Genomic DNA, 241,942 nt, shown 5'->3' with positions numbered 1-241,942 from the left:
GGACTGCCAACCTCCAGGTGGCACCTGCAGATCTCTTGCTATTACAATTGATCTGCAGAAGATTAAGATCTGGAGAAAATGGCTGCTTTGGAGGGTAGATTCTATGGCACTATTCTAGGGTTGCCAGATCCCGACGGGGAATTCCCCAGTTTGGGCCTCTTTCCCTAGTGCCATCCACTTGACTGGAGGGTGTCTTACTGGGATTCAAATGAGGCTTAGACCTCGACAGTGCCAGTGCAATGACATCGCTTCTGGAAGTGATATTATCACATGTGACAATAAGGGAGACCCTCTGGTATCTGGGCAAAACTCCATGTTAAAAACAGCTTCTACTATAGAATATTTGCCCAAATACCAGAATGGCTCCCCTGATGTTGCTGATGTGATCATGTCACATCTGGAAGTGACATTGCTGCTTTGGTGTTAGTGTCAGTGACATTGCTGACATTGCTGCACTGGTGCTAGCTTCCCTCCACCTCCATCCCTTGCTGGTTTCTGGGGGACTTGACAGCCCTACATTATATCCTGCTGAGATACATCCTTTCCCCAAACCCCACTTTCCCCAGGCTTCACCCTCAAAATTTCCAGATATGTCCCAACACAAAGCTGCAGCCCCATTAATGTGGTCCATGAAACAACCTCCTGTCCAGAAGTCACCATCTCAGCCATCCTCAGTCAGTGTGGCTTGCTCAGGATGAGACAGCACAGTGGCGTCCTAAGCAAGCAACCTGTAAGGCACTGGCAGCTGACTGGCAAGAGGATGGGTAAGGTGCTTGCTGCTCATACTAACAGAGCCAGGAAGAAGCACAGCACCACAGGGAAGCAACTCCCATATGGCACAATGCATATGTATGTGTACTTCTCACATATTCTCAAACACTGAGACTTCTGCTCACTTCACATCCAGCAGGGAAGCTTACCAGAAGCACTCTTCCTTCCCTGGGGACTCATTCTGACATCCTGTGGGACAGGCACATGAGTGACTGCTACAGCATAACAGTATTTGGATATAGCCTTTATTGAAATTATACATTATTTTTGGGCTTCATTCTTTACGCTTGATGGTTATTTTTTAAAAATATTGCAACAATTATAAAATTGATGCATCATGCTTCCTCACTTTTATTAAAATGAGTTAATATTATAGCCTATCATGTTTCTGCCCATACTGGCATAATGGTAGTTACTGCTTTGTAACTCCAGTTTATACTCATCCACTTATTTGATTGAAAAATAGTTACAAATGATAGCATATTTTCCTTTCTGAATAGCCCATGTGACTAACAGTAAAAATCATCTTCTATTTACAGGATATATGCTTCCAATATATTTATGAATGCTGTTATATTATTATATTGAACTGTATTATATTGAAGTACCCATCTTGCATCTGAACTTGCTTTGTAATACAAATTCAATTAATTTAACATCTAGTTTGTGCTGGTGACAGCTTCCAATCTGAAGCTGGGAAGAGAACACCATCCCCATTTTTAGGTGGTGGGTGGTTTTTTTTAGTCTTGTGGCCTGTTTTCTACCAGCATGACAGGTTTTAATCCTTTCTGGTAATATGCCAGTTGGTCTTATTCAAATAGTGAAAAGGATAAGGCAATTTTAAACCATTTAGTGTCATTTCAGTCCCTTAGGACCAACCCAGGCAATGCTGCAGAAACACTGTGTGTACTGAAGCCTTCAGTATGCCGAGGAAGTACATTATCACCACTTGCCTAATACACCTGAAGCCAGTGAGGGAACATAACATGATAATGCCTTATGCTGATTCAGACCATTGTCAAGGTCAGTATAGTCTACTGACTGGCAGCAGTTGTCTAGGATCCCAGATCAAGGTTTTTCACATCACCTGCTATTTGATCCTTTTAACTGGAGGCGCAAGTGATTGAATCTGGGACCTTCTCCATGCACAGCAAATGCTCTGTCACTGCATGAAGGCCACTCCCACGCAGGATGCCTTCAGTGAGTTCACTAGATGCCTGTGAGGTGGCTAGAATCCATTCTGGGTGCTGCAGCCCACTCCAGGTTTTTGGTGGAACACAATGAATCCATTCCATTCCCTGCAAAATCTGATCTTCCCACTGTTTCTACAGTAATTTTTCAGTGAGCTCTGTGTGATTAGAATATCTGTCTTAAATCCCCTAATTCAACTTTATCTGCACTCTGTTTAATTTCTGTTCCCAGGAATATTATTTAAAGGCTATTCCACAAATCAGCTGAAGTTCTTGGATTTTAGGTGGAGTTTTGAAACTCAATTGTAAAATTTATTTATTTAATTAAAGCGTTCACATCCTGCTTTCCTCATGGCTCAAAAGAATACTTTACATGTGCCTCCTTAAAAATGCCTGAAGTCTATGTCTACACCCCATTAGAAGCCCTGGCAATCAGGGGAACCTTGCAGCATCTCCTAAGTACATCTAGAGGCAACAGTGCTCTCAACACCTCAGGGAGCCAATTCCATAAGGCAGGAGCTATGATGGAAAAGTATGGGTTGTAGTTGGAGCGAGGGGTGCTACCCTGAAAACCACAGCTGGAGCCCATAGGAAAAGATGCTGCTTTAGTTTTAAGGATCACAGGCTTCCAAGTGTTTCCAAAGTAATAGCCAGCACCTTCAACTGGACTCCGAAACAAACTAGAAGCCAATGTAGCTGTTTTCAAATTTACTATACCAGCAAGCTAACACTTAGGAAGGGTTATATAAAGCTCTGTCTCTATAACTTCATCATGCAATGTCAAAACACTTGTTGAATTATCTACAAGAATGGTTATGAAGAAACTACATTACAATCTGTTCTTTGGTTGCTATTTCTAGAATTTAAAAAAATTAACCACATTTCATGACAGATTTAATAAGAAACTCTTGTTCCTTGTTCTGCCTACAATTTGGACATTATTCTGTGCAATACAACTGAAGGATTGTTTGATGTTATAAATGCTGTCATTTGGCTCGCATACTTACAAAAATAAAAAATTAACAAAAAAGGTACTGACATGCTGGAACATCAGTTTAAGTAGGCATGTTAATAAAATTTATTTTCAAGCATATATTCTTCGGCCTTGATGGGGAAGGACCAGGCTCACCTGATCTCATCAGAACTTGGGACCTAAGCAGTATTGGTCCTGGTAGTACTTGGATGGGAAACCACCAAGGAAGTCCAGGGTTGCTAGGCAGAGGCAGGCCACCACTACATATTCTTAGGCTTATTAAATCCAGGCAGCCTAATTTGATAGACTTAGACTTAGGTCCTCCCATGCTAAGTAGCATATCGGGCAACAAGTGCTCTCCAGCAGTTCCAGTCTTGAGCGAGTGTTTCAGCCTCTTCCCATGCAGTGCTCAGTGCCTTCAGGTCTTGAATGTTCTCCTCCAGGTGTTTCAGGGGCATCCTTGTTGTCATTTGATATCAGGAGGTATCCACCTCATTTCCATCTCTGGGATCCAACCATTCTCCATATGAAAGACATGGCTGGCCAATCGAAGTTGTCTATGTGCAACAAGGTACAGCTCTTTGTTGGTGATGTGGCCATAATATCAGATCTTCAGGATTTGGCGTAGGCACTTCTGTTGGAAGATGTCAAGCCTGTTGTTGATACTTGTTGATTCCTTCCAGGTCTCATTAGCATAAATGGCTGTTGGGATCACAATGGAGGTGAATAGATGGAGCTTGGCAATAATTGGTGAGCACCAGATCTTGTTCATTCTCCGAAATGCTGCTGCATCCTTCCCAATGTGGCACGTGACATTTGCCTCTGCATCTCCATTCTGAGAGATCACATTGCCCAGGATACAGGAGAGATATCTGCATTCTTGTTTTGTTGCAGATATTTTTACTAAATTGAAGATTTCTAACATATTTGGTCATTGACTGTAAATAAAGTCTACTCTACTCATTGCCCAGGTAGATGAACCTTTCCACTTTTACTAGCTGCTGAGATCCAATGATGATTCCCTGTGTTTGGGCTGTTGAGCTAACATACATGATCTTTGATTTATCAGTACTTATTCTGAGGTCAATTTTTCCTGCTTCTCCATCCAGGTCAGTCATTGTGCACTTTAGCTCATTTTCCTCAAGCGAGGCAATGTCATCAGCAAAATTCAAGTCGCCAAGGTGGTCTTGGTCAAGCCAATACATGCCACAGTGTGATCCAGTTCCCTGGAAGATGTAATCAAGGGCAACAAGAAAGAGAAGTGGGGACAGAAGGGGCCTTGTCCAACCCCCGTGGTGATCTCAAAGAAGTCCATGCTATCAGTCAGCATGGGCAGTACTAGGTGTCACAATGGATGGCAGGATGACTGTAGTGGTTTAAACAAGTTTATTTACAGCTAGTGAAAGGAACTATAGAACAGTTAACAGCAACTCTCAGTCTTAACTCTCTCAGGTCTCAGTTCCAACTGCTTTCCCCAGTTCTCTTATCTTCGCTCATCAATGCAAGCCCTTAAAGGCATATCATTACATCTTCCCCCCTCCTGAATATATAATAGAGCACAAAGTTATTTAAATAATAAGATAAAAAATATTATAGATACACTGATTACTTTCCTAACTTGAGGTGATGAGTAGACTATCATAAACTCCAATAGCACCTGGAGATTATTCTGCCTTGTAAGATGTTGCTATTACTATCAGTTTATATTTCAATATAATTCTCTATAGCGTTCATGTTTGGCCCTCTGTTGGACACATACTTCATGTCTGCAACTCTGCATCAGAAGAAGTGAGGTTTTGTAGCTGATGAAGGCTGTGAAATTGGCTTTAGGTCTCGCAAAATGGCTTCATAGTATTCAACTTCTTCAATAAGTGTGATAGAGCCAGCATCAACAGTCTTCAAGGGATGTCATGACAGTGTATTAGCAATGGCTAGAGTTTTACCTGGATGGTACTTTGCGTGAGGATTATATTTCATCAAATGTAGAAGGAGTCTTTGAAATTTCATTGAAACTTTAATTTTGCCTGCTATTCTCAGTCTCCTCATGAAGGATCTCCTGACAGCTTCCATGGCAGTCCAGCTTCTCCAGAAACTGTTTGAAAAACTGCATTTTAAGGGTTCATTATAAAGCCAAGCTATTCAGGCAGCTTATGCGATGATCATTTTAACGCTTTTGTGTGAAGATGTGGCTGCAAATTGTGTGTGTGTATATCTATTAAAACACAATTTGTAAAAAGCTTCCCTTTCTAGTAGAAGTTAAGAGATCCTACTCCCTTTTTCACTGTAGAGTCAAGAACATATTGGTTTAATTCAACAATCCTCTAAAGTTGTATCATTCTATTGCACTTGAACTTTCACTACCAGTGCTAGAGGCTAATAATAAAAAGGCATTTGATTTCAAGTAGCAAGATATATGTGGGAAAGACGGTACATTCAATTTGCCTGCTCTGTTAAACTTCCACTGGAGAGTGTTTGCTTGTGTGTGTGTGCACATAACATCTTTCAGAGTTTTCCACACAATCCCTGCAGAATTTCAGGAACAAAAACTGCTTCCTATAATAGAATGTCAAAAGGCCAGCTCTCCCTGGAACACTCTGGGCTGCTATAGGTTACCATACAAAATGACATGTCAACTTGTCAGTCGATCCGTTACCGCATTAAGAGGCAAGATGAATGAACTCCCATCTGTTAAAAACAACATTGAGTTGACCATAAACATGAGCAATGCTTCTAGTCTGAGTGACAACTTTTGTTTTTAGAACTACCCACATTGATTGCTCATCTAGGGTGAAAAAAGTGAGCATTATCAGACATTTGCCTGGAAGGCAACACTTGTTTACAGTGTCTTGATCCACATTTTCTTCCTTTTCACAGAGAAAGATGGAAAAACTGTGCCATGCTCCATTGATCAGACTGAAGGAGCTCAATTCATTAAGGTATATTGCTCCTTCTGCTCAGAAGCAGCAGACTTGCTGTGCAATCCAATGTAGAGTTGCTCCAGCCTAAGTCCATTTAAACCAGTCGGGTTCATGTTCAAGTAACTTGGGATAGGAATGTACTGCTTGTGTGTCAAATGAGATTCTCTTCAGGGAAAGAGTAGTTTTTAAATTGGTTCTGAGTGGTCAATAGAAAATCTACATGGGGATAATACACAACCCTTCTAAATCCCCACCCCTCAGCTTCTGATACCTACTGGAGAGACCATGCACCAAGTAAAATCTATTATTCAGGTGAAATTGGTGAGAATAAGGAGCAGGGCTTTCTCCCCTTGTTATAGCTCTTATCTCTGAGGAGATCTGCCCAATTTCCTCCTTACCCAGTGTTGACTTGCAAGTGAAGACTTTTTTTTGAAAGAGATATACTTTTTACTGATAAATGAAGGACTTTGGGGGTGTATGATTTGGGGGATTACCTTTGTTGGTATGTAGGTATTATGTTGGGAACTGATAAATAATCCAGAAAAATTGAAATTGAGGGAAGGGAACTTCCCCAGTGCTCTTAGGTCTCAGCAGCTGACTTCTCCCCATGTTCTCCCTTTCACTGACGCTCAAATATTGTCAATATTTCATGCTCATGGGAAATTAGCAAGCTGATTTGGCAGTTGGGAAAGATTCCTTTTTCATTAGTTTATGAAGTCAAAATATTCCACACTGTTAGGAAGTCCTCTGAATATATTGATACTGTCTGTATTATCTGCAATTGGTCAGATTTTGATGCATTCATCAATGGGGGCCAGCCACTTTATTGTTAGATAGTAGTAGGGTTGGGATGGGATTAAATAATAATACTTACATAGTAATATGCATAGAATGGGATTTCAAAATTATCTTGGTGGCAAGATGAGGAATTCTTTTTTGGCAAATCACATCCCACTTCTGAAAATCTCCCCCTTTTAAATTCTTAGTGGTTATAGCAGACAAACTAACAATCCCTAATGTGTTGTCCGTGTGTACTGCAGTTCACACCAATATTTCCTATTTTCCACTTGTCCTCCTAAACAAACAGCCTTTCCTGATTTTTCCTGGACTAGGAGCTAAACCGAAGACCCAGGAGGCGCTGTGTTCAGGGAGCACGCATTTGAAAACAGTTGCCTTAATTATAAGAAGTAGCTTGGCTTGGATCCACTTAATATTTTGTTGAACTTTTCAGTAACTTATGATTGGATCTAGCTCTGCTGGGAGTCATTTTGTTGTGGTGCACACTGCCTGTTCTCAAAATTCCCAAAACTCTCACAAGTTCCAACAAGGTAAGCGAGTCTGCTTATAGGGTCTCTCCTTCTCTAACATTAAGTTTTGCTCCTTTAACAAGGCAGTCTTGTGTTTTGTCATCAGCACTCTGCATCTTCTACCTCTGTTTCTTCTAATGGAACATAACAGACTCCTTTTTGAGGACAAAGCTATATTTGCAATATACATACAAAAGCACTGAAAAATGGGAAGTTAGGGTTGCCATCTGTGGGTTGGGAAATATTTGGAGATTTGGGGCGTCAAGCCTGGGGAAAGACCCAGTGTGGTTTAGTGGTTAAGATTAGGTGGATTCTAATCTGAATTCTAACCAGGTTTGATTCCCCACTCCTACACAGGAAGCCTGCTGGGTGACCTTGGGCTAGTCACAATTCTTCGAAACTTTCTCAACCCCACCTAATTCACAAGGTGTCTGAGGGAGAGGAAGGGGTCCGTAAGCCACTTTGAGACTCCTTACAGGAGAGAAAGGTGGGGTATAAATCTAAACTCTTCTTCATCATGGTACAATGCCATAGAGTACACCCTTCAAAACAGCCATTTTGTTGTCTGGAGTTCAATTCTGACAGCAGGAGTTCTCCAGGTTGGAAGTACACAATGGTGGATTCCTCCCAGCATAAACATAACATCTTTAGGACATTGCAAAAAGATCCATTTGGGCATTTTGTGTTCCCTCAGCATGGGAGAACACAAGTATTGGCTGCCAGAACTGATCTTTTTTTTCCACCCGCTCCATGGAGGTTCTGTCAGTTTCACAGTTGTGTCTGCCATTTTATGTGCTGCTGCAGAGATTCTTTGTGGATCTGCCATTTGGTGAAGGTTTTCCATGGAAGTCTCTTCGACTTGCAGCTCATCTGTGAGTGATTTCACTGTAAAAGGTACATGAATAAAATTTGTTTTGCCTAGTGATCCTGCACATGTGTCGTTTTTTCTTTTTTGTTTTGAGGGGGATATCTGCAAAGCTACGGTGACATGAATTTGTACATATTGCAGCTTCTCTAATTGTGTTGCTGCAGCTTTGCAGACATCCCCCTGAAAATGAAAAAGGAGGAAAAACAACACATGCATGGGATTGCTAGGCAAAACAAACTTTATTCATCTACTTTTTACAGCAAAATCATGCACAGATGACCTGTGAGCAGAGGAAACCGTGGGGAATCTTCATAGAGAATCTGCTGCAGAACACAAAATGGTGGGTGCGAGCAATGGAAACCAAAAGAAGAGGTTTGGGTTGGGGAATTAAAGCATTTCTTGCCTGCTTTGTCTTTGCTCAGCAGGCAGGACATGTCTTCAACCCAGGTTGCGGGGAAAGGATTTCTAGTTTAGCGATTTTTGAAAAACTCGGGTTGAGATAAATAAAATGGGCTGAAATCGCTTTGGGGAAGAGAACTGTGTGAAGTTCTTCCTCAAAATGCTTTTTATAACTTCTTAAAGATGTTATATTTATGCTGTGTGGAATCTACCAATGAATTGGTGGTCAGTAGGAAAAATAGAACCTAAGACAAATCTTAGGTACATGTGCCCTAGAGCAATGGGGTCTTCTCTGTGTGTGCAGGATTGAACAAACATAGAGCTTTTGGGAAGCAGGAGAAAAGAGTCTGGGACTCCACAGAAGTGGGCTGCAGCTGAAAGGGGGTACATTTCACATATTCGGAATTTAATATTCAGATCTTTGACTACTCGTAATTACTTTCTGGGGGGACAAGATGATTTCTAAAAATTTCATTTTTAATTTAAAAAGAAAAAAAAGTAGCCCAAGGAAATATAAGTCTTCAGTCATCTCAGAAAAATTTAGACTGAATGACACAAGGGAAAACTCTGAAATATATCCTTTTGTAGAGAGAGAAGAGGTCCCCCCTCGTTAGCTACATGCCTGCTAATCATTCCTAAGACATTATCTTGTGCAAAATGTAGTCTGCCATGACCCATGAGCACAGCAATTGATTTGGAGGATCCAGATGGCAGAAGTGTCATTTATTAAAATGGTAATTTCAATAAATAAATACTGCACTAGCCACCAAGGCCAGCATTTACATGTCTCGATACTGGGAATAAAGTGACAGTCACCCTGCATAGATGATTCTGCAAATCAAAGCACACTGTATTTTATTAAACTAGAATGCTGAATGAATATTTCATGTATTCTTTTTTAACTGTCACTGTGTATTGTCAGGTTTTTGAGAAGAGTGACACCTCTGGATTTAATTTCATGTTATCCACTTAAGACTTCGTAATGATTTGTTCATGACCTTGTCACTCATGCCCAGTTAGGTTCTTCATTCAGTTATTGGAGGTAGTTAATATTTAATTAAACCTCTTGTCCAACCTTGGCAATTCTGTTAATATTATAGGTCAGGAAACATTATGATGAGCCAGAACAATAACTGAATATTCTTAAATCTGAATTTGAACTTAAATCTGAGCACGGTGAAAGTCAAATTAATTCCTTCATGTTCCAGACTCTATCTGAATATAGTGGTATCTTCCCAAGAAGATTTTCCAAATAAAATTTAGTCAAGTATATGCTATAAACATACTCATATGAGTTTCTGTTGTATGATGAACATATTTTATCTCATGATTCTAATTTACCATGTACTGACATAAACATCATGTGGAGTTGTTTGGACAAAATAAAAATGAGATAGATAGACGGATAGAAAGCAATGTTAGATAGACAAGCAGAGAAAATACGTGTGTGTCTGATAAGTGGAATCAAGTTGCTTCTGACTCACAGTGATTCTAATAATCTGTGTCCTTCAAAAAAGCCTTACTCAGGTGTTGTAAATCGAGGCTTCTTTTAAACAGTCAATCTCTCTTATGCTGGATGCTACCTTTACCCTTTCTTAGCATTATTTTCTTTTCCAGTGGCACTTGTCTTCTCATGATGTGATCAAATACAATAGCCTCAGTTTAGTCATTTTAGCTTTTTGGGACAGTTCCGGTTTAATTTGATCTAAAGCCCGCTTATTTGTCTTTTTGGTGGTCTATGGTACCCATAAAACTTTCCTCCACACTTCAAAGGAATCTGCTTTCTGTCAGCTTTCTTCATTGTCCAGTTTTTACACCTATACATAGTAACATGGCAAATTATGGCATGAATTAACTTAATCTTAGTTGTCAGTGACATATTCATATGCTTAAGAATTGTTTGTAGCTCCTTCACAACTGCCCTTCCTATTCTTCATTTCCTTCTTAGTTCTTGGTTGAAGTTTCCCTTTTGGTTGCTAATGAAGCCAAGGAATAGAATGTCTTTAACAATTTCAATTTCCTCATTGTCTACCCTAAGGCTCAGCAATTCTCCAGTTTAGCTGTAGTCCTGCTTTGGCACTTTCTCCTCTAAATTTCAACAGTAGTCATTTCAAATCCTTGCTATTTTCTGCCAGTAATGCAGTATCATTGACATATCTCAAATTGTTAATGTTCCTTCCATCAATTTTCACTCTACCTTCATCTAAATGTAATCCTGGTTTCCTTCTGCATACAGATTGAAGAGATAGGGAGATAAAATACATTCTTGTCTAACACTTTTGTCAATTGGAAACCATTTTTTCTTCATATTTGTCCGAACAGTAGCCTCTAGTTCACAGTACAGGTTGTGCATCAAAACAATAAGATGCTGTGGCACACCCCTTTCCTTTAAAACCAGCCACAGCTTTTTATGATCCACACAGTCAAAAGCTTTGCTGCAATCTATGAAATACAAGCTGATTTTCTAAAACATTTTTGATGGACTCTTTTATGTGGCTTGGAATAGTTCTATGGATATCCCATCTACTCCTGGTGATTTCTTTCTTCTGGTTGTTCTCAGTGCAGCGTACATTTCATTTTCTAAAACTGTATGTTTCTTCTTCAAAAGATTTTTCTTGAAAAGAAGCTGTCAACCTTTTGTCTCTTCTGTATAGTTCTTTAGTGTATTCTTCCTACCTTTTTAATTATGTCCTGTTCAGTCAATGTATTTCTATGCCTAACTGTACTTTAAATTTCCCTTTGTTTTCTTAGATCTTATGGACAGATCTCTTGTTCTTCTTTTTTCGTTGTTCTATTTATTTACACTGGTTATTATGTACAGGCAAACAGAATGGGTAGACATGCAGATAAACAGTATACTTTCTAGACTGATCTTTATAGTAGTTCTAAAAATAGTGGTCACATTCCATCTTCTTCATCCATTCTCTCTGGAAAGGCTTTCCATGAACTGTGTTAAAAGGGTGTTTGGGAAAGAAACAGGGTATTTTGGGAAAGAAACAGGCGTATACCAGCACCTCAAAAACTAAGGCCGTTTCCGCATGAAGGCGGAAACGGCCGGGTCGGCGTTTCCGACGCCGACCCGACGACGCTTGGCAGGACCGATCCCCACGTGGACGGGTTCCACAAGAGACAGCCGGGCAGCCCGGCACCATTGGTGAGCGCCGGTTGCCTGGTCGACTTAACATGTCCCCGGGCCTCCGGCGCGTCGCCGAGGCCTGGGGACATGCCCCCCTGGCCTTGCGTGCCTGCTCCAGCGGCGCAGGGCAGGAGGGCGTGTCCCCAGGCCTCAGTGACGGGCCGGAGGCCCAGGGACAAGGGAAGTGCCGGGTGGGGGAGGCATCGTGAAGCCGCTGTCGTTCGCTCGGCAGCAGCTTCACGGCAGCGTTTCCCCAAAAAGAGCGCTTCCCAGCGCTCTGGGGAAACGCCGACTTCAGGCCGGGTGGGCTGTGCGAGGGCGGCGGGGCTGCGTTGCAGCTGCCCCCCCCCCGTGCGAATGGCAGCCTGGAGACGGTGTTTTTGCCGTCTCCAGGCCGCCATTTAATGCCTGTGCGGAAACGGCCTAACAGTATTGTGTTCCAGAGTAAACTTGCTTGAACTAAAGCTCACTTGGTCTGCTCTAACCTAGATATCAGAGGGTTTGAGGAATAAAATCCAGCAAAGTAAAAGGGGCATGGAACGCAGACTGAATGTTAGGGTCTAGTACTCCAGTCAGCAAGCAAAGACTCAGGAATGTTTCAAGAGCTTTATCCCTCTTATCTAGCTGAGGATGCCTTTAGGTCTATAAGACATGCTCTATCTCCATGGTTCTCAAGCTGGGGGTCGGGACCCCTTTGGGGGTCAAACGAAACTTTCACAAGGGTCACCTCTCTGCATCAGTGTTCTCCATCTGTAAAATGGATAAATGTTAGGGTTGGGGGTCACCACAACATGAGGAACTGTATTAAAGGGTCGCGGCATTAGGAAGGTTGAGAACCAATTTCATGTCTTTTTAGTCCTGTACTGGGATGTTATAAATTCAAATAAATACAAATACAAAAACCTTTAATGGCATAAAAGAGGTGGTAATATACAAAATATGTTAAAGCCAAATAACTAAAGCTTACAAAAAGGTTTCTCTCTAGATTCAAGTGCCTTAATTAAAAACCTGGCAACTGACTCAGTAGTGTGGGGATGATGGTCACTGAGCCAGTATGAAACTATTTCCCTGTCTGATCTCACCGAGTTTTTCTTCAGGGTGGCCTCTAGAAAAAGTAACCGATAGTCTGCTAAATCTTTGCAATGAAGGAGCACATGTTCTGTTGTTTCAGGTAGGCCCAATGCTCTGTAAAAGACATTAGTTTAGTTGCACTTTGGAGACTAACAAGATTTTATTCCAGCAGTTTTCCCAATCTTAGTCAGATGCAAAGTTGTGGGTCCTCCCAGGCAAACTTTGTATGTAGGAAATATGACAAAAACAATCTGAATAAATGGTCTCTAGTTTATGTAGTTAATTCTTTAAAGTTATTCCACTTGTCCACGGCAGTTGGGCTATATGTGTATCTTTAACACTTTGGGTCAGAATACCAAATATGCTCACAGGCTGGAAAAGGTTGGGGACCTCTATTTTGGAATATTCTCTTTGCTTTTGTTGCCAACGTCTGACTGTGTGATCCTGCAGAAAACCTTCTAGAGTAATAATTCTCGAAGGATACACTACTGCAGTGCTATCCTATGCATACAAATGCTACTCAGATATGAGACATACTATGTTTAACGACCTTACTCCCAGGTAAATGTGAGATTGCAGCTCAGTACACTAAAACTTCAAGGGGGCAATTGTATTAGTCTGATACCAAAATAAACAGTTTAGTGGCGTCAGAAATACTTCCCACCTTAGTAGCAGCTTCCCTGGAGTACTTTTTTTAGATATAATGTAGTGGAGACTCATAGGCAGTCCTTGTAAGAAGTGTGTGTGTGTGCGTGTGGGGGAAATCAAGTATCCACCCGATTGCATTTGAAGAAGTGGGCTAGACCCCAAAAGGTTATATTGGGTAAGAATTCCTTTAGTCTCTTGTGCCACTAGATTTCTGTCTTGTGTTGCTGCTTTAGAATAACACAGCTGGGCTAATTAATTCTACGAGACGGATCACATGGCTAGAAGAATGAGAAACGTGACTCAAAAACACAAAATCAAGCTTCCTTAGCGCCACGTTTGAAGGATCCCTCTTTTTCACGTCCAGCAGCCTGAGTCGACCGGCTCCGTAGGAGCCAATCAGAGACCTGGGGAGAACGAAGCATGCCCTGTCCCGCACGGAGGTGGAACGTTGTCTTCACATTTTCCATTGGCTACCCTTCAAACTATACTTCAATAGGATTCGTGGATATTGATTGGGCGATTTCGCCTCAGCTGCCAGGAAGTTAGCTCGCCTGTGATTCGGCGACAGCAGTCGTGGAACCCCAGTAACCAATGGGGATGGCCCTTGTTCCAGGGTGCCAAGATGGCCGCGCTCAGCTTTTGACTACAGGGAAGAAGGACCGGGGTAAACTGAGGCCTGAGAAGCTGGGTTTTGCCGAACTGAAGAGCGGTAGCTGACTGTCTCGAAGGGAAGACCACCCGATGCCGTCTCTATTTGGCTGCCGAAGCTTTCGGTTTTAGGAAGAAGGGCGATGAGGTGACGGGAAGATGGCGAGTGACGCGGGCAGGAAGCAATTCTGGAAACGGAATGTTTCCCGGGTGCCGGGCAGGTGAGCGGGCGGCAACAGGAGTAAAGGGTCTACGAGGGTGCTCAACGATAGCTTGTGTGGAGGCTGCAGGCCTCCTTGGTAACAACGGGACTGGCTTCTGGATAAAAACGTATATATTTAAGTGTGGAACTCACTGCCACTTGACAGCTGCTGGTCCAGATGACTTTAAGAACGTAGATGGGAGGCCTACCTGACGCTGCTGTTGTGGTGATCGATGGTCACATGAGTATAGGAGGGTACCTTATTCTGAATCACAGCATTGGTCTGTTAAGGCCAAAGTGGTCTACTCTGGCAGGTAGAAACTCTCTAGAACCATAAGTTACGGTGTTTTATATCACCCACGGCCATAGGACTTTGCATGCAAAGTGAATATTTTGCTGCTGAGCCTCTAAAGTACGTTTGAACATATAAGTTGCCTTATAGTGAGTTAAGTCATTGGTCTGTCGAGATGGCCAGTCAGACTAAGCAGTGGTCTTCCAGAGATTTGGATAGTCTTTCACATCACTGGTTATCCTCTTTTACTTGGAGTTTTAGGATTGTGGCTGGCATCATCTGTGTAGGCGGCAGATGCTTTCCCACTGAATCACAGCACCACCCCGTAGTACTTTGTTCAAAGTTGTTGAGTTTCCAAGCACTTTGTTTACATTTTTGGTTCTGTGAAATAAGATTATTGCCCTCATTTTGCAGGATGCGGAGATTTATTTTATTATTATTTATTAAATTTTATAAACCGCCCACCCCCAAAGGGGGTTGTAGCCTCTGTACATGATTGAAGCCTTTGTAGGCTCTGTACATGATTGTACCATCTGTACATGATGAGATGGAATTTTAATTAGGACAGACGGTGCATTTTGCATCTGTGATGCAGTTTTTAAATCATTTGGCTAGATTATCTAAATAGAAATGGTGTATTGTGATGCAGTGTGCATGTCTGAGAAATAACTAATGCTATGGATAAATTATTGGGGGGTAAGGATAGTTGCCTTTCTGCCTGTTTGTGATTTTCTGGGAAGTATTTGGTTAATTGTTCAAGAGGGTACTAAATTAGATGGTCCTATTTAGACTTTGTTGTTTGGGAATCTTTTTGCATGAAGAAGAATAGGAACAACTTTTAGAAAACATATTCTTTTGATAGATGTTTTGACTTTTTGGCTGTTATGCCTGCTGTTAAAGAAAGGTTACACTTCTGCTTTGTTTATGCTTGGAAAGTTAGCGGCTGGTTGTGTTTTCCTTGTTGAGGAGAATCTAATTAAAGGAAAATAAAACTAAAGTTGAAGAATGACCCAGCTAAAGCAAATATAAAATAAACATGTCAAGTGAATGAAAAATAACTAATTGCTGTATAAGCTTTATAGCCCTCATAAACCTTCTTAGTTTATGGTAGCAGAAGACGCTGGGGAATGCCTGAGAGGAAATAGTTGGGTTGGCTGACAATTGAGTATGTATGTGCAGAATTGGGTTTGGTGACAGTGTGATGTTTGTTTCATAAGTGGAGGATCTCATGAGGGTAGGAAAAGGTATAGACATATATCTGCATTTTTCAGCAAACAAGGAACAAGTCGCTTGCAAATTCCAACAGTCTATAGTTGTACTGTTGCTTCTAATAAATCTGGTAAAATTTTACCCATTGATACTTGCAAATCACCTCAGATGTGGTACTTGCTTTCCTTTTTGGGTGGGTTTATGGTGGGTAATATTAGTCCACCACTGTTGGACAACATGACTAAATTCCATATGATAAATGACTCTCTGAGTCATATTGTTATCTATTCAATGCTAAAAAAGTCATGTTAACAATTTATCTGATTTCATAATCAGGTTAAACTGCTGAAAGGGAAGTTTCATTTTTTTAACCAGCAGTACTGTCAAGATTTCATCTCATTTCAGCAATTAAATCTGTCTTTTGAGGTGTTATTTGGAAATTCCAGTCGGTGCAGAATTCTGCAGCTTGGCTGTTATCAGGAACTACGTGGAGCATGTGTATTAATCCCATCCTCTGGCCGCTCAATTTAAAATATTGGCTACTAGCTACAGAGCCCTTCATGACCTTGATAACTGGGAAGCACTCTCCCCCTGTGTTCTTCCTCAACAGTTTCACTCAGATCAAGTGCTGGCCTGGCTTTCTGCAAACTATGGAAAACTGCCAAACCCCTCCCCCCCCCCTCAAAGAGGGGTTTTCTATGCAGGCAATGGAATACCATTGTACGAAAGGCCTCCCAAATAGTTTTTTTTCTGCCCCCTGGCAGGTATCTACTGATATGGGTTGTTCTCTGCTAACACCCAGGTCTGCTTATGAGGGAAACTACAGTTACTGCACAACAAATTCATACCTTCCAGAACAGTAGCATTGTTTCTGTAGCAAGTGCGCTAAATTGGGGTAGTCCTGGGGAAAAATGTCTGCCCCTTGTAGACTAGCCTAATGAGATGTTAGTTACTGGTAGTGGTGGAAAGTGCCATTAAGTTGCAGCTGCCTTAATGGGGACCTTGTCCAGTTTTCAAGGCAAAAGACATTCTGAAATGTGATATGAGACTGACGCCAGCCTGTGCCATCCAGAACAGGGCTATTATTTACTGTGTAATGTTATTTCTCCCCATGTGTTGCAAAACATCACCTGCCCATTCCATATATTCTGGTCAAAAGACAGGCTAGTTGGCTACCCTGGTCGGGATCCATGAGGACTAGTAAGCTGGGAATGGCCAAAATATGTGGATAAATAGTGCTAACTTACCTTACAGCATGAGTAAATGGACAGTGAAAAAACTAATATGAAGCTCTTTTAATAGCAAAGTGCTGTAGTAATGTGTATTATTACTGTTAAGTAACAGTGCTTGCAGGCTCAACTGAGTGTCCTCCGTGTACTTTTCAGTTCTACTACTATTCCCTGAAACAAATGGTAATAATCTGTAAAAATGTTTTAAATGAGAGAGCAGTATGGCAGTGATCAGTCATGTACATGACTGCTGATGCATTCTTTCTTTTAACTTGGTACTTTCCTAAAATTCTTTTTTGTCCCCTTTTTAGCATTCAGCACGTGTATGGCGCTCAACATCCTCCTTTTGATCCGTTGTTGCATGGAACGTAAGTTTTCAACAAAAGGAAAAGGGGCCAAATCTGCAAAATCTCTTTGTTGTCTGTTTTTCTGTTGAAATAATGTGCTGTTAGACATTTCCCCTTTTTGCTTCTGACCACTTTCCTCTCTTCCTTCCTCTCACACTGGCTTTCTGAACCATGGTAATAAATGTATCAAAGTGTTTTGTCTCTTAGAGAATCCTTTGTTACACTGGAATTAATTTGAAATTCTGCACTTCCTTAAATGTGTGTGTGCAAGTGCTGTCAAGTTATAGCTGATTTATAGCAACCCCTTGTGGGGCTTTAAAGGCAACTGATTAAGCAGAGGTGATTTGCCATTTTCTTCCTCTGCAGAATCTTCCTGGGAGGTCTCGCTTCCAAGATCTGATGAGATGGGGCTTTACCATACCATACCAATCCACATTCACGGTTCTTAAGTACATCCCCACAAATCATGTTTGGGAAATTTGAATAAGCTAGTTTCCTTTTTCAGTGCACAATCTGCTAATCAGTTTGGTTCTGTTCAGCTGACCTATAATTATAAGTTCTGGTAGCACAGATTTTTTTAACAGTACACTAATTTTATTCAGTTGTGTTTATGTCATTTTGAAAGTAGAAGCTCAAATAACTGTTATCTGAACAATAAATAATATTTTAATCTTCATGACTTTTGAAGCCTTGTCAAGAATTGCTTACTCCTAGATCAAGAGCTGAACCTTTTATTTACTTTAGATATCTCTACAAATATGTTGTTGAATTCATTTGTTTAATTATGTTGTTTCTGTTTTGTTGATGCTCTATGTCATCTTTTAAGGGGAAGGGGTTGGATATGGACGAATTTTCAATAATGAACAGAAACTTCCTGTCTTCCCTTTCCCACCTGCAGCCCTCTGATCTCCACAACATACTGTTGCTGGTGAACAGGAGCTCTCCAGTGATGTTGTACATATTTGTTTGGATCCAACCCATTCTTTTTTCTTTAACAGTTGGTTTATTACAGTTGTATCCCCTAATTCTTTCAAGGAATACAGAACTCTGACCGTAGGGTTATCCCATAACCCTCCATTTTGACCACAACTCTGTGAAGTAGTTTAGACTGAGAGACTTGCTGTACGATTAGAAGCAACTTTGCGGGTTGGGTCCAGCCAGGGTTTCCACTGGTGCTGAAAGGAAAAGGGAGTCTCCTTTGGCTATCAAAACTGCTGTGGTGGGGATTATGGGACTTGCATGAAGAAAATCATGTGATTCATAAAGTTGGGCATTGGACATTATTTCAGCAAAAAAACGTAGGGTGGATCCATCCTCATGATTGTGAATTTTGAGTCCGTCCAGCACGAGTCTTCTGTTGACTAGAACCCTGTTATTCATTGTTGTCCTCTAATATGCGGTGGTCAGTTGTTTGCTTCTAAATATGCACATTTCCTTTTGATCCTTTTCTGTATGAGTGTGAGTATAGTGGTAGCTATGATATTGCTAACCTTTTCTTGCTGAGTTTGCAAGTTAATGAAGAAGTCAAGCACTTTTCAGCTGTCAGTAAATTTTGCTTAATTACTTGACAATTAATTGAAACAATTAAAAGTTAGATTGTTTTTTTAACAGAGGTGAAGAGTTGAAATTGACTTTAGCTATATCAGATGTAACTCATATGCACATGCTGATTAGCTTATTTGTACTTATGTTGTTATCTCATGTTTTGTTATGAATTAATTACTTACCTAGATAATCACATAATTGTGATAGAACAGATTTAGAGAATGATAAAATTGATATTTGTCTATAATTATACACTCCTGTGACAAGCAAATCAGATTTTTTTGGATTGATGTCTCAGAAGTAGGCTAGGTGAGATTTCTTAATAGGTAAGTTGAGCTTCTGATAATCCCTAACAGCAGTGAGACAAAAACTGAAACCTGATTTGCTTTTAAAAATATTATTTGCTATAATATGATTAAGCAGTGTTAGGAATTTGGTAATTTTAGCATTTATCTTCCCAGTAATTGTAAGCTTAACCTTTTCATGCCTGTATTTTTTTCTGTCTTGCTTAATAAAAACATTTTCTTGCTCAATAAAAGGATTTTTAAAATCAGTAAAATATAAAAGTTTCTACAGATGTTCTGTCCGGTTTGATAGTTAATAGTTAAAAAAACTCATCCCTTTTTTCTTGTGTACTATCAGAATTGAAGGTTGTTAATAACCCTTTTATAGATAAATCCTGGAGAACTCTGCTACTTAACAGTTTTGCACGGGCAAAGCTTTTAAAAGCATTCAGTTCAGGTCATCTAATTGACTGCAGGAGGGAATCTCTTGTTACAAGAGTCTGTTCACTTTTGATCATTCACCGCTTTAAACATATGGAGGCATGAAGAAGACAATAGAATGTAATGAGGAAGCCTAGGAAGCAGGAAGTCTAGTTTTCTTATTTTTATCAAATAAAATCTGTTTAGTATTGGTTGAAAAAGGCCAGTGTTAACCTGCCATCCAGACACCTTAAACAGTTGCTCGTGTTAGGAAATGGTCCTTTCTGTATTGCAGGAAAACTGTATGTGGCTTGAACAACGGAAAGTGATGCAGTTGGAAACATTTTTCTTTGCTGCAATTTTAAGATCTCATTGTGGGTTAGCACAAGGACTTTTGGATAATTGTGGGTTAGCAAAAGGACTTTTGTGGGTTAGCAAAAGGACTTTTGGATAATAATGTTTGTATTCTAGAAGTTAATTGCCTGTCTGATAGTTTCAGAGGGCAACCACATTGTTCTGCTGTAAAATAGCTAGATTTGAGTCTAGTAGCACCTCAGAGACCATTGAGACCAACATCTGATGAAGAGAGCTTTGCCTCTTGAAAGCTTATACCCTGAACATCTTGTTACTTTCTAAGGTGCTCCTGGACTTGAATCTAGCTGTTGCCTGCCTGAGTTTCAAATTAGATCTCTTTTCTCTTCTGGTCTCCCTGGTGATACCAGATATTGCCACAGCTATCCTGCATGGGCGGGGGGGGGGGGGGGCTTGATCAGGTGCAGTCTGAGAGGCAGTAGGAAATGAATTATTTGATAAGCTGTCACCTGCAGAAGAGATCATATTTCTGAACCATAAGAAAATATACAGTCCTTACATTTTAAAGTTGCAAGGAGCAGGGCTGGCAGGTGTTTTTTAAGTACTCGCTGTTCAGTAGAACATTGATTTCATAAATGTTTTTGGAATTGAAAGATTTTGTTGGTTCGGATGTAACGTGCAGTGGCTGGAGGCAGCATGGCGAAAGTGGTGCCTGGCTGCCTTCCACAAGCTTTCTGGAGGTGCTGGGAAGGAGAAAAAAAGAAAAACCCCTTCACACCACTGGGAAGCCCTCCATGGGCTGGGGACAGGGCCACAGTTGCCCAAACCTGGGGTGTAAACTGACTAACATTCCAGATGCCAGCACAGCTCCACGGTGATCTGGACTTCTGGGTTTGCCTGCTGTGGAGCTGAGAGGTCATGGCTACCGGCGCACTTGCTCCCTGTACCAGTGGGAATGCCCTTCATGCGGAGGGGGATGTGTTTGTGTCCCCCAGCTGGATTGGGCTGCCTGTTATTGCTTATATGAGTATTAGGCACAGAAAAGAGGAAATTGCTAATTTTAATTCCTTGCAGTAGAAGGAAAGTTTCTTCACTGAAAGATATTGTAGTTTGTGGAGAGTCTTCTGCTGCAGCAGAAGACTATGTGAGAGTGTATGCTGTTTCCCATTCTGTTCCCTGAGATGCTGATTGACAGTTACCTGTTGTCTTATATATATTGTTATCTGCAACCCAAACAATGACATATATAAATGAAATAACATGCCTGTAGCTGAAGCGTTGCCTTTCTAGCGTTGCCTTTCTACTCTAGGTGTAGAGTAGTTTTTTCTTTTTCATTATAGCTCTGCAAAGTTCATTGCTCATTCTACTATAGGTATGTCTTTTGGAATATTTAGAAAGTATTCGGGGTTTTGCTGGTGTAGGTTTTTGGTCCGCCATAGAGTTCTTAAAGAGTTAGGTGTGCTATTGATATCTCTGCATGTAAGGCACAAAATAAATCTCCTGTGTAGAGTAATGGTAAAGTTCTTGTGTTGGATGTTTAGTTTTCAGAGCTTGATGGAGTCAAGAGGTGCTTGTTTTTATTATGTTTGTTTGCAGGGTTATATAATTGATTAAGGTAATCTGGATGCTTTTAGATGTTTAAGATGCAGTGTTTTTCTTAAAATTGTGATTGGACTGAACCTGGGGCTTTTTGGTTATATTGATGTGATTGTGAGGACAGGATTTCTGAAGAAATGGATTGTAGGTGAAAGTGAATGCAGACAAATGTAGTGGACATTTTAAATCTCTCTGGGAATGGAAGAGTCTCATTCTGTCTGGAAATATAATTGGCTGTCCATGTCCAGGTTTTGTACATTATGAATTGTGCAGTGGGGTTTCAAACTTGTCTGAAGTGTTTGGCTTGTAGTTCTACTGTCTCTCTCCTCCTGCATGGATACCACCATTATTAAAGTCTCAGATTCTTGCTGAGCTGAATGAATGTGCAAATTGCATGTAAATCTTATACCAATATTTAATTATCTTCTGTTTTCTTTTGGCCAGATCTTTACTTGAACATCAGTTTTAACGAACAACCTGTCTAGTCTCTGCTTTTCTACCGTACAAAGATAACCTTTTACTAGGTGTAAAAAAGATTTTTTGCAATATCATTTTTTTCCCTTTAAAGTACCTTATGCTTATCAGAACTGTGGTTACAGTGTATTTGAGAGATGTGGAATAAAGGGAACAAACTTCTTTTCTGCTGCCTCAGACTAGGACATGGGGTATTGGATTCCACCTAAACATTAGGGATTCCACCTAAACATTAGGAAGAACTTTCTGACTGTCAGGGCTGTTTGACAGTGGAATTCACTACCTTGGAGAGGGGTGGAGTCTCCTTCTTTGGAGGTTTTTAAACAGAGACTGGATTAACATATATCATGAGTGCTTTGATTGTGTGTTCCTTTGCATGGCAGGGGGTTGGACTTGATGGTCCTTGTGATCTCTTCCAACTGTATGATTCTATGAAAGGATCACTTGCAGCTTTTGGAAGTGGATTCCCTCAGTGGTCGTTCATTGGGGAAAGGCCTGGCTAGTGTTGCTAGCTCCAGATGGGGAAGTTCAAGGAGATTTTGGGGTCATGTTTGGGGAGGGGCCCCAGCAGGATATAATGCCATAAAGTCCACCTCCAAAGGAGCCAATTTCTCCATGAGGAGAGATCTCTGTTGTCTGGAGATCAGTTGTAATTCTGTGAGCTTCTGAAATCCCACCTGGAGGTTGACAATCCTAGGCTAGGCAACAACCATCGGGTGACTTGATAGCACCCCACTACTAGTCCTGACTGCCTCCTGCTGTTCAAGCACTGCCACCCTATGAAGGCCACTGAGGTATAGTGCTTAGAGCTTCAAAGTAGGACCCCCAGGACCCAGGTTCAAACCCCCATCTTACTGTAGAAGCTCACTAGATAATTTTGGGCAACTTGCATTCTTTTGGTTTAACCTACCACACGGTTGTTTTCAAATGAAAAGGAGTAGAGAAGAATAATATTAGCTACTTTGGTCCACACTGTGGAAAAAAGTGGAATATAAATGAAGTAAATAAATAATACATATTGTAGAAAATGGGAGGCAGATAAAAGGCAGGTGGGAGAATGAAACCAGCAAAATGGAGAGGATATGAAGTTTGCCAGGAAGATGAAAAGAGGAACTAGAGTGGGGAGAGGGATATAGGAGAAAGTGAGGTGCTTACCTACAAATCCTGGCAGATTTCCTACTATGCAAGTGTGCCTGACTCAGCCCACAAATGGGACGTAGTTTTTCTAGGTAGAGGCTAAGGGTGGGGGGAGGGGTAGCTGAAGACAGGGGGCAGATAAATGTAGACTGGCCGTTGGGTGGGAAGGGAGCAGGAAAAAGGGAGAGGATATGGGGGTTTTAAGGAAAGGGAAGAAGGAAATAGTGGGAGTGTCAGACCTGATCCAAACTCAGCCTGGCATCTTGCATGGCCGCATCAAGGCCCATTATCATTACCGTGTTTCCCCAAATATAAGGCATACCCATGAAATAAGACATAGTAGAGGTTTTGCTGAAGTGATCAATATAAGGCACCCCCCGAAAATAAGGCGAAGCAAAGTTTTTGTTTGCCCGCCACGGAACAGAACACCAGAGCAGGAAGCTGTGGAGCGGCCCCTGGAGGAAGTGCACCAGCAACAGCAACGTTTGGCTTTTTACCCCGCCTTTCTTTCCCATAGAAAGAAACCTCGGGCCACCGAGGAAAGAGCAGCTTCTTTGTGCACGTTGGGAAAGGTCGTCGTGCCTCTTTTCTCCCTCTCGCCTTCTACTTGAAAGCCACCTTGAGTCTCCTTACAGGAGAGAAAGGTGGTTTATTAATCCAAACTCCTCCTCTTCTTCTAGTAAGTTAAAAAAAACCCTTCTAATATTTTGAGACGTTGCTGCCCGCCCCCAGAGCTAGCTGGCCGAGCAGCAAGTGGGCATTTAAACCTGCGCCCGAGGGCCAGTCCAGCCTCTGTTTCTGGCTGGTGGGGCTCGCCGGCGGCAGCGATGGCAGCGCCCAGGCACAGGAGCAAGTGGGCTGCTGCTGCCTTCCTCTCCCCCTCCCCACGCCTGCAAGGCTCGGGCTCACCTTGGGGCCTCGGCCGCTGCCCCTCCGCCACCCTTGCTGCCTCTCCTGCCGCTGCTCCTGCCCCTATCTCCCCAGGAGGGATGATGACAGGGACGCCTGTTGTGCTGAGGGAGGTCGTCGAGGCGGTGGTCAGGAGCTTCACCAAGCACACGCAGGGCTCCTTCTTCCTCCTCTTGTTTACCAGCCCGCTTCTCCACCACCTCCTCCTCCTTCCCCCACACCCTGCAAGTTTGCAAGCTTCAGCTTGCAAAAAGACCCCAAAGTTGCAGCCTTTCCCTGCACCCCCCACAACGGCCCGGGGGTTGCAACACAAGCATCGCCCTGCGGTTTGCAAGCAGCGCTGGAAGCATCTTGGGTATTGCTCCCTCCCATTTTTTTTTTGCAAGGGATGCCTGGAGATGCAAAACTGCGAACTTGCCCCCGGGCCTGGGCACATTTGGGTTGGTTGGAAAGACTGGCCCAGGCCGGGGTTTGTTTTGGCAATGGGTCCCTCCCCACTTTCGGTCGGGCGCGCGGCTTGCAAAGGCGCACCGGGTCGGTTTCTGCATGCACGGCTGAAGTGGGGAAGGGGAGACCAAACAGCTCCCTAGCGGTGCTGGATTCTGCAGCGCTTGCACCGCTGCTTAGGCCAGTAGGGAGAATTAAGCGTACTTTTAGGCCCCGTTGGAAGAAGCAAGAAGAGTGACTTTTGAGGTTTAGGGTGTGGTTGTTCAGGCAGGAGATGGAGAGTGGGGGACTGGAGTCCCCTCGCAGAACTTAGCAGCCCTAACCTGCAGCTCACTTCAAGGCCAGCAACAGCTCAGCCCAAGCCCCTCGAGGCTTCCAAGAGGGGAGGAAGGGTCACTGGGCTGTCAAGAAAGCGGCGGGGATGAGACGAGGAGGCTGGCTGCGTGCAGCCAGTCCGGCCGGAGGGGACAGCTTGGGGGCAAGCAGGAGGCGCTGGGGTGGAGGAAGGAGAGTGAACGGAGCAGGGAGAAAGTCAGAAGGAAAGAGAAAGAGAACGGAGCAGAGAGGGAGCCAAAACAGAAGAGAGAGAAATGCAAGGGGGAGAGAGAGAAGACGAAGCAAGACAGGGAGAGAACAGAGAGAAACTGCAAGAAAGGGCTACCAGGAAGGGAAGGGGGAATTGGAACCCCTGAGAGTCAGAAGGAGGGGAAAAGAGGAGGGTATCTAGGGAAGAGGCAAACCCTGGGTGGTGCCTCTTCAACAACTCCCGGGACATCCTGCAGTCTGGAAGACGGGTGGGACAGCAATCACTCTGTGGCTAACAGCCTTATTGAATGACAGACTCCCTAAAACCTGGGTCTCAGACAGGGACAAGACCACCCCAGATAGGGAAGGAGGGAAGGCACAAATTCTTGATAGGATTCACATTTTGTCTAGTTATGCTGGTTTGTGATGACAACTACTGTACAGTATATAATAAATGTTCATTTTTTTGTTCAACAATAAATGTGAATTCTTCTTCATGGAAAAATAAGACATCCCCTGAAAATAAGACATAGCGCATCTTTGTGAGCAAAAATTAATATAAGACACTGTCTTATATTCGGGGAAACAGGGTACTAGAGGCTGGGAAGGTTTTCTATTGCTAGCTTGTAACTAGTGAATCAGGCATACCGCTTTCCTTATCTTCAACTTCCTGGAGGAGGGAAGTGTCTGTTGCTACCATAACAATACTTCTTTCTCACCGTCTTTCTTATGCTGATGTTTTGGGAATGCGAGGGAGGGAGGAATAAGGGATGAGCCATGTGGCAATGTTCAGGTGTATACTGGGGTTCAGGGGACAAAGTGCCAGCTTTGGCTTCCTGATCCTTGAGCTGACACAGTTCCAATAAAGCACTTGAAACTTTCCTGAGTCTTGTTTGCTGACTGGAGTAACAGACCCTTACAGGGGGAAATTAGATGCTTCCTGCAAGCCCTTGCAGGTTCCCACTTGTGACTTTATGACTTTGTACAATGTTTCCCTGTTGTTCCAAAATGGAAGGTTTAAATTTCCGAAGCAAAGTTGCACTTGCAGAGGAAATGTTATTGTTGTTACCATGGCATTGCCATGCTACAGAAGTATGCAAAAATTACAACAACAAGCAGCTTATCAGTTGGTTTCTCCGCCCCACCCTTTTTTTGCTTTGGCTGAAAGGAACATTACATGTGCAGGTGTCAATACCAAATATTTGTGTATTTAAAAACAGCTTAAAACCAGGATCCAAGCCACCGACTACTCCGGTGAAACATAAGAAAGTTAGCACCTTCCAGGAGTTTGAGAGCAACACCAGCGATGCTTGGGATGTTGGAGATGACGATGATGAACTCTTGGCTATGGCTGCAGAAAGCCTCAACACTGATGTGGTCATGGAAACGGCTCACCGTGTGATACGGAATCACAGCAAGTTACAGGAGCAGCACAGGCTGCAGGAGGGGCAGGTGGTGGAGAAGGAGCAGCCACCTCAGCTCCCGGACCTGCCTCCAGCTCTTTGTGGCGACAGCAGGCTGGTCAAGTCTGTCAGTGACAGCAATGCATCGAGTTTTGCAGGTAAATAAGGTTTCAGAAACTCCAATACCTCTTATAGTCTTTCTCGTTGTTCCAATGCAGCGGTGTATGTGTGTGCTTTTGTTCTGTTTCAAGGGCCCTTAAGTGCTTGGAGACCTTCATTTAAAATAAATTAAATTGATCACTTTGCATATCTAAAACGTTTTATAGAAAAGTTGAAAAACAGGTGAACCATATTTTTCTCACTAATTTCTATGAGAGTAAACTAGTAATGGAAAATGACTGGCTTTTGACTGTTAGTCTTCATGATGGAGCTTCTCAAAGTATTCAACCAAAGCAGCTGGCAAACACCAGGTCAATGTCTTAGGCTGCTGAATGGTAACAAGCTTCTCAGGTGGCCTGTTCTCCATCTGAGTTCTTGTGTTCCTGAGATTCCACTTGCAGCTATGGGTGTAGCTTCCTGTACAGACTAAGGGGCTTACTTTTAAAAGAAATATACTCAAGATGAATCTCAACTACATGCAGGCATGCTCAAGAGGTTGGGCTTCTTCACATTATTGAGTAATACTGATAGGATTTTTCTGCACTTTTTGTAAGTAGCTTTTGAAAATGAGTGAGTCACAGTTTAAATGTGCTCCTTCTTACTTCATGAAAGCAAAATGGGGAGATTCTTGTAGATTGACCAACTATTCTATCTATAAAGACTTTTGCAATGACAAGGAGCGTAAATCTCAGAATTGTTTAAGACATTGCTGCATTGCATTGAATTCATCATTATGCTTTCTAAGGGCCCTATAACTAAGCCCTCTCTGAGTCTCAGCATTGAGCTTTCATAAGAACATAAGAACAAGCCAGCTGGATCAGACCAGAGTCCATCTAGTCCAGCTCTCTGCTACTCGCAGCGGCCCACCAGGTGCCTTTGGGAGCTCACATGCAGGATGTGAAAGCAATGGCCTTCTGCGGTTGTTGCTCCCGAGCACCTGGACTGTTAAGGCATTTGCAATCTCAGATCAAAGAGGATCAAGATTGGTAGCCATAAATCGACTTCTCCTCCATAAATCTGTCCAAGCCCCTTTTAAAGAAACATTTTCATCCAGTGTTAGGGTGGCCATCACCACCACCTCCTGTGGCAGCTTATATTCCAAACACCAATCACCACATTTGTGTGAAGAAGTGTTTTCCTTTTATTAGTCCTAATTCTTCCCCCCAGCATTTTCAATGAATGCCCCCCTGGTTCTAGTATTGTGAGAAAGAGAGAAAAATTTCTCTATGTCAACATTTTCTACCCCATGCATAGATTTTATAGACCTTCAATCATATCCCCCCTCAGACGTCTCCTCTCCAAACTAAAGAGTCCCAAACGCTGCAGCCTCTCCTCATAAGGAAGGTGCTCCAGTCCCTCAATCATCCTTGTTGCCTTTCTCTGCACTTTTTCTATCTCTTCAATATCCTTTTTGAGATGTGGCGACCAGAACTGAACACAGGTAATCTTAAGCGGTAATTAGCACCTACAGCTTTATATAAAGAGCATGACAATCTTTGTAGTTTTATTCTCAATTCCCTTTCCCTAATTATCCCTAGCATAGAGTTCTGCCTTTTCACAGCTGCCATGCATTGAGTTGACATTCCCATGGAACCATCAACTAAGATGCCCAAATCCCTTTCCTGGTTTGTGACTGATAGCACTGACCCCTGTAGCGTGTACGTGAAGTTTGGATTTTTTGCCCCTATGTGCATCACTTTACATTTTGCTACATTGAACTGCATTTGCCATTTCTTAGCCCACTCACCTAATTTATCAAGGTCCGCTTGGAGCTCTTTGCAGTTCTTTGCGGTTTCACTGTGGCCCCTTATTGTCATAACTGGAGGTTATAGGTCTTCAGGTACATGTTGATCAGGAAAGTTATGTTTGCCTTATTGAAAAACATAAAAGTAATTACAAGTCATAAGATTGGAGCCTCTGGGTTTTTTTGCCTGCTTTTTTCAGAGTGTTGGGGGTAATGGTGGTTGGGATTTTTGATTCCCTCTTCTACTGCAGATCTTCACACACAATGCAATTCCTATACGTCTCTTGAACTCTGGAGCCAGCGTGTATGTAGTTGGTAGGGAGTAGGGCAGAAAAGTTTCATTTCATTGGACCTAACCTAAAATAACTGCTTCATTTACATGTGTGCTATGAAATATTACAGTTCTCACAATATTTGGCATAAAATTCCCACTTAGCCTTGACATTTACTGCATGATAGCAGATTATTTGGAAAGAAGCATCCAATTCAGTGTTTTGAAAATGTAATATGAAAGAATATACCCCAAGACTTAGAGATATGAGAAAAGAATTAGAAGTAACCCATTAGTATTTACCACTCAATTATTGACAAATATGATTTTCTTTTTATCAATATGACAAGATAGGTATCTTTTGTAGTCAATTTCTGAACAAAAATGATATAATTTAGTACTTTATGACAACTATATGTATTTAATGTTTCCCTGTGCCTTTTAATATGCAAATAATTCTTTGTATTGTCGGCTTTCATCGTCGGAATATTAGTGTTGGAAGCCAGTTAGAGACAGATTCTAGCATTTTTTCGATTTTGTGACAGGCTGGCATCTTCTGTGATGATCCTCTGAAGATGCCAGCCACAGATGCAGGCGAAACGTCAGGAGAGAATGCTGCTAGAACACGGCCATACAGCCCGGAAACCACACAGCACCCAAATAATTCTTTCTTTATATCCTCCTCCTTTAGAAAACCTGGCTGATAATGGCATCCCTAGTGATCTCGCATCCAGGCCACATCTTTCTAGTTTCCCTAGTGTTCATAGAATTAGTTGCCCTCTAACTATTCATTGGGCTACTATGCTGTATGGTCTTTGCTCTAGGTTGCCTTGCTTTTCGGTAAAACTGAAATAGGTGAGGCTAATTTTCACTACTTTCTTCTACTCCAGATAGTTCTAGTGAAAATGTTTCCATGCCAAGATCTCAGTCACTTCCACAGTCCTCAACAGTCACTCTGGCGGGGAGAGCTGTGGACCATAATACCTCAGGTGGTCTTGTACTGTCTGAAAGAGAGGCGTCACGATTGGATAAATTCAGGCAACTCCTGGCTGGCCCAAACACCAACCTTGGTAAGCACTTATTATAAAAAATTAAACTTTTTGAAAGGTATTGGTATGCGCTATTGCCATGATGGAGCAGAACTTTCTCCATGGTAATGCTGATGCTATAGAATTTGCTGCCTAGTGAAATGTGTAGTTGTACATGTGAAGCTCCTCTGTTTCCAACACAGCTTTAAATTGTGATTCTGTTGCTGAAGATTTGTGATCTATCTTATTGAAGCTATTCAGAACTAAGCCCTCTTTCTGAGTCTCTGGCATTTAATATTCTGGGACATGTACCTTGCTTGTAGTGTTCATGCATGTACATGCATGTGTATGTACTCTAAGGTAATGGAGAGTCTAAAGCATGTATTAAACTGTTCAAACATGCTGTCAAACACACATTCTCCCTGGTGGTAGCAGGCCATCTGGTTGGGTTGTTCACTGCCCTGCGGCGAGTAGGCAGGAAAAGGCTCTTTGGTGACTTCCTGTCAGGTGTCCGTGGTGGTGCCGCCCCAGTATCTTCCTGCTTCGTTCAGAGTAGGCAGCACTATCCACAGGCTCCTAGGCTGGATTTCACAAAGCTATCTTTTCTTCCTTGTGTTGTTGTTTTTTGTGATTCCCTTGTGTGCAGTGTACGTTTGATCGTTTTTCCACTCCTTCTGTATGCGTGCTGACTGAGCTCTCTCCTTCCCTTGTGTTCCCGCCTTTTTTTCTTGGCTTGAGGAAGGAAGAGCTATGGCGTCGGCGCCATTTTCTCCACCAAGGGAGTCCTTCTACTGATCGCGAAACCGCTTAGGTCCAGGGTCATCTTGATCTGCCAGTCTCCTACACACACAGCCAGCTGGGCTGATAGTGAGAGACTCTTCTTCGGGACTTAACAGTCTCCCACACACAGCCGCTGGGCTGATAGTGAGGAGACTCTTCAGGAGCTCTTAACAGGCATTGCGGGGCTGGGCGGGCTGGCTCGCTGGCGCTTCCTGTGTCTGCTGGCACAAGGCCCAGGAAGACGGCGTGCACTCCGGGGCCTCTTCACAAGGACGGGAAGCTGGCCGGGATCGACCGCCATGACCAGCTGACCAGTGGGAGACAAATCGTCAGCTGGCGACCGCTTCAGGCGGCTCTGCAGGGCATCGCTTCTGCCCTCACGCCCGCTTTGATGTCTGCTGCTTCACGAGCCTTTTCTCACCCCGGCCTCGCTAGAGCCGCCTGAGGGAACTTCGCTGCAGGTCAGTCATGCAGGTGCCATGACCAGGGGAGGCGGCCTTTGGGAGTATCTCTGCCTTTCAGACTGGAGCTTTCTCCCCTCGCAGCAACTGGTCTCCCCTTACTACTACAGGGCTCCATAGACCAGTCGGCTAGTAGACATTTAAATGCTTTCGTACCTCCCCTCAGACAAGCAGAGCGCCAGATCCCCTTCCAGGTCCCCAAGAGGAGAATCAGATTGCTTGGATTATGATGCAAATACTTGAATGAAGGGGGAGGTAGACCTGACTCAGACGTAGCTTTTCTGAGGGAGAGAGTTCTTCACCACCAGTTCAGAGCAGACCAGAGCCACAGATTAATTAAGGTGGAACAATATCCACTCTTTTAGCCAAAACAATGTTGGCTTTGGAACTGTGGGTCTTCAGGAGGCGGGCGCATCCCCAATGCTCCTGCCATGTCCAAGCCTCCACTAAGGGCTGCCCTCCTAAAAGGGATCTCCTCACACTTTTCCTTAAGAGGATCAGGCTGCTCACTGCTTTTTTTCCTCTCCCAGAGTCTTTTGCCCACAGTTCAGAAAAGAATGGGTCACCCCGGCTTCAAACCAGAGGGTTTCCTCCAGTCTACAAGAAACTTTTACCTAGCTCCAGACTAATTTTTTGAGAATGATTAGAACCCCTCTAGTTGATTTGCCAGTCCCATCTTCTCACTGCATTCAGGGGGGTCTGGTTTCGGTTTCCGGACCGGGAGAGGATGATGTTAAAGACCCCGATTGGATCGGTGGAAGCATGGAACATGGTCTCCTCGCGAGAGTTCATGATGGTCTAGCTAATTTCATGGCAGCAAAAAATCCTGGTTCCGCAGCCACCGCCCCCACAGCTTCCCATTCTTTGGCTCCAACGTTTTCTGAGCATCATTCCACCCGAAAAGTGCCAAGGCATTAGAGAGAGGGTGGAGAGGGTAGATCATGGCCACCTCCCTTCCCAGCTGATGCCACCCTAGATGCACTCCTAGTCTCCCTCTAGACCCATGTCTTCGCATCAGTCTCACGTGAGATTGCTCTGGCTTCTAAGCTCCCTGGCAGATGACTGACACCCTATCTAAGACAGCTGTGGCTAGTTTTGATTTGCGGGGAGGGACCCCTATTTGGAGTCAGAGTTAAATAAGACCCTGTAGGTGGCAAGGAGACCAAGGACCATAAATAAGCTATGGCGCCACTGTCCATCAGAGACAGACCCAGGTTTTTTCTGCAAAACCACTGCTCCTCCAAATCATTTCTGCGGCCCCTTCCCACCAATCACGGAAAATATAAGCAGACTAGCTAGCAGCCTCAGTAGTCCTTCTGTAAGACACGCGATTTTCGCAGCTCCAACTAGAGCGTAACTCCATTTCCGGACCGACGCCTCTGACAATAACATGGATGACGTAACTCGCCAGGGTTCAGTCAGTCTCGCGCTGCTCTTTTCCTTCAGCCCTTCGATTAAGCAAGGAAGACGAAGCCAAATAGACTGCAAAGCTGGCTGTCGTAAACATCCTACTTACCATCAGAGCCATAGAACTGCAATTACCAAAATATCAACAAGGGATGGATGAGTGTGCTCCCACTTTTCTTTCACTGTCCCCAAAAAGAATGTGGGACGCCAGAGGCTTATCCTCAGCTAAGACATGCGTCAATGCGCCATCTCGCGCCAGAATTCAGGTTTCGTGATGGAAACCATCAGATCCACGGTTATGCGCTATCAGGAGAGGGGACATGATCACCTCCTTGGTTCCAACGTGAGGCATACCTCCCGGCATGTACCCATACACCTGGCTCATCATACCGGCTTCCTCGGTCCACTTATGGCAGACCTTCCATTTTCAGTACATAGCTCTGCTGGTCGACATGGCGACATACATCTCCTGAAGAGTTTTCACGAAAGTCTTGATTGCACCCATTTCCTGCTCCGCAGTCAAGGGATGCATAGTCTATTCTGCGATCTCTCATCGACCTTCTCATCAGATCTTGATCGAAATACAGGCTGTCAGGAGACGTGGAAAGGGTCCAACTAGTCTTATCAGATTTGTCATCACGCGTGAGCAAGAGTTCCTTTGGCCCCTTCCCAACAAGATGGAACACTTAGGGGCATTGATAAACACGGCCCATTTGTACTCCCTTTGTACCTCTGATCCAAAGTCCAGAAAATCTAAGAGACCAGTCTTACGCATTAATTGCGAACTGCAAAATCTTCCAACTTACTACAACTTCTGCCAGCTTGCTGGGCCCTTTGCTTTCGTCCTACAATGGACTGCCTCATACAGTGGGGTCGAGCCCACGCCAGGCCTCTACAAGCCCTTCTCTGTACGGCCTTTATGCAAAGCAAATCATTCTGAAGACAGATCGATCATTGAGCCTCCCCAGCAGTCCGTCTCCTAGTCTAAAATGGTGGACCATCCACCACAACCTCCTACCAAGGTAAGTTTTTCGCCCCTTTCTCAAGTAAGTCCATATCGTGGGATGCCAGTCTGTCCGGCTGGGGTGCCAAACCTGAGCCACCACTCTGGCTCAGGGCTCCTGATCCGAAGCGCCGCAGGCGCAGCTTCCGATCAACATTCTAGTAGGTCGGAGACAATATGATGGGCCCTGTAATCATTCAAGCTAACTTATTCTGCAGAAAGCGCGTGAGTGCTTCACGCTGACAACATCTCGCTGAGAAGTGCCATGTCAATCATCAGGGGGGAGGCTCCAGGGGTCGCCCTTCGCCCTACACAGAGGAAGCGGCCACTGCGTGTGATCTCATGAAGGCGGAACAGAATCTTCACCATCCCTCAAGGCGAGCCGCTAACACGACATCTCGAGGCTCACTAAACACGGAAGCCGACTGGCTCCAGCCAGACCCACAGCTCTCCAGCTCCAAGTGGAAGCTGAACCTACAGCAGTTTTCCAGACCATCCAGGAACGACCCTCTCGGATGGCGACGATCGAAACCTCTTTGCATCACTCCTCAATGCTCAGATCAGCGTATTCTTTTTTCACTCAGATACCGCCTATTCACAGGCGACAGCGACCGACAACGCGCTTCTATCAGCTCCTGGCTAGGGGTCTCCTCTATGTTTTTCCCCCGATCCAAGTTTTTTCACAGACTACTTCTTGCACCGCCGTGGCGAGTCGGAACGGAGGGAAATCATACTGGGGAGCTCTGAACTGGGCTCCAGGAGGTCCTGGGTACTTTCAAGTACTAAAACAGCTATCTGTCACACCACCCGTTGGTTCTACACACAACTGCCAGATTCCTCCAAGCTCTCCCAGGGCCCCCCTACTACATCCCTTGCCCAGAGCTGGCTTCATGACTAGCCAGCCTGGCGCTTGAGCAGAGACTGTTAAGAAGAAGCGGGGTTATCCTAAAAGGGTCATAAAGGCTATTTTAGCCAAGCTAGAAGAAAGTCCAATCAGAATTTATGCACTCCTCCTGGAAGGCTTATGTGCGGTGGTGCCGTTAGAAAAGAGGGAGTCCCTGAGTTAGCTTTCCTGGGCCGTACATATTGGAATTCCTGCAGGATCCGGGCTTCTGAGTCAGGGGTTGAGAAGTTCCACCCTAAGGCATCAGGTAGCTGCCATTGCAACGGTTCCCTTTACCACCTGGGACCGCGCGGGGATGCCTATATCACCAGGCACCTCAGACACCTTAAAATTCCCCTCAAAGGGGTTTCTCAGTCCCAACCGGGCCAGTACAGCATCGGCTTCCCTACCTGAAGGATGCGTCTCCATGGGTGGTGCTAGGGACGACTCTAGCCAAACCCTCCTTTGAAACTATGTTCGACACATACATTTAAAATGGCTTAGGATGAAGCTTTTGTTCCTGGTAGCTCCTATAACCTCCGGCTAGAAGGGTATTCAGGAGAATAGAGCCATGTCAACTAATCCTAATTTATGCTTTTTTTCCCAGACAAAACTAGTGTTAAAGCTTGATCCCTGCTTTAGACCTAAAGTGGAGCATCTAAATTCCATTTGCAGCAGGAGGTGGTTCTTGACAAAAAAATTTTTTTTTGGTCCGAATCCCACACACCCCAGAGAGCGCCCGTTGGCATCACTCTACGGATGTGTATGCGTTCTTCTCAAGAACCTTTCTGATAATGCATTCAAACAAACTCCGCAGAAATCGGGAGGCTCTTGCTTGCTGGAACATCAGCCTCGCCCAGATTGGAAGTAGGAATCCTATGGTGGCTGCTGCCTACTCAGCCTCTACTATTAAGGCCTGCATCCTTGGAGTGCCCATAAGGCCAGGGATTCCCCAGTATGCCGACCGGGAGGTTACTGTAGCTCACTCCACCAGGAGCACGGCCGCCAATGCGGCTCTCCTTAAACGACATTCCCCTTGAACAGATTTGTAGGGCAGCCACTTGGGCTCCACCTCTTCATTCGGCTTAAACATTATATAGACTGGCATCCATTGATGCCGTGCAGGCTTCCTTTGGGAGGCCCATTCTGGAACACATTATCGGGAGAGTAACCAAAACTCCTCCCTTTTTTTTTTTCTCAGGGCACTGCTTCGGGAAGTTCCCAACCAGGATGGCTCTGCTACTTCACCTCAGAATTAGGAGAAGCGCACTCCATTGGATACTCACCGTGAAGGGGTCTTCTCCTTGGTGGTGCGCAGGCCACTCCTGGGGCCCACCTGGCTTTTTTTTTTTGCTGACCGATAATGTGTTCTCTAAATATCCAGCTTTACAGTTTTTATCAAGTTTACAGTTCAGGGCCTCTGTTCTTTGTTGGGCTCTTTGGTCCCCTTTTAAATAGGATTATTCGTTTCCTTCATGGTATGTTGGGCCGGGTGTTGTATATTGTACTTTTGTTACGTTTGCCGTGTACTGTTACTCTCGGCTAGTCAGATACTGGGGCGGCACCACCACGGACACCTGACAGGAAGTCACCAAAGAGCCTTTTCCTGCCTACTCGCCGCAGGGCAGCGAACAACCCAACCAGATGGCTCTCTCGCGACTTCACTCAAGCGAGTAGAAGTTACACCCTTCACGGTGAGTATCCAATGGGTCGTTTTCCTGGTATATCTTTGGATTGTGTCTTTTTAAATCAGTGGAGGACAGCAATTGAACAGTTAATAAATAGATCTTGTAGCAGCATATCAGTCATCCCTAAAGCTCTGAACGGTCTCATTCAAAGTTCTTGGGTAGATAATGAAAATCAAGACTAATAGCACAGAACCCTGTGGAACTCCCAAGATGGCTAGAGACTGGGGTATCTGAAGGACCATTATCTTCCATATGATTCTGCCTAGGATTTAAGATTACAGGGAGATGCCGTTCTGATTGTCCCATCAATCAAAACTTGTCTGGTGGGCACATGAGAGAGGGCCTTTTCAGTGGCAGCCCCAAAATTATGGAGCAGCTACCCCAGGAAGGTGCACCTGGCCCCCTCACTTTTTATCTTCAAAATGCAGTTGAACAGAGTTTTATTTAGAATGCTGTTGATTAATTTAATTTTTATTTAAAGGTAGTCCTGATTGAGATTTTAAATTGTCATCTTTTAGGGTTTTTTTTGGTATAATTGTTTTATTTATTTTGTAAGCTGCTTTGAGTTTCCCCAAAGTTGAAAGGTGGCTAATACAAACATTTTAAATAAATAAAATCTTCCTCAGCAGACCACCCTGTATATAATCAACTCAAGGCATCCTTGTTAAGCTGCAGTATAACAACATGGTTTAGTCTGGTATCCCAAAATGGAGGGACCCACTAGTGATACAGTTTCCTTTGACTTAATTTTTGACACTGCCAGGAGGAATAGGGGGCTTGAACTGAAAATGGCATTTCCTGTATCTACTTGGTGTGTAATTGGCAAGTCCTAGTTGAGGGCATCTATTTTGCCACTGTATCTAGCTTCAGTAGAGGGCGAATGGAAAGATGAGTACCAAGAGGGGGCAGGGAAACAATCTAACACATCCTTTCTTAGCTTATAAGAGATGCTTCAGACACAGTTCTGACTCATGACGTCTGCCTAAAATGGGTAGATGAAGGGTTTGTATCCACAGCTTGGGATGCTTGTTATATAGAACAACTTTTCCTGTAATTGATCATTTTCTGGTTCCTGCCATGTACCTGAAAGGGGGATAGCTAGACTTGCCATATCAGATTCCAATTAGGCCCCAATATATAATAATAATTAATAGCCATCAGATCTCTGCTGGCTTAATGTGACAATGTGGTTTTTAAGGCAAGATATATGGTTTTCCTCAGTAGAGCATCCCTAGTCTTCTTAGAGTGTAAGTGTTTTTTCCTGAAACAAACATTTAATGACTTGTTGCTGTTGCCCAACTCATCCATCTATCCCCCTTTTAATGTTGGAAGTTTTGACCTCTTACAGTATATGTGACATACCACAAAATATGTGTGGGGTTTTTAAAAATTTGTTGCAGCTTAGAGCAAGAATGGCAGATCTGCACTGGATCCCACCTCTTGCATATTTGGGTGTAAAAGTTAGGTTACAACTTCTGACTGGTCACTGGATAAGAAAGTGCACAAGACAACAGAATTGAATGCTGGTATATTACTGCTGCATTACAATCTCTTTAGGTGTGCACATGCAAAGTGGTCAGCTTCACAGTATATTTTCTGGAAAAGTGTTCAGGTTTATGACTTGGTGAATTCAGACATACTGCTAGGGCATGCATGCATGCATGCATGCATGCATACATACATACATACATACATACATACATACATTTCCCTTTCCAAATTCTTGGAAAGTTTGGGTTGGATCCTGACACTCTTTTGCTATGTTGGATTCTAGGACTCAGTTCTATTAATTTTTCCTTCAAGTGAGAAAGACTTTCTCTAATGGAAAATGTCCTTTTCTGTTGGGGAAAGGCTTCTTCTAGCAGAGGACAGCCTTTCTGTGTTGGAGAAAAACTAGATGGAAGCTTCATAGAATCCAGTCCTTATGATGTGGGGTTTCCTCCTTCTATCCTCCTTTCTTATAGCAACAAAGCTTTGACTAATATATTACTTTCCTTGTTGTAACAACCTGAGGATGTGAATTTTCTGTCCCACAAGCTTCGCTTTTCCCTTATGTATTTTGTCCTCCTTTTAAAGTGCCTATTACATGTTCTGTCTGTTAGAGAAGTATTTGTCATTCCTTACTCTTCACTTTATCTTCAATCTGAGCAGTGGAAATGGTTTTCTTATTTTTAGCTCCTCTGAGTTCTCTTTTTGCACTCTGATTTTTTTAAACAGTTATTTCTTTGGCCTGCCACCTCTGATCCTTCCCAGTTTGCCTGTCGGTCACAATCTGAAATTGGTGCTACTTTTCCTGCCAGGTTAAACTCACGATATCAGAATTCCATATTAGCTCACATATATATATATATATAGCATTTCCTCACAAATTTGCCAGTTGATGCCTTTCTTACTCTCCTTTGATTTTATTTTTTTTCACTGAAATCTTTGATTTTATTTTTTTGTGCTAAAAGCTTTCTAGGACATTTGGCATTAATAAAATATAGAGCAGTGTGGGAGAAAATGTGGTGTATGGCAGGCACTAAGTCTTGGAGGAACTGGATGATGAAGCACTGATGTTAGAGACTTCAGAACAGAAGCTGCCTTGTCCAGCTATTCGGTTTTTGGAGAAAGTTTTTTAAAAGGCTGGGAGAAACTTGCTTGAATGTCAGGGGGAACTGGAAAGTTAAAATGGTCCATGAGTAAGCCAAACTGAGCCCCATCTGAAGTGCTGCAAGCCAACATTGCAGGAATAAATAGTGAGAGAGCCACTGGTGCCACTGGCCAGGTCTGATCTGATTGTCCCTTGCAGTGCTAGCAGTGTATCTGGTTCATATTTCAACCTGTTTCTAGCTTCATCCCCTCAGACAGTAGCTTTCTGTGAACTTCTCCAGTAAGTTATATGGCCAGTCTGCCCTTGCTTAGTTGCAGGATTTAGGATAGCCCTTCCACTCGCATAAATGGGATCTCTAAACAGAACTGCCCCACTGAAGTTCAAATTTGCTAGTCCATATACTTCCTCATTAATTTGCCAGTGTTCAGTGCCTCTCCTGCAAATTCTCTTTTAATTGCAAGGGATAATGGTGTTTGTCTGGTTTTGTATATTTCCTTTTGCAAGAGCTTCTCCAGAAATGAAACAAGATCCAGCTCCTAGCTTTCAGGCACATGCAGAAGATCAGGTGGAAGACATGCAGTTGTTTTTTACTCTTATGGAACTTCGGAGAAGGCCAGATGTTGTGCAAGCCCTCCTTGCAGTTTTTCTCTTCCCTGGTGGCTCATGGGCATGAGGAAACAGAGAGAAGGCAACAGCCATTTCTAGGCTGCTTTGGAAACTGCCTGGCAGGCACAAATAGTTTGGGGCTCAGGAGAGGTTGATGACAGTGTCTTATAATAATGGGTTGGTAAGCCAAGACAAGAAGTGTGTCACCCTACTGATGACTCACAGTGTGATACTAGATGTGCAATAGCATAAAAAAGTAGTAACAAGACACTCCCCCCCCCCCTTTTCCAATAGTTAAAATTGTTTCTTACAGGATATCTCTGCTGATATTTAGGTTTTGTTGCTGTTTTTCTATGTATGCCAATAAAAGCTTTGCTTTCCTTCCATATTTAGGTTACATTATTTTATATTGCTGCTGATATTTAGGTTAAATTATGTAATAGAATTTTTAAAAAGTGAGATGCTACTGATACCAAACAAAAGTCTGATGTTGCCTTTTGGGGGATGGAAATGGATGTGGGTAGACAAACAATTATATATTGGAAGCCTTCTAACTTGACATAATCTTCTCTTAGGCAACTGCCACGCCCAACAGTATCTTAAATCTGCATGTCGTTGTATTGATGTTCTTGTGCTACGTATGTATGCACATTGATTACATGTGGACATGTGATACTGACTCCTTTGCAGTCAGTGTTGTGGTTGATCAAGTACTGTGTACTCTGACATCAGTTCCCTAGTGTCTTGTCCCAACATCTCTGCTACCTGAGATCTTTTACCTGCAGCTGCTAGATGACCCTTATTTGATGCATGGAATGTACAAGCATTACAGTTATGCTTTCAGAGTATTTGTTGAAGGCAATTATAAAGCTATTGAACATCAGAAAATTAAACTGATTATTCACAAGCCTTGCTCTCCAGAATATGAAAGCTCTCTTGTTGAAAATTTCGCCTTCTCCTCTACCAAAAGGCAATGAAAAAGCTGGCAGAAATAGAAGTCATGAGTTAATGCACGCAGTGAAGGAGGACCTGCTGGCTGCCTCCTTCTGTTTATCATTATTTCTCTGGGGAAGAACTGGGAACACTTGCAATAAAAGAAGGATGACAACCAGAAGTTTCTTTTGCTCATGGCTCTTGCCAGTATAATGTGGTTAAAGTGTTGAACTAAAATTTCAGAGCTAGGTTCAGATATCCCTTCTGTGTTGAAGCTCTCTGGCTGACGTGCCTCACAAAGTTGGGGCCAGGATAAAACAAGGAAGGGGTACCTGTGTGTGCTGTGGTGTGCTTCTTAGAGGAAGGGTGGGCTACTATTTTATTTGTGTTGTCCCTCTGGTTCTTCTGAGCAGGTCAGAGTGACAATGATGGTTCTCCCTTCCTTAGTTCTCTCAGCAGTCTTCTGAAGAAGGTTAGGTGGAGAGAGAGTACAGCTGGCCCAAGTTCACCCAGCAAGTTTCGTGACAGAGGAGGGGATTTGAACCTTCATGTCCCAGATCTTAGTCTAATATTCTTTCCTCAAGATTACTGTGCACCAAATAGATTGTCTACTCTCTGTCTCTGCCTATTGCCAATTCTCAGCAGGGTGCCTTCATATGGTGTGTGTAATGTGTAACTAGGCTGTTTGGGAATGGCAGACAAATGCCATGATTCTCTCCTATATTTGTGTGGAGGGCAGCACCATTTTAACAGGCTTCGCAGGCTAAACTCTTTCCTATGATCACAAATGTGATCACAGGAATTACAGCAATGGAATTGCTTCCATGTCTATTTTTGCATCTTTCAGTTATCAGAACTTTGTTGACTGCCTTGGCCAGGTAGAGGAGAAATTCAGAGTTTGCCTGATATTTGGATGTGACTGGCTTTATTGTTGCATTATGGTCCCCGCCAATGGGAAAATGGGCTTTAGATTGTAGATTTTGCTAGCATTATATTGTCAGGGTGATATGTATTCCATTGGTTAAGATAGAAATTGTGATTTTGAAATGTTCCACAAGCAAGTACTAAAGGGACTGTCAATATTTGCAGTGAAAACTGCACAGGATATAAATTTATGAAGTACTGCTTCTATACAATGAACACTCTTCATTTATTTTGATTGCCCTTATGACCAACTGTATCTGAAATCCTTTCTTAATGATCTTCTAAACAGTCTCTGCTGTCTTTCATTTTTAATCTGGTATGTACTTATTTTCTATTTCTTTCAGATCTCCACCTCATCTATTTTACTACTTATTAATTTTTCCAACTTTCTGCCTGAGTTAGCTTCTCTCATTTTCTGAAAGGGTTAGCTCATTCAAAGACTGTTTGTATTGACATATTTTCTGTTTCTGCATGCTTTCAAATAATACTTTTGTTCTATTGAGAAGATTAAGAGCAGTATTTGCTTGGGAAAAAAATAATGAAGCACCTAACAGTGCTATTATTCATTTTTTTGAAACTGGTTGCTGTGGTTACCATAGCAATATGAAGTTTCTGCATATGCTGTGTCTGGCTTCCCAGATGCTGTTGGGGGAGCTGCAGGTCCATAGATCTATTGTCTTGGAGGAATATTCTAGCTCTTTATAGCTAAATTATGCTACAGGTTTTTTTAAGAATGCAAAGCTTATAAATCTAGTTTATCATGTCTATCATTTAATTGTTCATGCAAGCCGTTACTTCATGTAGCGATTTACAGTCATATCAATGAAATAACCACTTTGTGTCACAAGATGAATAATGCATGCACCCCAGGAATTGTGGGTCCTCTGAGTATTATGGTGCTAGAAATATGATGGTTAAAAAAAAGCGGTATAGGGATCTAAACTGTTTTTAAGAAAACACTGTGAATAGTTATTTAGATGATTTCTAAGAGGTCCTCAGTTTAAGGTGGATTTTAGGTTATGCTGGGTCCTAATTTTTGATAGAGAGAAGTTCTGCCAAACATACCACGTAGCTGAAGAAATAATGGAATCAATTTGCAAATAAGCAATTTTAGCATAAAAACCATAACAGTATAATTGAAGATAGAGTTTCAGAAAAACCAAGCATCTTGCTGAGTCTGTAATATAATCTTCTGAGTCTATAGCTGAGTCTATAGTCAAGTCCATCTGGAGGGAAGCCCAATAAATGATTAGGACTTAGTGTTCATAGGATTAGTGTTCACAGGACTTTGTGTCTCTTTCTATAAATTATTATATCATAGCAACTACTGACTTTGAATGACAGAATTTATAGCTGCCTCCCCTCTTTTGGCTGGGTGCACTCACCATACTGAGGTCCACATTTTTGGCTGGTGGAAGCAGACCCTACCCAGCAGGCAGACCAGGCAGAGGTTGATGAAATGCCACCAAAATGTATGCGCTACACTTTCTGCTTGTATGTCCACACTATGCACTCTGTCCCATCACGAAACTCCAAAGACATTTCTCAGAGGAGCTTGTGAACAAGGTACATTCTCCTGAGGGACCACGTATGTACGTATGTACATGTGTGTGTGTGTGTGTGCGCGTGCATGCATGTGTGTGTAGCCCTTTGGTTTTGAGTCATCTGGATTGAATCGACTGACTTTGACTGCTTAGAATCCTGCTGGTCTTCCGTCAGATTCAGAGACTTTGAAGTGCTAGAGCAATGCTCACTTTACCCTAATTTGTCCAGGAACGGAAGGACTCATGTTCTTCATTTGCTGCTAGTCACTTTAAAAAACAACAAAAAACCTTCTAGCCTTTTCCAGGGTGTTGGGAAATTTTCCATCTTCTCAACTCTGATTAACATCTTGATTCTTTTCTTATTGCACTAGTTTGTTATACCCTTTTCCACCAAGAGATCTATACCTTTTTCAGAATGGAGATGACACCAGACATGAGAATTCATCCATTTCCTGGATTGTCTTTCTTCTAGAATTCTCTGCTTGGATCCTAGTGCCTTAGGGACAAAACTAGGTAGGCACCAGAACCCAAACAGAGCATTCTAGAACAAAAACAATCCAGTAATTGAATTCTCAAATCTGATGCAACTTTTCCTGAAAAAGGTATAAGTGCAGTCATTCATGGTTCAGTGGAAGTGAAAGCAGTGTGTTTCCGCTATTGAAAATAGTCCTAATGTTTACAAGCATTAAAGAATCTTTTTTTAAGTGCAGCCTTCGTCAAAACCATAATTCTATGCACTATAAAACATTTCAATTTGATAAAATAGCATTTAGAGTGCATTGGATGACTATTGGCAAGATGTGCCTTTCTCTATAATTGCACCTGCCATTTTCTGCCTGGTTCAAGAGCCTCCGTACTGCCACAGCTATTTGGAGCATGTTCCCAGGAGTTTACGCTGCTTGCACCTCATCCGGTGGCCATTTGACTCTAAAAAGTCCATTAATAAAGTTTGAAGTTACTATTTTAATATAGACTCTGTGAAGCTTTGAAGACTGCTCATATAAAACAAACAAAAAAGGAAAGAGAAGAAACCACACACGTGGGTTGGCAAGGAACATAAACTTTCCTTCCTGTACTTTTTATCAGAGAGCTAATGTCGTCTTTTACTGCTCTTGTTATGTTAACATTTGGCCCAAACTTTTGGGCAAACTGACAAAGCTAGGGTAGTATTTCATCTGGCCAATCAGAAACCAATCACAGTAGAATCAGTTGCAAAGTTCTTACAGCATGCCATGAGACGTTGCCAATCTAGCCAACACAGGTTTTGATTTTTGTAGACTATTCTAAATATCTTATGCTATGTATCTTATTTAATTTTGTATATTTATTGTATGCCAGTAAAAGGCTTTTGTTGTTGTATCAGAGAACTAGCATAGTCAGCCCTTCAGTGGAATCATAATATTGTTTTATTCAATCTCTAGGCCCTTTTCATTGCAGATTATTCATTTGAGGAGATCTTTACCTGTGTAAATTCATCTTATGCTGACCTTGGCAGTGGTTAGATATCAAGAACAAATAACATTCTTCCCACCCCAGGGTGTATGATAGAATTCACTTAGAACTATCCTTTTAAAAATTAATATGATTGTAGTTATTATAATTGTTGGATTTTATATGACAGAAGCTGCCCTGAGCCTGCAAGGGGAAGACCTGCAAGGGGCATACAAACAAACAAACAAACAAACAAACAAACAAATAAATAAGAAGGAATCTCCTGTTTTCATCTACTGTGGATTTTTTTAAATCTGAATTTTGGTATTCTTTTTTACAATTTTGTATGAAACGTTCTAATAAACTGCCTTTTGTTTGGTGGGGTAGAAATATTACACTATTCAGTATTACACTATTCATTGTGTTATGATTCATCCTTGTCCTTGCTGAAAGATCGTTTCATAGGTAACCTCAACTTTAATGACAGCACAGATAAGGCTGTCTATACTTGTAAAAACATCTGTGGCATGTGTTTTAGCAGGAACACATAGCCCTGACTTGCCAATAAATAATACCTTCCAGAGGTATCTGGATCAGTGACTCTTACTTAGGGGCCTGGAAGGCATATGCTGTTCTTCTTAGCACCATTCTTAAATGTGCCCCTCACCCAATATTCCAAGAAAATGGACAAGGCCATTGCCTGGTGAGGCTTGTTGCTGGCAGATGGTTCCTGTTTTCAGTCATTCACCACCAAAAGAGTAAGCTGCAGATCCTGTGCTAGAGATAGCAGGACTTGCAAAATCATGTGGATGTAACTATGGTTATAGTTACGTACTTAATACTTTCATCTTATACTGTTGTGAATGTGTTTCTGGGTGTTGCATAGGTCATGCAGTAGCCATCTGGCTCTGTTGGTTGATAGTAATTGCAAATTTGGGTCTCAGCAAGCTGCTGATTGACTACCATTTGTCTAGATAATGCTGAGCCTCCTGGAATTGAACAAAAGCTGCTTCTGCTAAAGGTCGAACTGACTATTCTGGACACTTGCAATGCTTTTGACATATTTGAAAACCTCTTAATTTGCATTCCTTATTAATATGGAGGGGAGGGAACATGTTGTGCTGGCTGCTGTTTTAGCCCTGACTAAGCTAGATGTATCAGAGGCTTGTCCCATTTTACTGTGTACCTGCATACCAAAAGAGCTTAAGTAGGATCCTGTTCTTGCATACAGAGATTCTGGCATTCATGTAAATTTCTTGTAAGTTGTTGTGCCAAGAATGGAAACAGGGGGCTAGGTTAATATAGTGCTACCTGAATCACTTAGTTGTGTTTGTTGCAAGCCCCAGGCAGAATGTGTTTGACCTACAGAGGTCAGGTTGGCAGATGTCCATGTTTATAAGTCATGTTAAGTTACTGGTGAGAGGCATGTAAAGGAGTATAGTGCAGTGATAGAACATCTAGGCTTTAAATAATCTGTTTTCTGCCTTCAGGACAGTGTTGTTTAAGGAGCAGGTGGTTTCTATGGAAGATTTAAAAAGCGCAGAATACAAGCAAAAAATTTGCAATGGCATAGAGAGAAAAATGAGGGGAATATTAAACTATAAAAAAGCCTTGTTGTGTTACACTTGATGTAATCTGAGATCTTGGTATGAAACATTTTTTTAAGTTACTGATAGTATACTACATGTTCAAGAACCAAACCTATGATTTCTCCCTCTTCCCTCAATTTATATCAGGTTTACAGTGTTAAGTAGAGAAGTATTCTTTATGGTGTTGTGCTTTCTTATTCCTGTTACCACAGTGACTTATCTTCCCCTTCCCAATGCTGCCTGTATGCATTAAAATTGTGAAAATGGGTGTGAGTGTGTGGGGTTTGTCAAGGAACTGTGCATCTGTTTCTCTCTCTCTCTCTTTTTAAAGAGTCTAGTTACAGTTGGTTCTGGTGGGTTTTTCGGGCTGTGTGGCCGTGGTCTGGTGGATGTTGTTCCTAACGTTCCACCTGCATCTGTGGCTGGCATCTTCAGAGGTGTATCACAGAGAAAAGTCTGTCTCACACTGTGTCTAGTGAGAGGGGAAAGTTTAGTGTGGTGTATCGTCCATGTCCTAGGGTGGGGAACCAATCATTAAGTGTTTGGGTGGAATTTGCTATGCCAAGGTGTGGGTGAGTGCATTGTATTGCGGGTGGGGTTATCAGTCCATTTTTTAAGTACTGGGAGCCAAGCTTTGCTAATTTTCAGGGTCTCTTCTTTCTTATTGAAGTTGTCTTGGTGTTTGTGAATTTCAATGGCCTCCCTGTGCAGTCTGACATAGTAACCTTCTGAATTGTCCAGAATTGTCCAGTCTAGTTACAGTTCGAAATTTGGGTTAAAACAACTGAAGTGCTTCATAATGTGGGGAGTTGCTGGTATCAATCCTTACTTCTCAAGTTCTGTTAGTTTTCTGGAATATCACTTTCTGTGTTTGTTGTCTTCCTCCCCTTTTCCTTCTTGTCATTACTTTTCTATTGTTACAGGCATTCTCCCCGCCCCCACCCCCCAAACTCATGAATATTGTTGGTGAAACACACAGAGACATCTTGGCTTTGCTCTCTTTGGGATGTTAGTTATGGCATATAGCTTTCTATTCTGTATGACAGCATAGCACAGACCTAGATGCTAGAGAGCCATAGAGCAGGGACTTGGGCCTAACAGATGCAGTAGAATGAGATAGTAGAAGTCTGGAGTGAGAATGGGCTATATACCACTTCAAAATGAAGGCAGGAGAACTTGTATTCTTAACATTGCCCATGAAAAAACTTGGTGCTTATATGATAAAAATCTACCGGCGGGGTGGGGGTGGCAGGGGTGGTTAAGCCTATTCCTCTGCATGCAGTCCTCATTTTTCATTTCGTAAGGATTAACGTACCAAAAATTATTCAAAAGTGTAATATCTTGGTTGCATGTTTGAGGTGATATAGTCCTTTCTATCACCATTGCACTCTGTCATTTCTGTTCTGCTCATAAGGGCACAAGGCTTCGTTCATGCACATTCCCATAAATTGGCTGGGGAGTAACTTGCTCTGTGTGCTGCTAGTCATTTCTACTGTACATTCCTCTAAAGTTGTTTTTTTGGGGGGTGGGGTGGGGGGAAACTCATTCATAACTTTGGTACTGCATGGTACTAGGAGCTAAATGAAGAGGTGCTTGTCGCTTGAGCACCAATATTTTCTATCAGTACATTTCAGGATTGGTTACTTTTGACTTGTAAAGCCGAACAGAGCCAATATCAATCTGCTCTATTTGGCTTCTACCGAAAATATTTGGGTTAAAAAAAAGCTGAACCTGAAATTGTGTCAGTTCTCTCCTGCCCCCCCCCCCCCCCTATTAGGTCTTGGAACCTTAAGCCAATAAATGGACTCTGAAGTATCAATCAGAAGTGTTTATTGATGAGGTATATAAGCACCATACTTGTCGAAAGCCAGTTCTGGCAAAGCTGGCATTTTCCATCTACTTTATCCCCCACAGAAAGCCCCCCTCCTGATTTCCCAAAAATTCCTGAATAAGGTCTTTGGAACCGAGACGGCCCCAAGATTGGCAGCGGATAATGGAGGAGCCACCTGGCTTCCTGTCCCAATGAGATAATGGATACAATTCTTTTCTCATGGGACAAAGGTGCCAAGGGAAGCCTAGCTTACTACAAAGCATGTGAATGCCATAAAACAAAGATCAAGGAAACAATGCACAGATGAAAGTGGTTACATATAGCAGGCTGGTTACATATATCTCAAAGCAACATTGGTTTGTAATTTCAGTTGGTTACATAGGATTAGGAATGCACTTTAATCACCCAGATATCATCCCCCTGACACCAAACCCTAGGGAAAGAGGAGGGAGCCTGTCATCAAGTTGAGGAGGAGGAGGAGGAGGAGGAGGAGGAGGAGGAGGAAGGGGGTTAGGGTGAAAGAGGGGGCTAGTGGAGCAATGGAAAGGGGTTGTTACCAAGTAAAGACTTGGATGAGCTGCAAAGTTCTTCTGACCTTCCAGGGGTTTGAGCACATTCTGAGATTACTTCTGCCAGTTCTTTTAATACCCTGGGATGTAGTTCATCAGGCCTTGGAGATTTGAATTCATTTAAAGTATTCAGGTATTCCTGTACTAGCTCTTTCTTTATTCTGTGCTGAATTTCCCCTACTGTGTCTTCTGATCCATTTCCCCCCAGTTGAGCACTGTTTTTCTTTTGGGGAAAAAAAGAGACAAAGAAGGTGTTGAGTAGTTATGCTTTTTCTCTGTCCGCTGTTAGAATTTCACCATCTTCCCCACCTTATCATATCCTTTTTCCATCCTATCATATCCGTTTTATTCCTTTTGCTACAGACATAACCAAAAAAGCCTTTTAATATCGCTTGCAAGTCTGAGCTCATTGTGAGCTTTAGTTTTTCTGACTTTCTCCCTGCATGTCTTGGCTATTTGTTAGAATTCCTCTTTAGCAGTTTCCCCCCTTTTCCATTTCTTGCACATGTCCCTTTTATATATTAGCTCACTTGAGAGTTCTATAGACATCCATTCTAGTTTCGTTAGACACCTCCCATTTTTTCTGTTTGAAATTGTGCCTTCAAGATCTCACATTTAAGAAGCTCCTATCCATCTTGCACCCCTTCTTTTTTAGTATTTTTAACCATGGGATCACACCCAGTAGTTTCTTAAGTTTACTGAAATCAGCTTTCTTAAAGTCTAGAACGTGTGTTCGACTAGACTTGGCATCCTCTTTCCATTATATAATGAACTCCAGGAGAACATGGTCACTCCCACCTAAGGACCCTACCACCTCCACCCCATTAATCAGGTTTGTTTATTTATTTATTTATTAGATTTGTATCAGGAGCAGATCTAAAATAGCCAATCCCCTTGTTGCCTTGTCCACCTTCTGGACCATGACATTGTCTGCAAGGCGAGTGAGGAAATTGTTGGACCTGGTAGTCTTGGCAGAGTTTGACTCCCAGCAAATATCTGGAAAATTGAAATCTCCCATTACTCTTTCTCTTCTTTGAGAAAGTTTGGTCATCTGCTCCAGGAAGACATCATCCAACTCTTCAGTCTGGCTTGGGGGGTCTGTAATAGACCCCCACAATGAGATCATTATTGTTTTTCTCCCCCTTAATGTTTATCCAGATGCTGTCAACCTGGTTGCCAGGATTTAAGTCACAGATCTGCTCATATACCTGCTCACAGATGTAAATCATCCCTGACATATACTGCTACTCTACCGCCTTTCTTAGTTGATCTATTTCTCTGGAATAGGTTGTACCCCTCAATTGTTATGTTCAAGCCTTGAGATTCATCCTGCAGAGACAGCAAGAGATATGCTTAGGGTAAGGAGTTTCATGTAAAGATCTGCTGATAAATGGCTTGAGATAATTTCGTTTTTTTCAATGTACCATAAACCACCTCTCTGGTGAAACACCCAAAGTAATTTACACCTGAAAAATACATCAGTAATGTGAAACGGAATGATCTAAGATCTGTAAAAGAGAATGTGCATGTCAATGTAGCTTATTTTCTTGTCACTGTTTTTTATTTTTTTTAAATGACCACCTGTGCATATTTTTCTAGATCATACAGAATGTGTGAATGTATGAATAAACTTATGACTGAGATGATTCTCCCATCATCAGTGGCAGACCAAGGCAGAAACACCTCAGATCCCAGGAATTGGCTGTAGAGGCAAGTCCAGGATGTGGACGTCTGTCAGGCCTGCTTTTGGTGAGGGATGTTTCGCTGACAATGTCCCTCATTCATTCCTTGAAGGACATCCACATCCTGGACTTGCCTTAGCAGCCAATTACTGGGATCTGAGGTGTTTCTGCCTTGGTCCACCACTGATGGTAGGAGAATCATCAAAAGAGGGCATCTCTGGTGTTTGGTGTTTTTCATTTTAGATCAGTATCTCATATCTGACATGGATTTTTTTATTGTCACACTTTTGAAAATCAGGATTTTAAAAGTTTGTCTCAGTCTCGTCATATAAAATCTATCTTAAAATATTTTTTCCTACATTCTATCTTCTGCAACACTGTGGAAATTACCTTTGCATACCACATTGTTCTAGTTAGTGACCAGTGCTAGTAATTGTCTTTAGTAGAGTAACAGTTGTTAAAAAGAATCTCACTCTGTAGTGAAAATGTATTCCTTCTTAATGCCACAAGTTTGTTGACCAATGTTGATATTTTTTCCCCTCGAAGAAAACATCAGTATCCACCTATAGGCTCTTACTATTTCAGTCACGGGAAAGGGGCGAGGGAGCCATCCAAATGACACCACACAGTATTAACCTTTTTCTAATTAAATCCTGTAGAATATTGGCTGTGAAATCAATGATACTGAGAGAACGGTGTATGTAATTAGACCTTTTGGAAGTGTTCCTTTAACACTGACTGTGAACCAAGCACTTCATTTCAGACACAACTGTTTTTGTTTGTGTCAAGCATATGAAGTTGGGCAAATGATTTGGTCTCTGACATGGGCGGTTACACCATCTTTGCTGAGGTAGTCAGTTGTCCTGATTCTAATCTTTCAACACTTGAAAGAAAATCATGTATTATTTTGCTGTGTTTTTCATGGCCATCATTGGGACTGGAGAGCTGGTGTAGTGTCGCTAGGACAGCAGATTCCTTGAGTCCATGGCCTTTGAAGTATAAACTTCATTGTTCTAGAACAGTGGTGGCGAACCTTTGGCACTCCAGATGATATGGACTACAATTCCCATCAGCTGGCAGGGGCTGATGGGAATTGTAGTCCATAACATCTGGAGTACCAAAGGTTCGCCACCACGGTTCTAGAAGAGATGTATTATGTCATTGAGTAGAGTTGTGTGATGATGTAGTATGTGAGTGAAAACAGCAGTTGAGGAGGACTTTTTGCACTTAGATTCCTTGTAGTACTTTCTGTATACATTCATAGTCTATAATGATGCAGAGAAGTTGAAAAACGTAGCCATCATTTGTATACTTTGTTCCTCAGAAAGATGGTAGTTTGGCCAGTTGAGGTTCAGCAGTTGAGAAGTTGTACACATCTATATTAAAATATAGTCCTGAACGAGGCTATATGAGAATTATCATTTGTTTTTATTCACTGCCTTTGTCAAAACCATTATTTTGTGCATTACTGAATGTGATACTTTGATGTAAAAGCATTTATGCGAAAATGTATTTTTACTTTCAAATTTTCAAATGGATGGGGGAGCAGGGCTAGGTAGGCACTAGGACTCAGATGGAGCATTCTACAACAAAGAAGGTCCAGCATGCTTTGTTCTGTGGTGGAAGAATATACAATCTGGGGTGCTGTGTGGTTTCCAGGCTGTATGGCCATGTTCTAGCAGCATTCTCTCCTGACGTTTCGCCTGCATCTGTGGCTGGCATCTTCAGAGGATCTGAATAGCAAAAGGTTTTTGCTAGATTGTTTTTGCTCAGATCCTCCTCAGGAGAGAATTCTGCTAGAACATGGCCATACAGCCCGGAAACCACACAGCACCCCAGTGATTCTGGCCATGAAAGCCTTCGACAATACAATGTACAATCTGCTTTCATCATTATGTGGAACAAAATATAGTAGATCTTCTAGAAATGGTTGAGCAAGTATACAACTTTTAAAACCTTTTGCTATTTGAGAGCGCTGCACAGTGAGAATGCATAGTGGGCTCTGCATACTGAAAATACCCTGCAGATAGAGAGGGAGGGGAAATGGGGCTCACCTTTCTCAGTTTGAGAACCCAATGAATTGCATCTAAATACCTATTTATTTTAGTGTGACTGAAGAGTTAGTTGAGCTTTGTTCTAGTGCAGCTACAGTATCTCAGCTTCCTGCAAACCAGGAACATATACCATTTTTTCCCTTAAAGTCACTTTTCTTCTCTCCTTTGCATCCCATTGTTAAAGAGAGTTTTCATTTTGAGTATACTGAATCTGACCTTAGTTACAGCAACTTAGGTTTCCTTAAAATAGCTTCTGAACTTCAAGCTGCAGTTTTAGTCTCTGTTTTACAACTATGCCATGATAGTAATACAAAAAACACTTTTTACCAATTGGGCTTGCTCCAATAACTTACGCATCTGGCAACTTTGGAAAAATGCTATTTTTAATTATTTGTCAAAACAGAATATAGTGAAAAAGTGTGCAACATATAAACAACAATGGACAAATTACTTGTGTGTAAAACAGTGCACATCGAATACAACGTAGCATACCAATCAACATACAAATATCAAGCATGTGTCAGGACACACTCTCCAGAACAGAAAAAGATGGTATCAAGTAGATGAATATATAATTTGCAATTCCTCGACCATCAAAATGGGTAGAGTCTTCAAAAACATCAAAAATTGGGTTTCCAGTGCTGCCCCACTTCGTGGCTGGACCACTTTGTCAGCTGGTTTATTGTTGCCTGTATCAGCGGCGTAGTGTGTTTTCCCTTGACTTTTGATGCTTTTTTGCTACACATTCTTTTGTTATACTGTTTAGCCATACTCTGCCACTTATAATTTTTAAAATCTAGATCGGTGAAACACTTGGCCAGAATTCTCTCTCCCCCACACCCAAATGGGGCACATTTGGTCTGTTGACTTACACCAGCCTATTGCATATTAATGATGAAAGCAGTCTGTCTTCAGCTACTTTTTATTTTGAACATGTATGAAACACTGTTGTGACTGTGATCAGAAATTACCAGATTACACCCTAATCCTATGAATAATATTTGCACAAAATATCTGATAAATTAGCAAAGCCCATTTCTTCCATGTGCTTGAGACACACAAGATAGAATAGTTATTGTATGATGGTGGAAAGGCTGTGAAGTTAATATTTCACTTCCTGTCTCTGGCTACAAGTGGGTGGTTAAGAACATAAGAACATAAGAACAAGCCAGCTGGATCAGACCAGAGTCCATCTAGTCCAGCTCTCTGCTACTCGCAGTGGCCTACCAGGTGCCTTTGGGAGCTCACATGCAGGATGTGAAAGCAATGGCATTCTGCGGCTGTTGCTCCCAAGCTCGTATAAATACTAGTCAGTTTTGTGGCTTAGACAGCATAATATGACATACCAATTCCTTATGCCCATAGATGCGTATCCATGTTAAAGTTTACAAGCTCCCTCTTCCCCCTTTAGTAAACTACCAGTCCAAGTTTGTTTGAAAGTGGGTTGCCTGAGTCGAACAACGACAAAAATCCGATGACGTGTCACATGTCTTTGATTTTGCGTTATGATGATATGCTTTGTGAAGTCATGTGGTCAAATGGGCTGTGACTAGTCCCTGCAGGGAAGAGGGAAGTGGTTCCTGTTGTGCTAACATATGGTACTGTGACACCTCAGAAAGGTAAGCCACTGCCTAATTAAAGTACAAGATGGCCTGCTGAGGACTTGGCTTGCTGCCTTGTTATTTAAATGGGTTCTTGAGAGACATTTTAAAATTGTTTGACTTGTGCCAAAGGTGCTTCAGTGTGCTTTAACTCTTTTCATGACTACATCTCTTATCTCTTGGCCACAGTTAATGACACTCAAATATACTTTTTGGGTACTCTCAAAAGAAACAATTTGTTGAATAGGCCACTTTCTAGAATGGATTGTTGTTTATTTTAAATATTTTAATTTTCAACTTCTTTTAAAAATATATAAACAAACAACACTAGAAGGAGGGCCAATGACTGTAGGGTATTGAGGGTATGCCAGGTGAAATTTTAAAAAAAAGCCTTCGCTTGCTGGCAAAAGAGACCAATAGAGAAGACAAATGAATCTCCCTGAAGAGGGACTTCCAAAGTTTTAGAGTTCAATTTTTTTTGAGTGACCACTAACAATGAAATGCTGTTAAGGTGACTTGAACAAAATTCATAGTCAACTACATATGGAGTAGGACTGAGCAATGTGGCCCTTTTAAAAAAAGAAAGAAAATTGAAATGGTTTTAACTTGTGGAAACCAGCAGGCAACCAGTATTAGCCTTAAGGTGGATACATTCGTTAAATCAATATTCTTGTTTGGGTGATTCGAAGAGAGTAAGAATAGAGAGCTTTTCTCAGGAAGAGAAGTCCTCCCAAAGTACAGTTTTACATGAGCAAGCTAGTCATACATGCTAGTCCTTATTAATTAATGACTGGGCAGCAAAGCCTATGAACTAGTAAGATCAGACAGTGTTTTGCCCAAATTTGATTTGCGAAATTGTCCATCATAATGGGGTGGCTACTTTTATTCTTCTGTTAGCCTTGGTTGCCGGTGTTGAATCAATGCTGGTTTGCAATGTTAATTCTCCTGGAGGTGGAGGATATCTTTCTGGGTGTTTCTCGCCTTTGCTGAGGGAGACAGGAAAAAGAATTCATCAGCTGTCAATTCCCTTGGTCTCTTTGAATGTGACCCAGATATTAGTGTGACGCTGTACCTCCTCATTATCATCCCAATGTGGCACTCTGTTTTGATATCTGTGGGCTCTCTACTAGTCTTACCCCTAGTTCTGAGTTCAGAGAAGGAGATCCTACTGTGCTGCTATAGCTTTATTTTGAGATCCCAAAATTGGTCATTCATACTGTCTTGTCTGCCCGTGTCTTGTCTGCCCGTGTCTTGTCTGTCACTCTGTAATTGTACTATGCTTGATAATTTGAAGATATTTAAGCCAAAAGTGATGTCATTGTGAAGTGTAGCTAAAAGTGATGGTATCAGTGAGGGTAATTGTAGCAACAGAGGATGAACTGTTCCTATGGTATCTTGCTGCTTTGAAAGCTGAGCCATCTCACTTTTCTAGGAATGAAGACAGGGAATTTCCTCGTTTCAGAGTTTGAGAAGCTCAAACAGCTACTGCTGCCCATAATCATCTAGCTTTCAGATCTCCTCAGAGTACTAGTTGAACATATCCTGATTGGTTGCTCAGTAGCGGTACTCAGGCCTAGGAACTCTGGTTGGTTGGAACAGTCCTAATGCACCATTACAGTTCTAGTGTCAAAGTTACTTGGTTTTCAATGTTTTCAAATGCTTGTAATATCAGCATAAAGGGAGAGTCAACTCTGCATAAGTTCAGGTTTAAGTGATGCTAGTCCTCTTATCTGTGCCCTGCTCTGAAAATTTTCCCAGGCCCCTTCTTAACCCTGTACAGCTGGCCTTTATATATGGGGGTGGATCCTCAAAGTAACCTTCATTCAGCCTAAGGAGCCTTCCTCCAATTTGAGCTGAAGTAGGTCTCCCTACAACAGAACAGCCACGTAAGTTGGACGGCACTTAAAAACAATCGGCGCTGACAAAATCACCATATGTCAGCTGCAAAAGGCCACCCTACTCGGCTCTGCACGCATTATTTGTCAATACATCACACAGTCCTAGATGCTTGGGAAGTGTCCGACGTGTGATGTAATACAAAATCCAGCATATTGATCTTGTTTGCTGTGTATAACTGTTTTTGTATCAATATAATAATAATAATAATAATAATAATAATAATAATAATAATAATAATAATAATAATAATAATAATAATAATAATAAAAATTTTTTGCTCAGTGGTGTGGTAGGATCGGGATCGGATCTACCTGACTATTTATGAAGCAATGCTGTCTGAAGAGCAAAGATCCTTCCAATCTAGGAACAAAACATGTTTGAACTTCAGTCAGGGCCTCTTGAGTTGTGGCCTTGTAGAACTGACTACCATTGGAGACGTGATCTCTTAGGTCAATACAGACATTTATAACATTTTTCTTACGTTTCCTTTCTAATGCCTCCTAAATATTTTAAAGTTGTAAATAGCTTCTTTGGCAGTCATTGTATTATTTTGAGGGTAAAACTCTTGTGCCAGAAAAGTTTTTTTTAAAAAAATTGCTAAAGTTTGCTGCTTTAGATGCTTCATGTATACTACTTTCTACTTTGAATAACTTTGACCTGTTAGTGTGAAACAAAAAAATAGTGCATGACATTAACCTATAGGTGTTTGTTTCATGTACTATCTTCTAACTGAAGTTTTCTGTTTCATGGCTTTGAACCTGCATACCTGAGGGACCGCCTCTCCTCATACCACTCCGTCAGGCCCCTCCATTCTTCGGAGGAGGACCTGTTGGTGATCCCTGGCCCTAAAGCAATCAGGCTGGCCACTACAAGGGCTAGGGCTTTTATAGCCCTGGCCCCCACTTGGTGGAACAGGCTCCCAAGAAAGATCAGGGCCCTGTGGGACTTACAGAGCTTCCACAGGGCCTGTAAGACGGACCTGTTCCGCCAGGCATTTGGCCAGCCTGGATAAGACCATTGCTACGGTTCCATCTGGCCTCCTGTGGGCACGATGGGGGGAGGGGGAGGGATGACGCCATCTGACATGATGTGGTTCCTGGTTTTTAACTAAATGATATTAGTTTGTACTGTGTTAAGTTGTATTTTATATTCTGATTGTTCACCACCCTGAGCCCTCCGGGGGAGGGCGGTCTATAAGACTAATAAATAATTAAAAAAATATTTCTTTCTTTTTGTTGCTGGGCACCGGGGGAGCAGAAGAACTACGAAAATTGAGTTGGTCAGGAATTCCAAAACCAGTCCGGGCAATGACATGGAAACTCCTTTCAGTAAGTACTCCTGTGTTTTGTGATAATGGCTTTATTTCTGACCACATAACTTTGCTTGAGTCATAACTAATCAGTGGTACTTCAAAGCAGTGAGAAAAAAATACCACACTTCCATTCTCAATTTCAAGCATGGTTTGTCATAAGAGAATAGAGCAGTAAATCAAGACAGTGCTAAATTTTTCTCTTCCTCTCACCCCACCCATTATGCTGGGGAGGGGAAATACTTCAGCGTACTGCAGCAAAACTAAATATATTCAAGTCATTAGGGTGTCTTTTGTAACAAATGTTTAAACTACAGAATGTAGTGTATGTGGGTATTGGCATGTAACTGGGATTATTTGCTCACTGAAGAGATTAAAAGTTGTGAGGAAGTTTCATGGACATCCGTGATCTGTACCTAGAGAACATAGCCACTACTTCATCAGCAAGTTTTAGCATTTTAACATTGAGAGTTACATGTCACGGCACTTCAGCACTGTTGAATTTTTGAGAAATTCGGAGTTTGAAGTAGCCCTCCCCTTTTCTGAGGGGGATAAATCTGTGGGGAACATAAAGTGTTCACTTCAGAAGAGGTCTGATTTTTCAGCCTTTAAAAGGTTTTCTGTTCCTAATGAGTCTCGTGAAATTTCTAGGTTTAGTGCTTTCTAATCAAAAATTCAGATGCAGCTCTTAACGGTGAATATTTAACAAGTAGTCTCTTGCAATTAAAATTAAATTGCAGAATGTGGTAATTATTTTTTTAAGTATATTCAAAGTTCTAATGTCTGAGCCTGAAATACAAGCTGAGTTTGGCTACCCTTTTACCCACAAAGAACAATGGTAAAGCCCATATGAGGTTTGTACTTTAATTTAAAGAGGGGGTGATTTTCGAGAGACAAAGTGAAAGCAATCAATATTAGATAATCTGGTCATGTTCTTCCTTGCTTGCTGCAATTTTTGTGCCAAAATCACATTCCAAAGGTATTTGTGTCTAAACAGTACTTATTGCTATGATTTCTCACCTTTGTTCTCTGCTCATAGCCATAAATTAGTGTGCAACAGAAAAAGGTTTTTCTATAACTAGCAGTAAAAAATAAAATACATTAAGAGGAAAGGATACTAGAAGGGCAATAAATACCTTGACATAAAGGTAATCAGAACATACTTTTCCTTTTTATTCAAACTTTTTTTTTTAAATTAGCAAATGAGACTACCTGAACAACTTATTTGGCACCTAATTTCCTGCACAGACTTTCCTGTGCGTAGTTCTTTTAAATGTATAAGTGGAAATCCTTGAATATCACAGTAAGTTCTGTCACACTACATCTTTGATCACTGGGGTCCATGAAACGTCAGTTTCTACAGGTGTTTTTGCAGAAATACACCAAACACTTATCAATGGTGGCTTAATAACACCTGGTACTTTTGAGTTGCATTACAGCTTTTGAGTAGCCTTCCACTGTTTGGTGAAGGTCAGGGCTCTTATTTCCTGACATGTAGAACTTCTGGTTTTGCTTGCATCACTGAACCTTTATCAGAATACTAATGTTGTGGCTTCAGTGCTTGTTAGGGTGTTACTAGTGGGAGTGATCAAACTGTCCTCCCCCCAAATAGGCTGGAAGAGGCCTTCATACTTTCCTTGATGAAATGTTAGGACCAGGGGTAGGATCAATCTCAGTAGTTTTGGTTATTTGCTTAGGAATAAGTCTTTCCCTCCTTGATGAAAACACCCAACACCCTTCCTAAAAAGAACTTTTGTTAATCTGGAAAGGTATTATTTCTGTTTAACATGATGAAGTACTCAAGGCAACTTACAATATAAATTAAACTGTTGTAAAACACATCAATGACAGAAGCATTTAATATAGGAATGTTATCAGTAAGCAAAGTCAGACCTTTACTGTCTGGATACTAATATATCAAAAAACTGAAGTTGGCATTCAAACGGTTGATGTAAGAAACACGCTCTGCACTCTTTCTCATTCTTTTCTTTCTATAGTTCTGTTTTGTTCAAAAAACCTGTTTTTCCCCACTGCTCCAAGTAGGGGAGAGGACTTCATACCTTTACACAGGAAAGCTGGTGTTTGATTAAGGCATTGCCATACATTTTTGTGTTGCTATTCTCCCCCCCCCCCCCCCTTCCAGGCTTATCCCAAAGCACTCCCACATTAGCATAATGATATTAGGTACAACCCTATTCTAAGATTTTGGGACGTCCTTGGTAACAGCTGTACAAGTCTCTCTCTCTCTCTCCCCCCTCTCAAATTACTGGTGAACTAAACTTACAGCAGTTTGAATGTTTTCCCTTACTTTCAAGGGTTACCTCCCTGCCAATGTAGATCGGAGAGAAGGCACTTTACAAAGAAAGCGGAAAGAGTATTTTGCATTTGTTGAACAATATTACGACTCAAGAAATGAAGAAACTCATCAGGATACATATAGACAGGTGAAGTAATTAATTTGAAAATGTTTGTGCTGCAAGGGTACTTTCATATATATGTTAAACCAAGAGGGTCTGGTATGTGGCCCAGGGGCCAAATGTGGCCTTTTGAGAGGGTTTTTCAGGTCCATGAGCTAGCTGAGGCAACTGCCCCTCATTTCCAATCTGGCTTGGTGGCCCCACAACATTGGTTTCTGCTGCTTTGCATTTACCCCTTAGTGTGCAGTGAACCTTGAATATGACTAAAACCTTCATTTTTTAACATGATGCTTTTCAGACTACTTTCTTTCAGGAAATTCTCTCTTTTTTGTTTATTTAGGGACCCCTAGCTATGGGGATTCTTCTGTGGATCAGAGGGTTCAGGTACATGTTGTAGACTGCACATACTTCATGCACAAAGCTTTTGTTGAGGCTCACCATTTTCTACCTGAGTCTTAGAACATGCCTGAGATTCTCTTGCAATAATTCTGCAGTTATTTTTTCCTTTTACTGGTGAACCCCACCCCCATAAGCTTCCAAGGCACTTTGAGGTTTCTAGGAACACTGTTTGAAAACCGTTGCTGTAGACAATGAAAGGAAATAGATCATTCAAGGCTCTGGAAAGTCTTTATTGAGGAAATGCTGGTCTGTTTTGAAAGCCTGGAAAGCTGATACACCTTTTATGTACTACAAAATATATCCTCTTAGCCAGAGGTTCCTCTATAAACCTGATTTCTATTAATTCGTCTGTAAACCTGAACCTCCATTTACCTTCTGGGTATGTCTTTTATGTGTTCCTTGTGTTTTATCTTCATTTTGAAGGGATTTGTGTAGGCAGCAGATTTTATTCCTCACATTAATAGATCAAAAAGAGCAGACTAAAAGCATCCTCCTGCTTTTCAGTTGTTGGAGAGTGTGAGCAAATTGACTTTTTACGTGGTTCAGGAAATGTAAAGTGTTAACACAAGATAGATGGAACTTAGTAGCTGTTCATGCACCTGTGCACTGCTTACAAGTATAAAAAAGTAGCAACAAGTAGAGCAAAGGATCTATTAACCTATCTCATTTCCATTTGCTGAGAACCGCTGTTGAAAAATATTTCTGATTCTGATTATATCTCAGTGTACCTGATACTCAGTACTAACTATCCTGTGTGCCAAAGGACAAAACTCATAAAGACTTGTGATGAAATCTGGCATACTTATCCTTATTTTATTGAGGAAACTATGGTATCTGAATGTCTTTGTCTTTTGACGCTTTTAAAAATAAATATGTTTTCTTTCAGATTCATATAGATATTCCTCGAATGAGCCCAGAGGCTTTAATTCTTCAGCCCAAAGTAACAGAGGCAAGTATTGTTGCCAGATCGTAATTTCAAACATTGTGATTGTTAAGTTGGGATTGTTATATGTTTACCTGAGAACGTCATAAAAATGTCTTTGTGTTGACAAACAGTGCCTGCTGGGTCTGTGATGTTTCCAAGTGCTTTCCATCTGGCTTGTTTTATTACCTCCTCTCCCCAGGTTTCTATTCTGCGTTCTGGGCTTTGCATAGGCTGGACAGGAATTATTCTCCAGAGAGATTCTCTGTTGGGGCACCTCACTGATGATCCTGCTCACTTACTTGACATATTCAAAACATTTAAATCTCATTCTTCCAGAAAAAAGCTCAGAGAGGTTAGCAGCATTAATGAACCCTCAACACAAGTGCTCCAAAATATATAAATAACAAAATAAAACAAATATTTGCCAATAAAACAAATCAAAACAGTTTTACAACTCTGGAAAATAACACTTTGGGGTCTTATTTGCCATATAGTAGTTGTCACTGGAAGTTCCTCTTCCACAATATTAGAGTTCACCTTGTGAAACTGACAGATTCAGAACAGACAAAAATACCACTTCACTTAATGGGTAATTGTCTTGAAGAACCCATTGCCTTTACATGTAGTGATGACCACTAGCTTAGATCGATTTAAATGGGCGTTGGACAGTTGTATGGAAGATTGATCTATCCTTGGCTGTCAGCTATGGTAGTTGAATGGGATCTTATGGTTCAGAGGCAGAGTGCCTGTGATGGTCAGATTCTAGAGAGCAGTAAACTGATGTGGGCTGTCATGCAGTAGGCTCTGCTTTTGGTCCTACCTGTTGCAGCTGTCTTAACTGCTGATGGAAAAAAGATACTGGACTAAATAGACCATTGTTCTGGTCCAGCAGAGCTGCTCTTAAACTCTTAATGTTTGGTGGCAATGGTGTTTGGTGTATTTTTTCAGAGAGACTGTTCCATAATTGAGGCCAAATCTACTGTCTGAATAGAAGGGGTTGTTAGAGGAGATTGTGAAGTGTGAGCATGAGTCTACGAGAGGTAATTAACAACTTTAAAAGTAGTAACCAGGACTTTGTAATGAGCCCAGAAACCAGCTGGAAGCTGGTCCATTTGCTTCATATGAGGTTTTGTGTTCAAATTTACGTACTCCCAATAAGCAGTCAAGGAGCTGGTTTTTTGTGTTATATTAAATTGCTGAGTTGTCTTCAAGGATAGCTCCACATAGAGTACTTTAGTTTTTATCCAGCTTTGAAATCTCAGTGGTGTCCAGCAGTTGAATCTAGAAGGGAGGGTAGTTCCTTAACCAAAAAAGGTCCTCTCTGCTACACCTTCACCTGTTTATTTTTCAGAGAACAATTGAAGATCTAAAAGCAATTCGACATTTTGACATGTTTGGAGAAATTTAATCTGTCCAGAACAAGAAGGTTGTTTTCCCTCCCTCTAAAACAGCAGCACTGTCTCCCTCTTGACTGAATTAGCTTTCTGGTGTCCCATCCACTTGATCACTACATCCAGGCATTTGCATCCTGGCCTATTCATGAAATGCTTTGAAAAGGTCAAATTACTATTACTTAAAGTAATAGTAAAGTATCACGTATCGTGGTTCGTTCTGATTCAGCATCTTTGCTGCTAGTTGGCTGTTTTACTATATTTGTATTATAAGAAGTGCTGTGGAAGATAATGTAGTTTTATATCAGGTTGTGGACCTGCATCAGTAGTTGTCAAAATTTGGCAACTCAGAGGCCACCCCCAAACAACCTGATGATTGTTTCTATAGGCCCCAAGCCCTCTTTTCCACTTTCTGCTGCATTCTAGACAACCCCTTTCAAAGTTTGTGCAGCAATACATTCTAGCTTGTGGAGGTTCCTGCTTTCTAGCTTCCTCAAAATGATACAGTGAAAATTAGATCAGCTACATGTTAAAAGCAAGTTTAAGTAGAATGCTTACGTTGTCTGTGTATGGCCAACAAGGTAAAGTCTCAGAGGCTAGTTGATTCTATGGTGACATCATTCAGAAGGCCCTGACGGATGTTTTACTCAATCTTACTGCTGGACTGGATGGGATTTAGCTCCATAGGTGGCAAGAAACATCCTCATTGGTTGATCACTTCTAGGCAGAGGCTGGCTGAACTTGGGAAACAACCTGGGAAAACTTTCAGAGTTCCCTGTAGAATCTGAAAAAGAGTTCCATTTAAAATTGCTGTCAGTTGCTACTGTCAGTTTCTGTGGGTGCAGAATGGCATCTGTCAGTCTCCATGAATTGGGATGCCGTGCTTGTTGCATGACCAACTTCCATGACAACTGGTTCAGTTTGTTACCTGGAGTAACTATGATGGCTGCATTAGGACTATACCTCCTTGGTGCCATTCAACTAATTAGAGTTCTTAGGGCTGTGTGGTTGGATCCCTGCAACTCATTTTTTTGCAGAATCCCTGCATCTTTTTTAGCTATTGCTATAAGGTGATCTGAATCAAGCTGGGAATACTGTACACTATTGGTTCTGACTTACATTTATTTACAGTCAACCGGTAAAAAAATAATTCATAAAAAGCCAAATTCCAAATCGTCTACAAAGTAATAAGAAAATTAAAATATAAAATAAAAGTTATTTTGCCATTCCTCTATCAGAACTAAGGGTCTCTCATGCCAATAAAAGGTTGATGATGGTGATGATGATGAACTAAGGGTCTCCTATTCACCTATTATTTACTAAAACATAAAACTGGGGTACATCACTGGAAACTCTTTAGTCCTTATCCAACAGCAAATAATTCAATGTACATTTATTATCTTTTCCATTTATTATCTTTGTGAAGGGTTTAAAAGGATACTAACATCTATTGTGTAGATGGTTTGAATTAAATATGTGGTCGGAAACTGGGAATATATTTCCCCACCTGGTAACACCTTCCATTCAGATGCTGGATTTCATGTATCACAAAGACCTGCATGATCCCAGTATATGTAAATTCAAACTATGGAATCCATATAACACAGAATCAGAATATATGAACGTACAGATCTAATGTACACTTTTCCTGCTTACCTGGCTTTCCCCCCTCCCTTTTTCTTCTAAAGAAGAACTAGAAATTTTTTTGATTTACAAAGGGAGCAGTTAGGAATTGAATTTGTTGTTTAATTGAGTCTGACAAACCCCATCTGAATGCAATAGTTTTAATAATATAGTACTATTTATTGGAGGTATTGATTTTGTTTATTTGTGGAACGATTTTAATTGTTAGTTACCCTGAGCTCGGCCTTGTGCTGGGAAAGGGCAGGACATTAAATTTAATAAAATAAAATAAATAAATGTACACATTGGGCAGTGTGCAGACATGAACTCCAACATCAGGATGACTGGTTTAAAGATTGCAGCCCTGTGGAGCGGTGTTCGACTGATTTTGCATTGTGTATATATTGTGATTATTATTACAAGTCTTAAGAACAATAATTCCAGATGCTTAGATGTGTCTGATGTGGTAAAAATAAACAGGTGTTCAATTTGGAGTTTAGAGTCTTGTGAGGCTGAAAACTATGGATCGTGTAGTCCAACAATCCATCTGAGACCTAAGTCATAGTCAGGTCTTGCAGCTGAGCTCACTTCATCCAGATAGCCCAGGCTAGGCTGATATTGTCAGATCTTTGAAGCTAAGCCAAAGGTCAGCCCTCATTAGTATTTGGATGGAGCTTAAAGGCTCCAATTCATATGTAAAACCCCCACTTTGATCGTTTTCAGGAGAGGATGGATTTTTTTTAGGAATAGGGGTATGCATTCAGATTAAGTGAACTGAAAAAAGTTGAAAAAAACACTTCCAGATTTTTTCAGCTTTTTTTTGGCCCCCCCCCCCCCCCCCCCCAACTGTCCAGATATAGCTGAAAAGGCAAAACACTTTACCCATGGCCCATGTAAGGGCATAGGAAGTTTTTTTTTTTAACAAATTGAAGCCCATTTGAAAGACTGGTGCTCTGCTTAGCTTCTGAATAAGTTCTGCTGGACTCACAAAGGTTCCCCCACTCCTCTTTGCTGGATTGCCCTGGAAGGAACAATTCCCTTTTACCCTTTTCCTACCTTGTGGCTGGCTTCCAGGGCAATAGGAGGGAGGCATGTTAAAGGGGCACATAGGAGAGCTCCCTGGAGCTTTTCTATTTGGCCAATGACTGAAATGCATTTTACTAGTCTAATGCAGACTTCAACAACTTATGGGAGGTTCAACAAATTTAGGGGAGGTAGAAGTGCTTCATTTTCTTTCTTAGGTTTTGCATGTTGCCTTGCAGTTGTTCTTAACTTCTGCTGCTGCCTCTTGTGATCCTGAGATTTGGGGGAAATGCTGAAGTTTGTGTGATCTGGAAAATATGATTCCTTTAAGACAAACAACAACAAAAGTGCTTTTATTGCACATAAAAATGTGTACAGGAAATCTGGCATTTCAAGCCAAAACAGTCACTTGTTTTGGCCTGTCTTACTCTGCAGCAGTCACGAGAGTGAGAAATTTTCTTTTCCTTAAGGTTTTCAGGATATGAGACTACATTCTACAGAACCTCCTTGACCGTGCTCTTTCCTACTCCTGGGGCAATTCCTGTGTATTGTCCAAGCATATAATTGGAGTGATTTTTGAGAAATGTGCATGAAACTCCTGTGGGAAAGTTGATGTGTATGCCCTGAAAATACAAAGGAATAGAAGGTGACAGAGAGGATGGATAGTATCCATGATTGAAGGAGCCATGCTGTTAATGTCCAACGCCCAAAGCGGTACAAGCAGCAGGACCCTAGTCTTCTCAATAGCAAGCAGCTTTTGAGTTCAAGTGGAAGTTTAAGATCCGTTTGATGAGGCAGAGGACGTGTTTTCAAGGAAGAAAGGCACAAAAAGTCTCCCTTGCTGTATGAGAAGTTCCTGGTTTTGTCTTTTTTTTCAGTCAAATACCTTTAATGGCATTTAAATAAAAAGAAAAACATAGCATCACAACCTTCCAGTTAACACAGTTTAGAACGACTTAAAATTACACCATTTAAAAATTTGGCCACAGCTTCCAACTCCTCATAGCAACGACTGTTTAGAAGAAATATAACCTTCAATTTATCAGTTGTCCTTTCCCTTTCACGCAAGAGGGGGCTTATATACTTTTCCCTATCTAGAACATAGAAGGGACAGTATAACAACATGTGGGATACAGATTCCACACAGTCCAGGTCACATGGGCATTTCCTATCTTTATATGGGATCCCGAGATGGCGTCCCTGTTGGAGGGAGGAAGGTAGAACATTACACCTGGCAAATGCTGTACGCCACTGAGCCTCAGTCAGTAGATAAAGATATCTGGCAGCTGTTAATCTGTCAAAGAGGATTTCCAGAAACACAGGGGAATAGGATTTGTTGGCTGCCTCCAACATCTGTTGGAATTCTCTGTTGAAAAGTCTCTGCTGAATGACACTGAAGACCTCTTGCTCTGTTAACATTGAGAAATCATCAGTGGGAATCCCCAGGTCATTGAGCTTGGTTTTAGTTCTAGACCACCACTTGGTAGAATGGAGAGTAGAGAAAGCCTGGAATGTAAGGTCAGATTCTTCACGGTTGAAACATACTCTGGCCCAAAATTTGAGTGTACAACACCAGGCCAGTGTTTCCAACCAATGTTGGCCTGTTTCGAGGCACAAGGCTACGTAGGGGACAGAGTGCGGCAAACCGAGGATTTTACAAAGAAAATGTGACCGGACCCTTTCAACCTCTCCATTCCATGCCCCCGTCCAAATAAGAATCCCATGTTTTTTTTCTAAATTAGCTTTTTAGATTACCACCATAAAATGCTGGAAGTGAAGCAAAATTTTAGTGTATTTCAAATACACCTTCTAACAACTTCCAGCTTAATTTGTATACAAGGTAGAATTTAACACATTGCTAGTAATCCTGAAAATGTTTCCCTTCAATAACCAAGAAACTGAATAAATGCTGATAGTCATGTTTGCTGATGTTGACTATATTTGAATATACTTCGTGTGTGTTACTCTTTGTGGTTTCTGATCATGTTGCTTCATGTTTTTTTTTTTCTTTCTAGATCTTTGAAAGAATTTTGTTTATCTGGGCAATACGTCATCCTGCCAGTGGATATGTTCAGGGTATTAATGATCTGGTTACTCCTTTCTTTGTTGTCTTCACTTGTGAATACGCAGGTAAGATAAATCACATTTCATGTTACCGAACCCTGATTGAAGCGTATCTGCACCTGATGAGTGACTTAGGTTTCAGTTTTGTGATATTAACCTGATGAAGTGGAACTGATCAGGAAAAAATGTATTAAAATGGCTTCACATTTCAATAATGTATTTGTGAATTCTAAAAGTCACGGTCTGTGTGCCACTAACTCATTTTTTCCTTTGTATTGATGGTGGGCTATGTTATGCATTAACAGTGATGGGATTTTTTTTGCTTCATATCAATATAATAAAGTAGATCAATTCTGTTTAATAGAGGACAGATTACCCTTGAATGGATGAAGGACTGTTGGTTTACTGATTTGCACAGAGACTCATGCTCTGCTCTGTTCCATTTCACAGGAGGTTCCTTTTTTGACACTAAGCCACTAATGAAAATTACTAGTGCTATGCCTCTAATAATCTTTTAAGCAGGGTAGGGGGCTACTCTAGAGAGCGTTTACAGTTTTTGCCTTTTACCCCCTCATTTGACTGATAATGAAAATGTTCTTAATGAGCCTAAAACAGTAGGATCCATGTTGGTATACTTTAGAGTTGTTAATTGAAATACAAAGTCAAGATGGGATGCGATTATAGAATTGATATTCCATGTTAAATAGGCCATTTAATTAATACAGTAAATACGGTTGTTTTTAAGTACTTTACCACCAATTTACATTATAAGACCTGAGTGAGTAAAATGTGTTTTTCCTAGAATTGACCATCAAATGGCCACTTGCGGTGATTGTTGATTACCTTTGAAAGTTGGGGTTGTGCAACTCTTGTAGAGAAAAGTTGTATTACTGATCTGCTTGGCCAGTGGAAAAACACATATTAGAGGATATGGTTAGGTAACTCATATTGTTGTTCATTGCATTCTGTCCTTATGGTCACAATAAGTTGTGCAGGATGGAAGCACTTACCGTAGGCGGTCTTAGCAGCACAGAGGGGGTTAAAATAGATCAAGCACCATCAGCTTCCTATGTAAGTAGGACTAATTGCCTGAATGTTGAGCTGTAAATGGGACACTGGAAGGAAGGATGATGTTCCTTGCAAGAATTAAATATCATTTAACAGTTAATCTCCACAAAGGAAGCATGTTTAAAGCATCCTCTGACCTTTGTTTTTTAGTCAACAATATATGCCTTAACAGGAAACCCATGTTTTGTGGTGGGAAGGGTGTTTAGCTTGGATGCAGAAAGCTTACTGCTAAGGCTACAGAGCCTCTGAGATGCCGGCCGTCGTATTCAGAGCAGCCGTCATCTGGGCAAGAAAGTTATCACAACAGGTGTCTACTTGAAGGCATGAACAGCATCCTCAGAGCGTCTTCCTTTGTAGCTGATGCCACCCTGGACTCACTAATAGTGTAGTGGTTAAGAGTGGTGTACTCTAATCTGGAGAACGGTGTTTGATTCCCTGCTCCTCCACATGAACGGTGGACTCTTATCTGGTGAACTGGATTTGTCTCACTGCTCTTACATGTGAAGTCTGCTGTGTGACCTTGGGCTAGTCACAGTTCTTCAGAACTCTCAGCCGCACATATCACACAAAGTGACTGTTGTGGGGAGAGGAAGGAAAGGAGTTTGTAAGCTGCTTTGAGACTCCTCACGGTTGAAAAAAGCAGGGTATAGATTCAAACTCTTCTTCATTTTCTCCTAGAGAGCCATGGCTTGCTCAGTTGCAGCTAGGTGTAATCTCTGGCTGCAGACATGGCAGGCCATCCTGTACTGTAAGGCCTTAAGCAGTGGTGTAGTGGCTAAGAGCAGGTGCACTCTGATCTGGAGGAACTGGGTTTGATTCCCAGCTCTGCCGCTTGAGTTGTGGAGGCTTATCTGGGGAATTCAGATTAGCCTGTGCACTCCCACATACACCAGCTGGGTGACCTTGGGCTAGTCACGGCTTCTCGGAGCTCTCTCAACCCCACCTACCTCATAGGGTGTTTGTTGTGAGGTGGGAAGGGCAAGGAGATTGTAAACCCCTTTGAGTCTCCTACAAGAGAGAAAGGGGGGGATATAAATCCAAACTCCTCCTCCTCCTCCTCCTCTTCTTCCTCTTCTTCCTCTTCTTCCTCTTCTTCTTCTTCCTCTTCTTCCTCTTCTTCTTCCTCTTCTTCCTCTTCTTCCTCTTCATCATCTTCATCATCTTCATCATCATGACAGACTATCCCTCCCAGGGCGATATGCTGTTTGGAGACCACCTGGTTAAGGTCCTAGCCGAGACGTGAAATAAAAAGAATGCGATGCCAGATACTTGTATTTGGATAGGCAATCGACTGGAAGCTGCTCCCAACACAGTCTTGGAGAGTGAGCTCTAACTGCCTGGGGCCCGGTTCCTGGCTGTCCCTAAGGCTTTCAGCGCACAAAGTAAAAAAGGTGTGTGAAAAGATGGCATAAACCTAAAGAGACACAGCAACTGTTTCAAGGTCCAGACCCAACAGTGCAACTACGCATTGGCTGATAAGGATTGCCTGTCTTTCACTTTCCCCACAGGAGAGTGAACTGAGGAGGTGACATGACTCAGCTACTTCCCTTAGGCCCTCATTTCTGCTCTTAGTTCTCTTCCTCCTTCCACTTTTTTTCAACACCCCAGTTTCCATTTTTCATTCCTTCAAAAACAGTCCAGTGGACTGCAGATTACAAAGTTCAGGAGAGGAGAGGTGGTGGACACTTGAAACAGAGTTACAAGGCTGGGCTAAGCGAATTCCTGACAGTTTTATTCGTTTTTGTAAAGCCTTCAATTGCAGAGCTTGATATTTGCCCTCACACAATTGAATAGGTTTTTGCACAGACTTTCCCAGAGGTTCTAATTGAACATTACCGATAACCTTATCACGGGCTGCTAATGTGTAGTGTGCCTGACCTAGATAGCTTGGGCTAGCTCTGTCTTGTAGAACTTGGAAGCTAAGTAGGATTGGGCCTGAACAGCATTTGGAAGGAAGAAGGGAGACCACAAAAGGAATACCAAGGTTGCTGTCCAGAGGCAGGCGGTTGCAAAACACCACTGAACAAACACCACTGAACATCTCTTGTCTTGAAAACCCTATGGGGTAGCCTGGGTGGCAAAAAGAAAAAAAAATATATTTATATATCTTTTTGCCATATATAGTATATATAGTATATATATAGTATGCAGGAATTCAGGCTTTAGCTGCTTTAATGTTAGAATCAACATAAGAACAAATACTTGTTCCTCCCTCTCACCATCTCCATTATAAGTAAAGTCTTTCTGTTTAACTGGTTGTTTTTAAACAAATCCCAAGAATTACTGCAGCAATAGAAGGTCATAACATTTCCTGTAGCGGACTGATTTGCAAACATTTTTGAGTACTATCTTGATGGTACTATATCCTTTCTCAGAGAAAGAAAACTGCCACATCTTCTGGTCTCTTCCCCCTCCTGAGATTATCTTTAAAGATTAAATGTGTTGGTTTCTTCAGAAGTATTATCGTTCGCAATGTTAAACATAACATTTTGATAAAAGAGCATGTATAGTATAGCAACACTTCTGTTTTCTACAGTTCTGTCTGCCATTTTGTTTTCCGTGGCATCACAGAGCCCACAAAATGGCGGGCGCAACTGTTGAAAACAAAAGTGTTTCTATATATACATGCTCTTAAAAAGGGCGTAAGTAAGCTTCGTTAATCTTCAAAGAGAATCTGTCCTACTTTACAAAGCGGTTGTGCTTTGCTACAACTTCCACTGCATTACACACTACTGCATTATCATCTTTCCCTGAGAAACGGCATAGTGTTTGTTTGGCGTAAAAGAATAGTAGATAATCACCGCAGATTTTAAGATGAGTCAATTATGTGTAATGTCTGATCTGCCTCATTCCCATTTGTTTTATTTGATATTTTTCTCCCTTTTTCCTGATACTACTGTGCTAGAATTTTATATCTAGAGTGAGAATAGATATGTTGTATTTTAAACCAGAACTCTTTACACATTTTGAAAAGAAAATAGTCCTAAATCTAGCAAATGTATCTCTCTAACCCATTCGGTTGAATTCCATATTTCTTTTGCATTTTCTTGAACTGATATGTCTTGGAAATTGAAAACCTTTATAGAAATACCATTTACGTTCAAAGAAAAGGAATGTCATAATTGAGTTAAGTGACAGGCTTACTTTGTGTGTTTGATTTCAAGCCTGAGTTATGGTACCTGGGGCAAGTTAATACTTTTAAATAATGGAAAGCGTTTTAATAGTGTCTTAGTAGCACATGTGAGAGTCTCTCTCTCTCTCTCTGCTGGGATCTGTCCTAACTTTTGAATGACTACTGTTTGAAACTATCCATGAAGGGGATATTCAAAATAATAATGCCGATAAAAGTGGAGGGCACAATTAGGATTTGAGCAGAATCTATTGTCCCATGTTGATGATTGTAATGAATTTTCAAATTTCCTCATGTGTTAATGGAAATTCCAGACAGAGTTTCGAAATACACCCCGTGAAGGCTAACTTGTTAACAGAATAGTAATGAGAGAATTATTGTGACAAGATAAAATAAATTTAGTTGGGCCCATAGAGGCACAATAAGCACTAATGTGTAGCGTTTACTGTTAGATACATTACAGGAGATGTGGTTTCTTTTACATATTCCAACTATCAGAGTTTAAATTAAAATGGGATGACATTCACAGGATGAACAACTATGATAGTTAAGATGTTGATACATTAGATTTTTATGAGGCTGACCTTGTCGCTATTTGCATTTAATTTGAATTTGATTGCTGTCTGTTGTTTATGTGTCAAGTTGTCTGGTCTGTTAAACTCTATAAGGGTTGATAATTTTTCTTTGACTTTTTTATTTGCATCTTCCTCCTTTAGTTTTTTAAAGTAGGATAAAAGATGCACTTTGGTTTCATGGGCTCTTTCCGCACAGGCGGTAAAGAGCGCCCCAGGGACGCTAAAAACAGCGTCCCTGGGGAGGGGTTCACATGGCTGCCACCGCTGCATCGCAGCAGCGCCGGCCTTGCAACCCCCGAGCAACACGAAGACGCTGCTTCCGAACCTTGCTCCCTGAGCGAGGTTTTTTGGAAGCACGTCTTCCAACTGCTGCCGTGCAAACGGCAGGGGCTGGAAGGTGCCATTTCCCCTCTCCTTTCCTGAACACCTTACCGTCCCATCCGGCCTTCCGGCACGTAGCACAGGCCAGGGGACACTCCAGAATTGTTGCGCAGGGCAGGGGGGGGCATGTCCCCTGGCCTGTGCGACACGCCGGAGGGGACAGCGCAGCCTCTGCGCACCCCACCCCTACCGGGACTGTCCGTGCGAACAGTCCCGGGGGGGGGGTGTCGGCATCATTTATGCCGACGTACCCCCGCAGCATGGCCGATTCATCAACTTTATTAAATATAAAGTCTGGGAAGTGAGTGATTTAGACCCACACTCCTGTGTTTCTTTTCCTTCTCAACAGACTGTTCTTGCATAGCATCACCTTCCTGTGTGTGGGTTCCTCTGGATGTCCAGATCTGTGCAGAGGCATTTCAATGTGCAAGGAAGACTAGATTTTCCCATGAGCGGGATCAAAATTAATTGACCCCTGTATTTAATGTCTTTCATATATGGATAATTTGGTGTTCGGAATGACTTGTACCTAATTGTATCTCTTTACTATGTGGTTTAGATTAACTTAAGCTTTTTGCAAGATGATTTGTCTTATTTATTTAATTATTTTTGTCCTCGCCCCCCCCCTCTCTCTCTCTCTCTCCCCCCCCCTCCCCGCCCCGGGGATTCAGAGTGGCTTACAGAGTAAGGTAGATGTAAACAATACAATTGTAATCAAAATTATACAGTCATACTAGACCCGCAGACCAATTTAAGACTGCTGATGAGCCATGGGGATATCTCTGCTGGTGCTGGATCTAGTACCACTGCTTACACAGGTTAGCAAACCATGGCTAAAGAGCTCATGCCCTTGGCCAACCTAGATTCTACATTGCCTTCAAAAAAAAAAAAAAGGGAAGGGTGGTTGTTCAACCTGGGTCTTGCACAGATGTTTCCTCCCTCCTTTTGCAGTTGAAAACTTGGTATATAGGAGGGTACTAGGTGACATCTCATCATTTTTCCTTACAGGGAAAGGGTTAGTGACGTAAAACCTGCTTCCATTTATTCTCAGTTCAGGTGCAGGTCTAGGCTTGCTGTTTGTTTATTTTTTAATTCCTCATGATGGTGAATATTTTGGGGGTGTCCTGAGCAAAGGGTCTCTCAGGACTTTAATTTGTTATGGTGTATATGTATTGATATTTAGGTTCTAGCTTAAGATCTATGTCCTCCTCAATAGAACTCTGTCATTACATTGTCTAGACAATGTTTTCCTTGTACATTTGTTAAGAAATACATTCCATTGTGTGCAAGTATATAGTAAGTATATTTTATCCTGCTTTCTTCCTGATGTGTACCCAAAATGGCTTACAAAAATGCACGTTTAAAGAAAGCACAATATTAGAAAGGCAAAAAATAAAAAATAAATGAGACAGCCTGCGTTTATATCCACCAGGTTAATCTTTCTGGCCAAGAGCTGTGATTCATGGGCCAGGAGTGCTTAGGTTCTTGCCCTTTATTTCATGCGCTGAACTATGTCTAGGTTATAAATATCTGCTGCAAGAGAAAGGCAAAAAAATCATTCAGACTAGATGTTTCCAGATGGGAGCAATCTTTCCTCAAATCCCCCTTCTGCTGTGGGCATAGAACTGTTGTTCAAGCCTTTGTAGATTCAGCTGCTTGGAGAACCCCATAGAGTTATGAATGGGATATAGGTGTTTTTTGTTACAAAATGCACAGGTTGAGTTTGAGAACAGTGGCCCAAAATGTTTATATCCTTCCATGGTTTGCCATTATTGTCCACAAGAATATAATTATATCCTGTTCCTGCTCTTAATTTTTAGCACTGGATTATCTTCATATATACCTTGAAGCAGTCCGTAAGAGTCACTTGAGATAGTCTCTCTGTTCTGTGTATATGCTTATTTTCACATGGAAAGACTATTTGCCTCAATGTGTCTTGTGTGGGTGTTCAACTTCTGTTCTGTGTGTTCCTTGTGGGACTTTTTTAATGGAAAGAATGGATGAGATCTAACTGCATATTGATCTAACTGCATATCTAACTGCATATTGTCATGAAGAGTACTGTTTTCCTATCATTTTCTGTTTCTTTGCACCACATACTTTTTATAAAATGTAAACAAATGCTTGTGCATGAACAAACTGGCAATACATGAATGAAGACCATACATGTGGAAAAGAGCTAAATAATAATATCTTGCTGGACCTATCCTCTGTTTTTGCTCTGGTTGCAACTTGACAAAGTTGATGTGGCAGAGAACAGAAAAGGAGGTGGTTTAGCTGGGTAACTACTAATATTTCTGCCAATTTATTTAGCTACAGCAAACCATTTCAGAACAACTACCTCTGGGCCACTAAGATATCCCTACAGGGGCATTTTTTTACATTGCCATAATTGCATTTTTGAAAATTAACTTCTTAATTAATTTTTAACTTCATAGTTATGTATAAAATTATCACATTCACTGATAAAACAAATTGTTGCTTTAGTAAAGCTAATGCCTTCATAATGTTTATCAGTGTTTGACTCGTGTGTTGACCAAATCCATCTTTGGCTAATGGGATAGCCAGGTCTAGAAATGTCCCATCCAGTAAATGCCACATTTTGAATAGAAAATAGCTACTCTATGTCCTGAAAACTGTAGTCAGAGGTGTAGTGTCCAAATACGGTTTGTGTAGCCAGTGGGAGTAATTTCATATGTTTGTGGCAGAATGTTTTGCTCTGTAGTGAATCTAGTCTACTGTATATGTAAGGATTTCTGCAAATGTAGTTCTTCCATGGAAACTGCTTGCTTTTGTGACAATTCAGTCAGATTCACAAAAAAGTTGAAGGACATTGGTTTTGTTATCTGAAAGAGAAAACTGGATCCAGCCTGTGCAAATTTAGGGAAAGATGAGAAGGTACGATATGTGATGCAGTGAAATGAGAGCCAACTGTACCAAGATGTTCTATTTTCATGAGACCCAAGGCCTGTCAAAAGCTGTCGCTTCCAAATGCTACTCTCTTTTTAAAAAAATACACCTGCTTATGTTTGCTGTATTCATCCTATGCATTCATGGAAATGCTATTTTATAGCCCTTTTGTAAATATGACGTGTGATAGATTGTGGAAGGCAAGTTCGCCGTTTCTTTAAAAAAAATGCTGACAGAAGGGATCTTGCCTGGCTGCTGTCTTTAAAGGGTGGTTTATTGCACCAATGTCAAGATGGAGCACTAGGAATACCTCCTTTGTCATCCTTAGAATAGGTTTTCATGAGTGCGGTAGCCTTAGTAAGCATCTTCAGGGGTATTGTAGATCTGAATGGCAACAGTTCTTCAACTGTTCTTGCTTCAGTTTAGTGCCCATTTTGATTGTACTGGTGGGGTAAAGCTACAGCGGTGCCATGCAATCTATATACTTGAAGCTGGTTTATTACAACTTCTCCAGTTATAGTGGCTCTGAAAGGGAGATACAGTGGAGATTTGTACACATAATGCTATCAAAGTCTTAGGCTAATTCCTGCAGTGAGGAAATGTTTCCTTTGGGGCAGAGATTTCTGTACTGACGTGCTCAGTTTCATGGTGCTATAGATCCTGAAAGTGAGAACAGGGAAGTCCTTATGTTTTCCCTTGCTTTGGGTTTTCCATTCCTTCTGGTCTTCCCTTCCCCCATTCCTCGTGGTCATTTCCACAGGATCTACATCTGGCTTTTGCAAAAAGCACCGAAATATCAATAGTATACAGAAATGTCAATATAACATAGAAATATAGATATAAACATTTAAAGGACTTTAAAAACAAATCTGGCACTCTTGCTATGACCGAGAGTGACCCAGAAGTGGAGGCAGGTAAGCCGCTCAGCATCAGTGAGGTGCCTCCCCACAGGTAAACAGAAAAACACGAGGAGACCCCATTGTGGAGCTAATAGCCCTGAGGAAAATACTCCATGCCTAATTGGCCTTAATTTCTCTGGATGCAAATGGTGTTCTTCATGAGCTCTGACTCTATTGGAAGTATTGAAGATGGTGCTGTGGGGGTTGTAACTCTGTTCCAGATGGCTGTTGCAGTGGTTGTATGAAACCTTAAAACATATATAAATTTTAAGCATTTCTAGCGCTTTCTTTGTGGTGCTCAGCAACACTGAATAGCAGCACCTTTTGGGGGGTCTCTCAAATTGTTAGGAGTATTGAGTTGACATTGGCACCCAAATAATACTTTGATTGCCCTTATTTCTTAATATTTGTGCCATACTGTTTTCTCTACTAAGGTATGGTATCCACAATAGTATGCAGTGTTGTTAGTGTGTATGCAGTATTCTTAGGATGCAGCTTAGGGTGCTGCTTACTGTTTTGTGTTTTGGCAGTTTTCCCACTAAATTGTCACTTTGCATCATTCCCACGTAAGTTTTCAAAGCCTACTTCTGTGGCTTGGTTGGAAGCAGACAAGTATAGAGTTTTTTTCATTAATATCGAATGGCAAGGTTAAGTCAACTTAATATAGAAATGCTAATTGAATTGATCTTGAACTCTGTATTTTCCAAAATCATATAAGCAAATTGCCTGTTATGCCATGTTTGGCTTATTATACATTACAGTGCTGCTCCTAACGGAAAGCATATTCATATTGCATGTTCATAGCGTCGCATGAAAAATCCAGAGTGTCTTTATTCCAGCAGTGTCATTTTTCTCATTGTTGCAAAATCTCCTCCTTTTTAAAAGATCCAATTAAGCAAATTATGATGAATATGGTTGTTGCTGCTGCCTGTATTTTGTGAGCCTATTTACTGCCCACGCGCTTACTGCGTAAATCTGCTAATGCATAATAGACTGAGTTTGTCAATTGAAAGCTATCTCCTCCCCCCCCCCCCCATTTTTTTAAAACAATTATGCAGGCTTCTCACCTCTTTTAAAATGTACAGAAAACTTTCCTTATTTTATGTGTTCAAAGTGTTCCTTTTTGTTTAACATTCATCAGTATAAGGGCAAAAGGTGAACATTTCTGGCATTATGTAGGTTTTCACCTATATACTGAGATGACAGGCATGGGATTGCCAGTATATTTCTGTTCTGTTCTGTACTGGTTCTTTGGGTTCACTTACCTTAATTACATTGATAGTATAAGCAGAATGCTTTGTAGGTACTTTTTGTTGCAATACTCATTTGTTTTCTTGACATCTCCTCCAACTAAACAGGCACTCATGTAAATATAGGTCAGGGGGCAAGGACCTGTGTAGTCTGCTTTGTTTTTGCATTTAGTTTCTTGTTGATTTCCAAGAATTGTCATAGTCTGCATGACTCCTTGAATAGTTTGCTTTTTGGGAGAGAAAATGTGCTGAATTAGCATGCGAAATTGGAAACTGTGGGATCAAGATGATGGGAAGAGAAAAACAAATGGAATCTGGAATCTCTGGAATCTCTTCTGTGTTCTCCGGAATGTGAATCCGCTGTTATCTTCTCCTGCTAACATCAGCGCTATTAAGGGGACATAGTCCCCCCCTCCCATCTGAAGTAGCAGGGAGGGGTGTTATGGATTGTATATGTCTCATGTCAGGAAGTCCCTGCATTCTGAAAACTAAAATATTGTAGAAATGGATTGTAACATAACTGAAGTCCATTTGACAGTATAAAAGAGATCTGCTTGGATTGTTGCTCAAGATGAGATAATGAATACCAAGGGAAAATGCTTGTGGTTTTGGTGTGGATTGGCTTATCTGAGTAGAAGACAATGAAATGAGGTACAAAAAAATACTTCATAGCTAATTGGGTTCAGTGCTCAGAATAATTGGCCTATAGAAGTAAAGGATAGTCTAGTGGAATAGTCATGTTTTTAGTAGGGCAAAGTATTGATACTGGAAGATGGTATATGGCAGCAACCATTTATAATTAAAGAGTCAAACTACCTAAATGTAACATTTCTTTTTTGTTTTAAAAGAGCCATATTTGAAGTTGCTCTACATCCATAACACTCTACTATACAAGATAAGGTGAGATATATAACCAGATATTTTGACAAATTATTTTATTTTGGTAACCATGTACATTGCCACCCCATTCAAATTCCATTCTGAGGCAGGTTAACCCTGGAAGTTCTGTTTGACAACCTTCCGCATAATGTGCTCTGTATTTAATAACGGCCAAAAATAGCTATCTCCCAGTTCTTTGTTTTTTTACATTATATGACTTGTTTGAAAACGGAATGGTGAACAAATGCATTATTGAAGTAGCTTCCTCAGACAATCTTTTCCCCCTTTATGATAGCAACGTGACTATTCTAGATCCAAAGAGCATAAATTTCAGGATGTTCAATCCTGGTCTTGTATGTAGACTGGAGCAATAGCAAAGGTGGGATCCAGCAGGTTCTCACAGGTTCCCGAGAGTAGGTTACTAATTATTTGTGTGTGCCGAGAGGGGGTTACTAATTGGTGATTTTGGCGCGTGATTTTTGCCTTAGCTACGCCCCTCCTCTCATCAGTAGCGCACAGAACTTGAAGCAGGCTAGCAGGAGGTGCACCGGCGTACGTGGCAGCCTGTGCCTGCGTGCATTCGTTTCCTGCCCAAGGACTGGCGCAGCGGCTGCGTGCTTGCCACAGCCCCACCCAGGAATGCCCCATCCCGGAATGCCTGGCCACGCCCCCGTCGTGCCCCACCCAGCCCCATTGGCGCTACGCCACAGTTTGAATCCCACCACCATGGGAACCTGTTACTAAAAATTTTGGATCCCACCACTGAGCAATAGTGTATTGTGGGAACAAATAGCAATATTTGTCAATAATGTCAATAATGGTGGCAAGCACCCACATCAAATTGAGTGAGTGCCAGAGGAATTTTTCAGGTGCTAGCATCTTAAAAATTATGAAGGGATAGAAAGCTAATTGCCATTAATATAATTATGAGGAGAGATGTGTACTCCGGAGGAGCCACATGCCTCTAATTCTCTTCCTTGGTCTCTTTATAGTTATAATTATCTTTTTAATATTCTAGAATACAGAAGCAAAGAAGTGGTTTTGCTGGTGAAACTGGAATTTTCTTGCATCAGTCTTGTGTCTAAGGATAAAAGACACTTCAGTTTATTTTGGCCAATGACCTGTCTGCTCTATCAGATTTAATTTATGGAAGAATGAATAGCAAAGAATGTTTTCTATGGCCCCTTCCACACATGCAGAATAATGCACTTTCAGTGCACTTTTGCAGCTGGATTTTACTGTGCAGGATAGCAAAATCCACTTGCAAACAATTGTAAAAGTGGATTGAAAGTGCATTATTCTGCATGCACAGAAGGGGTCTAATAGCATACATACTTGTTTCCGTGGCTGTAAGTTTATTAAACACTTCTTTTTAAAAAATCACAAAATGCTTCATTTTGAAATGAAAAGTAGTTCCATGTAAACAGATGTTTGTTTTTGCAATAGCTTAGTTTTGTGGGTTGTGATGATGCTGTTACCCAGTTATATTTTTTCCTGTTAATAAACTCACTTAAACATCTGGGGAATCTGCATGATTGCCAATGTTCAATCAAGGTTCTTTTTGGAATGCTTGGTAGTAGTGAGATTAATTTAGTCCTTCCCACCCCCTCCACCCCCGGTATGGTGTTCCAGGTTTCAGTGTGAAGCAGGGGAGATTGGGTACATCACTAAGAGAGGCTGCACTTTAGCTGCCAGGAGGAAGAAGGCAATACTGGAGCCAAAGAATAGTCAGGGTCACAGTCTGCCAGTATTTGGCTTCATGGGGGTAATGACTTCTTCAGGATAGAGACCTCCTTGGCCATAAAGGATTAGTGATGGTGTAGATCAAAAGAGCTCATGGCTTGGCAGGAGGAAGGGGAATAAAAGGCTAAAATAAAAGTTGTTGGAATATAGCTGGTTTGCAAGAAAGGACCAGACTCTTGCAAGGACCAGGGAGACAATATTGCTGACCAGGAGAGCAGCCCTACCCTATCGAAAAGGTACAATGCTTAGAGGAAGTCTTTCAGAAACCCAGGGTAGGATACTATATCTGGAGACAGAATCAGCTATGTTGGAGGCACTATGATGTAGGTAGAACTCTGAGCTGTAATCTGGCACTTGAACCCAGGACTTTCTTATTGCAAGTATTCTGTGGATTAATTCAGACCCTTAGCCCATCTGTCTCTTTTTGGAGACTGATAGAATATCCTGGTGGGCAGGGAGGAAAGGGAGGAACAGGGATGACATGGACTTTATATGCCACCTCTCCAGAGACCTGCTGAAAGTGGCTTACAAGTAAAGATACCATAAACCATAAAAACAATATAAATTATCAAAACAAACCACTTATACCCCATACTCATTAGTGTCACCATTGAGGAGAATATCAGATTCTGCAAAGTCTAATCAAAATTCATTTGGAGGCATAAGAACAGCATGGAAGACTAGAAGAGAAAGTGGGGTAAGGGATGGGGAAAAATCAACTGATCAGAAGGATTTTGAGAAGTTCGAATTCTTAAGAGAACTTTTATTTTTTTAATGGCAATTTGTTTAAAAATAAATTGGGGGAATAAGACAAAAAGAAATTGACAAAATAAATCCAGCCCACAGATGAACCAAAATGTTGTTTGATGGGAAAATATTTTTTCTGCCTTAATATAGTAAAATCCCTCTTAAGAGAGAGGGGTCTTATTTGCAGAGGTCGGCATCAAATTAATTCAGATAAAGTTTCGTTATCACAATAGAAGTTTCAGCTGAATCATTGCATGTATTAATGAACACTAAATTATAGTTAATATTTCAGGGAATTATGTAAAGAATTATTTAAGGTCTATAATTGCAGCCAAATTTTGAATGTTAAGTGCAGAAAGGGCCCCCATCTTCCCCTCCATGAGTAATGTTCCTTACCACTGCTGGATAGATCTAAATATTATCATACTATTTTCCGAGGAGCTTCTGAATCACATTTGGAGAGTTATGACTATAAGGGAGAAATTAATAAGATGCCATAATTCCTTACTGTATCTACTTACAGTTGCTCTTAATAGCAATTATTTTTGGATTTTTAGATATAAAAAATTAGATAAATGTCTTAAAGTCAAAAATCTTCCTTTGATCTCAAGTATAGCAACCACCTCATAAGAATGTCAGTGTTGTGTAGAATGCAGATAAAATGTATGAATGATGTTTATTTGTGTAAGCCTTTTACATTTCCAAGCCTGTAGACCTTTTGTAGAGTCTGGTTTTAAAGGTATGAAAGGATATGAATTATTTGAAGCTACTCTGTCAGATTTGAAACAATAAGCACAGGAGCAATTTGATAGTCCTGTAATGAAATACAGTAACTGAATTGATTGTATAGGTTACAAGAGTAAATGCTTGTTTTCCATTTCCTTTTGGATAAATCTTGGAGATCAGTTCAAATCCCAATCAGATAATGGATCTGTGTAACTATGGGCCTAGTATATTGATAAAGAAGTTGAGTTGGTTTCTATACCCTGCTTTTCTCAACCTGTAAGGAGTCTAAAAGCATCTTGCAATCACCTTCCTTCTCAAAACAAATACGTTGTGAGACATGTGGGGCTGAGAGAGTTGTGAGAGAACTGTGACTATCCCAAGGTCACCCAGCAGGTTCATATGGAGAAGTGAGGAAACAAACCCAGTTCTGCAGATTAGAATCTGCCGCTCGGTCAAGAAGGTCAGATTAGGTCGGCCGATAGGTCAAGAAGCTGGTTGTAAATTCTTGTTTTGTACCATAAAGCAAGAAATAAAAATCTTAAATCTGCTCCCTAAAGAACTGACCCTTCCAGTCAAATTTAGAATCTAGGTAGCTTATAACCACAACTGAAATGCACATTAGCCAACATGTTTTGGCTGCTTCTTCCTTTGCTGCAAATGTAGATGGTTAATTCACTAACTGAGGGGGATCCCCAAAGTCTGTGGGCACCATGGCACCTGCCAGCATCTTTTCCGGTGCCTGTCAAGTATTTTTAGGAAGTTGTTAGTGGCTGGTACGGCATTTGCCCAGCAAGACATCTGACTAACTGTTAAAGGTTTTATTAATGTATTGAATTTTTAAAAAGTTTATTTTGCAGCGGCTGCCAGCACACATTCACTGTGTTACTGAAATGAAGCTGTGGCAATAATTTTGTGGCTGGCTCTGCCTCCTGCGGCAGCTATTTTATGGCAGCCATTTTATTGCTGTGCCCACTGTGCTGTGTCAGACTTCCAAATGTGTCCACAGGCTCAAACAGGTTGGGAATCCCTGCAATATTGCTTTGTGTCTTGGCAAAATTGTAGTTAGAATCATATGCAAGAATGGCACAAATCTGACATGGTGCGACCTTCTCACATAACTTCATCAAGGCTGAGGACTTCTGCACTGATGGATTCTGTGTCAGTACTTCTAGCATCATTGACTGATAATACTTAAAACAAAAAGAATGTATACCTTATGCTCTGGTTCAAACTACAGTGGATATTGGTTATATGATATGATTACAAACAGATGCATAACAACAGAATTCTTCAATGTATTTTTCCCAGATAGGATTACTTAATTATTTTGTTTGGAAAGAAGCCAGGACATTTTGAGAAACTAGTGATTGCAGCCATGAAAGGGTTAGCTTTGTAATATTCAATTGAACCTGCAGAAGGGTTGTTTGTAGCTTGTGTTCAGTAGTAATTAGCGCAGATTGATTGCAAAAGTTTAATATTGAAGAAAGTAGCAAAATGTGATCCTTGACTGGTTTCTCCCCCCACCCCCCTCCACCAGTTTTGTAAACATATTTATAATCCTAGTAACAGTATTAACAGTGACTTTTGGAATAATGAGTTTCTGTGTAATTGGGTTATGCTAATGAAAAGCCGCCTGTTGCAAGCTGTGTGTTTCCTTATGAAAAATTAAAATACAAATTATGATTCTTTGATTTCATTGTTCATTCTAAAAAAAGCTTTTCACCTATCCAGAGGTCCTTAATCAGTGAAGCATTGGCAGTGAAGTATATCTGTTTCTAGTTGAGTAGACCTGCTGTGGAAGGGTAAATGACATCTATATATAGAATTGCCCCTCTTGCTTTTGTGCTGCACAACGTTTGCATCCTCTCTCATTGTATGAATCCGTATCACAAACTCAGATGAAGGCCTTTTGCTTTTGTTTTTTTGGTTTCATTCTGCAGTCATATTGAATTTGGAAATGTTTTACAAGCTGGCTTTTTAGAATGACTTGGGGAATTTGATTCAGATCAGCATGTACATGGCTTTTGAAATGTCTTTCCTTTTGGGCTGGAACTTCATATTGGTGAAAATATGTTGCTGCTGCTGAAAGTCAGAACCTTCAGTCATTTCCTCCTTTTCCTCTCCCTTGAAAATGCCTAGTAAAACAGCAGGCGCAACATGACACATGGTGTGAGTCTGCTTGTCACCACTCAACTTCTTGACTGCTGCTAGTGAGGGTGGAGAAGCTCACAAGCACAATATCCTGTCATGTATTTCATACCACTAGGCATTCCTAGTGGGAGGGAGGGTGGGTGGAAGAGATCTGCAGTTTTCAGCAGCAGCTGCTCAAAATGTCCACATGTTTTAGCCTGAATTTGGATGGTTTGGATGGATCACATTAAAAGGGGCTTTCTACAAATCTGGTTTAAATAAAATCTTATGTGATCACAGCTACTACCAAAAGAAAGGCTACTTCATCTCATGTTCCTGTGTGCCATGAATTTCAGAAAAAGAGGCAGTCATTTTACATCGGCGTACTAATTTTCATGAATTCAGTGAGACACTTCTTGTGTATCACTTTTAAGAAATTGGTAGGTCATCTTGAACTCAGGTTCTTCATCCTTTTGGATTAAATATAGTAATCTGCTTGCTGCACATAAAACCCTTTTTCTTGTAAAGCACACCTCTATCTTGCATATGTTTCAAAGGACTTGATAACTTCTCTTTTTAAAACCCATTTTTGTAGATGTCCCTTTATATGGGACTTTTAACTTTTTTTGGGGGGGATCTTTGTGTAGATTGGGAGAATTATCTCTCAAAACGAACTGCAAAAGCGTATTCATTTCTTGTTGATGGCTTTGTGAAGCAGCTATAAGCATATGTGACTGAGCTATCACTGATTTAAACAACTGATTCAAGCAGTTATGAATTCCAGTTTCAGGCTGACTGTTGTGAAATTCTGGATACTATTGTGAAATTCTAGGGAACAGTATGGGGAAAGGCCTAAGTGAACAAAAGGGATGGAAGTGAAAATATGAGTATATTCAGAAAGGTTGACAAATAGGTTGGAGTCAGACGAATGGCTAGGAAGACAAAGATGATGGTAGAAGTGGAGCTCTTCCTGTCTAACTGTGAAAGGCATGATCATAGATTAGGCTGTCAGGCTGCTCAGCAATTTATGAATCCAGTGCTGGCTACAGCAGCTTCTACGAATCTATGGTAATATGCTGCCCGCTGGATAGTGTTATATTTCTGCAGTGGAATGTCTCAGCCTGCCTTTGAGTTCATTTAGGTGAAAGTTAGTAGCCATTAGAAAGAACAGGACTCACTGTTTCTATTTTTCCTGCTACAGAAACAGAGGGGGAGGGCACACTGTCAGTCAGACACCTGAAAATTATACTAGGTTGCTCAACACAGTTTCAGCAGCTTGTTAGGATTTGAGATAGTCAGGCTTTATTTCTCTCTTTAAAATGCTTCCTTATTTAACTGCAGTTTCAGTGGTTGTTTTCAACGCCTATGTCGGATTCCGCATGGGCCCAAAATAGCGGTGTGAAAATGGTGTGAAAATTATGTAAACCCTTTTACACTGTTTTAAACCATTTTACACCATTTTCACACCGATGTTTTGGGCCCATGCGGAATCCGCCTATGTCATTGTGCCTGTTCACCATGTTAATCTTTAATGAAAATATTGTTTGTTTAGAACCAGTAACAAGAACATTTGAAAAAGCTATGTGATACCTATTATTGTGACCAACCAAAACAACACAAAATGGTATGCAAGCTTTTGAGGTCTCTGGAACTCTTCATCAGTCAGAATATTTAAAAAAACAAACAAATGGAAGGGGGAATCCCAAAGTCTCATCTGCATCCTGTGTGGAATGCAAGGCAGATCTGAATAGGCAGAGTAGTGCTGGGTGGAGCTGGGTTATCCTTTTGGCCTTCTGAGAAGGAGGAGGTATGATAGCAGCCTCCATTTGAAAAGTAAAAATCATTCGTCGATAAATATCTCTCTAACATGAGAGGAAGTATACAGCTAGGAACAGGGGGGAAATATGATAGCCAACAATAGTAGAGATTGTGTTTTTTTTAGTTGATTGGCGGCAGCCAAATTGGGTAGTATCTATTATGGATAGATCTCTGTTGTGCTAGTTCACGTCCTTTGGGAGAAGTCTTGTTGATTCACCTTCTGTAAGTTACAGGTAAAATACACTCACAGGTAAAATCTTTTTAAAAAATATTTCAAAGTCTCTGAGTTTATTGTCTGTAGCCTTCAGTTATTCTGAGAATATGCAGGAGAGAGAAAGAGAGCTCATATATGTGATAAAGATCCATCCTCATACACCTGTGGCGTGTTGTTTTATGAAAGAGAATTAGAAACTCCTGCTGAAGCAGAGCTTTAAATTGTGCCTCATGAATTTAATCTTCAACAAAGCAAATGCTTTGCTAATGACGTAACTAAACCCCAGAGTAGCTTTCCCAAAGCAGTCTATTCCAGCAGCGAGAAATAAAATCACATCATCAGTAATTTCACATCATCAGTAATAGTGGCCATTCTAGAATATTGATGGAAAGCTTATTGTGTGAGGCCTGTGTGTTCAGTCACCGCAGTGGCAATCCCTTCCAAGCTTACCCAGGAGCAAGCCTGATTGAACTCAGTGGAACTTACCTTTGAGTAAACCTGTTTCAGGATGCATTAATAGTTCCTGAAACCAACCCAAAGTCACTCACTGGTTTTCTTCCAACCCTTTGGTGTCAGCAAACTGTATTGATGCGTTACAAACTGTAATTAATTCCCTGTTCATATTGTTGTGCTGCCTCTGGAAAATGTATCTTGTTAGAGCCTTTCTAAATGAATTACTTTTCTTTGCTCAGAAGAGACTTTCACCAGAACAGGATAATATGCTGTGAAGGAGTAAACAGCAGCTAATGGGCAGGCTTGCGGCAGCCGCAGCACTTGGATCAGCCCGTCACTTTCTTCATGTCACAGCCATTTTTCTTCAGGCAACTATTTTGCCATCTTCTACACTTACACAGACAGCACAATGAGAATAGCCACAGGAAACTGAAGAAAATGAGAGATGTTACAGTGAGACATTGTAATTGGGGATTTTTGTACAAGATATTGACAAAGATGCATATTATCCCCTTAACTTTTCCTTTTCAAAAAGCCTACACACTGTGTGGTACTTATGATGCAGCCTTTTATGGATGACAATTTTCAGTGTTGCATACAAGGACCGACTTTGCTAATAAGATTGTATCATATGCGTACTTGCTGAAATAACGCCTCAACATTATCTTTTTCAGGATTCTTTTTTTAGTCTCTGTTCTTGCCTTGCCAAATAAGAATTTCTGATTGGGTCCTCCACATCTCATCCAGGTTTTTTGGGGAGTTGCAATACTCTGTTATTGTTTGATTTATGACAGTCTATTGTTGTTTGATTTGTGGCCCCCATAAATAAATTTAATATTAGATGTAGTATGAAACAAAGTATTTTTTGAAAATCCCATTTAATTCAAGTTGGAATGGTAACATGTCTGTAATACTGTGCATGAAATACATAGGTTATTAAATTTCCATTCGCTGAATGGAACCTCTGGCTTTCCTCCCTCTTCCTACTGCAGCCTTCTATGTTCCCTGAAATTCTGCTTTTGGTAGTTGGTAACTATTTCTGTATTGGAAAAATACATCCAACACATCTACAGTTTTAAGAACTGCCTTGAACAATTTTAATTTTGCATTTTTTCCAGAATGTATGTTAAACTTGATAAATTATTAGCTCTTTTAATCTGTTTTTATGGGTCTGTTGACTGTAAATAGATGTGGTGATGATGATGAACTGCCTTGAAAAGAAGTGCTATATGACACATCTTTTTATGTTCTTTTTATTAAAGTGAATGAAACTTAGTTTTATTGTGTGATTTTTGGTGGCATTCTTTGAAATAATTGGTGGGATGCTGTAAAACCGTTGCTGGGATTTACTGTCCTCCTGTTTTCTCTTTAATGTCATATACTAGCTTCATAGCTAGGGTTGCCATTTTGTTTGTATCAAGTCAGACAAGTTGAAGCTTTTTCCTATGAGTGAATCATTTTGCCTGGAACAGAGAAGTCTGACCTTTAGATTGCTGCCTGTTATGTACCTGTTTGACACTCAGAAGCCCTGTTGTAGCAACACTTAAAATGGTTAGCAGAAGGGAACACAGAAAGTAACATGATGTTATGTTCCTGCATAAGCTTGAGTTTTGTTCCTGTTGAGATGTAAAATGTTGAGGTTTGACCAGGTTTCTCTGCCCAGAGGAGATTTGTGTACAAGTTTTAAGCATTAATCCTAACCTAATCATATGCCCAGTATAAAATGAGACAGACTCTAGTGCAGAATATCTAAAAATTAAATACAATTGGTTCCTTGGCATAATTAGAAATGATGAATGCACAATCTTTGTGTGGTTGAAATGCTGTTACTCTGGAATTAAACCAATGGTCTATCTATTTTAACATCCTGCTTCCAACAGTGGACACTATATTTGTTTCTGTCTCCATAATGTGGGTGCTTTTTGGTGTGTTTTCATTGGAATGAGTTGAACAGCTGAAGCCTGTAGCTACTAGATCAGCTTTATGCTCAATGTAGTGAGTGAAACAGTGGTTCCTGTTCATGTTCAGTGAAATTCTACTCTGGCCTTATTTGTGGAAACAACTTTGTTCAAGAACCTCAGGCAAAGACCTGAATCTCCTAATGGTATCTTATATTTCACTTTGCGTTAACATAGAAGCAGGGCCTGGCTAACTTCCTGACTCTTTCTAGGCCAAGCAAGGCTTCTGAGAGGGGAAAGCTGGACTATATGGAATTTCCTATAGCCAGATTGCTTGAGAGAGGCACAAGACACCAGGCCATCCTGTTTCATTTTTCTGTCACTGGGCTCAGCTGCTATAATCTCAGACTTCAGCAACAGCTAGAAGCCTACCTGTAATCCATAATAATTTATTTTAATCCTTTGCTTGACTTGAAACATAGTTTATAGTATGTGCCACAAGAAATTACTTGCTAGCATTTTTTGTTTAATTGTATGCAAGATGCAAGGGTCGTTACATATTGTTAGGTCCTAGGGTGTGGATTTTCTCTTGAATTGCTTTGGACCAACCTGATGGATTAGTGTCCTCCAGCAAAGGTATTAGTCCTGTTTAGCTCTAAAGTGAGTTTTTAGCCAAAACAAATTTTGCAAGTCAAGCTTTCATTTCTACAAGAGTGTATGATCACGAAAGGCAATTCCTGAAAACCTGCTTTCCAAACACACTTGACATTTCAACCCATTAGGGATCCGATCCTAACCATTTAAAAACTAACACTCCCCAGAGAGTGATGGCTTTTATGTTACCTAAGTTAAAAAAATTTCCCCTCTACTGGAAGATTCCAGCATATCTCACTTCAAGATTGATTATGCACCTGTGACGATGTACCAGACACAATAGACCATATTCTCCTGAACTATTCTCTACACAGTGAATCTCATCTTCGGCTGATTAGCCTTTTAAAAGATACCATCACATCAAGAACCAAAGGAGAACTTACCCAGTTTCTTTTAGCAGATCGGGATGTGGAAATCACTGCCTGAAGAAGAGAAGATAAGAAGAGTTTGGATTTATATCCCTCCTTTCTCTCCAGTAGGAGACTCCAAGGGGCTTACAATCTCCTTGCCCTTCCCCCCTCACAACAAACACCCTGTGAGGTAGGTGGGGCTGAGAGAGCTCCAAGAAGCTGTGACTAGCCCAAGGTCACCCAGCTGGCGTGTGTGGGAGTGTACAGGCTAATCTGAATTCCCCAGATAAGCCTCCACAGCTCAGGCGGCAGAGCGGAGAATCAAACCCGGTTCCTCCAGGTTAGATACACGAGCTCTTAACCTCCTACTTCTGCTCTGAGTCCCTACCTTTAACTTCTGCACAGAATAAGAGAATTTATAAGGAACTTGCCGACTAGGATTTATCAGTCAGCAGGAGGATATATTATAATCACTAGGCTTTTTTAGTATATTGATTTTAATCCTGATTTTTGATAGTGTTCACATTCTAATTTTCTTATAACTGTTTCATTAGTTGTGAATTTTTAATGCCATTAAAGGTCACTGAAATTGACTTGCTAGCATTTCAAGTCAAGCAGAGGTTTAATGTGAGTGGTTGTGGATTCCTAGAGAACTTTTATTTCCTCTTTTCCCATCAAGGTTGGGAAGTGTCTTTAAATGCACAGGGGTGGAGTAGAGGAAATCTTTCCTTAGGACAGAGAACTGTCCATAACTGCCAACAACCTTGATGTACTCATGTGGAACAACCAGAGAAAATGTTTCTTTCCAGTTAGAGGTTTCCTTCATCCTGTATGGATGCAGAAAACAAGAAAATGTTACAACATAATTACAACAAAAAATTAAGCTGCATGGAGCATAAGCTGCTCTCTGTTGCGGGTTTTGGTTACTGTCTCTACTGTGAGACCATCTGCCAAAAGAAGAATTAGCATGTAGGATAAACTGAGAAAATGGCTAAGCAGTAGCAATTTGCTAAAGTCTTCTAGAGACTAAAATTGCATAGTAGTGAAAAAACTTAGAATTTCACAAGCTGTAGGATTTGAACAAAAGAAAGCTGTTGCTGGTTTATTGCTTGTTGGAAACTCAGAGGGCAAAATGTTAGGATGGTGGTCCATGAAGCATCCTTTGTTAATCTGTAAATTTCTTTTTGAGTCTTTATTTTAAAATTGTAATACATTGTAGACAGCCATCTACCATGATGTGTTCTAGCATCTGCCCTTTCTCTCTTCCTCCAGCCTTCCTTATTGTTTTTTTTCTAGCATCAAGTGTGAAGACAGATTATCTGAAGGACAAATGACATTCCACCATGTTGTTATTTTTAAAAAGATGTCACAGTTCCCTGTTGTTGTCCTCTGCTTCCATGAACCAACCTAGCTGCCTGCATTTTTGCATGCATATGTATTTGTACTGGGGGGATTGGTGTCTTATGTTGGCTTTTTTGATACAGGTGCTAACTCTGTCCACTCAAAATAAATTAATAAACAAAATTGAGATTCAGTTAATGTACATATATATTTTTAAAAGACCTTTTAGTCAAGTATCTACTGCCACTGAGGAGCTGTTTTGTCCTTGATGTAACAACATAAGGACAGCTGAGGTAATTGTGTACACGGGAGCTGTGCCCTCAAGTTGTAAAGGGGAGGACATTCACAGAACAACCATTACTAGGTGTACTTCCTGGTACATGCCTACTGCATGTCTTCAGTTCATTGTAATCAGCAACCTGTAGCCTTTGGATCAAATTTGTTCCCTGTAGAATACAATTGGAAACCTGGAAGAAAGCATGGTGTGTGAAGGAAACTGCTGCTGTAATCATAAAATGACTTGAAATGTGCACTAAAGTGTGTGTACTTTTGTAAAATGCACAGAGTTCCTGACTGCCATGTTGCAGCCTCTGTTCAAAAATATTGTCCATATTATAACAACACTTGTATGTGCTTAGCTAGTAAAAATCTGTTTGTCATGTTAGTGTAAGGTGCCCTTTGAGAATGTTTCTGCTTCTCTGGATACCTTTGTAGTCCAAAGTTGGCATATAAATGCTATTCTTGAAAGGACTATGTTGATGAATTTGGAGGGTACAAGGAAGGCAAAGCCAAGGCCTCCTGACCTTTGTGAAGTCCTGTCTTTTCAGTTTCATGTGTAACTCTTCAGCAACTCTTTAAGGCCCTGCTGCCTTTCTGATATGAGGTGTGCATGAACAAAGTGAATTGCCCATTAACTGAACAGACATCATTCAACATTTTCATCATCAGAAGTGAATGTTCATTAACACTTGAAATTTTTTTTAAGTAACATGCAATTAAGTAATGTTTTCAGTACTCAATAAAGGAAATACATTCTTGACATTTGTGGAAAAGGTCGGTCTATCTTATCCTCAAGCTTTGTGGGGTTAACCTTTTGTTTTATGTTCTTCATTGACAAATCTTTTCTCCCTTTATCAAACAGAAGAAGAAGTGGAAAATTTTGATGTTTCCAGTCTGCCTGCCGAAGCACTGCAGAACATTGAAGCTGACAGTTTCTGGTGCATGAACAAACTGCTTGATGGCATTCAGGTAAATTGATTTTTCCTTTCTTGAACGTGGGGTGGGGAGCTGTCTGCTTAGTGTTCTATCCAGAAATTACATTTAGGATGTTGGGAATAAAGGATACATGTAATGGGGAATACATCCCACTGTACTGGAAAATTATTACATTTTTGTTAACACATTTTAAAAGCAAATGTATGGTACGTGGTTTTTAGATTCACTGTGCTTGTTTTGATTGTTTAAAATAATTTTTGTATCTCAAGATCTAGACATTTTGTGAACATTAACATCACAATAAAGCAAAATAGTAACCTTTAAACCACACTAGATAACCTGTATCACCCAATCTCGGAGTGAAAACCAGATTAAAGTGCATGTATTAATAAATAATCAGTTTCTTAAAACTCACCAGCCATACAGGGACCCAGTTTGGTTTGGAGTTATAGTATGGGGGAGGTTTTGTAAAACTGAACTAAAATGACCTCAAGGTACCATTATTTGCTCTGTTGGGAGCATTGTGTACTGTTGGGAACAGTATGTGTACTGATACCATACATGTACATTTTTTCTAAAGAAGCAAATGACAGGTCCCTGGGGTTGTGAAAATTATGTGATAGAAGGGAAGGATGAAGCCCTCCTGCTTCCCTCGTACCATGACTGCAGTCTGAACTGATTTTAAAAGAACATTTAGATCTCTGTACACCAAGCTCCAAGATTATAATCTGGATTGACCTGACATGCTGGGGGTTGACTACTCACAGAAGAAGCTGCATCCTCTTTACTACATGCTGCTTATACAAGCTTTCTGCTCATGTGTAAAGCTATCTACCTGGGTGGATTGATGAATATAAAACCAAGCGAGTTCCAAGACAGTTGCTGCTTGGTGGTATCTTGGTATACAAGTGTTTAAGAACTGATTGCTCTTCTGGCTTGAGATTGATAAAATATTGTATCCAAAGGTACATAGGAAGGGTATCAGATTCCCTTGTGTGGTGGGTTTGGTTCATGCACCAAGCTGTGGGGGAACGCTTTGATCTGCATACTGCATACATGTGATTGGCTTATTGTGTTGACCAGTGGCCTTTGATAGCAACCAAGATGTGTGCACTGGCCCACAGCTGTATTGAAGGCCAAGAAGGAGTAATTCTTGTGTGGGTAAAACGCAGATGAAATTCAACAGTTCCTCTGTATGTGGTAGATCTGATTTTTACCTTCAAAACAGGAGTTAGTTTGCAAATACATTTCAGGATCTTATGAAAGAAGAGAAATTGTGTTTGTATGAAGCATTGGTACCTGTATTATTAAGTTATTGACAATTGTACCTTTTCTTCATAGCTAACTTAGCTAACTGCTGTTTCTTTTCAGTTACTGTGTTAAAATATTCCCTTCTCTTTTGGTTACCATCTCTGTCAGAATTTACCTCATTGCAAAAGATGGCCAAAACAGTCTTTTTAAAAAAATGCCGTTCAGAATTTGATAAGGATTTCAGATAGGCATTAGGCTCAATTCATTGATTGTACAAAGAAAATTTAAGTGGGGCCCATATTCTTGTTTCTCTGAACACTGAAATGAGAACCTGGATCTTACTGTTTGTTTTAAGGGAGGCACAATTGGGCTCACCATTCAATACCAGAGCTATCAGTCTCTATGTAGTCTGTTTCAGAAGTGCTTCTCGTATGGAGTGAAGATGGCAAAGAATGATGGCCATTTGGATGACATGCCTTCTTTGCTTAGGTGAGGAGAACATTCCAGGCATGTATAAGACCTGTGCCCAACTCACCCCAAAGGCCCAGCAGGTTTGTGTATCAAGGCTTAAGGCCATTCTATATGAGAGGCTCCAGACCCAGTCATTCACTCAGGGGGTAGGTTTTTTAAAAAAACCCCTTGGTTTCTTCAACACTGGTGCCTCAACCTTGCCCATCTAATCAGCCAGATAGGGCCCAGTCTCTTCCTCTGCCTGCTAAGTCTAAGAAACTCTCCAAGCCAGTGGAATGGGGCCTCTCCCCTTGAGGAGGCTTGCCATTCGGGACCCCGTTCCCCTTTGAGGAAGGCTTTCCTGTTCCTCCTGTGGTTGTAGCTCGGGACTCCTCAGGGACCAACTGTCAGTCTTCCCAAGGCTTGTTCCTTGGCTTGTTCAGGTAGGTGGACTGGTAGTCGTGATCAGCTCTAGGATCTCTCCCTTAACTCAGTGTTTTGGAGGTCCTCGAAGAATCTCGGTGATGAGGTCAACACCAGTCTTCCTCCACCACCTGAGGGCAGGGCTTGGTGTCAAGATTCCAGTTTGTCTATTTGCCAGCATGGGTCTGAGTCTTACAGACAACTAGAGGTCATCACTCTTCTTCTTGAAGCTGATCCCATTTCTCCTTGTTGCTACTGCCTGAACTGTCTCAGAGCTTTCAAGTGGGACGTACCCAGAAATCTCCATTGGTAACCAGGATTGGTGAAATCCTCCCGCTGTCATCCATCCCATTGGAGCAACCTGTGGGTGACCTCCCCATTAGTCGTTCTCAAGAGTTGCACTCAGGTCTCTCCGACTTCGGGGGTTCTCGATGTCATGCCACTCAGCATCATGATGTTCAATGGCACTACGATCCACACTGTTCACCCTATCATTTGGGGAATCATGCCCTCAATTGCAGTAGGAATGCTTCTTGTCATTTGTTGTCTCCTCGACCAGCAAGCCTGCGATGTCATAGATTACCTCGAAGCTGGAGACCCTCTTGATGCCATGCTTCTCATAGCCCTCATTGATGTCAAGGAGAATGCTTGGTGAACCCTCGCTATTGAGATTCAGGGAGTCTGTCTAGTTACCTTCATCACTCCTACAGATCTCGGTGCCATCATTCTTCGTTTCGATGCTGGGATTCCTACAACAGTTGTTCTTTCCTATTTAACCACCTCCCCCCCACCCACAACACCATGATCACCCGGGCTCTCCCTTCCAAATATAAGTTTGGGTCCCACATATCACCACAGGACAAGGAGGGGAGAAAGCTGGACCTTTTAGGGAGGAAATTTTATTCACATGGGGCATTTGGCATGAGCACGGGAAGCCCTAATGGGAAGATACCAAATACAACTGTGGGATAGGGTCGTCTGTCTGACCACCTTCCCACCAAGTACAAGGCTCTGGCCAAGGTGCTAGGGTAAGGTGTCATCAAGTCATTGGTGATAGGCATGTCATAGACACTGTCTTCAAGACTGTGGAGTCAGCTGTCTGCCTCCGTAGGCATGCTTTCTTGCATTTATCTGCATTTGGAGGATTTGCCCTTCGATGGGAAGAACCTATTTGATCCAAAAACAGATGATATCCTTCATGCCCTCAAAAAGGAAGCCACTACAACTTGATCCTGAGGAATCATTTCCCAGCCTTCCTTTAAATACTGCAGGTACACCCCTTGTTACCCCCAATATAGCATATATCTCATTTGGGTTCCTCGGGGGTGGGGGGTTCTCAGCTGGACTTGAAAAGGTTCCAGAATTGCCAGAGGGGTCAGAAGGTTGAGTGCTTTCCCCTCCACTAATGTGTCTAATGCCACGGGTGGGCGCTCCACCCCTCCACCTGTGTCTAATGCCAAGAAGAAGGCATGACTAAATGGGATCTTCTTCCTAGACCAGGGGTAGGGAACCTGCGGCTCTCCAGATGTTCAGGAACTGCAATTCCCATCAGCCTCTTTCAGCATGGCCAATTGGCCATGCTGGTAGGGGCTGATGGGAATTGTAGTTCCTGAACATCTGGAGAGCCGCAGGTTCCCTACCCCTGTCCTAGACAGACTCTCCAGTTTTATGGTTCATTGTGTTCTAGGGCTCTATTTCCACTGATAAGTGTGTGTTGAAAATAATAAAGTTAGGTTATTATTTGGAATTGCTTTCTGTCCCTTCCTGGTTGGGATCACAGTTCACATCGAGGGACGCTCTACCCGAATTTATGCAAGAGGTTGAATCTCTCTGAGTGAGAAGGATGCATTTGTTGAAGTTCCCTCCAACCAAGCCAATTATGGCTTGTACTCCTGATATTTCTTGTTTAATAAGAAAACCAGAGGCAAGCACCCAATTTTGGACCTGCGCAAGTTGAATGGACTTCTCAATGTGCACAGATGTCAAATGTAGCTCTTTTGGACATCTTGCCTCTTCTGACACTAGGAGCTTGGTTTGCAGTAGTTGACTTATGAGATGCATAGTTTTACATCTCTATCCATCCTGACTGTAGGTTCCTGTTTGGGCATTAAATTAGATGAATGCATGGTGCTGTCCTTTGGCCTTATGACAACACTGAGAGTATTAACTTAGTTCATGACTATGGTTGTGGCTTACGTAGCCACTAGGGGTTGCAACATCTTTCCCTATTTAGACAATTGGCTACTGGTAGGAGATTTCCAGGAGGATGTGGTCTGACAAGTGCACACCCCTTTTACAATTCTTGGCCAGCTTTTCCTGATAATCAATGAGGATAATCAAATCTGTCATGGTTTCCTGACAACATCAAATTCATTTGGACGGTTCTTGACTCAACTAGGGGTTGGACCTTTCTGCCTACTTCCAGGACAACATCCATTGCTTCTCTGATAGACCGTTTCCAGCAGTCCAGGTACTTAACGGCTGTCATGATCCAGTGGCTTCTGGAATTAATAGCCTCCATCATGGCTGTGATCAAACACACCAGCCTTAAGATGCAAGTTTTACAAACATTGTTCCTGCACAAGTTTAATCAGTTCAGAGGCCATCAGTTTATGAAGTTGTCCATCCTAAGATGTACTTAGATCCATAGCGTTGCTGCAGAATAATTCCAGACTCCTTAAGGGGATGCCATTTGGGGTGCTCACCAGTGATCTCCAGCTTTTCACAGATGCCTCCCTGTCTCGCACAGAAGGGCAGTGTCATATCAACCTGCTTGAGCTATGGGTGATGAGACAGGCTCTTTTCTCTTTTACAGGTGTCCTTCCTGGGAAGAGTGCAGGTGGTAGCTGATAATACCATCTCCAAATACTGCATCCTTAAGCAGGGAGGGACTGGTTCAGTCCGCCTCTGCAAGGAAGCTATCTGCCTGTGGGACTAGAGCATTCTCCACAACATCTCACTTACTGCCATACAAATAGCGAACAAGGATAGACTATTAGCGGATTCCCTGAGCAGGGAGGAGCTGTAGGATCACGAATGGGCCTAAATCCATCTTATCTGAGACAGGTGTTTGACACTTGGGGCATACCAGCTATAAAGCTGTTCATTTTGCCCCAGAATTCCAGGTGTTACCACTTCTGCTCCTGGGTGGGAGTGGGCCTGGAGTCTCTGGGGAATGCATTACAGTTTCTATGGCAATGGAGTTTGCTGTATGCATTTCCTTCCTTCCCTCCTCCTCCTTCCCAAGGTGGGGGCCAAACTGCAGGTGGACCACTCTTCTTGCATAGTAATAGATCCCACGTGGGAGAGGAGGCATTGGAGCCCTGCCCTCCTTTGACTAGCACAGGGCCAAGTACACCGCATCTCCTAAGCCAGGGATTTCCTCAGCATGGGAGAAACCCCTTGAACCACTGGTGTCATGTTCACTAGCTGGCCTTTCCTACAGAGTGGCATTTCTAGTGGCCATTATCTCAGCAAGGCGAGTGGGGGACCTAAGGACATTTCTTAACTACCCTCCCTTAATAAAATTCCACTCCAAAAAGGTCTTTCACCCAAGCATGGAACACCTCCCCAAGAGGATGTCCTCCTTCCATTTAAGCCAGGATATTGTACTCCCTGTCTTTTTTTCTCACCTCTCTACTGAGGCTGAGAAAGCACTCCACTGTCTAGATGTCCGTAGGGCGCTTTTGTTTTACATAGAGAGGACAAAAGCTTTTTAAGTGGACCAGGCTTTATTTATTCGTTTTGCAGGGCCACGTAGGTAATTCGGTGTACACAGTGACCCAAGTCGACTGTCTTGCCAGTTATGTGCCTCACTCCTCCAGAGCACAATCACCTTCCATTGCATTCACTGCCCACGTGGACATTGCTGACATCTGCTGGGCAGCGACATGGCCCAGTCCAATGATATTCATCTGGTGCTACCCCATAGATATGGACTCCAGAGGTGATTCAGCAATTGGGAGAGCAGTATTACAGAGCCTGTGTAGGTGACTTGATAATAAACAAGTATAGCTTTTAAAGGCCTTCAGGTTTTTGCCTTACATTCTGCGGGGTTTTCGTGCAAATAATCTCACTATATATTTATTAATGTGGGCTCTGTGTTAGGGAGAGTGGCTTCTTTCATTATCTCACCCCACCTACAAGGTGGGGGCCAAACTGCAGGTGGACCACTCCTCTTGCATAGTAATAGATCCCACGTGGGAGAGGAGGCATTGGAGCCCTGCTTGCTACTTGCTACTTTCTCATGTGGGGCTGCACATGAGACCACAAAGATGAAAAACAGTGTTGCATTTACCTGTAACTATTGTTCATCAAGCGGTTTTCTGTGCAGGCACACACCCCTCCCTCCTTCCCCACTGTGGACTGTTCCTTCTTCACGCTCCTCTTACCTGTGAGTGTTCATTTACCTCTCAATGGAATTGGTCCACAGTGACATTTGAAGAACAGAGGAGATTACTCACTCCCTCTCTGACCTTTCAACCATTTTGGTGGGAAAACTTCCTGCCCACGGCTCCAAGGGGGAGGAAGAGGGAGCCCGCTGTTGCTACTGGAATGACTGAAGAAAAACTTGCTACTCTCTGCTGCATCAAGCATGCATATGCACAGTCCCATGTGTGCCAGCATAGAAGGCCATTCGATGAACAATAGTTAAAGGTAAGTGCAATGTTTTATTTTAATTATGTTTAAACTCGTCATCTGTAAAGTGCATGCTGTTCATATGGCATAGTTCTGCGTTACGCACCCTGAGCCACATTCAGCCGGCTCCCAGATATAAGGAACTCCTGGGGGAGTAAATGAGAGGGATGAAGAGGTCAATGAGAGGTTTCTGGGTATTGATCATTTTGTAAGTGATTCTTTCTTGGGAATTTCTGAACTTAGAATGTTATTGACTGCATTCTTCTCGCAATCAAACGTTTTTATTAGACCTCTGGCCTTAAGGACTGTTATCACAATTTAAGTGATGTCTGGTTAGCCTTCCATCTAAAATCCAGATTAGAATCCTAGCAATTAAGATGTGATTCCTTTCTTACTCATCTCCCCTTTCTCTCCTCTCCCCTTTCCCTTTTTCCTTCTCCCTTTCTTCTTCCTCTTCCACATTATCTGTCCATCAGTTTAAATGGTCATCTTTTATTAAAAATTAATTTGGCATGCCCAACCTTTTTTATTGGCTTGGTTGTTTGAGAGCTAGTTGAGCTTTATTAACTAAGCTTTTAATGTTGCTATTTGATTTTATCTATATATATAAAAAGCTAACAGTGTTTTTGTTGATGATAGTATAACTCAGTAACTGCTGGGCCAATTCCTCTGAAAATTCCCAGCCACTATAGTCAGCCAGGTGAGAGTGTTTTTAGATGTTCACGTACCTGAAATTTCACACCTGGCCCAGGTAAAACGCCTTTTTCCTGGTGCTCCATGGTGAAGGACATGCAGCTGCCTGTGTGTAACTGTCACCCTTAGAATGTTTGTGCTGCTTAGAATGTTCACTCAGATGGCCAGATATGAGCAGTGGAAACAGTACATAGGCAGTAACTCGAGTGGAAGTGAAACACATACACACAAGGGAGAGGGAAGGGAGGGAGAGGGAGGGGTGGCATGAAAGGGAAGAGAGGGAGGGAGAGGAAAGGGATGGACGGGGAGGCATGCAAGGGAAGAGAAGTGAGAGAGGGGAGAAAGTGAGGGGTGGCATGCAAGGGAGGGGAGGCAGGGGGCCCAGCATCTTGATATGACCCACCCACCCTAGTGGAGGAGAAGGGAAGGAGGAGGAGGGGTGGCATGCAAGGGAAGAGAAGTGAGGGAGGGAAGAGAGTGAGGGGCGACATGCAGAAGGGACGGGAGGGAGGGTCCAGGCACCCTAGATTCCCTGAATACTCGCGAGTTTAAGCAGTTAAAGAAAACCAGGCACACACATTGAGTCAGGAAATTAGAATGGCAAATTCGGCGGTACAGCAACCGTGACATACTTTGAATTGCTGCTTCACGCCCCTCAGAGGGTTTTCTCAGAAGCGACACCCATTGCCACCAACCAAACTTACTCCCAGGTAAAGGATCATGACCAGCCAGCCTAGATGTGTGGGAGGTGTGCCTTTCCATCCACCACCAGGAATGCGGGCACACACATCAATGACATCGCACAGTATCAGGCTGCGTGTTTGCATGAGCACGTACTGCTGGCCTCTGCAATTGATTTGCTGCTACTGTTCCTTTCCCATTTCACCACAATAAGCCACAGCAACGAGTGGCCGGGCCCTGCTAGTTGTTAATAAAGGGTGAGGTAGAAGTTTTGTAAATAAAATTCAGTACTCAATGAGATACATATTAACTCTTTTTCCTTCTGTAATGGCATTCTCAGATCACTACATATAATCTGCCTAACCTCAACATAAACGTCTGCTTAGTGAGGACCTACTACGCTTGATAAATTGGGCTCTAGTCCCCAAAAGGTAGAATTAAAATTCCCCAAGACTCTTGTTGAATTTTTCTGGGCATACAAATTTCTCTTTTATCCCTCCTGTCTGATGAAGCAAACTTTGACTCAGAAAAGCTTAGAACCTGGAACATTTTGTTTGACTTTAAGGTGCTACTTGACTCACTTTTTTTTCAGTTACTACAGACAAATTGACTGCGCACCCAGAAACTATAAACACGTTTCTCTCTTCCTACTGATACACGGATGCATTGTGCCTAAATAGATCAGTTAAAGTCCTTGCTGTAAGCAGATCCTGTCTAAACAGCATTATGGATTCATTTGCAAAAATTCGTCTGTGTTATCCTCTGCTCTTTCTGGAAGTGTGAGAGAGACTGAAGGCTGGACTTGTATTGTGAAGTATACTATTCAGCAAAGTGTTCATAAAGTGCCTCTTTTTGGTTACCTTGTCCAACCTTTTCTATTGTATCTCTTTAGGACAACTATACTTTTGCTCAGCCTGGTATTCAGAAGAAAGTGAAAATGCTGGAAGAACTCGTTAGCCGTATTGATGGTAAGTTATGTGGAACTAAATGCAGCTTGGCTGAAAATGTGTTCAGTTAAAAACTTAGTGAGTTGCCTAACTGGTACCAGTTTCTCAGGTAAAAATGTCATCCCTGATCAGCCAGTGGCACTGTGGCCTTTGTGAGTTCACTGCACCCCCCAAAAGGAAAGTCACTAGAGCATGGGGTCCTTTTGTTATATTTTATTAAGGCAAGTTAATCAAAAGTCAGTGCCAGTCTCTTTGCTGGACCATAAGGGCCACATACAAAAGGCAGTCAGCATTCATTTTGCATTAAGTCCAGTGATTGTCTTAATTTGGAAGAGGCACTGCAGTTGTTTATAGTTGTCCTTTGGCACCATAGTGTGTGCCTTGGTGCCTTGTTTTGCTATCAGGAATGTCTGAATAATTTCTCTGTGGAATTCAATTAATTACCAGTTTTGGAAATAACATCTTTAACATTAGAGATAAATTACACTGGGTGGTAGGGCAATTTTAGATTATGCTTTCATGTGTTTTAGCAGGGCCAGTCTGAAACATTTTTCAACCTTCATCCTTAAAACAATTCCTGTGAAATGCTGACTGTCATATTGCTAGAGCGGAGTTTAATTAAATGAAATTCGAAAGATAGTGCCTTCCTATTCTAAACATATTCTCTTGATAGTTCGTTAAATTAACGAACAGAGCATTAACAAAATGATGTTGAGCAGAACTGAGCGTATATTTGTGACACTGCCTGTCAGTAAAGAGGGTGCGTGTCGAAGAAATGCTGTTACTTAAATAGCTTAATACTGGATAATCTGCTTGGGAAGATGAGCACCATCTTTTCATTTTGCACAAACTTTGTTGTCCTCAGCGCTTACCACAGCAATTTTTTATATTGGGTTTCTTGTATTTAAAATGCTAAATAGTTGATTCTGATATTGTAGATTTAAAAATACTATAATAATGAGTTTGTTAGCTGTTAAGATGTCATGAGATTCCAGCATATTTTTAAAGGTTAATGTTCAGATCCAGCTGTACATAATAAAAGGGTAGTCATGTATTGGGTTGGATCCCCCTTGACCACCAAACAAAACTGTGGTGAAGGACATGGGACAAAAGGAGCTAGGTTGATGTTGTATGAGGCCTTGAGCCCATTTGGGGAAAGGTATCTCATAAATCAAATAAATAAACCAACGGGGCTTTTTCAATCCTAGTACTTACTTACTCGCTCGCTCGCTCGCTCACTCGCTTGCTCAATTAATTAATTACATTTATATCCTTCCCTCCCTGACCAAAGCCAGACTCAGGGTGGCACACAAAAAATTCCACTAATCCGTAAAATGTTAAAACTCATTAAAACTCAGGGATGGCATCAAAATTTAGGCCTATTAAAAACTCACCCAGCCTAGATTATACATAAACTCTTGCAGAGCTATTCAAGCATGGGTGACATCAAGAGAGGGCGATGCTGAAGATTTTGCATGGTGAGGAGGCCAGTAGATGGTATCGGGACACAATATTACTCTCAATCCAAGTCCTGGTGGAACATCTCTCTCTTTCAGGCCCTGTGGAACTGTTTAAGATCCTGCAGGACTCTGGTGTCTGCTGACAGAGAGTTCTGCCAGACTGGAACCAGGGTCAAAAAAGCCCTGACTCTGTTTGAGACCAATGTGACATAAAGGCTAAACGTTTAAGAGAGGGAAGTATTAACAAGATTGTAAAGTCGATTGTCTGAAAAAGATACCGCAGGGATATCTTCTAAGCTGTGACTGCCACCATCTACCTCACTAGGGTTATCAACTGTTTAGAAGAAGAATCAGTCTGGCCAGCTGTTATGTCATTATTTGCGAAAATGAGCAATTGAGGACTTTTGGAAAAATTGAGAAGTGTTTATCTGCTAATGTCTGTCTTTCAAGGCATAAGGGGCTCCTGTTGTTTTTAAAATAAGGATATTGTACTTCTACCCATTTCCAATGCTGAATTTGCCTTTCTTGTCTCCTTATATCATTTTCCCTGTCATCATTTGTCCTGTTTTGTATTTATTTAAAACATTTTTGCTCATTTCCACCCAACTTAGGGTCCCCAAAGTGGGAAACAGTAAAATCATTAAAACAAGCTTTTTAAAATATAAAAACAGTTAAAAACAACAATTTAGCAAAAGGCATACATATGTAGAAGTATTCCTTCAAACTTCATTTTGTGTGGTCTGTTCTCATATGCATTTCTGTGTTGCAAACTTGTAGTATTACTTTCTCTTCACTAAAGTTTTTCAAACAAATGCACCAATAAAAGCTTTTTCACGTGTATTCCTGTTTAATTCTCCCCATTCCTGTTTAATTCTCCAGCATTTTCTGCCTGCCCACCCTCCTTGACACATCCTCCTTAGCATTTCAGTCTGCTGAATAAGTTCCTCTCTACTAAAATTGTGAACTGGAAGGCTTTGGAAAGCTGACAAGTTGGATCTAAAAGAGTCATTTTATCAGCAAACTACTTCAGTTGGCAGAAGAGAGGGTGGATTTATGCTGATCCATTCCTTTCTCACTGCAAATACCCACTTTACCACTTCCACTATTTTGGTTGGCCCCATGGCTCTCTCCCTCATCGCCAAACAAAATGTCAAGGGGACTCAGGGGGAGGTGGCCAAGTTCTACTGTGCCAAGTTCACTCCGGAGACAACGTTAAGAATCCAACCTTTTGCTAAAGTACTGGGAGTTATTGGATCACTAATTCAAAAGTGAAGTGAATGAACACTATGCTTTTCTCATACCTTCACTACAGAAAATCCCATTTTCAGGTATTTGTTGATTTCTAGTTAGATGACGTAGGAGACCACATGTAATTTAATAAATAAAGGCTCTTCAAAATTGCCTGTTCTTCTCATTTTCTACGAGAATTGTTTTCCAACTTTGTGGATTAAGCTTTCAATTTCAAAGGATTTGTGATTTTACAATATTTATAAAAAACGTCATTGCAGTAATTCAGCTAAGCTTTTTATGTCATGTACCAAGCATACAAAAGACAATTTTAGTTACTTTTCTAAGATATGTGACAGTCAGATGATGTAGAGGCTCAGTTTTACAAGATCCAAATTCAATTTATTTTATTCCCCAAAGCTTGGTCTTTGTGATCTACATTTATTCAGTGTTTTGCAATTAAAAAAAACTTTCTATGTTCCGGGAAGATCCAGTTTAAGTAAAAATTATTTGCAGTTTGAAATTTGTACAGAAATTGTTCTCCATGTAGTATGATAAGTTATAACTAAGGATGTGCACCTGAAAAACAGTATATTTTGGATTCAGATTTCAGGAAGAGCATAAATACCAGTATTCATATTTCCCCCTGTGTCAGTTCAGGGTTTTACAGGATTCTGGAATTATTGTGATTTGATTATTCCCTATGGGGAACTTGGGATGGTGGTGGCTTTTATCCAAATGACACCAAAATTTGCCTATCTATGAGAGACCCCCCAAGTTTAAAGCAAATTGCCCCAGCCATGCTTCATATATGCTACTGAGAGGAAATAGCACTCCTGGAAAAAGGTCCCACTTCCGCAGAGGAGGGCCTGAGAAGAGCTGTCCAGACCTGCAGGGCTGACAGGTTCTGCGCCTGACTTGTGTGGCCTATGTGCCAGTTTCCCTGGGCTGCGACAGGCGCCCCCTGTGTTTCAGGAAACCTGTTTGGGGTGGAGAGGCAGTCCTGGGGTCCTTAATTCTGACCTTGAATATTCCCAAATATTTCTGGAATATATGGGACTGATGTACTGGTATTTCCAACTATCACAAATAAAGTATTTTTGGCTGTCTATTCATACAGGGTATATCCTAGCACACATCCCTGGTTATAACTTAAAATAAGACTTGGGGAAAAGTTTACTGTAAGTCAAGAAATCTCAATCTTCAGTATTAAGAATGGTGAAGATCACAGTGTTAAGTATCTTTGCTAGCTGTAGAAATGAGAAGAAAACAACCTCCACCAGTAAAAGGTATAAGTACTCCACAGCTGTTCATTATTTAGGCCAATGTTTAGCATTTTCTGGATCTGTCTTCAGCTAGCCTTCAGCTAGCCTTGGTGTTACAGTTCATGTTGCCACACATTGACACCTTTCTGCCAAATGAAAAGAGTAGGGGGTTGTGCAACAGAGTAGAAACAGTAGCCAATATTGCACAAAAGCAGCTAGCAGTCAGAACAAATGAATACTTTCAATGTTTACTAAACTGGTGATATTTACACAATGTGCAGTAAATGCTTTGAATCATGTTTAGTTCAAATTGCAACACCAAAATGTCTTACAGACTGATCTCATGCTCCTGGCATAAAGTCTGTTAGTAGACATAGACAGCTGAAGTCATTCTGCAGTATTAATACTAAAAGTCCTTAATACAATATTGGAAACCCACAAGCTGGCCATTTTTTTCTCTGAGGACATTAGAGTTCCTTTTGAAAGTTATTTCCTTTGAGGATATTACAGTCCCTTTTGAAAGTAGAACGGGAGTCCAATGCATGCATGTTGCTTGTGCTAGAAACTTGATGCTATAATGAAAGTGTATTTAATAGATACCATGAGCCTCTGAAGACACATTCAAAGCCAGTAATGTACTGGCAAATGGCCAGCTCTTGGGTTTCCAATACTGGACTAAGGACTCTCTGTATTATTACTGTAGAATGACATAGTTTAGTAAAAATTGGAAGTATTCAGTTGTTCTGACTTGCAATATTGGCTATCATGAGAATGCTATCATGATCCTATGAAGATGCCAGCCACAGATGCAGGTGAATTGTCAGGAGAAAATGCTACTAGAACACGGCCATACAGCCCGGAAACCACACGATACCCCAGTGATTCCAGCCGTAAAAGCCTTCAACAATACATTAAATAAAGATAGCCAAATTATCCTGGTGAGAGTACTATCATTCTGAAATAGCTTGATTTTATATTATACTGCCACAAAGTAAGGAGGCTTTACCACACATCAGCAAAGATATATTTTGTTCTGAAGTCTCACATGCTATCATAGATATGTGGTCATACTAACCTCCCAAATTGGCAGGCCAATTAGAGGGTTCACCTTATAGTAGATTACCCATTAGTCCGGTATTTCAGGATTAAAGGAAGCTGGGGTAATGATAGGGAGGCCTCACAAGTTTGAAAAGGGGACTTTTGGAGTGCACTGAAGATGGAAAGTTCAAAATGTAGAAAAAGGTTCTGAAGGTAGGGGCCAGGAAGTTTGAAAGAATGAGAATTCATACAGGCTTTTCTTAGCAGCTAAAGGGAGAGTATCATTTTTTACAGAATACTGTTCTGGTGTTTTACTTAAGAATGAAAAATGGACTGATTTGTTAATCATCGATGCAAGCACAAAATACATTTTGGATAAATATTTTGCTTGAATTTAAGCGCACATAAATCCATGATTAAAAGTATGTACTTAACTTCTTTGGAAGAGAAAGAAAATGGGAGGACTGGTTTCAGCAACATTTTTCAATTGGTTTCTTTAAATTTTAAGCACTGAGAAGACTGTAAAGATAAATTCACTCCTTATTTCTTTTTTTCCTTGTGATACAAGAACTATTATTTCTTGAAGGTTTAGCATAATTTTATTATCACAAACTGCTGTATAAGTACTTTATGGAAAAATATTTTAAATCTGAAAGATGGCAATAATTACATCTGCCGAGTCATTCATTACATCTGCATGCTTACTACCAGTGAAATGGAAAATTTAAATTTAGAATTACTGCCAGCTAAATTACCTTTATCAGTGAAATAACATCTGGTCACAATTACTTATGAAAAAGAAGGAATGAATCTTTTCAGTCTATGCATTTCCTTTTTGTCTCTTGCTGTGCATATATTATAAAATAAATTGCAAATAAAGCTTTGCACTTACTTGTCCATTTTTCAGCAGGTTGGGGCGGGGGGAGGCAAACCCAGAGGAAAATCAGTATGCTTAGTAAAAAATAAAAAATAAAAATGAATTTGAACCGTTCTGAGTTGTCCCAGCATGTTGCTTTTCATTACTTTCAGAGGCTTTCTATTAAACTTAGATAAATATCTGGCTGCTGTAGAAGTTACTGTTTGAAAACAGTTGCTTCATCTATCTGAGTAAATGGTTCAATTAGTTTGAAATAACTTTTAAAATCCTATTTCCTGTATGTGTGACTGTCTAGGATAATTATATATTTAATTTTAAAAACCCCATTCTTTCTCCATTTAACTTGGGCTTGAATTCAGACTAGATGTTTCCATGGGTACAAGGATTTCCCCCATACATTTCAGTTTTTCTGCCTCAGCCTTCCTTGTGGCAGCATGAAATGCCCTCTGAATTCAGACTTTTTGGGGGGACATAGGAACCCCAGGAATGGATTTTAGAAGGCAACTGGATCTGCTGCAGAAGGGAAGAGGCAGGGAAATAATTCTCTATGCCATAGGTGTCAAACTCGTGGCCCTCCAGTTGTTATGTGCTACAGTTCCCATCACCCCCTGTCAGCATGATGCTGGCAGGGGATGATGGGAACTGTAGTCCATAACATGAGTTTGACATCTGTGCTCTATGCGCATGAAGTGTTAGTCTGGACCAGCCCCATTCTCAGCAGCCCTATGAGATAAGTTGGGCTGAAAAGAAGAGAGAGATCATATATTTGTTTGGGTTAAAATTTACTAATTTGAATTTTCTAGCAAATATGCCTAGGACAGTGATGGTGAACCTATGGCACAGGTGCCAGAGGTGGCACTCGGAGCCCTCTCTGTGGGCATGCACACACAGAGTTTATCATGTGGGGGGTGGAAAATTCCCCCCACACACACATCTAGCCTGGCCTGGGCCACTGAGCACGATGTGCGCGCACCGCGGTGAGCAGGGAGGACTCGGCTGGCGGGCCTGGTGCCTGTTCTCCTAGCAGCTGCTGTCCGGGTGTGTGTGTGTGTGTGTGTGTGTGCAGAGTAGGCATAGATACTACAGAGGCACAGAGCAGTGCATGCAGGACTTGCTGGAGGCTAGAGCAGTCTGGCCCCTGCTCGAGCGGGTGGGGCGGAGGAAGAAGGAGCCAACATTTTTTTTTCTAAATTAAAACCTCAGCATTCAGGTTAAATTGCCAGATTGGCACTTTGCGATAAATAAGTGGGGTTTGGGTTGCAATTTGGGCACTTGGTCTTAAAAAGGTTCACCATCACTGGCCTAGGACAAAGTTAATGATTATTGCTTTTCTTCAGTAGCAGATAATTGCTAATTAGCAAAGAGTTCCTAATCTTCTTGACCAGGGGTCTGCAACCTGCAGCTCTCCAGATGTTCATGCTGGCAGGGGCTCATGGGAATTGTAGTCCATGAACTTCTGGAGAGCCACAGGTTGCAGTCCCCTGTTCTTGACCTTGTAGGTATGTTTGGAATTTTGCAAATGGGTCATAGATGCTGTTATAGAATGGCTACCATGGGGACTGTGGCCAGTAAGCAAGTTTTTGGAGTAAACAAGTTTTCCAAGCATACTTCTATGGAGAAGGCAACTGTTTCCAAATGAGTATCCTTGGTTTCCTGGACTTTGTTGGAGTACTGCGAGGAAAACCAGGATTGGCTCTTGGCTTTGGGGAAGAAAGATGTGGTCAGCAGAAAACAAATTGGCAGCCACAACATTCAGAATCACTGGGCTAGAAGGTGAAAGTCCAGTGGCTTGTTAAGCATAGAACTTCTCACTTATTACATTGGTTGTGGTGGCTTGTGTTTCATATAAGTATCTTAGGTTACACTGTCAGACAGTTATCCTGAGATCACTGTGCTGTGGTAGAGCTGGGATTGGAACCAAGGCCCTCTTAAGTTCAGCGCTTTATTTCCCTTAAGGGTTTTTTTTAATGCTCTGATAAACTACTTCCAGTTGGAGTATTCAGTGCTAGGCTCAACTGTAATGTGATGTGGCTAGTGAACATTGTATGTACAGCAGCCTCACATTTCAGTTAAATGTAATAAACTAGGCAAATGTAAAAAAAACCCAAAACCAAATTTAAGACATTACTGTATAACACTTAATTTCCTGATTCAACCTCTCAATTTCCTCCTGTTCATTAAACAAAGTACCTTATTGAATGAAATTTGTGAGTTTGTCTGAGCAGTCTAAAGACAGAATACAAAACCACCTCCACCTGCATAGTTTCTGAATCTTGTATTATTATTATTGGGTTGATTTCACAGCTGCCAGTTTTTTAGCTGGTTGTTGATCTTTCATTACAATTCGAGCATCACCCAGAACCCATGACCAGCGCAGAAGCCAGACTGGAAGGGATCCCACGCTGATGCGTCATCCAGGAAGGTCTGCAGCCAGGTCCATATCCTCCGCTACAAAGAAGTCTCATAGCATAGTGGTCTTATTGCTGATGGACCTGGCATTACTCAACACCAGACATGGAGCAGAGTTAGGTACCAAACAGGCTTCTACCTGCATTTCTTAGAATGGGACGGAGGCCAGAAGGTGGGTGAGCATAATTTTTTCTCCCCCACCTTCTCTCATACGGCCTCTGCCCACTGGAATAATTACCCGGCCCCAGGATCATTGATATCTCTGGCGAGAGAAGGCTTGAAAGTGGGACAAGCTTGAATTTGCATTGAGAGAGATATTAAGTGACAGAAAATTCTAAAATTCATACACGTTTGTTAAGTGCTGTAGAACACATCTAGGGCTCTGAAATCTTCACAAGGAGCATGATCAAAAGAGAATTTAGTGGAGGTTGTTTAGAGCTCAGGGGAGCAGTATAGGAGGAAGCTGGAAGGTGGTAATAGACCAAGAGAAACTGAACATGAATGAGAATTGGAGAGATGAGAGGAGATATTCGAGGATGAAACACTCTAAAATTGTTCCAAGTTCCCAAAAGAGTGATGTAGGAAAAACTGAAGGTGGAAATACCCTGTTGTGTAACCCAACACAGTGGTGTGGATCCAACAATGCTCTGGGGAACCTTCCTCCAAGTAGCTAACTTGGAAGAAGTGCTGTTAAATTGGATGAAGGCTTCAGTCTTGAGCCTCAAGGAAAGATGGTGTGTATTTCAGTAAATAAATAAATGTTTCTCAATGGAGTGATTGGGCAGAGATCAGACTCACCCCAGTGTTTTTATAAGAAATTCTCATCAGTTTTATGATACATTCTTTTACAAGTGAAAAGGAATGGAATGGCTGGATCAAGAAATAAAGATGGTTTTAAAGAAGTGTCCCAGAAAGATGAGATGTATTAGCTAAGTTATTCCTGCAGTACTGCTATGCGTTGCAGACCCAATTGCATATGTTGGTGTGTTAGTTCAAATTCTTGTTATATCCAGTAAGCATTCCATTGCAACATCTTTGCAAACCCTGGTATAATATGAATTGTCCTTTTGTTTAGATGTTTATTGTTTAAAAGAAACTTGCACGAGGAGTTTAAGGTTTTAAGTGTGCTAATTGAACGGAATTGTGTGAAGTCCACTGAAAAAAAAATTGTGTCCTCATTTCTCCCCCCCCCCCCCCCCACTGTCTTTCAGAGCCAGTACACAGACACTTGGAACAACATGAAGTAAAATACCTTCAGTTTGCTTTCCGTTGGATGAATAACTTGTTGATGAGAGAAGTTCCCTTGCAGTGCACCATACGGCTCTGGGACACGTACCAGGTGACTTGCTGCTTTTGTGCCTGTATAGTAGTGTGTAGTGTGACACTTCATTTTTCACACAAATACTTGTTTGAGAAGCAATCTGGCTTATCTCTGAGCTGGTGGTGCCAAGTATGTATTTTGGCACTTCTGTACATTAGAACTCTATATTTTGCAATGGGAGAGTATTTAAAAAAAAACCCGTAATAGTTATTTATTAGATGCTTTTCAACACCCCCCCCCCGCACTTTTTCAACTCCCATTCTTCTGCTTTCTATTGTTGCTACTCCAAGCTTTGTATGAAAAATGGTTTATTACTGGCAAAGCTGATTCAAACATGAGGTGGACCTCAGGTGGTAAATTCGAGGAGCAGATTTCTGTTAAATTACGTAGAAAGGTTGAAGAGAGACTGAGACTGTTGTTCCTCAAAGTAAGACTAGCTCAGGTTACTGTGAATATGATTTTTATTAAAACAACACCTTACCAAATGAAACATTTCTCTTGCAGTCTTTCTGTTTCCAACTGATGATTCACTAGAAAACATCAGAATTAGCAGAAGATAATGCTAAAATTTATGTTTTTGAAACTATCTAAATTGCAAACCTGGATTGTTAGAGAGCTTCAAATTCAATTATTAAACTCCCAAATGTCCTACCCAGTTAGACTAATAGTTTTGGGCATTCATTGTAAGAATGGGTGCAGGTTTGATTTCATGCAGTTTGTTAGATGCATGGTTAGGATGGCCTCATTTAATATGCGAGCACATGCAATTTCCCAGTTAAGGTTGCTGTAGATTATTTTTGGTGGTTTAAGGCTGATAAGTGGTCCAAAGCAACTTACAGGTGAGTGCTGGAATAAAAATCTAACTCTTAAACAAACAAAAACGTCCAGCAGCTAGTGATATGGAAAATGTAGAATATAAATCTGAGTGTAAACAGCAATGCATACTTGTGCACTTGAATAATTGAATCCATCAGTCCAAAGAAGAAACAAGGCTAAGAGTTGGCTGGAGCTCTGCATAAAAGGAAAACATGGGGAAGCCCGCATTATGGGAGGAAGGGATAGACAGAGAGGAAAAAGATAATAGCACTTAACCTGGACAGATTCTGTACCACTGAGTACAAAATAGAACAGAATGCTCTAAATCAGTCAATCAACTGATATTAAGACCAGCCAAACTAATGCTACACAGGGAGCTGTTCCATTTGTTTTCTTTTTGCTTTTTTATATCTAGCCTGAGGAAGACATGGCCAAGTAAGTGGTTTCTGTATGCTCCTCTGAGCAAAAAATGTGGACAGTTCTGACCACTAAGCCATGCTACCTATATATTTACGCTCGAGACTCTGTGAATAATACCAACTGCCCAACAGAAATCTGTTTTTAATTATATAGCAACATAATGTTCTCCAGATACAATATGTTAGAGTGGGAGGGTTACTGTGAAGGATGTCGTGATTATTAAGGTATTAAGTAACTTTTTTCAAGACTGTGTGAATATCTTTCTTTTTTCCTTTATTATATATCTCCTCCAACCAAGAAGAGGAGGACCTATGTTATGCTTCCTACTTAGTATATTAATCATTTTATGTATTCTTTTTAAAAATGTCAATAAAAATATATTTTTTTAAAAAAGAAACCACAGAGGAAGCAGCCTGGAATAAAGTGCTTTGAAGCTAAAGGGCTCTTACAAAGAGCTATCCACTTACATTTTGCTTGCAACCACTTATCTTAAACTCTGACGAATTCCACCCTAACTCTCCATATCCACAGCCTTGGTCTGTTGTATAGCAGCTTGCAGTGTTTCTTGATGGAGACCATTTCCCACAATAGGAAAAGAATGAAGCTGATTTATTTTCAGCTTGCATTCCATCAGCAGAATCACAGATTTGGAACTTTGTAGTATATCCTTGGGCTTCTAAGTATTCTCAACATTGGAATGTTACTCAAAACTTGTTTCTATTTTAAGTTTGAATTTTTTTCCCTTGGATGGTTTGTAATTTCTTTAATTGGAGTGAGTTAAAGTAGTCCTTTTTATCCCACACTCAGCCTCTTCATGTGACCCTCACCATCCTGTTTCTGTAATTCATAGCAGCAGAACATTCCTCTTTTTAACTGAAGTTCATAATTTAGGACTCATCTTCATAATCTGGGACATTGTAATGGCTGTTACATATAAACTGTACCTTAATGCTGCTGTTTCTCATTCTTGGTTGGCTCAGCAAAGTGATTTTTTTCCCCTCCTGTGATATAGAATAGTTGCTTACATTGGCTTGCTCTTCCAGTTAATTGGGAGAATTGAGTGTGCAGCAAAGTACTTAGCACAGGATGGGGTGACCTCATAATTAATCCTTTATGCGCAAGTTACCAGTAAAAGCTGATTCATCGTATCTGTTTTTGTCCTGTCCTTCCTCCAGAGTGGTCAGATCATCATATGTGACTCTTCTCTCCCCTCCATTTTATCACTACATGCAGGACCGACCAGTTTCAAGTTTTTGGAAGGTCTGGGCAAAGGACCTGGCTTTCTTCCCTGCTTACCACCATTTCCTCTAATGGGCATCTCTTCTCACTCACCTGTACATGTGCATCCCCTACACTGTCCACCTCTTCATTCTTCCCATTTTGCTCACTTGCTTATTAGCCCTTCTTCAACCCTGAGCTCCTAGTCACATGCACCCATACATGACCCCGTAGTGTTACACAGCATATGTGCCCAGAAGTGCAGGGGGCAAGAGGGCTGGTAAACAAACAGGTAAATGGAGAAAGTGCATGCTGTCAGGTGGCATCAATGGGAGCGTGGACCCACTGCAAGCCCTGGACTCCGGCAGAAGCCCCACTTCAGTGTATGCTGGTGCCGGCCCTGTGAGTTTGGTTAGACTGCAGTGACAACATCACTCATTGAGCTTCCATGGACCAAGCTCTCTCATGTGCTATTCTGACACTCTAACCTCTGTGCTGTTCTTTGATTGATCCCACAACAGAAATGCTGAAAAATGGAATGGACAAATGAGCTTATCTGTACAAATAGCTATGTTGCTGAGGATAGCTTCATGGCCCTGTCTACATTGAAGCATCCTATAGGACCCAAAAGTGAATGCTTAGGACTGCTTGGTCTGTCTTGCAGTAATGGGTATGAAAGTTGAACAAGGAAGAAAGCTGACAGAAAGAAAGTAAATTCCTTTGAAATGTGGTGTTGGAGGGAAAAGTTGAAGGCAGCAGGAAAATCCAACTTGAGTTGTGTTAAAGGAAGCCATGAGCCTCAGTTTGGAAGACCTGAGCCAGGTTGTTAACAATGGCACATTTTGGAGGACATCATGGGTTGCCATGAGTCAGAAGCGACTGGACTGCACAACACACAAAGAATGCAAGCAAGTCATGCTTCTTTCTGTATTTGTGTAGTGAAAAAATGAGGGTCTATGTTGTAACTGCTTCTGAGGAAACAGAAGAGCAATAGACTCTATAAACCCTGTGATGCTTGGATACAAGCCTGCCATATCTTAAGTATGTTTAATAAAATTGTGTTACAAGAGTAGACTAGAAATGATAGCATCTACATAATGGACCTTGTTGTTAGGAGAAGCAGGTTATATTATTGACGTATCCCAGAGAGAAACTGCAATTTCAAGGTCACTTAGTATTGACGCAGAAATATTCTTAACATTTTTGATACTTTGGGAGAGATTTTCCGCAAAGTACAATTTTAAAATGAAAGGAAAAAAAGCAGCAAGACTGTTTGATATATTGGGGTAGACAGAAAGAGCAAAGTTGAAATCCCTGTTCAGTCATGAAGCTCTCTGGAAAAGCTTAGTGGTGGCGAACCTTTGGCACTCCAGATGTTATTGACTACAATTCCCATCAGCCCCTGCCAGCATAGCCAATTGACCATGCTGGCAGGGGCTGATGGGAATTGTAGTCCATAACATCTGGAGTGCCAAAGGTTCGCCACCACGGGTTAGGTGATCAATGGCGTTGTTGGGGGAGGGACAGAGGGCGTATACTCCCCAGGGGCCACTTTCAGGTATCATGTGGCAGCGCAAATCATCCAGTCCCCCCTGCACCCTGTCCCAGCCACTAGCCTCCAGCTCAACCACCTGCTGTTGCCCTCCCTGGCTCGGCCTTTCCCTGCTCAGCCAAGACTTAGCTGTGGTACACTCTCCTCCTTCTCCACCAAAAGGGCTGGGACAGGAGAGGCAGAAGGAGAGTGGGCATGATCTTGCGTGCCAGGCTGATACCCCTTGCCTGTCCTGCCTAAGCCATTTCAGGGGAAAGTGGACATAATGTTGCATTCTGGGTGGTCTTCTCAGCCCAGCATTCAAGATTGCCCCCAGTTGGGACAGGAGAGGTGGGGTGAGAGTTGGTGTGAGCTTCCATGCCAGGCTTCTTAGCCCAGTACCCCCCCCCCAACCCTTTCTGTCTGAGCCCTTTTGGACTTGGCTTCAGAGACCACATGCCCCAGGAGGGGAGCTTTCTTCCTGGGTCTGTTCCTGAAACTATGTGGGGCAGGGCGGTGCCCAGGATGAGCCCCAGGCACCATTTTATCTAGATATGCCTCTGTAGATGTCTCTAACCCATGCTATCTTCCAGAGTTGCTGTAAAAACAAGAGGCTGGAGATGGGGAATTGTGCACTGCCTTAAGGTTCCTTAGAGGCATGGCTGTTTAAAAATGGAATAAGTACATCAATCGAATCAAATGCAATTCTATTGTTCAGTAATAGTCATCCAATTGTTTTTTTTACCCAACCTCAATAAATCCTCTACAAGGTGTCCTGGAATGGGAAAATTAAGTGTATATACCTAATCTCTGAAAACTGCAGCTCTGCTTTCATTTAGAAGCCTGGGAATTGTTCTTGCAGTCTTTTCACAGGGGACTGTGTTAATGTGGTCCTCAAAAAAAATGTTTGTCTGCAAATTGAACACACTGTGCCATGGCAATTCTGGCTCACGTTTCTTACAACTTTTTTTCATCTTTGTGGTCTTATGTGCAATCCCACATGGGACTGTGCATGCACAGGTCTGCAGCGGAGAAGACTGACAAACTTTTCTCGACATTCCTGCAATCTCCAGTGTGCTCCCCCTTCCTCCCCCTTGAACCATGAGCTTTTCCTGCCGAATCAGCCACTGTGGCGGAGAGGGAGGGAGCGATCCCCTTAGTTCTCTTTTTGCTACTGTGTTTAGAGGATTCCTTTCAACAGGGTCCTGTGAGTGGCTGGACTATTGTGTCCTTCTTCTTTCTAAATGGGAGAAAAGGCCCAGCTCTGTTTAAGAAATGATCCAAATGTGGGGCCAAGATGGCCAAAAACAGTGGCCATTCTGACTGTCTCTTGTGCCTCCAAAAGGGGCACTTGCCATTGACCTTTTGGTCAGTTTTCTCTCTCTCCTCCCCCACACACCACTGGTGATTTTGCTACTGTGCTATTTCTGTTTCCTGGGCCTCTTTCCTTTGCTTATTCTACATTGAAAAGGACATGTGGAGAATCTTTAAGCCAGAGACTCGGCTATCTGCTGTGCAAGAGCAGAGGTTGTTACAAACCTGTGTCTTTGCCTGATGCAGCCAGCATATTCTAGTTGACCCAAGAGCATATTTCACTTCTGTAGCAGCTGAGGGATGTGAATGGCTTTTTAAAAATTTAGTTATGGCTTAAGCAAAGAAGCGACAATCAAATTAAAATCAAATCAATGCTCATGTAACAATGCTTTCAGAGTAGTTCTGTGGGAGCACGGATCAAACAACATGCCATTTTTCAAACACGCTGGATCAATATTTCCCTTTTATGTTTAGGTTAGGAAGAGTGAGGGCAGACTGACAAACATAAAGCCAGAAAAACAGAAAGAAGTAATCACTTTAGTACCCTTGGCTGCTGTGAGCTTCCAGAACCAGTTACAGCTGTCCACTGTTGGGGCCGGAGTTGGTTGGTCAACAATGTGAAATGTATTCTGTTGAGAGTCTAAGAAAAGAGGATCCAGTTTAGTATATCTTCCTAGCTGGATTTGTTTTGTTGAGTTATCATTTGAGCAACTACTATAAGCTTAACTTAGCTAATCTAACTTGCTGTCTTTGTCGACTTTTAACAATACCTTTATATACTTAGCCAAACCTTTATGGTAACACAAGCAGCAAAACCAGGCCACCTATCAACAAGGCAGGAGTTCCTGCAGGCTTGAGGAACTCTGCAGGACTTTGTAAATTAACTGGGGGAGAGTGCCTGGTGAGATCTTAAGGTGTTCCTGGAGCACAAAGGCTTGAGAGCAGCTGAGCGTTGGGCTGTTTCCGCACAGGCAGAATACAGCGACCCAGGGATGCTAAAAACAGCGTCCCTGGGGAGGGGTTCGCACGGCGCAGCAGCAGCGGCCTCGTAACCCCGTAGTGGCACGATGCCGCTGTTTCTGAACCTCGCTTCCTGGGCGAGGTATTTCGGAAACAGCGGCTTCCAACCGCTGCCATGCGAACGGCAGCAGCTGGAAGGCGCCATCCCCCCCTTTCCCAAATGCCTTACCTTCCTTCCGACCTTCTGGCGCGTTGTCCAGGCCTGGGGACACACACCCCAGAGCTGTCGCGCAGGGCAGGGGGGCATGTCCCCTGGCCTGGGCGACGTGCCAGAAGGTCGGAGGGACAGTAAGGTGTTCGGGTGATGGCGCAGTGCTGCGCCGTCTTCCCCGCTCCTACCGGGACTGTTCGTGCGAACGGTTCCGGGGGGTGGGGTGCGTCGGCGTCGTATATGCCGACGCACCCCCCGCGTGTAGCCTTGTGGAAACGGCCTTGGTTAAAGGGGGCAAAAACAAGGAAGGAAGAATTAGCCTTCTGAAGCCTATGAGTCAAATTCTAGCGGGGGAGATGTTGGGAATGATGTGGGGGGGGAGTCTTCCAAATTGTTCTCCTTCCCTGCAATCTGTCCCATGTCAGCTTGTTTTAATACATTCCGTTGGAAAGAAGAACATGGAAAACAGGCAGAGGCAGTAGAGACTTCTGTTTTCTTCCTTAAAATTAGGAGAGGAGGGTAGGTAAACAGCAACTCAGAAACAGTACTATGAAAAAGACAGAGGTCATTCTTGATGATAGAAAATTTTTCTACATGCTCTTTTGGATTAGGATCAATGCATGAAATTTTGACCTCATTATAAATTGGTCATAAAAGTCTCTCTGATATGTCAGAATTTGACTTCTCCACCCCACCTTTGGCTAAATTTGCTGGGTATCATATATTTTATTTTAATTTCTAGACAATGGCATTTCTGGACTAGTTGCAATTTGGTTCCACACTCTTAAAAAAATCAGTCCAGACCCAGAAAACCCAAATGAGGTTATCCCTCCTGAAATTATATGCTAATATGATATTAGAGGTGTGTACCCTTTTCCTGGGCCCCACAATTAATTAGAATAGATTCTGCAAGGCACTTCCTGAACAGGGAGTAAATTTCATTTATTTTTATTTTATTATATTTATATCTCGCCCCTGCCTATGTGTACAAAGAAATAAAAACAGTTCACAACAGTTTGCAAAATTAATATAGCAGAAAAAATGCTGACATGAAGATGTAAGTCTAAGATAGCAACAGCTCCTTACAACTGGACGATAACTAAATCCAGTATTCTAAGTATGAGAAGATGAAACCACATACATAGCCTGGTTGAAGACTAAATGGGTACTCAGAAAGAGCTGATGGAAAGAGGAGCAGGAGCAGGTTCAGTATCCAAACCCACAGTTTAGATTGGTATAGGTGTAAACCTTCATGATCCTCAACCATAGACTTGGTGGAACATCTCTGTCTTATAGGCCCTTTGGAACTGAGAGAGATTCATTAGGGCCCAGGTCTTCTCAGACAGTGTTCAAGGCAGGGGCCACAGCTGAAACACCAGGGTTCTGGTGAAGGACAGCTAGAAAGACTTTGGGCCAGGGATTACCAGGAGATTATCCGAAGAAGAGTGCAAAGCTTTCAGCGGGGTGGAGGGAATAATGAAACACAGTCCCACAATTACAAGGGTTCCAGACCATTTAGAGCTTTAAAAGTAAGGACCAGTATTTTGAATCTGATTTGGAATTAGATCTGAGGCCAGTGCAGCTGGCGAGGCACAAGTCGAATGTGAGTCCACCTTTAATTTCTGGAGCAGCTACCAGTAAGTACTCTTTCTGATGAAAACAAAAGTTTTAAAGGGCTTTGAAGTCTGCTTTCACACAAAAATGCCTAATGTGTTGAAACTCCCATCATTGAGGGTGAAGCCCAGTTTTGTTACTTTCGGTTTGATGTTGACTGTGTCTGTCAGGATCTCTGTTTCAAGAAGCTGAGGTGGAAAGCCATGATGATGTCAGCATTAATTTTAATCTAGCTGCGGACCTTTTCTGTCAATCTTTCTCAGGGCAACCATTGGTGCCAAAACTGATTTGTGTTTATCTAATCTTGGTGGAGTAATACTTTCTAGAGCATTTTACCTTCTCCCCCCCCCAAAAAAAACACCCCCAACTATTAGGGATTGGAAGCTGTAAGCCTGTTAGTATGTGTGTGCACTGTTACTAATGCAAAAGGGAAGTATAGATCACTGTCACAGCGAATTGGATTTCAAAAGGGTTGCAATCAGTGATATTTAACTAGGCAATAGATGAGAAGCTTTTGGCCAAAAGCAGAGGTAAAAAAAACTCTGGCCTGATGGGGTTAATCTCTTCAGCTGCTCTATAAAAATGGTAAGGTTCTCGTAAGGCTTGTGAAAATCTACAATGCATATTATCTTTGTAGGTCAATGTTTTAAAACATGAAAACAGTTAAAAGGTACTGGGAGATTCCGCGGGCGGAGAAATTCCACCGATGAAGTACAGCCACTGAGACAAATCATGTACTTGTAAATTGGTTCACAGGCAATAGATTTGCAGGGTACTCTTAGCTGATTGCGATGAGAGATGAAAGTGGTGACTATCTGTTGGGGCCTAAACCATTTAGTGGTTTATACAGGTTATAATCAGCACTCTGAGTTGAATCCAGTGACAATATAGAGCTGGTATAGAAGCTGAAGCCTTTGGTACTATGCTCCTGGTGACCTATTTTCATAGGGAGGCAAGTTCCAGCAGCCTGCACATCAGGTGCAGAGTGCATTACATTATCTAGCACCAAAACTACAAAGGTGTAAATGAAAATCACTTATTCTATCGGTGGCTTTATTGCCAGCAAGCCACCACAAGTCCCCTGTGCTGTCCTTATTGGCATTTGTCCTTCAAGAGATGTTGGTTGCTGGTAATTAAGGGGAAATGAAACATTTCTGCTTCTGTAGGTGGATTCATATAGAGGTTCCCACACTGCATTTCACCTAACCTGGGTAGCCCAGGCTAGTCTGATCTTGTCAAAACTGACCCTGGTTAGTATGTAGTCAGAGACCACCAAGAAATACGATGATCATTACACCAAGGCAGGCAATAGCAAAACACCTCTGTTAGTGTCTTCCCTTGAAAATCCTATGGCGTCACCATCAACCAGCTATGACTTGATGGCAAAAAAATTGCATTTCAAGATGTTCATGTTTACAAATTATCTTTTTATTCCTGCAAACCAAAGATGTTGTTTGTACTCAGCTTTAAATGACAAAAGGAAATTAGGGGGCAAGGGGCAGGGCGGGGGCATGAGGGGCGTGGTGATACACAAGTGACTCATCTTATTTGTCTTCATATTAGGAACCATGAAAGTTCCTTTGTGTATCACCCCATAGCTTTAAATCTGATGAGGTATTTTAGCAACTATAGATTGGATCCTAATGCCTTTTTTTCTGATAGAAGGCACTTCTGCAAATGGAAGGGAGGGTATTTTCAGTAACTCTGTAGCCCCCATGCTGTTCCCAGAAATACACTGGCCCTTGGAAGCAGAAATGTCAGAGGTCCTGCTGCAGGAGGTGGGGGAGGGGGAGTTCTACTGCTGTCATGTAACTTAGGACCCAAAGCTATGGTGCTGGCTTAAAATTCTGAGTGTTCTATTGTTGAGTAACTAAGTAGTCAATCTGGGATTCTTCCTCTGTATCTTTTTTTCAAATGTGATAGAAGACCTGTCAATTTTATCTCTCTTATGATTCTACATCACCTATATCAATTTTGGACCCTTTTCTTTAAACTCTGTGACATGCTCCCCTTGATATATTATTTATATAGTTTTCTATCTGCCTCAATATCTGCACCTGAGCAGCATTTAGTTATTTATTTATTTGACATTTAGGCAATCATTCTGTAACAAGCAAGCAAGCACTAGCAAGATACCTTCAATCGAGCTGGCTCATTGCTATTCTGGCTGCGTGACGGTGCTTCCTTAGCAAGACTATTGAAACCTTGGCATTCATTCCCTCATGTGGATGTGATAACAGAATAAAGGAGCTTTACAGCTGGTTGCAGTCAAAGTAGCAAGGCCATTGTAAAAAGCTCACTCGAAAATTGCCGTTGAATGTCATTACGTTCGGAAGCAGGCTCAAAAACTGGGAATATCTATATTTTATCCCCTGGAGGGAAGATCATTTACAGCAGAGGTGATTTTCTAACACTTAAGAGGCTTATATAAAGCAGCCCTTAAGATGCCCTTATATAAAGCAGTGGTGCAACCGCACTTGGAGTACTGTGTCCAGTTCTGGTCGCCGCATCTCAAAAAGGATATTGAGGAGATAGAAAAAGTGCAGAGAAGGGCAACAAGGATGATTGAGGGACTGGAGCACCTTCCCTATGAGGAGAGGCTGCAGCGTTTGGGACTCTTTAGTTTGGAGAGGAGGCGGACTGAGGGGGGATATGATTGAAGTCCTACAAAATTATGCATGGGGTAGAAAATGTTGACAGAGAGAAATTTTTCTCTCTTTCTCACAATACTAGACACAGAGCAGGGGCATAAGCATTGAAAAATGCTGGGGAAGAATTTAGAACTTAATAAAAAAAGGAAACACTTCTTCTTCAAGCACATTAATGTGTGATTAGTGTTTTGGAATAATATATGCTGCCACAGGGAGGTGTTGGATGGGCCACTTAACCTGGATAGCTTTTTAAAAAAAAGGGGCTTGGACAGATTTATGGAGGAGAAGTCGATTTATGGCTACCAATCTTGATCCTCCTTGATCTGAGATTGCAAATGCCTTAACAGACCAGGTGATCGGGAGCAACAGCTGCAGAAGGCCATTGCGTTCACATCCTACATGTGAGCTCCCAAAGGCACCTGGTGGGCCACTGCGAGTAGCAGAGAGCTGGACTAGATGGACTTTGGTCTGATCCAGCTGGCTTGTTCTTATGTTCTTATGTTCTTATGTTCTTATACATTGTGTGATGCCCACTTAAACAGATGGTAAATAATCATTTAATTATTAAAGTTGAACACAAGAGGTGACCAAATACCTGTCATTTCCCCCCTTGAAAGCTTAATTTTTCGGGCAGGGGATACTTTCATCCTTAATTCATCATACACTTGATTGTTTCTCACTTGGATATCATTGTATTATTCAAAGTAAAACTTCATTTTTGACTTTCTAGGATCATTGGACCTTTTGCCAGAGTGTGTTTAAAAACCTGTCTTGGTCAACATTGTGAAAAGAACCTTCCATCAAATTATTTATCTGACTATATGTGAAAGTGTAAGGATGAGAGATTCCCGGTGGGTTTTTGATCTTTAGGTCAGTTCATGCATGGTCCCCAGTGTGTCTGCCTGTTTCATTCTGGTCATAAAACCAAGAATATCAGGGTGGATCCAACCATACTCCAAGGAGCCTTCTTCCAGTTTAAGAAGCTGTAATATAATTTCACACAGTTATCAGCATTTCTCTCTTCTAGTACATTTATGTTCTTACTGGTAATCTTCTACCGTAACATGATTATATTAAAATACGCAAGCCTCTTCAGCTTAGAGCAGAAATTCTAAGCAGAACATTTAGAAACTATGAGCTTTAAAGACCAAGCTGCTCACTTGAACCGTAAGCTAGATTCCATAGTATCATTCTTGTTATTGGCTATGGGCTGCTTGTGGAACCCTGAACACACTCTCGGGTTTTTCTAGTCTTACCTCTTCACACAAAAACCTCTTCTGACAGTCACTGGACCTGTTCGAATTAGGATTTACTATAGTGTGTATAAATGCAGCCAGAAGAGAGACCTGACATATATACGTCTCACTTTATTCACTAGAACTCTAGCACAAGCGGAAACACAAGAAAAAGACTGCAGGAACTATTGCATGAAGTATAACTTATCCCCTCTTGCACTAAGTCATACTTACTTTATCCTCTTGACTATAATCTTGTGCAACCAATTTATGAACACTGTAATATATCAACTCTAAATGCAGTATATGTTGCACAAAAACTTGCACAAGCAGAACTGTGCTTGATCCATTTTTGTTTCTACTTGGGTATCATTGGAACCAACCCAGTCACTATTAGATTCTCACACAATTAAAATATTTTACAGTTGTTAGGGGATGGCTTGCTTCTATAATATACTGTCGCATTTTTTAAAAGTTGTAACTAAAAAGTTGTAACAGGAGCAGAAGTGGCGTAGGAGGTTAAGAGCTCGTGTATCTAATGTGGAGGAACCGGGTTTGATTCCCAGCTCTGCTGCTTGAGCTGTGGAGGCTCATCTGGGGAATTCAGATTAGCCTGTACACTCCCACACACGCCAGCTGGGTGACCTTGGGCTAGTCACAGCTTCTCGGAGCTCTCAGCCCCACCTACCTCACAGGGTGTTTGTTGTGAGGGGGGAAGGGCAAGGAGATTGTAAGCCCCTTTGAGTCTCCTGCAGGAGAGAAAGGGGGGATATAAATCCAAACTCTTCTTCTTTTTCTTCTAAATTCTTTAAAAAATCTTTTGCAGATGGTCAACAACATACATAAAAGCAGCATTAGGGATGTGCATTAGGGATGAACTTGTGATGATGTCTTGTGCTCAGTAAATTTCAGGTTTGGGGTTTTTTAAGCTCTGAAATATTTGGTAAAGTCAAATAATGCAGTTACTGAAAATTTTCAGATAAAAAAACCCTAAAAAATTTTCCGCTACTCCTGCCACCCATTGTCATTTCCCAAACCCCGAATGACTTGGAAAGCATTGGTGGCGGAGGGAGCTCCATGCCACTCTGAACCTGCCAAGAACCTGCCAAGTGTGACATAGAGTTCTCTCTCCTCCTCCTCTCTGCTGGCTTCAAGTATGGCTGGCTTCAAGTATGGCTGGCTTCCAGTATGGCTTTTTAAAGGGTTTTCTGTGATCCGGGTTTCCCAGATAACCAGCCTTAGTGTACATTCAGCAAAGCTGAACCAAAATACCCTAAAAAATAACTTATCAGCATTTGGCGAGGGGTTAACCCCACTCCTCACCCCCGGCAGTGATTTCAGATAGAGGAAAAGTGATTCCCAAATAATGCCTTTATTTTTTGGTATTATTCAGCCCACTTTGGCCCTGCTCCCATTTTTTAAAATCTCGGAGGTGGCAGGCAGTGCAGTGCTGTTCGCTGGGCTCAGCCAGTCCGAGCCCAGCATTCTCCTCTGTGCTCCTGCTTCCTCCTAACTCCACGGTGTCTCAGAGGCAGCAGATGATGCAGAGCTGAACACTGGGCTCTGCCAGGCCAAACCCAGCTTTCAGCTCCATGACGCTGCTGCTTCTGAACTCCACGTGGGCTCAGCCAAGCCCAGCATTCAGCTCTGCACCCTTTGCCACCCACATGGATTTCAGAGGCAGCTAGAATTTTTCAGGTTCGGGTTTAGCAGGCCTGAAAAGTTTCCAGTTCTCAAAGAAAGCCAGTCTGGACATTCAGCTTTTTTTCAGTTTTTTCAAAGATGTTTGGAATTATTAAACCTGAACACAAAAAAAAAATCAGGAAAAAAATGTTGCCCACTCCTAGTCAGCAATCAGCAATGTAACTGTTGCTTTAGAGATGAAGACTGACCCCAACTAAACAGAACTTAATTCTTAAAAGACCAACACAATTTCCCATACTTGGTTTGCTGCTATTTAGTCGGCAACAACTTTTTTGAGGGGAAAAACATAGATGGAATCCAAGAGCCAAATGTGTTGTATTGGTGGCCGATTGCTATAGAATAAATAGGATGTAGAAACTCCTATTTTTACAGTGACAGGGTCCATGAATGAAGGGTTACAAATCCTCCCTGTTGCTTATATCTCCTGCAGATCCCCTCCACACTTGCTTTTCCAACCAGATGATGTTACTTCTGGTGTTGGAAAGAAAACAGGTGTTGACTAGGGGAAGGGCCAGGCTGTCCATGGGTATCATATGTAGAATTGTATCACCCTCACAAACTACTTCTTTGTTTGCCAAATCAGATTTTTATCCCCACCCTTCTATGTGTGAAGGTAGATCTGTGTTTAGCTGCACAGGCTTGCCACTAAGGTAACATTTTTGTTGTTTCTGTTGCAAGTATAGAATTCCCTATTCACCTGGAGGATTGTTACATAATTGCTTCCTTAGAAAATATTTTGTTTTGCTGCTCTCAGAGGGTAGTAATTTTTGATGATGAGAAATTATTCAGAGCTGGAGGTATTCTATTAAATATTTAATAAGCACAATTGTATGGTACTTTAAAAATAGTTGAAAGGATATTGTTAATATTTGATGCCTTTAGGATTCATATTGTGGACCTAAGATGTTATTACTTTAAAACCTGCTAGAAATCATCTAAAAGTGGTGATAAGTTTCTTGCCCTTCTGTGGCTGGGAATTGACCCTTTTACTAAAAGGTATGTAAACTAACCAACTTAACAGGGAAATCATCTTTGATGCAATCATAAATGGATGCAACTCTAACCATAAATAAAAGCATTTCCTCTTTATCTGGTGGGGCATGGTCTATTCAACCCCCTTCCAACTCCTCTGACTAATTCATAAGAGCATGCAAGTGAAGTCTGTAATAATAGCTTTGAGTTTGGCCACAGAAGCAATTTTTTTTGCAAGGCAATGTGATATTTGTGATTTTAACCGTCTAAATGATTTTTATTGATGGTGGCAGATGCGTATTTGATGATGCGCTCCAAGTCATGCCTAATATGTTATGAATAAGTCTTGTGGAAGGCTGTACATCTGTCTTAAGAACTTTTGCGAAAATATTGAAATCAAGGTCATTGTTTATATTTGATTTTTGGCCTGAAGTGTTATACGTTTAAAAATGAAGCTAGTATAACTTCAAGACTTGCAAATGGAAAGGTGTAATAGGTAGCAGGTGTTAGGAAAGGCAATTATGCATTAGGTGTTTTGCTCAATTTTCAAAACTGTCCAAGACTATCCATTTGAAATACTTTGTAGCATGGTTTTATCTCTGAACCATGATGAATTCTTAAATCTAAAGGGAATATACATTTTTCCTTTAATGAATTCAATACCTAAGCCTATTTGATTTAATTTAAAAGAGACTTGGAAAACAGTATTGAACAGCAGTGTGGAAGAGGAAAATATCAAGAATAAATTCAGATCTTGAGCATGCTTTGCAACTTTCAGCTTGTTTTTAAAAAACACACTGACAGATGGTTTTCCTTTGAGTTTTTATAAAAGTTACCCAGTGTTTTGTTCCAGTCCAAAATTACCAAAAGTCTATTACCATCAGATCATAAATATAAGAGATATCCATCTTAAGTGTGCCTGGTTAAAGACGATCTAGAAATGGTTTTTTTTTAATGCTTATTAAAAAAATTTTTAACGCTTATTAAATTTTTCATATAACACATTAACATAGAAACAACTTACATTGTGGGCTGAGGTGTAGACTCTTCCGCTCTGGTTACCTAATATATGGCTAGAATAATAACACATGACACTTATTTATGGATAGAAAATTGGCCATTGCCCAAGGTTTATTGACATGGAGCAGAAGAAAGCAAATGGCGCAGCATGGGAGGGGTAATCCAATCCTCTGGGCAGCCCGAGTGCTGTCCCCCAGAGTCAACCGAATTCCTCGAGCCTGCCTGCTGGAGGAATAGACCGCAGTGGCGAGATTAGAGTGGGGCATTCCAGTTGGGTGATGTGCCCCTTTCTAGTGCCCTTTTCCAACCTCTGCTAGGGGCACAAACAACCTTAGCCCCCCGTGGGGCATTCCAACTGCTGGCTTGTTCCATCCCTACCTCTTGAGGAGGTGTAATAACAGGGGAGCTGGAATCATCAAAAGGGCTGTGGTTTCTTGCCTCTCGTGCAGACTGTCTTGGCATGAGGACCAAGGCAGGACTCACAAGAGTGCACAAATTTGCCCCAAGATATATGGCATCTCCCCTAGTTAAATTCCCAGCAAACCAGGCGTGGTCCATCCCCCCTGGAAATTTGACCTCTTTCTGTATGATTGACCCTGGGGATGAGCAAAGGGCTGAACAAACATCGTCCAGGCCTGATTATTTAGCAAGTCCCATCGAATCACTGCAACAAGACGCCACCCTGCAAAACTTCTCGTCCTAGCTTATGGCAGCTAAATCTCCTCCAATAAGGCAGGCCTGAAAAACATTGCATTGATGGGCCACCAGCTGCCAGGACCTGAGCAGGTAAGCTGCGGAAATCAAGGCCATGTACTCCTCATACCCTAGTAACCAGTTGTCAAAACTTCTATCGACATGTTTTACCTTGGGTGCCAACGTGGAGGACCTGTGACCCTCGCTGAGAACCCAGTGTGAATGAATTTTAAAACGTCTACATAATAGCTGTTGAAGGCTCACTCCATCCGCTTATTGGGAAGGGGGATCTTTGGTCGGCTCACTGCCATTGAAGGGGAGAGGCGGGGGAGGATCACCTGGTGGGAAGCCCAAGCTGCGATTCCTGCATCCTCTTAAACCTGGGGGAAGGGAAGGGATGGCGGCCCTGTCCTCTCATAATGTCCCTTTCCCATGAGGACAGTTCTCATCAGAGGAGTACTCACTGGACAAAGACAATGATGGCGAATGGCGTCTCAGAGTGACGGCAAGAGCCCTGACGCCGCTTCTTGTGCCGCTAGTCATGGCTGGATCCTGAGTAATCTTCTGACGACGAAGCTACTGCAGCCAGCTCCTCTTCCACCTGTGAAAGGACCTCCACCCCTTTGTTCCCTACTGGTTCATGCACTGGCTGGGTGGGCAGTAGAAGTGGCAGAAAATGGTGCAGTCACCTCGCTAGTTGAAGAATCATGGGCAAGTTGTGCAAACGTTTTCGCTAGGCCCTTGAAAATCATAGCGCTTATCTCTGAAAGCCCTAGCTGGCTACCCCAGCCTGGGCGCGAGGCAGCTGAATTAGTGGCATAACCTCTCTTGCCACTTGTAGAACCCCACCCAGAAGCGCCCTTGGGTTGGGGAGTTGCTTTTCCTTGCCCATGGACCGAGCTCTTGAGGGAGAGGAGGGGGCTAGCTGAGCCGCTCTCGATCTGCCCCGGGCTGGAGCCCTTGGAGAGCTCACCTGGATGCGCTCCTGCCTGGCCACCACCGCCCTAGTGGTAGCTGGGTGAGCTGTGGCCATTGAGGAGGCCTTTTTTCTGGTGCTTGAGTCTGCCTGAGCAGCATGCCCTGCGCTCCTTTTAGTTCCCCTGTTACGTGGCTCCTGGCCCCCCTGGCGGTCTTTCACTTATTGCCTTTTGTAGAAGCCATGATCAAAAACAGGATATCGGGTGTGAAAAGCTAGTAACTCAAGGAAGTGCTGGCCAATGAAATTGCACCAATTACACTGAACACTTCAAATCTAACCGCGTACTAGATGCTAGCCAACAGACTCAGCCAGCAAGGGCAAAGATGCAGGCTCCAATGACGCTCTGCTCTGCTGTCCTCACTGTTTGGCTTCCCAAGGCAGAGTGGGCCTGGGTCACAAGGCAGGGCCTTATATAGGCCCTGCCTGGTCCATTCTGATGACGTGCTCTTGCCGGGCCTTGCGAGAGCATGCCTCCAATCGGCTCCCGGCACTCACGCATGCACAAGCAGGGGCTTGAAGCTATTTCCTTTCTCTAAACCAGGCAAAATGGCCCTCATTGGGGCACACCCTCCCGCAATGAGCAGGAGCGCGGCCGCACTTCATTATGTTGACGCACAATCAGCTTTTACTTCAAATAATTGAGTCTTTCTTTTGTGCTGGTTGATTTTCACCAAATTTTGAAATTCTGATTATTCTCCTAAAATGCCGCTCTGATCCACAAAAATGATGATGTATTCCTTGATCACATTTACTGCTTTGGAGAGTAACAAAGATACCAGTAAAATAGACTTGATATAGTATTTTGGATAAAGATAAATGGGAATTGATTCCTTCACACTCTTTATTTTCTTAAAAGGGAGTTTTAACAAAAGGAACATTTTTGTAATTTTGGTGGCTACAGTGTTTGTTTTTGTAAGTCTTGTGCTGTTTTCAGCTATGGTTATTTTGTATCCAAACTGATTATGATAGACTTTGTTTAGACTTTTTCAAAATTTTAAAAAATGAGAACAGGACCTTTCCTGACAGTATATATTAAGAAACATGGGGCATACATTTAAGCCAGTCATCTCTGTTCAGTTTGGCTATCTGTTTAGCCTCACTGGTGCAAACAAACTGGAAAGTTTCATTCTGTCACTGGAAAATTCAGTCTGGATCCAACACATCATCTGGAAATACACTGTCCACATTTTGCCCCTTTTTGACCTGATTCACAGTACACCTGTATGATAGCCCTTCGGGGGGAGGGCGGTCTATAAACCCAATAAATAATAATAATTAATAATAATTAATAATTAATAATAATAATAATAGCATCTTATGTTTGCTGGTAAGCTGAGCTCTTCCAGTGTAAACAAGCAAAGGCGTATTACATTTCCTGGTAGCCCAAGAAGGTTGAAAGAAGAAGTTGTGGTATTTTTGCTTCTGTCTTCAGCCGGGGAGACATGTGGGTGTGTGGGTGGGGGTGGGGGGTGGCCTTTAGATGGTTACTGCATATTTGATACTTCATGAATCAACCTATTCATATCATAGGAGATACATCCATTCTGAATAAATTTTAAAAATTGCCTCTGAAAATGATTATTTGGAAGATGGCCAAAATGATTATGGCAGAGCTTTATCTTAAACATATCAAAATATGCCTGTTAATTTCTGGTCATATAACTTAGCTGTTTCTCTCTCTTGTTTTTTACTAACAGTCTGAACCAGAGGGGTTTTCTCACTTCCATTTATATGTTTGTGCTGCCTTCCTTGTCAGATGGAAGAGGGAGATCCTGGAGGAAAAGGACTTCCAAGTAAGTAAATATTTCTTTTCTTGAAATGAAATATAATATTAATGAGAGCTGTGCCTCTGGAAACTCAAAGAATAACTTTGCTGCTGTGAGAGACAAGCTCAGAGGTGGCTGCCAGCTTATCAGCAAAAACTGTAAACTGCTGTGTGCCCCCTCAACCCAGGCCTTGTCATCATTCATGAACAAAATGTATTTTGGAAAGCATTCCAGTCCAAAAAGTTGAATCCAGCAGTGTGCAAGAGGAAAAATAAAATGTACACAGCCTAGTACCCCTTGCACAAGCAGTAACTCAGCAGCAACTCATTTGCAGCAAACATGGTGCTTTAATATATTTTTGAATGAAATAATAGTATGTATGGGGATCAATGGAATGTTTAACAGAGTCCATATGGTTTCATCTAATTTGACTATGAAATTAGATCCTCAACAACCTCTTGCATATGCTAAAAAGATAGTGGGGGTACAGCTGCTGGGAGGATTAATTTTAGCTTTTTAAAATTTTCTTCAAGGACTGATTTTCACATGGATGTTTCCTGTGGAATCCAGCCCCATGTAAAGAAGTCCTGCCACCTTGAACTTTGTCACTCAGCTGCTGAGCTGCCACTTAGCCATTCCTTAGAAACGATTGCTTTTTCTTGCAGTGGATTGTGTTGACCTGCCCTTTGGGTTCCTTCTTTTAGCAATGGAATGAATATGAGGGCACCCCACCCTATTGGATTAAGGCCATATATTTTAACATCATCCTTGGTAAGTGGAAGGAGGCTAGAACTGGCCCCAAGTTTGGGCAGCTCTGGATGCTCTCTGCCCCCCCACCCCCCACCTCCGGCCTGCATTTTCAGCAACTCTTATGTTATTTTTGAGTTTTTCCCAGTGACTTAATGACATAGACGCTGCTGCATAACGACCTCATAGGGTTTTCCAAGGCAAGAGATGAACAGAGATGATTTGCGTTGCCTGCCTCTGTGTAACCACCCTGGTTTTCCTTGTTGGTCTCCCATCCAAATACCAACCAGAACTGACCCTGCTTAGTTTCTGAGATCTGAGGAAACGAAGCTAGCTTGGTTTGTCTAGGTCAGGGCTGTCCCTTATTTAGGCACTGACAAAAGGCAGGTAGCAACAGGAGCAGTGGTGGCCTTGGGAGCAGCACTGCCTCTTCCTAGCAGAGCAATAGAGAGCAGCCCAATGTTCCAAGTTTTCATTACCATCTGCTTTCCCAGGCAACCTTGGGTGGGGAAATTGCGCTAGGGAAACCACAGCATAACAATGGCAGGTAGCCCTGTGGTGTTGAGAACATAGGAGATGCGATTGATTCAGTCCACCCACTGCTCAGGACTGTAAGGATGAACTAAGTCCTCTTTGACAGGATCTATTCAGGATTTCTTGTATCTGCCTCCATTAACAGCTGATTCTAATCCAGTAACACATCTTCAAGATGGGAAGATGGGACTGTGTAGGTAGATGAGTTCAAAACACTTTGCCTTGGACACATTCCTACTGAATGTGACTTAAAGTTATGGGACTCAGGTATGGGGAACATTTCCAAAGGTGGTCAATCCTCAAAAATTGGAAGGCTTTTGGATGCTGATATTCTAAGGCAAGGGAGTGCTATAAATCTCTGATAAGGGTGAGCTGAAGTATGCATGTGGATTCTGAAGCACTATTATTGTTATGTATTAAACATTATACTGTGTTTAATTCTATTACAATGTAGTTTGTTCTCATTGTATTGTAATGCTAAATATATAAAACTTCATGTACTATTATTTTATTTTCTGGTGCCATCAAGTAGTCACATCTATTTTTCTTCAGTTCTGTGAAAATCTCAGAATTATAGCTGGAGTTTGAGAAATGAACAGTAATTCAGTGTGAGAGTCAAGGCGATGAATGTAAAGGTAGTCATGCTTTAGCTCTGAGATCAACTAAGTACCGACAATGCAAATTAAATAAATTTTACATCTTGCACACAATCATTAAGGCAGGTTGTGATGTATTTAGTAATGCTGTTTTCTCTACCTTTTAAAATCCTAATTAGAATTGGAGCAATGGTTTGGCAAGCAAAAGAAAGGAGATCCTTATTTAGAAATGTATCTGTTGGCTTGCAATTGCTGGCAACTATTTAAAGAAGGATTGACACCTCTGGTTTGGGAAATTCCTGGAGATTTGTGGGCAAAGTCGGGGATGGTGAAGGTTAGGGGTGGGGTTCAGCATAGAATAATGCTATACAGGCCACCCTCCAAAGCAGCCTTTGATGGATTGCAGAAAAAAAGTAAATTTTAAAAGTGCAAAACATTTTTTACAGTCAGAGTAAGGTATAAAGGCCTAGGAACAGGAGAAGCCACCTGATTGGCTATCGCGTCCTGCACTCTGATTGGCCTAATGGATAGATGTTGCAGAGGGGGAGGAGGTTAACTCCCTGACAGAACAATTTGAGAGACTTTTGGATTTTAAATATATCTATAACTGTATCTGTCCTGTATGCCTGTATCTGTCTCAGCTTTGAGAAGGGTCCTACATTCAACATGCCACTCTGGAAAAGGCTCCTTCTCAGTTGTCTGCCCACCTGAAGAGAGTACAGTAATGCCTTCTTTAACACTGTGGTTAGGGTCCTGAAAACAAAATGCTAAGTGAAGCAGCTCTGTAAGAGGCATTGATAAAACAGGTTCTAATGTGGACATTCATTTCTTATGTATGAATAACATATTTGGCCATACCTCGTGGAGGTGGCAATTTTCAGCTCTGTTAGGCTGTTGTGCTGGAGTATCCTGGGAAGCCTGTCTGGGTCTCCTTCCTTGTTGATGCTTTCTCCTGGTGAGATGTGTGGTCCTGTTCTCAGCCTGTAGCACTGTTCCTGTGGAAGGCCTGATCAGCCATATCAGTGGTTTATAGTCAAGAGGTACTGTGCCACTCACAGCTGTGTTGCATCATGTCCAGCTGTTAATGTTTACTTCTGCTTGGGCTGTTGGTGTAGTGAAGCCATTGCCCAGCTCCCTCCTCCAACACCTTATTTTAAAAATTAGGATAAAAAGTGCTAAATGAAACAGCTTTATGAAACAGCAGTATAGATGTGCCTGTACTGCAGTAGTCCGGTCTAGATGTGACAAGTGCCTGGATGGCTGGGACCAGATTTGTGTCTCAAGGGAGGGATGCAGCTGGAACACCAAGTCAAATGGAGCAAAGGTGCTGCAAGCTGCAATAAAAAAGGTGAACTCTCATAAGAACATAAGAACTAGCTTGCTGGGTCAGACCAGAGTCCATCTAGTCCAGCATTCTGCTACTTGCAGTGGCCCACCAGGTGCCTTTGGGAGCTCACATGCAGGATGTGAAAGCAATGGCCTTCTGCTGCTGCTGCTCCTGAGCACCTGGTCTGCTAAGGCATTTGCAATCTGAGATCAAGGAGGATCAAGATTGGTAGCCATAGATCGACTTCTCCTCCACAAATCTGTCCAAGCCCCTTTTAAAGCTATCCAGGTTAGTGGCCATCACCACCTCCTGTGGCAGCATATTCCAAACACCAATCACACGTTGTGTGAAGAAGTGTTTCCTTTTATTAGTCCTAATTCTTCCCCCCAGCATTTTCAATGAATGCCCCCTGGTTCTAGTATTGTGAGAAAGAGAGAAAAATTTCTCTCTGTCAACATTTTCTACCCCATGCAAAATTTCATTTGTAAACACGTATAAGAGTGCTGTCTAAGCGGTGAAGCTGCTCTGTCATAGAAAGTCTGGTCCCATCCAGAGCAGATTGACTAATCCTTGATCAGCAATATTTTCCATCATGAGCACTTCGTTCTTGTTTGGATGGAGCTTCTATTTCGGTTAGACCTGAATCTGTTACTGATACTAAGACAGCAAGCTTCACAATAACTCAGCAAGATGCAGAGCACTGTACGTCTCTGGTGGTATTTCAAATAAACTTACTCTGCCGCTTGGTAGGAAATGTATAATCCTTGTTCTTACAAAGTTGTGGGACTCTCCCTCCCCTTTCGTAACTTTTGTCTGCTTCAGAAAAAGCTGCAAAATCAGCATAAATGTTTTATTATATTAACGTCTGTTTATCAACACTTTAAGAAAGTGGAATTTGACCGATTAAATGGGCGCACTTAAAAGATTGTGTTACGTGTCAGCATTTGTGGTGTCCGAGACCTCTCCAAAGCTGCTTAAGTGTATTTTGGAATGCTTATTCTTTCTGCCCATATTTATAAAGCTTGCATTAGGGCCTGCCAAGAACTGATGGGATGTATTTTATCGATTTGTTTTAAATGCTACCATTATTATTCACTGCAGGCAGGTAGCTAATTGGATAATCACTGTAACATAGGAACCTAAGCAGCATATCACCACCATATTACTTCACTTAGTCTCTAAATAGCTGCAATTAAAGCTGTTTCTGGGGCAGAGGGTGATCTGAAAGAAACCAAAAGATTGAAAAGAGCAAAACTTTTTGTAGTCTAATCTGTACCTCGGGGCTGAGGATTGGTCTGCTGGCTGTAGTTAGTGCAAGATCTCTGTTTTCAAGCTGACTTTATTTTATTAAGTCTCTGATTCTGCCATTTTAATCCAGTAAAACATAAGGTAACGCTATGCAACGCCATATTTCTACACTGTTCTGCAATCTAATAAAATGCAGATTCCAGTGGACTCTTTAAAACTTGCAGTTTTTAATATCATTAGGTCAGTGCTATTAACCTTTTTCCATCACTGGTCAGCTCTTGTTTTTTGTCCCAGGACTGCTTTCTACATTCTTGAAATGGGAAGCCCTGTAATAAAATTCTGGCTAACCAAAGCAGTCTTCGTTGCTACTAATGATTTTATTTTGATTGAGGCAACATGTTAAAAAGGGGTAATATCTCTGACATGGTTGTGTTAGGCCAAGGCTTTTCTTGCACTATTGAATGAAGTGACACAGGATTTAAGAAGAAAAGAAGATATGTCATAGGAATAAAATGAATAACAAATGGAACTCTTGGAGGAAGGTGAGAGCAGGCATTAGACACTATTTGTTTTGGTTTTATAAAATACTAGCAGTAAAGCCCATGGTTGGGTAAAATGCAGTGGGGTCTAGAAAACTGAGGGGTGCAGAGCTCCTGGGACATTGCCTCTTCTGTGCTTCTGAAGGGATGGTGAGAGAGAGGACCAGTCCTCCATGTGGGGCTCAGTGAGCAGGACTTGGGAAGCACAGAAAAGGCAACGATCCTCCATGCGGGGCTGAGGATTGGGCCCTCTACCTCCCTCCCTGCTTCCTACCAGGCCCTGCTTGTTCTTTGTGGGGGAGCTCGGGGATGCTGGGCCAGGCAGGAAGGTAGATTGCCGCTGCTGCCCTGCTGGGCCCTGCTTCTTCTCTGTTGGGGGAGGAAGGCCGGCGGGGGACTGGAACACTGTGGCAATTGGCTGGTAGTGAATCGTCACCACGTGTTCCATCCTTAGGCAATTATGTCTTAAGGATTTTGGCATGAATAGATGCAGCTGAATTATTTTTTCTGTGTCTCCCTCAATTACTTTCATCTGGCTGCGTTAACAAGCAATGGTGGTATTCGGGTCATTGGGGAATCAGCTGCTGCATTTTGGTCAAATGAACACTGTTGTTCTATTTCAAGGGGGAAAATATTCACATTTGTATTCTGAATTTGTTTCTAGAGATCACAAGCACCATTCCATAGTGATTAGTTGTTCTCTATTGTGAAATGCCACATAATTCTGTAGTAACTTTTTTTTACCAATCAGAGCATGAATACTAGCAAATGAACCTGTTGCAAAGTCAAATAATTTGACATTTCCAATTGTATTATCACTCTTGATTAGTTTTTCTGTTAAATACTGATCTGCAATTCTGACTTCACTTTCAACTACATTAGCATCTCTTTATTGAGAAATTGCTTTGCTTCTGAACAGTGGCTGCTGATGACATGTATAGGCAATTTTAAAAAATATCTCTTTTACCAACTGTATCAGGGAAAGTTTATAAATTAGCACTTTGCCATTTTGAATTTAGTCTAGTGTAAGCACATAGCAGAAAGAACCAAACTATGACATCAGCCCAGATTCTTCACTACTTAGCTTCTGGGCTGTTCCTATGGCAGCTTTGTCAGTGGTTAGATGTTGAATGCTATTGGACCACTAGTTTCATTGGTATTGTAGTGACCGGGACAAGCAACACAATTCAAGAATAAGAGACACTACCCAAAAGCCTTTGCTTCTTGACCAAAGTTTTCCTTGTTTTAAGATAGGTCAGTGAATCCTAGCATAGATTTTTAACTTATTAGGCAGCCTAGAAACCAGTGCTGGATTACACTCCCACTGTTTTCTGTCCAATAAATGATTGCTCTAAGAGTAGAGGTTCAGAATAAACAGGTGCAAGTTGTTACTTTTAATGAGGTCCTAGGTAATGAGAAAAGAGTCTTGTGAGTCAATTAGAGGGGGGCTGAAGGACTGCCCCTACAGGTTTGAAATGAAAGCTTAGGAAAGTTTAGAAGATGGTGGAATATGTATTTTATACACACATGCATGCATATATATGGATGAATAGTACAGTGAAATTGATTATGATCATGCCAAGAATCATATTATTATAAGAACACACAAGAATAATCTCACTCACACTATAGAAAATTGATAAGTTTCCTATAGCATTAGAGATTTAGTTAGTGAGGTAATTTGGGAATCTGCCCAGAAGCTTGCATGAGCTTTCAAACTTCAAGGAATTAATTGGAACCTAGCTGCACCTTTAAGGTGATATATTGTAGAAGGATGGGAGGGGGGAAGAGAGAAAGGGTTTAGCCAATTGAAAGAAATACGTTGAAGCATACGTGGTGTCACAAAATTGTAAAATTTATTGTTTTATTATGCACAGAAAACGTAAGCTGGAGTCTGCCTCCTGCTTGTCTGATAAAAAAAGCTAGTTTTCTTTGTTCACACAGTTCTTCTCCTTTATTAATTGAATCCTCTTTGGTTTGAATAAAAAAAATTATTTCAACCTCCTGTCTCCTGGTGATGTTCCTGTCCACTTTCCCCCTGAACTGGGAGCATGGTAGCTTGCTGAAGATATTCCTCGGAGGATCAGTATTAACTCTTAGTGGGGAGTATATGTGGTGAAGGCACTATTCCCACCCAGATGGCAGTGGGAAGGTATTCTGATGGGTTTCTGAAAGCTGAATGGTGTGATACAAACAAGCTTGTATCATGGTCCATCCTCAGAAATACTGGTGCAGAGGTATCTAACTCTTCACTAATATTGTGCCCCATTAAATCAGTAAGCAATAAAACTAAACTCCCTGAGGAAGAGAAAATTGATTTGAGTTTGTGACAGAGACCTATTTGGAGGAAAATAGAGGGCATCGGACTCAGTTAATGCCACCTGATTATATAGTCTTGAGCAACCCTGTTCTGGAGGTCTGGGAAGGGTGGCGGCTATCATTCTTCTTTCCTCCTTCGCACCCCATGCAAAATATGGCTGGTATTGATTGTTTGTTCTTTATGTTAGGTTCCAGGGATAGACCAGCCTACTTATATATCAGTCATCTAGTTTCTCATTGGTCACTTTTTCTGATTTTTCAGAGATGATCTCAGCATTGGCACTAGACTCTAGAGACACCCAGACTGATTGTTCAGGGTGATTTCAACATTCATGGCAATGGTTCCTTGTGTAGCCGTTGCAGGATTTCATAGCCTTTTTGGCCACTGTGAGTCTGTTTCAGGTTCTGATAGACCTTATGCATATCAAAGAGAATGCTTCAGACTTACAGCCCCAACCAAACTGCAAACACTGGACTATGGTGCCAATGAGCCATTGTTCTGCCACTCCCATAGAGACTTTTCAGCAGTGTGGGGAGGCTTGCAAAGCAAAAAGTTGCCCTTCCACCACCACAATGGCCTTTTTAACATGGACACGGACTCTGGGACCAGGGCCTGCAACAAAGCAAGATGCCAGCTCCATCCTCATATTCATTCTGATAACACAATCGTATGACCTAATAATACCAACCATATCTCAGGGTCATTCATTCGTTCATGTTTCAGCTTTATAGATGCTATCAAATGTCAGCAATGGGAGAACATTTTAATCCTCCAAGTCACTGCCAACCTAAGAGTGACAGTCCTCAACAAAGAAGAATTAAATCAGCTAGTCATTTACAAATTGGACTTCTCTGAAATGTTCACTGTCAAGCAGGCTTAAAAAAAGAAAACTGCTGTGTAAATAACAGAATGCTTTATGAGAAGAGTTAGATGTTATGGTATTATAAGGGCTCTCTTGCTTCTTGGAGCAGTACTTCTTCCTAATTGTGACCACATGGCTATTTGTCAATTTATGATGACATGGCCAAAATAAAAATGCTTTTATATTAATGCTGAATGCATCTTGACCAAAAAAATAGTTGTCTCAAATGGAAGATTATTTAATGGTGAAAGGTTTAGCTTTTCAGGCTATGGTGTCCTTTATTCCATCTGTTAAAACAAGTTTGCCTCTCCCCCAAAGTCTCTCCTTCCTTTTCCCCCAGGGCAATATTTTGCTAATCACCTTAGCAAGGCCATTTCCATTTCACAGTTTGTCCACATTGACCCCTCTGTGCTACATGTCCTTTGTTCATTCCAGCCAGATCTTTCTCAGGAGAGCCATTAATACAGATGTGATACCTCATCACCTAAGAAGATTTCTTGCATCAGTATTTTTTCTTTATGCAGCATCAGGTTTTCCCTCTTGAATAGAGAAGCCTCTTGTAGACACACTGTCACGCTGCTAGAACCTTGCGTTCCTTTCTAATATGACTAGAAAACTTGAATGCAGGGGTGATGTTATAGCTTTATGGTCCTGAACCTTTAAACAGTCAGTATACTAATCAGAGTGCTGCTTGAGGCTGCTGTTTATATGCTCAAACATCCCCATTAATTGAATTGTTCAATACTTGAACAATGAACAATAAAAGTTGCTGAGAGCCTGGTGAGAGCTTCCCTGCCCCACGGCCCGGGGAGCTTGAAAGGGGGTGGGGTGGGGGCAGCTCCCACTAGGCTCAGCGAGAGCTTCCCCACCTCCACTTATCCCAAAAGTCACTGGGCCACCAAGAGCCTGGTGAGGGTTTCCCTGCCCCGCAGCCCGTGGAGCTTCAGGGTGAGTGGAGGTGGGGAAGTTCTTGCCAAGCCTGGCAGGAGCTGCCCCCACTGGAGGCTGCACCTGCTCATCGCCTCCAATGGAGGTGGGGGGAGCCAGCCCAGCAGCAGCTGGTGTCAGGCTGGGAGCGCCCAGCAGGCTAGGAGCGCCCTCCACCTCTATTGGAGGCTGGGAGCAGGTATGGCCTCCAATAGAGGTGGGGCAGCAGCAGCCCGCACTGGGCTGGGAGCCTGCCATGAGCAAGGCCTTGTTTTTGTGCCCCCTCCTTTATCGGGGGTGGACCCCACAAAAGGCCTTGTCCTCGGGCACCATTTTATGCCAGAACGCTTCTGATTAAGGTATAATTATGAAATCTGACTTGTCTAGTTTAGTTTGTGTGTTAACATTGTTTCAGGTTGTTTCTTGAGGGACAAGGATATGAGTAAACTGTGGACACGTCTAGGGTTTATTAAATTTCCTTTCTAAACCTCTTGTATCATAAAAGCAGATATGTGTTAGAGCATCCCTGGCATTTTATGGTTAGTGAATGGGAAAGTATCAATTATATTTTATTCATATACAGATGTAATTTGGAACAGTCTTTTTTAAGTTTATACTTGGAAAACCTTTGATCACTTCATATGCTTATTTTGATTGAACATCAAAATAAATTGAACCTCATGTTAGCTATTTACTAAGACAATCATCCTCTAAAAAAAGAAATACATACATGTTCCAAAATGTCCAAGTTGGCATTAACCCCAGCCAGTAATAAAAGCAGTTTCTGAAAGTAAACTAGGTAGGCATTTACCATCCTCTACTATGGTAATGATAATTTGTACTGGCATACTGGGGGGAAATAAGAGCTACAATAAACATGGGTCTAACTTAAGAATTTCCCCCGAAGACCTGAAAATATTTAATTTGGCCTATACCATGAATTTAAAGCAGTTCATAGAATAAATTGAAAGCAGTTGCAGTGATTAAAAAGCATGAATTCACCAGGGAATTCTATATTGTAAAATAGAATACTGTGCAATAATTCAGTGTAGGCAAAAAAGGTTATTTTTCCCTGTGCAAACAGTTATTTGTGTCTATTGTCCAAGTTTCGTGCAACTGTAGATAGGCAGAAGTGAAATGCTGAATCCTATGTGCAGCTCATCAGTACATTTCTGGTGTTCAGTACATTCCTTAGTTCAGATCCTGTACAATTGCAGCAACATCTATAATTAAAAAAAACAGCCATGCTCAGCAGGTTGTGTGTAGTTTACCCCCTCCTTATGGCAGTATCTTTCCATGGATCTGTGCTAGAAATGACTACATAATGCCTGATGAGCACATTTCCCCATTCCAAACTAGGAGCGCTACGGCAAGATCTTCAAAGTATGAAGGCAGCAAAGAAATCCATTACCATATCCACAGAAGTACGTATGATAGCAAGATTTCATAGCTACCCATAGTGGCATAATTTTGAAAAATACTGATGGTCACAGAGGTTGCCTTATTTTCTCATGCTGATGTGTAAGAGTGGAGCCAGGTTTAAATAAAAGTTCAGCTGTTTCTCGTTATTTGATCATATCTAACCAGCTGTCCTTTCAAGCAGTAAAGGTCATTCTCCGTCTGTGCTCTAACTGTTCTGTAATCTATGAAGCATTTTTGTGCACACTTAGATATTATTCTGCAGCTGCACAGAACAGTAATAATGTGAGTTCCCTGTATTCCTTGGCAAATCCATGAACTGTGTGGCACTTCCAAGTCACTGTTCTAGGAGCAGACTTTCTTTATCAGTGTGTTCCCTCCCCTCCATGTTCCAGATTAATTAGGACCCACATTTTCTCTCCTGCTTTGTCTGCTTTCTCAGTGGGAATCAGCACAAGTCTGCAGTCGCTTGTGATCAGTCTCCTCAGTTGTTTTGAGAGGGATGAATGACTGAGGGAAAGCTTACTGAAGAGAAAGGTGTTTTTTTCCTCCCCTTGGAATGTTCCTGAGCTCCTGGCTATGTGGTATGGTGTGATGGGGGAATATGCCATACAGAAATGCTCTTAGAACACCTTTTTCCCAGAACATCTGATAGTACTGGCATATTCTTTCTAACTGACATTTGGAAGCACACCATTCTTACCTGTGTACTTGAAGGTAAATGTAATCCTCTATGCAAGTACCAGGTCATTACTGACCCCCTAGGGCAAAATCACATCATGTCATTTACTAGGTATAATGTATTTGTTGGGTGGATTGCCATTGCCTTCCCCAGTCATCTACACTTTACCCCCAGCAAGCTGGGTGTTCATTTAACTGACCTTAGAAGGTTGGAAGGCTGAAGTCAACCTTGAGCTGGCTACCTGAAATAGACTTCCCTCGGGATCAAACTCAGGTCATGAGCTGGGCTTTGACTGCAATAGTACTACAACTTACCACTGAGTGCCACAGGGCTCTGGCTTTTTCTTGGAAGCACATGACTCTTACCTCTGTATTTAGAGTGGTATAAGTACTGAATTATGTAGGGTGGTGAGAACCACAAAGGATTGCGAAGAGCTCCAAGCGGACCTTGATAAATTAGGTGAGTGGGCTCAGAAATGGCAAATGCAGTTCAATGTAGCAAAATGTAAAGTGATGCACATAGGGGCAAAAAATCCAAACTTCACATTGGCACATTGCTGCCACAGGGGCTTCAGTGCCATCAGTCACAGACCAGGAAATGAATTTAGTCGTCTTAGTTGATAGTCCCATGGGAATGTCAAATCAATGCATGGCAGCTGTGAAAAAGGCAAACCTCTATGCTAGGATCATTAGAAAAGGAATTGATAATAAAACTGCAAAGATTGTCATGCCCTTATATAAAGCAGTGGTGCGACCGCACTTGGAGTACTGTGTCCAGTTCTGGTCGCCGCATCTCAAAAAGGATATTGAGGAGATAGAAAAAGTGCAGAGAAGGGAAACAAGGATGATTGAGGGACTGGAGCACCTTCCCTATGAGGAGAGGCTGCAGCGTTTGGGACTCTTTAGTTTGGAGAGGAGGCGGCTGAGGGGGGATATGATTGAAGTCTACAAAATTATGCATGGGGTAGAAAATGTTGACAGAGAGAAATTTTTCTCTCTTTCTCACAATACTAGAACCAGTGGGCATTCATTGAAAATGCTGGGGGGAAGAATTAGGACTAATAAAAGGAAGCACTTCTTCACGCAACGTGTGATTGGTGTTTGGAATATGCTGCCACAGGAGGTGGTGATGGCCACTAACCTGGATAGCTTTAAAAGGGGCTTGGACAGATTTATGCAGGAGAAGTCGATTTATGGCTACCAATCTTTGATCCTCTTTGATCTGAGATTGCAATGCCTTAACAGACCAGGGTGATCGGGAGCAACAGCCGCAGAAGGCCATTGCGTTCACATCCTACATGTGAGCTCCCAAAGGCACCTGGTGGGCCACTGCGAGTAGCAGAGAGCTGGACTAGATGGACTTTGGTCTGATCCAGCTGGCTTGTTCTTATGTTCTTAACTTTTTAAGGAGCTATAAAGGTCTATTGGGAGCAGTCCTAGGCCTCTGGAAAAGATTCCAACATATACCCTGTAATTAAAGACAGGGTAGAGTGGGAGGGAACTAATCAATCTTCAATCATAGCAGAAGCTATAAATAGATATAGTAACCCATCACTTGACTGGAAAGCATACCAAGTGTTCTTTTGCTATGGGAGAGCAATTGGTACTTGCATAGTGGATTTCAAGGCAAGCAAAGGATTAAAATTGCCAGGAACTAATTCATAAAGAGATTTCTAACTATCTCTGAGACTCCCAAGCACAGAGGCATCTTGCTGGGTAAGATCAAGCAAGCAAAATGAGGCAGGTGGATTTCCTAGCTTCTTGGTCAAAGTGAACCTTAGCACCCCAGTTCTTCCCTTCTCGGGGGCCCTGGCTATCTCCTTCCTTTCTGCATGTGTCATGGAGCTGTCTCACCCTTCTTATTGGGAGGAAGTAAGTATGTGCCATGATTCACACAGAACCTTTGAAGACCACCAGTACTTCTGCTTCTCTGCAGTTGGAATAATTGAATGGCACTACCACACTCCATGTGAAAATGCAGAAGAATTACTGGCCACCAGCAAAGGTTAACTGAAAGGAGGCAAAATAAGGCCAGAGCAGTAGCTCATGCAGAGAGGTAGTGGGAAGTTTTCTTCATGGATGGATATTTGGGCTTTTAGCTAAACAGTTGCATCTCCATTTAGCTGAGGACTGTGACCGTTTCATTGGCTTTGGGGTTTGAATGTTTTCTCGAGCACTGTTGCTTGATGACCTCTTACCTAGAGGGGATAAGATCTCAAAGCCTGTTCTCAGGCACTGATTTGTATCCCCTTCCCTCTGCTATACACTGGGAAATGCTGTCTATAGCTAAACTATTAAAATGGTCAATCTTTTAGGATTCTTAGCTGTCATGTTGAAATTTTTTATTACTACATAAACATTGGTGAAGAGCCACTGCAAGAAATGCTAGAAAAATCAGATAACCCAGTGTTCCCAGTAAAGTGCAAAGTACACAGCTTTGCATCACTGGATTGGCTTCAAAAGGATAACTGTCTTTGGGAAGTCAGCTTTAACTCCAACAAGATTAATAGCTGTGGCTTTTCTCATAGTAAGATCCATGTCATTACAGGCGTCCTCCGTGAGAGAGAGATTAAACGTGCCATCCGTTGATAGAACGGCATCTTGTTGAAATCATAGATACGGATGCAGGGAAGCAAGTATCTGTTTTGTCCTGACACACGCTTTATCTTCTGTGTTTCTTTCCTTGTGTTGACGGCAATGGAAGCCCTATCATACAGCAATCTGAGAGCAGCACAGAGATAGCAGAATAGCAGCGTGAATTACCAGCATGACTCAGCAGGTGGACAGTTTTGGCTCGCCAGCTCGGTACTGCAGTCTTCCTATCTCTGTCAAATGTGCCTCATTTATTTCTGTAGTGTTATGTTTGGAGAGGTTCCAGCCATCCTAAATGCAGTGAATTCATGCTCCATTGACGATGCAGACATTGCTGCCTTATCTCCTTGCAGCCTTGTTATATATGTGCTACTGTTTCCCCTATGCTGGCATATCTCCTCACCAGTATGTAATGTATCACAAACTGCAGCACACTGTTAAAAAAAATTGACACTTCCCTTCCTTATTTTTGGAAAGGACCCACTGAGGGTTATTAAAAGACAGACACACATTGACTATTGAGCATCCAGCACTGCTTCCTTCTTAATAAAAACTGTTTTACATAGTATGAGTGCAGTATACCCAAATCTTTAAATGCATTGAAGCTTCTCTCTAGCAAAGCTCCTTTTCTTTAAGGAAAGCTATAATGTGGGCAAACTAGCAAAATCTAATTATTTAGAGAGCAATAAAATACCATGTTCCTGAAGTGGAAAACCGCCGAAGCATTTATATCCTTCAAGTAGTTTCATTCAGTCTGTGTTTAAAACAAAATGCAAGTACTCAATTCTTCTTCAGTCATACTCTGAGGTTTCCAGCAGTTGAGTACAAAAAGTGTTTACTATCCAAAGGTCAGAATATCTAAATGAGCTATTATTCTGGCTATTAGAATCAAGTATGGGACAGAATGACTACTCAATTTTTGTACGCAGCTGCTGGAAACCACAGAGTACAATAGAAGTAGCATTGGCTTCATATTTAGCAGTGTTAAACCAAATGCATTAAACAGCATTCTATGCATCATTTAGATTAGTCTGCAGCACTGGTGATTTAATGGCCCCCCTTATGGAAGGCGGGCTTGAAAGTCAGTCCATTGTTCAGGGAAAATATAAACACTGGGTGAGTGGGTGAGTTCAGGGAAGATATATACACTGGGTGAATTCAGGGAAGATATATACCAGTGATGGTGAACCTTTTCGAGACTGAGTGCCCAAACTGCAACCCAAAACCACTTATTTATCGCAAAGTGCCAACCCGGCAATTTAACTTGAATACTGAGGTTTTAGTTTAGGAAAAACAGTTGGCTCTGTGGCACGCATTACTCAGGAGTAAGCTTGGTGGTAGTCTGTGGCTTTGCTTTGAAGCAACCGTGCAATGCTTCGAACGGGTGGATCACAACCCTAGGAGGGGTTACTCAGAAGCAAGCCCCCCCCACGACAAACTCTGTATGCGCGTGCCCACAGAGAGGACTCTTAGTGCTACCTCTGGCACCCATGCCACAGGTTCGCCACCACTGATATATACACTGGGTGAAGATCCAGTGAAAATTTTCAACTAACAGGGAGGGGTGATGTTTAGTGGTTCTTTCCTCACACAGCAGACATCTGACTCTTCTCTCATGCCATTCCCAAATGTCCTCTGTCCCATAGGAATGTCATTTCTGGAGTTGTATTGTGCTGCAGCAGGTTTGGGGAAGCAGAGAAACTCTTCTTCACTGGTGGAAATTCATTTGGTTTGTAGAGATTTCATGTGGAAAGTAATCCCAGCATTTACACAATGATGTGTAAACTGATGAATTTGCCACTGTAACTAATTTCTATGCACAACGAGCTATCCTGCCTACCTGAAATATAAGCGATCTTTGTAGCAGATTTAATAAGCCCTGGTGAAGAGGGATATTGGTTTTGGAAGTATACTTTTTGTAAATCAGCAAGTCAAACTATACTTTTCTCTTATATCTGCCAATTATTCATTTTTGTAATATTTGCTTCTAAGTAAAATTTCAAAAGAAAATATCTTTTCCAAATATAAGTGTTGCTCAGTATTAATGAATTGTTATAGCAGTATGTGTCCTGTCTCTTATGAAAGTTCAGGTCAGGGGTCCCCAGCTCACTTCAGCAAGGGGTTAGTCCACACACACATTCTCCCCCTCCCCTTTTTGCAGGTAACCTTATTGAAGTGACAGGAAAAGAGCTTGTGAAGCTTTGATTCAAAATCACAGATTATTAAATAGATTATTAAAAGAGGATTTTGGATTGTGATTGACAGGAGAAGGAAAGTGAAGTGCTTTTGTCCCCTTCAAAGAAGTGCTTTTGTCCAGCTGAAATTGTCCCCTTCAAAGAATGTTGTGACAAATGCCCATATTTGGGAAGTGGTTTCCAGTGAGAGATGGCCCTGAAAGAGTTAAGTCCTGCCCAGTCCTGATTGGCTGGAGGAAATTGCCAGGGAGAAGAAAAGGAGGCAGCTGGAGTGCTGAGGGTTCTTTTTTCTTGGTTCGTGTTTGGACCAGGATCCAAAGCAGAGAGAGCAGATCAGGAAGGGAGATCTGTCGCTGCTTGTGTGTTCTGACAAGAAGTCAGATTGCTCTAGTCAGGCTGAGGAAGCTTGATAGAGTGTGAGGGAAAGCCCTGGGTTTGGTGGAAGGTGAATCCGCCACTCAGGGTGTTTGGCAGCCATGGCTGTCCAGGATTAGTGTCTGTCCAACTACAGTTCAAAGCCCAGTCAGGGAGAAGACCAGTCCATAAAGCAAGCAGTTAGGCCTTAACAGGGGACTGCAAAGGAAGGTGGCGAGTGTTGAGCCAGAGTCCTTCCAGTCTTAAGACGTGGGTGGTTGTGTGAACTAGAACGGGTGTGGATCAGAGAGAATCTAGTGTCTCTGTGTGTAACAACTAAAAGCTGAAACCTCTGTGAGAGAAAGCTGAAGTAAATTAGAACCTGTGTGTAGGAGAAAGCTTAAGAACCAGAACCTCTTTAAGAGAAGGAGTATAGTGGCCACCTGTGTGTGACCAAACGGAAAACTTTATTGTAACTGACTGAGTAACAGCTTCACAAGTAGAAGCTGTTTACTTTCTGTAATCAACAAGCGTTTAAAACCTCTCAAGTCAACTGAGAAGCCTTCAATTCTAGTAAAATAAACTTTACAAATTCTTTTTCACGTTACCTGAAGTTCCAGTCTACTTTTTCAGTGTGCCTACAAAGGGAGGTGTCTGTCAGCATTTGGGCCAACACACTCTCTTACAGAGTTTCCCCTCCATTTTTGTCAGAGGTTCCTTCTTTTATTTTACTGGGGAGAGTTGGAGTGAGGCAGACTCCAAAAAGGGAGTCTGAGCTTCCACACCCTGTTACAAATGTCATTCCCCCTCCCCCAGTATCTTTCCAAATCATGTCTCTAACCTGAAGATAAGAAACTTCTACCTTAAGATGAAATCAAGATAGATTTTAAAAAACCATTTGGTGGATGAATTTTGTATCGGGCTGAAGAGTATGCAGAATCCCTGTTTACGTAAGTCAGTGTGACGGGGACAATACAATAGAACGTGTTCTGTCATTTCCAACGTGATTGAGGAACATGGACAGGTCCTTTAAAGTGGCGTAATACAAAGGTATCTTCCACGTGTTATTGCAGTGGGGAGGATATTGAAACGGACCTGCATAAAAGCATGTCGTAAAACAGCGGACATGAGGTTAGAGAAATCATCTGGTAAGGCTCCTGAGGATGACTGGGATATCCCATAAATCTTTTTTTTTTCCACATCCAGAATTCTTTGTTTTAGTAAGGACAGTATTTGGGCCTGAGTGCAGTTCAACATGGGAGGTTTCATGAGTGTTTAATATAAAACAAGGAACTACTTCACACACTTGAATTTCTTAGGAAGAATCTTTTGGTTCCAGCCACATAGGGAAGTGATACAGGAGTATCCAGCATCTCAAGTTAAAAAGAACAGATAGTAGATTATGTGAATTATCTCTGCCTGAGGTCACAGAGTCAGATCAACATTGAACCAGATCAACCATTAACATTTTTATAGGGTAAGACAGCTTTGGTGTGATATGTTTGCCTATGACTAATGAACTAGGACTTGCTACTGAGAAAGAGGCCTGATATGATGTATGATGTATACAGAGAGTAGGAGTCCCCAATGTGTGATGCCCACAGGCACCATAGCGCCCACAAAACCTTCTCCTAGTGCCTGCCAAGTCTTTAGAAAGTGGGTGGGGCCCAATGTTCCCTGTAAGCTGCGCGGCGCACAGGTACTGTATTGGTTCCATTCAAGTTGGGTGGCCACCCAGCAGGGAGAGTTCTTGCTGGTGGCTCAGTTCTGCTCAGTGAGAATAAGCTTCCATACAGTGGTAAGGAAGCCTTAGATAGACTATTGGTGGAGCCAGATGGGGCTTTTGCCCAGAAAAGCTTCTGACGAGCCACTGGAAATTTGATTAGCTGTACAACTTATTAAAAAGATTTTTTCAGCAACAGCTTCCACTATAGCACAAGGTATTCAACAAAATCTTTTAAATATGTTAATTTTAGAGGGCATCTTATTAAACAGATCTTCTGACTAGAATGTTGAATAGTTACTATTAGAATTATGCATAATCTCACATCCTAACATTTTGTGGCTGGCTCCGCCCCCTGACGAAGTAATGTTGTTCTTGCTTCAGCCACTCTGTGTCAGAATTCCAAAGGTAGCCTCAGGTTGGGGTGTGTAAAAATTATCATATTACTAATAGAGAGGGAAATGGCATCAGTTCACTTAGCCACAAGCAAGCCAAGTCAGGAAGTCCGGGTTTGGTCACCCTTTCTTAATCATAAAAAAGCTCCTGATAAACTTCATCCTTTCCACAAAAGTGTTAACTTGATTTTTATATATTAGATATATGGTTTAAAGTAGTAACTTACAGAGACTGCAGAACAATGCACTTTCACTCCACTTTCATAATTGGTTGCAAGTGGATTTTGCTATGCCGCACAGCTACGAAGGGCATTGAAAGTGGATTGAAAGTGTATTATTCTGCATGTGCAGAAGGGGCCTGAGGGGATATTTAAGTAGAATTTCTCTTTTTCTTTACTTGTTGGGAGAATGACTGGTTTTAGCATGTGCTTTTAGACCTACTTGACTTGTACATGGATGGAATGGATAGGTGGCATTGTTATTCTTCTCTGAAAATGTTATGAAAATTTAAGACATTTCTTAAGTTGGATAGGGGTTAGATAAATCCACTGGTCCATAATTTTCTGTATGTTGAATTTCCCAGTATCATTCTGGGAAATTAAAAATATACATGCTTGGAGGGAAACATATTGTTACCAAGCCAACCCATAGTGGGTGGATGGGGACTCTACACAGTGTCTCTACACATCCTGCCAACCCTTGGGGTGTCTAGCAGTGCCTTATCAAAATGGGGAGCTCATTCTCTACACAGTCTAGTAAACCCACAAGGGCACAGAAAAACCTTGTCTGGACTTGCCTTCGCCAATATCCGCTTTGCAAATAGCCACCATAGCCTTCCTAAAAGGATTAAGAGAATACAATGCCTCTGCCTTGAAAGCTGTCCAGCACCAGACAATCCACCCCACGAAGACAAATAACTTGTATTTGGCCTAAGTGTTACTTCCAGTATTGTATTAACCCAATATTTCTTCCTCTGACTAATCTCTCTTTAACAGCCATCTCATTTACATTATGATTGTTATACAAACTATAATTTCATCTGTTTCCTCCCACCTTCAGGCATTCCGAAGCTTGGCCCATCAAGCTAATGCCTCAACCATTAGATTAACGGCCCAAACCGTTGAAGTTGATGTCTGTCTCTTGTCTTTCTCCGGAAAGGCAGGACTCCTGGGAGATTAAGGGCCACTCTGCATAACCCTGAGAGTGTCTTTTTCTCTATAAGAAGCCCCTTCTCCAAGTAGCTATTGTTCAGTATCTCTGGACTGTCTGTTGATATTGTTCCCAATGCGATGTTCTTCTGCCAGAGCTAAGTACAGGCCGTTCAGCTTTGTTCATCGGACCATTCTGCTCCAAGATCAGGTGACGATAGCACTTCCTCCCCCATTCCCTTCATTTATTCCAAACTTGTCTGCTCAACACTACTTACTTGATAGGACTGTGGAGAAATGGCTCCTTCCCCCCCCCCTTCCGTTTCCTTTTTCTTTCATCCTCTCCTTCTCCAACCAGGTACCAGAGATTTGGAGGATTTAGAAATCCCAGAGAAACATCAGGAAATGCTACCTGACCTAGGGGGAAATGATATCTTGACCCAGCCTGACCTGGTCAAAGGAGGGTGGGGTCTAGGATCTGATAAATTGAGGGGAAGAGAGGGGCGAGGGCTCTCTTGGCTCAGGTCTCTCTGGAGGGGAGCAGAGCTCTTGCCTGAACTGGGAAGGCGGCAGCCATTTCCTGGACCATGTGCTCAGCCAGGTAATGTGAGCTCTTTGCCAATGGCAACATTTTAAGCTTTAATGGGACCCAATTCCTGCTTTCTACCATCTTTAGCCAGGGTTATGTATTTTAGTGATAGGGAAAAAGAGGATTTAGTTTTTATCTCCCTTTTATTTTGTAACCCTTGCATAAGTCCTGGTGTGGTGCTAAAAACATATGAAGGTAATTCATTTCTCTTTTAATAAAATACTTTTTTAAAACCTTAGCTGTGGGAGGAAAGTTCTTCACAGTTACCACGTGATGCCCCACTTGTCTTGGACACATAGCTTATTTAAAACAGGAGGTAGAGGAAGGCTGAGCAGCTTTTCTCCTCCAGGGATCTCCAGTCTACCCTATGGAACCCAGGAGAGGGGAACCAAGGGGAAACTGAGGCAGGGGCCTCGTGCAGTTGGAAAGGAAGCTGGGAAATCCTGATCTTCCCCAGCAGGCAGTCCTCAAATGATCAGGTGTGGTGGCAGCATACCCAAAGAGAAAGTTAGCCCTCCCCAGGAAAAGTTGGTAACTCCTGGGGGTGTGCAGAGTGCGAAATAGGGCCTGCCAGCCAAAAGCAAGCCCGTTTCGCCACAGGACTATGTGTGTGTTCTGCTGCTTTGATTATTGAGTGCTTTTGCACCCTGTTATCACTAAATAAAATTGCTAAACTTTATTTGCTCCTGTGGATTGCTTGCAGAAGCCATACAAAGAGGCAACAAAGATCTCAAGCTTCCCTGACCTTTTGCTAAGCCTAGGGTCTGCTCTTGCTAATTCCTCCACTCTAAAAGGGACAGACTCCCGCATTTCTGGTAACAATATTATATAATTCTTCTGTTTACTCCAAATAAATGTGTATCACTTAAATATAAAACGCTTCCTTCACACGCAGGAAACCAGCCTCACTTGTGATGCTTAAGTCATTGAGATGACCTGCCCAACAGAATTGTCAGTAATTCATTGCTGCCACTGGAGATGCCTCCATCTGAAGAAAATTGTTTTCTTTCCATGTTTCTTTCTTCAGTAGAATCTGAATAACAAGGTCAATTATTGGCTTTATCACTGTGTAGCCTCCAGAGAAGATGAAAATCATACTTAACTACTAAATTCAATCAAAGTGGCTGATGAGAGGACAAATAGGAACCAAAAAAAAAGCTTTTGGAGTATGAAATGGATAATATGTGATGGGGTGACAGATGCCTTTCCTTTCAAACAAGCTGACAGGGAAAGAGAAGTAATTTTTGTCTTTCCTTTTTGTTTATTTCTAGTCCCCTAAGGTTCACAAATTGCTAGTGAATGTGGACTAAGTTAGCTTATGACAAAAAATTGTCACGCTGCTAAAACATGAGTGGAAAAGAAATGGAAATATAAGTGTGATTTTTTTTGTTATCAGTCTCCAAACAAATTAGATTTAAAATTCCTCCCTCATATGTCATATATTGTTGTGGGACCCTGGTTGACCCTTTTGTACATAAGACAAAAAGGATAGGTACTCTTCAGTTAGTTTATACAAACCACTCTGAAGCCTACAGATAATTTGCCCCAAATCAATTTTTGTGTAGAACATTTTTACTCCTGTTCCTGAAGTAAGTACCTTGGTGATCTTTCTCAAACAAAAGTGATTGGCACACTATCACAGCCCACACAGATATGTTGTATTTCCTAATTGCCAGTGTCCAAAATGTAATATTTACCAGTCAGTGCTGTTATGATTTAATTTCAGTCAAGGGCTTCAGCACCATTCCTGCTGTAGAACTATTTTTAAGAGTGATGTCTAAAAGAAGTTGTGAGAAGTGGCCATCTGATCATTCAGTGGTCCATTAGATATTATCCCAACCACATCCCAACCATATGGAAGTTGGCTTTCCATGATTGTCCCAGTGTGGCTGAGTAATTTCTAAAGAGACCCAATGTCTCTGTTTTGGCACAAACTGTTGTGCAGTGTCCTTGAATGCATAACAAAGGAAAAGATGTCACAGGGAAACCTGGCACAAAAAGTATATCACAGTTCAGATTGGCCCCATCTCACTATATCATATTTTTTACTTAACACCCAACCCCTTCTTTTTCACAATTTTCACCCTCTGCTATTGCAGCGGATAGTGCACGTACAGATGATGCCATGTTACCTAGTACATATGCAATCATTGCAACACAGTGTAGACAACTCAGATGAGTTGGACATTGGTACACATCCATTGCACAGTTCATTCCCAGGTTCAAGCTAATGCACATTCTACTTTGCAATTACCTTCTTGAATGCATAAGATGATGCTATTCAACTCTGAACTACTACAACAGATGTTAAAAGTCAGTGAAGCTTCCTTGTTCTCCCGTGTAACTGAAAATCTTTTTTTTTACTTGTGGCCTCCACTGTTGGCTTTTTCTCTTTTTTCATTACCCATTAATGTTGATCCTTTTTTTAGAAAGTTTCCTTTGATATGTCTGACAAAATTAAAGAAATCACAAACTCGACTCATGAACTGGTCTGTGTTGAGTGCTAGGAATGTTGATAATTCTCAAAATCTTTTCCTTCTAGTGGTTACAGACAATAGTAGAGAATATAGTGGCTGCCTATTATTTATTTTATTTATTATTAGATTTTTATACTGCCCTCCCCTGGAGGGCTCAGGGCGGTGTACAAATAAACATATACAGACAGGGGAAGGTTAAATAACCTTATGTTAAATAACCAGTATTTTTAGCTTTAAATCTTCTGCATGGAACTTAAGTAGAGATTCAGATATTCTGTAGATAGACTTCTATTAGATAAAATGGATTTCTGTTGCTTCGCTGTTCAAAATAGACTGAAGAGTCACCTACAGATTTGTTGCTTTATATGCAACATAATATTAAAAAGCTCTATTTGTTAGCTGTATTTTATGTATGTGATGGCATTCCTTTCCAATTCCCATGGATTGTTTTCATCTAAAAGAATTTTGAAATTAATTACATGGACACCATTTCCCCCTCTGTTATTGAAAGATTAATAGAAGATTGCTCTGTCAAAGTGTCATTTTCTCAGTTTCATCTTGTTGAGAACTGTCTGCTCTGCTTGACCAATCTCAGAAACTGGCAGTTGAGCCCTATGTAGCTATCACTTATTTTTTTTTCTATTATTAGAGGCTGGTTCTTATAGAACAACAAGATTTTTTTCAGACTAATAACAAAATTGTCTAAGAAATAAGCTATAAAATACTGCATTTACTGATTCACTTGGGCTGCGACTCAGAGAGCAGAGATCATTTTTCAGGAGAGAGGTAAAAAGGCACATACCTAGTCCTAGCTCAAAATTTTTTAAAATGTTTTTAAAAGTCTAAAAAGCACCACAGGTTTGCTGCATCAAAAGCAAAGCAAAACAAAACTTTTTTAAAGTAGCTGAATCAAATGAGATGGTCATAGAAAACTGGTTGTTAGGATGAATTTGATTTTCACTATAACATTATTAAACGATCACAGAATGTAAAAGAAAGGTTAAAATACGATAGCAAGGTTAAACATAAGATAACAATGTTCTTTTTATAGGCAGCTGGCTTGCAAAAAAAAAAAAAAAGGCCAGCTGCACTCAGGTGAAGGATACAACAACTAAAAAAATTAAATCCAACTCCTGAGTTTATTTAATAACAACTGACTGTTAAACCATTCAGCAGGTATGGAGAGGAACTGTTCATCTAAAATGAACAGGAGTTCATCAGCAGTACTGATTTATGGGAATTGCATTAGCATGTGTCTGGGATGCAACTGCAAATGAACTCCCCCTTGGCACATGGAAATGTGCCTCACCCACCCTTTCACATCTTACCATGTCATGACTCTGAAGATGCCAGCCATAGATGTGGGCAAAACGTTAAAAACAAAAACTACCAGATCACAGTCACACAACTCCGAAAACTCACAACAGTCAGATGCCATGTAACATTAAACAAGCTTATATTGCAGTAGCAGAGAATTAACATTTCCTAATTGCCATCACTATTGCTTCATAGATTATACAGTGAGCTCTAACATGCTCTGACAGATTCAGTGTGAGTTCTTTGCCAGCTCCATTCTAGATTTCTCTCAGCCCTTTTCAGATGACCCAGCTACAGGGTAAGCCAGGGTTCTGGGTTTTGCCCCAAGGGCAGGAGATGTCATCAAGGGGCAACCTTGTTGATAGCTTCAAATTTTACACTTCTGCTGTAACCTCAATAGAGCATGTGTTTGGACTTTTAAAATCCTCTAGGTCATTTTGGAATCTAGCAGGATTAATGAGCTTCCTTTGATGGACCATTTTAATCTGGCCTCTTCTTCTGAGGGATGTTGGAGCCACATACACAGTGGGCAGACCATGGTTCAGGGTGATTCTTCACCCCTGAAATGCGAAAGATTAGGTTCAAAGTCTTGAATGTGTTGGCCCTGTCTTGGTGTGGGAAAGACCCAAAAAAGCTATAAAATTCTATTGAGGTATCTTCTATTGAGGTATCTTCAGCATGAATGCTGGGTGTCTTCAGCACTACATCTGAGACCACCTCTCCCAATTTAGGCAAGGTGACCACTGAAAAAAATATTTGACCAGTAAACAAGTGGAATGTGTCATCTATTCGTGAGGTTCATACAATCACTGTATTGTGAGGATGGGGATGTTCATCTGACATTGGCAGTGGTGATCCTACTGTTATTCATTTACACAATTTGTATTCTGCCTTTCTAGCCTCTTCAGAGCCACATGATATTAAACTTTTCAGAAATGTCATAGTCAGATAACACATACACATTGTGAAGAACTTAGGCTGGAGTCACTCTGTAAGTAACCTGAACTTCCAATGGTTTGTCCATATCAGCGAAGCATATCTTAGTCCGTTTTTAAATTCATTGAGGCATTTGTGAATTTTTTTGTTCTGATTTCTCTCTTCTTTCTCTCCTTCAGGAACTCCTAATGTTTTTACAGAACTTGCCCACGATGCACTGGGGAAATGAAGATATCAGTGTTCTTCTTGCAGAGGCCTACAGGCTGAAGTTTGCATTTGCAGATGCCCCCAATCATTACAAAAGATGAAAGACCCGGAAACCACACACACAGATTATCTTGCTTGTTGTGGCATGGGATCCTTTTCTCATTATCTGATTGTGCTAACATGAATACGCACCTGTGTATTTAAATAAAATATTTATAGATCAATGAAAAACTAGGCAATGAGTGGATTACCAAAGAAGTGGACAAACCAAGCAATTAAGAAGCATGAGGTTGACCTCAGACTGGACGTTCTTGGTCAGTGTGGACAGGAATGATAGGTTTGCATTCAGTTTTGGTTTCGTTCAGCTCTCTGTTTCCTTTGGTAATTCTTTGAATGAAGAAAGTATTTTCTGTTCATTGGTATCTAATGATTCTTCTGTCTCAATGAGCCTTGTTTCCTTGTCCATTATATTCATTATTGTGACAGAAATATTGCTGGACTCTGATGACCTTGTCAGCTAATAAAAAGTATACAGTCTTACATAGAAAATGAGGCTGGGGCATGCCAGGCAGAAAGGCAAGGTGTGCTTTATTTTATTTTGAGAAGCAAAAATATTTAAATTCCTTTGATGTGAACTCTGTTGTGGTGAAGCCAAGTAGCACAGATTTTGTAACGCAACATGTAGAATTGGGAAAAAATGTACCTTGGTAACATTCAGAGGGGATAGCCCTGGTGTAACACAGAGTAGTGCAAATATTGTTTAATAAGTTATTTCACTTTAGAGTTGTTAAAACATACTGATTAAAATAAGAATTGATTCCTCCCTGAATTGACCTGATAATTGGAATGGGTTAAACGATTCAAATAATTTTTAGGATGTAGGCCTGTTATCTTGAGGCATAATCAGAGTCCTGGTTTACAGTTAAAAATATATTGAAATATGTTTTGCCTTATTTTGAGTGTCTGGCATGTTGGGAAAGCTTGACTGTATCTGCATCTTATTCTTAGTTTCTATCTTCAGACATAAACTGCATATGGAGGAGAAACAAAGAACCAGTTCCCAAGTGGATTGGATTTGTAGATCATTCATTTTAGTTTACAGCCAAGATGCTCTGCTCTCCCTCATAATCACTGAGCTAAAGAACACTGGTGGGAGTTAGAACATTATACTGTTAAAGTCTCTCCATTTCCCTCCACATTAGTATGGCTGGCTGATTAGTCAGCAGCCTCAGCTACTATAGATGATAGTTTATCTGGTACTTACCAGATCAACTAATCAAAACTATATATTTGATTCTTTAAAAAGTGTAATCCAGTAAGTGTGTTAGTGCACATTAATATGAGCTATATGTGAAGGTCACATGGAGAGGGGCTAATTTATCTGCTTCAACGTTTTGTGCTAATGTAAATTAAGAGGTTCAGCTGCCTTCAGAACAATGAACAAAATGTAGTGAACTGTTCCCTTCTCTCAGACTTTATTTATAAAATTTTCAGTCTATTATCTTACCGTAAGGGGGCATTTTATACAAAAGTGGAATCAAGTAGTGGAAAACTCTTCCTGAGCTGCAGGCTACAGTTGAAAGAATGTTCTTGCACATAGGTATCCAGTATTCCAGAGTGGATAAGCATTTGGTTGTGCAACTGCCCACCTTCTGCCTGATCTGAGGATAGTCCAGGACAAGTAAATTTACAATTTTTTGTTGTTCTGTTTGTGTACTCTTAACATATTTTGAGTGGTAAAACTTCTTTTCAGGAACTCCTCAAGGGTGCCTTTTTATTTTTAGGCCTCTCATCTTGGTTGTTCATGCCACCTTGCTGCCTGCCATATTTATGGATTCCAGAATGTTTGAGAACTGTAGGCGGCTTCTCTGCTTCCCACCCCTCCAAAATGAATTGGAAGGTTGACCTCAAGGACTGATGGATGCATGCAGCTAAGAATAGGCAATAAAGATTTCTCAGGTGTCTCGCTTTTTAACTCTGCTTTTAGATTGTCTTTAGATATTAACTATGAAACGTGGTCGAATCCCAAATTGGAATATTCATTTTTTTCAATACACAGTTGATAATGTAAATCGTTTAGAAACACAGAGTCTTGGCCTCCTTTGTGGGGATAATACTGTGTAGGAACTTTCAGGCAATGATAAGGTTCATCTGTTGGAACCTCACTACTTAGCTGATGTTCATACATCACTCCACCATGGAGCTGTGGAACGACATCACTGCTCCTGAGTTCCATGCGCTGATGTATTCTGCATGGCAACTTTGGCAGAGGGCAACTGTCATCAGCTCTCAACACTGTAGAGTTATTAGGCTCCAATAACATAAGAGAGATCAGATTAGCTTCATTTGGCATAGTTCAACAGTATCAATCCTGCAGTCCTCCTCTACTAATGTCAGAATGGATCCATGGTATCCAGTCCATATCTTTCTCAAATACTCGGATTTTAAGTTCAACATGTAATTTCCCTGCATCTGTGGTCTTTTAAGTTTACAGTGTCAAGTAGTGCCTAATGAAGCAACCTCCCATGACAAATGCATATATATAAAATACATACAGCTGAAACATACTATCAAATCTGTTAATGGGGTGAATTGTAATAATGTGAGAGAAACTTTAAATTGCAATTTACAGGGCATGGGGTTTCAACTTTTTTAATATGTCCTTTTTGCATAGGAATTTGAACAATGAGAAATGTAGAGCCATTTGCTTGGTTTGATGCTACTAGATGAGAAAATATGTGTGTGTTAAAAAGTATATTTAAAATTCCTCTTCAAGGTCCATTTGAATTGACTTATGTCTTCCAGGTTCCATTGGGATTTGTATTGCTTCCCTTGAAAAAATTAAGTATTGTTTATAAAATTGTACGGATGGGGTGGAAGGAGAAGATAGCGCATCAATAGATGAGGGTGCAGAGTTTCCTAAATGCATAAGTTGCATTTTTGTTTTACAAGAATAGGGTGTTTTACATACAATCCATATAATTTCATGCATACCTTTCCTACATATACATATTATGTATTCCCTAAATACTTTTTAAAAAATATATAGTTGTTACTTGATAATTTTGTATCTTGGCAAAGTGCCATCCCAACCAAATGTTACATGGAAAGAGAAACATGTCTGCCATTTTGATATCCATTTGTTATAACTAGAAACACTTTTAAAAAGGGATATCTGCTACAGATATTCTTATGAGTTGAAATATTTTTCAGCATAGAACTGTTGTAAGGACATCTAATTAATTAACCTGATTTGTAATTTCATGAGAATTCATAGGGAAGTCCTGAAGACAGTGTTATCTTACATGCAATATGAGATATTCTGTGTAACAAAAATGTACAGTGCAGATAACCAATTATATATATGGTATATGCTTAGAAATGTAAATAGCATGCAGTGTAATCAAATATGTAAATATAATATGGTGGAAAAATATCAGATTCTATACTGCAATCGTCTGTACATCTCAACTATGTTAACAAACTGGTTGCACTGCTCTTTAATTTCATATGGAGAAACCATAGAGTTATATTTTACTTGAAAACTATACAATAAAATGTAACTACTCAAGATTGTGGTTTTGTGTATGTAAATGTTGATGAGTAGAGTCTGGTTTTAAAGAAATAATCCTACATTTTGTATTTCAGTAATTAGATTTCGTAGATCATGTAAGTAGAAGGAATACTGTCTCAGTCATTAGAACAAAACAAGGATCTACATGCTGACTAATATGCAAATAGTATATGGCTAAATGGGACCTGAAGAAAGATGACCCTGTGTAAACAGCCTTTTGTGGTAATAACAGGTGATCAATAATTCAAAAGGAAGAATTTACTGAACTGTAACTCTGTTTCAATTCATGCTGTGTTATTTGATACATTAGTCATATGAATTCTTTTTTAAAGATTAAAAGGGGTGACAATTTAACATTGAATGCTCATTACAGTGGACCAGTGACTTGTCTAGCTGAGCATCAATACAAAGAAAGAGGACAAAGGTTCAGTAGAATATGGGGATCACTCCCAAAATTATTGAGCTGCAGCAGTACACAAAGTAATTCTGTCTTTTAAATTCATAGCATTCTGGAAAAAAGTTACAAAAGATATGTAAAATGGTATAGATGTTTGGCAAACATTTTTACATTACATCATTACTAGTATAGGAAGGCTTACCTACACAACTTGATGCAAACCTACAACATTTCTAAAACATGTCAATCACCTACTAAGATGTAGAGCACCTGAATCCAAAGATGTTTTCTTTTCAACTAAAAATGCTTTATATAAAAACCACAATAAGTTCATCCGCTCCTGTGTAAACCCTGCAGAGATGAATCCGTCAAGATATATGGGTTTGTCAAATTCTGGTGCGAAAATAATAGCATTAATCATTTGTTTGTGTCTCTTCCTGCATATGTTGATTTATTATTTCACTCTATAAGCCTTGTTTATTAGGAACTGGTATGTAGATAGCAAGAGTCTCTGTGTCTGAGATACTGGCAGTAGTCTTTCAATTTCAAATTATCTCATCCCCATTAACCATCAGGGTCACGTCAAGGAGATCCAAAGGAAACCAAGATTTGCTGGGGAGGCTTGTTCTCAAGAAGGCATTTTTTTCATTTTACATGGGAATCTCTGAAGAGCTTACTTTGACATATTTGTCTCATCTTAGTATTTATTTGGACTGACAATATATATGTACTAGCTGTTTAATTCTATGGTACTTGGAATGTCTTCAGAATACTGCTAGGAAACGACAAGGAGGAAGGTATCTTCAAAGACAGCTGGATGCCATATAAGTAATGAGATGTTGTAAACTGTTGATTGCCATTTCAAGGTATACATCATTTACTGATAGCAATAAGGATTTTTTGCACCATATTTGATTGGCAGATCCCTTCCCAGAAGCTCTCAGGGAACTCTGTAGCTTGCCACACTCCCTATTGACTAGTAACTCTAGTTGGACACTAAACCGGCTCTGTATTGGAAGAACTTACAATTCAAATAACTTTAACATTGTGAGGAGTTCAGCATTTCCGTTCCCTTAGAATTGGGCTATGCATTCATTTTATGTTTTTTTTAATTTATTTATTTATACCCTGACTTTCTGCCCAATGAAGACCCAAAGTGACTTACACCATTCTCCTCCATTGTATTCTCACAACAATCCTGTGAGGCAGGTTAGACCAAGAAAGTGTGACTGGCCCGGGGTCACCCAGCAAAGCTTCCACAGCAGAGTGGGGCTTCAAACGAGGGTCTTTCAGATTTGATAGTCCTACAACCGCTGAGAGGTTTAGAGCTATCACCGTGATCTCCAGTGCTTCTATGGGTTTTGCCCAGCTCTCCCTTCTCCCTGGCATTTTGATAAGTATGCTGATAAGGTGTAGGAGCATAACAAGGCGCTAAAGCAGTTTGAGACTGATGTGCTCTCTGATACTTCCCTCTTCATACTGGACAGATATATTAGCTGGAAGTGGCTTTCTTACTACTAGGTTGGTTCCTACCTGTTTTTCTACAGGTGACCTGTTTTGGTCATCAAAAAAGCTATGCAAGGAATGCGGAATCCATGCAGGAGAAGGATAGCATAAGAAAGAGGATCAGGTAATATAAAGTTGGAACACTGGTAGGAGTAATCCAAGTGTCTCCTGCTTGAAAGTTTACTAACAGCATTTGCTGACCACTCTTTACAGGTACAGTGTTAGGTTGGATATGTCTTTTGTGGCTAAGTGCAGAGTTGTTTTATACCTAAAAAAGAATTGGGGGGGGGACCTTATTTTAACAAAAGCTTGTAATAGTTCCTTCGCTAGTAGGTCTTTCTGTAACATGACGAAACATTTGGTGTTGCTTCTCAAATAATATGGGTGGAGTAATCATTCTTGTCAAAGACTTGGCCTAGCCTTTGGGGTGATAACAACACCAAGCCATGGGCTCTGAACCAGAACTCCAGACATCAAGATGTAGTTTAAAATATTTATTAAAGGAAGTAAAACATAGGTTTAAACATACAACAGTGAACACAGAATCAAAGTGTAATTCAGTTACACAATTAAAACAACAAAGGTAAAGTTTACATACCCAAAAGAAATATTTGCAGGCAAAAAGTACTGGATATCATCAGCACATGTTCAAAGTTCCAATAGAATGTTTCAGCAGAGTGAAAGGCAAAGCATAGAACAAAGAGGTAAAAGTAACTGATAACACTGATGGAACTAATGTATGGTTTATGCTGGCCACACCAAATGGCCAATCAGGATATGCCTTGATCAGAATGTTCTGGATGATAAGTGGGTCTACCCCCTCTCCTAAAATGAAACCTTTCCAATTAGTCACTAACTGGCCAGTTCCAGCTGGTTGGAATTAATGAAGATGATTCCATGCCTCTTAACAAGCACTACAACCTTGAAGGAATAGTATGCTCATTCCCAATTAAACACCACCTTCTGTATGAACCCCCTGTGCTCAACAAAAAGGCAAAGAGATTTTTATTAGGCCCTTCAAGAAACAAAATGGATTCTTTTCTTGACAATCCTGTACATAGAACAATGTGTTGTGCTTGAATACTCATTTCATTGTGCCAAATTTTGTTTCTCTTTCATATTGATGGTTTTTTGGCTCTTGCTTAAAGTTGCTTGACTCAGTAGTCTCAACTCATTTATTTGTAGAATTTTCTAGATCTGAAAAGTAGAGTTCAAGGTTGTATAACAAGTGGTTTCTCTGATGTCTGCAATAATGCCAGCTGGCATCTGTCCATTTTTCTTAAACTTTGACTGTGACTTTGTTATTTTTGTTGCCGTTGCATTAGAGCCCAACAAACACACAGTGATGTTTGCTGTGGTGTGATCAAAAGGCGAGTCTGAGATTGACAGAGCTAGGGGGCAAGCTGCCTTTCATGTCGCCATGTGGCTTGTAATAATGAACCTCACTAACAATAGATCAGGATTTGAGGCTTGGCACAGTTCAGGGCTATCATTTGTAAGGTTGCGATCCTGTTGGCAAGTTGAAGTAGAAATCTGCCCCCAATATCAGGCCTACCTGTTATGTAGCCCTACTGAGCTATTTTCATTAAGTAGATTTCACAGTAATAGGTTTTACCAGAAAGAAAAAAATATGTCATGCTGCTGTTACAGCTGAACAGCAATCCCAGATAGTTTAGCTAAATCAGTGCATACAGTTCAGCATGTTTTGTTTCCATGAGGGGGCTCCACTCAGTCATCAGTGTTTCTCTTCAGCTGTTTTTGCCTCATGACTTTTTAAAGTTGAAGAAGAAAATTCTAGATAGGGAGCTGCATTAGTGTGTTGAAGCCAAAGCAAAACAAAGATCTTAGCATTTTATTAATTTATTGTGGCACAAGCGTTCATACATCTGACACTCTGGACTCAGGCTCATGAAAGCATGCAGGACAATACATTTGTTAGTTCCTAAGGTGCTATGAGATTTTATTCAGAAAAAAAAATATCATTTGAAATCAGAGGAGGTTCTACATAAAATAAAGTGCACTGAGATTTTGGGTTACTGCAAACTTCTGTTTCTCCCCCAACCTTTTTTTACAATACATAATTGGCTAAGGGTTCAATGATGAACCCTGAGCCAATTGAAGTGCAGGATGCACAGGAACCCAAGCCCTGTGCATCCTGACCCCCATTGGCAATTCCCAATTTGGAGACTGGTCGTATACATTTGATGCCTTCGTGGATATCTTGAAACCTGCAACTGCTCCATAGTTTAAATTATTCAAAAATGATCATCTCAGAATGTCCTACTTAATCAATATTTCAAATCAAAATCTTAGAGCAGCCTTCATGTCTTTATGCTTTCAAACAATTCCAATGGCTGTATTGAGCTGGCCCCTGTTGTCAAATGGCAAAAGATCAACACTTTTGTATTTGTGGAGGACCTACCCAATTATATATTTGACTGTCCGCTGCATGTGGAACCCAGGGGTAAATTTCTTGCAGAGATGGTTTCTAGTTTAAATACACACACTAATGCTGAGAAGCTAATATTTTTGTTCTCAAATTCTGATGAGTATGTCTCCCATAGAATGTCTCTATATGCCCTGACAGCAAAGAAAATTGGGTCCAATGTGGTTGCTAAGAGAGCAGTTTTTTAAAGAACTGATTTTATTGGTTGTTAGGTTTTATTGGTATATTGTTGTATAGTTTACCTAATATTGCTGTATATTTTAGCCAATTTTATATATTTTAATTTGTTAGGTATATTCATAATGTTTGATATAACTGTTAATGTCGTAGCCTACGGCTACATTCAAATAAATTCATTTGTTCATGGTATAGTGATTAGAATGGGAGCCTGGCTTCAAATCCAAATTTGATCATGAAGTTTGATGGACTGGTCACTTTTTCTCAGCCTCACCTACCTCCAGTCAGGTGGAGCTGTGGGGGCGGGGGGGGGGGGGGGGCAGAACCAACAATATAAAGCTGGAGCTGGACAGCCTCACTGCTCTGACCCTGGGCTCAGCATGACTTGGATCAAGTTTGAAACTGCAGGCTCAAAACCTGTTGTCTAAAGCTGGACCTGGCCAAGCCAAGTCCAGCATTGAACAGGTCCGCCATGCTCTGGTGGAGTTCTGGTGGGAGTGCAGTTGGGATGGGGGTGGCAGCTCAGCAATGGGTTCCCTACATGATCTGCCCAAGTAGTCCCTGGGGCTCCAGCCCCCTCACACCCCTCTTGGTTACACGACAAAGAACAATATTTACTATTTTGGGTCTACCCTGGACAGAAAGTCAAGAAACAAATGAAGCAAATCTATAAGCATATGGACAGATAAGACAGAGCTTCCTCCACTGAATAGCAGGCCAGTTTTTCTCACAATAAATCTGTTCAGAATGCTCAGGCTAATGCAGTCTTCCATTTTGTACATCACTTTGAGAACTTTTTTTTAAAGTTGAAAAGCAACTACCAGTACTTTCATTTTTAATGTAATTTTGTGACTGTGTCATTTCCCCCTTATTTAGGCATCAGGCTGCTGGGACTGTATTGTGATTTTTTATAGTCAGTTTTGAACTCTTAGATGTGCTTAAAAAATGCACGCCATCTTGAGTTAGGCTCCAGACTTGAAACATAAACTCTTAGCCAGTCTTTCTAAACTCTGGACCTTCCACATGCCAATTATGCATAAGCACTCTGAATGTTTGACCTATTTTTCAGCCTCTTCTGATATTACTGTTTGCCCTCCTATTTAAAGATTTTACATTCACATTTAATTGCCTTTGCTGTCCAGTGAAAGATTCCTGTAGGCCAGAGTAATTTGTGTGTGTGCATACCAGTTCCAAGTGTAAAATGCATGAAAGGAAACACTGAGAAGGCTGGTTGGAGAAGCTGCTTTTCTTTTACATTTGCTAAATGTAACGGCAGTCTTTAGGTATTTGCAGAGCACGAATCATACATAATAATGGGGTGTAGGTATCCTAGGGTGCTTCTATTCTCAGATGAAACAAAAATCTGTACTTGTCAAGGAGAAATGGTATATTTATGACATGCAATTGGGCAAGCTTTTGACAAATAGTTATTATAATCTCTTTGTGAAGTGCTAGATATATATATTTCCTCCTATGTGTGACTTCTGTGTACAATAGAGTTTGCATCACTTTTCTAAACTTGAAAATTTCAGTGGCTCTTGATAGGTTACATATATAATTGACTAGATGTTTTTGAGGTGGCATTGAACTCTGGCTTATTTTCCTTAAATCAAGTTGAACATTACATTCAAATAATAGAAGGATTTTTTTAAAAAGTCATAGGGTTGTATCCTATTGTTCTGTTCTGCTGGTAGCAGCTTCTGGCAAAACAAGCCTTTTCCACTAGAATGGTCATTTTGTTGGTGGAAGACTCCACTCATAGTGAAATGGAGCCATAGGATCCAGTTCATATTGTTAAAACCACACCCTAAATATAATAATGTTCATCACACTGTGTATCTTAATACCTCACATCCTTTGACTATTATATCCCAATACCAAATGAAAATTAATTGTTAATCTTTGGTCTTCTGTGCAGTTCCACATTGGGCATCCATACACAGGCCATCTGCAGAGACAGAACTTTCTAGCTTCAATAGACTGAAAAGGCATTCCTCCCCCAAGGCATGCAAGTGAATGTTTTCCTACCAAAACTGTTGTTTATCATGAGGGAGAAGACTCCTCTGGTTTCAAGAACCTGACAGCCAAGCCATCTGCTGTGTGGGAGCTCTCATCTTCTCACAATTTGGTTCCAGCCTCATATCTACCAAAGTGTCAATCCAGGTCTCCAGATCCTTCCACTTTGCATTTAAGTGTGTGGCACCACTTCTGAAAGAAGTCAGGTCCATGTCAAAGAAGCTGGACAAGGCAATGGTTCCACCTTGGTACAAGAAATCAGATAAGGCTCTTTCAGTCCCACAACTTACAGCTGAGAAAGCCATAATTCTTGAAGAGATTCTGATACTTGCTCCTTCACAAACTCTGTCTCTCCAGTTTCAAGACTCTAATGACTCTTTATCAGAAATCCTTAGGAGGAGTTGCCTTTATGTCCTGCTCCAAAGAAATTGTGTTTGGCTTCTCCACAGTCAGTTCCTTATGGCATGACTGTTCCCTCCAGTTCCACAGCAACCTAATCCATACTTGCCTCACCTGCCTACTGTTTTGGATGGGGGGTGGGGGAGGGACGACTATTTGCAATAGCAGTCAATTCTACTAATTGAGTCAACTCTGTTACAATCTTGTCCTAATCTGGTTTTGGCCCCTTTCTTTTATGAACCTCCAACTTATCAAACTTTGGATTTTGAAGGGGATGAAGAAGATTCCGAAGTGAATCTCAGATCTCTGTTCAAATTTTTCCTCAGATCTGTTCCTAGATAAAGCTGTTGGGGCGAACCTTTGGCACTCCAGATGTTATGGACTACAATTCCCATCAGCCCCTGCCAGTATGACCAAAGGTTTGCCACCACTGCCCTACAGTATCTCCCAACAAAGTGACATCTGTACTCAGAGTAGATGCTATGTATGGCAAGAGCCTTGGAAATGAAGGTTATGTTTTCAGTGATTGGTCTCATTCGAGACAACGATGAAACCGCATACAGACGGGAGGTTGAACAACTAGCCTCGTGGTGCCACTGGAACAATCTAGAACTGAACACACTTAAAACCGTAGAAATGGTGGTAGATTTCAGGAGAAACCCTCCCATCCTACCTCCTCTCACAATACTAGACAACACAGTATCAACAGTAGAGACCTTTAAATTTCTAGGCTCCATCATATCTCATGACCTAAAATGGACACCTAATATCAAAAATGTCATCAAAAAAAGCACAACAAAGAATGTTCTTTCTGCGCCAACTCAGGAAGCTCAAACTGCCCAAGGAGCTGCTGATACAGTTCTACAGAGGAATCATTGAGTCTGTCATCTGCACCTCTATAACTGTGTGGGTTGGTTCTGCAACCCAACAAGATCGACACAGACTTCAGAGAATAATCAGAACTGCAGAAAAAAATATTGCTGCTACCCTTCCTTCCATTGCGGACCTGTATACTGCACGGGTCAAAAAAAGGGCTGTGAAAATATTTACTCACCCCCGCATCCTGGACATAAACTGTTTCAACTCTTACCCTCTAAACGTCGCTACAGAGCACTGCACACCAAGACAACTAGACATAAGAACAGTTTTTTCCCGAATGCCATCACTCTGTTAAACAAATAATTCCCTCGATAATGTCAAACTATTTATTATATATTTATTATATAATTACTGCACTACTTTTTTCATCATTCCTATTACCCATCTCCTCCCAATTATGACTGTATGACTATAGCCTGTGCTGACATTTCATTTTATTTTATGATTTTACATTTTATGTTTTTATTACTATTGATTGTTTCCTGATTGCTTACTAGACCTATATGACAATCATTAAGTGCTGTACCTTATGATTCTTGACAAATGTATTTTCTTTTATGTACACTGAGAGCATATGCACCGGAGACAAATTCCTTGTGTGTCCAATCACACTTGGCCAATAAAGATTCTATTCTATTCTATTCTATTCAAATCCATGACTGCATGACTGACCTTGTATAGAATATCTGATTTTTATACTCATTCCTGAAACAGTTGCCAAGAAAAGGCAGACATGCAAGGTACCTAGATATATCCAAGTAAACAGCCTCAACCTCAGAAATCTAAGAACAAAAGTCCTTTTACCAACTGGGGGTGGCAGAAATAGCAGACATTAGCAGGATGGGCAGCTGTAAACAAACAGTGTAATGCTAACCGACAATGGACTTCATTAAAGTATAAGTACAGAAGCAAGTAATTACTCACGAACAAGGAAAAAGTTGCTTGTGATTAGATTATATGTATTCTTTCCTATAAAAATGTAAGTAATGGGCATAAAAATGGGCATAAAAAAAGAGTATTTGTAAAGTTTAGTATTTGCTAGAGAATATTCCTTTATGCACGATTGCTTTAGGATGACTAAATCTGAGGGAACATCTTTTTCATAGCAAAACTATAAAGGGGGTTAATCATCAAGGGATTTAATCACCTAGCACTAATCTTCCTCAGGGGGCATTTTGTCTGTGGAAATTGTTCTGCTCCCCAGGTGGTTATTTAGGTGCCTGCACCCGGCCAAAGCAGAATGTAAGACTCACTGACTCAGTTAACAGTTCAATACTTAAAGCTTTAATTGTAACAACGTTGACAGACCCTGACTCCTCCCGGGTCTAACTAAATAAAGGTTACTTTGTTGCAGAAACTTTCTGGAGTCTGGAATTTATTGTAAACACTGTGAGACTATAACATCTATACTGTGAATCTATAAAATCTTTGACTGTTTAACTTAAATACTGAGAGTCTATAACATCTTGGACTGTCTAACTTGTTGCTGTCACCCAGCTTCCGTTGGCACCTAACTGCTGCTGTCACCCAGCTTCCGTTGGCCCCTAACTGTCAAAACCAGACGGGTTGCTGGGTAATAACTGCCATAGAACACCAGCCCTAGGGCTTCTTAAAGGGACAGAACTAAATTCGGTTCCCTCCCACTGAATACTGTACAAAACATAGCTAAACCCATACTAACTGTGGGGAAACTAAAGGGGAAATAAACAAAGGCTCTGTGGGGGCATGACACTCCCGCCTAAAACTTCCTCTGGAAGTTTTACCTTTATCAACTTCCATTAACTATACTTAACTATTAATACACTGCATTAATCACTATAACTATAAACTTCTATGCTAACTATAAACTAACAATCTTGATTGCAGAATTCAAACTGCTTGTGGTTCACTGAAGTTCAACGTTCAGGAACTCTGAATAAAGAAGAATCTCCATCTTCATTCTTAAAATCAGGGTTAAAGTAATTAAGTAGCAGAAAATGGACATTTTCCACAAGACATTTATCCATCGCTACAAAGAGAGGATTCTCTCCTTTCATGTTTGTCTGTTGCCACACTGTGGGGTCTGCAGCTTTCAGAGTTATTTCTAGAGTATGTTTGTTGAGTTGAGCTGCCACATCATGTAAAGGAAGGCAGCCATCTCCATCTTGCTCCTGGAAAGCTGAACTGTGGCTTATCAATTTCAGCAAAGTCTCTTCTTCACCTGTTGCTTTAGTTGTCTTTATTTTAACCTTACGCACTTTGTGGTCCTCTCCTGGGACTACTTCTACCACAATGTCCAATGGCCAGAACCTCTGTGGAGATTCTTTTTTCTTCATCAAGACCACGTCTCCTACTTGAAGATCTGGTTGGGGTTCTTCCCATTTGCTTCTTTTTTGTAACAATGGCAAATATTCTCTCCTCCATCTCTTCCAGAATGCATTAGCCAAAGACTGCACCTGTTGCGATTGTTTGTAGTGTATTCCTTTTAAATCTGAGGCTATAGTTATATCGGTCCACTCTGGAGTTTTAAAAGTTAACAAAGTTGCTAGTGTTAAAATGCTTGGATTTTCTGGGTCCGGCGAAATTGGCGCTAAAGGCTGACTATTGACTATAGAGACTACCTCTGCCATCAATGTAATCTAAGACTTCGTGTGCAAGATTGCTAACATTCAAAGGCATAGCATCCAGGAGTCTTTTTATTATCCCTATCACTCTCTCCCCTGCTCCTCCCATATGGGACACATGTGGTGGATTGAAAAGCCATTTGCAGCCTCCCTGCTTTAGAAATTCTTTTGTGTTTCTGAGAGAGGATATTTTCATTTTTACTTTCTGTTTGTGTTGACCTGTTATTTTCTCGAACTTGTCCAGAACAACTTTCGATTCTGTGACATGTCTGGAACACCTCTCAGAGTGCCAACTGTTTATTATGAGATCATCTTCTGGATCTGTGATGTTTTCTATCTCCTTTCCTGGTGCACATTTCTCCTCTTGCTGCACAGAGGATGTAACAATCAACTTAGGCATCAAATCATCTATCTCAGGTTCTGATTCAGTACCATCTCTTCTCACTTGCCTCGCATTTTACAGCTTAGCTGATTTTTTGCTTTTCTGTACATGACTTTGTTTTTCTGCCCTGCTGATGGTCACAGGAGCTTTTTCGGCATGGCCCTTCTCTATCATGGTGTTAATGAAGGCAATAACATCCTCCTTTAACTGTGGTTTCTTTTCCATGTTTCTTTGGAGTGCTTTCAAACGTTGCAGTGCCATGACACGATTATTTGGTAACTTGTCTCTGGGTTCTTTGAAGGGTAAAGGTGCGATCCAATTTCCTTTGCTCATCCTGCTGACACTCTTTCCATTATGGCTAGGAAACGCTTTGTCTTCTATGGACAAGGCTGGCTGGTCATCATGGACTGTAATTTTAAAACACTGGATGACTCCAACTCCTCTATGCTATGATGTTGTATCTGGATGTGATTTGGGTAGTCCAACATTCAAGTGCGGTCGCCCATTTGGCATAAACCCCATGCAGAAGGTGTGTGTGCATGTTCAGGTATTCTTTTGTGGTTTCAAACAAACTGGGCCTAGAATGGTCCACCCCAGCCCTAACCTCTGAGCAAATGGCATTCCTGGGGACCCTTCACTTGTTCTTGACTACTTGAACACCTCTGGACAATCTCAGCCGATAAGCAGCAGAATCTTAGCATTTGGGTCAAGCTCTGGTATCTTGTCTGCTATAGACTCCAGGTGCTTGTGCTGAGTGGCAACGCTTCTTGTTGGGTTTTGTCTGTCGCCTTCAGGCATGTGTTGACATTCATGGAGAGTATCTAGTTGAAATTGCTCTGTCCCATCAGTTGATTGCAGAACAAATCCTGGTGCTGTTCTTCCTGTCATGATTTGATTTCCACTACATGTGGTCATGACATATTCTATCTCTTCTGAGTGTATGTTAAACATCTCAAAAAACTGTGGAGTGGCTAGTGAAGTATCGCTTTGTCGCCTAATGCCACATACATACGCTAGCTTTGATGCGGTGAAGCTTTTGAGTAAACATCATGCGAGACAAATCGGATGGCAAAGTCGTATCTTTTGTTCCATCGCGACATGGTAGTGCATGTCGCTGTTGCCGCTCTGTCCTCCTTTGGTTGTGATGGTTTCTCCGGGATATTTTCTGCCTCTTTGATCTCTTTCTTTGGCAACTGAAGTGGTTTTGTGCGATGTAATGCTGAACAATGCTGTTCACTGGAGCATTCTTGGCACTTTACCTTTCTTTGCATTCGTTGGCCATATGGTTCTTGAAAGAGCAACATTTAAAACACAGTTTCTGTTGCTTTATGTAGGACAGACGCTCTTCATATGGCATTTCTCTGAACTCTTTGCAGTCATTGAGGTTGTGCAATTTTTTATGAACTGGACACATAATTTCCAATGGCTTACTTGAGAATTGTTTGACTGAGTTTGTATTTGTCTCTGTCTTCCTAACCATAACTTGAGGTTTACCTTTAAACTCTTGGGAACAACTTCTTCTCTTCTCTAACACCTTGGTACAAAGAAGGGAATCCTGTTTGAGGATCATTTCTTTCTTAGCCATTCTTGATATAAATCTTACAAGATATGAATATGGTGGATACCTTTGCTGATGGTTCTCTTTGTAATTAAAAAACTCTTTAACCCATTTCTCTTCAGGGGAAGGGCAACTTGTCGCATAACTTCTCTTTGAGTTAAATGCTGATCCAAACATGCAAGCCCTGGCAGCACGAGTTTTCATGTTGCAGCCTCGATCTCTGAAAGCAGATCTGTCAAACCCCACAGTTTCTTGCAATCTTTCATTGCAAGTTTGGGAAAGGTTTTAAGCCTTTGTAGAAGTGAAGCTTCTATTTCTGAAGATGCTCCATATCTTTCGCCTAATCTACTCCATGCTCGTTCTAAAGCCATGTGAGGGTTTCTTACATGTGCTGCATAGACTCTTCTTATTTTATGCTGATGATGTTGTTCCCAACCAAGCTATAAGCAAGGTCAGCTCTTTCCTCGCATCTAGTTTCAGGTCTTTGAGAGCTCTCTGGAAATGTAATTTTCCAAAGTAAGTAGTCCCTCTGGCTTATCAGAAAACTTCTGGAATGCCTCTGTCTGCTAAATCTCTTCTAGGATTTCTGGAAAGGGTAGCTTTCAAAACATCTGACAAATTTGGGATGTCAGGTTGCATAATGGGATTTGTTGCCTGATGATGCGGTGTAGAGTATAACTGTGAAGCTGATACTCCAGGTACAACTGTGTCTTCAGGAGACTTCTGCTCCTGTCTAAAAACTGTAGAGTCGAAATTGGGCATCCCAACTGGATTTGTAAAGGTTTTCTCCCTCATTCTGTTCATTTGCTAACTGACTTTGCTTGTTGATTACTTGGGGCAGCTCCTTTTGTGGTACTGTCTGCTGACTCACCACTACTGGTGCAACCATGCTATGCTGTGGTTGGAACTGGACCATGGATTGCTGCACTCTGGACATCTGGGACATTAGTTCTGCTGATTCTGCAGCTGCCAGATGTTCTGTCACTCTGAATTCTTCCGAATCAGCAGTCACTTCTCCAAAGTTGGATGACTGTTGGATTAAATAGGAAGATACCTTCATCATAGGGTCTTCTTCCTCTATTTCCCTCAGAGCGAAGGTAAATAAACTCTTTAAGGCCTTGCTCCAAAACTTGAGCTCGCTTATCAGCTTTTCTGCCTTTTGCTCTTTGTTTTAGTGTGTTGACAAGGCTGCTTCTACTTTGCTTGTCGGTTTCTTCCTGAGCTTTCAACTGGGCTTGATGTGCCTGATGTGCCTGATGGGCCGCTTCCTGGGCTTTTAACTGTGCCTGATGGGCCGCTTCCTGGGCTTTTAACTGTGCCTGACGGGCCGCTTCCTGGGCTCTCAAGTGAGCTTGTTCTTCAATGATTTCTTCTTTTCGTTTTAAGAGATCTACTTGTTTTGCAGCCGCCGCTGCATCAGCTTTCGCTTCCAGGATCTTCTTTTCCATAGCCACTCTTTGGGGAAACTTACAAGAGGCACTGCTATAATTTGAGCCTGACTTAGTGCTTCTTGTTCTGTGGGATGTGTGGGAAGACGAGGTTTTAGTTGCAGATTTACTGCCACACTTGCTTGGCACTTCAGGTGTAACCTTTCTTGGAATGTGAGGTGACATTCCTCTTCCTATTCCTCTCATGGGGATGCAGTGTCTACAGTTGGTTTGGTGGATTGTTCTTCTTGCGCGTGCTGGATCTCTGATTGTTGACTTGCTTGCAATCCCTGAAACTTGCTGGATAAACCACACATAATGTTGTTAAAGAAGTTTGCCTTTTCTCTCTGATCCTTCTCCATCTTTGTCTTGATATTCAAGGCTTCTGATGTATTCATACGCTCTAGGAGGAAATTGTATCTCTTAGCTGACCTTTCCATAAAAGGTACCGTTGTTGTAAGGTCTCTTTACAACTTAATATTTCTTCTTCTTGTACAAGGCATTTTCCAGATTGATAAATTGCTAGGAGGTCTTGCCATGTCTTAGAGCATTTGAGCTGCAATACATTCACCTGATCTTGCAAAGATGCTAACATTTTGGTAGTGGGCTTTTTATTTCTAGCCTTGCTTTGTGAAATAGAGCTTGTTGGCTCTGAGTGAGTTTCTTCTCTTTCTTGCATTGCCGGTGCTCCTAGCAAAGAAGACTTAAATTTTCCTGTGCCCAGCTACTTTAGGGCTTATAGGAACCAATCTCTCTCTTCTGCCGGTGCTCCTAGCAAAGAAGACTTCAATTTTCCTATGCCCAGCTACTTTAGGGCTTATAGGAACCAATCTCTCTCTTCTGCCAGCTCCTAGCGAAGAAGACTTCAACTTTCCTATGCCCAGCTTCTTTAGGGCTTGTAGGAACCAATCTCTTTCTTCTTCCAGTGCTCCTAGCAAAGAAGACTTCAATATTCCTATGCCCAGCTTCTTTAGGGCTTATAGGAACCAATCTCTTACTGTTGCTAGGCAGACTTTCTTTGTTCCTTTACTTGCTTCTCACCGACTGAAAACTTTCAATTCGGCCTTTTGGAAACTGGAAACATTCAAGTTAGACTGTTCTGCTCCCCAGGTGGTTATTTAGGTGCCTGCACCCGGCCAAAGCAGAATGTAAGACTCACTGACTCAGTTAACAGTTCAATACTTAAAGCTTTAATTGTAACAATGTTGACAGACCCTGACTCCTCCCGGGTCTAACTAAATAAAGGTTACTTTGTTGCAGAAACTTTCTGGAGTCTGGAATTTATTGTAAACACTGTGAGACTATAACATCTATACTGTGAATCTATAAAATCTTTGACTGTTTAACTTAAATACTGAGAGTCTATAACATCTTGGACTGTCTAACTTGTTGCTGTCACCCAGCTTCCGTTGGCACCTAACTGCTGCTGTCACCCAGCTTCCGTTGGCCCCTAACAGGTGAAGAAGAGACTTTGCTGAAATTGATAAGCCACAGTTCAGCTTTCCAGGAGCAAGATGGAGATGGCTGCCTTCCTTTACATGATGCGGCAGCTCAACTCAACAAACATACTCTAGAAATAACTCTGAAAGCTTCAGACCCCACAGTGTGGCAACAGACAAACATGAAAGGAGAGAATCCTCTCTTTGTAGCGGTGGATAAATGTCTTGTGGAAAATGTCCATTTTCTGCTACTTAATTACTTTAACCCTGATTTTAAGAATGAAGATGGAGATTCTTCTTTATTCAGAGTTCCTGAACGTTGAACTTCAGTGAACCACAAGCAGTTTGAATTCTGCAATCAAGATTGTTAGAAGTTTATAGTTAGCATAGAAGTTTATAGTTATAGTTAGCATAGAAGTTTACAGTTAGCATAGTTGATATTATGTATTAGGGATAGATAGTGATTAAGAGTAGTACAGTAAGAATAGTTAAGTATAGTTAATGGAAGTTGATAAAGGTAAAACTTCCAGAGGAAGTTTTAGGCGGGAGTGTCATGCCCCCACAGAGCCTTTGTTTATTTCCCCTTTAGTTTCCCCACAGTTAGTATGGGTTTAGCTATGTTTTGTACAGTATTCAGTGGGAGGGAACCCTAACAGAAATTGTAATTGTGGTAAACTAACCTGCAAAATGAAATATTTTATCAATGCTTTAATAACTATATATATATAGTTAATAACTATATATATATATATGGGACTGAAGGAGCCTTATATGCACACACAAAAAGATTTCGCAACATATAATTCTACAAAGGTTATATACAACATCCAGTGCTCTTGCAATAAACTTTATGTTGGAAAAATAACAAGGAACTCAAGAACACATATAGCAGCACATATAAGCAATATTAAATTGAAAAGAACAAGTTGTCCCCTATTAGCTAAACATTTCATTGAAAACAATCAAGATCCTTCTGATTTTGTATTTTTGGGCACTGCAGAAAATAACGTGTAAAAAAATGAAAAGTTATTGGGGAAAAAAGAAGCAGATTGGATCCCAGGCACTGACTCATAAAGTTACATTTGTCTCTGGAATTGCATCAGATTCTGTAAAATAGAGAGATATTGCGTTAGCAAGACACTGTCATATAGAAGGGTCCTTTCATTAGCAACTTGCGACTGAACTTATACTCGTCTGAAAAACAACTGCAAAACTGACATTAATTTAGGCACAAATAAGATTTCTAAAATTTGATCCAAAACCTGTCAGGTACTGAACAGTTTTATCTTATCTCTCTCAATTACAAGGTCTTTTTTCTTTCTCCTCTGTGCAAACTCAAGGGCAAATATGCTTTAGCAGTTTTGTATATGGTACAACTCATATTTTGACTTAGTATTGTTTTATTGCTTATATCAGCATTTCCCAAACTTTTTATTCCATGGCCCGGTTATTTTAATATGTCTCCTCGGTGACCCACTAAAATATCTATGGCCTATTTATTAGTAAAATAAAACACATTTCAATGTCACCCCACCACGTGTCTGCCTGTGCTGGCTCAGCAGGTGAGAGCCCAGCCCCACCTCCCTCGCGGCACCAGCATCTACTGCGAGCTGCAGCTCCATCCCTGGCCCCTTTCTGGGTGGTCGGAGCCCCAAAGCTGCTGTATTGTTCTGGCTTGTCCGGCTCCAGGTGGGTGGTGCCCTCCAAGCAAAGATGAAGGTGGGGTGGTCAACCCAGCCCCGGACATTAGGTGACCCAGCATTTTGCTTTCGTGACCTGGTGCCAGGTTACAAACCACCATTTGGAAAATGCTGGCTTATATAATTTAACTAAGTAACTATTTCTAAAAACTTAGTAATGTAATTACATATGCCAGTGCCCTTGAAGAAGCCTCTTGGCGAATCACATCGTGAATTTTATCTGAATAATAAAATATATTTTACCTATTTTGCACTATGAGCCTTGGCCTTATTTTTTAACTTCTGTGACTGGTGCAACCCTTTTATTTCTCCTCGTCACATTTTGTTCCTACAGATAAAGAAGGCCATTTATTTTTATTTATTTATTTGGTTTATATACCGCCCTCCCCCGGAGGGCTCAGGTATATAGGATGCATTCTCTTGGCCATAAGATGCATTCTCTTGGTCAAAAAGACTTCTTTTAACATTTAACTTAAAGATTGCCCACCGTTATTATTATTTCATTTTGTTTAATATCACAGCTGCCAGTTCTTTAGCTGGTTGTTGTAGGCCTTTCATTACAAGTTGAGTCTCACCCAGAGGCATAGGACATTATAACGCATTGGCATAGTATTCAAACAGATCCCAGCAGGTCTGCCTTCTGAATCCAACGGATGTTGACTTTGTTGATTTGAAGATGTTTAAGTGCTGCCATTATTATTATTATTATTATGGTTGATTTCACAGCTGCCAGTTCTTTAGCTGGTTGTCGGCCTTTCATGACAACTCGAGCCTTACCAGAAGCCTAGGAAGTTGTAATGTATCAGTGTAGTATTCATGCAGATCCCAGCAGGTCTGCCTTCTGAATCTGACAGATGTTAATTTTGTCAATTTGAAGATGTTTCAAATGCTGCCCTAGCATTTTCGGAATGGCATCCAGGGTGCCAATTACCACTGGGATGACCTCAGCTGGTTTGTGCCATAGACGCTGAAACTCAATTTTAAAATCATGATAATGAGTGACCTTCTCGTGTTCTTTTTCAATGAACTTGCTGTCACTAGTTACTGCTGATGATGGTCACTTTCTTGTCCTCTCACTGTGATGTTTGGCATATTATGTGCCAACACTTTGTTTGGATTCGAAAGTCCCACAGGATCTTGACCTTCTCATTTTCCATGACTTTCTTTGGACACTGTTTCCACCAGTTTTTAGCTGTTCTTATGTTGTAATTCTTGCATAAATTCTAGTGGATCATCTTGGCCTCTGTTTGTACTGAATCTGGGCGATCTTTTTGCAACAGCTGAGGACATGATCTACATTCTACAGTTTTGTCAGTTTCTTTGCACAATCTGCACTTTGCATCATCTGAGGATTTTTTTTTTATTCTGGCCATATTTGTTCTAATTGCCAGCTATTGAACAGCTAAAATCAGTGGTTCGGTTTCCTTTTTCAGAGTTCCAATTGCTAACTGCAGCCAGGTCTTTTCACTGTCCACCTTGTCCTTTTCTAGAAATTGGCCAGGCAATGCTTTGTTGTGCCAGCTTTCAATCCTCATTTTAATGACATGTTTTCTATATTCCTATTTGGTTCTCTGGCCTTTCAGTAAATGTCTGTTCTTCACTTCAATCAGTGCATGTTTCTCCTCTTCCACTGTTTGCTTTACTTGCAGTAACCCTCTGCCACCAGTTCTCCGGGGAAGGTATAATCTATCAGTACCATTATGTGGGTGTAAGGTATAGTGCATTGTTATGAGCTTCCAAGTTTTTCTGTTCAGTGCATCCAAATCAGCCTATGTTCAGTTGATGATTCCGGTCGTGTACCTGATGACAAGTATGGCCCAGGGGCTTATTGCCTTGACGATATTCCCGCCATTTAATCTGGATTTCAAAATTTTTCCTGACCCTCTGGGTGTATTCTCTGCTGACCACAGTCTTAATTTGCCCATGCTTGATGTTATCCATCTGTAAAATGCCCAGGTATTTATAGGTGTCCTCTTAGTTGTACTTGATTAGTTGGCCATCAGGCATTTCTATGCCGTCATTCTCAGTGATGTTGCCCCTCTTTGTTGTTGTGGTTGTTCTTGTTATTATATTTGGTTTATATCCTGCCCTTTCCCCAGTGTGTTATGCCTGCAGAAGTCTTCTTGAGCCAGAGAGAGAATATGCTGTTAGCAGCAACAGACCACAGTAAACAATGGGTGGGCTCAGAATATTTAAAAGTTTCAGAATATTTCAAAGTCTAATTCCATACCTCTCTCCCTTCCCTCTCCTAGGGTGGGTGGGCCATGTCCAGATGCCGGGGCCCCTCTTTCCCCTCCCTTGCATGCCACCCCTCATTCCCTCCCCCACTCCCCTTGCATGCCACCCCTCTCTCCCTTCCCTCTCCTAGGGTGGGTGGGCCATGTCCAGATGCCGGGGCCCCTCTTTCCCCTCCCTTGCATGCCACCCCTCCCTTTCTCCCCTCCCCCGCTCCCTTCCCTTGCATGCCATCATGCCCTTAGGGGGAGGGCGGTATGCACGGGGTGTTTTTTGTGTATGTTTTGATTTTATGATGCTGTGTGTGAGGAGATTGAGAAGGCCTCTGGCCAAGACAGTAAACTTATTACAACTACTCAAAATGGCCGGGTCTCAGAGTTGTACTCATCCAAGTAATCAGAGGAGTTTCTGTGCTTTTCATGTTTAAATATATTTGGAGCCTTTGTTTTTGATACATTGCTGCAAATATTTTATATTCCGTTGGGAAATGAATTGTTCAACATGTATTTAAATAAATAGCTCCTAAGGTGATTCTTTTCCAGAATATTAATTTTTAATCTATACCACTGTATTATCTTGCAACTGTTTGAAAGCTTTAGGTTGTTTATGGTAAACTTGTCTGGTGAGCAATCCATTTGTAAGCTGTAGGCCTTAATTTTGAAGTTTGTGGGTATTCAAATAATCTGATTGTGGACAGTGTGGGTGTGAATTATGTATTAGTTTTTTACATATCATATGTTTATTTCTGTTCTACAATAGCAGAAATGTTTAAAAAATGAACCTGACTTGGGCTTGGATTCAGTGATGCTCCAACAGAAATGTAAATAAACTTTGTGCAGTTCTACTTGTACAAGATGTTGCACAATACTTGACACTTTCTTATTTATTAAAGTGCCCACAAATTGGTTGCACAAGATCTTAAGTGTACAAAAAATGCACATGAGAATACAACAAGTTTGACTCAACATAAGCAGCTATCACTTATGCAAAAGCTCTAGTACAAAGGGGAAAAATGGTTAATCCGTATTGTATCACTGGTTCATTTAAATCAGGTGAAACTTGGCTGTGGACCTAAACGATAATTTTGAACTGAGCTCTTCCTAGAAGAGAATCTGGAAGCCATATTCTAGAGCACATAACAACCTGACAAATGCAAACTGTGTTTTTAAATATGAGAGAGAGAGGTAAGTTATGTGGTCTGTCAAATGAATCCTAGCAATCTTAGTTCATTGAAGAGACATAAGACTTTCATTATGCTGATAACAAGGAGTCCAAAGAAGGCAATCCACAACCAATATTCAATAGTGGTTAAAGAATTCTTTTGCTTGCTAAACACAGTGAATAACCCTGGTGTGGGATCTTTTATCTGGAATATTGCTTTTCCTGCTTTGTCCTATTGAATAGAAAAGCTTCCATGCTGAATTTCCCTGCAGCTTCCCACATCTAGACAATGGTGGAAATGCACAGGCCTCTTCCTCACCTTTCAGTGTCCAAATCTGACAACCCATGGTAGATCTATGTCCACAAAGGATGAAAATGTAAATTCTCCATGTTTTCATAAAAGTAATGATTCCCAGAGTAGGAAAAGACCGTTCATGTTCATCATTTCCCTAACAGTTGTACCTTATTAACCAGTTTCCACAATAACAGCAAGAGTTAAATAGCAGAGGCATTCCCAGGCTAGCTCTCTAAATGATGGCATCTAGAGACAATGTGTAAGTGTTGGCTGTTTAAGCTTAATACAGTTTTTTAAAAATAAAGCTCAAAATGATTTTGATAATTGCAGATGGAACTGTGTGCAGCTAGGACCATTTTGAATGACAGCTGTCTTATTTCCTTTAGCTTTTTTGTTTTCACATCTGTGTGGCAACAGTTTGCCAATACTCAACTGCTGCATTTCAAACAGAACAAAACAAAATTGGTCTCTTTTGCTTTCTTTTTATTTATTTTTTTCTTTGGGAGATCAGACCTGGTTAACTTTCTGGAATGGGTAAAGATTTTAAACTCCTTTGGAGGGAAGAAGCATAATCTTTAAACTATGGCCTTGATTTTTCTTTAGTCCTCTGTGTCTTCTGCTTCCTTTTCAGAGGAAATATGAAAGAAAGGACCTTTAATAAAAACATGGAGGCTTCCCAAGCAGATACCACTGAGGTAGCAGTACTGGCCTGTTGGTTTCCCTTGATTAAATCCATTCAAACTACTTAAATCCATTCAAACTACTTAAACCCCGTTATTGTGGGTTTAACCTCTGATCACCAAGGCTCAATGTGTCCCACAGGAGAAAAGAATGGGTAACGTTTCTCAATGACTAGAGACCTACATAGGGCTCATTGGATCTGCTCAAGTAATTGGATCTGCTCAAGTAATTCATGAGGGCTTGGGAAGAGGTGATTTCCCTTGTCAATTGAAGGGGCAAAGTCTCTCTCTCTCTCTCTCTCTCTCTCTCTCTCTCTCTCTCTGTGTGTGTGTGTGTGTGTGTGTGTGAGAGAGAGAGAGAGAGAGAGAGAGAGAGAGGAATTTAAATTTTGGAATAAAAAAATTGAAAGTATGCCTGTACAGAATACTGCTAAGTCGGTGACAAGATTGGTAGCTCTTGCCTTTTGCTTTGTGTCACCCTAAGAGAGACTGTACTGGTGACTACAGCTATCAAACATGGTATGTTAATCTATCAAATATATTTGCCATGATGTTCATGACATCCCTTCTTTTTTAATAGTATTTCTCCTTGGATGTCACTTTGGATTTTACAGGTAAACTTAGGGCCTTCAAAGATCGTGCTGGGAACTGAGAAGCTTACTAAATGTGATATTCCTTTTCCACTTGCCATGCTCTAAGCAATGGGTCACTGTGGTGGAGACCATTGCTTTGGCTGAGAAGGTGAAAGAGTCTAGGGTCACATCCGGGAAAAGGCAGCTGCCTTGAGTAAGCAAATAGTACCCTCTCATAGCCTGTGTTCATTCTCGGGTATCAGTTGGAGAACCTTGTGGGCCCATGCGATCGCAACCCTGCATACTATGGATGCTGTGGAGGAAGCCTGTATTGCCATGGCCAGTGGGTCTTTCTGGTAACTTGGTCCATGCACCTGTTCAGGCTGTCTTTGATTTGCCCCTCCCCATCTAGGGAGATGCATTCAGAAGACTGTAAGATGGCAATTGGGGCACCCACCAGTGGAACCTGCAAAAACTCTTCAGCATATTTGAGAGAACCATACGATTTTTTAACAGACAAGGAGAATTGTCTATTAGCTATGGATTTGCATCATTCAGACCTGAGCTAGTTTTCAAGGAAGGGGAAAAACTTTCTTTTTTGGAAGACCCATGTAGGAAAAACTCCTTGTCCCCTGTGTGAATGGATTTAATTTCAGGGTCAGGGGACTCCCCCTCCCCCGGCTTTTGTATATGGAGAGTAGAGATGCACCAAGAGAGCAGGTATTTGTGGTCCTCAGCCTTGAAGAATCTGGCTTCCTGCTCAGGAACTTCAGAATTATCCACCCCCTCTTCCCCTTCAGAAAAAACCTATCCTCCTTCCCTCTAAGGCTCTCTAATAGGGCTGGAATGAGGTATTTTAAGAGCTCCCTTGGTGAGCCTTGTTCCCCCTCCCAAGTTACCTTCCCTGGTAGGGCTGGTGATATGCCTGGAAAGGGGGTGGAAGCATGGCTCAGTGCTCCAGTTCTGGGATGTCCTGGCAAATGAGGGACTTTACCTCCTTCCTCAAAGCATCCTTTATGAATGAATAAGAGTTGGCTGAAAATGAGGGGAAACTGGTCATGGCCTCTGTACCTGTGCTATCTTTTTAGGCAGTCTGTGAGGGTTGCTTGTGTGAAATGGTCTCCTCAACTGTAGCAGCACCCTGGAAAAACATGCCAGAGTCCTCAGAGCCTTAGGAGTGGCAGCTTCAAGTGGCCATCTTGTCCATTTTCGCGCACCTTTTTGCTGACAGCACTGAAACATCCGTCCCTGCTGTTGTCTCCTGAAAAGCAGCCATAGAAGGTGTGCTTGAGGGGCCAAGTGCTCTCCCAGCTTCCAGAGTCAGGTCCATCTCGTCCTCTGAGAGACAGTCCTCTGAATCAAAGCCCTTGTGCATGTTGCATAGCTGGGAAGAGCTGGGAAAAGGCAGGAGGGGCAGGCAAAGCCTCGCCACCATGGATTCCAGCCTGCAAGCTGCTACAGGTTGTTCTTGTTGAGGTGGAAAGTGAAGAAGAACAATAAGGCAAAGCTGAAAAGCTACAGAAAAGGAAAGAGTAGAGGGATGCAGGAAGAAAATGGAGAAAAAGAGAAAAATAGGCTTAAGGTAACTTAAGTATGCTTCTTCTCCCTCTGAGGCAGGAAAAAGACTTGAAAATCCCACTCTAAACAGGAAGAGAAAAAAAGAAACATTTCCTGCCTCCCAGATTGGACCGTGGGAATCACAAGATGTCCTCCAGCTCAGGAGGAAATTGCAGGATCATGACAGTGTTCCATCCATTCTAGCATCCTGTTTGCACAGTGACCAACTATTTAACCTGAAGCACATATAGGTTGTCCGGAATCTATTGTTCATCAACTTTACTGGGTGCCTCCAAGTTCTAATATGATGGGAAAGGGAGAAAAAGCTATCCACTTTTTTCCATCCAATGTTTAATTTTATGAATTTCTACCATGCCCCATCATAGTCTTTTCTCTAAATTGAAAAGCCCCAGACTTTTTAACCTTTCTATGTATGAAAGGAGTTCCAAATCATAATTGTCTTGGTTGGGTTTTTGTCTGTATTTTCCCCACAGTTTTTTGGGGTGTGAGCTGGGGTGGGAATACTGAATCTCAAGAAGCTCTTTGAAGGCCAGGATTACTGAACATTATTAAGATCAAGCAAGTACAACACCAGCACATTTGTATATAAGCGATGAGGCCATGACATGAGATTTTCCCCGCTGTTGAACAGATTCACAAATATGAATGTAACAGGCTAGCTGTAGATTTACTGCTGTGACTGTGCAAATCTTTCCAGATATTCCCATTACATATGGCTGTCCCTTTGGATTTCAATGAACAATTGAATTTACATTGTGTCACTGAGCTACTGCTATTCAGGGTTTGTTGGATACTATCCTATTTCATACAATTCAAGATGCTTAAAACGAGACTGTAAAATCTGAGGCAGATTCCTGTTTTTCTTTAGGAAAGCCATCTCTTATTATAAAATGGGGCATTTTTGTGCTTTTTGATATTATTTTAAGTGCTTTTAGACATGGAGATGTGTAACAAAAATGGAATACAATCAAGTATTCCCCAGGCTGCAATGGCTTATGGCCTCCTGAATACACCTCAGTTTTTCAGTGTATTTTTAGATCTGAAGAGGAAGCAGGAACAGACTGGCCCTTCAACTGGGAAAGTTCCTGAAAGGTTATTGCTCTAAAGGGCTGCTGGTAGCCAGAAGTAAGCAGAGCAAAGCCCCAGCACTTCCACCAGTGTTGCTGGAGTTGCTTGACTCAGATTCTTCAACAGCAATAATGATCTGAGAAGGAGAGGCCACAGCACAGTGGTAGAGCATTTGCTCTGCATGTAGAAGATCCCAGGTTCAAGTCCTGGTATCTTCAGTGAAAAGGATCAGATAGTAGGTAATGTGAAAGCCTTCCACCCAAGACCCTAGAGAGCCACTGCCAGTCTGACTAGACAGTACTGACCTTGAAGGATCAATTGTCTGATTCAATGCAATGCAGATTCATGTGTTGATTGATAATGGATTATCTGATGCCCAGCATTGGTGCTGCTGGCCAGATCTGAGCTGAATGGCCCTACAGGGGTGACTCACAAATCACAGAGACTACTCATTTAATGTCCCAGCCTGCCCCAAGTGGAAGCAGATATGAAGTTCAAACAGCATCATAATCAGAACAAGTCTCTTGAATATTTGGTCTCGTGTTTAATGCATTGGTTTTACAACCATGTGGATGTTAGCATTTATAGTCAAAGGCTTGGCATTGATCAGTTCTCTCAATAGGTCTATGCAGAAATTACTATGTTTAAAAAAATCCACAGATAAGAAGCCTTTTGCAAACAGGTGCTAGCGGACTGTATTTACCTTGAAGGTTTTTTTTTCCAGCTGTGGAGATGGTCGGGATATGAATGAATCAAAAAAGATTATTTAGAGCTCATTTTGCAGCATCAGTTTAGAGCCTATGAAATACTGGAGTTAAGGTTGAATTGCTCAATGCTATTGGAGTCAGCTGGAACTGAGTCTTATTAGAACAGCTGTTTGGGGCAGGAAACTAAAATACTTGGCCAAAAACAGGCAATGGGGGTCATTGGCAAAGAGAAGATTACACTGGATGATCAGTCAGTAGGGTCCAAGTTTGAAGGCACAGTTGTGCACAGGCAGAAATTAGACTTCAGGAATAAGTACTGGGGTTAGTGGCAGGACAAGCAGAAGATTAAAATCCCATAAATGGGCAGCACAGAACCAAGTCTTTTCATATTGAACAAGCTGCTAGAACTAAGGAGCCAAGTCACCTACTGGCTGAGATCACAGCACCCAGGGTGCCCATTTGTAGAATGGTGCTGTAGCTGCCTTCATACCCAGGCTTGCCAATGATGTTGGTGGAACAGGGAGTAAGGCTTTGGCTTCCAGAGTCCTGGATTTGAGACCCTGGTGACTTCAACATATGCAAAGCCTCATATGGCTGAATCTTGCATCTGCAAGTTCTCTTTCTTTGTACTTTCTCAATAAATGACTTCCTATATTTGTCACAAGCATTTAATGTTGCAGCTAAATGTTCAAACTATGGGTTCCACAGCTTCATCCTGTGGTTCGCAGTCTGGTTCAGAGGGCTGATTTGGAATTAACAGCTCTATGAGGTTGACACTACACTTGAAATAAGTGACAAAACCAAAGCGGAAAAATGAGGGAGGGAAAGGAGCATGTAAGACTGAGATTTGCTCATGCAATTGTCAAATGATGAATTGGCAGTTGGTGTAAATTCAGCCACTGAGACTGTATTAACTGCGTGAAACATTGGATGACTGAAAATACTGTAACAAGCGTCTTTAAGAGGATTGTATGTTCTGCTGGATATGACAGACATTTGATCACCAACTGGTTGTTATGTTTTCAGTTGGGTGGTTTCCAATTTTTTCCTTCTTGTTGCTAGGACGGCAGCCTGAAATTAGCCACGCCCTCTGCTCACTGAAGTCAGCCAAACATTGTTGAGACCTTAAGACGTCTTTTGTATTTGGGATCTGGGAGTTGAATATATTGGCCAGTGTAATCAGAAATATAAATCATTCTTGTTTTACCATTGCATTTTGATTGTTTTTAAGGCAGTCCTTCATACTGTATTAGCACGTGTGGTTACCGTATATGATATACGCATGTGAATGGACCTCTTTCATACTGAGCTACCTTTAAATATTCTTGCATCTAAATTCTCTGATCTGGGGTGGAACTTTGATCTAAAACAAACAAAACAAGACATTCAGATGTGAAGTTCAGGGACTGCAAACTTCTTCATGTTATTTTTTGGTAAACCCCCCCCCCCCCCCCATTATCAAATGCAAAACTTCTAAGGAAGGAAACCCATTATTTTTTGAATATTTCAAAGTTAACCATTTAAATGGTTCCTTTTCCCCATCACACAAAATTGTGGTTGTCTGAAAGTCAATGTAGTTTAATTATTAGAGTGCTGTACTCGGGGAGTTCAAATCCTTGCCATGCAAGTGACCTTGTGACAGTCATTCTTTCTTGCCCTAAGCTACCTGAGCATACATGAAGTTGTCTTATACTGAGTCAGACCACTGGTGTATTAAGGTCAGCGGTGACTACTCTAACTAGCAGTGATTGTCCAGGCTCTTATTAGAGATAAATTCTAGGAATATCAGGAATCTAGGAGTATCAGGAATCAAAGGAAAGATTATAAATTAATTCATTTATTCAGTTTATTCTCTGCCCTCCTTCGTAGGGCTCAGGGCAGTGAACAACAAGCAAATAACATCAAAACACTAATCAAATATCAAAACAGCAAATACCAAACCAACAAATATCAAAACAGCAGCATCAATAAACATATCCCCAATATCAAAAAGCAAGAACATCAGTAATCATGACATAACAGCATGATACCATTTCATAACACAATAGCTGAATAACATCATAACATATCAGCACAATATCTTTGTCAGAGCACTTTTACATAGCATTTGGTTTACAAAGCACAGATAACATCTGTTTTTTTTAGTTAGGCAGGCAGGCAGACCAAGTGAGTGAGGGAACAGAACACTACCAATGGATTTTTTTAACTGTCACCTTTAGAATGTTTGTACAGTTTCCCAGAATTCCATGCTGCTTTTGCTGCTGCTGCTGCTGCATGCAAGCAAGGCTGAAGTTCCAACACATAAAGCAGATGCTGTATCACTAAGCCATGAACATAGCAGTGGTCTTTTGACAATGGAATGAACAAGGGAAGAAATCATATCCAAGCTGTTTAGAAGGAAAAGGTGGAATAAATATGCTTCAGATAAACAGTATCGTTCATTTTTCCACTGTTCTGAAATCTTATCATAAGGTAATTCTCCAGAGAATGAAATCAACAATACTATTATTAGAATAATCTCTCCCTCTCCCCCCCCTCCCGCCCACATCACCAAATTACTAAGGATAATAGCTTCCACTAGTCAGTACCTTTGGGGTTAGGTCTTGTCACTAGCAATATGAACTGAAAGACATCATCTTGCTTTGGTTGGGCAATATGATGAAGATGAAGGTATTCTGGTTCTGTATACCAGCTTAATGATTTTGTTTACTCTTTAGCAGGCTCATTTCCAAACCATGACTGATTATCCTCTGCCTTGAAATGATTCTGTAATGATTTTTGAAGCTCTGAAGAAAAAATATACCCTTCAATGGGATTCCTAATGTTCTCTCTTGGAGACCAAAGTTGTCAGTAAACAGCACTGATTTTAAAAAATGCAGAGCCTGTAACTATTATTTTAAAAGAGGGGGCAAATGAGCCCCTCAGAAAACTTGTTTACAGAAATCGAGATTCAGAGGGCAGGGTGATTGTTCAGAGAGAATGCTCCTTTGTTTACAGAAGCAAATAATTCCTGGGTATTTCAGTCTAACTCTTTCATGTAAATATATGAATGACTGTCTGAATGAGTGAACTTGATGAACCTTGGAAGGGGGCTATGCTTATAGGTTTTCACCCTAACACAAAGCAACTCTCCTCAATTTGACTTCCACTGACTTTTTACCTTGTGCACCAAATATATTTTATCTGAAGTATTGCTAAAAACCTGAAAACTCTCTTGGACTGTATTTCCCTACACCAGTTATACTTTTTATGTGGATTGTAAAGAACAATATCTTTAGAACATTTCTTCTTAGGACATTGTCACCTATACTCTAGTAAACAATTTCTCCACAGTACAGCCAGATACCCATTTTATGCCTTGGTTTTTGTTAAAAAAAGAAAAAAACAAGCCCAGAAATGTATGCTTTTTGCCATCAGGGTAATTTTTTTAACCCCAAAACCATTTACCAGATTAGGAAAACTTTGATCAAGGGAATAATTTACACAGATCCACCTCATCATGAAGGCCCTTCCTGACAACCTGGAGAATATTTACTTCACTAAACAGAGAGATATTTGTGGGATAGAAAAAATACCTCAAAGTACAAAAACCTTTGAAATTATCAATTTTATATGTTTTTAAATTTGTTCATTTAAAATTCATTAAATCTTATATTAGTTGTCTAACATGTTAAATTCAAATCATACTATTTGTTAGAATTTGGCTTGGGATAGAAATATACCCCAAATACTATATGTATAGGGTTTTTTTTCCAAGATTGCTAGACAGGTGATATAAGGATATTAAGTTTTTCCTCTATTTGCCACTTCTAAGGAATCTGTGGCGGATTCCACATGGGCCAAAAACAGCAGTGTGAAAATAGCGTAAAAGGGTGTACCATTTTCATACCGCTGTTTTTAGCCCATGCAGAATCTGCCTATGTGTTCCATTTGGTATTAGAGAGATAACTGACCTACTGCTAGTTGTTATATTTTCAGTGGGAGGACTCCGGTTTTTACCGCTTCTTCCTAGAATGCTAAGGATACAAGCTGATATCTGCACCATTTTAAATCTGCACAGAATTTTACAGAGGAAACTTAAGACAAAGCTCATGATCTGATACACTTGCTGACCATAGGCCTAAAAATTGTATTTGATATTAAAGAAAAATGGATTTATAGAATCAAAGGATTCAAAAGGGTTTGCTCTCTAGGTCAGCTTGTCAGCAGCCATGTAGTAGTAATGCAGGCAACAAAAGATTATATCCATAAGACAGGTGATTACTAAGGGCCAAGATGTGACAAAAGATATATTCAAGACTTGTTTGTCAAAACTAGCTATATGGGACAGTCTACGTCACAGGTGTCAAACTCGCAGTCCTCCAGATGTTATGGACTACAGTTCCCAACATGATGGGAACTGTAGTCCATAACATCTGGAGGGCCGCGAGTTTGACACCTGTGGTCTACGTGAAATAAACATAGCAACAAAGAAATCAAATGTTAGAATAGAAAGGAATTTGATTAGATAATTGAAAATGTGTTTTCCTATACTTTAATGAATACTGAAATGATAATGAGAGATTTATATAACTTGTATTCTATTTTAGAATCACATTATATTTGTTAAAATCATTTTTAACCTTTTAAAGTGAATAAGTGTATGTGAACTCTTTCATCCTGTGAAGGGGAACTTTATGATTCTAACCCACCCCTAGGGATGTTGGGAACTGGTGATCAGGATTGAAAACCAGAAAGACTGAATTTAGTTTATTACCCTGCCTATGGGAGGGACAAACACTCTGCCGTAGAGCAGAGGAAAATTCCAGCATTTGAGTAACAAGAAATAGACAGACAGCCAATTTGATTTTAATGCTTAGGAAGAAAGCACATATGGGAAAAATGATTATATGGGTATGTATGCTGGTATGATTATGAATTATGATGTATGGATTTTTGGAAATTATAAAAGTTGAGGTTTTCTGTATGGTGAGTGTGTCTCTCCTCGAGAGCACCCTGTCAGATATCTAATTCTGAACAGTAAAATCTTTCTTCTATTTTAAAACTTGATTCTTGGGTATTATTTCTTTGACAGTCTTTATAAAACACACCCTGCGCAGGACCATACACTAGGTGTGACCTGACAGAATTTTATAATATTTAGCTTGATAAAGAATTCTGGAGAACTCACAAGCCAGTACATATTGTTTTGTATCACTTTAGTTGGTCTTAATTTGAGGCAATAGAGTCAGTCTCTGTTGCATGCGGTAAAGGTATATTATACCCCTTGGTGCTGGATCAAGGCCATGTACTAACCTATTTCAAAAATAATAGAGTTAATTTAAGGGCCAACTCTTCTTCTGTTCAAACTTTTTTTTCTACCAGGTGATTCAATGTGCTTTTTAAACTTTAAATTCCAGACAAGAGCTTCTCTCAGCCAAGTGATGTTTTCAAATCAAAGGGGGAAAAAACCCTTCATGACATAATTGTATTAATACAAAATAATTGATGGCATACAAATGGTTTTAGGTCACCTATATATATATGCATTGTATACCAAGTAACGTTCTTGATATATACCCCATGATGCAATACACTTTATCAATTTCAATCTGGTATCTGCATTAGCAGGTGTTTTGAGGCAAAATCTTCTAATTTTTGTATCAGGGAATTGGAGTTGGAAAGGCGAAGAGGCTGTGGCATTGTTCTCATAAGGGCTTTTATTTTTTTTCCTCCCATTTTCTTATACAAGTACCCTAGATATTCATTTGCTTAAACCAAAGAGTTTGGGGATAGTCTACAGTTTCTCAACAGCAAGTAAACAGCAGTCTGCACACGCTCAGTAGCCACTAATCTAGGTAGTTCACCTATTCAGCTACAATAGGCTCTGTACCTATGCATGCCTGAATCTTCAGTATTAGAGTTGTCACATAAACTGGATTTCTCCATTCCTTTTCTTCAAGTCAGTCAGTCATATTTCAAAGCAGTCACATTTCCCTGCATAAACATAATATTCAGGCATCCCTCCCTTTCAACACTACACAATACTTGCTGCCTCCCCACCCCCTTTCTGCAACCATAATAGAATTTTTCTCCTCCTCATTCTCACTGTGAGCCTTTTTTATGCACTGATACCCTCAGGCTCTCTCAGCAATACACTAGAGAGCTACTTTTCCCTCCAATTTATTTCTATGAGTCTTGACAGCTTTCATTTACAAAAGTAGATGGTGTTTTAAACATTACCCAGGCTGCTCCTCTCCTACCATCCGTACCTCTGGAGTCAGTCTCAGTAATTCCATTCCATTGACTGGCAGAAAAGGCATTGTAAACTTCAGGCACCATATGTTGTTCTGTATCAAAAGCTTGTTTATCACAGAAACATCCAGAGAGACCAGCTGCGGACAACTAACCTTATAAGTCAAATTGGTTTATTCCAGCCAAAGCTGGGCAATTTCTTGAGGTTCCCTTTCTCTTCTTTCTCTGGTAATATTACTGATGTGTCAAACAGTACTTCTGCCAACTCCTCGTGAGGAAGAGAACTGATTTCTAAATGGGTATATGAATAATTTTGTGATGGTTTTGTGTACCATGTTTTGGAGCTAATGAAAAAAAACACCTTCTGATTTTATTTAGTCAGAAGACCTTTTCCTATGTCATTCTGCTTATTGAGAAGTAAAATGGCCTTGGTGGTTGAAAAGAGGCTTCAATAATGGTGTGCAATGTAGCAGCTCATTGTCACATGGACTAAACTTAGGGTTGTTAGACTGATGCTGACAACTTTTGGGAAATTTTCGGGGAGCAGGAGCCTATCAGTTTTAGCATTGCAATGTGGTTTCTGGTGTGATCTGGAAGTGATGTCAACATGGTGTGGTGATTCTTTAGTATTTCCCTGAAACTCTATGGTTATCCCAGAGTTTTGCAACAATGCATAAATGCATTGATGTGACTTCCAGTTTGTGCCAGAAGTGATGTCATGACACTGGGCGGTACTGATTTTCCCCACCAGAGACCTGCCTCCCCCACCTAGGTTACACATTACAAAAAGTGCTAGCATTGATGTTTACTCCATTTTCCCCACTTCCAATTATAGTTCAAAGTGCGACTTTTGACCCATGAAGGCAAGAATGGACTAAGAGAACAAGGAAGTGAAAATGGGTCTGGAACAAGATGTGCTTAGTGGTCCCAGAAGCCACAACTGTACACATTCCTCAGCTCAGTGATGCAAACAATGGATATCACTTTACTCAGGGTTTCCTCTGAAAAACTGGCAAAAGAGCAGGAAAAAGAGAGATGGTGAACTGATGACACTAATTATTGCAAATGATATGTCTGAGACACGTGGGCCTGGACCTGAGGTTCAGGCAGACTTGCTAGAACTTCATTTGCTTGTTTCTGGCCACTCATCTACCTCTAGGGTAGCAGACCTGTAAGTTAAATGGCCAGTCCTCCCTTGCTTGAGGGTTTGGTGCCTTGGGTTACCTTTGTTCCATTGTGGAAATAGAAATAGAGACTTGAACGTAATATTTGTGATCAAACAGCAAGAGCATATGGAAAAACATTTCTTGTAACTGACTCACAGATAGACAGCTCTGTCCTCTCACTGACCTACCAAGGTCTAAGCATAATATTTCTGAAAGCACTATCAGAACTCAGAGTAACGGTGGGTGGGGTTAAGGAGACATGTCATATAATTTCACTTTCTCGATAACTTTATCATGTATACATTAGAGACACTATTTTTATGGTCTGTGTTTTAAACTGCTGTTGCTGTTCTCCTGTGAGCTTTGGAGAAGGGATGTGAACTAAATGGAGACTAAAATAATTTATGATGAGAGCAGAGTGGTCTTTTGATAGTAAGCCTGAATGCTGTAGGTATAAACCAGGAGGGTGCATTCTTACTTTCTACTTTATGACCTTTTAATCACTTCCCTCCAGGAAAGTGCAACTTTAAACAGCTCCCCCCCCACCCCCCCGAATATGAGTGAGTTTTTTTCAGCTGTTTAGATGTTGCCAGTGTTGGGCTAAATTTTAGTTTTCAATTAGTTAGCATTCAGGGAGTGAATTATTGTTTTCATGTTTGTGACTTGAATAAGATCCTGGCTGAGCTTCTGCTTCCTTTTCTGCTACAGATATTTAAGCCTGGGCATGACCAGAAATGTGAGCAGGTCACATGTTGTTGTCCCTGGTTCCAGGATCAGCACAGGAGTTGTAGTTGTTGTTGTGCTTTGCTTTGTTTATTATTTTTTTGTAAACTCCTTATAGTACTTAGTGAGGAAAAAGAGGGATGGAACTAATAAACTATTGTTATTTGTTTATGTCTTTACCCACTTAAGGCCTGTAAGAACAGGCTAGTGTAAACAATATTTCACCACAGGGCTTCATATTTACTAAAGCAGTGAACTCTCTGTTGTAGATGTGGCTACTGGGGATGTGCATAACAAAATGGCTGAGCCAAAATAAAACGCAGAAATGGCCAGTTTGGGTTGATACAGTCAACCCTGATATCACTGATTTTCGGCATTGGCATTTCACCCTTCCAATCATATCATTCCCAGGGAGGAACACAGAACATTCCCAGCCAATTAACTTTGAAGATGAACAGTACAGCACTGCTGTTCTCCCTGACTCATTGTTTGGGGTCTGTATGTGTGTGTGCAGGCGGGCAGGCGGGCGGGCGGGTGGGCAGTGTGTGTGTGTGTGCTGTGAAGATAGAGAGCTGGGGACTGCAACTTGTGTGAAACTTGGGGGTTCTTTAAATTACAGATAACAATTCTGCCAAAATTTTGGTGTCACTTGGTGAAAGAACAGCCACTCTGGCCTGGCCTCCTCAAAATTCCGCCAAAGGAAATAATGATAGATTGACAGGAGGGAGTGGGGTGGGGGGACAGTTCTGTAAAGGAAGAGATTTAGAAATGACAAAAATGCCTATTAGAAAAAATGGGTAAAACCTGCTGCCTGAAAGTCAATTTGATATAGTGGTAGCCAGGAAAGCCAATTTACTTTCATGGGCTCCTCTGAAATACAGTACAGCAAACAAAGTCTTCATCAAAAATTCAAAATGGATTTAGACAGACTTGCTTTGTTCCTGAAATGTCAATCTCCAGTGCTCCTTGGCACTGGTTGTAGTCTGGAACTGGAATGCCAGTCCTCAGAACAGTGATTACTGTCCCAAGGACCATCATTCCACTATGGGAAATGTCATTCCAATCTCAGAGCATTATATCTGAGTCCAGGGACTGTCATTCTACTCTGAGGGATCATCATTCCACTCTGGAGAATGTCATTCTAGGCCCTGGGCTGGTTTCTTGTAATGAATTCCACATTTTCTTTGTAACTTCTGTGTGTTGCAATGTATTTCAATGGCACTTAAGCAAGTCAATTGCCATTTCTGGCTTCCACTATATCCAGTGGGCCTTTGGACATATCCATTTGTTAAACTATTAAACTATTAAAAGGTCAGTAATAAATTCACATTTAGTGTCAAATTACTCAATTACAAAAATTGTATAAACACTATAGTGCACGTGTATGTGTGTGTATCGCCAGTTAAAAACAAGACAAGTGGAGCCCTTAATAGCCTATATTACAAAGACATTTCCACACAAATACAATACAAATGGACATAAAAATCTTGTTTTTAACCCTGACAAATGTATTTTGGCCAAATGTATTTTGGCCAAATTCCTCACTAGCCAACAAAGTAAACAAGTTCCAGATGATAAATATTACTTTTTAAGATCTTTATGACCGTGGTGAAATACATTGCACAATTAATCACAATCCTGAGGAAGGTCATTTGGCCAAAATGTGTTTGGTCAGGATTTGAAAACAGTGGTCCTGAACTTCAAAGCCACATGGATTTGAATCCTAAAGCAGTAATATCCTACTTGGAAACAAGCAATCACAATACCCCGCCCCCTTTTTAGGCCAAATACAAAGTTCTAACAACATTTTTCATGATGCACACCTCAGTAATTATAGCAGACCATGGGACGTTTTTTAATAGAAATTATATGATGCATCCTGGTGACAATATGGCACTCACAATGAGGAAACTCTGTAGGATATATAGTTGTCTCATTCCTCATTCAGACTTCCTTCCATCAGGCCACTTGAGCACTCCTTTTAAGACCTCAACTTTGAAAAGGAGAGGAGATTCAAAGTTTAGCTCATCTTTCTTCTTTTCCTGAACTGGCTCCTCCATTGCCTGAAGCTAAAACTAGTTTGTCCTCTTTGATCTTTCCCTGACTTTTAAAGGAGTGATTGATTTGTAGGGCCAGCCTCATTGATTTGTAGGGCTAGCCTCATTTCTACTCCTTTCTTCCTTGTTTTGATCTTAAATTGCCAGGTCCAGCCTGTTGTGCCAACCAGCCTGAGACTGGGGGAGGGTGGGGAGATGGAGGTGGCAGGCAGCGATAGGGTGACGTCGTTACTGGGAAAATCCTTGACATGATATCACACCTTTGTAGGAATTTCCAGAAACTCTATGGTTTTACCATAGAGTTTTTGGTGATTCCTAGAGAGGTATGACATAACTTCTGGGTTTCCCCAGTAATGATGTCCTCGTATTTCTGACAGCCACCCCATCTTTACCATACAGATTAGGGGAAATTCCTAGAATATTCAAATGTGGAGGTTTTTCTCCTGGTCCTCTATTCCTAAGGGAAAGGCATTGGGACATGGGGATGAATAGTAGTCTGCCCGTGTCAGGTAAATGGGAGGGAAACCTACTGTTGGAGTGAGGGATGTTCCCCACAGTAACAGGACTTTGTTCTGTTCATTCTCTTTCCATGGTACTAATCTATTAATGCAGAAAGGGAAGTTTGTGCATTGCAGATCTGAGCCCTAAGAAAGTAGAAGTTAGTATTTAAATGACTTGAAAAAAATACTTTGAATATCAACCTCTGAAAAATGCATTCTTGATAATCACCACTCTTTTCTCTCTTCATCAATGCTGTGCTTACTAGGAAACATTTTGGATTAATTCTTTTTTTACTAGGAAGAAGAAGTCATCCAAAATAGAAAGTTTGCCATGAAGCCTGCTATTAAAATAATTGCACATCTTTTAATGGGTTTGAAACAAAAGTTGCTTGTGGTGAGTATTAAGATGTGCATTACATTCACTTTGTTTCCATAGCAATGAGGGGGGAAAAATCACATACACAAATAAGTTGCCAGGCAATCTTGTGGAGTATTTAATATTTCTAAGTGCTACATTTATATTCCCTCAGAATGGAGTGAGATGGCATGACTGAACAAGCGGTTTAAGTTATAATGTTAATCTGTGTCCTAGAATTACATCTCATGTCATAATCAAAGCATTATCCACCAAGAACGGTTGCCAGTATGTCAGAGCTTTTCTGCTGCTCATGCACAGAGTAATAATCAAATGGAATATCCTCTAGTCAGGAAGAAAGTTCACAGTTGCCAGATCAGTTCAGAGGTTTTATATTCTCCAACATGTTATATTTAAAGTGAGGAAATGCCAAAAGAAAGAGCCCATTCTGATAAAATCATACACTTAGAGGTACGTAGAGTATATAATGGGTGAAAGGTATATTGCAGAGATAGGGAAAAGGGAGGGAGCAGCAGGGGTGTAGCTAGGGTAAATGGAGCCCGGGGCGAAATCTGAGTTTTGTGCCCCCCCCCCCCCATATGGGCAGCTTCTCTCCCCCACCACGACCACACAACATTTTTTGGTCATCTCAAAGTCACCATCGCATTATAGAACATGCCCCAACACACAAATCTGAACAGACCCAGGGCTCCCTAGTTTAAACAACATTGAAAGTGAAACAGCATCACTTTTAATGTTGTTTAAACTACAGAGCCCAGATTCTCCTTTTAAATCCACCTTAAAGGGATACTCTGGGCTCCCTAGTTTGTGTATTAGAGGTGCTGTTTCAGGGTAGATTCCCCACCCCAAACAGCATCATTTTCAATGTTGGTTATTGTGGGTTTTCTGGGCTGAGTGGCCGTGGTTTGGTATATCTTGTTCCTAATGTTTCACCTGCATCTGTGGCTGGTATTTTCAGAGGTGTATCACATAGAGTCTATTATACACTGTGTCCAGCCTTCTCTTATAACAGACTTCTCTCTGTGATACACCTCTGAAGATGCCAGCCACAGATGCAGGCAAAACGTTAGGAACAAGATCTACCAGACCATGGCCACACAGCCTGTAAAACTCACAACTACCAGTTGAATCTGGTTTTGAAAGCCTTCAACAATACTTTTAATTTTTTTTTAATCTAGGGAGCCCAGATTCTCCCTTTAAATCCACTCCAAAGGAGGTAGATTTAAAGAGAGAACCTGGGGAAAATTTGAGGGTGCCTGTCAGGGGAGCAATGTTTAAGCTAACAGTACCAAACTTTTAGGCTATCTTCAGGAGACTCTCCTGATGAAACCATGGTTTAGTGACGTTTGGTTCAGGTGAAGTTATGGACCCTCAAAAGGGTAGCCCCATCTACCATTAGCTCCCATTGGAAACAATGGGGGATGGGGCATCCCTTTTGGGGGTCCATAACTTTGGACCCCCTGAACCAAACTTCACCAAACCTGGGTAGTATCAGCAGAAGATTATCCTTATGATACCACCCAGGTTTAGTGACGTTTGGTTCAGGAAGCCCAAAGTTATGGACCCTCAAAAGGGTAGCCCCATTTACTATTAGCTCCCATTGGAAACAATGGAGTATGGGGTCACCCATTTTGGGGGTCCATAACTTTGGACCCCCTGAACCAAACCGCACCAAACATGGCTGGTGACATCAGGCGAGTCACCTGACAATATCCTGAACTTTTGGTGCTGCTAGCCTAAAAACTGCGCCCCCTGCAGGCCAAAAATGGGAAAAAACTGAAAAATAGAGCCACAAACGAACCTGCAATTTTTGCACCCACCACAAGGGGGCGCCCGGGGCACTTGTCCCCGGATGTCCCCATGGTAGCTACGCCTGTGGGGAGCAGGGCTGGGGAGGACATCAGCCTGCCATACACAACCAACTGGGTAAAAGTAGGCCACAGCTTTAATAAACACCACCACAGGCACATTGGCACAGCATGAGGGATCCATCCTTAAGCAATCTGCCTGCTGCCTAAACTGCCATCCCAGCCTAGCTTTATAGAGAGGGGGCAGGGTGGCCTGTGTACCAAAAACAAAACATGCAAGCATGGCCAGGCTGCAAGGCAGCTGGGCTACACTCCCTCAGCTGGCCAAAGCCAGCAGGAACAGCCCTGCCCTATCCACTCCCAGCCCAGGGCCACAAATGCAGCTCCAAATGAATCCAGGACTGTGGTTTCTGTTGGAGTGAAACTGTACTGGAGAAGTGGTGGTTGAAACAAATATCTAAGGAAGATACAAGGATGCAATCAGAGCATACAGAATTAAGATTTTAAGCAGCTTTTCACTGTGGGTAAAAAAAAGCTTGCTATATGTAGTAAGGCTGTCAACCTCCAGGTCACCAAGAATTACAACTTATCTCCTGACTACACAGGTCAGTTGCTTTAAAAAAATGGCTTCTCTGGAGGGTGGACACTATGGCATTAGATTGATTGATTGATTGATTGATTGATTGATTGATTGATTGATTGATTGATTGATTGATTTCTAGGTCGCCCATTCCCGAAAAGGGCTCAGGGTGGCGTACAACAAAACCCAATTGTTACTTTAAAACATACAGTATAAATACTATTTAAAATTAGTAAACTTAAAAACCAAGATGGCAGCTACCCTATCTGGGCCCACAGGAGGCCTTAACAGAACTGATGGTTGAACCCGGCTTGAAGACAGCCTGGTACTCAATAGGCAGCCAATGCAGTTTAAAAAGGACAGGTGTAATATGGTCCCTGCTCGAAACCCCATCTAGGAGATGAGCGGCTGCATGCTGCATGAGCTTCAATTTCCAGACTGAATTCAAGGGCAGGTCCGCATAAAGCAAGTTACAATAATCCAGCCTAAAGGTGATCGTTGCATGGGTTACTGTGGCCAGGTCAGCACTGGAGAGCTATAGGGCCAACTGGCGTGCCTGCCGAAGATGGTAAAAAGTCCAGAATCATGCCCAGACTGATACCAGAGAGGATAGATGTACTGTCTCACCGGCCAAAACAGGCAAACCAAAATCAGCTGGCATCTCTCCCTGACCCACCCACAGAACCTTCGTCTTTGCTGGATTCAATTTCAACCTGCTTGCTCTCAACCAACCAGCCACAGCCTCAAAACAATTTTAAGAGAGCCTCAGGGGCCAAGTGCAGACAACCCGCCATTGTCAGAACTAGCTGGGTGTCATCCACGTACTGGTGACATTGCAGCCCCAAACTCCAAACCAGCTCAGCCCGGGGGCACAATGGCGCATATAGATATTAAAGAGCATTGGGGAAAGGATTGCCCCTTATGGCACCCCATAGTCTATGGCACCCCAGCAGTCTATATATCCTGCTGAGGCCTCTCCCCTAACCTTACCTTTTCCAGTCTCCACCTCTAAGTCTCCAGAAATTTCCCAACCTAAAGTTCACAACCACATTCTGTGGACTTATAATGTTATCACAAAATGAACCATCTTTTCTTCACTAAGAAATGCCAGGAGGATTGAAGGGTTTGTTGGTACCTTATACATGTGCCTGGCAACCAGTAAGAGACAGGGGGTCGGGGTGTGGAGGTGCTGTTGGAAATGGCATGACATCACTTCTGAGAAAACCCTCTCTGGGATTCACTGGAATTATGTTAGGCCTCTCTGGGAATTGCCTGAAACATTTTTAAGGGCTCTCCCAACATCTGCTACTAGAGATCCTACAGCTAGAGATAGGCTGACTGCACACAAAACATCTGCTGCGTGTTGGGGACAAATGTATGTCGCAAGAAGATTTCTTGTACAGCCATTTTTTCCTCCAGCCCCACTTTCATTTTCTAGTCTCCCCGCGGCAAGCAAGACCACTTCTAGAGTGGGGAAGAAGAAGAAGAAGAAGAGTTTGGATTTATACTCCACCTTTCTCTCCTGTAAGGAGACTCAAGGTGGCTTACAAGTTCCTTTCCCTTCCTCTCCTCTCCTCACAACAGACACTTTGTGAGGTAGGCAGAGCTGAGAGAGTTCTGAGAGAACTGTGACTAGCCCAAGGTCACCCAGCAGGGATGTAGGAGTGCAGAAACCAGATAAGCCTCCATCACTCAGATAGAGGAGTGCCACAGACATCTTTCCTCCACCCATGGTCAGCCTGCCTAGCTCCACCCTCCCCAGTCCTCAAACTTCCATCCATGCCTTCCCCCTTGGGCACACCCCATTTCATACTGCCTGTTCCTGTCTGCTTCTCTAATGCTCATTTTGATATATCAATATAACAAAGACTTTTGCAAGGACCAGCACAAGCAGGGTCTGTTTCTGGCTCCAGCTCATCACCCCCTCTGCTTCTGCCCTTCCTGATAATCAGGAAGGATTTTAAAAACCTTTTTACAGACAAGACTCTTTTTAAAAACAAGTCTCTCTCCCCAGACAGCTCCTGGGGACATCAGTACAGGTGCAAGTCCCTACTTATTCCAGCTCAGACAATGAAATCATCTAATTCAGTACTGTTGATTCTGAGGGTGGCTCTTTGCTCTCCCAACATCTGCTACTAGAGATCTTTCAGCTAGAGATATTAGGAAGGCTGGGACATGGATGTCCATCTTAGAATTTTCCTAGAGATTGGGGGAGGGGGCTTGGGGGGTAGAGTTTGGGTGGGGAAAGAACACAGTACAGATGTGATGCTATAGAGCCTGTCCTCTGAAGCTCTTATGTTAAGTGGAAACATACAAATACAATTTACAAACAATATTATAATGTACAAAAGTCAAGTAACATCGTGACAATACAACAATATCCAGCAGTACAAAAAAACGCCTATTTTTTGTCACTCTGGACTGTGTATGATATCATACTAAGCTGAAAATGCACATTTTAAATGTCCTTCATAGCAAATGCAGAATGATTTCTTCAAAGGTTAGATAAGTAGCTGGAGTGTCCACAGAGAACCAACATACCAGGTTTTCACACTAATTTCATCAAAAGACTTCCTCAACCTACTCCAAAGCCTTTAACTGAATAAGATACTTGTTTACTCTTTATTTCTTTTACACAGTGACCTTCTGGCTACTGCCTGGAGTGAATTCTCTCTGCAAAGCTGAATAGTCTTGCTTGGGGTTATGTTGTTTGTTGCTTGGACGTTTTTATGACCTAATCTCTAGTATTTACCAGAGAGTATGGAGGGATTCCCAGATTTTTTTGGGGGGGTGGGGGGAGTTACATTACTAATGGATCTTCACACAGACATGTCAGAGGTTTTTTCCCCTCTGAGGCCCCATCCCCAAACAGCTCCTGGGGGGCATCAGTGCATATGCATCAGAGGGCACACAACCTTTTTGGTTGTATGCCCTCTGAAGCTGCCATTTTGTCCAGAGGAACTGATTACTGTTGCATGGAGATCAACTGCAATTCCAGAAAGACTCCAGGCCCCACGAGAAGGTTGGAAAACACAGGTGGCAACATCCGCATCACATGTTTGCCTCTGACCTGTCCTTGAGCGTGTGTGTGCATGGATTTTAGTGCCCAGAATTTCTTTTGGTATATCTGAGTCTGCTGCATGCACAGTCCCAAGCAAACCTCCTTGAACTTTAAGAGACCTTTGAGCAACTGTCTGTAATGCAGTCCTAGTTCACAGGCACAGTTTTGTCTCTTCCTGGAACTGCCTTTAAGCTGTCATGTGATCCCCCTGTTCCACAATTTAGAGTTTGCTGCTACCTTAGATCAGAATCATCTCTAAAAGGGATGTATAGCCTAGAGTCAACTGCAAATTGTGGCACTGTCGCAGGAAGAATCGGATGAATTTTTTACTTCACGTTATGTGCCTTTCTCAGTTAGACTTTTCAGTCACATAAAAAAATGGATATTAAGTCTGGGGGCAGCTTTGGGAACAGGAGATCAGTGTGTGGAGTTGAAATAAGAATAGGGGTGAGGACAAGGGGCAGCAGCTGGCAAAGTTTAATGTTTTAGAAATTGAGCAGCCAAAGTTCTGGCATGCTTCTTTAGTTTGTCAAGATTCTAGCCATACTGCCTGAGAGAGCTGGATTTTAATTTAAATTGAAAATATGTATGGAAGGCGCCTTTCTGATCTGTTAAATCTCTGCTGTTCCTCATCAACATTATTTGCTGGAGGAAGATGAGACTTATGAAGTGTGTTGTACCTTGTGAAATGGACCTAAAAGTAGCAATTTTTATGTGACGAACGAGATTTGAGGCAAATTTTTGAGGCTGTTTATCCACTGCTGCCAGTCAGATCAAATTTATTTCCTTACAACTTCAGTGATGAATATTATAGTTTATGAAGTTAGATGGTGACCTTGTCAGCATTATTGGAGAAAATATATATCCTATATTGGAATTATTCATAAACTATCTGGTATCTTAAAGTGCTGCAGATGCTTTTCATTAGAATCTGGAAATAGTCATTTGATTTCTCCTTCTTTAGGATACATGCATTTAAAATACAGGCCAGACTATTTAATGTACTCATGAAGCTGCCTCATACTAGATCAGATTATTGTCGTATCAAGGTCATTACTGCCTACTCTGGCAGCCCCTTTCCTGTGTCCCAGTTATATGTTTCTAGGGTAGCCAAACTCCAGGTGATAGCTGGAGATCTCCCATTATTACAACTGATCTCCAGATGACAGAGATCAATTCACCGGGAGAAAATGGCCTCTTTGGGAGGTGGACTCTATGGCATAATATCCCATTGAAATCTTTCCCTTTCCTGTTCAAGTTCCACCCCCCCCCCCGCATCTCCAGGTATTTCCTGTTGCAAATAAAGAACTTTACACTTTTTCTTAATCTCAGAGATGGACTTGACAAGAGAATAAAAAAAATAGAGTGGTTAAGGCACTGGGCATTCTTTCTTTACTGCAGTGAAACTTCCCTCTGATGTGTTGATTGCTATTCTCAGAAAGCTTCCTTCCTCCTTTCCACACCTCCACTCACATACACGGTTTCTTCTCCATCTTGCAACCTTTAGGTAAAGGCATACCGGGAGAAAATGGTGCCCGGGCCTGACCTTCTCCAGCATCCCCCTGCTCCCCCCTCCACTGTCCGGTGACAGTAAGTGGGGCACGGGGGGGGGCAGGGGAGCGTGGAGCAGCTGGGCCCTGGGCATCTTTTTCTCCCAGCCAGGCCAGGAGCCTGCTGCAGGTCTGCCAGGAGTCTGTTGTGGCATTCTCCTGGGCTACAGCAAGGTCCCAGGGGAGGCGCCCGGGCTGTTGCCAGCCCCTGCAGCCTCATCGAGGGGCTGGCAGGGTCAGGTGGGGCCAGCAGCTGTGGGGGCTGGTGATGCCCAGGGCGCCTCCCCTGGGAGAATGCGGCCAGACAGCCATGGCCCGGGTCTCTACCCCGGAGAGGCCAGTAGCAGAGGGATGATTTTGCTCCCCCACATGGCGCCTAGGGACATGAGACCACCCATGTCCTTCTGGCAGATATGCCACTGCCTTTAAGGCAGGATGCAGGTCTAGTATCCCCCTCCATCCTAGTTAGATTAGATTAGGAAACTATATTTATTCTTTCCTATCCAGAAAAGGAGTTCCTATAATGAATCAAGTATATTAGTTTGAATAGTTAAAAGGCTCAAAGTAATTTTGTCTTGGTACACACAGAGATTAGATGGGCTTTGCTGATCACAATAGCCTTTGAGTACTCTGCTACATTACCAGATTTTATATGAAAAATCTAACATTTACCCACCCAAACCTGGCAACCCTACAATCTGATGCCTTTAGCTATCAGCTCAATTGCCACCTTGGGTTTTTGCGGTCTTAGCTATAGTGATTTATATTTTTGTATTGTCATGATTTAAACTCCACAAGCCACCCTGAGCCTGAAATTGGTTGGGAAGGGCAGGATATACTGAACCATATCCTCTCTCCATGGTTTTAAGTCACAGTATTTTCTACTTTTTTATTTTTAATACTTCATTTATAGTTTTTTTAGAGATGTTATGTTAGTGTTCCATTCACACAGATGGGAGAGAAAATGAAGATGGCATGCAGGACAATACATAGGGATCTGCTCCTTCAAATAAATTTTATTTTTTTGCTTATTTCTATCTACAAGGTATGATAAACTACGAGAGTTGGGGAGGATTATTTATCTTTTTGGAGACTTTAAGACTCTAGCAGTTTTGATTAAAAGTAGTTCCAGCACAAATGGTGATCCGCAGAATCCCTTTCCCCACTTCTTAGTCCAAGTCCCAAGTTTTAAAACCGAAGGTGCATGGGAGCTCTATTCTTATCCTCCCTGCTCAAGGAAAACAGCACATGCAAAAGGAGGCTATTTTTTTGTAAAACTAGTGCATCATTAGAACCTTCTAACTAAGGCTTTTGCCAGTCCATTTTCCGTTTTGAGAGGGAGACCGTTCCCATTTGCCTCCAGCTTTCTCTCAGTAGCAGCTTGACGTCCTGAGATATTTTAAATAAAAAGGCTCCTTCACATCAGTTGTACATCACAAAGTCCAGACAATTCAAGCAAAGGGTTCACTGGGTTCTCACCCTTTCTTCTCCTTACGTATTTGGTTCTATCACTGAAGATTTTGTGGCACGTCTTCGAATCCTCAGAAGAAAGGGCGAGAACCCAGTGAGAACCCAGTGAACCCTTTGCTTGAATTGTCTGGACTTTGTGATGTACAACTAATGTGAAGGAGCCTTCTTATTTAATATCTCAGGATATCAAGCTGTTGGAACATCATTAAAACTTATTTCACTCACATGAAGTGGATATCCACCAGTTATCCACTTTCAGAAGTGTGATATGTACAGCTGCAATATCATGCAACTACAAATTTCATAGAAAATCTATACATGCACCCTAGCCAAATGAATTGCACTCATGAAACACAGATGATGATGATGATGATGATCATAACAAAAGTGATGAGGATGATGGGCTTTGCAGCCCAGGCTAGGCCTCCTGACCCCTTTAAATTATAGCAGTTTTAAGCAGGGGATCTGGCAGTGCATAAGGCCAGCTTTTCCAAATGGAAGCATGAGTAAGCAGGCAACGGACATTGGACTGATCTGACTTCAAAAGCTACTGGGTGTTGGATGGATTGGAAGAAGTGAAGTAGAAGAGAAAGCACAGATCTGGCGATCCTTCAAGTGCTGGGCCTTCTTAGAGTTTACTCAGCTGGACAGGGGCCTTGTTGACAAGGTCCCAACATGGAGTGGTTTTATTACTGCAGACCAATCACCAAGAAGTGGTCTGGAGGTGGATGGGAATGTGACAAAGAAAACAGACAGAAACATTATGCACAATGAAAAAGGCACCTCAAAATTGTTTTCCAGAAAAGACTGGGGTGAAAGTGGTTCCAACAGAACTAGGGAGGAGGAAAGTGGATCAGGAAATGAAGTGAAAACTAAAGGCACAAGAATGTATGCAGAAATGAGGGGATAAACTGATAAACTGCTAGAATCGATGCAAAAACTTTGCAAAAAGGCCCTTTATGAGGTAGGTTAGTCTATGAGATTCCTTATTGATTGGGGATTTGAACTAAAGAGATAAAGTTACTTGGTTGGTTCTGCCTTTCTCAGTAACTTCTCCCCTCTCCCCTTCAAAAGGAGCAGCAGATGGAGATGTTGGTTAGAAGGAACTTGGTATACCCCTTCACGATCTGCTTACAAAGGTGAACCGCTTCACATTTCTTCATGGGGACTGAAGTTTGTCTGGTTGCCTAGGTCTTTCTCAAGTCCTCTCCTGAGGTACTAGCATCAAAAATGTTAGTCAGTTGTAAAATGGAATCTTAAAAGCAAAATAGGAAGGTGGCCTATTGCAGGCAGTACTCGTTGATTTTCCAAATTAATGTTTTAGATCACCATGCTGTGGTAGACCTAATTAAATGTCAGAGGGGGAGAGACAGGACTAAATGCATGAATAAAATATCTTTTATTTTATCATTACATTTTTATAATAAAATTTACTTGTCATCTTAATGTAATAATGGAGCTAACAAGATAATTTATTTCTGAATATAATTAAGTTGTGCAGAATGAGGAAGCAGGGCCCTCTGAGATGTCAGATTCACTCTGTTGGAGAGAGCTTATTGGAAAGGAGATGGTTATAATTTAGAAAAAAAAATCCAGTCCTATTGAAAAAGTAATGGTTAGGATAAATATGTGGAGAAGTGAGTTGGGGGGAGGACGAGAGGATGAAATGAAGTGGCACAAACTGTCTGACCTTTCCTTCCTTCTCTGTTGTCTCATTAATTGTAACAGTGTGTGTGTGTGTGTGTGTGTGTATGTTTTGAAATGACATCAAATCATCAAATACAAATTGGTATGCCTTCTTTCCAGGAGCTCATCCTGGCAATGTCACCTGTGAAGTAGTTTTGGCTCTCTCTACAAGATAAGATGAGGAAAATGACAACAAATATGCACTAAAGCACAACATAAACTGAAGTGCACAACATCCATGTGCCGCCCCAAGAATCAATGTTCTCCAAAACTTGCTATCATTAACATCCTTGCTCAGGTCTTACAGACTGAGGGCTGTGGATTCCTTTATAGCGACAATCCAGCTCATGTTGGGTCTTCCCCCTTTTCCTGCTGCCCTTTAACCTTTCCTAGCATTATCTTTTCCAGTGACTCATTATCTTCTCATTATGTGACCAAATTATGACAGCTTTTCTATGCTTGCAATCAATAAATGAGAATTCTGCTTTCAAAGTACTGATTCATTTATTGGACAAATTTGGGGTTGTGACAGTTAGCCTTATTGAGTCAAATGCCTAATGATTCAATGTTGGAAAATTGTGAGATTCTGATAGATTCCTTCAAAATATCACATGGTTTGATAGGGAATGCCAAGTACATAAAACAATTTTATGTAAAGCATTAGAACAAGGGCATCAAACATCTGATACAAATGATTACAAAGAATATCTCTAAGACTGAGGAAAAAAATTGGGGACATAACAAGGATTTTTAAAAAATCTATCTAAAAGGATGGAAGCCTCTTTACCAAGTCATGAAATCCTCAAACTCAATCAATCACCACGTTTATTTGCATAAAAAACAAACATACAGTCAGGTTGCAGTTTGATGATAACAATAGTAACTTAGCGGCTGCTTCAGAGATGAGCTCATCATCATTATCTGACAAGTAGACAATTTTTTGCTTAGATAAACCAGGTCTGTTAGCCAATAACAGATTAAGCAAATTGGTTCTTACAGTTGTATATAAAGGGCAATATAACAATGTGTGGTGAATAGATTCCGTGTACTTCATGACCCATGCACATTCCCTCTCAGCCAGAGGGATTTTTTGACACCTCCCTGGGAAAATTGCAGAAGGAAGTGCATTACATCTGACAAGGCAAGTTGTTGAATTACTTTGGCATTAACCCTATTCGTGCCCTTTATTAAAGAAAAATAATTGAATAGCTAAAACACTGCCCTTGCTGACAGAGATCACATGATCACATGGTCCCTATGAGTGACCTAGCCAGCTCTATAGTGAAAGTGAGGCCCCAGATACCTAAATGATTTCACCTGCTAAATGAGCTTGCCTTCTAAAATCCAGTTGGTAGATCTCCAGGACTTTAAGAGCATTAAGATCTTCCACTTTGTGAAATTCAAGGATAGGCTATTGTTATTACAATAGTCATGGAAACCAATAAGAAGGCATTTAAAACCCATTATGGAACTAGACAAAAGGACAGCATCATCCATGTATAGAAGAATTGGGATATGGAACTTGCCCGGTCTCAGGAATCCTTGAACTCTAGATCAGTGGTTCTCAACCTGGGGCTCGGGACCCCTTTGGGGGTCAAACAACCCTTTCACAGGGGTCACCTAAGACTCTCTGCATCAGTGTTCTCCATGTGTAAAATTGATAAATGTTAGGGTTGGGAGTCACCACAACATGAGAAACTGTATTAAAGGGTCGCAGCATTAGGAAGGTTGAGAACCACTGCTCTAGATCTTTTTGAAAGGTCATTGCAACTGTTTTTCAAGGAGAAAGAATCCCAAAACGTCACGTTATATGGGCCTAGAAATGGGAAGAATATTTCACTCAGCTTTTCACTTCTCTTGTCACCTTTAAAGTATAAATTGGTATCCCTAAGTTAAATATATTGCCCCAATGGCCAAGGATAGAACCAGATGAAATGTTGTGGCTGAAAGCTGGGAAGCCAGATGGAATTATCTCAGATCTCCTTTTAAACAACTAGGACTTAGTGGTAAATTTCTTTTCCTTTGTAGATCAAACTGACACTTTACCCAAAGCATGGCTGAATACCATTGTATTGCTGATCTATAAAAAAAGTACACATAGCCCAACCAGGCAACTATCATCCAATCAGACTGCTATCTGTTATAGGCAAGCTCTATACAAAGCATTTAGCTTCCATACTCAAAAATTGGATCATCTTGAACAGCATCCTTGGACCTGAACAGATTGGCTTTAGAAAAAGTGCAACAACCTTGGACCAGTGTGCTGTACTGTCTTTCCTTAGTGAAAAATATACTAGAATGAGAAGAGGCAGATTGTACATAGAATTCATTGATCTACATTTGATTCAATTGACTGTGACCTCCTGTGGGAAAAGCTATCTAACTTAGGAATAGATCTCAGGTTCCTACACTTAAACATAAGATGGCATACACTTGTCAAGTTAAGTACTCTTTGGAAGATAAAGGTAAATTAACAACTAAAATTCCTATTTCTAAAGGAGCAAAACAAGGATGTATTCTAGTTCAACACTTATTGAACCTGTTTGTAAATTATCTTGAATCTACCTTAGAAAAGTTATATGGTCAGCCACCTAGACTAGGCACCTGCCTTATGCCAATTCTGCTGTATACAGACGATACAGTGATATTATTTAGAATAAAAACTGAGCTTTTACATTACATACAAGCCTTTCATCTCTGTTGCAACCAAAATCATCTAAGTATAAACTATCCAAAAACTAAAATCATGGTATTCACCAAGTCTTAGCAGAAACTGAGGCCGTTTCCGCATGGGCCAAAAACGGTGGCCTGGGGGCGGTAAAAACACCGCCCCCAGGCCGCCGTTCGCACAGGCGGTGCTGCTGAAATGCAGCAGCGCCGACCTGGCTGCCCTTCCCCTCCCTCAGGGCAGCGTCAGGCCGCCCTAAAAAACAACCCTTTAAAGGGTTGTTTTTGAGGGAACAGCGTCTTCCCGGCGGCGCGGTGCGAACAGCACCGCCGGGAACACGCTGTTTCCCTTCCCTTTCCCACTCACCTTGTCCCCATCGTCGGCCTGCTGGCCTCTGAAGCCCCTCCCTCGCTGTCCTCCGACCCCTGGAGGTCGGAGGGCAGCGTGGGCGGGGCTTCAGAGGCCAGCAGGCTGATGACAGGGACAAGGTGAGTGGGAAAGGGAAGGGGGCAGAGGTGGCTCCATGCAGGAGTCAGCCTGCAATCGATCCGGGCCGGCTCCTCTCCTGAGGCGGCTTTCATGCGACGCCATGCTTGGCGTCGCGAGCGGCCTCCACACTTCTGCACGCCGGCAGAATTCTTGCCGGCATGGGGGCGCCTGGGGAGCCGTGCGGAAACGGCCTGAAACAGCCCCATGGTTGCCATGGTGGCCATGAAGTCCTGATCTGGACCATCAAAGGCATCCTTGACATGGGGGTTGAAATCCCCCAGAATCACTGTACTGGGAGCCGCCAACACCACCTCCAAGACTGCCCCCACCAGCTCAGTTAGGGAGGCAGTTGGGCAGTGGGGTGAACAGCCCACCAACAGCAGTCCTAACTTGTCTCCCTGGCTAAGCACCAAGAACAAACTTTCTATACTGGCCATAGAGTGGGCTGTCTTGTGAGGGTGATGGAATCTCTGTGGACCACAGCCAAGCCCCCCATACCTGCCCCATTAGCCCAGGCTGATGCTGCACATAGTAACAGTGTGTGTGTGTGTGTGTCAGAGATGAGTAAGTGTTGAGGCCCCCCCACCTTCCTCACCCACACCAGGTTGACCCCCTCATCCAGGATCAAGTCCTGGATAAGGACAGATTTACTTTGCACTGACCCGGCATTCCAAGCAGCACCAGTGAGCCAGATGGCACACACCCCTGCTCTCCTAGGTGGGGGTGGGGGGGACAGAGCATTGGCTTAGGGAACTAAATGCATTTCCCTTTCACACTGCCATCATTTATATAAATATTTATCTAGGCCTAGACCTAACTAGTTTGTGTATGTACTTTCTTGCTCTGAGATAATTCAGACTCAATAAGCAGAGATGAACAAAAAGGACTTAATTTTTATTCAAAACTTTAAGCAATGTTGGAGTGCTATAGTCCTATAGACACAACTTCTCAGCACTTGAACTTTTGATCCCTAACTCTCTTCCTCCTTCTAATTCTTTCAGTTACAAAGTATCTTTCTCACAGCCAGCTCCTGACTCATGCTCTTTCACTCACAGACTTAAAGCCATCTCTCACACACAGCTCTTTCAGCTCTGTTTTCTGTTAACTGTCAATCTTCCCTCAATATCAGGGCTGCCAATAGCCACCATGGACCCCTGGACAAAAATTCCACCTGCCCCCAATGACCCTGATCCAAAATAAGAAATACAAGCGAGACACAAGCAACATGGGAATAAGTCCTGTGTGGAATTAAGTGAGACATCCTTCTCTCTCAAAAAGTTTTAAACTGCACAATACTTTAAAAATATTTCTACTAACCTGAAACAGACAAACAAGCAAAACCCTTACTTAATGTGGAAAGAAAAACTGGAAGATGTGAAAACTCAGTTTTGTTATCCAGGGAGAGGAGGCAGGTGAGCCAAGTCTCCAGATTGTGTTGTCTTCCTGCACTTGCACACACTTTAGAAAAGTGTCTGTGGTCCTCAAATGCTGAAATTTGACTATGTATTTTAAAACTACAAACAAATTATAGTCACATATTTAAACTAGAGTACTGTTGATTTTGATCGAAACTGAAACGAAGGTATTCACATAACTCATCCACAATTCCACATTTATAGTATCTCTAAAACCATATCAAGTGCATGTGTGGTTACCCTTTCACTGCTTTGATATACTAACTTGGCACTCCCTCCCCCTTTTGTTCATATTTTTTGTCTTGTATTAACTATGTGTCAACTCCCTAGCCAGGGTAGAGATGAAAATGAATGACATTGGAACGAGTGTGTGTGTGTGTGTGTGGGGGGGGGGGGCATAAAAAGAGACATATGAGATGGTGGGAGAGGGAGAAATGTTGGTACACCAGGTTGGTTAATGGATTCAGCAACATCTCACGATAACCAAAGTTTACCTGAGCCTCAAAAATGTAAAAGTTTGTAGCCAAGAAGAGCTTTCTTTAAAAAAAAATGCTGCTAAAAAATGTGGCGAATAGCACCAGGTAGTCAAATCTTCTGTCTGTTCACATTGTTTTGCTTTGCCTTTGTCCCTAGTGGCTGCAGTGCAGAACTTTACTGAAAATAAAATAAACTGAAACTATTAGCTGAGTGCGGGATAATTCCAGCTTCACTGGACCCTCAAACAGGTTTGAGCCCTGCAAATTTTGTACCACCAATCTCCCTGCCTCCCTGGTCAGGGGCCCTGCTTCAGCTGTCATTGGCTGCGGTCTGAGAGAGGTGAACTGGACCTGTCCATCACAATGCTTTTGCTTAGTTTCCCTCTTGCTAGTGTAAACAGGTATGTTTTCTTGTTTTTTATTGCCTTTTGGAACTTCCTTGGAATAACATGATTATGGTGATACATAAAAAGATATAGAGGGATCTTCAATATTATGTATAACTTATTTCACATGTTGGTACAGATAACAAAAGACTTGCTGAAGTGCAAAAAAATTTAGTACAAGAATTATTGCTTCCTACTGCATTATGCTCAGGGTTATTAATTTGCACAAACCAAGCTTGCTTCTTCAAAGATAATTTTTTGCAATAACATTTAAAAGCAATAAATATTTACCCAGCATCCCAGAAGAAAAAAAAGAAAAACATATCAATGTGAATATGTGGTGGTAGTTATGAGAATTATTTTTAAATGCATTCTAATGGAAAGAGTAGCTATGAATTAATGCAATAGGATTATATAACATAGGATAGCATTCAAAGAAACTGCATGTTTTCTTGGTAAGATTAAGAACCTCCTACAATGCTGAGGTTTTGCTTACAATTTCTATACAGTAATCCTCATTACTGAAGAGGCAGGCCACGTATGAAAGAATGGGTTGTCTCTTCAACTCTGGGAACTGATATTAGATTACACTAGTAAGACTCCAAAGTTTTGGCTACAGATATGGTTCTCTCTTGCAAAGCTATGAGATCAGCAGGACTATCTGGTGGATTCCTCGCAGAGCAAATATAATGGATATAGAACACAATACAAACTGGTTTTTGGGGGGACTTCGCACAGGTCCCATCCCAAAAATGTTTTATATCCCTCAACCCAGTATTTTTGAAAACTGCCAAATCAGTGATCCTTTTGCACACACACTCCTAAGCAGCCATTTATTTCCCAGGGGAACTGACCTCTGTCTTCTTGAGATCAGTTGTAATTCCAGATGATCTCCAGCTCCCACCTGTTGGCAACTATAGTTCCCCTGGAGGAGGTTGCATTGGAGGGTAGAGCCTGTGGCATTATTCCTCTCCCACTCCCAGCCCTCCTCAAACCACGCTCTCCCCAGGCTGCACTCACAAATACTCTCTAGGTATTCCCTAACCAGGAGCAGGTAATCTCCTTCCCATCCAACAGCTAACCGACTTTTATCTGCCTCTCTCCTTAAGCTGCTCCCCACCCGCCCCAATGTTTCTGCCGAGGAAAACTGTGGCCTAGTTTTGTGATGCCAGTCACTCAACCAAACCCATTTGCATGATATAGAATTTCCAAGGCCTTGTGGCATCTCACTTTTCCCTGTATTCTTCTCCCCACACTATTTCCTGCCCCCCCCCCCACTTGGCAAGCTCCATATCATCTTCCCTTTCCCTGCCACATTCTCTCCTTTTCAGCTATTCACTAACCTACCTTTTATCTATCTCACATCTTCAGCTATATTTATTATTTATTTAATTCATTTAACTGCTCCCTTTCCCACAAAGGTGACCAAAGCAGCTTACATCATTCTCCCCTCCTCCTTTTTATCTGCTCAACAATCCTGTGAGATAGGTGAGGCTGAAAATATGTGACTGGTCCAAAATCACCAAATGAGCTCCCATAGCATGATGGGAATTCAAACCTGAGTCTCCTATTCTCTACCCTGAAGCTAACCAGTCTCCTGTACCCTATTCTGAAGCTTTACCCACCACACTGGCTTTCATAGAATGCCTGCTGTAAAAATGCCTGCTGTAGCAAGCAGACATGCAAGTTTGGTAGTATCAAGTCACCCAGTGGTTGCTTCAAGATTTACAGAAATCTATCTCCCTGGAGAAAGTGACTGCTTTGAAGGATGAATTCTATGGCATTATATCCAGTTGAGACAGCTCCTGTCCCCTTCCTGAATCCTGCCATCCTCAGATTCCACCAAAAAATCTCCAGGAATTTTCCAACCTAGAGCTGGTAACACTAGCCAGGTCTCACCCCAAGGGCCCAATCCTTCTCCCTCCCTTTTACTGACAGAACTAAGCCTGAAATCTATGGTTGCCTAGTAATGGCCACTGAGGAAATCTGTTGCTTAAAGCTACAGCCACTCATTTTATAGTTTTCTATTTTTTCTAAAAAAGAAACGCTTCAATGTATTTTGTTTTAGATTTCACATTTTTTCTGCAAACATATTTTCAGGTTTGCAGAAAGATCTGTCTTGTCCATTCACATTTTCAGTTACTGAATTTAATTATTCTGAGATGTTGCCAACTTCAATATTAGTATCTAGATGATAAATACTGGCTGAATTATTTCTTCCATATTTTTTTCATTATGGGGTGTTGAGTGGCATGGAGTGACAGTTGTTTGTTTGTGAGGTAGCAGTGGGAAAAGATTGCCATTTGGGCACTTGGTGACATTAGTTTGCTCTCCACTGCACAGTTTATATACCTGAAAAGTAACCTGACAAAAAGACTCAGAACGCTCATGAACAGTGAACTGATCACCATGCTATTAGTTCTGTTTGCAACAAGCAGGGTACACCTTTAAATGAGGGCAACAGCATGAAAGTGCTCCTCAGTCATGCTAATTGTTTGTGGAATTTCACAGCCATGGTCACTTTCACAGGTTTTCCCAGTTTCTTGTACTGATGTTTTGTACAGTACTGTTGGGGAGGGGCCATGGCTCAGTGGAAGAGCCTCCGCTTGGCATGTAGAAGTCCCCAGGTTCAGTCCCTGGCATCTTCAGCTAAAAGGATCAGGTCATAGGCAATGTGAAAGACCTGATACAAATCACCTTCATTAGTATTATAAGTATAAAAGAATACATAAAAGGTTGGTTGTGGTTGCTTTTGTCAGGAAACTAAAATATAAACCATCATTTTAATTAGTTAAATTTCCTGAGGACTGAGTTAGTTCTTCGTATTTGAAATGTATTTGAATCATTGCTCCTCCTAAACATTTTGCCAACAATTCAGTTGTTTCTGGATCAGTATTGTGCAGGAGGAGTTTAATTAACTTGAGTCCTTTTAAATATTTGCAGCCTCTTTTAATAAGATGGTGCTTAAGAGGAGTGCATTGATCAGAAAATCTTGTGCATTCAGATTAAAAATGGGCAACAGTGTCAGGCGTATTGACACATAACAGCCTACCATGAGGGGAATTTGTCTGTATCTACCATAGGGTATGTTAGATGGGAAGATGCTATATTGTGCCAGCATAAAGGCCTGCTGCTCTAAATAGGAATCCAAAGAAGTAAAGTATGTCATTTGTGTTTTACATAAACATGGTAGTCCAGAAGATTGCAGAAAAATGGTTTTGTGGGTGGCTTCTTCAAGGTTTTGTCTCTCATGATCTTCAAGTTTTTGCATTATAAATTCTTAAGATGTAATTTTCCTCAGACCCCATGAGCGAGCTTATATTAATTCCCAAGTGGCACAATTTGTTCTGGATGGTTTTAGATCAACTTGAAATATAAGTGTCGCTCATCAAATCAAATAGTAAGTTTGTGGGTTGAGAGTGAAAATGGATCTTTAGCCAATACCAGAAAGTTGAGATCCAAGCCCTTGTTTTATGTTTTTGTTGACCTAATTCCAAACATATGACAGAGTTTGATAACACTATTTGACACAACTAACATCTGTCAGGGGAAAAAAGTGACTGTAGGCCTTCTATTTTCACATTGAAGGCCTCAGTCCAGATTGGAATTTCATAGAGTATTTAAGGAACAAGTTTTGCATTATAAACTGAGGGCAGATAGAATGAATTTATTACCTTTAAAATGGTAGAAATGATTCAGGGCTGCAAGGGATCCTTTAGATGTTTTTATAACTTTATTTCAAAGTGTTACCCAACTTATTTGAAAATCCTCTACATAGGAATCCTGGAGACCTGCTGAAACTCAAAATAGATGCTACTGATGGCGATTAAAAATGTTTCTATCTCCCTGAAGGAAAAAAGTGTGGGAGAAGATGGCAAAGGGGGAGGCCAAGATAGAAACCACCACAGCTGCATCAACCGTATGCCTGGTGGAACAGCTCTGACTTACAGTCCCTGCAGAATTGCATTAGGTCCTGCAGGGCCCAGGTCTCACTAGACAGAGTGATCCACCCTGACCCTGCTTGAGGCAAGCTGGGCATCTTTTGGGCCAGGGAACACCAGCAGGTTTTCAGTCACTAAACACAGCAATCTTCATGGGATATACGAGGATAGATGGTTCTGTAGGTACACTGGTCCAGACTGTTTAGGGCTTTAAAGGTGAGGAGCAGAACCTTGAACCTGATCCAGTACTCCAGCTGGAGTCACTGTGGCTGGCAGAGCACCAATTGAATATGTGCCTGCTGTGAGGTTCCTGTAAGGAGCCTCACTGCTGCATTCTGCACCAGTTGAAGTTTCTGGAGCAGGTCCAAGGGGGGCTTGAATAGAGTGAGTTGCAGTAGTCCAGTCTAGAGGTGACCATTGCATGGATCACTGTGGCTAGGTCGGCCTGGGACAGATAGGGCTCCAACTGTTTCACTTGGTGCAGGTAGTAAAATGCCAGGCGAGCTACGTGTGTAACCTGTACCTCCACTGTCAGGAGATCATCAAGAAACATATCTAAGCTTTTATCAGTTGTCAGCTGAATGCCATCAAAAGTCAGCAATTGACACCGTCCACCAGAGCCATAGCGAGGGGGAACTGTGCTGGGGGCACGCATGCGCCCTGCGCCCCTGCCACATTCTTGCCTGCCCCTGCCATGCCCCAGAACACCCCGGAACACCTCTGCCACACCCCCGCCATGCCCCTGCACCAGTGCGTGCCCAGTGCATCATGCACCCCCTCCCCGGCCTTGGTCCCCGCCCCGCAACCGCAACCGCAACCGGCAGACGACTCACCGGCGGTGCGGGAGGCTGCTGGGCATGAGCCGCCGCGCCGCCGCGCCGACGGTTCGGGGGATCGCCCCGCTCCTCTTCCGGCCGGCGGAGCATGCGGAGGCTCCGCCGGCAAGGGTCGCCACGTTGGTTGGCCGGCAAGGAAGCCGGCCGACGAAGAGCCCTGGTCCGCGCCGGGCGAGCAGGACCAGCTGAGCCCTCTTGGGCTAATTAGGGGCGGCGGCAGGCAGCACAGAGGAGGAGAGGCGGGGTTTTCAACCCCCGCGTTAAGGAGCGAGGGGATAAGAAGGAGGAAATCCGGCGTGCAGGGAGGAGAGGACGGGAAGGAGGGAAGGTGTGGGAGCGTGTGCGTGGGGGGAGAGCTGGAAAGAGTTGAGATCAGGCAGGGGAGAGTCCCGGAGGAGAACACCCCAGAGGGGAAGGAGGAGCAGAGGCCAGAGGGAAAGGACGGGGGAAAGAGGAGGAGCGGTGGGCAGAGAGAGCAGCCGAAAGCCAGGGGGGAGAGAGAGACCGCCAAGGCTGGGGTTGGCAGGGAGGCTTCCCTGCTCGCCTGGCCTAGTGTTCTGCGGACCCTGGGCCACCCGTGGGTGGCAGGGGCAACCTGTGGCTGAGACGGCTGTCTCAGTTAGTCCACTCCCTGGAGAACGGGAGTGAGGCCGGTGATTCCAGCAACCGGGCAGGGGAACGTGGGTTGGCAACAGGGGTCCCGGAGGGGACCCCGCCCCGGGCGCAGGACAGCCACTGCCCTCCACATGCACCCCCCTGACCCAGCCACATCTTAGCTGGATTAATTTCAGCTGGCTCCCTCTCAGTCATTCCACCACAACTGTCAAACAACTGGCTAGTACATCTGGGGTGGCATCAACAGTCCCTCAACAGATATAGCTGGGTGTCATCAGCATATTGATGACAATCCAGCCCAAACTCTCAGCTCAACCTGGTAAGAGGGCCCACATAGATGTTAAATAATATTGAAGAGAGAATTACCCCTTGTGGGACTCAACACACCAAGGAGTGACATGTGGAAATTTCCTCTCTAATTGCTACCCTCTGTCCTCAATCCTGGAGAAATGAGCAAAGCCACTGTAAGGCTGGTCAGTGAATTCCAAGAAGGAAATATGGGACACTGGTCAGTAGCTAGCAGATCTGAAAGATCCAAAGATGGCTTTTTAAAGAGCAGCCTTACTGTGATTCAGTATAAGGCTGCTCCATGTATGTACAAGTGAGTACTCTGAGTACAGAGTGAGATGATCATGTTTATTAATAATCTGTTTTTCTAAAACACCTATTGCAAATGTGCCATCATGAAATCACACACATTATGAGTTCTTTTAGTTTTAACAGTAGCCATATTTTACAAAGGAAAATTTACACTCGCTCCCATTTATCCAACCATGCATTTTCTCTGATGGAACAGTGTTAACATTTGTGAAAGAGGAATCAATATCTGTTGATTCCTTTGTCTCACTGCAGACCCCCACTTTGCACCCTCTGCTGTTCACAAGGAGCTAAATCTGAGGGAGGAGGCTCAGGGGGTTTTATCAGTAAGGGGAAGTGAGAAATCCCACTCCATAGAGTCTGTGCATAGTTCCATATGTGATACTGTGGTGAATCCTCTCACTTGGCTCAGCTTGATTCTTTCCTCAAGTGAAAGGAGAATTCCTCCACTGGCTCTTTTGTTGGAAACAGGCTTTTAAATGTGACTGGTCAGAGCTGTAGGACTCAAAGCCATGCTTTATTGGTGATAATTATAGTCATCACATGACAGGGTACTTGTACATGATAGCCATGGAAATATATCACATTGGAACAGGATGTTGTATTTCTGTCCAGCTAATGCTGGAGTTATTTTGTGAAAACACGTATTTGAGTAAGTCATGTAGATGGTTTAGACAGTGGGGAAGAAAATAAGTTTAAATTTTCAATGGTTTAATTGAAATTCATTAATTCATTTTTAAAAAATGTACGGCATTCACACTTGCAGCCCATGGCCATTTTGTGCACTCTAACTTCTGTTCAAAGTGTGCTACAAAAAGATGGTATGCCCATTCATAAATGTTGCATGAATGAACACCATTTAAAATATAAATGATTTTAGCTGTAATAGCAATCTAGAGATACCATTAGCAAAGAAATGGTCATTTCTGTCTCTCACGTAAGTTATTTGGTCTGGTAGCGTGCTGCAATAAATGAAATCTAAAAGTTACACAGGTTAGATTTTCAGAGTGGATGGGTGACTGACCCCTTATTATCTACAAGGACCCAAAGAGCTACTTTAGGCCCATCCAAAAGCTTGAATGTAGCCAATGCAGTTTTGTACATTCATTTATGAACAGCAGCACCCCCCCCCCCCCAACGACATATCACAGTCTTCTTTGGGATGTAACCTTAATTTCAAATGCAAATTATTATAGTGGGTTTGTTATTTGAAATGCATGTGTCCAATCCCTGTTTGAATATGTAGAACTAGAAGTGGTATTTGGATCTAGGCCAAATTACCTAAAAAGTACTTCAGTCAAGAGTCCAATCAGAGGTTTTATTACCTAGAGGTAGGAAAAGGTACCCTTGAGTTTATTTGCATGCATTAATATATTTAATTTTCAAAAATGTAATTCTTCTTCATCAAGCCTAAATTGTGGAGAATTTTTTATTGTGGTTATGAAACATAATATGCATAAAACTGTAGCTCACTGTGCTATGAGCTGGCTTTTATTTGCAGCTAGGGTGAGATCTTGGCATGCAAAGTTACTTATTTTCTGTGAGCCTCTCTGTGCAATCAAATGTATTGCAGGATATAAATTCAGTTTACAGAGTAAGCTTATTTTCTATTTGGAAAATGGGGGTAACTTACTTTCTACAGAATCGTTATATTAATATATAGGTTTGTTTATTTAATCAGAGCATTCACCCATCAGTCAGTACAACTCTCTTGGTTGTCAAGCAGAAGAAGAAGAAGAGAAGAAGAGTTTGGATTTTTATCCCCCCTTTCTCTCCTGCAGGAGACTCAAATGGGCTGACAATCTCCTTGCCCTTCCCCCCTCACAACAAACACCCTGTGAGGTAGGTGGGGCTGAGAGAGCTCCGAGAAGCTGTGGCTAGCCCAAGGTCATCCAGCAGGAATGTGTGGGAGTGTACAGGCTAATCTGAATTCCCCAGATAAGCCTCCACAGCTCAGGTAGCAGAGCTGGGAGTCAAACCCGGTTCCTCCAGATTAGATACACGAGCTCTTAACCTCCTATGCCACTGCTGCTCCTTTCTTTCATGTCACCTTCTTCCTGCCCCTTTCTACTGGAGATTCTAGACATTGAGCCTCCAACCTTCTTCATGCAATGCAGATGCTCTTACCATTAAGCCATGTCCAGTAACTGTCTTTTCCACACAGGTTGCCTTAGTTCAGTGGTTCTCAACCTTCCTAATGCCGCAACCCTTTAATACAGTTCCTCATGTTGGGGTGACCCCCCAACCCTAACATTTAATTCATTTTACAGATGGAGAACACTGAGTCTTAGGCAACCCCTGTGAAAGGGCCGTTTGACCCCCAAAGGGGTCGTGACCCACAGGTTGAGAACCATTGCCTTAATCTGAGCCCCAGCATTCGCCTCTCATGACCACTAGTGTCTATTCTAACAGAAGCTCTCTTGGGTCTCAGGCAGAAGTCTTTCACATCACCAACTACCTGATCCAGTTAATTGATATCCATTTAACGAAGATGCCACAGACTGAACCTGGGACCTTCTGCATGCAAGGTACTTCTTCTACCTCTGAGCCATAGCTCAATCTTATGCCTGATCTTCTGGACATTTATGGAGCTTCCTCCCTTGTTTGTTTATGTGAGGTATGGCCACACCCACTGATTCTTTATTCCAGTGTCCCTAGTTCTGTCATTCTTTATTCCTATGTCCCCAGTTTTCCCTTTCCCTACGCCTGCTAGAATTAAATAGGGTCCAACGGATTGCTACAAACAACATCTGTAGGCTTATTCTTAAGGGCAGCATATTCCATCTTAAGTGTTAAAGTATTAGATCAGAAAACATATCTTTTTCACATACTTTCTAGTAATCTGATTTGATATTTGTTAAGTGTTTTGTATCATAAAGTTTGCTAAGTATGGTAGAATAAAGATGAAAACACAATAAAACAATGAGTCAGAATCACGTTTCACTTTGAAATGTCAACCGTCTCGGTTGACAGCTAGATTTAACATTGCTGCTTTGGGACACAGACATCTGAAGGAGAGTAAGTCTCACGTGAGCCACATTATGTGCTGTGTGATAATGCTCAACAGACTGTGCTGAAGGATGCTGCTGTGATTAGACTCAGATTTAGTATTCTTGAGCATATTTAATAATAAAAGCCTTACTGAACCCCAGGTATGACTCATATACATGAGCTGCCTGGCAGTGTATTATCTTGGTTCTGCTCTGTAGGATTGACAGCAGGCTTCCTTATATAACACAGTACCAGGAATTGCAATCAGAACTTGTCAGGGAAAGACAACCTAAATTGAAGAAATATGGGAATACAACCCAAACATGTTGAATGTTCCACTGTCCTTCAGGCTCTGTAATCTGTAGGGCTAGTTATCTTGGGTTCTGACATTCTATGATGCTTTTTTCTGTGTTTATTTTCTTCTCTTAGCTGTAAAGAACTTGGTGCTACAATATAAAAGGTGATCAGAGTGCTGCATGTGGTTTATTCCTTCCTCATTGAAAAGAACCAGAAGACAAGGAGAAGTGTAGATTTATACTCTGCTTTTCTTAACTATCATAGGGAGTCTCAAAGCAGCTTACAAACTCCTTAACTTCCTCTCTCTACAACAGTGACCTTGTCAGCAAGGACGTAGGTAAGAGGGGGGTGGTTCTCGGGTTCAACTTCCCCACTCATGTCTGAAGCTCTGCCCCTCCGTTTGTGGGTTTAAAATTTTTTTTAGTGTTTTTTTGGTTTTTGGCCTGCAGGGGCGCATTGTTTGGGCTAGCAGCACCAAATTTTCAGGGATTGTTTGGGGGACTCTCCTGATGACACTATCCAGGTTTGGTGATATTTGGTTTAGGTAGTCCAAAGTTATGGACTCCCAAAGGGGGTGCCCCATCCTCCATTGTTTCCAATGGGACCTAATAGGAGATGTGGGCTACACCTTTGAGGGTCCATAACTTTGGACCACCTGAACCAAACTTCACAAACCTGTTTGGTATAATTAGGAGAGTCTCCTAAAGATACCCTGAAAGTTTGGTGCTTCTAGCTTAACAATTGCACCCCTGACAGCAGGCACCCCCCCAAATTTCCCCAGATTCAGTTTAGAAGAAGAAGAAGAGTTTGGATTTATATCCCCCCTTTCTCTCCTGTAGGAGACTCAAAGGAGCTTACCATCTCCTTGCCCTTCCTCCCTCACAACAAACACCCTGTGAGGTGGGTGGGGCTGAGAGAGCTCCGAAAAGCTGTGGCTAGTCCAAGGTCACCCAGCTGGCGTGTGTGGGACTGCACAGGCTAATCTGAATCCCCCAGTTAAGCCTCCACGGCTCAAGTGGCAGAGCAGGGAATCAAACCCGGTTCCTCCAGATTAGAATGCACCTGCTCTTAACCACTACGCCACATTGAAAGTGATGCTGTTTCAGGGGGATAATCCACCCCAAAACAGCATCGCTTTCAATGTTGTTTAACTGGGGACCCCAGATTCTTCCTTTAAGGTGGATTTAAAAGGAGAATTTGGGCTCTCTAGTTTAAACACCATTGAAAGTGATGCTGTTTGGGGGTGGATTCCAGCATCACAGCAGCTGCCCCGGGGGGGGGGGGTCAGATTTTGCACCAGCCTCCATTTTCCCTCTATGCCTCTGCTCGGAGGTGAGGGCAGAAGGAACTGCCGGCTGCTAGCTGGGAGCCCAGCTGGTGGGGGGCAGGGGAGGGCAGGGCAGGGGAGTCTGCCATCCCTGGCCTTGGAGAGCTGCTTTTATAAGTGCTAGGCCAGGGGAGGCATGGCCTTGCCCTAGGGGCAGGTGGGGGTGTGGCTTGGGGAGGCATGGCCTTGCCCTAGGGGCAGGTGGGGGTGTGGCCTCACCCCCGAACCCCCTCAAAAATCCCTGCTTGTGAGGCAAGTATGGGGCTGAGAGAATTTTGAAGAACTGTGACTAGTCCAAGGTCACCCAGCAGGCTTCATGTAGAAGAGTGAAGAAACAAACTTGGTTTACCAGGTAAGAATTCACTAGTCATGTGGAGAAGTGCAGAATCAAAACTTGATCACCAGATTAGAGTCCACTGCTGCTAACCCCTACAGCATGCTGGCAAGTCCCAGATTTAGTTCCTGACATCTCCCAATTAAAGGGTCTCAAAAAGCAGTCATTGAAAAAAGTATTTTCTTTTCTTTAGACATATAAACCCTGCTTTTTCATGATGAGAGGCCTACATAAGCCTTATAACTAGAGATGTTTACATCTGGTAATGACCAGAGACTACCAAGTCCCATGTCTTCTGAGATCAGACGAGTGGTAACCCAGGAGAAGGCCTTATTAGCTGTGGCACCAAATCTCTGGAACCTTCTATTCAAGAGGATTTTTTGGTCCTTTCTGTTGCAATCTTCTACCAGCTGGTGAAGACTTCTTTTTGTTTGGATTTCCCTCAATGATTGCTCCTTTCTGCCCAATGTCCTAATTGTTGTTTTTATGCCTTTGCATATATTTCAGCTCTGGTTTAAATAGTTTTAACAATGTTGGTTTTTAAATTATAGTTTAATTTTTTTAAATAGGATATGGTTTTACTGTGTGTATTTTAATTTGTAACTGCCTTGGTGGCACCTGTGAGGGCAAAATTCAGATATAGATTTTGTACCATTAAATTGTAAAAATTCAGCAACAAAACTAAGGCTACATCTATATATATTGTTAGCTTTTGAGATGCTACTTCATTATAGAGATAATTTACAACTGGAATATATTGTCTAGACAGAAAAACCCCATTTTGATTGTGGGAGTACGAATATTCAATGGAAACCGCCTGCTTAACAGGGGGAAAAAAGCTATCTCTGTTCTTCTGTATTTATAAGAGTTCAAACATGGGAGAAACGAAGAGCTGCTCAGATGAAGGCAAACAGAGCCTGAAATGATAGCAGGGAGATGCCAGGTGAGTAGCATCAAATGAAGCTTATTGATCTTTGCAGTGTGTTGATGGTGTGCATCCGGGAGGAAGGAAGCTTCATTTAAACCCTTTGGCACTGCAGTAATTAAAGGAGGCTTGGGACTGTGTGCAGAACAAAACTGTGATGGTGGTGGTGGGCGGGGGGAATAGTTGCTGTCAAGCATGAGGAAGGCATCTAACCCAGCAACTCATGGGGTATAAATGTAGGCTCCACTGTTGTCCATATCACACAAAAAATATATTGCAACCTATTTTGAGAAACATGCCAAGGTGGAGGGGGTGGGGGAATAATCCCCTCCTCCATTTCCTCTCTCCTAGTAGCAGTCTGCACTTTTAAATGCTGGTATTACTCATCCATCCTCTTAAAAACCCAAATTACCACAACTGCTTTTCTAACCCTGCAAAAAGGAAAATAAATCTGTGAAGCAGGATAATATAGGAAAGGTTTTGTTGCTGTAATGTGTTGGAAACCAGTGGCAGGATTGGCTATTGGTCACTTTTGTGAAGGGCTGGGAAGTGGGAAGGACTTTTCTGCCTTCTCTCTCACTGTGATGCTACAAAAGCAGCTTCATCATCTGACTGGAACTGTCAGATCTTGCTGCCATGGAAAGGGCAGTGCCGAGTGCCATGGACGTTCCTGAAATGCCTCACTACTTGGGGAATTTCCTCAGTAGATGGCGTTCTTCCCTCAGAGTCTGTGTTTGAGTCAATTACCCAGCATGGGGTAAGGGGAAACTGATCTGCAGAGATACTAGCTCCCTGATGACATATATAAACACAATTTGAACTACATGTAATGTAAAAAAAACCAACCCCTCCATATACACAGTGCTGCTGTATCTTGTATTTATCTCACTTCTTTATGGCTTTTCTTATCTTTTTCTTACCTATATGAGAGGTTCCCTGTTGCCTAATTTGTACTTTTGTGGGCAGTACTCTTAATTATTATTTTTGGCACCTTTAATCTGTGTATTCTATTCATTATACTTTTTAATTCCTCTGGGCAGAAAAAACACAAGTGACATTAATGTTCAATACAAAATGTTAGGAATGAAAGAAATGTTAAATTTTTTGTTTCGTTAAATGCTGTTTTATTTTTAACAAATTGCCATGGTGAATGTGTTTTTAATTTTTTAAATTTTTTAAAATTTAAATTAGTGCATTCCTGTCTGAAATAAATCACTTGGAACATATAATACAGCATGGAATCCACTGCACTGGTTATATATTTGCTTCTAGGCCCAGTTGAAAGTACTGATTATCACCTTTACAGTCTTTCATGACTGAAGTCCTCATAGTTATTGAACTTCATTTCTCAGTATATTTCTGTAGCAATTTAGCCAGTGTGGTATAGTGGGTAATAGTGGTGGATTCTAATCTGGAGATCCGGGTTTGATTCTCCACACCAACAAATGAACGGCAGATTCTTATCTGGTGATCTGGATTTGTTTCCTAACTCCTACACACGAAGCCTCTTTGGTAATCTTGGGCTACTCTCAGTTCTTCAGAACTCTCACCCCACCTATCTCACATGATGTTTGTTGTGGGGAGAGGAAGGGAAGGAGTTTGTAAGCTCCTTTGAGACTCCTTATAGGAAAGAAAGGTAGGGGATAAATCCAATCTCTTATTCTCTTCTTAAATAGGTTTCTTGGGGTGGCACCCTTGCCTAACATTGACTATATAGCAGTAATTATATCATGGGCTTTCTATGTGGTAGTTCCATTCCTCTGGGATGGCCCATCACAGTCAGTGTGAAGGTCACTTTCAATTACTACGTTTAGGAAGGCATGCAAGATGACTTTATTTTAAAAGGTGGTAAGTAGAGGGTAAACAGTTCAGGACAGTTTGGCTGTATTTTGATCTGTGTATTTAAAAAATCTTATTGCTGGACACTTGTTTGAGTTTCAGAGGGTTGCTACGTTGTTCTGCAGTATAACAGCTAGACTTGAGTCATGTAGCATGCTAGAGACTATATTCATGGCATGAGCTTTTGGAAGTCAAAGCTCTGTTTGTCAGATACTCGACCCAAAACTTTCCAGGACAGTTCTGTTTGTCAGATATCTGAAGAAGAGAGCTTTGTGGGTCTGTAGGGTGCTACTAGACTAGCTACAGTACTCGCCATTGTGTTGTTTTTGTGTCCTTACAGCTATTGGTGCTTTGTTAGTTACCTTGAATTTGAGGAGTTAAGGCAAGATATAAATATTTTAAATAAATACACTTAAACAAGTGGTCCATGTATCATCTTTCCTTTGATGTCCTTTTAAAGTAATGCCTTCGGCCAGAATAGAGAGCAGAACTGTCTGCTTACGCGTGTGAGCAATATGGGGAAAGGACAGTAGATGGCTTCAGTCAGCCATTACCTACAAGGTGGAGGAAAAGAAGTATGACTTGTATTTAGAATGAAATAACTCTTCTTAGGACTGCACTATGAAATATGGATTCTGTGAGAGGCTGACTGTGTGAAATGCATTTTTACATAAGGGTCATAATGAAAAACTGCCTTTGAGACTTGAATGGCCAATTACCTTCTACTCATAAGAAGATATCCAGTATTGTTCTTATGTTTGCTGCACTTCCAGTAAATGTTTTGAACCCAACACTGGTTTTTGAAATGAAGAGGAGTGTAAATAAGGTCAAATAGATAAACAATACCTACAGATGTCTTCTCTGCATCTGAGATCCAGAATGTTTGGCTAGCATTCCTGGATCTGCTAAATTTTCTGTGGTTCTTTAAGAGCCCTCCCTGTGCTGAACTGGGAATAGAAGTTTGGCACCACTTCCTACCAGTCTTGCAAAAAGTAACATCATGCCTAGTGATTCTGTAATTTCTGTCTTGCCGTTTGCTTGTGTTACAATCAAATGTGTTGCAATTTGTAATGTGTAAGTGTATTATTATTATATTATTTATTATATTTATAAGGCGCCCTTCTCCTTACAGGCTCAGGGTAGCATACATAATTTTAAATACAGTTAATATTATTCATTTAAAAATTAAAAAGAAACATTAACAATATTCTAAGACAGAAATATGGTGGTAGGGAGGGAGTAGGAGAGAAGGAGGCCAGAGGTTGGTAGAGGTCCTTAGTATAATTTTCACCTCAACCATAAGGCTGGTGGAACAGCTCCATCTTGCAAGCCCAGCAGAATTGCATCAATCTTCTAAGACAGAATGTTCTACAAGGCTGGGGTCAAGGCCAAAAAGGCTGAGGCTAACTGGATCCCTTTCAGGCAAGGGATCACCAGTAAGTTGTTGTTAGCTGAGCGAAGCATTCTTTGGGGACATAATGGGAATGGCGGTTCCATAGGTATGAAGCCCTCAGATTGTTTAGGGCTTTAAAGGTAAGAACCAAGATCGTGAACCTCATTTGGTTACCCCCCCACCCCCCCGCCAATGCAGTTGGTGGAACACCAGTTGGATATGAGTCCAACACGGGGTCCTGGTGAGGACCTGTGCTGCTGCAATTTGCACCAGTTGGAGTTTCCAGAGTAAGCTGAAGGAAAGCCCTGTGTACAGTGAGTTGCAGTGGTGCAGTCTATAGGTGATAGTTGTGTGAATCACTGTGGACAGGCCAGTTGGGACAGGTAGGATGTCAGTAGTCTTGCCTGGTGAAGATGATATGGGTTTCCCTGATGTGACTTTGACTAATGTCAGATACAAGGATACTCATTTCTCAAGTTTGTGGAACCCCAGTTTTGTTCAGGACTATAGTACAGGGGGAAAAGAGAATCCAGTTTTCCCTCTGCAATGTTTTCCCAACCTGAACAGCACCAGGGGCATCATTTACCCCTCTGAAGATTCTCCATGTGTCGTGCGTCTGCCCAGTAGGGCAAGTAACACCCCCTGGGCAGTTTTAGGTCAGGAAAATGGACTGGGAGGAAGGGTGAAATCAGGATCAGGGCTCATGTGCTGAGAAGTGACTTCTCTTGCATCCAACGCTGCTGGTCTTAGTTGAAATCAGGTCTGAGAAACCTAAATAATATACATTGTGATTTGTAATGGTACAACTATAATGTGTAGTTTGACCCTTAAATACAAGGACTCTGGATACAGAAATCCTGATTTCATTGAAAATTCTCTGTAGAGTGTTTCTTTTCAAAATAAAACTAAAAACCATTTATTTATTCTGAGTGGTAGGACTTTGCAAGAGACTGACAATGGCCTTTTGAAAATGTCCCTCTTTTTCCCTTATGAAAGCTGAGGTGTGTTTTAAAAACAACTTTCCCTCTCAGTGCATTTTAGTACTTCCCAGTAAAAAGCACAGGATGCTACTTCCTTGGATTGGCTGAGAAATGTTGGTGGGCTCAAATGGTACAGCTTTACTTTCTCTTCTGGAAAAGCAGTGCCAGGCAGTTGCAGCAGCTGAGATTTATTTCCCCTGATTTAATTTTAATTGAATGTTCTGCTACAGACACTTTACACAAATAAGAAGCACATTAACTGGCCTCTGTTTTCTAGAACATTTCCTGGGGAAGCATCTCTTTGAAATTCCCTGAATGCTACCAGCGCAATTTTTCTCTCTGTCTCAATTAGCTGTTCTGTGAGCATTGACACACTGAGCTCCCTGCCCAAAGGAATTTGCTGTCAGTCTGGGTGAGGCAGTCTCTTCGATGTCCCTGTTTTCACTGCACTGACATGATGTGATTGCCAAAGCTCAGTGTCAAAACTGTGCTTTGGGAGGCTACTCAAAGTGGATCCATCACCTTTTTAGAATTGTAGAACTGGACCAGAGCCAAAAGGCTATCTAGTTTAAACCACTGTTCAAACCTCTGCAAATCAGGCAAGAGTGTACAGAGCAAAAGACTAGAAATTATTTATGTAAGCCACATGATCTATGAGAAATGCTTGAGGCAGTATAGTATATTGGTTAGAGTATTGGAGTAGGATCTGAGAAACCCAGTTTCTCAGGATCTGAGAAACCCCATTCTACCATGAAGCTCACTGGGTGACCCTGGGTCAGCCATTCTCTCCCTTTCAGCCGAGTACAACTCACAGGCTGAATATTTATTTATTTATTTATTTATTTATTTATTTATTTATTTATTTATTTATTTATTTATTTATTTAATAGACCGCCCTATCCTCGAAGGGCTATGTGAACAGAAGAATCTTGTGTGTGTTCCTTGGAGGAAGGGTGGGACAAACATACTGACTCGTCATCCTCCTCCTTCAGAAGAACCTACTCGTCAATCAAGACCAAACAAGAGCTGTTTACAGAACAAATGACTAAATATAATTTATACAAGCCATATGTGAAAAGTATGTTATATTATGCATCAAAATCACAAGAGAGCACTCATGTGATGGTAGGTTAAGCACCTTTGCTAGGTGGAGTTCACTTCCTGAAGATCCAGATCCATAGCTTGGGAATGTTCCTGATCAGAGGATGGTGGTGATGGCCAGAATCTGTCCTCTCCCAGATTCAGCTGAATGCCTGCTGATCCTTTCCTGCAACCTTGTACTGTATACTGTCTAGGAGAGCATAGAGCCACTAGAGTCATTTTCAGAGACCCTGGTTTAGATGCCCCCACCTGGATGGTATCAGGAGGTGGTTATCTGGGTGATGGATCTCTTGATCCTGCCATAGAAACTCTTGAGACTTACTCTCCTAGAGAGATTCATCACTCCTCTTCTGCTGCCATCTTCTGCCAATGAGTGAGAATCTTTTTTTAAAAAATCATTTGGCATTCCCTCAGGGATCCCTTCTCCTTGCCCAATGTTTTAATTGTTGTTTTAGCTCTGGTTCTAATTGTTATAATGTGTGTAATGTATGTGGATGTGGTCTGTTACATGTGTTTTAATTTGTTAGCTGCCCTGGTCACCCTTATGAGGGCAGAAAGGTGTGATATAAATTTTATTAAATAAATGAATAAAATATTGGCTCTGCTGCTTTTGTTAGCCAAGGTCATTGTCGGTTGGACTGCAATAAAGAACTAGACCAAGCTATTGCCATTATAAAATGAAAAACCAGTATATGACATATTTGGACTGGGTGATAATATGTTTTGCCTAGAATAGAGCATAAAGGAGAATGTCAGTGCATATCATTTTATTTATATATTTTTTAAAATATGTATCTCACCTTTTCTCTCAGTAGTGGCATGGAGCCATCCTTATTATGGAGGAGGTGCCTTCAGCCAAAGGAGCCTTTCTGCAGCATAAGTAGCGGTTTGGTTGAGCCATGGAACTTTGCTCATAATTTCTTCAGTGGAATAGCAAGATATGTCCTAAAGGCTCACGAAAACATGACAACATGTATGTATCAGAGAAAAAAATCAATAATGATTTTTCAATAATGCTAAAATTACTAACCAGCCAAATTAATAAAACTTCATTTTTGTATAGATTCTACTCTACTCTTTTCCTCCTTTACAACCAACAGGGATGACTGACATCTCTGGCAAGCCATTTCTCTTAGTTGGGGCCACAACCAAGAAGACTCAAAGTCTAAGGCCGTGGTGGTGAACCTTTGGCACTCCAGATGTTATGGACTACAATTCCCATCAGCCACTGCCAGCATGGCCAATTGGCCATGCTGGCAGGGGCTGATGGGAATTGTAGTCCATAACATCTGGAGTGCCAAAGGTTCGCCACCACTGGTCTAAGGAATGCAACTTATTGCAAATATGCCACTATGCCACAATGAGAAGCCTTGCTTAGCTAACGATGCAGTATAACAGTTGGCCATAATTAGTAATAAAATCATTGCATATCAGTTCAGTGAAAACTCCTAAGTCTCATAGTATGTGCTGTGTTTATGTGGGGTTTTTTTTGAGACCTCTCCACCTTCTTAAATCAAAGGTAACTTGAGGTCCTTTATTGAGAGACATCAGCAATTGAACTTGAGAAAGTATGCATGCAAACCCTGTCCTCTACTAAGCTCTGCTCTCTTATTCTGAATCATGGGGGTTTCCTTCTATGACTGACAAGTTAATACATTTCCTACAAAATGGTTCCATACTTGTTAGTGTTCCACTTGCAGCCCCTGTGAGCAAATATCCAAATATACTTGATTTCCTTCTACAGCAAAGAGATATTTCTTTACAATACTGCAATAATAAATCTGGTTACCCAGTGATCCCCTTGTGTGGACCCTGATTTATATTGTGAGACTTCCAAATTGTTTCTTCTATAAGAGAAACCTGGCTGATTCAAGAGACCGAATAATGTGGCTGATGAGATTCTTTGAAGTGGAAGTGCAATTTGGGTGCTTGAAAAGACATTGCTGGAGCTGAGAAACTATGTGTATTTTTGCTCTGCTTCACAACACTAGGCAAGACATTGTGTTTATGCCAAGAACTGGATGGAAACAACTTCAAACCTCAAATAACAAGAGCTCTTATTTACTGTTGAGGGTTCATCAACATACACTGTTACTATGTAAATCTGAATATATAAAGGGAGATGGGGACTTAAGCATATGACCATTCATTTTTTGTCAGGATATTTGAGGAATAGATGTATAAGGAGACATAATTCCTTTGAATGTAAGTGCCATCAAGTCATAATTGATACACAGTGACTCTAGAAAGGGCTTTGAAGGCAAATGAGAAGCAGAGGCAGTTTGCCATTGCCTTTCTGTGAAGTCTTCCTTGACAATCTCCCATCCAGCTACCAGCCCTGCTTAGTTTCTGAGATCTGATGAGATCAGGCTACATCATGTTCCCTTTCCTCCTACAAAGTTCCTAATAAAATATAAATCCTCAGGGTTAATTGATGCAAACAATTTTAATTGGGTAAATGTCAACACAAGGCAACATCATCTTGTCACTGCTTACCTGTTATAAATATAGCCCCACATGGTGAACAAAAAAGTGTGTGTGTGTGTGTGTGTGTGAGAGAGAGAGAGAGAGACTAGACCAGACTTTAAAATTACCAGCTTCTATGAATGGCACATGGGAAGTTCTTGGCTGCTCTACATACTGCCAGAAGCCAGTTCAATTCCCACCATGACTGTTGTCAGAAAAACTGGGAAGTCTGTACCTTTAAGTGAGGGTTTGTGGCACAGTAGCAGAGCATCTAGTTTATGTGCAGAATATCCCAGGTTCAATCACTGGCATCTCTACTTAAAAAAATACTATAAGAGGTGATGTGAAAAACGTTTGCCTGAAAACCCAGAGAACTCTTGCCAGTCAGAATAGGCAGTGCTGATCTTGATAATCTAATGGTTACTTAGGGGACCCAATAAACCCAGAACAATGATAAAGAAAGTTGTTACCTCATGGTAATACTTTGTTCTTACAAATGCTGGTATCAGCATAGTAAAAAGTGTAAAGTACCCTGTTTAGCCTGGGATTGTTAAAGCTTTGAAGCTAAACAGAGCTGATTATGGTTGGTACTTGGATGGGAAACCACCAAGGAAGTCAGGGGTTGCTACATGAAGGAAGACAATGGCAAACCACTTCTGCCCTGTAGGAGATACCACTGTTTTCTGCCCTAACTGTTCTCCATCTCTGATCAACAACAACTCATTCTCAGACTCCTACTGTAAATCTGGTCAACTTCTTGAAAACCCATTCACTTTGGCTGTAACTCTGGAGAGGAGTTGAAAAATAGAAGTAGCTCATCTTGCCTCCATTGTCAGAGGGGTTGGTTTAGATGCACACACGCTGTTGTTGTTGTTGAAAATTGGTGGAAGGGACATTAACAGTTTGAGATATGCTGATGATACTACATTATTGTCAGAAAATTGCATGCTTGAAACAACTACTGCTGAAAGTTAAAGGAGAAAGTGCCAAAGCAGGAATACATCTGAACATCAAGGAAAAAACAGTAATGACTACTGGAGAATTATTCAGCTTTAAAGTGGACAATGAGGAAGCTAAATTGCTGAAGACCTTTGATTTCTTGGCTCCATCATCAATAGGAAGCCTGCCACCAAGAAATCAGAAGGAGATTGAGACTAGGCAGAGCAGACATGAAAAAGCTAGAAACAATTATCAAGTGTAAGGATGTGTCACTGGCAACCAAAATCAAGTTAATTCATGCCATAGTATTCCCTATTACTATTTATGGGTGTGAACGCTGGAAAATGAAGAAGAAAGAAGAAGAAGAAAAAGAAGAAGAAAGAAGAAGAAGAAGAAGAAGAAGAAGAAGAAAAGAAAGAGTTAGTTTATATCCCCTTTCTCTTCTGTAGAAGACTCAACGAGGCTTACAAACTCCTTTCCCTTCCCCACTCACAACAAACACCCTGTGATGTAGGTGGGGCTGAGAGAGCTCCATAGAGCTGTGACTAGCCCAAGGTCACCCAGCTGGCATGTGTTGGAATGTACAGGCTAATCTGAATTCCCCAGATAAGCCTCCACAGCTCAACCGGCAGAGCTGGGAATCAAACTCAGTTCCTCCAGATTAGAGTACACCTGCTCTTAACCACTACGCCACTGCTGCTCCTGAAGAAAGCTGACAGGAAGAAAGTAGATTCCTTTGAAATGTGGTGTTGGAGGAGAGTGTTACATGTACTGTGGACCACCCAAGTGCATTCTAGACCAAATCAAGCCTGAACTGTTCCTAAAAGCTTAAATGATTAAACGGAGTCTTTCGTACTTTGGTCATATTATGAGAAGATAAGAGTCCCTGGAAAAGACAATACTGCTAGGATGGGTTAAAGGCAGCAGGAAAAGAGGAAGACTCAGCATATAGAGAATGGTAAAGTGGACCTTAAAATGTAATGTGAGTATGGAAAAAAAAACTTTTTGTGGATTTCACCAAAAATTTTCCTATGAAAGCTTCAAGGACATTGATGTTTATAGAAAAAAGCTGAGTGTGATTATCAATGACCAACATATTGAAAGCTAAGAGTTCACATTTGCATACTTAATGCATACTCATTTGTTTTCAGCTTGGGCCTGGATGTTTGATATTGTAGACTTACCTCAGCATACCAACTGATTGTCTGCCTTCATTCTCTATCACCTATTCAAGAAAGCCCATTGCAATGTGGGGGTTTTTTTTGCCAGAAATTATACAATATTAATAATGAACTGGTACCATAGGGTTGTTGGCTCCCATTTTTATAGTGGTTAAACTTTGATTTAAATGCCTGTTCATGTAAATAAGAAATTTATCTAAGTTATCTAAATATCTAAGTAAAATTCATCTACGTATCTATGTGACCTAATTGAATATAGCTTACATATTTTTTTAAAAAAAAAATCACACAAGCAAGCAAAGGATGTTCAAGTTTTGTATCTAGGTAATTTACAGTGCAGACTGTGCAGAGTGACTGAAGTCTAAGCCTGTTGATTTGGGCATAGACTGTAGTCATTCTTCATAGAATTGTTCTATAAGAAAGCTGGGGGTTAGTGGCTTTCTTCTAACCTGACCAGTTCCAAAGTCTTAAGGGCACTTACATCTTCAGGAACATCTGTTTCTTCTAGGCCTCCTATTTATTCACTCAAGGCAGGGATTTACCTGCCCTCAGCCCCTTTTCTCACCACTGAGTAATTGAAGAGCTGGAGAAAGAAGGAATCCAAGTAGTGACACTAGGAATTTTTTCCAGTCTCTATGGTGAAGAACACATAGTCTAGAGAAGGCATCCTAAGCTGTCATCCAGAAGTGATGTCACAACCTCCCCAAACTTTGCCTTTTCCAGGCATTTCTCCACAAATCTTCTGGCATTGACAGAGATAGTATTCATTTCTGCCACCTCACCCTCCCACACATACTGCAGAACATCACTTTGCCCCCTTTGCTGTTCCTGAAGATCTACTGACTCCAAGAAACAAAATATTAAAGGAACTCCAAGAAACAAAATAATAAAGGGGATTGCAATGGGATAGTCCTGGTGTGTGAAATTTATTTCATGAGGAACTCTGACAGGATATAAGACAGTGTAAGATATTATAGAATAACTTTTTATTAGTCAGACCAATAATGATGAAGGTCTGTACTTGGATCCATCCAGACAGTGCCTAATGACTGGGAAAGTTTTGGGTGTATGGTGAAATTTGCATTTGTGATTTTGAGAACTAATCAGCTTAGAGGAATTAATACTGACAGATGGCAATTACTAATGAATCATCTTGAAAACATTGCTAATTTGGAGGGTTTTTTGTGGGTGTGGACTAATAGATTTCATGTCAGTCAGTCAACCTTTATTAGTATAAGTCAAGTACAAAACTTTGAAGATACAGCAATATAAAAATAACATTAATAAAAGTTCTCTGTCCTATAATCTGAAATCTTCATAGTTATAAGGAGAAATCTAGCAACTAATCTAGTTATGTGCAGATTCTGGTCAGACAGAAAAAAAAGGGATATCCATTTTTCAGCAGAGAGTTCTCTCAGTTTATGAAGGAGAGGATTGATAAAGAAACCATGTATTTTACCACAGAGAACACAATCAAAGGCCGTTTCTGCGCATTTTATGTGACACCAAATTGGCCCAGGCGCGTTCCGCAGAAGCGCCCGCTGCTGCAACAGTGGCGATATTTCTTCCCTCCCAGGCGTCAAGCCGCCCTAAATAACCCTTTAAAGGGTTGTTGTTGAGGAAGGAAAGCGTCTTCTCCACGGCGGTGCAAGCAGCGCCGGGCGCTTTAATCTCAATCTCCGACCCCAGGAGGTAGGAGGGCAGCGATGAAATGCAGCGCCCTCTGAAGCTGACGAGGAGGACACCGTGAGTGGGGCGGGGGAGGGCGCAGAGGCGGCTCCGTGCGGAGCCGCCTGCCGCCTCCCGGACTCCCCTTCGCCTGCTCGCACGCTTGCGTGCGAGCAGGCTCCCGCCCCCCACGCCGGCAGAACTCCTGCCAGCGTGGGGGCGCCTCCTGGCCGTGCAGAAACGGCCAAAGAAAGCATGGGAAATAGAATCAATATGACTGTTATTGCAGGGACAAAGTCTTTCTTGATAGGGAATCTTCCTGAAAAAACAGTTGTGGGAAGCACATTAAACCTAGCCATCATAAAAGCACATCATAACTGTGGAGATATTCATCCTCTCTCTGAGAAATGCTGCAATTTGACCTGATCCCTGAGCTTAATTTAGACTTCTGATTCAGTTTCTGTCACCTTTTACTTTTGCTTTTTGTCTGTGTTTAGCAATTTTAAGGATTTCCTCTTGGACACACATCTTAACATGGTGAGGGGGATCGTAGAATCATAGAATCATAGAGCTGGAAGAGACCACAAGGCCCATCAAGTCCAACCCCCTGCAATGCAGGAACACACAATCAAAGCACTCCCGACATATGCTCATCCATCGTGTGTCAGTGAAGCTGAGATCAATGCTGTAAGGGATCTAGGTTCTATCAAGAAGCTAAACTCCTAACAGTCAACTTCATGCAGAATGGTCACAGCTGAAACACCAGACTAAGATGCATCCACTCATTCAGGGATCAACCACCATATCAGCACAAGAGTGGGGCAATCGTTGAAAGTCTTGGCAGCAACAATAGTGGAAAGTGATACTGGTGGATGATCTTTTGTAGACAGTGGCAATACTACTTCAGCTAACCCTTGTTAGTAGTGTGAAGAAGGAGACAATGGTAAACCACGTCTAACCAAATTACCTCAAAAATCCTATGATGAGACAATCCAAAATGAAAAAAAGATATAATGCTGGAAGATGGCACCCCCAGGTTGGATGGCACTCCATCAGCAACTGGAGGAAAGCTGAGGACATTTATGATTATCGACATTTGTAATGATGAAACTAGATTAAAGCTGAAAGGACGCTATTGAAATGAATGGATGCAAAAGGAATCTCCAAAGCTGTTTAACAGATACAATAGCAGAATGAAACATGAGAAATATGAATCAAGGTAAGTTCAAAGTTGTAAAACAAGAAATTGAACATTTTAACTTTCGTGGTTGGCTGAGCACACAGGAGTCTCTGGTTACAGTTGTTTGCTGAGAACAAGCAGAGAGTATAGAAAGCTTACTTTCACTTCCGGGCAAAACAGTCCAGAGCAAGAGTTATATGTTGAGCAAACGCATATCAATCAATCCAGTCTGGGACCATGAAGTCAAATCTTCAGTCCGAGTCAAGGCACTACAGAAACTATCAGGCTGTTTCACAAAGTTGCTCCTGCAAAACTTGCTGTTCGCAGCTGCCTCTTATAAGATGGGGATAGGGAGAAAGAACACATTGCCTTTTGGGCAGAGGTGTAGCTAGGGGAAATGGACCCCAGTGCAAAATCTGAGTGGACGGCCTCCCCACGACCAAAGGCCACCCTCCCCCACTATGACCAAAGAACAATTTTTGCACCATGTCATCTCAAAGTCACAATCACAGTATAGAACATGCCCCAACTCACAAATCTGGGCTCCCTAGTTGAAACAACATTGAAAATGATGCTGTTTGGGGTGGAGGGGGTGGAGGAATCCACCCTGAAACAGCATCAGTTTTAATGTTGTTTAGACTAGAGAGCCCAGATTCTCCTTTTAAATCCACTTTAAAGGGAGAATCTGGGCTCCCTAGTTTAAACAACATTGAAAATGATGCTGTTTCAGAAATTGGGTTTCCCCACCAGCTACAAGCAACATCACTTTCAATGGTGGTGTTGTTTGTGCAGTATTGATTTTCCCGGGCGCTGCGTGACTGTGGTCTGGTAGATCTTGTTCCTAATGTTTCACCTGCATCTGTGGCTGGCATTTTCAGAGGTGTATTACGGACTCCTCTCTGTGATATGCCTCTGAAGATGCCAGCCACAGATGCAGGCGAAACATTAGGAACAAGATCTACCAGACCACCAGCACACAGCCAGAATTTTCTAACAACCGGTGTTCGAGAATCCATCTGTGAAAGCCGCCGATCAATAGATTTTTTTGAATCTAGGGAGCTCCCTTTAAAGTCCACTCCAGAGAGGATGACCAGAGATCTGGGGGAAAATTTGAGTGTGCCTGTCAGAGGAGCAATGTTTAAAGTTAACGGTACCAACATTTCAGGCTACTTTCCAGGAGACTATCCTGATGATACCGCAAGGTTTAGTGAAGTTTTTGGTTCAGGGGGTCCAAAGTTATGGACCCTCAAAGGGAACCCCCATCTACTATTAGGTCCCATTGGAAACAATGGGGAATGGGGGCACCCCTTTTGGGGGTCCATAACTTTGGACCCCCTGAACCAAACTTCACCAAACCTGACTGATATCAGCAAGAGACTATCCTGATGATACCACCCAGGTTTAGTGAAGTTTGGTTTAGGGGGTCCAAAGTTATGGACCCTCAAAGGGAAACTTGCTCTACCTAGCCAAAAGCTCCCCATTGGAAACAATGGGGAGATAGGGGCACCCTTTTACCAAGGGGTCGCTTTGGACCCCCTGAATCGCTTCTACAAACCTAGCTACGATATCATCAATTAATCTATGAGTCTAAAAATTGTGCCCCCTGCAGTCCGACAAAGTAAAAACACTAAAATATTTTTTAAAATGCATTTTTGAGGTTTTGACACCCCCTTCAGGCCTGCGCCCGGTGCATCATGCACCCCTCATTCCCTGGTGGCTATGCCACTGCTTTTGGGTCACTATGCATGCATTTATTTTACATGCGTAGGTCCTAGAGGGAAAATGCACCCTGTTCAGCAATTCATCCTTTAGGTTCTAGAAGAAGAGGCTGAAGCCTGAAATATATTGCAAGGTTATGCAGATTTTTTGTAAAAAAAGACTTTGTCTACATCTCCCTAGAAGGTATAATTAGTATGGAGTTTATTGGGAATAGATACCAGAAATAATGATCAACCTGGACAACAAGGGCTTATTATAGCAGATATAATAATCACATTTAGTCTGAAATTATGGGTAGAACAGATGTCTATTTTCCTGTTCTTTTGATATGCTGCCTGCATCTCCATCTGTGATGTTATATATAGCTATAGTTTAGTTAGTTTGTTTAATAGAACCCCTTTTTTTGTTGAGACAAGGGGGAATTACAGATTTGTAAAACCATGCAGTAAAGACTGGTCTAATGCATACAGCAAACAGTACAATTAAAAAACTGGTACACAAAACTGTAAAAAATGAAATATAAACAATATAATACATCTAATACAAAGGGGGAAATTAAAAAAACCCAGTCTAACATTTTCTGCCATTAACACCATTTTGTTCCCTCTTGATCCATTCTATTTTACTGAACATTAAAATATTTTCATACCAGATTTGGCGCCATCATTGGTGATATTATTTATATGAGCCCTGAGCCCTTCGGTGGAGGGCGGTTTATAAATATAATAAATAATAATAATAATAATAATAACATTACCCATTTACTACCTTTTTTGCTATCACCTTATTTATAGTAATAATTGTTTGGTATACACACATGTCAGCAAAATGTAAACTTGTGAAATCTAATTTGGCAGCTTCGATTTTTTTTAATTTGGAGAAATAAGGGGAAAATCAGTTCAGAGCAAGATAAATAATGTAATGTAATACAGAATCCAGTTCTATCAAAAGAAGCACAACATGAAAATCTTCATTTTCATAAAAATTCATAAATTGCTACAGGGTTATATGAAATTATTCATCTTAGCATTTTTCTCTAATAGGCACAAACTCTATCAATTTGAGCATCTTGGTATTTTCCACAACTAACAGTGGAATCCTGTGCAGACTTACTGTAGTCTAAAGCAACTGATTTAAGTGGATTTAGACTGGGATAACTCTGCATAGGATTGCACTACAAATGTTAATAGATGGTGGATCATATTGTTGCCAATTTTTAGCTATTAATATCTTAGCAGCTGTTATTAAATTGGCAACGAACTCAACTACTGACTTGTTTCTTCTTACAAAAATTGATCCATAGGAATGTAGAAGAAGCGTCATTTTCTAGATTGCATAGATAATACCCCCTCCCTATTTTTATTGGCATGTTCATTCTTATGTAGTAGAGGCAGTCAGGACTGATTTGGAAGGGATTTACTTTTGAGTATTGACTTGATCTTCACAATACTTCAATATGTGTCTAGATTATGGAAGTGTTTTGCCTCAGCTGTTGGCAGCTATATTTTTCAAGCGGACTGTGATAGCTTCCGGCCATGTCTGCCTTTGAAATACTGCTTGTGTTCACACCATGCATATACAGCTTTTTGAGTGTTTGGAGGTTACATACCCACGACAGGTGCTTCTGATGATAATGTTGTTTCTGTTAGCTGGGCTTGTCAAATCTCCGGGCAGGACCCAGACATCTTCCAGAATTACACCTCTCCAGACCACTGAAATCAGCTTTCCTGGATAAAAAGGCTGTTTCAGAAGTGAAGTGTGTGGCACTGTGCCCTGCTGATGATACCCTTTCCCTCCTCAAACTCCTCTGTCCTAGAGCTTCATGCCCAAACCTTCAGGATTTTCCCTGCCTGGAGTTGGCAATCCTGCCACTGAACTCACCCTTGGCTCTTACTTGATGACTTGCAGCCGGTGGCTTTGAACGAGCCTTGCCCAATAAATCCAACCAGTGTGGAATGCCTTTTTTTTTGGCTTGTTTAATTGTATTTGTGTGGGTTTTTTTTTAAAATGGAAACCATTAAGTATCATGTTGGGAGAAAAATGTCATATAAATATTTATGATAAATTAAAATGTTTCCTTACAAGCGCTGTGGACATGCAGATTTCCCATGACAATGAGGGGCTACCTATGTATTGCATACTAACGTATTCAACAGTATCCAGCTGCTTTTTTTTTAATTGTTCACTTCAGGAAGTGGGACTTTAAAGAGCAAAACAGTAGGGAATGGAGGGGAGTTTTACCAGCCACAACTGCAGTCCAGAAAGCTCTTCTTACCATAAGAGTCTATTTTTAAAATTGTATTAAACATTTTTACCTTGTCTTTCAGTTTGGATGGTTTACAATAATAATGCGTTCATGTGTATTTTTACCCTTTCAAGTAGTCAGATGATATAGCTCATGATGATGATTTGAGATTATCTGTAGTGATGTCTAATGACTTTCTTGTAAGGAACTGTTTTGAATTAAAAAGAGCTCACTTTGATTTTGCTGTACTCAAGATGATGCTATAAGAAATCATAATAGAGGCTTAGACTTCTTTCCATTTTGGACTGACAAAAGCTATGGAAGGTGTGGTTCCTCTGATTCTTTTGAGGCACTAATGGAGGATCTTTCTTATTCCCTCACTGTTGCTAGGTACATCTGGGTTAGGTGAAGAAAATGGAGTTGCAGAAGCAAGAGTTTTTGCTGATTGATTCAAAATTCAGGGCTTTGCCTGAACTTCAGAGAACTTTTAGTATACTTCATACCAGATTTGGCGCCATCATTGGTGATATTATTTATATGAATACCTCCCTGGAAAAGGCATTCACCAGCAGTATGTCTGGCCAAAATTAGATGTCTGAATACTAGACAGAAGGAATCAATTAATATTGTCACTTATTGAATGCTCTTTGTTCAGTGTTCAGTGTGTCAGTAATCCTATGATACTGCACTATGGTTGGGAAACCTCTGGAATTTTGAAAAGGGAATCAGAAAATGGCTGCCATGGGAGCTGGGATAAATCACAAAATGACAGGAAGTTCCAAAAGAAACATGATGGGGGCAGCTACTGATACAAAAGAAACATCCTATGATGGGGGCAGCTACTGATAGATGCAAAGCCGATGTTCCCTGGGACCTTCTGAAGCAGCTCCTGTTCTATTGTGGTGGACAGTGAGGATTGGCTCTTTGCTTGAGGAAGGAGCAGTTGGGCAGCAGGAAGCACATTGATGGGAATCACTGCTCTAAGATAAGTCAGTAGTATCAGAGATCAGGCCGTGAGGCTAACTAACTACATGACTTGCCTATTGCTCACAAGTCAATTGTAAGCTGCAGTGTGTCCCAGGAATTACTGGCCCCTGAATTAGTGTTGGTTTTTAAAGGGGGTTGGTACATCATGAAGGATAGGTCTATCAATGGCTACTAGCCAAGATGACTAAAAAAGCCCTCCATGTCCAGAGACAGTAAGCCTATACATGCCAGTGATAAGAAGCAACCTCAGGAAATACCTCTATGCCTTGTTTGATAACCCTTCAGAGCAAGTGCTTCCAATGCGTGAAAGATGGCGATGGACTAGAAAGATCTCTGATGATGTTGATTGTTTTGACTTTCTTGTATAATCCACCTTAAGTTCCAGTGAAAAAGGTAGACAATAAATAACATAAATAAAATTTTAAAAATAAATATATTGTCGAAGGCTTTCATGGCTGGAATCACTAGGATGTTGTGAGTTTTTTGGGTTGTATGGCTGTGTTCCAGTAGTATTTTCTCCTGACAATACAGCTGCATCTGTGACTGGCATCTTCAGAGGATCATCTGAAGATGCCAGCCACAGATGCCAGCAAAACATCAGGAGAAAATACTACTGGAACATGGCCATACAGCCCGGAAAACCCACAACATCTTAAAAAATTAATAAGCATAAGCATAAGCATTTTATTGTCATTGTGCACGCACAACGAAATTTACAGCAGCATCTCTCGATGCACACAATTTCAGACTCATACCCCATCCTCACTTTCCCCTTCCTCCACCCATCCCTACACAGCCCCAAACATATCAACACGAAGCCGCAGAGTTTAGCATAGCCACAGCTCTAGAGTAGAAGCTGTCTCTAAGCCTCTTTGTCCTAGTTTTGATAGACCTATATCGTAATAGATTCTTAACCATCACACTATACGGTCAGGTGGCTCCTGGACACAGTTCTAGTCTTCAGTAATATTGCTACATTAGAGTTCATTTCAATGGTAAAATATATAGCCCATTATAGAATAATCACTGTGGCTTACCGTAAGTGAATATAGAAGAGAGTACTTAGTACACATGGATCTATCAGATATTTACACAGATCTTTGGCGAATAGCTTTAGTTAATATGTACATACATTGCCAATTTGTGTGTGCATGCATTGCCAATTTTTGTAACCAACTGTCTTATTGATCATTCCTTAGAAGGCACTGGATATTTGAATCTCTTGATCAAATGATTCTGTTCTATGTATTATTTTCTTGTCTGGAACTTGTTCCAGTGCACTCTCCTTCTAGCTTTGACCTTGTAGTTTGTTGTTTGACATCTGAAGGTGCAATGCTTTAGTTAACCAGCTATTAATTATGCTAATGGATATTTTGGAAGGGGGTGAATATAAGATGTACTTAATGTACCTCTGCTTTACAAAAAAAAGGTTACTTAGTATTAAGGAGGACAGCAGTGAAGTAATTAAGCAACTGTGTCTCAGACAGGAAAACTCGAAAGGGAATGAATTGCCAAATTAAAATGAGACAGGGTGACAATATAAATTGGTATAGTGTTCTAATAAGAGCTGATGTGAGAAAGTGGCTAAAAGTGTTAATTACTTCTTTTATAGGCTGCTTCTTTTGCTAGATCTCATGTTGGATTACAAAATATGTACAGCAGTTTAATCAGGCATCATAAAATATCTAATAAACAATGCAATAGAACTAGGATTACAAAACTGGAAAACAATGCCAACAAGCAAACAACAACAACAACAATTAAGGCATGATGTACCACAAGCAGGAAGTGGGTTACAAAGCAGAAATGAATATGGCAAAAAGAAGGTCTTATATACAATAAACAATGCACTAGGGGACAATCCTATTGCCTTGACCTGGATGTCCCAAGTTAGCCTCAGCTCTTCAGATCTTAAAAGCTAGGCAGGATCCACTCTGGCTAGTTTTGGGATGGGAAACCACCAAGAATGTCAAGGGTCACCATGCAGAGGCAGGCAATGACAAATCACCTCTGACTGTTTCTTGCCTTGAAAACCCCATGAGGTCACCATGAGTTGGCTGTGACTTGATGGTATTTTTCACCACCACAACTCTATTCCTATATAAAGATGACTTCTGAACTACAGTTCAACCCATTTATAAAACTTTCTACTGAACATTTCAGTTTTGTATCTTCTGTGAACTGATAGAATTTTGGAGACCTTCTTTACCTCTTGAGGAATGCCATCCCACAAGTTGGAAGAATGCATGTGAAAGGGCAGGCACTGATCTTACTTCACCTTCAGAAGGTTTTGTTTGGATAAGTAAAGCTGTCATGGCAGGTAAATGGATTGAAATCCATAAGGGTTTTGCAGATGATGACTAGAACTTGGTAACTGACTGATAATCAGTAGAGTGACAGCAGAATGTGACAATAGTAACTTAGCTGTGGCATTCTGTACCATCTGGAGTTTCTGAGTTGACTATAATGGCTGATCCACATAGAGTATATTACAGTAGTCTAGCCCCAGAGTAACCATAGCATAGATCCAGATGGCCATATCAGCTGAGTCTAGGTAGGAGTCCATCTTCCTGGTTAAAATGCATTTTTTCACTGTATTAACTTACATCTCCAGTGATAGTGCAGGATCCAGAATAACCTCTAGGCTTGAGTCAGTGAGAATCAGCTGGACCCCTTCAAAAGTGAGAAGCACGATGTCCTATAAACCATCAGCCCTCTCCAACCAGAGGCGTAGTTGGCCATACTGTGCCTGGTGTGCACTCTGCGTTTTCGACCACCACCCCCGGCACCCCGGCCCCAACGCACACACACTTAACTTAGTTCAGTCTGAAAGTGCAGGTTGGAAAAAGCAGCCTGTTCACTTGAGTCTGAAAACGACCTGGCGGGAACTGTATTTCCCAGGAAACCTTGGGACTCGCAATGTCTCCTGGGAAGTGTAGTTCCCACCAGGTGTGCACCCAGTGGAGTGCGTACCCCCCATCCCCTGGTAGCTCCGCCTCTGCCTCCAACCAGTATTATTGCTATCTTACCAGGGTTCAACTAGTTTACCCTTAGCCATTTAACCACTATTTAACTGGTTCAGGGCTTCTACAGCATCACTGGGTTTATTTCAATAAATAAATAAATATCAAGCTAGGTGTCAGCAACATATTAATGACAATTTACTCCAGAATGGCTAATGATTTCCCCAAGGTGCTTTTCATAGAGATTGAAGAACATGGGGAATAAGACTGAGCCCTGTAAACTGCACAAAGTCCACAATATGAAAAGAAGCTGACAATCCAGTAAGAACAGCAAAGAGGAGCAGCCTTTATCTACATTCAGACAGATGATTGACTAAGAGCTCTATCCAAAAGTGAGGGGATGTGCTTTTGTGAGTGGCATGCTGCAATGTCGGCAGATTCACGCTCCCCAGGGCACTTCCTCTGGTGAAGGGGTTATCCTGCCAGTGTGCTGCCACTGCTGCCCACCCCAGTGCTGGAACAGCATCCCAGGATCCCTGCTGCCACTGCTGACTTAGTGGGGGCAGGGCATGGCTAGGGAAAGAA

General features: G+C 41.5%; 1 protein-coding gene and 1 pseudogene across 1 annotated transcript; one reads left to right on the top strand and one right to left on the bottom strand.

The window, feature by feature from the left end:
- The first annotated feature begins 13,885 nt into the window (after nucleotides 1-13,885).
- TBC1D22A (TBC1 domain family member 22A) lies at nucleotides 13,886-156,960 on the top strand. Its single transcript, XM_048500777.1, has 13 exons — nucleotides 13,886-14,150; nucleotides 17,173-17,229; nucleotides 26,078-26,418; nucleotides 29,325-29,504; nucleotides 56,198-56,268; nucleotides 58,565-58,693; nucleotides 59,952-60,014; nucleotides 66,043-66,157; nucleotides 90,399-90,505; nucleotides 99,501-99,576; nucleotides 109,043-109,170; nucleotides 128,188-128,283; nucleotides 153,362-156,960. Exons 1-13 carry the CDS (start codon nucleotides 14,089-14,091, stop codon nucleotides 153,488-153,490), a joined length of 1,554 nt encoding a protein of 517 aa, XP_048356734.1. The 5' UTR covers nucleotides 13,886-14,088; the 3' UTR covers nucleotides 153,491-156,960.
- Nucleotides 156,961-197,143: 40,183 nt separating this feature from the next.
- LOC125435987 lies at nucleotides 197,144-197,248 on the bottom strand (annotated as a pseudogene).
- Between the last annotated feature and the right edge of the window lie 44,694 nt (nucleotides 197,249-241,942).

The sequence above is a fragment of the Sphaerodactylus townsendi genome, linkage group LG06 (genome assembly GCF_021028975.2).
Source record: "Sphaerodactylus townsendi isolate TG3544 linkage group LG06, MPM_Stown_v2.3, whole genome shotgun sequence".
NCBI classification, from domain to species: Eukaryota; Metazoa; Chordata; class Lepidosauria; order Squamata; family Sphaerodactylidae; genus Sphaerodactylus; species Sphaerodactylus townsendi.
This window is presented reverse-complemented; position numbering and strand designations above follow the sequence as displayed.

Coding starts and splice junctions, on each gene's coding strand:
- TBC1D22A (XM_048500777.1), top strand. CDS start 14,089: ATGGCGAGTGACGCGGGCAGGAAGCAATTCTGGAAACGGAATGTTTCC. Junction 17,230..26,077: donor GATCCGTTGTTGCATGGAAC/GTAAGTTTTCAA, acceptor ATTTAAAAACAG/CTTAAAACCAGGATCCAAGC. Junction 58,694..59,951: donor ATCAGGATACATATAGACAG/GTGAAGTAATTA, acceptor GTTTTCTTTCAG/ATTCATATAGATATTCCTCG.